The 288,358-nt window shown below is 37.8% G+C and overlaps 11 protein-coding genes and 1 long non-coding RNA gene across 21 annotated transcripts in view; 7 read left to right on the forward strand and 5 right to left on the reverse strand.

Annotated features, from left to right (window-relative positions):
- The first annotated feature begins 522 nt into the window (after positions 1-522).
- LOC128199526 (heat shock 70 kDa protein cognate 5-like) lies at positions 523-29,763 on the forward strand. Of its 2 annotated transcripts, XM_052889505.1 has the most exons (14): positions 523-719; positions 916-971; positions 4,142-4,229; positions 5,749-5,986; positions 7,805-7,966; positions 9,460-9,550; positions 12,533-12,695; positions 14,295-14,450; positions 15,891-16,037; positions 18,085-18,325; positions 19,610-19,819; positions 20,968-21,155; positions 23,803-23,943; positions 25,560-29,763. In XM_052889505.1, the coding sequence occupies exons 1-14, from the start codon at positions 618-620 to the stop codon at positions 25,647-25,649; spliced, it is 2,073 nt and encodes a 690-aa protein (XP_052745465.1). In that variant the 5' UTR covers positions 523-617; the 3' UTR covers positions 25,650-29,763. The 2 variants fall into 2 exon arrangements, with proteins under 2 accessions (XP_052745465.1, XP_052745466.1); XM_052889506.1 differs by lacking the exons at positions 523-719; positions 916-971; positions 4,142-4,229; positions 5,749-5,986 and adding an exon at positions 6,197-6,209.
- Positions 29,764-37,296: 7,533 nt separating this feature from the next.
- Positions 37,297-80,648, forward strand: LOC112053453 (exportin-7-A). Its single transcript, XM_024092861.2, has 24 exons — positions 37,297-37,360; positions 39,927-40,022; positions 40,739-40,842; positions 41,491-41,590; positions 48,478-48,585; positions 49,696-49,823; positions 51,533-51,728; positions 52,730-52,945; positions 54,218-54,364; positions 55,511-55,683; positions 57,994-58,172; positions 59,954-60,102; positions 62,804-62,970; positions 63,450-63,594; positions 66,159-66,306; positions 67,378-67,543; positions 68,863-69,053; positions 69,628-69,757; positions 70,601-70,682; positions 72,239-72,377; positions 73,625-73,702; positions 75,572-75,678; positions 77,291-77,505; positions 78,848-80,648. The coding sequence occupies exons 1-24, from the start codon at positions 37,331-37,333 to the stop codon at positions 78,945-78,947; spliced, it is 3,294 nt and encodes a 1,097-aa protein (XP_023948629.1). The 5' UTR covers positions 37,297-37,330; the 3' UTR covers positions 78,948-80,648.
- Positions 42,512-47,960, reverse strand: LOC128199646 (uncharacterized). Of its 7 annotated transcripts, none has more exons than XR_008252200.1 (2): positions 47,880-47,960; positions 42,512-42,671 (listed from the first exon to the last, which is right to left on the reverse strand). XR_008252200.1 is itself a non-coding variant. In XM_052890010.1 (2 exons), exon 1 carries the CDS (start codon positions 47,816-47,818, stop codon positions 46,439-46,441), a length of 1,380 nt encoding a protein of 459 aa, XP_052745970.1. In that variant the 5' UTR covers positions 47,819-47,873; the 3' UTR covers positions 42,512-42,671; positions 45,889-46,438. The 7 variants fall into 7 exon arrangements, 1 of the variants encoding a protein (XP_052745970.1); XR_008252203.1 differs by lacking the exon at positions 47,880-47,960 and adding an exon at positions 45,033-45,816; XR_008252204.1 differs by lacking the exon at positions 47,880-47,960 and adding an exon at positions 44,348-44,980.
- Positions 80,649-90,171: 9,523 nt separating the features above from the next.
- On the reverse strand, positions 90,172-103,513 carry LOC112053451 (phenoloxidase-activating factor 2). 2 transcript variants are annotated; one of them, XM_052890015.1, is made up of 9 exons: positions 103,378-103,513; positions 98,642-98,748; positions 97,646-97,763; positions 96,011-96,217; positions 95,036-95,141; positions 94,037-94,142; positions 92,798-92,973; positions 91,284-91,448; positions 90,172-90,403 (listed from the first exon to the last, which is right to left on the reverse strand). In XM_052890015.1, the coding sequence occupies exons 1-9, from the start codon at positions 103,380-103,382 to the stop codon at positions 90,209-90,211; spliced, it is 1,185 nt and encodes a 394-aa protein (XP_052745975.1). In that variant the 5' UTR covers positions 103,383-103,513; the 3' UTR covers positions 90,172-90,208. The 2 variants fall into 2 exon arrangements, with proteins under 2 accessions (XP_052745975.1, XP_023948626.2); XM_024092858.2 differs by having other exon boundaries at positions 98,522-98,748.
- A 6,222-nt stretch (positions 103,514-109,735) lies between these two features.
- On the forward strand, positions 109,736-125,639 carry LOC112053452 (phenoloxidase-activating factor 2). Its single transcript, XM_052890009.1, has 12 exons — positions 109,736-109,834; positions 111,503-111,615; positions 112,404-112,502; positions 113,984-114,058; positions 116,461-116,572; positions 117,419-117,549; positions 118,762-118,909; positions 120,086-120,200; positions 121,241-121,346; positions 122,613-122,788; positions 124,148-124,321; positions 125,450-125,639. Exons 1-12 carry the CDS (start codon positions 109,827-109,829, stop codon positions 125,615-125,617), a joined length of 1,425 nt encoding a protein of 474 aa, XP_052745969.1. The 5' UTR covers positions 109,736-109,826; the 3' UTR covers positions 125,618-125,639.
- A 9,184-nt stretch (positions 125,640-134,823) lies between these two features.
- On the forward strand, positions 134,824-148,033 carry LOC128199648 (phenoloxidase-activating factor 2-like). Its single transcript, XM_052890017.1, has 9 exons — positions 134,824-134,899; positions 136,724-136,848; positions 140,093-140,210; positions 141,046-141,255; positions 143,577-143,682; positions 144,537-144,642; positions 145,103-145,278; positions 146,049-146,213; positions 147,217-148,033. Exons 1-9 carry the CDS (start codon positions 134,895-134,897, stop codon positions 147,361-147,363), a joined length of 1,158 nt encoding a protein of 385 aa, XP_052745977.1. The 5' UTR covers positions 134,824-134,894; the 3' UTR covers positions 147,364-148,033.
- A 14,931-nt stretch (positions 148,034-162,964) lies between these two features.
- On the reverse strand, positions 162,965-194,131 carry LOC112053457 (heat shock 70 kDa protein cognate 5). Its single transcript, XM_052890006.1, has 14 exons — positions 193,933-194,131; positions 193,682-193,737; positions 190,904-190,991; positions 187,448-187,685; positions 183,773-183,934; positions 182,206-182,296; positions 178,498-178,660; positions 176,833-176,988; positions 175,687-175,833; positions 174,637-174,877; positions 173,139-173,348; positions 171,800-171,987; positions 168,703-168,843; positions 162,965-166,841 (listed from the first exon to the last, which is right to left on the reverse strand). Exons 1-14 carry the CDS (start codon positions 194,032-194,034, stop codon positions 166,749-166,751), a joined length of 2,076 nt encoding a protein of 691 aa, XP_052745966.1. The 5' UTR covers positions 194,035-194,131; the 3' UTR covers positions 162,965-166,748.
- Positions 194,132-198,550: 4,419 nt separating this feature from the next.
- Positions 198,551-210,366, reverse strand: LOC128199632 (transcription factor ces-2-like). The gene is made up of 4 exons (XM_052889872.1): positions 210,246-210,366; positions 201,984-202,070; positions 200,172-200,341; positions 198,551-198,746 (listed from the first exon to the last, which is right to left on the reverse strand). The coding sequence occupies exons 1-4, from the start codon at positions 210,364-210,366 to the stop codon at positions 198,579-198,581; spliced, it is 546 nt and encodes a 181-aa protein (XP_052745832.1). The 3' UTR covers positions 198,551-198,578.
- A 14,203-nt stretch (positions 210,367-224,569) lies between these two features.
- On the forward strand, positions 224,570-233,541 carry LOC112054579 (phenoloxidase-activating factor 2). Its single transcript, XM_052890018.1, has 7 exons — positions 224,570-224,751; positions 225,433-225,552; positions 226,761-226,843; positions 230,038-230,258; positions 231,247-231,413; positions 232,256-232,420; positions 233,354-233,541. The coding sequence occupies exons 2-7, from the start codon at positions 225,433-225,435 to the stop codon at positions 233,513-233,515; spliced, it is 918 nt and encodes a 305-aa protein (XP_052745978.1). The 5' UTR covers positions 224,570-224,751; the 3' UTR covers positions 233,516-233,541.
- LOC128199650 (uncharacterized) lies at positions 226,850-228,026 on the forward strand. Its single transcript, XR_008252207.1, has 2 exons — positions 226,850-227,724; positions 227,880-228,026. It is a non-coding gene; the product is annotated as an uncharacterized LOC128199650 (long non-coding RNA).
- LOC112054574 (zinc finger protein 37 homolog) lies at positions 233,530-247,573 on the reverse strand. 2 transcript variants are annotated; one of them, XM_052890012.1, is made up of 6 exons: positions 247,245-247,572; positions 245,555-246,225; positions 244,479-244,659; positions 241,486-241,627; positions 237,940-240,247; positions 233,530-236,651 (listed from the first exon to the last, which is right to left on the reverse strand). In XM_052890012.1, exons 1-5 carry the CDS (start codon positions 247,392-247,394, stop codon positions 240,060-240,062), a joined length of 1,332 nt encoding a protein of 443 aa, XP_052745972.1. In that variant the 5' UTR covers positions 247,395-247,572; the 3' UTR covers positions 233,530-236,651; positions 237,940-240,059. The 2 variants fall into 2 exon arrangements, with proteins under 2 accessions (XP_052745972.1, XP_052745973.1); XM_052890013.1 differs by lacking the exon at positions 237,940-240,247 and having other exon boundaries at positions 247,245-247,573.
- Positions 247,574-262,223: 14,650 nt separating this feature from the next.
- The window catches only part of LOC112054577 (ATP-citrate synthase), a 77,797-nt gene continuing 51,662 nt past the window's right edge, over positions 262,224-288,358 (forward strand). Inside the window, exon 1 of the mRNA XM_052890026.1 lies at positions 262,224-262,382. The gene's annotated coding sequence lies outside the window, so the exon portion shown is untranslated. The remainder of the gene's footprint in view (positions 262,383-288,358) is intronic.

Below are 288,358 nucleotides of genomic sequence, written 5' to 3' on the forward strand. Positions count from 1 at the left end.
AATTGTTTAAATAGTGGGTACTGGGTACTAAAAATAACAAATTTATTTGCGAAAGATTGTGTAATTTACATTCTGAGATATTTTATTAAACTTATTTGTTCAACACTAGATGTCGTTATCTCAGTTGTACCACAGAAAACATATTAAGATTGTACTTAAAGAAGTCGTGCTGTAAACTGATTTTATACTAATTTTACACTACGTAATTATTAATCATATATATTTCTTTTCCTTTTTCTTTCATTAAAAAGATTACATTATTAATCGTATATGATTTATTACAATTTTAAACTTTTAAACATCCATTCAGTTTATAAACAGACTAACTATAAGCGATTGGCTAAATGTTTAGCAAAATGATAGCAATAACCAATCACATAACAGTTATTAATATTTGTGGCATAAGCATCCAATAAAAACAAAGTGTCACATGTTCGAACGCAGAACATTCGCGTACATTCTTATATTTTTTTCATATGGCAACCATTTCAAAATGATATGTTTCAAAAAAAAAAAGAGAAATTGTTCTTTCAAGCAGTTGCGTCATCCACATGGTTTTGTCTCAAGTGAAATAAATCGGAATTATTTTATAAGTTGGTGAAATTAACAATCTAATTATGCTTACGGCTACGCGGGTGATAAGCCGAAAGGCTTTGGAGTGCTCCGGCTTCACGTCCGAAATATACACACACAGGAATTTCTCTACAGTTCTCAAAAATGTAAGTTAACATTTTCATTTCGAAAAAAAGAGAATCGTTGTGTCAAAAAGGCTGTAATTGTCAATAAAATTCATAAAAAACTCCGTTTTGATACATTTGTATTGATATATGAATATATAAATTGGTTTTCCGGCACCCGGGCTCCACATGCGTATTTAGGACATTTTGATGATAAAACTTTCCTGTAATATTTCAGAGCGCGGCACCAACAGTTCCTATCTACCAAAGGCATGGCGTGCAATACAGAAATAAGTAAGTTATAGTATTATTTCTTATTTCACATCTATTTCATAATATAACCTAACTTCCAATCGACCTTTGGTTTGTAATACATTGAAGCTACATACTCCGTTATCTCAGAGAGTATATACTTAACATGAGTTTGACTTATCTTAGAATGCTATTTTAGGTCAGTAATGTTCAAATTTGACTTGAATTCTTCTTAAACCACAATATGAATACACTAAGGTTATGTTCATGTAACAAAATTTTCAATACCCTATAGTATACAGCAGATGATACATTTGACTTGATTTTAGAGGTTTAGAGCGGGAGAATTGTAGGAATCGCATGCAGCTCTCTATTTATTTTAATTGATTTTAGAGTTTTATTGCTTTAAGTGGAAAGCATTTTATTCAATACTAGCGGACCTGGTCAAGCTAGGCTTTGACTTACTTGCACTTCTTCCCTATCCCTACTCTACCCCTACCCTACCCCTACCATACCCCTACCATACCCCTACCCCTTTACTCTTTAATGTTAAATGGGAAATAGAAAAGGGTTGTTTTTATAGTTTTCCCAGCAATTATTCTAGTTTTTCTCACTTTTTAAACCTTCCCTATACCTCCACGAACATTTCAAGACCAAGGTAAGATAAATCTGTTCAGCTGTTCTCGAGTTTTAGTGAGACTAACCAACAGCAATTTATTTTTATATGTATAGATAGTTCTGTATAGGTGCACAATTGTAGTGGATTTTGAGCAAGTGTGTTTTAGGTAATCAATTTGATTGTCTTTGTAGACTATCAAAAGTTTTGCCAAGGTTGCCTTCGCCTTACTAATGCAAGACATGACTTGACTAGGACCAACAGACAGTATCAACTTAGGATTTTAATTATGATGAGAATACTCTAAAAACATGGCTGTATGGTGTAATACCTTTGCCTTTTCTATAAATAAATAAATATGTTATGAAATAAAAAATGATTAGGTTTGTATCGAATTTTTATCTAACCAGATATGTCAAATTCCCATATCCAATGAATAACGCCCTGCTGTAGCCCCATGGAGACAAAGCAAGCAATAATATGTAACAAAAACACTTACAGACTGAGTCTGCTGTAATTACATATCATAAAATATGATGTAATGGTTCAATTCATAAAATACTTTTCATAAAAAAAAAAACAATTTCACTGTGGTTAAAATCATATTAGACAATACAAAATTGTGAATACCTATTTATTTAAAAAAATATTTAAATTTTGGACGAAAAGATGACGCAAAGTTTACCGAATGCAGCCCAGCAAACTCTGCTGGGCTGCACACATTAGAGTTTGTCTAATGGAAGTAGAGACTAAAATTGCCCAACAAATTTAAAGAAAATTATAGTGCAAATATTGAAATAATGAGTTTAATACTTATTTTTAAGTAGTAATAACAAAAAATTATTTAAATTTGATTAAATGATTTTTTAAATTTGTCAAATTTTAGTCTCTAGTTTCATTAGCCAGACTCTAGTATTTTATTTTTACAACACTAAAGCAAAGAAGATGGAAGTCTAAATAAATAAATAAAAATAAAAATGCCTTTACTCTCTGACTGCTGAATACATAAAAATAAAAAATAAATAAATAAAATAAAAATAGCCTTTATTCTCTGATTGCTGAATACATACAATATACTTAATACTATTACTTAATTTATATACTAGAGCAATCAGGTTGTCCTTCGACATAGGCCTCCTCCAGACTTTTCCACTCTACTCGATCTCTGGCCTTTCCTCGCCATCCTTTCGGCAGGTCATCCTTCCATCTCTTATGTGGTCGCCCTTGCCTCCTTTTCCCATCTCTGGGGTACCACTGCATGACCTCTTTGGACCATTTTTCTTTCGAAATGCTGAATACATATGATACACCTAATACTATTACTTGATTTACACAAAGCAATCAGGTTGTCCTTCGACATAGGCCTCCTTTGATTAGGATGGCGAGGTAAGGCTAGAGATCGAGTAGAGTGAAAAGTCTGGAGGAGGCCTATGTCGAAGATGCAAGTCTAGTATATATAAAAATTGCATCGCCGATCCGAGCTCTCACTCGTGTGCGTGCTTGTTTGCAGCGGTGCGAGAGGGACGCACGGCACCAGCTAGTCACGGACACTTTGCCGTTGACTTTCCTAGAAACCGTGCTACATTATAATACTTAGAATTAAATCTTGACATTTATGTTACCAAGAACAAAATGTCATTTGGTTATTGTCTGTAATAAGAATTGGGTGCATAGATTATCCTTGCCTACAGTTTGTTTCACTCTTGAAAGTTTGTTGTGATTCACTATTTTTTTTTTTTTTATTCTTTATAAGTTAGCCCTTGTCTACAATCTCACCTGATGGTAAGTGATGATGCAGTCTAAGATGGAAGCGGGCTAACTTGTTAGGAGGAGGATGAAAATCCACACCCCTTTCGGTTTCTACACGGCATCGTACCGGAACGCTAAATCGCTTGGCGGTAAGTCTTTGCCGGTAGGGTGGTAACTAGCCACGGCCGAAGCCTCCCACCAGCCAGACCTGGACAAATTAAGAAAATCTCAATCTGCCCAACCGGGGATCGAACCCAGGACCTCCGTCTTGTATATCCACCGCGCATACCATTGCGCTACGGAGGCCGTCAAAATAATATGCCCTCAGGCATAGGCCTCTTCCAGTCACTTCTATAGTACTCTGTCTCTTGCTTTCCTTCTCCATGTGTCTGCTGTCTGTCTGAGGCCATCCTCCCATTTTTGGCAGGGGCGGACTCTTTTTCTTTTTCCTGTCCTATGATATCACTGTCACTAATCTTCTATTGTTATTATTATCAATTCATATTCGGCTCACTGCTGAGCTCGAGTGTCCTCTCAGAATGAGGGGGGTTAGGCCAATAGTCCACTTCACTGGCACTATGCGGATTGGCAGACTTCACACACTCAGAATTAAGAAAATTCTCTGGTGTGCAGGTTCACAATGTTTTCCTTCACGTGATAATTTAGTTTCACACACAACTGAAAAGTTGGAGGTGCATGCCCCGGACTGGATTTGAACCTACCCTTATACCCTTCAAAATCAGAGGTAGAGCTCATATCTACTGCGCTATCACAGATCTTCAATAGTTGTTATAAATAACTGATAAGAAAGAAGGAGAAGATCACACGTAATCTTTGCACTCTTCAGGTCAGAGGGAGTGCGCGGCGCAGTCATTGGTATTGACTTGGGGACAACCAATTCCTGTGTTGCGGTTATGGAAGGAAAATCTCCCAAGGTAATCTCCTAATTTTTTTTTTTTTTCATGCTATTACTAAACTGCTTAATTAGAATGAAAAGCTTGCAATAAGCTACTTGTCTCTTTTGTAAACAGTGTTAAATTGAATTATGAAAGTATTATAAGCTATATTTTATTTTGTCCCGTCAATAATGACCAGTAAAAAATTTAATATAAATGGAATAATATCTACGTAAAATTTTTGCCGCCGAAACACAACACATTAGCAAGTGACGTCATTCATAGAGATAACAGCGTGATTGGCGTTTGCAGTGATGTGATATAAGCGCCAATCACAAACCGATGTCTTGTATCGAATGACGTCACAGTTTATGATTGGCGTTTGCGGTAAAAATACAATTTTGTTTTATAAAAATATTACAATTACGCGATTATTTTCACAAATAAAATAGTGATTAGAATTTCTAGGCATCTAAACTGCCTATATGCAAAAAAAATCTTAGTTTTGTACAGCTTATTATTAAATCCGCATCGCCGATCCGAGCTCTCACTCGTGTGCGTGCTTGTTTGCAGCGGTGCGAGAGAGACGCACGGTACCAGCTAGTCGCGGATGCCTTGCCGTTGACTTTCCTAGAAACCGTGCTACATTTATGCTTATAATTACCATTTAGGTGTATTTACTTGGAGTCCGACCGAAACTGGTTTTCTGGCCGAAATATACGGCCGTGGCTTTAGTAATAGTCAAGTATCAAATTCTTTAAAATACTGTATTTTACCCATTATTTTGCATTAATTAGGACATTAAATATTTAGCATAATATGAAAAAATTTTAAAAATATTTTCATAATTTGTTTTAAATGAAGTTCTGATAGCAAAATGTTTATCAGATATCAATAATCAAATCACCAATTGTTACCGTTTCATTAAATACTAAGTATTGGTATTTTGAAATCTTATTAATTATTACTTTGTTTTGTATTTAAACTTAGAAGAATAAAATAAAATCAGTTCCATCAAACCATAACCTCTAAACAATGTTTGCGTCGGCCGATAACGATCTAACTTTTGTTGCTACATACAGAGCTATCCGAATGGCACACGACATTTCCCGAACAGGCCTATTTTGGACCCCCAGGGGTCCGCGGATCACAGGTTGGGAAATGATCTCAGACCAATTATAAAAGGACCTGTATCGCACTCATAGTCACGAACAAAATTGTCTGTCATTTTCTGAGGAAAACGAGCTTAGATTTGGTATATATCTTATACTAAACTAGAAGTTTTTGCCCGTTTTTACACAACTCAATTACACAAAAAGGTATTTTTACGGAGCTCTTTAATCAACGAACACGATTACAACTATTTAACATTCGCATTAGATCGTTGATCATATACTTTGATAGAAAAGTAACGTCTAGCGAGGCAGGTCCTATACAATAATTGGTCTGAGGAAATGATGAACTAGCCTCTTGTAGTAAGAGTTGACACCACATGGCTACAAGCCCAGGTTTTCCTTGTGTTTATTTCCTATCTCATCAAACATCACAACCTTTTCAGGTGGTGGAGAACAGCGAAGGCTCCCGCACCACCCCCTCCCACGTGGCGTTCACCAAGGAGGGGGAGCGACTGGTGGGCATGCCAGCCAAGAGGCAGGCGGTCACCAACAGTGGTAACACCTTCTACGCGACCAAGCGGCTCATAGGGCGCCGCTTTGATGACCCCGAAGTGCAGAAGGATATGAAGAATCTGTCATACAAGGTTGTGAGAGCGTCGAACGGTGACGCTTGGGTACAAGGTAAATGACGTCATGTGTGTAGAAGTAGTATAAAAATAATAATAATCAGTGGGACTAAATGTCTCTTTGATGCTTTGATAATCTGTCCTACAAGGTTGTCAGGGAGTAGAATAGAGATGCCGGGGTGCAAGGTGAGAAGTTTGTGATAGTGACAACATATATGAAATCATTAGCATTTTTGATACTACTGTATGTCAGATGTATGGAGACGCTTGGGTGCAAGGTGAGACTTTCATGTAAATGATGTCATATGTTTCATCATCATCATGATGATGAAACATATGACATCATATCAGCCGATGCACGTCCACTGCAGGACATAGGCCTTTTGTAGGGACTTCCTAACATCACAATACTGAGCCACCTGCATCCAGTGAATACCTGCGACTCTCTTGATGTCTTCAGTCCACCTGGTGGGGGGTTGTCAATCCCAACGTCCGTCGGCTCTTCGAACTATGTGCCCCGCCCATTGCCACTTCAGCTTCGCGACTCATTGAGCTATATCGGTGACTTAGGTTCTTCTGCGGATCTCCTCATTTCTGATTCAATCACGCAGAGATACTTCCAACATAGCATGTTCCATCGCCTGCTGTGTGACTGAGTTTTCTTGTGAGGCCCATAGTTAACGACCAAGTCTCAAAACCATAGGTCATCATCACTGGCAACACGCACTGTTCGAAGACTTTATTGTCTCCAGGAACTGAGGAATTTCTCAAGAGGAGGAGCAAATGAGGTTTTAAAACATCATTAGTCGAAAAATATTCCATGGGAACGAACAAACACTCCATAGGCAATCAAATGGAGACACTTGGTTGCACTGTCATATGTCTCAGTGAAAATTATAATATTTATTATTTACCGCATCGCCGATCCGAGCTCTCACTCGTGTGCGTGCTTGTTTGCAGCGGTGCGAGAGAGACGCACGGTACCAGCTAGTCGCGGATGCCTTGCCGTTGACTTTCCTAGAAACCGTGCTACATTTATATAAATCATACCACTATTATCATTACATGACAGTTGCATAAATAACTAAATTAACGAATATTATAAAATCATATAAAAAACATTACAAAATCCCAGTAGATGTCGCTATTTTGAGATCTAGACCAGACATTTTCCTTTTGTCTAAACAAACTAAGCAAATAGTACTTGTATTGTAGAGCTTATTGTGTTGTGGGAGACTTTTGGCTGGTGGGAGGCTTCGGCCGTGGCTAGTTACCACCCTAGCGGCAAAGAGGCCGTGTAGAAACCGAAAGGGGTGTGGATTTTCATCCTCCTCTTAACAAGTTAGCTCGCTTCCATCTTAGACTGCATCATCACATACCATCAGATGAGATTGTAGTCAAGGGCTAACTTGTAAAGAATAAATAAAAATAAAAAAAAGACTAACATTCCGAAGGTCTCCACAATATAAAAGTGAATAAATATTATGACATAATGAATGAACCAACTAAAAATGTGGTTAGTCTGTACGCCATAAAAGTAGTTGCAAGAGGATTACCAGCAAAACCTCTCAATAACTTGCTTAAAGACCTTGGCCTCTCTAGAAGTGCAGCTAGTTCTATATTAGAACGAGTATCCAAAGCTGCTCTAATAGGATCTTACCAAATTTGTCGGCAGGGAGAACAACGAGCAGAGAACGGAGAGTGTTGGTCGATCGTCAAGGAATTCCTTAACCCTACATCCTGTAGTCACAAGTTCAGGACTCTGCTCGGAGTTTCTCTACACCACGCGATGGACCTGGCAACCGCAATCCATGGATTGCTAAATCTGTAATATTATGGTTAATGAACTAAACTAAATATATATTCCAAACAGGTTCGGACGGCAAAGTGTACTCGCCCAGCCAAATCGGTGCCTTCGTGCTGATGAAGATGAGGGAGACTGCTGAGGCGTACCTCAACACCAGCGTCAAGAACGCCGTGGTGACCGTGCCCGCGTACTTCAACGACTCGCAACGACAGGCCACCAAGGATGCTGGTAAGCGACTTGTCTCTTCACTGCCGTGCGCTTCTCAGACTAATTACGTGAAGACCTGTCTCGCTAGATGTTACCTTTCTGTCAAAGTATGTGATCAACGATCTAATGCGATTATATAAACAGTCTCAATAGTATCGATGTTTCATAGTTGTAATCGTGTTAAGAGCTTAGTAAAAATAACTTTTTGTGTAGTTGAATGGTGTAAAAAGCAGTCAACAACTACTAATTTAGTATAAGATATGAACCTAAACCAGCGGACGCCCGCCACATCGTTCGCGTGAAATTCAGTTTTTCATAAATCCCTCAGGAACCATGACTTTTTCCGGCATAAAAAGTAGCCTATGTGTTAATCCAGAGTAAAATCTATTTCTATTCCAAATTTCAGCTAAATCGGTTCAGTAATTGCGCCGTTAAAGAGTAAGAAACATCCAAACATCCAACTAACATCCATACAAACTTTCGAAATTTAAAATCCATACAAAAACTTACAGAAAATTTTGTTTGTGAATTTGAGTGCGATACTGGTCCTTATTTAATAATTTAATATGGTCTGAGTAAAACCTATATATTATAGCGCATCGCCGATCCGAGCTCTCACTCGTGTGCGTGCTTGTTTGCAGCGGTGCGAGAGAGACGCACGGTACCAGCTAGTCGCGGACGCCTTGCCGTTGACTTTCCTAGAAACCGTGCTACATTTAATTGATCGCTCATTTATTTATTTGTTCTTTTTTTTTTTAATTTTTAACAATGTTACAAATATAAAATATAATACAAAACACTATTAAACATTTATAAAAAAAATTCAACCCTCCCACTGCGGGACATTTGAGTGCCCAAGCAACCGGTGGTCAGGGCTCTAGAGTGAGGAACCTCCTCACAATATGCGCCGTCTCAAGAATCACTGCCTTCTGTATCCGACTCTTGATCCAACAGTTAAGCTTCATAAGGTGTTGGTTGTATCACTATTAGACCGTTGACTGAAACTACATTTATACTAAAAAAACGTAAATGCTGATTTATATACAATATTTTTTTAAAGAATGTTTGCTATATGTTTTATACATGACCCCTCCAACTATACTAAAGCCATTCTTGAGGAGTACTGTTTACTAACAAACAAATTAAAAATGAGGGTAGAAAACGCAAGTCATTTCATAACTATTTTATTTTAAATTATGTATTGTTGTTATATAAAATATAATTCAAAATATATTAACTATATTTAATTGTTTTAGGCTTATTAATCAAATTTATTTTCATTAATTTAAGACCAAGTTAAAAATAATCATTATTAGGTGTGAAATGACTAGTGATTTATACCCTCATTTTTAATTTTAGTATAGTCGGGACAATCTTTCCCGATTAGTCGGAGGGGGTATTTGGAGTACGACAATAGGCCAACGGAGTGGGGCTCGAAACCCCTTGGTGATGAGTCCAACCGTTATAACTGTTGATCTATTGAGGCTCTAAGGCTGTGTTTGTTTGTGTGTCAGGTCAAATCGCCGGGCTCAACGTGCTGCGAGTGATCAACGAGCCGACGGCGGCGGCGCTCGCCTACGGCATGGACAAGACCGACGACAAGATGTAAAGTGTTTGAATGTTTTAACACTCTACCATACGGAGAAAACATTTATTAATTACTAGCTGCCGCCGCGCGATTTCACCCGCGTGGTTCTCGTTGCCGTAGGAATATGGGGATAATGTATATATAGCCTATAGCCTTCCTCGATAAATGGGCTATCTAACACTGAAAGAATTTTTCAAATCGGACCAGTAGTTCCTGAGATTAGCGTGTTCAATCTAACAAACAACCTATTGCCAACTTATAACTTATATAGCCTTGCCAAACTATTAACATAATATTTTAAACGCGAAAGTTTGTATGAATGTTTGTTTGTCACTCTAACGCGACAACCACTGAACCGATTTGGCTGAAATTTGTTATAGAAATAGATTATACTCTGGATTAACACATAGACTACTTTTCATTCCGGAAAAATCTATGGATCCCGTATGGTTTGTGAAAAATTGCGTGTGTGAAGTCTGCCAATCCGTATTGGACTAGCGTGGTGGACTGTTGGCCTAACCCCTCTAATTCTAAGAAGAGACTCGAGCTCAGCAGTGAGCCGAATATGGGTTGATAATGATGACCAGGAGTTTTTTAGGCAACCTACTCGCAACATATTTTTTAACATACTTAATTTGATATAAAACACTTCATCAATTAAACAGATGGGTGAAGGTGGTTTTTAATTTGAATCGTCCATTATTATGGGGATATGCTCATGATTGGTGTACGCGCAGTGTGTTGTGAAATATCGGACGCCCGTGACTTTGTCCGCTTGGAATTAAGTTTTTCACAAATCCCGCGGGAACCATGAATTATTCCGGGATGAAAAGTAGCCTATGTGGTAATCCGGAATAAAATTCATTTCCATTTAAAGAGTGACAAACATCCATACAAATTTTCGCGTTTATTATATTAGTAGGATTTACTTTTTAACTTCTATCTATTTCTTTTATTACTTAAAATCCAGCTGAATGTCTCAACAGATTGCAGATGAGTGACTAAAAAAAAAAATCAACAGTCTCTAAAGCTGCCATTTTTTTATTCAATGACAAATAAATCTGACTGGGATCTCGCCTGATGTTAGGTGACGATGCAGTCTAAAGCTATACTGGAACGCTAAAACGCATACAACTGAGCTTACACGTTTTCAGTCTAATCTATAATATAAAAATGAATCGCAAAATGCGTTGGTAAGCGCATAACTCATAAACGCCTTGACCAATTTGGTAAATTTTTTTTTTAATTGTTCGTTGAAGTTCTAGGATGGTTTTTACAGTGAGAAAAATTCGAATAATTGCCGGAAAAACCATAAAAATAGCCCTTTTCTTTTTCCCATACAAATGTTTTTTAACTAAAACGTAGTCAATTTGAGCTTTATTGTTATTGTATAAAGTTCATATTTATAATAATTAGAAAACGGGGTAGGGATAGGGTAGTGGTAGGGTAGAGTAGGGGTAGGGATAGGGTAGGGGTGGGGTAGAGTAGGGGTAGGGTAGGGATAGGGTAGCGGTAGTTGAAAGTTTACATCGAGTTTCACGCGGACGAAGTCGCGGGCATCCGCTAGTACATGATAAGATTAACTGGTCCCCCTGTAGCTCGACACTATGTAAACGAAAGGACTAAAATAAATGATACGGACAGTATTAGGTTTGCATTTGATGTCTTGATGATAGACCGTGGAAGATGGAGCTTTAGAAGTAAATTTACAGATTAATAATTCTACTTGATACTTGCGTATTGCTACGAAGTATCAATATTCAAAAATACCTAGTCTAAACGACTGAACCGATTTACTGAACTGACAGAAATCTAACGTATTGTACTTTTCTATACAAACAATCGTTGGCGCGACGTAATAACGAAAAGCGCCATCTATCGACACAATTTTGAATGAGCTTTTTTCCTATAAAGGTTTTTAAAAAATCCGCTAGGTGCAGCACAGGGGGCGATTCGTATGTCGATTTGTAAAGGTCCGTTATCTACAGTCATTTAGCGTGCCAGACAAAATAATATAGTGTCTTATTAACATACTAGTGGACGCCTGCGACTTCGTCCGCGTAAAAATCGATGTACATTTTCTAACCCTTCTATTTCGACGGCCTCCGTGGCACAGTGGGCAATTTTAAATTGTCATTCACATACCACTTGTAAATTCATGGTATATGAATTTACAAGACGGAGGCCCTGGGTTCGATCCCCGGCTGGGCCAATTAAGATTTTCTTAATTAGTCCAGGTCTGGCTGGTGGGAGGCTTTGGCCGTGGCTAGTTACCACCCTACCGTCAAAGACGTACCGCCAAGCGATTTAGTATTTCAAAAATATGACTTAAAAATGTTTTAATTTCACAAAAAATCTAACCCCGTTCAACCCTTTAGGGGTTGAATATTTTATCCCTAATAGATTTTACATTCTGTCGATAGTCAATGTAATCTATTACCGTGAACAAAATTTGATTAAAAACGGACTTTCATAAAAAAAAAAGATTACCAAAATTTCACCCCATAGGGGTGAAATTATCGAAGTTCTTTTTTCATGTTAAACCTACCGTTTGTAGACCATAAATATTTTCCACAAATATGACTTGAAAATGTTTTAATTTCACAAAAAATCTAACCCTGTTCAACCCTTTAGGGGTTGAATTTTTTATCCCTATTAGATTTCACATTCTATCGATAGGCAATGTAATCTATTACTGTGAACAAAATTTGTGAAAAAACAGACTTTCATAAAAAAATGTTCAACCCTTTATTTTATTTTATTTATTTATTTGTAATGCCAACATTATATTATAAATCAGTTACAAAATTCTTGGACTACTGCTGCCATCTCTTACAGACATTCACAGCACTGAAACTTAACATTTATTTAACCCTTAAAACTTATTTAACCCTATAGGTGTGAAATTTTTGAAGTTAGTGCTCAACAGTAGAAGACTAGTGCTCAACAGTGAGGCCAATACGAGTTAAGATGGTGATAACATAAAAATGTGTTTTCAGTATTGCTGTGTACGATCTGGGCGGCGGCACCTTCGACATATCCGTGCTGGAGATACAGAAGGGCGTGTTCGAGGTGAAGTCCACCAACGGAGACACGCTGCTGGGAGGGGAGGACTTCGACAACGTCATCGTCAACTTCCTGGTGGACGAGTTCAAGAGAGACGTGAGGCCATTTTGTTACTTATAGTAAAGGAGCCGGGGATGCGAAATTTGCAGTTACAGAAGCGTCATTGGAATCGATTACATTTGATAGATTAGATCAGAGTATCTGAGTATATAAACCCCCCCCCCCCTCAAAGAAAAAAAAGATTCTTATTTGAATAAAAGGTAACACATAAAGTATTAAAAGAAATGTCTTTATAATATTAATGTGATGGGTGTGCTTGTTTCCTGTCACAAATGGATTCAATGTTGGGAGTAATTTTGGACAATTTTAACCTTATTTTGACTCGGTATCAGTTATCAAGACACCATTACGTAAATCTTGTCGAGAACCCCCTGCCATCGAATGGCGAACCCCTGGGGGTTCTTTGAGAAATTATGGATTATTTTTTCGCTTTCAGCGGTGGAAAAATAAACTACAGAATTTAAAAAGCAATTTTCATTACATTGGCTTACTGAAATTGACAGAAAATTTTAGCGATTCATTAGGAGGTTATTTCCTTCAAAATCAGTAAAAAGTTAATCGCGCTCGTAACTCGAGAACTAAAATATAAGGGTTTTATTTTGTAACTTTGAAACCCTTCCATTATGTTACGCTCAAGTCGTCAGATTTTAGCTATCAACTCACCTACCTTATCTTAATCTGACGTGCTGGTTAAGTTTTTCTGAAGTTAGTTGTTTTTGGTTGCCCTAAACGTATCCACCAATATTAAGGGCTCATAATTGGTGGAGGTACTCAAAAACGTGCAAGGTATACTCCCTTATGTTCATCTGCCGCGCTCGAGTAACTGCAAAAATTCACTCTTCGGCTCCCCTACTATTAAACTATAATATTATAGAAAAATGCTACTAAAGAATCTCAAGAGCAATCGATATTGATTATACCGCATCGCCGATCCGAGCTCTCACTCGTGTGCGTGCTTGTTTGCAGCGGTGCGAGAGAGACGCACGGTACCAGCTAGTCGCGGACGAGTTGCCGATGACTTTCCTAGAAACCGTGCTACATTTGTATCTTTGTTACCAAACCTTCCAAAAATATATAATCGGAATGATGACAGTTTTTAAATTGTATATAAATTAAGAGTATACTAATAGTAAAGCAATTTTGTAAAAGTAACAGGATATCTGCGATCATTACTTTCGGAGCTACAGGGATTTAAAGGGTCAGATTTGCGGCGCTGCCGCGGATCCCTGAAAAACGCTCCATACAAAATGGTGCGAATTAATGACGTCGTAGGTAATGTAATGATCGTTAGATTTGTATGTGCGTTTAAACAAAATTACTAATATCTTTGTTATTTGTGCGTTTATGTTTATAGTTCATGTATTAAAAAATGTCACATTTAATGTAAGGAAGCTAAAACTGTATGAATTTTCAACTAATAACGATAAAAGACTTTTAATAGATTTTGAAATTTTATTATGTATAAATTAGTTAACATTGACCTTATTTACCCGAATGTATCATAAAAATCAATATATTGAAACCTAGTCATCATCCCCATTTGAAACCCTCGGTAAGTTTAATTTTAAGTTTTCGACCAAATATTATCACCATTACCTAAAATTATTGACGTTTCCTTATGTATTTGTTCCACAGCAAGGTCTGGACATCCGCAAGGACGCGATGGCGATGCAGCGGCTGAAGGAGGCGGCGGAGAAGGCCAAGATCGAGCTGTCGGGCTCGCTGCAGACGGACATCAACCTGCCCTACCTCACCATGGACGCTTCGGGGCCCAAGCACATGAACTTGAAGGTCACCTATGGACTTTTGTTTATAAAACTTATTTTTTGGAGTTTACTTCATTGACCTCTTATGATAAAAAGATGCACGAACCATCATGTAGAAAATTTCACTTATACATCCACGCTATAATATATCTCAATACCAAATTTCAACTAATTCGGTTCAGTAGTCGAGGCGTGAAAGAGTAACAAACATTCATATCATCAGTTTTCGCAAATCTCAGGAAGCCATGTGTAGATGTATCGCCATCGAGGTTTGATGTTAGTATATAGATATGAAGACGACGATTTTATAGATATGTATACCTATTTATTCTTTCACTGAACTGATTATAATAATTGTATATGGATATAAAATAAAAGGTCTATCAAATATATGATGCGATGTGGGATGGAGGACTGGTAAAGATGTAATGAATGGGCGAAACAATATATCCACGCATGCGCGGTCGAGGGAATTCTAAATATGAAATGAATCTGGAATGTGAATGTAGATGGCCTAACCTAAACTGGGCGAACGAAAGAGTTCGTTCGCCACAGATGTGATTTAATGGATTGCATTAATTCGAGAAGGTAACTAAGCGTGCCATGGTTTTTTACGGGATAAAAAGTCCTATATTTTAATCCAGAGTTAAATCTATTTCCATTCCAAATTTTAGCCAAATCGCTTCAGTAGTAGCGGCTTTAAAGAGTAACAAACATCCATACAAAGCTTCGCGTTTATAATATTAGTAGGATATTCAATAAAATCCCAAATTCATAGTAAATTCAATCCAATGCCTGCTTAATGCAATGCCTACAATCTCACCTGATGGTAAGTGATATCTAAGATGGAAGCAATCTAACTTGTTACGAGTAGGATGAAAATCCACACCCTTTATGGTTTCTACATGACACCGGGCTGTCTACTACAGTTTGTTTCATGTAATATGGTGCGGGTGACAGTTACTTTCACTATTGAAAGTTTGCCGCCATTCACGATAATAGTACGTATTATGAACGGCCTCCGTGGCGCAGTGGTATGCGCGGTGGATTTACAAAACGGAGGTCCTGGTTTCGATCTCCAGCTGAGCAGATAGAGATTTTCTTAATTGGTCTAGGTCTGGCTGGCGGGAGGCTTCGGCCGTGGTTAGTTACCACCCTACCGCAAAGACGTACCGCCAAGCGATTTAGCGTTCCGGTACGATGCCGTGTAGAATCTGAAAGGGGTGTGGATTTTCATCCTCCTCCTAACAAGTTATCCCGCTTCTATCTTCGACTACATCATCACTTACCATCAGGTGAGATTGTAGTCAAGGGCTAACTTGTAAAGAAAAAAAGAATAAACGTCATACAGGCAGCTGTCACCGTACCCATGCTATTTGAAGAACACTTTAATGACGTTTCAAAAGTGCTTGTAAACTAAGCCTAATTCATAAATGACTTTTGACTTTGAGTTTTGACTTTGCAGATGACTCGTTCGAAGCTGGAGTCGCTGGTGGGAGACCTGATCAAGCGCACGGTGGGCCCGTGCCAGCGCGCGCTGCAGGACGCCGAGGTGTCGCGCACCGACATCGGCGAGGTGCTGCTGGTCGGCGGCATGACCAGGATGCCCAAGGTATGACAACCCATCTATAGATAGGACATAGGACTTCGTCCGCGAGGAATATAGTTTTTCACAAATCCCTCTGGAACCATGGATTTCTCCGGGATAAAAAGTAGCCTATGTGTTAATCCATGCTATAATATATCTCAATGCCAAATTTCAGCTAATTCGGTTCAGTAGTTGAGGCGTGAAAGAGTAACAAACATTCATATCATCAAAATCATCAGTTTTCGCAAATCTCGGGAAACCATGGATCTTTTCGGTATAAAAAGTAGCCTATGTGTTAATCCAGAGTAAAATCCATTTCCATTCGAAATTTCATCCAAATCGCTTCAGTAGTAGCGGCGTTAAAGAGTAACAAACATCCAAACATCCATACAAACTTTCGCGTTAATAATATTAGTAGGAAGTAGGATTGCACTGTAAGCACAAGCCGATACCAGTCTACAGTTGGGCTGGTTAGGTGTCATATTGACCGGTGCTAGAGCAATTCAGGGTATATTCCCCGGGTGCTTGTGTGTCAGCTGCCGGGTTATGATCTCTCGTACATTGCTATTTCTATAGCATTCCAGTGGCCCTGCCATCCGGCCTATGACATATTCACTAGCCCTAACTGACCTAATAGACTAAGAGCCAGTGAACCCCAGACCTGTGTCATTTTATAAAAGCGGTAAGATTGACAGCTCATGCTCCTACCATAAGTAAGTATGGTAGCCAATTATGGAGTACTAGAAAGTCATTTGATCGTATTATGGTCCAGAGACTGATCTCCGATAGACCAAGAAACAAGAGAAAAAAAAAAAAATTATGGAGTTTGGAACGTGGAGGCTTTGGGAGGTAGCAGGTTATACCAGACCCTCAACTGTCTAAGTATAAAGTGTAATTTTTTCATATTAATTCATTATGATTATGAACTAAAACTCACATGATATAAGGTCGGAGTATGCCCGACTTCGAACCCATACGGGGCCCTTAGTCACGAGCTCGTTCTTGCAACGCGGCACGATCCTAACTACGAAGCGGCGGCGAGGCGCGCAGCTGCTCGCATCGCGCGCTAAGAGAGGGGGAGTGGTGTGGAGTGAAGGTTTCGTTACACTCTTCAACGGTTCATTAATGTCAACTTCTTTAGATTCATCTTCTTGTAAGCAAACCGAACTAACGCTATCTTGGGTTTTAGCCGTGTTTCATAATCAATTAATATGAATATCACTTACGATAGCTTACTTTCTAAAAAAGTAATTTTCTCATGTTTTTCTCTGAATTATGAGAAATTATTTTCCCAGTGGCCAGTCTCTTAGCTTTGCGGCGACCCTTCGAAAAACACTATTTAATTTGAAACTTCGAGTGTTTTTAGTGAAGAGTTGCCACGAAGCCAAGTGTAATGTGGCGAATGGGGTCATATTAAGCTGATTAAAATATAAAAAAAAACATACTTACTTAGGCGGTTGAGGTTGTGGATCCTTGAAACCTGTTATCTCCCAAAGCCACTATGGCTGAACTCCATAATTGGTTACGGTACTCATCTATACGGTAGGAGCATGAGCTGACAAACTTTTAGCTTTTATAAAATGACAAAGATCTGGCTGTCACTGGCTCTGTCTATAACCAACTTGTAACAAAAAAGTCCTAATAATTCTACTTAATCCTTCTATCGAACTATCTTCTATTAAAATATCTATTAATCCTTATCTCTGAATTATGTCTAGGGCAATTTGACATAATTTGCTTTCAAAGAACATCTTAAAAGACATAAATGGTTTTAAAATAACTCCAGAACAAATTGACGATCAAATAGGAACCATATTTTATGACAGGAGTGTGTTGGCTCTAAATGCGAGTAAATAAATAAATATAACAAAACATGTGTCTCGGGAAGCTCAACGAGAAATGATAACGTAAACTCGTTAGGAAGCCGTAACGCGTTACGTTACGAAGCGATTTACCCTTCCACAAGAAGTTATCACTTCAATATGAAGGGAAACGAAAGCCGTAACGCGTTACGTTACGATGCGGTTTACCCTCCCATAAAAGAAGTTATCACGTCAATATGACATTCCAGGTCCAGCAAACGGTGCAAGAGATATTCGGTCGTGCGCCCTCGCGCGCAGTCAACCCTGACGAGGCGGTGGCGGTGGGCGCGGCCGTGCAGGGCGGCGTGTTAGCTGGCGACGTGACAGACATCCTGCTGCTGGACGTGACGCCGCTGTCGCTGGGCATCGAGACCCTGGGCGGCGTGTTCACCAAGCTCATCACGAGGAACACCACCATACCCACGAAGAAGAGCCAGGTGTTCTCCACCGGTGAGTCCCTTAGGGTGTATGGACCCTGCTCCATCGACTCTGATTAGATAACAATTCGGATTCTGATTATAATACTATAAAGAAGTAAAGGGTAATCTCTGGATCAAGTAACCGATTTTACCAATAAACTCACGCTATTTCATCACCGTATTCTTACGAGATCTGTAATTAAGCGGGTGAAAACGTGAAGCGTTCTTTATTGTAAAGATAATAAAAAAATACAACAGACTTCAAAATTATAAAAATGTTTTTACTAAACTAAAAAGCGAAAAATAACATCATATACACCTTCTCAGTTTCTCAGTGCGATCAGTTTGAAGGCGGTACCAAAGTAGTGATGTGCTAATTCAAGCTGTTTAAATCATGAAGATGTAGGATGAGGTTGAAAATGTCTGAAAAGTTATAATTTTCATTATCTTTACAGTAAAGAACTAGCCGACGATCCACGTTTTCTCCCCCATAGTTACAGTACCTTGATACAATCAACCAAACCAATTTTAAAAATAAACCTTTAAGGAGCTCCTTTAGTTATCCTTTGTCTCCATCACCAGATCCCTAATGACAGTCACAGCACATCTAGATGTAAAGTTCTCGTCAATACAAATTCACCAAACCCAAACACAAGGTAGGTACTGTAAATCGTTGAGGATATCCCTTAACTGTCCCTCGTCTCCATCACCAGACCGCTAATAACAGTCACAACACATCTAGATGTAAAGTTCTCACCAATACAAATTTATCAAGCCCAAACACAAGGTAGCTACTGTAAACCGTTGAGGAGTTCCCTTAACTGTCCCTCGTCTCCATCACCAGACCCCTAATGACAGTCATAACCCATCTATTCGTAAAATGCTCATCGATACAAATTAATTAAGTCCAAACACAAGGTAACTGCTGTAAATTGATGAGGAGTTCCCTCGTCTGTGCGTCGGCGTCATCATCAGATTAACACCAGACCTTCATTAAATTGTAGTGCTTTAAAATATTTAATGAAAACATTAAAAAACGCACTAGCTGTCCCTATAATATTCGAAAGCTCCCCTCGATTTCTCCAGTTCAGATCCTGACATGATTACTATGGGACCAACTGCATACCCTCTGAAATGAAAAAAAAATTATTAAAATCGGTTCAGGCGTCTTCGAGTAATCGGTGAACATACATAAAAAAAAAGATTCTGGCGAATTCCTTCCTTTCCCTTCCTTCTTCTTCTTCTTTTCCTTTACCTTCGCCTTTTTTTGAAGTCGGTTAAAAAATGTTTTGTTAACGTTTTGTTTCCTTCACAGCGGCGGACGGTCAAACCCAAGTCGAGATCAAAGTCCACCAGGGCGAGCGCGAGATGGCGACGGACAACAAACTGCTCGGCCAGTTCTCTCTCATCGGCATACCGCCCGCGCCGCGCGGCGTGCCGCAGATCGAGGTCACCTTCGACATCGACGCCAACGGCATCGTACACGTGTCTGCCAGGGACAAGGGCACTGGCAAGGAGCAACAGAGTGAGTGTCTATACTATAGCCGAATCCAGCGATCCAGCGTTGCTTAGCAACCAATGACAGGCAGGTGTTGACTACCTATTGGTCTCTGTTAAAATATTATTAACATTATGTACCTACTGGAAATTACTTAAATATACTTGAAATTAATAAATGTGAGGGTTTTCAATTATATATCTGTATATGTCTATACTAATATTATAAAGAGAAAAGATTTGATTGTTTGTATGTAATGCATAGGCTGCGGAAGCGATTTGAAAAATTCGTTCACTGTTAGTAAGATACATATAGGGTAGGTGTAGGAGTAGACAAGACAAGGATTAGTTCAAAAGTCGGCCATTGATTACATAGCTTGGTACGTTTCGTTCTACGACACCAGCATTGAATGAAACTTTTTAATTTAGTAAGGTTACACTACCAATATAATACGGCTAAATACAAAAAGCAGCAATGTCAAGTCAAGGGTGTCGTATAGTTATAACATATCTTCTTCAATTGGTCGATTGATTAAAAATAATCCAAATGTTTAGAACCTGTGATTTGAATTAACTTATAGGGCTGTCAGATATTTAATATTAATAAAAAGGATTATAACTTTTGTTTTAAGCATAATTTGCTATGTTTTACATCATTGACGGTTAAGTTATATTATAGACTATAGAGTTGGTGTAAAACTTTATTGTTTAAATGTGAAATGGTGATAAAAACACGACATTTTTATAATTGAATATGTGTCAACCCTATTCATCATGATTTATGGTTTGTTTACATCGGGTACTCATTGGTTTCGGCTACAGTCTCAGACCAATTATAGAAGGACCTGTATCGCACTCATAGTCACGAACAAAATTGTCTGTCATTTTCGGAGGAAAACAAGCTTAGATTTGGTATATATCTTGTACTAAACTAGAAGTTTTTGTCCAATTTCTATTACACAAAAAGGTATTTTACGGAGCTCTTTAACGGATGAATACGATTACAACTATTTAACACCGATTATATAGAGACAGTTATTATAATCGCATTAGATCGTTGATCATATACTTTGACGGAAAAGTAACATCTAGCGAGGCAGGTCCTATACAATAATTGGTCTGAGGCTACAGTATACATATGTCAGGGTCCGGAGGGTCATGTGTGTGTGTCCGCAGTCGTGATCCAGTCGTCGGGCGGGCTGTCCAAGGACGAGATCGAGAACATGGTGAAGGCGGCCGAGCAGTTCGCGGCGGCGGACAAGGGGCGGCGCGAGCGGGTGGAGGCGGCCAACCAGGCGGAGGGCGTGCTGCACGACACCGAGACCAAGATGGACGAGTACAAGGCGCAGCTGCCGCAGGACGAGGTGAGTCACAGTCACAGTGGCGTAGCGTGGCCAGGGGGGGGGGAGGAGTACGGGGTCACAGCCAGTGGCGTAGCATGGCCAGGGTTTGGGGGGGGAAGTACATGGCCGGTTACATGCGGCACAGCGGGGTTACAGCCAGTGGCGTAGTGTGGCCAGGGCGAGGGGGGGAGGAGTACGGGGTCACAGCCAGTGGCGTAGCATGGCCAGGGTTTGGGGGGGGAAGTACATGGCCGGTTACATGCGGCACAGCGGGGTTACAGCCAGTGGCGTAGTGTGGCCAGGGCGAGGGGGGTAGGGAGATACAGGGCCGCCTGAGTCACATGTGGCACAGAAGGTCAAAATTAGCAGGCGGTGAGGCAAATGAAGGACGAGGTGTGATACAGGGCCTCCTTAGTCACATGTGGGACTACATCAGGGTCACAGTGGCGTAGCGTGCCTTGGAGGGGCCTTGTATCAAAATTTGGTGGGGGGGGGGGGGGGCGATATAAAGATTTCTCTATAGACGTTTTTTTTTTATATAGTTTTTTTTGTGAAGCACCACATTAATTGAGATTGTGGATTAAATTTTACTCATTTTTGCTTTCCTATGTATCGTTGATACGGTGTAGTTACGAGTACGCCCCTGGTCACCTGGTCACAGCTCATTAGAGCCACTCAAAAATAGCACCATCATACATCAGACATTATCTCGCGACCAGCGGAGGTTGACTAAGCCTACGACCTCAGACTAATTAGATAAGGACCTGCCTCGCTAGACATTACTTTTCTGACAAAAGTATATGATCGATGATCTAATGCGATTATAAAAGCTGTCTCTATAGTGTCGATGCTTTATAGTTGTAATCGTGTTCGTCGGCTAAAGAGCTCCGTAAAAATACCTTTTTGTGTAGTTCAATGGTGTATAAAACATCAACAATTTCTATAGTCTGACAAGTTCGTTGATAACACTCCCATGATATGCGGGCGACGAGGGGAAACACTGCGCTGGTGTGAAATCGTGCGTGCGGGGAAGTGAGGTGCATCAGTCGTCGGTTTTTCATTCATCGATACACGCCTTACGCGGCCCATCGGGGCGCCAAGCTATATAGTTTACTCGTTTTTCTCACAAAATGACAGACAATTTGTTTAGTGAATTTGGGTGCGATACTAATCCTTATGCAATTAGTCTGAGGCCGGTGGGCAGTCACCTTTATTTTATAAAGCATCATATTTAAACTCGTCGACTGTAACGTACGTCGGCCGGTAAAGAGTGATGCGAGAGAAAATGGCGTCGAGTTATCACCTCGCGCGTCACTTGCGCGCGAGACGATTTGCGATCGCCTACAACATAAGACGTTCGTTGTCATCTCGTATTCGGCTCACTGCTGAGCTCGAGTCTCCTCTCAGAGGAGTTAGGCCAATATGCAGAGAATTAAGAAAATCTCTGGCATGCAGGTTTCCTCACGATGTTACTTTGACGGCCGCGTGGCGCAGTGGGTAGTGACCCTGGTTTCTGCATCCACGGCCGTGGGTTCGATTCCCACAACTGGAAAATATTCGTGTGATGAACATGGGTTTTTTCCAGTGTCTGTGTGTATTTATACATTATATAAGTATTTATAAGTAGTATATAATTGTATATTAATATTATAATATCAACTATCTTAGCACCCATAACACAAGCTACTCTGTATGCTTACTTTGGGGCTAGATAGGGATGTGTATTGTTTAAGTATATTTATTTATTTATTTATTTATACTTTGATTTGTCCTATTTTTATTATGCCTGCTGTAAAATTTTTCTAACTCTTATGATGAATTTATTCTGATTGACAATTTAACGATTTCACTTCCGATAGATTATAATATACCGAAAAATAACACGTTAAATTGTAATTAGTATTTTCAGTTCACAATATGACGGCAGATTATAATATCACGAGTGAGATTATAAACTGACGTATTTTACAATTTAACGGTGACATATACATCATATTATCCATTTCCATTTACTCCTATATGGAAATGGAAATTTTATATTTTTTTTATTTATACCTGGGTTCCTTGGGCCGACGGGCCTACTTGCCTCTTTATAAACAGTGTTTAAACTTAATTATGGAAGTATTATAATAAGCTATATTTTATGAATATTATTTAAACGGGTACATACCACGATAAAAGACAAGATTTTTAATGTCGATATATGTAAAAATTGTCAAAAATCGTATCTTTTATCGTGGTATGTACCCGTTAAAATAATATTCATAATGAACCACCACGAAATAAGTTTATTTTGTCCCGTCAATAATAACCAGTAAAAAATTTAATATAAATGAAAAAATATCTACGTAAAATTTTTGCCGCCGAAACACAACACATTAGCAAGTGACGTCATTCATAGAGATAACAGCGTGATTGGCGCTCGCCAATCACAAAGCCGATGCCTTGTAGCGAATGACGTCACAGTTTATGATTGGCGTTTGCGGTGACGTGATAAGAATACAATTTTGTTTTATAAAAATATTACAATTACGAGATTATTTTCACAAATAAAAATGTGATTAGAGTTTCTAGGCATCTAAACTGGCTTTATGCCAAAAATCTTCTTAGTTTAGTACAGCAGGCGAGTAGCCTATTTTAAAAAACGTCATCATCTCAATTTCTACAGTGTGACAAGCTGCGCGTGGAGATGGGCAAGCTGCGCGAGCTGCTGGCGCAGAAGGACAGCGCCGAGCCGGAGGCGATCCGCAGCGCCACCGGCCAGCTGCAGCAGGCCAGCCTCAAGCTGTTCGAGCAGGCCTACAAGAAGGTGCGTGTTCGCAACTGAACGCAAAATGCACTGGTGGGGCATCACCAGCTGTGTGCATAAGGCTTTTAAGTAGGGTATGCACCAGTGGCGAAAGATGGGATATTTTCGAAGGTAACCCAAAGAAAAGGAAATTCAGACCGCGTGACATGATTTCTCATATTTAATAAATCCATCCATACTAATATTATAAATGTGAAAGTGTGTGTCTGTTTGTTTGTCCGACATTCAAGGCAAAACGGGGCGACGAATTGACGTGATTTTTTAAGTAGACAGTTGAAAGAATAGAGAGTGACATAGGCTACTTTGTCTCTTTCTAACTCCCTAAAATGGGGGGTGGAAGCGTGTATGGAGTATTCCACAATTTTCAAGGTAGAAAGCTAAAAATTGGTATGCAGATTAATTGTGACTAAAAAAAAATCGTGTATAATTTTTTTTTAAAACTACCCCTAACTCCTAAAAGAGGGGGGAAATTTTATATGGGACTTATCGCAGTTTTCAAGGTAGGAAGCTAAAAATCGGTACACAGGCTCTTTGTTACCCCGAATTTAGCGCGGGCGAAGTCGTGGTCAAAAGCTAGTACTATATAGTCATTACAATAATGAAGTATGTATGAATTTTTAAACGGCAACCCGATGGGAAATGGCTTGTATGGACTCTTCGCCGCTGATATGCACTAAAGGTACAAATTGCAAGAACATAATGAATCCTCAGGGTATGCATTGCGTTTATGCTTCTATGTGCACGCCACTAGGTAAGCGAAGCTATGGGTAAGGTAAGTATCGCTCTAAGTGGTTGCACATTTAAATATTGGATAGAAGCAGGCGTTACTTTGCGGAAGTTCATCATGATTATATAATGATTTATTTATTTTGCTATCATCCGCGAAAAGACTTTGCAATTGCACGTTGTAGAGTCAACATCTCCTGAGGATGCTCCGGTTTCGGGGTGAAACGTACGTAGAGAGTATTTTGTCGGACCTGGGTGACGTTGTCGCATGGGTTCGTCGAATTTTCGCGGATGATAGCAAAATAAATAAATCATTATATAATGGTTGCACATTTTTGAGCCGTCGCAAACACTGTTGTTGTAACGGTCAAGCAAATGTGCTATATCATTGTGGAATGGGTTAATTTATTGTTTACTTTTTTTATAATAAACAATGGAATCCTGTTTCTACACTTTTAAACTGATTAAAAAAAAATCAATTTTTCCGAATTTCAAAACCTTCAGGATATAAAGCTAAAGAAGCTAATTATTACTATAAGGAGACTTTATGACGGCCTCCGTGGCGCAGTGATATGCGCGGACGGTGGTCCTGGGTTCGATCCCCGGCTGAATTGAGAAAATCTGAATTGGTCCAGGTCTGGCTGGTGGGAGGCTTTGGCCGTGGCTAGTTACCACCCTACCGGCAAAGACGAACCGCCAAGCGATTTAGCGTTATGTCATGTAGAAACCTAAAAGTGGTGTGGATTTTAATTCTCCTCACAAGTTAGCCCGCTTCCATCTTGGACCGCATCATCACTTATCATCACGTGTAATTGTAGTCAAGGGCTAACTTAAAAAAAAAGAGGTAATTTTTATGAATGGATATTAATATCCATATAATTTGTCCGCAGATGGCAGCAGAACGCGAGGGACAGTCTCAATCTCAATCCCAGACGCAAGGAGAGCAGCAAGAGGAGAAGAAAGAAGAGAAGAAGAACTAAATCCCCCCACAAACTTCTAACCCCCCTTAAAATAGGGGGCCAACTGTACATATTAAACTAGACCAAATAACAAAATGATATAAACAAAGGATTTTTGTTTGAACCTCTGTAATAATTTTCTTTTAGTAAGTTTTTTATTTAAGTTTACCAAAAGATTCTGGTTTTTTTTGACCTGATTGGAAAAATTGTATTTTCTACACTAGGTCGGGTTTGGTTACTATATGAAATGTGGGTGGGAAAAGTATTGTAGTACGATTTAATGAAATGCCGAATATAATTATTAAACGTATATACGAAGAGAAATGTAGCCGACACCGGTAAACGGGCAACATTTTTGGCAATTTCAGATGCAATTGTCTAGATGCCATATTTCAGTTAATCAACTTAGCGTACATACAAACATTGCTGCAATAACCGCTGTGACGTTTTTGGCAATTTCTAGATGAAATTGTCTAGGTGCCATATTTCAGTCAACCAACTTAGCGTACATACAGACATTGCTGCAATAGTCGCTGTGACATTTTTGGCAATTTCTAGATGCAATTGTCAAGAAGTCATATTTCATCCAACCAACTTAGCGTACATACAAACATTGCTGCAATAGTCGCTGTGACATTTTTGGCAATTTCTAGATGCAATTGTCTAGAAGACATATTTCATCCAACCAACTTAGCGTACATGCAAACATTGCTGCAATAGTCGCTGTGACATTTTTGGCAATTTCTAGATGCAATTGTCTAGATGCCATATATCAGTCAACCAACTTAGCGTAGATACAAACATTGCTGCAATAGTCGCTGGGACATATTTGGCAATTTCTAGATGCAATTGTCTAGAAGTCATATTTCATCCAACCAACTTAGCGTACATGCAAACATTGCTGCAATAGTCGCTGTGACATTTTTGGCAATTTCTAGATGCAATTGTCTAGATGCCATATTTCAGTCAACCAACTTAGCGTAGATACAAACATTGCTGCAATAGTCGCTGGGACATATTTGGCAATTTCTAGATGACATTGTCTAGATGCCATATTTTAGTCAACCAACTTAGCGTAGATACAAACATTGCTGCAATAGTCGCTGGGACATATTTGGCAATTTCTAGATGCAATTGTCTATAAGTCATATTTCATCCAACCAACTTAGCGTACATACAAACATTGCTGCAATAGTCGCTGTGACATTTGTGGCAATTTCTAGATGACATTGTCTAGATGCCATATTTTAGTCAACCAACTTAGCGTACATACAAACATTGCTGCAATTGTCACTGTGAAATTTCCATAACGTATATATATTTCATGGTAAGTTTGGGACACTTATGGCAATTATTATTATTGTTTGAAGAGTTGTCCATATTGTTTTATCTACAATTTTTGTAGTTTTTTAATAAACACTTGCGGCTATGGTTGTAATGGTGTATTAAAATATTATGAAGTTTTCATAAACGCGCATCTTTGTCAATTACTTAAAAAAAATACATTTTGTTCGATTTCGACATGTAAAAAAGGGTTGTTATTTGTAAAACAGTCCTAAAAATACTGTATCAGTTATAGTAAGCAATTGTTATTGCAACAATAATTGTATATAGATTGGCAACTTCGTTCGTAACACTCCTGATGGTCCGCGCGGGCCGGGGGGCGTGTAGCGATGAATGCTGATGCACGCACGCACGATTTTAGTCTTTCTCCCCGTCGCCCGCATATCATGGGGGTGTCATTAACGAACTTGCCAGAGTTTTTGGGCGTATTGCTGTGGTATACATTACGGCAATATATCCAGCAATTTTATAGCCCGTTTGCGGCCGGTCGGACTTATTTTCGAAAACATTTTAGGTTGCATAGATAAAATGTAGTGATATCATTTCATAGCTTTAGTAAACTGCGTACATTGTAGATTATAGTTAGGTAAGTGATAGGTGAAATTCATTGTAGTTGTTTTTTTTTTTTTTAAATTGAAAAATGTACAGGACTCATTATTTGTACGAATTAAAAATTAATATTTGCTTTGCTTTGATATATTTGATGTTTTTAGAGTACCATAGTAAATATAAATACACCGTGAAGTTTCCTTCGTCTTGAACTGAAATCCTATTTAATGTATCCAAAATGTATCATCATCCATTAGTGTCATTATAAAAAAAAACAAAGTACAATTCAAGGAGATACGATTGTAACTAACTTTCAAAAATCAATTATATTGAAACATCCTGTATTTACAAACACCTACCTATTTGCTGCGATGCCGCTATACGGCTCATCGGTCCCTTTGAGGTCATTAACTTTAGCCTTAAGAGCGCGCAGCGCGTCGGTACGATATGGATAAAATTCGAAGCGCAAGCGAGACGCCGAATTATGACTTTCACGTGAGTGAAAAGCACGGAGCGATTGATGTGCGACGCAAATTTTATGACGTGAGCGCCAAAACCATTTTTACCTAATTGCAAGTAAATTAAACAACATAACGAAAAACAAAATGGCCATGTTCAAGATATATACCTAATTTTCTATACAAAAGGAAAATTTAGGAAAATAAGTTGGCTTTTCCTGAGATTGAAAGCAAAATGTGAGCAAAACATGTATTTTAAAAAAAAATAAACTATCGAGAAAAGTTTTACAAATTGTGTATTTTGAATAGTCATAACGAAGCTAACACTTTGAAATATCATTTACCCAAATATCAGGCTCCTACTACTATTCCAGAATCTGAGATCCAGAACCATTTGTAACCATCAAATTACATATTGCACACTCTTAACTAGATTGAAAGTTCAATGACTAAATACTTACGAAACATAATTAAAGAGGATGTTTTTTCGCTAGTGTGTGAGGTCATTTTTAATATTGTTAAGGAGATTCTTGTATTGGACTAATAACTGGGCGGCTTACAAACGGTGTATTTTGTAAGACATACTGTGCAGTTATAAAACACATGCAGTTGATGTGATGTGTGTGCAGTCTTAATAACTTTATAATTGGACTATTAGCATACCCACTGCTAGCAGTTTTAACGAACTATATGAGTTGAACTATTGGTCATTATTGGTCATATATATGAAACATTTATATTACAAATATTCTTTTAAACAAATACATAATAGACCTGTACATTTTTGCATTACAACAAAACTGTTATATATAATTGTTGTTAGTGTTACAGGACTGGTATTCCTTAAGTTTGAAAAATTACAATTTCGTGTAATATATTGTAATAGTTATTAATGATTATTATATTTTTAATTGAAAATGTGTGTGTGTATGTGCGTTGGATTTTGTGGAGGTATTTTTGGGGTGGAATGGAGAAGCTTTATTTGTGCATTTAAGTAGATTTTGTTTGGACTGTAGACGTAATGCTATTTCAAATTAACTTAAAATTGTATTTTAAGGCATTTTCGACTGTTTCTTTATGTAAATGCTGATATACCTTGATAACCAGAATTTTAAAATAACCTCTTGACTCCTAAATGGACGACCGGTCGCCCATCGTATCCGTTACGTGACATGTAAAAAAATATAAAGTAAACTAAGGGCAATATGCGAGCACAGTATCATGCTCCGCGCGATAAAGGAATATAAAGATTTTTTTAAATGGCTCACAACGGTAGATAAAAACCGCATTTCGTGACTGTCTGCTTCTTCAACGCAGACGGGCTTTTCGATAGAATACTCGCGGGCAGCGAATGGTTAAGATTGAGTTTACAACGATTCAGTTTACGATTACAATTACGATTCAGTTTACAATAGTTGCGTTTTAATTTACTATTGCGATTCAGTTTACAATTACAATCCAAGTTACAGTTACGATTCAATTTAAAACTACTTATAGTTTAAATTATGAACCTGTTTATAGTTGTTGCGTTTCAATTTACAGTTGCAATTCAATTTACAATTACTATTCAGTTTAAAACTACTTTTAGTTTACAATTATGAATTTGTTTACAATTGTTGCGTTTTAATTATTGGGATTTAGCAATTACATTTCAATTTACATTACGTCTATAGTCCAGTGGATATTTTCATGAATACATCTACAAAATCCTACCAATATTTGACCGTGGCTTGTTATTTTTTTTTGTTTTTGAATATGTTGTTTTATAATGCATACGTTTTGATTCAAAACGCATGCATTATAAATTGTATTGCGAAGAAATTGTATGTGTAATTAGCATAGTTGAATATATTATTTAGAAAATTCAATTGTGGTTTTTTTTTATTCTTTACAAGTTACAATCTCACCTGATGGTAAGTGATGATGCAATCTAAGATGGAAGCGGGCTAACTTGTTAGGACGCGATATGGTAGCGGAACGCAAAATCGCTAGGCGGTACGCCTTTGCCGGTAGGGTGGTAACTAGCCACGGCCGAAGCCTCCCACCATTCAGACGTGGACTAATTAAGGTAATCTGCCCAGCCGGGGTTCGAACCCAGGATCTCAGCTTATCCACTGCGCCACGGAGGCCGGCAGATATTGACCGTAACTGGTGACTTACTTCAGAATAATATCTATCCTTTTATGGACGAAGTTAATCTACTAGGCTTAATATTTTAAAGAGGTAATGTCCCCTACATTGTACATGTGGTAACCTCATCGATTGAACCGATTTTGAAAATTCTTTTACCACTAGAAAGCCACGTTATTTGCGAGTATCAGGCTATATTTTATCCAGGTTTTCTTACGAGAACGAAATAGACGCGGGTGAAATCGCGGGGCAAACGTCTAGTATAAAAGGAAAGTATTATCAACAGCCTTCGTTATGGGTTATCAGCCGAGTTATATGATACATTTATAATTTTATACTAATACGTATAAATGAAATCGACGCGTCTGTCTGTGATTTTGAAAATCTTATCATGTGCTTTTAGAAACTCAAATGAACTTTGAAAATTTTCTCTGGGATAATGTGGATTGGCAGACTTCACACACGCAGAGAATTAAGAATATTCTCAGGTATGCAGGTTTCCTCACGATGTTTTGCCTTTGATGCCTTCATCGTATGAGACACGTGATATGTAATTTCTTAAAATGTACATACATAGCTGAAAAATTGAAGGAATGAACCAGATTTGAACCTGTGCCTTCCAGAATTGAAGGCTGAAGTCATATTTTTTGGGCTATCACGGCTACAGAATACACATACAGAACTGGAAAATACCCATGCCCATCTCACAATATTTTTGTTTTTTTTTTATTTTTGTTTTTTTTTTAGTTTTGTTTTTTTTTATTTTTGTCTTTCGCAGTTTTGAGAATCAAACCCACGGCCGTAGATGTAGCAGGATGACCCACTACCCACGCAATCGTCAAGAAAGGTATAGCTCGTGCGCATTAACTTGACACCTGCTAGGCTATTCTGTAACGATTTTTTTATAACTCGCAAGTGCGAGTTTCGAATTCTCTATCTCTCTGTTTAACACGATACTATAAAATGAGTTTTTTTTTTATTCTTTACATGTTAGCCCTTGATTGCAATCACACCTGATGGTAAGTGATGATGCAGTCTAAGATGGAAGCGGGCTAACTTGTTAGGAAGAGGATGAAAATCCACGCCCCTTTTGGTTTCTACACGGCATCGTACCAGAACGCTAAGTCGCTTGGCGGTACCGCTTTGCCGGTAGGGTGGTAACTAGCCACGGCCGAAGCCTCCCACCAGTCAGACCTGGACCAATTAAGAAAATCTCAATCTGCCCAGCCGGGGATCGAACCCAGGACCTCCGTTTTATAAATCCACCGCGCATACCACTGCGCCACGGAGGCCGTCAAAACTTTTTGACACCTGGGCTCGAATGACGTTAGCCGAGTGCAAAAAAGTTTGGATTTATTAGCAATATGTTCCTTGTTTATTAGTGTCCAACCGAACTACCTATCAGTACCAACATTTAGTTTCTTCCGTACAAAGAAATTACCACAAGCTATTGTGGAAGTTTCGGTTTCGGCCTAAACTGAGACTGAAGCCGAAACTCAGTTTTGGTTGCCTGAAGTTTCTGGATAGGTACATAAAACTTGTGCTAATTAACTTGACACCTGGCTCGAAACTCGACCCTTCTCCCGTTTTGGGCGCCAGGTAGCGTTAGTATCACAGTTATAATAAACCAGAAATTAAACAAGTAAAACAGTTAAGTAGTACGTTTTATTATGATATTTAATAATTGGAACGCTGTGTGTACCTACACATCTAGGACCGAAAGAGATTTATTATAATTAAATCTATAAAAGTATTATATTATATAAAAAAAAGTATTATATTCCATCAAATACCACAGAATTGACAATAGTTTTGCTCGGTGATATTTTCTTTGGCATATCTAAACATGGTTTATCTGTATTAGATTTTATAGGATGTACAGGTTGCTTACATCCTTCTTTAGGGCATATCACACTTTTCTTCTTTTCTACCTCCACAGTAGGCCAAGACGGTATAGGTACCCAAGGATCAAAATTTCTTGAACACACTATATTATCAGTTTTCTCTGCATTTTGATAGAAAAACCCCAAAATTTGATTGAACTGCATCAGTTTTTTAAACGTCAACTCTTTAGCTAAGGATATATACATATACATCCGTTCGTAAATTGATTTATCTGAGATTGCTAAGTCTGTTTTCGATCCAAGGAATACATTTAGGAAGAATGGTGCACATTTTGCACATGGGTCCTTCTTTTGGGGTGGTTTGCAAGGTGCTGGCTTATCACAGGGTTGCTCTTTAGGTTTGGGTTGACACGGTGGTGGTTGCAAGGTAGTCTTTGGTTTGCTTCTGTCTAAAGGTGGGTTGCAAGGCTTGCTCGCTGTTTCGATCTCAGCTTGCATGGACTTGATTATTTCAAGGCGATTGCGTTCTCTAACTCGCCTCAATAGTAAAGACAGAGGTATTTTATCTACTAAGCTCGTATCGTCTTCAATGACAGCTTGCTTTTGATTTAACAGTTGTGTTTTGGGGAACTTTTCAATTGGTTTTAGTTTTTTTTGGTCTATTTCTTCCAAAATGCTTTCGTTCTCTTCTGGTTTTATACCGATACTGTCATATGATAAGTATTTTTTAGTTTTTCTGGCAGTAGCACATTCTTCGAATTCCGAGAGATGGGGGAACGTTGAATAATAAGAGATACTCTGTGACAAAAGATTATCAGTAGCAGAGTCGTGAGCGTTTTCATAATAATCCATTTTAGCATCAAAAACTCCAGTATAAGTGACGCAATCATCAATGACTACGTATTCAACTCGTTGGATAGAGGTGTCATTAAAATGAGATAAATGATCCGTTGGGAAATATTCATCGGGTTTCTGATGTGCAGATATTGCAGTATCTCTCTGTATTTCAGTATTTGGTCTATCTTGATCGGTTTGGTATGTTGGAGAACTTGGTTGGCTTTGAAAAGGATTTCCAAAAATATCGCTTGGCGTATTGGTAGTGTGAACAATGTGACTCGTATTTTCAAGTGGATTTTCTGTTACGTATGGTTGTGTTGCTGATTGCGTATTTGTTTGACCTGCAGCGTAGCCACTTGGTACAATATGAGGACTCATGCGTCCAGTGTTTCTCCTGTCATATTTCGGAAAATAATCACTTTCTGCCTGCCGGTTAGTTTGTGTTGTGCCAGTTTTATAGTCTGGATTATATGAGTCATCAGATTCTTTTATCTCGATGTTAGATTGTTGAAGATTCGGCTCCTGATTTTCGGCTTCTTCGTTCAACGCAGCATTAGTTTCAGTTTCAGTAATTGGCTCTATCTGTTGCTTTTGTATAGGGGTATCATCTATTTGAAGTTCTTGAAGTAAAATATTCTCTTTAGTTACGTATTGATAAAAGGGAATAGCTTGCATATCATAGGGGTCTAAAACAGCAGGGATATTGAGCAAAAGATTGTTAAAACTATCTGGTGTATAAGATCTTTTTTCTTCTTTGTAATCCCTCGTATCAGTACTGACTATAGGTACTGTATCCAAACGAAAAGGATCAAATTTATCGAATTTCATTTCCGTTGTATCTTTTAATTCTTTGCGTAGAAATTGTTCAAGTTGCGCGCTCGAAATATCAAATACAATATTGTTGTTGTCTTTTGTTTTGTTTTCAAATATTTGACTAAAATATTTTTGGGACGATTCATCCTTCGGAAAATTGAATTTTGTTGCGTTTGCACGAGAAATATTTTTCAACTCCCTTAGCACAATTTGATCAATATCACCATCTGGTTTACCAAGACACTTTTTTGCTAACTCGTCTAAATTAACTTGCTCTGGTTGATCAGATGAGGTTGCTGCAATGGGTTCGCTTGTTGATAAGTCGGGGCTGATATCATGCCCTAAAATTCTTGGAGAAGTATTAAATCCTTCAACTTTACCTACTCCTGCCTCAACGTGTGGCATTTCATCAATATCATCTATTCTTTGAGTTAGTTTTTCTTCGTCTATTGTTGCTGTAGTAGCTTGAGTAGTAGATTCTTTTATTGTTCCTTTAGCCACATCTAAACCAGTAAGTGGAGTTTTATCGTCTTGAACTATATGCGGTAAAAGCTTTCCATCTTCAACTACACTAGTTTCAAAGTGTGTCATATTATTACTAATGTGTTCAACTACACTTTCTTTTTCTACTTCTTCTGTAGTAGCTTTTGAAATAACTTCTTGTTTGGCTTCTGTTACTTTTGAAATATTACTGAAAGCTTCGTCTTTATATGTATTGATGTTGACGTACGGAGTCTTGTCAATATGAACGATATGCTGAGCTAACTTTTCTTTTTCTGGTTTACCTCCAACGGTTAGAACGTCAGGAGTGTCTAGTGTCTCTGTTGTTTTTGCTATATTAACATGAGGAGTTTTGTCAATATGAACGAAAGCCTGAACCAATTTTTCATTTTCTCTATTTTCCTTAAAGTCTTTGTTTTCTTCTGGTGTTTCACCTGTGCCAATGTTATGACCTAATTTTTTACCATGTCCCTCGTCACCTGTGGTAATTTGAATGTTAATATTATGCAGCAACACCGAAACTTTTGGAGCACCGCGGCTTTCTACATTAACTTCTTCAAACTCTACTTGTAGTGTCTTGTCAATTTGGACAATATTTTCTTCCAACTTTTTGAAATTTCCTTTATTTTCTATAACATCTTCATAGTTAACATTTAGTATTTTAGGCATTTCATTACTTCCATTATCATGAGCTAGCTTGATTTCTTTCACTTTCGCCGCAACATCTTGTATTGGGTTAGATTTTGCTCCATGATAATTCTTTATGTCTTCACCAGTTTGATTTTGTAATATATGCGACATGAAACATTTGGTATTATTTACAGTCACATCCTCAAATATATTGATTTTTTCCGTCTCTATTGGATCAGATTTTTTACTGTTTACTCCAAACTCTAATTTCTCTTTACTGATTTTGTACTCTTTACTCTTAGATAAAATTTCTAGCACTGGAGTCTCTGTTGGAAAGCACCTGTCGATTATACGTTTTCGTCTCTCGCTGCTGTCATCTTGGGTCGTGTTGGTACTTTTCGTCGCCTTGTTCAAATTTTCGTACAAATCTAAAGCACACAGACAATAGATAACGTGTTAATTTAATGAGAGCTATTTTGAGACATTATCATCAACATCACCATCATCATCATCATCATCATCATCATCATCATCATTGGCCTGTTTCATAAAAGATGAAATATTGTGGAACGTAGGCTCACCATGCTGCTCCAATACAGGATAGGCTTAGGGAGATATTGTTAATTCATTAACGAGCACTTAGATTTTAATGACAGTGACCAGCTCTCTATTCTCTCTCTATTCTCTAACTTAGATCACTTGTATGACTTTGGCCCTCTTGCAAAAGCCGTTCTTAGCGGATCGTCTAGTACAGTTCGTGCGCTGTAGCATGGTGCAGGTGACAGTTCATTTCACTCTTGAATGTTTGCCGCGATTCACATATCACATCACTTATTAGTACGTATTACGAGCGTCATAAGGCAACTGTCACCTGCACCATGCTACAGTGCACATAGTATAACTTTCTACTAACTATGAACTAGGTGCAGCTCGTGCGCTCGTGTGTTTGGTAGCCAGGTGGCAAGTTAATGCGCACGAGTTATAGTTATAGGTACTCCTTGCTAAATTTCTTCTTTGTAAGTCAAGTGGTTTTCGATGTTTTGCGATGAGTGACCTTTTATATAATAAGATTAAGATTACTTACACCTGTCTTTCTTAATTTTAAATGGTTTAGTTCCTTTTAAAATCGTCGGAATTAGGACGGTCGTGGCGCAAACTTCCCGTAACTTTGCTAATTTTACTCGTAGCATATTTACAAAATTAAATATTTCTAAAAAGCAAATAACATGTTACTCTATGTGATGCGATGTATATGCATAGGTGTGAAATTTTACATTATTTTGTATTGAACACTTAAAATTTGTCAATTTTTTTTGGATTTATACCTTTTTTATTCTTCTTTCTATGAGAATGACAACTGTTTTATTTTTATTTAAAAAGATTTTTAAAATTCCGTGTGGCCAGTGTCATACATTTTTATCCGACGAGGACAGAAGAAATGTTAAGTTTACGAATGTATGTTTGTCTTAGACCATTTAAACTGTAACAGTTCAAATTCTGTAGGTAGATTGAAAATATTTTGAAATGAAACTTGGTACGATTTGAGACCATAATACGGAGAAGCATGAAGAAGGTAAGATACTTCTTCTCGATAAATAAACTAACTAAGAACATGTCGTGCTCTTACTCTGTGTATGCCTTTCCATAGGAGTAAATTTTATAAGTGTTCATTTGTTGTTCGTGCTATTAAGCTATGGAATGCACTCCCAGTGGACATTCGGAAATCCAAATCCCTTGATATGTTTAAAAAATCCGTTAAGACATATTATCTTAGTCACTAGTTACATATTTTATTTTATTAGAATATTTATCATACGACATAATGATATATTTAATTAGTTTATTTTATGATATTTATAATTATTATATAATTTGTGTATTATGGTTTATGTATTAGTGTGTAGTTATTTGTATGTATGTATATGTACAATATTATTACGTACACACCACCTACAGTTGTCCTAATAAGTTCCTAAGCCTAAGGTTGCCTGGAAGAGATCGCTACTAAGCGATAAGGCCGCCTTTTGTATTCTACTTTTTCGTGTTTCTGTTTTCCTTGTTTTCTTTTATTTTTGTGGTGTACAAATAAAGTGTATTAAAAAAAAAAAAAAAAAAAAAAAAATGGGGTTAAAAGTTTGTATGGAAAGTCCTTCATTTTCCAAGCTATATTTGCAAAAATGGTATGGAGTTGAAGTTTTTTTATGTACTTAAGTAAGTCGGTCATGTTTTCGAGTTACATTTTTGTAAAATTATTATGTAGTGGATTATTTGTTTTATATCCGAAAATATAAAAAGAAGTGAATGAAATAGGAGTTGAAAGTTTACATCGATTTCCTGACGTCCGCTTTTTACATAATTTAATTTGTAAAACATTTTGACAAATTATTTTTGTTGAAGCTCGGTTATAATAAATTTTTGGTTTGTATTCAATTAGTAAAGTCGTATTCAGAATTATGTATTTTTTATTTATTTTAATAAAAAAAATACCTAATAAATAAAAAAAAAAATTCCGAAGTTGATAGTGTATCTGTGACTGTGAGCTACCCAAAAAATTGTCTGCGCTGTAGCCTGTGAAGAGAAACGTCATTTCAAATGCATGAAAATAACAAAGATGGCCGAAGAACAGGTGAGAATCAAAATATTACAATATTTTACTGATTTTAACATAATTGTAGCCTCAAAATTGGCACTGAACATTTTTGCATGACTAAAAATTAATGCGTGATAAGAAAATCCAGAGAAACTGTTTATAAAATGTGTTTTGCTATCATTTGTTTTTGTCGACTTCCGATGGCGTATTACAAAGATTTTCGGTGGACTTTTCTTTTAAATAACAATTACTCGCATTGTTCTACGTTTTTGTACGTATTTTTGATTGTCTTTAATTATTATTGTCGTGTAAAATTACCGGCACATTGGTTAGACGTGTTGACAATAATGTACCCTTGAAACTGGATTGTTTCGGAGGTTTGTAAACACGGTCCAATTTTACGCTTTCCATTGCGTCTAACTTCCTAAAAGTGTGACAAAAAATCGTGTATTATAAGAGAAATCGCTTTTGTTACATGTTACAAAAAGTTACCTATTATAAAACACTTTCTACATCATCAAAAAATGTTGCAATAGTGATATTTTGCTCCATGCTGAATACTTTCATTATAAATTATTAAATGAGAGATTGTCTAAAAGCCGAAAATGTTAATTTATTTAAATGCTGATAATCCTTCTTTGAAATTAATTATAGTTATTGTGCAATACATAACAAAGAACCTCTCATTTATTGTGATCTGGGATACTATAAACATCATCATTAACGACCCATACTTATTTGGCTCACTGTTGAGCACAAGTCTCCTCTTAGAATGAGAGGGGTTAGGCTATTCCACCACGCTAGTCCACTGTAGATTGGCAGACTTCTCACACATAGAGGTCAGGCTCCGATAGTGTCATGGAGTGACACTGAGGAACCAATGTTGGTTGCTTGTTGTTCGGTTATGCAGCTGCATCTGAGCATAACATGTAGCATATGTTATCCTCCCTGCAGGATCTGTCAGTCGCACCTAGAATTGAGAGATATTTGTTTAGCGGGCAGCATTGGCATATATAGCAGGTGGGCGGGGTGGGCCGGACCCACCTTAGAATAGTCTAGTGCCCACCCTAGGATACTGGGCTACCGATTTAAAATTCTACGATGAACGCCCAAAGACTAATAATTTTACAGAAAATATCATTTAAAATGTCAAATAATCACAATTACAACTGTACAAAGAAAAACCTGTAAGTAATAAATATTTTGAAAAATTTATTAAGACCTTTTCTGATACCTACCATAGAATCAGATACAAAGAAAAAATATTTAATAAGTCGAGCCGTTTCAGAGGTCTACGTCTACAAATATTGCTAACGTAATTTTTATATTGAGTGTCGATTCTGTTCAGTGATATGTAGACCATCCCCAGGAAAGGATCCTAAATACGCCAATGGCGGGCAGTGACCTGTTATTAGGCCTACTTGTTCTCAACTTATTGCATGTGAGGCACGTCAGTTTCTTTGTTATCCTTTGGTCGAGGCTCGGTAGTGCCTCTCTTGTATGCTTGTGTGTAGTTGTGGCGGCCTATAGTTCGGCATGGGTGTTAATGCTCTGCCTATTTAGGCATATTTAATGTAGTTTGTTAAATGTTCACTCGTTCAATATTAATGAGTACTTGTACATTGTCATATAAATATTTTCATTCTGATAACATATGATATACATGGTTTCCATACTATCATCATCATACCAGCAGTAGGACATCCACTGCCATCCTGAACTGCCAGCATCCAGCGAATCCATGCAACTCGCTTGATGTCGTCAGTCTATCTGATGGGGGTTACATACAATAGAGAAAACTATTCAACATTTATCCAAAAGTCTCTTGTATATTCAATATTCATAATTATCTCACACCAGGGTTGTGCATCGTTTTTTTTAGTAGAATTTGGAGCTTAGATCCACCATGTTACTCTGATGTGGGTTTGTGGCCTAAGTCTAGGTTTACTTGACCAAATTGTAGGGAATATATCTTCAGATCAGTTTCTGCTGTATGGTGAATGAATTGTTATTGTTTGTTTGTTTGTTTGATTGAACGCGCTAATCTCAGGAACTACTGGTCCGATTTGAAAAATTCTTTCAGTGTTAAATAGCCCAATTATCGCTTAGAGCTATAGGCTATATATTATCCCCGTATTCCTACGGGAACGGGAACCACGCGACTGAAACCGCGCGGCGTCAGCTAGTTAATAATAATAATAGCCTTTATTAAACAATCACAAATATCTTAAAATATTTACAAATTTATTTGATTTATTTTATTTGATTGACATGTTGAGATTGTCGTGCTTTACAGCTTAGGCCTCCAATAGAGCCCGCCACACTGAACAGTTATTTGCCTGTCTGTTCCAAGTGACCCATGCTATTTACTGACATTGTCCTCACATCTACGATGCTGTCTTCCTTTGTTTCTTTTCTGGTGCCTTGGGCACCAAGCTGTTATGTCTCTTGACCATTTATCCTTCTTACTTCGAATCATATGTCCTGCCCACTTCTATTTCAGCGTTTTAATGCAGTATGTGACATCAGTTATTTTAGTTTTGTTTTTTATAGTAAAGGGGTTGTCACTAGTTAGCTATAAAATGTATTAATGTGTTTCCAGGAGGTGATTCAGATAGAGCTTCTGTGTAAGCAGCTGTATGAGTCCCAGGATCCGTCCATACGGGACCAGGCTGAGGTGGCTGTGGTCAGGTTCCAGGTGAGAATACTCGTTTTGCAGTCTTCACTCTTAGGCTGCCTGCCCACCAGAGTGGAGCGGAGAAACAAACTAATGCGGAGCGGGGTTGCATACTGTGTCTGTCCACTGGAAAGCGGAGCGAAGCTGCGGAGCTAAGTGACTTCCCTGCTCCACTTACTGGTTTTACATGAATTTTTAAACTAGCTCGCAAGTCCCTGTCCACTTAAGAGGAGCGGAGATTTTATGCAATCCTATTGGTTTGGTTAATTTATTTCTCTGTTTCTTGGCTCCGCTGCCTTGCACCGCTTCGGTGGACTGGCAGCCTTACAATACAGCTGAGCTGGTTGTTCTACAGATACCATCACGGAACATGAACGCTAGCTATAGAAGGACCAGGGGGGCATAGCCTGCATATCCTCATATCTGAAGATGTATGCTTATGTTTGTATTGTAAGAAAATGGACTTCAATAATGATTACATAGCGTTGCACTAAACAAGTTAAGTACTAACTAAAGTTTTGTCTATATATGATTTTGTAAAAAAAACAAAATGACAAATCCAATATGGCGGACTGGCTGTTTAAAATCTACCCCCATGATATGGATATCAAATAAAAGGGTTTGTTGTCAGGAATACAAAAACTGTAGTCATGTGACTTAAATCCAAGATGGCGGAAGAGCTGTTTTTTAATGTTTTAAACTATTATTGTTATAAATAGATGACGTTTAACTTGCAGGAGTCCCCGGACACTCTGAGCAAGTGCCAGGTGCTGCTGGAGCGGTCCAACTCCAGCTACTCGCAGCTGCTGGCCGCCACCACACTCGCCAAGCTCATCAGCAGGTAACCATCATAATAATCATTCTACGAGATGCTGTCTCTCACCTGATGGTAAGTGATGGTGCAATCTAAGATGGAAGCAGGCTAACTTGTTAGGAGTAGGATGACAAACCACACACCTTTCGGTTTCTACACGACATCATACCGGAACGCTAAATTATTTAGCGGTACGTCTTTGCCGGTAGTGTTACAAGTTTCTCAATTACAGGTGGTATTAACGTTCATTATTTATGTTATCGTAGAGGAGAGGAGATTTGATGACTTTAGCTCAGTTGTTTGTAAGGCAGCGTAGACACCGTCACGCTGCCAGTCGCGTTACTGAATTTGTGCAATAATGTTTTGTGTTGTAACTATTGTTTATCATAAATTGTTTAATGAATAACATAGGCATGGAGAACATGTCGGGCAGGGAAAGTGAGTGTTTATGCATTCTGAAAGGATTCTTTAAACCTCCTCCCAAGATCACAAGTCCTGGGACCTGCTCGATGTGTTTCCTCTACCGCAATAATCACTGTTGCTGCTACCCGTCCCGTCACACAAGCGCGAGCGATTGTTTGCAAGCGTGTTTGAATTTTTTTTATATTGCTATGTAATGTAAAAAAAAACTCACTATCCCTATTGTTGTTATAATAAAAACCACATGTGTTACAGATCAACCAACAGCTTCACAGTACAGCAGCGACTGGACATACGGAACTATGTGCTCAACTACCTCGCCACCCGGCCCAAGCTCGCCAACTTTGTTGTTCAGGTAAGAGAGAGACGAATATCTTATGATATTATATATAAATGATAATTATTTCACATGAATATGATAGTAGATAGATAGTAATAAAGACTTGTTTGTGTTTCTATAAATAAAGAAACTACCGGAAACACATTATGAAAGATGGCACTCTAGACATCTGCCGAGCGTGTCATCGTCCTGGGGAGTCCCTCAGGCATATTGTGTCCGGGTGTTCTCACCTTGCTAACGGCGAATACTTGCACAGACATAATCAAGTAGCCAAGATAATCCACCAACAGCTTGCTCTTCAATATGACCTTATCGATTTTGAGATGCCTTACTATAGGTACGACCCAGCGTCAGTTCTTGAAAATAGCAGTGCATTGCTCTACTGGGACCGAACGATTATCACTGACAGGTATATTGTAGCCAATAGACCTGATATAGTGCTAGTCGATCGGTCAGTGCGTCGTGCAATAATTGTTGATATTACTGTTCCACATGACGATAATCTGGTTAAAGCCGAAAAGGAAAAAGTATCAAAATACTTGGGCCTTGCTCACGAGATTACCGCCATATGGAATGTTGAGTCAACTATTATTGTTCCGATAGTTGTTTCAGTCAATGGTCTTATAGCGAAAAGCTTCGACCAACACCTTAAGAAGCTTTCGCTTAACTGTTGGATCAAGAGTCGGATACAAAAGGCAGTGATTCTTGAGACGGCGCGTATTGTGAGGAGGTTCCTCACTCTGGAGCCCTGACCACCGGTTGCTTGGGCACTCAAATGTCCCGCAGCGGGAGGGTGAATTTTTTTTATAAATTTTTAATAATGTTTCTAATTTCTCTATGTTATGACTAGACTCAACAGAAGACATGGCTGTACGGTGTAATACCTTTGCCATTTCCCTACAGAAAAGAAAAAAAATACTTTTTCTCAAATGTCAATATTTCTTCTTCTTTCTTGTCTATGGCACTTTGTACTGCGATTGTTTCGCAATAATTCCGCCAATGTCAACGTAGTGGAAAAGACATCATGTTGTTTGTTCCGTTGCGCTTTCTTTTCAGTTCTTGTAGAGACCGCTCTTATATATACCGCTTGTTAGACCTAAACACCAAGACAACACAACATATAATAGGTATTAATTAGTAAAATAGGGAATGGTTACAGATTATAGGGTTAACATAAAATATGTATCTCGAACATCATATAGAACCATGTTAGTGTATATTCATATTTTAATATCATATAGATTTATATATTTACATAAACATTTCAGTACTGTAGGATTTGGGAAACTGAGTAGAGAAGGGAAGTGTATTGGGCGAGGAGTACTGGGGGGTATTAAGTCATATAATGATATCGGGTGTTTGATGCAATTGAAAAAAATATGTTCAACAGAGCCTTCGTCAATACCACATTCACAAAGCGAGTTATCTCTCACCCTGATTTTATTCAGGAATACGGGCGTACATACATGTCCTAATCTCAATCTACATAAAACGGATGTTGTTCTTTTATTTGAAATATGTTTAAATTTAAAAAACCAGGGTTTGCAGGGTATATCAGGTTGAATGTTTCTATAGTGTTTGCCTTTGGTTAGCTCATTCCATCTACGACTCCACATTCTGAACAAATAGGTTTTAGCCAAGGGGAGAATATCACTACAATATATGGAACTATAGGTTGGAAGTCCAGATTGAACTGCTTCCTTAGCCCATAAGTCTGCTTGCTCATTACCAGATATCCCACTATGTCCAGGAATCCATGCTAAAGCTATTTCAAAATTATTAACACAACAATAATGTAGTGCTTCTTTGGTGTTAATAATTATCTGGGAGCTATTACTGCTGCTTTTAAAGATGTTGCCTGATATAGCCTGCAAACAACTTTTTGAATCGGAAAGTATCAATATTTTAGTTAGGCTATGGGATTTGGCATATTGTACCGCCTCATGAATGGCAATAGCTTCACCGGTGAATACCGATGTCTGACAAGGATTTTTAAATAAGAGCACTACATTGTACTTCGGTATCCACACGGCTGAGCCTACATTTCCGTTGGTAGTTAATCTGGAGGCATCAGTAAATATTAAGGTCCATCCCATCCATTTTTCTCCTAAGACTTGATATAGTTTTCTATTAGCTTCTCTGTCATTTTTGGATAACCAAGATCTAACAAGACATTAGGCTTGAAGATAAGGGCATCAAAACTACAATTAAAAATGGGAGGCGCTGGTGATTGAGATATTGGTTGGGGTAATGCTTTGCATCGCCTATAACTCCTGACAAGTCTAGGGGGATCCTTATTTACCCAATAGTTGTCAATATTAACCTTATGTGAAAGAGAGTCTAAATAAGGTAATAGGGGGTGTGAACTTACTTGAATCAATTTAGAAACATACCGATCTGATAAGTATTGTCTCCGCAGATCTAAGGGGGGATCAACACACTCTACCATCAAAGCTGCATTGGGGGAGGATTTCATGGCTCCTACAATTATGCGAAGACACTTTGTTTGCACCAAGTTAAGCTTTTCCAGCCCTTCTTTATTACATGGTTCAAATATAAAGGAACCATAATCAAAATAGCTTCTGATAAGTGCATTATATAAAAGCTTCTGGCAGTATGGGTGAGAACCCCACCATACACCAGACAGAGCTCTTATTATGTTAACTCCTTTTTCACTCTTTTCAGCAATATAACTGAAGTGTTAACTTTGAATCAAATATAACGCCCAAAAACTTAGCTGAGGAGTCCATCTGAATGATCTGGTCTTCGTACCTTATTTCTAGGTCTGGAATTGTTCTTTTTCTAGTGAAAATTACTGCTTTACTTTTAGACGCAGAGAGAGTTAATCCGTGTTCTGATAGCCAAATACTCAGGTAATGCATGGCAGAGTTTAGCTGTATGGATATTTCACTAATTGAATTGCTTGAGGAGTATAGAGCCAGGTCATCTGCATATTGTAGTGTGTTACAAAAACTGTCAACTGCTAATTCTAGATCACTAGTGTAAATATTGTATAGCAATGGGCTAAGGACAGATCCCTGAGGAAGGCCTTTCCACACAGTTCTGGGGGGCCTAAGTTCTTCATTAACACGAATTTTGATAGACCTATCCATGAATAAATTCATGACAAAGTGTACAATCCTCGCAGGAATACTCAGATTAAGCATTTTACGCCTGAGTATAGGAAGATCAACACTATCATATGCAGAGCTTATGTCCAGAAAGATACCTACCAGGTATTCCCCTCTTGAGAAGGCAAGATGTATATTGGTAGCGAGCATACTTAGACTGTCAGCTGTGCTTCTACTCTTACGAAAGCCAAACTGGGTCTTTCCCAACATGTCTCGGCTTTCTACGAGCCATTCTAGTCTATTCTTAATCATGTGTTCTAGTACCTTACAGAGAGTGGATGATAAAGCAATTGGGCGATAGGAGTTATGCTCAGCAGGGTCCTTACCTGGCTTCAGAATGGGAATGATAATTTGGGTTTTCCAGGATTGTGGAATATTTCCCGTTATAAATATATTGTTTAGTAAGTCAAGTAAATGTTGTTTGCCATTGACAGTTAAATTTTTTAGAAACGAGTATGGGATTCCATCTTCTCCAGGAGAGGAATCTTGAACAGCTCCTAATACTATCTGGAGTTCTTCAAATGAAAATTCTTTGTCAAGTCTGTCTGAATTCCTAAAATTGTTAGAGGTTGGGAAATATGCCAGGTCTGGGACAAATGGCGGGGCTAATTGTGATTCAAATTTGTGTATCCACATTGCTGGATCGTTAGTTATGGGGGAATCCATCTTTTTAGAACCTCTATATCTTTTAATGCTTTTCCAGACTAGACCTGAAGGGGATCTAGGAGACAAACTCTCACAAAAGCCTTTCCAACCATTTTTTTTCTTTTTAGAAAGGGTTCTTCTAGATTTGGCAGAGTTTTTTTGAAAAGCAATGAAATTTTCTGGAGTCATACTATTGTTATATGTAGTCTCTGACTCATCTCTTGTTTGTATTACTGTTGTGCACTCTGAATCCCACCAGGGCGGAGACAGAAACTTTTGGCAGTTTTGTTTTAGGGGGAAATGAGTTTCAGCAGCACTTAATATAGCTTGCTGAAACAGATCATACCTTTGCAAGGTTCCAGAGGTTTTGGGTTCAAGTCTTGACAAAAAGGTTTCCACAGAATTTCCATACAGTTTCCAATCTACTTTATTGAGTCTATACTTTAAGAGGGGATTAGGGGGTAAGACAGGTGTTACATATTGATCTAATGATATTACAATTGGGAAATGGTCACTTCCATGTGTGTGTGGTAATACCTTCCAAGATGTTGATATGGCAATATCTGGTGGGCAAGCTGACAAGTCTACAGCTGATCTAGGATCTTGACCAGGGTAAACCCTGCGAGTTGGGGATCCATCGTTCAGTATACACACATTAATTCTATCAAATATATCAATAAGTACATTAGAAAAAGAGTCACTGTAATAGCAGCCCCAAGAGATGTGATGGCAGTTAAAATCTCCCAATAAGATTAGAGGTGTAGGGAGTTGAAGGAGCAGAGATACTAATTCATCTTTGATATTATTATTAGGATAAGGTATATAGATAGAAACAAATGTTTTATTTAAAATTCGAGCTGCAACTATGTTAATATTTTGTGAATTTATAGACAGGGGAATTTGAGAATATACTAGGGATTTTTTAATGAGTAGTGCACAACCACCATGTCCATCATGTCTGTCATCCCGAAGACAGGCGAAGCCCGGAATTCTGAAAGAAGACTCAGGCCTCAGCCATGTCTCAGAGAGGGCAACTATGACGGGATGGTGGTGTTTTATGAGTGAGGTTATTTCAACTTTTTTATTTTTAACACTCCTGCTGTTCCATTGGACTATCTGAGCCATTATGAACATTAAAGTGGGAAGTAAATTTTTCTATTTTTTGAGCAACGTTGTTCGGTATGTTTGTGTGAGGTTTCAGCACACAGTTATTAATTAAGGTTGTTACTATTTCTATGAGGTCCTCTGTGGAGAACTTAATTTGATTATGCAGCGCACTTCCATTGGGTGAGGAAAATGAGGGGGGATTAACAATAGCGCTATGAGCTTGTTTGTTGAAGCCTTTGGAGGGAGGCGGTCTGGGGCGTGGTGAAGAGAAAGTAGTTTTCCTATAGGATTTGCTGGGGTTCAGTACAGGAGGTCTATTTAATGGAATCTCCTGCACTGGGGCGAACATTGTGGCCGAGATGTCAGCATAGGAGTAAGCTTTGCGCACTGGGGGAACTATATTTGCGGCCTCAATATATGATATATTATTTTCTGACATCATTATTTTAATGTTGCGTTGGCGTTGGTGTTCTGGGCAGTCTTTATATGTAGCCTGATGTTTGCCTGTGCACAGGACACAGGACAAAGCGTTTTCTGTTAACTGACAGCTTTCTCCAAAATGTTCCTGACCACATTTGAAACATCTGGGTTTACTTCTGCATTGTAATTTAACATGGCCAAATCTACAGCAGCTGTGACACTGTATTGTGGGTAAGAGATATTTTTCAACAACCATTAATGTATAGTATGCATATATATGTTTTGGCAAAACTTGACCACTAAATGTGAGGACAACAGATTGAGTAGGTACCCAAGATGGAGTACCTTCATTAATTATTTTGCGGTTAAGTCTCCTCGCTTTGAGGACTTTACCACAGTTCTCGGGTAATTCCAGAGATTCTACGAGTTCCACCATGGACCACTCCTTAGGAACGCCTCTGACGAGACCCATTCTTGTAACGTTGAAAGCGGGGATACTAGCTTTAAGCTTACAACCATTTAGGCATTTATGCTGTAGAAATGTGTTAGCATCCTCACCTCGTTTAAATTCGATTGAAACTCTATTTCTACCTACTGACTTAACACCATCACGAACAATGTTCTCAATGTTGTTCTTAGTGAGAAGAAGTCCAATTTTGATAGGTCTTAGAGATAATCCGGCTGCCGGATCAGGTTCGATTCGTGTGATGTGGACAATGAACGGACCCAAGTCGTTGGGACCATACGTTCTGTCTAGAATAGTGAGGGAAGGGTGAGTGTACACGTTCTCAGTCGATGCAGTTTCATTATCTGAGCTAGTGATAACTCGCTTTGTGGTTGTATTTTGATTTATCGGTTCAGCATTTCTTTTCCTACTTCTCTCTTGGGTCACTGACGTATCCATTGCATCCGGGGTGTCCCCCGGCGATTCCGCCTCCATCCCAAAATCGGTCACCCCAAAATCTGTACGAGTGTTAATACAATACACACAAACAACTCACCAATACCTCCACCAGGTCTCAACTACAAGCAAACAACAACAAAAACACGTGTGTTCGCCAACTAGTCAACGAGCGGAATCCCCTTTTTTCATTTCAATTTCAATTCAATTCAATTCAATTTTTGATTTTATGGCTTGCTGCTGTACCAACTGGGTACAATTTACTTCGCCAATGTCGCGTGGGTAAGGAAGACACACTTTTAGAGGTTGATCGGTGTAAGACCGCACGTGGGTCAACCTTGGCCGACGCTAGCTAGCTCATGTCAATATTTAATATTCTTCAATCTGTGGTGTCATTGTTTTGATTCCAAATTCCAATTTCTTCAAAGCTTTTATTTATTTATTTTCAGATTTTCTTACACTAAAATGTATTTTATACTTATATTGTTAAAAATTTAAAAAAAAAGAAGTAATAAATAAATGAGAGAATTAACCAGTGCACAGTGAAACCAACTGCATGATTGTGATTTGTGTTTCACTATGATTAGCTATATATACCTACCAACAATTACATTTATACCTACATAAATAAAGATACATACAAATAACAATTTAATACCCTTTACAAAAAGTGTCAACTAGCCTATCATCGGTTGCAGGCGCTGGTGTCCCTGTTCGCCCGCATCACCAAGCTGGGCTGGTTCGACACGGTGAAGGAGGAGTATGTGTTCCACAACGTCATGGGGGACGTGTCGAAATTCATGCAGGTGAGTGAGATTTTACAATAAAGTATTAGTTGATTTTGCAAAAATAAATTAATTTTCTTTTAGTAATAGTAGTTTTGTAAAATTCTTTCACTGTTAGATAGCCCATTTATCGAGGAAGGCTATAGGGTTTTGGATTGAAAATATTTATTATTTCACTAAGAATTAACTCGTTCACTTATGTGAAACTTACATTTCAGTTTGAGCGTACAAGAATAGTAAAAAGTAGTAATAATAGTAGTGCTAACAAATAAACTATAATCAATAATATAATAACAAATGTACAATAAGAATTACAACATGATAAACAAAAATACATAATAATTTAATTTTTAATGACTATTTGTAGGTAGCTCAGACTAATTAGATAACCTGCCTCGCAAGACATTATTTTTCTGTCAAAGTATATGATCAACGATCTTATGCGATTATAAACACTGTCTCTATAGAATCGATGTTTCATAGTTTACAATCGTGTCCGTCAGTTAAAAACCTTCGTAAAAATACCTTCTTGTGTAGTTAAATGGTGTAAAAAACGAACCAAAACTGCTAGTTTAGTATAAGATATGTATGAAATCTAAGCTCGTTTTCCTTAGAAAATGGCAGAAAATTTTGTTTGTGAATTTGGGTGCGATACTAGTCCTTATGTATTTAGTCTGAGGTAGGTAGTCATTGAAAAAGAAATATCAACAGCGGCCGGTCGTCATTACCAGAGAGTAATGTGCGACTAGATGCGGCACTGTGATATAGTTTTTTATTTAATTTATAATAATTAGTTTAAGTGGGCTTGAGCACATTCATAAGTAACATTTCGTTTACCATAATTTGTTCTTGGTGAGCGTAAGATTATGTTGTTGGGGCTTCTTAAATTTCGCAGTTGCGGATTTTTTTTTTTTTTTTTTTTATTTTTTTTTTTTATTATTGTAAAGGTGATGTTTGAATGTATTTCTTTCGTTAACAATTTGCGTATTAAGATGCAAGAATAATATTTATAGGTATTTGTTATGTTCATTATAGGCTTATATTATCCCCGTACTCCTACGGGAACGGGAACCACGCGGGTGAAACCGCGCGGCGTTAGCTAGTTCTTAAATAATTTGTGTGACTGTCCAGGGTCCGGCAGAGTTGGGAACAATAGGCGTGCAGTTGCTCTCGCAGCTGATCATGGAGATGAACCAGATCTCGGATGCTGACGCCGGCCGCTCCATCACCAAGCACAGGAAGATTGCCTCCTCGTTCAGGTAACACTCATATATTTATTTATTTATTCGGAAGCCAACGTTGTGTACAAAAAACTTATGACTATAAACATAACATGCATTAAAATGTAATATGCTACATTGTACACCCCACTTACAGGCTAATATGCGTTTATTTTAATACAATTCTTAATTTACCATTAAAAAAAAAACTAAATCTACCTACCAACCTAAAAGAACTAAAAGAATTCAAAAAAAAAAAAACAAGAAATTGTACCATCATTCATCACTTGTTCCGTTGTACCACCGTCATCATCATCATCATTATCAACCCATATTCGGCTCACTGCTGAGCTCGAGTCTCTCAGAATGAGAGGGGCTAGGCCAATAGTCCACCACGCTGGTCCAATGCGGATTGGCAGACTTCACACACGCAGAGAATTGAGAAAATTCTCTGGTATGCAGGTTTTCTCGCGATGTCTTTTTTTTCACCGTGTGAGACACGTGATATTTAATTTCTTAAAATGCACACAACTGAAAAGTTGGAGGTGCATGCCCCGGACCGGATTCGAACCCACATCCTCCGGAATCGGAGGCAGAGATCAAATTTACTAGGCTATCACGCAGTGACGTGCTCTTCATTGATTCATAAACGCCATGCATACTCTGAGGATTCATTACGAACCTATATTGGAGGAGGAATTTTTCATTTTATACAATTGGACGGCCTCCGTGGCGCAGTGGTATGCGCGTTAGATTTACAAGACGGAGGTCCTGGGTTCGATCCCCGGCTGGGCAGATTGAGATTTTCTTAATTTGTCCAGGTCTGGCTGGTGGGAGGCTTTGGCCGTGGCTAGTTACCACCCTACCGGCAAAGACGTACCGCCAAGCGATTTAGCGTTCCGGTACGATGCCGTGTAGAAACCGAAAGGGGTGTGGATTTTCATCCTCCTCCTAACAAGTTAGCCCGTTTCCATCTTAGACTGCATCATCACTTACCATCAGGTGAGATTGTAGTCAAGGGCTAACTTGTAAAGAATAAAAAAAAAAAATTCGTAACTATGGTGCAAAGTGCTGGAATGGTGACCCCCCACCAGGTGGACTGACGACATCAAGCGAGTCGCAGGAATTCGCTGGATGCAGGCGGCTCAGTATCGTGATGTTTGGAAGTCCCTACAAAAGGCCTATGTCCTGCAGTGGACGTCCATCGGCTGATATGATGATGATGATTAACACGTTCGCTGCGGTACGTGGTCAATTGACCTCGTAAGTCTAGCATCTTCAAGAGTTACGAGGTCGTCGGACCTCGTACCACACCAGTCACCACATAAAGTTTTAGTATGAGGTCAAAAAACTTCGTATAACGCACCAGAGTAAAGTAGTAAAAATCAGTACCGCAGCCTCAGACCAATTTTTGTATAGGACCTGCCTCACTAGACGTTACTTTTCTGTCAAAGTATATGATCAACGATCTAATGCGATTATAAAAACTGTCTCTATAGCATCGATGTTAAATAGTTGTAATCGTGTTCGTCGGTTAAAGAGCTCCGTAAAAATACTTTTCTGTATAATTGAATGGTGTAAAAAAACGGGCAAAAACTTCTAGCTTAGTATTAGATATACACCAAATCTAAGCTCGTTTTCCTCAGAAAATGACAGACCATTTTGTTCGTGACTATGAGTGCGATACAGGTCCTTCTATAATTGGTCTGAGACCGCAACGAACGTGTTAAGATTGATGGTTTGTTCAGAGACACGCAGCTGTTCGAGATGTTCCGGCTGGCGTGCTCGCTGCTGGGCACGGCGCGGAGCGAGGGGCTGAGCGAGGCGCGCGGCGAGTCGCACGCGCTGCTGGCGGCGCTGCTGCGGCTGGCGCACAACTGTCTCACCTTCGACTTCATCGGCACCACCAGCGACGAGTCCTCGGACGACCTCTGCACTGTACAGGTACAACGTTGTAAACGAGAGTTTGTAATATAAAGTTCAGAGGGCTTTTGAAATAATATTCATGTTGATCTTCAATACTATGTATTATTCACCAATAAGACACATATATATATATTACATTTCACTGCTATCACTTGGCACCTGTTGCCTCTTCGATAGCAAATGAACGAATGCCCCGCAAATAAGGAACCGATAGCTTTTATACCTTGTATCATGACAATATCTCAATTTATTATTTACAAATGTCAAGGTGTATTTCCTGTCATGATACGTCAATGTACCGGCGTATCATGACGTATCATGACTTAGTAGGACCAATATTTAAAATTGCTAACAGTATGGATGTTTTTTAGAATTAAATATATCGTGAGTATTATTCATATTAATTGATTACGAAACACGGCTAAAACTCACGTAATATTAGGTCAGAGTATGCCCGACTAGTATCGAACCCATACAGGGCCGTTACACATGGGCTGGTTCTTGCATCGCGGCACGATACAAACTGCGGAGAGGCTGCGCGATGCGCTGCTGCTCGCATCGCGCGCTATAATTTGTATGAATGTTTGGATGTTTGTTACTCTTTAACGCCGCTACTGCTGCTGCGGGAGGGGGGGGGGGGGGGGGGTGTTTAAGCTATGACAGCAAAAAGTTGACCGCAACTCGTAACAAATAAGTCTTTTTCCTTTTCACAATCGATTTTTTATTAAATATTCAATTTAATAAAAAATCGGTTATAATAATATTGATGTAAAATGAGTTATCTGGTTGCCTTGACAACCAATAATAAACCGTCGTCGGACTCATTTTCGAATCTGTGTATCGTGTGCGTTTTGTTCTAACGTGACTGCCCACGACTGATGCACCTCACTTCCAGCCTCTGCCCCGCGCGCACGACTTCACACCCACGCAGTCCTTCGTCTCCCGTCGCCCGCATACCATGGAAGAGTCATCAACAAACTTGCCAAGCTATTGCTTATCATACAACTATTCCATTCCAGATCCCAACGTCCTGGCGACCGACGTTCCTGGAGGCCGGCACGCTGGAGCTGTTCTTCGAGCTGTACCACAGCGTGCAGGGCACCAGCGGCAGCCTGGCGCTGGCGTGCCTGGTGCAGGTGGCGTCCGTGCGCCGCTCGCTGTTCAGCAACACGGAGCGCTCCAAATTCCTCTCGCGCCTCTGCGCCGGCATCATGAGGATACTGGAGGACACGCAGGTGAGCTCACCGGCTCCACCGGTTCCTGGTCACGACATATGTTACCTTACATAAACAACGTATAAACAATTCATTCGTGATTGAAGCAAGTGATTCATAAATAAAAATGAGACAGTTAGCTAAGGATTCAACGCCGCGCCGGTATCATGAGGATACTGGAGGACACGCAGGTGAGCTCACCACCCATCGTCTCCAGGTCACGACATATGTTACCTTACATAAACAACGTATAAACAATTCATTCGTGATTGAAGCAAGTGATTCATAAATAAAAATGAAACAGCTAAGGATTCAACGCCGCGCCGGTATCATGAGGATACTGGAGGACACGCAGGTGAGCTTACCGGCTCCACCGGCTCCAGGTCACGTATCTTACCTTACATAAACAACGTATAAACAATTCATTCGTGATTGAAGCAAGTGATTCATAAATAAAAATGAAACAGCTAAGGATTCAACGCCGCGCCGGTATCATGAGGATACTAGAGGACACGCAGGTGAGCTTACCGGCTCCACCGGCTCCAGGTCACGTATCTTACCTTACATAAACAACGTATAAACAATTCATTCGTGATTGAAGCAAGTGATTCATAAATAAAAATGAGACAGTTATTCAACGCCGCGCCGGCATCATGCGGATACTGGAGGACACACAGGTGAGCACCGGCTCCAGAGACACTCAGAGATCCTCAGATAATCTCCAGTAGTCATCCTACAATGCGTGCCACGGCGTATCGTGAGAGAAATAGCAGAAGTCGATCAATAGCGGCTTAACCGGAAATGTCACTCTTTTGTTACGATGGAACGAAGTAAAGGATTCATAATCGCTTACATGCATGATTGTAGCCAAGCGCTCGTCTATATTATGTAAAAAAAGGATATTAGTTTTGGTATAATGTATGTAGAAGATAACCAAAATAATGTAAAAAAAATCAACCACGATTGCAGCAAATGATTCATAAATTAAAGTGAGACAGTTAGCTAAGGATTCAACGTGCATCTCTTATTATTTCTGCACCAGATGCAAATAATAATAGATGCACCAGATGCAAATAATAATAAAAATAAAATTTGTTTCTTAACATTGAACCACGAGTTAGCAAATGATTCATAAATAGATTCCTCAAAGTACCTAGGGATTCAACAGCTTCAGGTGGAAATAATAATCGAAATGTACCACGATTCAAGCAATAGATTCTTGAAGTAGCTTGGGGCTCTAAACAATCAACAACACATATTTCACTGTCTACAATGAATTTTTTCCAATTCCAGGGTCTTTCTGATCCCACAAACTACCACGAGTTCTGTCGTCTGATGGCGCGCCTTAAGTCTAACTACCAGCTCGGGGAGTTAGTGATGGTGGAGGGATATCCTCGGCTCATCGAGCTGATTGCCAAGTTCACTGTGCAGAGTTTACAGGTACTGCCAATGATATTTTATATAAACTTGAGATAGTACTAGCGCATCAAAACTGAGGCGGACAAAAATGTGTATAATTGTCTTAATTTTATTTAGTCGCTTATTAAACAACGAACGTTATTTAAACAAATACAGTGTTACCAACTCTCCAAAATATCCCTATCCTAATCCCTAAGTTTGTGTCAAAAACCCCTAAAATCGCCTTAATTATTGAATTGTCCCCTTAAAAAATATAAATTCATAACAATTTAGAAATAATATGCTGTAATATGTTTCAAAAGTATATTTAATATATTATATATATATTTAATATAGACAAAATATTATGTCTTTATCTGAAGATTCAGATTTTTGGAAATCATACATTTTGACAATGAATAAATTTAACCTTTTTTTTTATTCGATGAAAATTGCCGCCAGTTGCCTCAGAGTGGTTGTAGAATAACGTATTATATCGTTATAAGTCGTTAGGTCAAGAAAGAAATATTAAAATTATTATTATTTTAAAAATATTAAAGAGTTAAAAAATCCCTGAAAATACCCCTAAAATTTTCAGACCCCTAAAAAATCCCATTTCATTTATTTGCCCCCTAAATCTGGGGGGAAAACCCCTAAGTTGGGAACCCTGAATAAATAATACCTAAATATAGTCTACAATGTCGAGTTGTGTGCTCAGGAAGCGTCGGGTAAAGTATCTGTATATGTGTATAAAAGGAATTGCATAAATGCAGTACAGTAATAAATGACCTATTTTGCTTCTGCAATTGTCGACAATTAAAAGTTTGTTCTGACTTCCGGCACCACTATTTTAGTACGGCACTAGGATTTTCGACATTTATTTTGAATAATCTTTAACACTATAACAAAACCGTACAATTATAATTAGTCGTAATTCATTATTTGTGCCTGAGAAATTCCATTCACTCGCGTACTCACCTGTACCGCTCAGAAATGACGGCATAGTGTTCAGAGTTATTTTTTGATACAGTAACAGCCTTCTATGCGTTATTCACGTTGGTTCATTTCACAGGTAATTTTTGTTCAAGGCCTTGTAGTCGTCTGAAAATTAAAAATTTTAAAAATTTTCGAAATTGTTCATATTAAATTTGATATGAGTCAACTACCCTATTATGTTTTATTTTTCAGATGTGGCAATTCGCACCGAACTCCGTACACTACCTGCTGTCGCTATGGCAACGCATGGTCGCGTCCGTGCCGTACGTGAAGGCGTCCGAGCCGCACTTGCTGGACGTGTACGCGCCGGGCGTGACCGCCGCCTACGTCACCTCCAGGCTGGACTCCATCGCTGTGATCGTGAGGTACATTTGCAGATGTGGCAACTCGCACCGAACTCCGTACACTACCTGCTGTCGCTATGGCAACGCATGGTCGCGTCCGTGCCGTACGTGAAGGCGTCCGAGCCGCACTTGCTGGACGTGTACGCGCCGGGCGTGACCGCCGCCTACGTCACCTCCAGGCTGGACTCCATCGCTGTGATCGTGAGGTACATTTGCAGATGTGGCAACTCGCACCGAACTCCGTACACTACCTGCTGTCGCTATGGCAACGCATGGTCGCGTCCGTGCCGTACGTGAAGGCGTCCGAGCCGCACTTGCTGGACGTGTACGCGCCGGGCGTGACCGCCGCCTACGTCACCTCCAGGCTGGACTCCATCGCTGTGATCGTGAGGTACATTTGCAGATGTGGCAATTCGAGACAGTTATCTAATTATTATAAAAATAGAATTTGTTTCTTAACATTGAACCATGAATTACCATGTGATTCATAAATGGATTCCTCAAAGTGGCTAGGGATTCAACAGCTTCAGGTGCTAATAATAAAAGAATTGAACTATGAGTCAACCAAGTGGTTCATAGATATACGCCTAAAAGTAGCTAAGGATTCAAAAGCACCACGTGGAAATAGAATTTAACTAACGGTCAAGCGAGTGCGTCATAGATACATTCCTACAAGTAGCCTAAGGATTCAAAAGCACTATGTGGAAATAATAAAAGAATTTAACTACTATTCAAGCGTATGTTTATGTATATACAAAATCAAACTGATTCTTACGATTGTACCAAAAAAGCGAGTGATTTATAAATATAATTCTAAAAGTAGCTATATTATATTAAGAATTTGCCAGATTTAAATAATAACAGATCCTGGTACTTTTTCACCACGATAAAAGATAATGATTCATGTTTAGAATCCTAATATATGAGTAGCTATGTATTCAATAGTGCCATATAAAAACAGATATTTTTTCGATTGAATCATAAGAGAAGCAAGTGATACATAAATTCTCTGGAAATACCTAAGGATTCAACATGATGAAAAAATAACCGTAACATATTTCAAATCAAAAATCAAATCAAAAATCATTTATTTCAAGTAGGCTCAGTTTACAAGCACTTTTGACACGTCAGTTGACTATTTGTAAAGATTCTACCACCGGTTCGGAAGGCAGGTTCTGCTGAGAAGATACCGGCAAGAAACTCAACAGTTGCTCTTTTGAAAAAGTCATACAGTATTATAATTTACAATTAATAACAATTACTGTTTACATTTTTTATAGTTTTACTTCCTGTGTGAAGGTGGAAGCTGATCCAACGACCTCCAAGCATCTTTATCATTAAGGAACTCATCAATGTTGTAGTACCCTCGACTAAGTAAATGTTTTTTAACACATTGCTGAAAGCTATGCATTGGCAGGTCCATCACAGTCTTGGGGATTTTATTATAGAAGAGTACACCCAAACCTACAAAAGATTTTTTTACTCTTTGGAGACGATATGCAGAAATAACTAACTTATGCCCGTGTCTAGTAAGACGTGGGTTTAAATCTCCTTTTCGTTTGTACAAATTAATATTTTGTCTTACATATACTATACTGTTATATATATATTGACAGGCTACTGTTAGTATACCTATTTCTTTAAACTTTTGACGAAGGGACTCGCGTGATTTTAATTGATATATTGCTCGAATTGCTCTTTTTTGAAGTACAAATATAGATTGTATATCGGCAGCCTTGCCCCACAATAAAATACCGTAAGACATTACGCTGTGAAAGTACGATATTGTTTTACGACTCGAACTATGAAAGTAGCTACGGATTCAAAATTTGTTCCACTGCTTTATTTATAATGTCACTGCAATGGGGATGATGACTAGGTTTGAATATATTGATTTCTATGATACATTCGGGTAAATAAGGTCAATGTTAGCTAATTAATACATAAAAAGTAAAGATTGTCGGGATATTTGCAAAATAAATAAGATTATAAAATTTCAAAATCTATTAAATTTTTTTTTATCGTAATTAGATGAAAATTTATACATTTTTAGCTTCCTTACATTAAACGTGACATTTTTCAATAAATGAACTGTAAACATAAACGCACAAATAACAAAGATATTAGTAATTTTTAAGTAAGTAAACGATCATTCCCGTACCTATGACGTCATTAGTTCGTTCAATTTTGTATGGGGCATTTTTCAGGGATCCGCGGCAGCGCCGCAAATCTGACCTTTTAAATCCCCAAAATTGCTTTACTATTAGCATACAATTATATACAATTTAAAAAACTGTTATCATCCCTATTATCATGTACTTACTATTTCAGGGAAGGGCTGGAAGACCCGTTGGAGGAGGTGGGCACGCTGCAGCAGCAGCTGGAGCAGGTGTCGGTGATCGGGCGCTGCGAGTACGGCAAGACCTGCCAGCTGCTGGTGGCGCACTTCGACCGCGCCGCCGCCAGCTACAGCGTCGAGACCAACCCGCAGCAGTTGCTGCAGCTGCAAGGTGAGCACGCTGCAGCAGCAGCTGGAGCAGGTTGCTGCAGCTGCAGCAGCAGCTGGAGCAGGTGTTGAGTTTTGAAGTCAAACTTCTTTACGCACGCTTGACTTACGGACCAGCAATGCGTGCTGCCATTTACAGGCACAGTGAAACAGTCGTCGTCATCAACCCATATTCGGCTCACTGCTGAGCTCGAGTCTCCTCTCAGAATGAGAGGGGTTAGGCCAATAGTCCACCACGCTGGCCCAATGCGGATTGGCAGACTTCACACACGCAGAGAATTAAGAAAATTCTCTGGTATGCAGGTTTCCTCACGATGATTACCTTCACCGATTGAGACACATGATATTTAATTTCTTAAAATGCACACAACTGAAAAGTTGGAGGTGCATGCCCCGGACCGGATTCGAGCCCACACCCTCCGGAATCGGAGGCAGAGGTCATATCCACTGGTCTATAACGGCTCTTCATATCCACTGGGCTATCACGGGTGAAACAGTGTTTATATAATAATTTATTTATTTTGCTATTATCCGCGAAAAGCCGACATGCGACAACGTGTAATTGCACGTTGTAGAGTCAACATCTCCTGAGGATGCTCCGGTTTCGGGGTGAAACGTACGTAGAGATTATTTTGTCGGACCTGGGTGACGTTGTCGCATGGGTTCGTCGACTTTTCGAGGATAATAGCAAAATAAATAAATTATTATATATTAATGATGAATTTCCGCAAAGTAACGCCTGCTTCTATCCAATATCGAACAGTGTTAGTTATTTTAAACTACCAGTAGATGGCGTTGTTAGAGAACTTTGAAACAAACCCATTCTGTACACTTCAAGAACTTGTTGCGATTTATGCCTGAGGATCATAGATGGCGCTTTGTTATATATTTCCAAAAATAGTTTTACTTTAGTCGTATGGTCTATATACATAGAGGAATTAGAAAATGGAGATGCATCGCACTCAAATTCACGAACAAAATTGTCTGTCGTTCTTTGAGGGGGACGAGGTAAACTCACACATCGGAAATATTTAATACAATTAAAAATATTCTATGTCCATACACTACACACAACTATATTTGTTAGTCCACAGACTAACAAACACATTGCTTAGACTATCCATAGTTTAAATACATAGAATATTCGATTACTGATCGATATTTGGCTGTTTCGTCAAAAGAATCGATTCTTTATTATAAATTGTTTTTTCACTAAAATAAAATTAAAAAGCGAGAAATTAAAAATCAACTGGCGTGATACATTTAATTTTCAATTAAAATAAATCATTGAATATTGAACTAAACTATTTTATTTTCTCGCAATCGTAGTGAAAAGCAGAGTGTAACACGTGGGGCTAAATCCATTATAAACTCGGTTTCTATTTAGGCGGCCCTCGTCTTACGTCTCGGGCCCTAAAAATACCTCGTATATAATGGGTCTTTTTAGCCCCTTGTATAACAATCTACTATTAATACAAATTTGATTAAATTAAGGTTTAAATACTTTCAAATGAAACGTTACTCCATCTTTTACTAAAGTACACAAACCGGCATTTTACACTTTAGGGCATTAGGGAGCTCTTTACACGACGAAAACGATTACAACAATGAAACATCGATGCTATAGCAACAGTTTTTATATCATAGATTTTTGATATTTGCCAGAGGGGTAACGGTTAGCGAGGCAGGTCCTGTTATTTAAATGGTCTAAGTCTACAGAAGACTTGATTTATTTGAGTGCCTTAGATCTTCTCTTGGTGAATGTGCCTGTACTGATATCCCCAGGCCAACTGACGTGGTTGGTGTACATAATCGGCGCGGCGATACTGGGCCGCGCGTCCTACAACACGAGCGAGGAGAACGACGCCATGGACGGCGAGCTGGTCTGCAGGGTGCTGCAGCTGATGGACCTCACCGACTCCAGGCTGGCCACCGTGAGTTACTAATGGGTCTTAGCTTGAAATCATCTATCCTGTAAGGAGTGGTCAGAGTTGAAGACTCAAGAAATGGAGATAACTCCAAGGCACGGAGGCGTGGCACCATCAAATTTTCAGAAAAGGAGATGGTCCATTTTAGGTCCACACTTGTACCCCGTATCATTAAAATTTTAAAAATACAAGGATCTTATTAAAATTTAATAAAATGAATAAATGTAACTAAATAAAAAGAAATGAATAAAATTAAAACCTAACTTTTTGAGTTATATCAAGATGGCGCCCATAAAGCAACTATGACATGACAATTGACAGCAAACGTCAAATCGGTTTCTGCATTGAAAACGTCATCAATCCGCCATTATTACCCTTAATAGTGTTGCATTTCTTGGGAGATAATGAATATTATTTCGAAAGAATTAAAGTAAATTCGTAGATTTGTATCATCAAAAATGGTAAAAAAAATATATTTTCTTTTATTTCCGCTAGGGTGCAATGACTGGAACGAGGCTACATACAATTTTGGACCATCTCCTTTCTTAGAAATAAGAAATATGCAATGCTTCACCCGATCCAGCATGGCTATACTGTAATAACAATCTTTTGTATAACTTTGCAAGTGCGAATTTCGGATTCACCTCTATCTTTCTCATTCTATGGTATAGTGTTAGTCAGAAAGAGATAGAAGTGAAATCGAAACTCGCACTAGCGAGTTATAGAAACTTCATTACAGAATAGAGCTATACAAGGCGCGTCCGGTCGTCGTGATCAGGATCTCGAGAGTCACGTAGGTCACTTAAACCCATGAGCAGTGGGCCCCCCTTGGCAGTGGGCTAAAGGACTAAAAAAAAACTAAAAAAATATGAGTATTTGTCACATTTTAGACGACACGACTAACGACGAAAAAATAATACATGAAAGAGAAACTTAAAAATTGTTAAGCGGTTAGTAGCGCCATCTCTCGTGTCAGACTTGTAGTTCGCAATTATGACGTTTAAGGACTAAACGAATCTGGCGCTGGGCTTACTTGTGTTGTGTGTAGTTTAGCAGTGTAACAAGAGATGGCGCTTTTGAAACTTAACGGTTCGATTACAATTTTCGTAACGCATTCACACCAGTTTATTCCCCAAGTGAAGAGTGCGTAAACAACATTTAATTCAAAAATTTTGAATTAAATTGTTACCTTAAGAAGAAAAATATTTTTATTCTGTCAGTGAAACTTAAATATAAAGTAAGCTAAGTTAAAAAAAAACAAATTACAGACATTAAAATGACAGTTAAACAACAATTAACAAACAAAAAATTATTTAATAAACAATGCCTAAGAAAAATTAAATCAAACAAACCTTAGAAAAACAAAATCATGAACAACTGAAAAACATAACTACCTAATTCTATTAAATGTTGAAACGATAACATCAAGTTTGTTTCTGCTGAGTTATTAAATATTCAATTTAAGCTTAAAATCTAATATATAAAATTCTCGTGTCGCGGTGTTCAAACTTGAACTCCTCCGAAACGGCTCGACCGATTTTGATGAAATTTTTTGTGCATATTCAGTAGGTCTGAGAATCGGCCAACATCTATTTTTCAAACCCCTAAATCCTAGGATAGGGTAGTGGTAGGGTAGGGGTATGGTATAGGGATAGGGTAGGGTTAGGGTAGCGGTAGGGTAGGGGTAGGGTAGGGGTAGGGTAGTGGTAGGGTAGGTTTATGGTATAGGGATAGGGTAGGGGTAGGGTAGTGGTAGGGTAGTTGTAGGGTAGGGTAGGGTAGGGGTAGAGTAGAGGTAGGGTAGGGGTAGGGGTAGGAGTATGGTAGTGTAAGGTAAGGATAGGGAAGAAGTGCAAATAAATAAATTTATAAGTCAAAGCGAAGCTTGAGCGAGTCCGCTAGTTTAATAATATAAACATAAAATTAAAATTCAATGCATAAACATTGAATGGGACCAATCTAAAGGAAACTCTTTCAAACAAAAAAAGAATTTTTAAAATTGGTTAAGAAATGACGAAATTATAAGGTAAACAATCATAAAATAAAAAACATATGTCTCGAATTGAGAACTTCCTTTTTGCTTTTGAGGTCGGTTAAAAATAAATTGTTCTTTAAAATAATTAAAGTATAATTTATTTAAATTTACAGAATGGGGATGATGACTAGGTTTGAATATATTGATTTTTATGATACATTCGGGTAAATAAGGTCAATGTTAACTAATTTATACATAAAAAGCAAAGATTGTCTGGATATTTGTAACATAAATGAGATTATAAAATTTCAAAATCTATTATCGTAATAAAATTATAAATTATTATCGTAAGCTAAAACTGTATGAATTTTCATCTAATTAGATGAAAACAGTTTTAGCTTCCTTACATTAAATGTGACATTTTTTAATAAATGAACTATAAACATAAACGCACATATAACAAAGATATTAGTAATTTTGTTTAAACGCACATACAAATGTAACGATCATTACATTACCTAAGACGTCATTAGTTCGTACAATTTTGTATGGAGCGTTTTTCAGGGATCCGCGGCAGCGGGGCAAATCTGACCCTTTAAATCCCTGTAGCTCTGAAAGTAATTTTACAAAATTGCTTTACTATTAGCATACTCTTCATTTATATACAATTTAAAAAACTGTCATCATCCCCATTGTAGACACTTGTTGAAGTTTCTGGACGTCTCGTTCCAGGGTGGTTGCGAGAAGCTGGAGCTGGCCATGATGTCGTTCTTCGAGGCGTTCCGCAAGATCTACGTGGGCGAGCAGGTGCTGAAGAACAGCAAGGTGTACCGCCGCCTCAGCGAGGTGTTCGGCTTCAACGACGAGAGCCAGCTGCTCAGCGTCATCATGAGGAAGATGTGAGCTTATATTCATTATCAACCCACATTCGGCTCGCTGAGCTCGAGTCTCCTCTCGGAATACGTCATCAACCCATATTCGGCTCACTGCTGAGCTTGATTCTCCTCTCAGAATGAGTAACGTTAGGCCAATAGTCCACCACGCACGAGAAAATCTCTGGTATGCAGGTTTCCTCACGATGTTTTTCCTTCACCGTTTGAGACACGTGATATTTAATTTCTTAAAATGCATGCAAGGCCTATGTCCATCAGTGGACGTCTATCAGCTAATAAGGTAAGGTAAGGGTTTTCCTTAGTAAGTTTTGTGACATGTGATGTTTAATTTCTTAAAATGCACATAACTGAACAGTTGGAGGTGCATGCTCCGGACCGGATTCGAACCCACATCCTCCAGAATTAAAATCCTCATCCACTGGACTAGCACGGCCCTTCTGTATACAAATATTCATAATAATGACTCATTATGATCATGTCCACAGTATAACAAACCTGAAGTACTGGGGCGGGTCGGAGGCCATCATATCGAAGACCCTGGGCCTGCTGAGCGAGCTGAGCGGCGGCTACTCCTGCGTCAGGAAGCTGGTCAAGCTGGAGGAGGTGCACATCATGTTGACACACCACACGGTGAGTGACATATGTATTAAATTTTTTTAAGTAAAACTTTATTACGCACGCTTGACTTGAAGAGTAAGTTGGTGAATGCGTTACGAAAAAAAATGGGACCACCCTGGAAGTAAACCCTTCAAAACAAAAAAAGAATTTTCAAAATCGGTCCATAATTGACGGAATTATCGCTGGACATACATAAAAAAAAAAAAAAAAAAAAAAAAAAAAAAAAAAAAAAAAAAAAAAAAAAAAAAACATACATACAGCCGAACGTAGAACCTCCTCCTTTTTGGAAGTCGGTTAAAAATAGGCTACTCGCCTGCCTGTACAAATCGAAGAAGATTTTTTTGCATAGACGCAGCTTAGATGCCTAGAATCTCTAATCACTATGTTATTTGTGAAAATAATCTCGTAATTGTAATATTTTAATAAAACAAAATTGTATTTTATCACGTCACCGCTCAGACCAATTATTGTATAGGACCTGCCTCGCTAGACGTTACTTTTCTGTCAAAGCATATGATCAACGATCTAATGCGATTATAAAAACTGTCTCTGTAGTATCGATGTTAAATAGTTGTGATCGTGTTCGTCGGTTACAGAGCTCCGTAAAAATACCTTTATGTGTAATTTAATTGTGTAAAAACGGGCAAAAACTTCTAGTTTAGTTTGAGATATACACACAATCTAAGCTCGTTTTCCTCAGAAAATGACAGACAATTTTGTTCGTGACTATGAGTGCGATGCAGGTCCTTCTATAATTGGTCTGAGCGTCACCGCAAACGCCAATCATAAACTGTAACGTCATTCGCTTCAAGGCATCGGTTTGTGATTGGCGCTTGCGGTGACGTGATATAATCACATCACTGCAAACGCCAATCACGCTGTTATCTCTATGAATGACGTCACTTGCTAATGTGTTGTGTTTCGGCGGCAAAAATTTTAAGTAGATATTTTTTCATTTATACTAAATTTTTTACTGGTTATTATTAACGGGATAAAATAAAATATAGCTTACTAGCGGACGCCCGCGACTTCGTCCGCGTAAAACTCGATGTATACTTTCCTCTACCTCTACCCTACCCCTACCCTAACCCTACTCTACCCCTACCCTACCCCTACCCTACGTTGAATTTTTTTCCTGATTTTTTTTATATAAACCTCACGGAGCCCGAGACCTTTCCAACGAATGCAAAACCGTGGAAATCAGTTCGTGCGTTCTGGAGTTATAGCGTCAGGACGGAAAACCCGACTTATTTTTATATAGTAGATAATACTTCCATAATTCAGTACAAACACTGTTTTCAAAACAGGTAAGTAGCCTATTGTAATCTGGCGACGCGTGCTGCCATCTACAGGCGTAGTGAGACAGTGTTTGTTGTTGTAAACTACCAGTAGATGGCGTTATTAGAGAACTTTGAAACAATCCCTTTTCGTACACTTCAAGAACCTGTTGCGATGTAGTTACGCCTGAGTCTCATAGATGGCGCTTTGTATGTTATTTTTGAGAGAAGTTTTACATCATGCGTGTGGTTTAAAGACACCCGGTTATTTTTTTAATTTAATAAAGTAATCTATGTTTGTCTGCATGTACTTTCAATTTTGTACTGTGTGTTGTTTAATCCAAAATCTCCTGTGTATCTGAAGGAGACTTTTATAAACATTCTTTCGTTGTGCAAGCCGTTAAGTTATGGAATGCTCTCCCTTTAAACATACGGCAATCAAAGACACTGGACATTTTTAAAAATGCCGTAAAGACTCATTATCTGATGCAGTAAAGACGATCTGTATATATTATTTCTCTTCAATATAATGTATTTATTAGTATATTTTGATATGTATTTTATTCATTATTGTAGGTATTTGTGTAATATTGTTTATGTATTAGGATGTAAATTATTTGTATGTATGTGTATTACTAATACTATGGTTATTTTTGTTTTACGCCACCTGCTGATGTCCTTAAGTTTTCCTAAACCGAAGGTTGCCTGGAAGAAATCGCTACTTAGTGATAAGGCCGCCTTTTGTATGCTGATCTTTTCCTAATTTGTTTTTTATTTCACTTGTTTTTGTCTTTGTGGTGTGCAAATAAAGTATATTTATCTTTATCTTTATGTTTCCAGTTACCCGGTATATATGAAGGTGCTGCTGCGCGGCATAGAGCATATATATATTTTTAACATTGTTTAAAATTTGACATTTTGACATTTTGACGGACTCCGTGGCGCAGTGGTATGCGCGGTGGATTTACAAGCCGGAGGTCCTGGGTTCGATCCCCGGCTGGGCAGATTGAGATTTTCTTAATTTGTCCAGGTATGGCTGGTGGGAGGCTTCGGCCGTGGCTAGTTACCACCCTACCGGCAAAGACGTACCGCCAAGCGATTTAGCGTTCCGGTAGGATACCGTGTAGAAACCGAATGGGGTGTGGATTTTCATCCTCCTCCTAACAAGTTAGCTCGCTTCCATCTTAGATTGCATCATCACTTACTATATCAGGTGAGATTGTAGTCAAGGGCTAACTTGTAAAGAATAAAAAAAAAACGGTAAGAGCGAAAAAAAAAAATTGGTGATGACGGTTGCAGGCTGAACACTTCCCGTTCCTCGGCATGAGCGCCAACACGGTGGAGATGCGCTGCCGCAGCATGCTGTACACGGCGCTCGGCCGGCTGCTGATGGTGGAGCTGGGCGAGGACGAGGAGCGGTTCCACGCCTTCATGATGCCGCTCACAGGTCAGCACGAGGAAACGGCCCTGACACTGGTCACTCCTCGGCACTCCTCAAAAACTTGGGCAATTCTGATGAAAATTCACTAGAATGAGGATGATGGATGGGCGTTTTTCAGGGATCCGCGGCAGCGCCACAAAATCTGACCCTTTAAATCCCTGTAGCTCCGAAAGTAATGATCGCAGATACCCTGTTACTTTTACAAAATTGCTTTACTATTAACATATTCTACAATTTAAAAAACTGTCATCATCCCTATTATAGAAACTATCCAATTCTGCAGCAAGGATTGTCTCCTTAATAGGGTACTTTTCAAAACTTCGTAAGTTTTTTTAATTCTGATAAAAATGTACCTCAAAAAGCCACTCCAGAATTTTACAAGTTTGGCGATTCCGATGAATTCTTGAAGTGCACTGTTCAAATACTGCAAGTTTGTTAAATTCTAAAAAAATACACTAGAATTATTAGAAACCGCGTATTTATGAAACTATTTCTGGCTAACGGCTACTAACCTGGACATAAAGCGCTCCAAGGTCACTTGTCTTTTTGACGCATACACTTTTGAGAATTCTCTAAAATAATACAAATAAACTGATGTTATATGTATAATATATTGATTTTTATAATAAATTCATGTAAATAAGGTCAATGTTAACTAATTTATACGTAAAAAGCAAAGATTGTCTGGATATTTGCAAAATAAATGAGATTATAAAATTTCAAAATCTATTAAAAATCTTTTGTCGTGATTGGATGAAAATTCATACAGTTTTAGCTTCCTTACATTAAATGTGAGATTTTTTAATATATGGACTATAAACATAAACGCACAAATAAATAAATCCCTTTAAATCCCTGTAGCTCCGAAAGTAATGATCGCAGATACCCTGTTACTTTTACACAATTGCTTTACTATTAGCATACTCTTAATTTATATACAATTTAAAAAACTATCATCATCCCTATTCTACTCGGTCGAGTAGTAAATTCAAAATGAGCCTTTTATGTGTATTCGTTCACTATTGTAATTTTTTCAATACCGTAATATTTAAAAGATCGTTTGTAATGTGTCCACAGCCGCCTTCGAAAGTCTAATCAGCTCGGGAATACTGAACAATGCGGAAAGTCCCATGTTCGCTTCCGAGGAGGCGAAGAAGACGCTCATAGGGCTCGCGCGGGACCTGCGCGGCCTCGCGTTCGCGTTCAACACAAAGACAACGTATATGATGCTATTTGATTGGATGTAAGTACGAGTAATACATTACTTTTTAGAAGGCTAACATTTATGTTGTCAGCAATTTATTCGTTTCGCATTTCTTTAGTAAAATGTTTACTCAAAGTAGTTGATTAGTCACCAAAATGTCGCCGAACAGTAAGGAGTCAATTTCTCAATAAATTAACAGAGCCAAATTTATAGAAAACGTCGAAAAACTTGCTCCTTCGACCCTTCATTCACCTTATAAGCGTTCGTTTCGCTACAGAGGTCGCCGGTTCGCTTCGTTCGCTCCAAAGATTGCGAACAAAATATTATACCAATTGCGAGGATTTTCTCAAATGAAAAATGAGCTAACTTAAAAGCTCATTTGAAGTAAAACTTTTTTTTACGCACGTTTACCTTGTGTAGTAAGATTATGAGTGACTAGGTGACATCGCGCGGTTTCACCTGCGTGGTTCCCGTTCCCATAGGAATACGGAGATAATATATAGCCTATAGCCTTTCTCGATAAATGGGCTATCTAATACTTAAAGAATTTTCCAAGTCTGACCAGTAGTTCCTGAGATTATCGCGGTCAATCAAACAAACAAACAAAGTCTTCAGCTTTATAATATTAGTATAGAAGTATAGATTTACAAAAAAAATTGTAATGCGTGCTGCCATCTACAAGCACAGGGAAACAGTGTTTGTTATTCCAAACTTCCAGTAGATGGCGTTCTTAGATAACTTTGAAACAAACCCTTTTTCTACACTTCAATAACCTGTTGCGATGTAGTTACGCCTGAAGCATATAGATGGCTATTTATATTTTATTTTTGAGAGAAGTTTTACAGTGTTTTTTTTTTATTCTTTACAAGTTAGCCCTTGACTACAATCACACCTGATGGTAAGTGATGATGATCTAAGATGGAAGCGGGCTAACTTGTTATGAGGAGGATGAAAATCCATACCCCTTTCGGTTTCTACACGACATCGTATCGTATAGTGTGGTCTATAGAGATCTATATTAAATTTTTTACTGGTTATTATTGACGGGACAAAATAAAATATAACTTATGATACTTCCATAATTCAGTATAAACACTGTTTACAAAACAGGTAAGTAGCCTATTGTAATCCGGCGATGCGTGCTGCCATCTACAGGCGTAGTGAGGTTGTGGTTGTTATTGTAAACTACCAGTAGATGGCGTTCTTATAGAACATTGAAACAAACCCTTTTTGTACACATCAATAACCTGTTGCGATGTAGTTACGCCTGAAGCACATAGATGGCGCTTTGCATTTTATTTTCGAGAGAAGTTTTACAGTGTGGTCTATAGACTCGGTTTTTTTTTCTACGTCTCCAGTTACCCGGTGTACATGAAGGTGTTGCTGCGCGGCCTCGAGCTGTGGTACTCGGAGCCGGCGGTGAGCACGCCGGTGCTGAAGCTGACGGCCGAGCTGGCGCAGAACCGCAACCAGCGGCTGCAGTTCGACGTCAGCTCGCCCAACGGCATCCTGCTGTTCAGGGAGCTGTCCAACACCATCTGCGCTTACGGTGCGTGACGTCACGGGTGTAGCTTGCCAACTTCGTGACACTCCCGATGGTCCGCGCTGGCCCCGCGCGTCTCTCTTCCCCGCATGCACGATTTCACACCCGCGCAGTTTTTCCCCCCGTCTCCCGCATATCATAGGAGTGTCCATCAACGAACTTGCCAGACTTTAGCAGCGACAGTGAGTGTGTTCATTGTTGGACATCGGCAATCGGGCTCTGCTTGCTTTCAAAGTTTCAGAGAGGCTTATGAGCCCATATTTTCATCTCATGAATTTTCATCTAATTACGATAAAAGATTTTTAATAGATTTTGACATTCTATAATCTTATTTATTTTGCAAATATCCAGTCAATCTTTGCTTTTTATGTATAAATTAGTTTTTGACCTTATTTATCTGAATGTATCATAAAAAGCAATATATTCAAACCTAGTCATCATCATTCCCATTGTCCTAATTTATGGCCAATTTTCAGCTCTGTATTGTTTGTTACATTTGGGCCCGAGTATGAAAACTGGGTTTCTTCTTTACATTTAATTAAAAAAAGACATATAAATGAAAATGGTCAAATTGTTGCAGGCAGCAGAAACCTGACCATAGACGTGAACAAGAAGCAAATGTACACGATGAAGTTGAAGGGCATATCGCTCTGCTTCTCCATACTGAAGGCCGCGCTCTGCGGGAACTACGCCAACTTCGGGGTCTTCAGGTAACGTTTCCACTGTGGGGACTCCAAGGGGTCAATGTTGACCCGTAGGCCTAAGAATTACTAATAGATAGTTTTCAAGTTATCCAAGTAAATAGACCATCCCCCCCCTCCCCCTTTTCTCCGAAACTACAAAACCTAAAAGTTTTATACTTGAAGATTTCTGGAAAATTTTTGAATACGAAGATCACTTCTGGGGGGCAAGATGAAAATTAAAAAAAAAAAACTTGTTTTAAACTGCATCGTGTGATACATCAAACAATTGGCAAGAGGATCGTAAATATATATTTTTTACAATTTTGAAATAAATAGTTTTCAAGTCATCCAAGAAAATATACCATTCATGGATGAGTAGGGACTCCCTAACTTACTTCTACCCTTCCCCACCAAACCCCTACCCTACCCTACCCCTAACCTACTCCTACCCTACCCCCACCAAACCCCTACCCTAACCTACTCCTACCCTATCCCCACCAAACCCCTACCCTCACTAAACCCCTACCCCTAACCTACTCCTACCCTACCCCTACCCTACCCATACTATAACAATTACCATAATTTGATTGATTACGCAAATATAGATTTCATTGAAAATTGACTTCACGAGTGCTCCTTAATTTTCCTGATTTATGGCCAATTTTCAATTCTATTTCATTCATATAATATGGGGCCCAAGTTTGTATGGACTAGGAACAATAATGGTTGTCTAAAAGGATGGCATACTTGCAGGTATGCGCGCTACCACCATAGACTGCATCACTTACCATCAGGTGAGATAGCAGTCCAGCGCTTTTTTGTCTTTGGTAGACTTTTAATTGGTCGTTCTACTATGTCCGCCTGTTTCAGATTGTATGGAGACGAGACTTTGGACAACGCTCTCAACATGTTCGTCAAATTGCTGCTCAGTATACCTCAAGGAGACTTGTTGGTAAGCGATAATAATAATAAAAATGGTATATTAAAAAAATATTAAAAAAAAATTAAAAAAAAAATAATACATGAAAGAGAAACTTAAAAATTAGTAGCGGTTAGCAGCGCCATCTCTCGTGTCGGATTTGCTTTACTTAGAGATGATGACAGTTTTTTAAATTGTGTATTAATTAGGAGTATGCTAATAGTAAAGCAATTTTGTATATTAAAAAAATATTAAAAAAAAATATAATACATGAAAGAGAAACTTAAAAATTAGTAGCGATTAGCAGCGCCATCTCTCGTGTCGGATTTGCTTTACTTACATTTTGGATTTGATGACAGTTTTTTAAATTGTATCTTCTAATATATAAAATTCTCGTGTCGCGGTGTTCAAACTTGAATTCCTCCGAAACGGCTCGACCGATTTTGATGAAATTTTTTGTGCATATTCAGTAGGTCTGAGAATCGGCCAACATCTATTTTTCAAACCCCTAAATCCTAGGATAGGGTAGTGGTAGGGTAGGGGTATGGTATAGGGATAGGGTAGGGGTAGGGTAGCGGTAGGGTGGGGGTAGGGTAGGGGTAGGGTAGGGTAGTGGTAGGGTAGGTTTATGGTATAGGGATAGGGTAGGGGTAGGGTAGTTGTAGGGTAGGGTAGGGTAGGGTAGGGGTAGAGTAGAGGTAGGGTAGGGGTAGGGTAGGGGTAGGGGTAGGAGTATGGTAGTGTAAGGTAGGGATAGGGAAGAAGTGCAAATAAATAAATTAATAAGTCAAAGCGAAGCTTGAGCGAGTCCGCTAGTATATATATATATATATATATATTTTTATTCTTTACAAGTTAGCCCTTGACTACAATCTCACCTGATGGTAAGTGATGATGCAGTCTAAGATGGAAGCGGGCTAACTTGTTTGGAGGAGGATGAAAATACCACACTACTTTCGGTTTCTACACGACATCGTAACGGAACGCTGAATCGCTTGGCGGCACGTCTTTGTCGGTAGGTTGGTAACTAGCCACGGCCGAACTCTCCCACTAGCCAAAAATGTAGGAGTATGCTAATAGTAAAGCAATTTCGTAAAAGTAACAGGGTATCTGCAATCATTACTTTCGGAGCTACAGGGAGTTAAAGGGTCAGATTTGCGGCGCTGCCGCGGATCCCTGAAAAACGACCCATACAAAATGGTATGATTTAATGACGTCGTAGGTCTTAATGATCGTTAGATTTGTATCGGCGGTCAAACAAAATTACTAATATCTTTGTTATTTGTGCGTTTATTTTTATAATTCAATAATTAATAATAATAATAAAAAATGTCACATTTCATGTAAGGAAGCTAAAACTATATGAATTTTCATCTAATTACGATAAAAAAATTTTAATAGATTTTGAAATTTTATAATCTTATTTATTTTGCAATTAGATTCGCGACTCGATGACCTATGACTTTACTTCTTTTTCGATGACTTTGGTTGTTCTGCGGATCTCCGCTTTTGAATGCCTAATCTGTAAAACTAATTGTTTATTTATTTAGTTTAATTTGACTGTAACTTTGACTTGGTAACTTTTCCAGGATTATCCGAAACTATCACAAAACTACTACGTACTGCTGGAGAGGCTCGCACAAGACCACATGCCGTACGTTGCGTCCCTGCAAGCCGACGCCACACTCTACATACTGTCTTCGATATCCGAGGGGCTGACTGCTTTGGGTGAGTATTTTGTTACTAGTTCCTATATTATGGTGGTGGTATGTGGTAATAACATCAATTATTTATGTTATTGTAGAGAGGTATCAGTTTTAGTATAAATAAGAAGGTATTTGATGACTTGTGCTCAGTTGTTTGTTAGGCAGCGTAGACACCGTAACGCTGCCAGTCGCGTTAGTGATTTTGCCTCTATTATGGTGGTGTAACATCAATTATTTATGTTAATGTAGAGGGGAGTTATCAGTTTTAGTATAAATAAGAAGGTATTTGATGACTTGAGCTCAGCTGTTTGTTAGGCAGCGTAGACACCGTAACGCTGCCAGTCGCGTTAGTGATTTTGCCTCTGTTATGGTGGTGTAACATCAATTATTTATGTTAATCTAGAGGGGAGATATCTGTTTTAGTATAAATAAGAAGGTATTTGATAACTTGAGCTCAGTTGTTTGTTAGGCAGCGTAGACACCGTAACGCTGCCAGTCGCGTTAGTGATTTTGTGCAATAATGTTTTGTGTTGTAGTTACTTTTTATTATAAATTGTTTAGTGTGGGCATGGAGAACATGTCGGGCTGGGAAGGTTAGTGTCGATGGATTCTAAAGGGATCCCTTAAACCTACACTCAAGGTCACAAGTCCTGGGACCTGCTCGAGGTGTTTCCTCTACCACAAATGGTAAAACCACTGTCGCTGCTACACGTCACGTTACAATTAGTGAAAAACTTAAAGTAAAAGTTACGACAGCTCCAAATGTAAATAATAATATGTAATCTTTAGATCAGACTAAAATAGAATAGAATAAAATATCTTTATTTGTCCACTCACAAGTAATAAAATAAAAATAAACAAACAGAACATACAATACATACATCTGGTCGTGGACAAAAAAGGTATCCACCTCAGCTCGACGCCACAGCGAGCTGTGTGAAAATCAGATCTCTCTGTGGGCATTAGTTTTTCTTTGTACAATTTTTATTAAAATTATATGGTTTTAAGTTAAATAATGCGTGCGTGCGTACGTTAGTGCGTGCGTGTGTGCGTGCGGTAGTGCTTGCGTGAGTGCGTTCGTGCGTTAGTGCGTGCTTGCGTGCGTGTGTGCGTGCGTGCATGCGTTCGTGCTTGCGTGCGTGTGTGCGTGCGGTAGTGCTTGCGTGAGTGCGTTCGTGCGTTAGTGCGTGCTTGCGTGTGTGCGTGCGTGACGTCATAACCTTGTTGCGTATGCAAACGACCATAAGTTGATAATTGTGTTTGTTTCAGACACGAGCGTATGTACGGGATGCTGCGCCACGTTGGATCACATAGTCACGTTCCTATTCAAGCAGCTTGTACAAAAATGTAAGTTACTGTTTTTTTTTTAAATATTGAGTTATTAAAGATAAGCTTAAGCTAGCTATTTTCGTGTGTACACTTTGGTTACATTAAATATTAAGCTGTTGATGGTTTTCTATGCTGCTCCAATGTTTCTTTTTGAAGGGAAACTTCTTGGATGCTTCTAAGGATGCTTGACTACTTGAGGAGTAATCATGCCTGATGGAACGCAATAATGAGGTCTTATGTGGAGCACGCTTGCCTAGATGTGTATAGATATATAGATGTCTATTCACTCTTGCCTCGAAAGTGCACAAATTGTACATGTCAAGAACCTGTTGCGATGCAGTTATGCCTAATAACTAAACGCCATCTATGAGGATGGCGTTTAAGATAAGATAAAAGATAAATATACTTTATTTGCACACCACAAAGACAAAAACAAGTGAAATAAAAAACAAATTAGGAAGAGATCAGCATACAAAAGGCGGCCTTATCGCTAAGTAGCGATTTCTTCCAGGCAACCTTCGGTTTAGGAAAACTTAAGGACATCAGCAGGTGGCGTAAAACAAAAATAACCATAGTATTAGTAATACACATACATACAAATAATTTACATCCTAATACATAAACAATATTACACAAATACCTACAATAATGAATAAAATACATATCAAAATATACTAATAAATACATTATATTGAAGAGAAATAATATATACAGATCGTCTTTACTGCATCAGATAATGAGTCTTTACGGCATTTTTAAAAATGTCCAGTGTCTTTGATTGCCGTATGTTCAAAGGGAGAGCATTCCATAACTTAACGTTAGGCGTTTATTTATTTTTTAAAGAAGTTTTACTTCAGTTGTGTGATATACATCTATTTAAACCATACGTTTATTATAGTCGTTTATATACATTTCACATTAATATTATAAAGGCGAAAGTTTGTGTGTAAGTATGTTTGTTCCCTTTTTTACGCTGCGGCTACTGAAGCGATTTGGCTGAAATTTGGAATGGAAATAGATTTTATTGTGGAATAACACATAGACAACGTTTCATACCGCAAAAATAGTTGTTCCCGAGGGATTTGTGAAAAACTGAATTCCATGGATGAAGTCGCAGGCGCCCGCTAGTTTTATATATATATATAAAAAAACTAGAAGAACATTAGAAGGCTCAAAATGGAGCGATCTATGCTTGGAGTTTCTCTGCGTGATCGAAAATGAGGAGATCCGCAGACGAACCAAAGTCACCGACATAGCTCAGCGAGTCGCGAAGCTGAAGTGGCAATGGGCAGGCCACATAATTCGAAGAGCCGATGGACGTTGGGGTCCCAAGGTGTTGGAATGGTGACCCCGCACCGGAAAACGCAGTGTTGGTCGACCCCCCACTACGTGGACAGAGGGCATCAAGCGGATTGCAGGAAACCGCTGGACGCTGGGGCTCGAGATCGTTATGCTTGGAGGTCCATGCAAGAGGCCTATGTCCAGCAGTGGACGTCCATCGGCTGAAATGATGATATATATATATATATATATGTAAAAAAAAACCTCTTTAATATGATTTCTTTTTGGTAATTTACTTTTTTTTTTCATGACATTGTCACATTTTAAATATTCGATATATATTATTGACTTAACAGCAAAACATTAAAATTTTTATTAAAATATAAAGTAAATGTAAATAATGGCTTTGAATGTTGTTTTTATATTTTATTTATATGTAAGATTTAGTTTAGTATTTAATTTAATTATTGAATGTAAAACTTAATATTGTAAATAACAATTATATTTTATTTATAGAAACACAAACAAGCTTTTATTACTATCAATCTACTATCACATTCATATGAAATAATTATCATTATATATATTTTTTTTTTTAAATTCCAGCAAGTAATAAGGTGCCGAACCCACGCCAGCCGATACCAGAGACCAGCAACATGTTCGTCGAGGTACTGCAGAGGCGGCCGGAGATCATGCAGCAGCTGCTGGCCACGGTCAGTGGTAGAGCGTTTGTGACGTAGTTCGCAGGGGGAAGTACTACCACCATCATTTCTGCCGCCATTTTTTTTTTATTTGGGTTAATAAACAGTAAATGATAAGATTAAAATTAAAAAAAAATTACTGTCATTAAAAGTAAATGGTTAACCTACACCGTTAACCACTGATTAATTGATATACAAGAAAAGTGAAATATTGAAAGTGAAGTGACATTGAAAGATTAAGCTATGTTTACATTAGATTCTTAAATTTTTTGTGACAATAGGGATGATGACAGTTTTTTAAATTGTATATAAATTAAGAGTACGCTAATAGTAAAGCAATTTTGTAAAAGTAACAGGGTATCTGCGATCATTACTTTCGGAGCTACAGGGATTTAAAGGGTCAGATTTGCGGCGCTGCCGCGGATCCCTGAAAATACGCCCCATACAAAATGGTACGAACTAATGACGTCGTAGGCAATGTAACGATCGTTAGATTTGTATGCGCGTTCAAACAAAATTACTAATATCTTTGTTATTTGTGCGTTTATGTTTACAGTTCATATATTAAAAAATGTCACATTTAATGTAAGGAAGCTAAAACTGTATGAATTTTCATCTAATTACGATAAAATATTTTTAGTAGATTTTGAAATTTTATAATCTTATTTATTTTGCAAATATCCGGTCAATCATTGCTTTTTATGTATAAATTAGTTAACATTGACCTTATTTACCCGAATGTATCATAAAAATCAATATATTCAAACCTAGTCATCATCCCCATTGTTTTTTGAATTTACTTGGACGAAATATAGAATTAGTCCAGTATCCGGGGAGCGTTTTTACAATTGATTACTATTTTTACAATTTTGGCTTTGGCTGCGGCTAGTTACCACCCTACCGGCACAGACGTACCACCAAGTGATTTTGCGTTCCGGTACGATGTCGTGTAGGAAACGACAGGGGTGTGGATTTTATCCCCCTCCTAATAAGTTAGCCCGCTTCTTAGATTGCATCATCACTTACCAAGAGCTAACTCGTAAGGAATAATAAAAAAAAAAATTCCGCCATATAGAATTAGCCCAGGATCCATGGGGCGTTTTTACAATTGATTACTATCAAGTTAATTTGATGAGACAACTTTTGTATTTACGAGAATTTTTATGCTGATGCTGGTAGCTAACTGGGTTACTAGTGTGACGTGATGGGAAGCAGCGACAGTGATTGTACCATTACTTTGTAGTAGAGGAAACAGATGGAGCAGTTACGAGTACTTGTGTAATCACTAACGCGATTAGCAGCGTGACGGTGTTCACGCTGCCTTACAAACAACTGAGCTCAATTCATCAAATACCCTCTTATTTATACCATCACAATAATATGATTAACTAATGTTACCATCCGTAATGGAGGAACTCGCGTGGTTCCCGTTCCCGTAGGAATACGGGGTTAATATATAGCCTATAGCCTTCCTCGATAAATGGGCTATCTAACACTGAAAGAATTTTTTAAATCGGACCAGTAGTTCCTGAGATTAGCGTGTTCAATTAAACAAACTAACAAACTCTTCAGTTTTATAATATTAGTATAGATAGGTCCGCAAGTGAAAATGTCGTGTTTCCAGGTGCTGAACCTGATAATGTTCGAGGAGTGCTGCAACCAGTGGTCCATGTCGCGGCCGCTGCTGGGGCTGGTGCTGCTCAACGAGGAGCACTTCGCCCGCCTGCGCGCCGACATGATCGCGCAGCAGCCGCGCGACAAGCAGCCGCAGCTGGCGCAGTGGTTCACCGGCCTCATGGCGGGCATCGAGCGGAACCTGCTCACCAAGAACAGGGACAGGTGAGCGAGCGCCTCCCGCGGTCACCGGACCCTGACACCGGCACCCGCCGACAAGCAGCCGCAGCTGGCGCAGTGGTTCACCGGCCTCATGGCGGGCATCGAGCGGAACCTGCTCACCAAGAACAGGGACAGGTGAGCGAGCGCCTCCCGCGGTCACCGGACCCTGACACCGGCACCCGCCGACAAGCAGCCGCAGCTGGCGCAGTGGTTCACCGGCCTCATGGCGGGCATCGAGCGGAACCTGCTCACCAAGAACAGGGACAGGTGAGCGAGCGCCTCCCGCGGTCACCGGACCCTGACACCGGCACCCGCCGACAAGCAGCCGCAGCTGGCGCAGTGGTTCACCGGCCTCATGGCGGGCATCGAGCGGAACCTGCTCACCAAGAACAGGGACAGGTGAGCGAGCGCCTCCCGCGGTCACCGGACCCTGACACCGGCACCCGCCGACAAGCAGCCGCAGCTGGCGCAGTGGTTCACCGGCCTCATGGCGGGCATCGAGCGGAACCTGCTCACCAAGAACAGGGACAGGTGAGGGATACGCTAATAGTAAAGCAATTTTGTAAAAGTAACAGGGTATCTGCGATCATTACTTTCGGAGCTACAGGGATTTATAGGGTCAGATTTGCGGCGCTGCCGCGGATCCCTGAAAAACGCCCCATACACAATGGCACGATTTAATGACGTCGTAGGTAATGTAATGATCGTTAGATTTGTATGTGCGTTCAAACAAAATTACTAATGTCTTTGTTATTTTTGCGTTTATGTGTATAGTTAATGTAATAAAAAATGTCACATTTAATGTAAGGAAGCTAAAACTGTATGAATTTTCATCTAATTACGATAAAAGATTTTTAATAGATTTTGAAATTTTATAATCTTATTTATTTCGCAAATATCCAGACAATCTTTCCTTTTTATGTATAAATTAGTTAACATTGACCTTATTTACCCGAATGTATCATAAAAATCAATATATTCAAACCTAGTCATCATCCCCATTACTTCGCCCCGGATTATGTTATATATTTAATATATATAAAGTTGCTTAGGATAAGTTGCTTGGAGGCCGTTGGATCAGCTTCCACCTTCACACAGGAAGTAAAACTATATTAAATTGTAATGTTGTCATAAATTGTAATTATAATATGATTGTATGATTTTTTTTTAAAAAAAAGAGCAACTGTTGAGTTTCTTGCCGGTATCTTCTCAGCAGAACCTGCCTTCCGAACCGGTGGTAGAATCTTTACAAATAGTCAACTGACGTGTCAAAAGTGCTTGTATACTGAGCCTACTTGAAATAAATGATTTTTTGATTTTTTTTTGATATTGTTCTCTATTGCAGGTTCACACAAAACCTGTCCATGTTCCGACGGGACATCAACGACCTGCTCAAGGGCAGCCCGGGCTACTCCAGCAACGTCAACGACATGATGACGTCATAACCGACACAGCCGCGCTGAGTCACTCACACACACACACACACACACACACACTATGTCTGTGACGTAAGATATTATGTTCCCGTTAGTTTTAATATGTGGCTGTATGATTTGAGCAATTTAAGACGTAGCTCTTGCGTATAAACACCCCCCGAGTCAGATGAAATCGGTCGCAATCTCAGACCAACTATAGAAGGACCTGTATCGCACTCACAGTCACGAACAAAACTGTCTGTCATTTTCTGAAGAAAACGAGCTTAGATTTGTGTTTTATACTAAAGTACGTTTTTTGCCCGTTTTTTACACAACTCGATTGCACAAAAAGGTATTTTTACGGAGCTCTTTAACCGACGAACACGATTACAACTATTAAAGATCGATTCTATAGGGACAGTTTTTGTAATCACATTAGATCGTTGATCATATACTTTGACAGAAAAGTAATGTCTAGCGAGGCAGGTCCTATATAATTGGTCTGAGGTTGCAATATTTATGCAATGCAAGATTTTAGGTATCACCGGTTACGTAGGAGCGCGGCGGTGGTGCATCACCCCGCATTTAGCGTACGTTATGTAGAGACTCCTACAAGGAGAGATTAGGCGTAAAACCAAAATGGAAACATACTCCGTCGACTCTGGGCTGCTCTAAAAATCTATCTATTTACGCGTCTATTTACAAAAATGTAATTTTTTTGGCCAAGAAAATTTTTGCCCTGCTCATGATTTTGATCAATTTTCAGGGTCCTCGACCAATGCTACGGAACCAACAAATTTAAAATTCACAGTCTCTGTCACATGATGTGTTTTATTTTCGCTGATGTGTCTATCTTGGTATGAGACTGCATTATTCTCGGGTTTGTTATACATTGGGTTTGGAATATAGTCTCGCTTTTGTAAGTCTCGCAGTCTCGGGATTGTAATATAGTCTCGGGTTTGGTGTACATTCTCTGGTTTGTGATATAGTGTGGGTTTTGTAATACAGTCTCGGAGTTGTAATACATTCTTAGTTTGGGAATATAGTCCCTGTTGTGTAATACAATCTCAGGCTTGTTAAATTATTCTCGGGTTTGTGATACAGTCTCGAGATTATAATATAGTCTCGGTTTTGTGATACAGACTCGGGTTAGTAAAAAGTCTCGGGTTTGTAATATAGACTCAGATTTGTAATACATTCTTGGACTTGTAAAACAGTCTCGGGTTTGTAATATAGTCTGGATTGTAATATAGTCTGGATTGTAATATCGTCTGTATTGTAATATAGTCTGTATTGTAATATAGTCTGGATTGCAATATAGTCTGGATTGCAATATAGTCTGGATTGTAATATAGTCTGTATTGTAATATAGTCTGGATTATAATATAGTCTGGATTGTAGTATAGTCTGTATTGTAATATAGTCTGGATTTTAAGTAGTCTCGGGGGTTGAAAACGAGAATTTAAACTCATCATGCGTACGTAGCTTTTCAGAATGCATGTAAAGAAATCTTTATATTGATGAAATTCCAATATTATAGACTAAAGTTACACAAAATGTCTGTTTGTTTATTATAAATATTATGTCGACTCTAGGATTAAGTATGTTTATTTTGAATTCCTATTACAAGGTAATGACTGTTATTTTTTTTAATTGTAAGAAATTTTTTTAGAAACTAAATTGTGAATTACGCTATTAGAAATCGTTAATAAAAAGTCATAAGCAAGCATTTTTTTCTGTTTTTTTTTAAGGCATTAGAGCCTTTTCTGGACAAAATATTATAATTTTGCACTATTTATAATTAATATTAAAATTAAATTAATTATTGTTAAAATTAAATGAAAAAATTAAAAAATAATAGTGTTTTAAAGTTCTGTGTACACAAAGTAAAGTTTAAAAAAATATATTATATAATGATTTTGTTTCTCTTTATAGATGATACAAATAATGTTTATTATTTTCTTATGGTGGCATTATATATATAAGTATTTAGTATGTAATATGTAAGTGACAATTAGTTTTGATGTTATTTGCTTGTACGTTGGGGCCATGGGATTTTACAAACTTTTTCTTCCGGTTGGAGGCTTCGGCCGTGGCTAGTTACCACCCTCCCGATAAAAACGTACCGCCAAGCGATTTAGCGTCCCTGTACAATGTCGTGTAGAAACCGAAATGGGTGTGGATTTTCATCCTCTTAACAAGTTAGCCCGATTTCATCTTAGATTGCATCATCACTTTCCATCAGGTGAGATTGTAGACAAGGGCTAACTTGTAAAGAATAAAGTTATCTTTTTCAATATCTATCATATTTAGCTGTGGAACATATAAGAAAACTGGAGGGTAATAAAAAAATAAATACACACAGATTAACAAATTAACTTGAAATTTGTTTAAAAAACTAAAAAAAACGGTCTTCTAGCACGCACAAAAAATTACAATTGGATTTAGGTCACGTGATAATTTGTTTCATATTCCTGACAGCAAATCATAATATGGGTATTCATTTAATACCCATATTATGGGGGTGCATTTCAAATAGCCAATCCGCTGTCTTGGATGTCCGCCATGTTGGACTTAAGTCACGTGACGTTTTTTTTCGTATTAGCAAACCCTTTCATTTGATACCCATATCATGGGGGTGCATTTCAAATAGCCAATCCGCTGTCTTGGATGTCCGCCATGTTGGATTTAAGTCACGTGACGTATTTTTTTCGTATTCCTGTCAGCAAATCCTTTCATTTGATACCCATATCATGGGGGTGGATTTCTATTACTCCACCATCTTGGGGAGGCCGCCATATTGTATTTGTAATGACGTTTCTTACTAAAGTAATTTACTTTTTAAGTAAAAAAGATGTCCGAAATTGAGCCTACTTTTTAGAACGATACAGAAATGAAAAATGTACTTTTTTCAAAGAAGGAAAGAGAATGTTTTCCGAGCAAGTTAAAATTAAAGTTTTATATTATTTAACATTTAACACTAGGCTGAGAGCCGTGATAGCATAGTGGACAGGACCTCTGCCTCCGATTCTGGAGGGTGTGGGTTCGAAACCGGCCCGGGTCATGCACTTTCAACTTTTCAGTTGTGTGCATTTAAAAAAAATAAATATCACATGTCTCAAACGATGAAGGAAAACATCGTGAGGAAACCTGCATACCTGAGAATTTTTATAATTCTCTGCGTGTGTAAAGTCTGCCAATCCGCATTGGGCCAGCGTGGTGGACTATTGGCCTAACCCCTCTCATTCTGAGAAGAGATTCGAGCTCAGCAGTGAGCCGAATATGGGTTGATAACGTAACACTAGGCTGTCTCTACTCTTTTCTTTTTTGACGGCCTCCGTGGCGCATTGGACTTACAAGACGGAAGTCCTGGGTTCGATCCCTGGCTGAATTGAGGTCTGGCTGGTGGGAGGCTTTGGCCGTGGCTAGTTACCACCCTACCGACAAAGACGTACCGCCACTTCAAGCATTGCTTCGGGCGAGCAATCTCGAGTATGGCCCCTCGACAAGAGACAGCTATTTATTTCTAGTTAAAGAAGTCCACACTACTTCTAATAGTAGGGGAGCCCGGGATGCTAAATTTGCAGTTACTCGAGCGTCATTGAGACCGATTACATTTGGTAGATTAAAATATAGGAAGAATAAATGGTTATTTACTTTTTCCGCTTTTAGCGGTGGAAAAAAAAACTACAGACTTTAAAAACAATTTTTATTACTTTGGCTTACTGAAATTGTAAGAAAATTTTAGCGATTAATTAGGAGATTATTTCCTTAAAAATAAGTAAAAAATTAATCGCACTCATACCTCGAGCACTAAAATACAAGGGTTTAATTTTGTAACTTTGAAACCCTCCCATTCCATTACGTTACGCTCAAATCGTCAGATTTTCGAAATGTGCAGTTTTTAGCTATCAACTCACCTACCTTATCTTAATCTGACGTGCTGGTTGAGTATTTATGAAGTTAGTTTTTTTTTGGTTGCCCTAAACGTACCCACCAATATTAAGGGCTCATACTCGGTGGAGGTACTCGACAAAGTGTAAGGTATAGTCCCTTATGTTTATCTGCCGCACTCGAGTAACTGCAAAAATCCCCTCTTCGGCTCCTCTACTATAATATAGACTCCGTGCCACGAATGAAGTCCCGTGGCCAAAACCTGAACTAAAATTGACAGCGCCTTACACAAATGACATTAGCGCCACGTCTAAGGGACTTGTTTCGTGGCGCTGAGTTTAGCGGTATATTAGGACGGTCACTTGATATTAGGGTCTGTTATATTACTATAAGCACCCTAATGCTGGCTTTACACGGTCCATCAAATAGGGTAGTTGACTATGGATGATGGAGGATGGATCCTTAAAGCAACTATGACATGACAATTGACAGCAAACATCAAAACGACTACTGCGTTGAAAAAGTCATAAATCCGCCATAAAACGTCATATTGTGTATTACGATTCAAATTAGTTGTGTGTGTGTTGTAAGGATACAAAATATTTTCGATGTGTGAGTTTATCTCGCCCTTATAAAAAAGTGACAGACAATTTTGTTAGTGAATTTGGTGGCGATGTAACTCCATAGTTAACCTTTTGACTCCTAAATGGACGACCGGTCGCCCATCGTATCCGTTACGTGACATGTAAAAAAATATAAAGTAAACTAATTGCAATAGGCGAGCACAGTATCATGCTCCGCGCGATAGAGGAATATAAAAATTTTTTAAATGGCTCACAACGGTAGATTAAAACCGCATTCCCTGTCTGTCGGCTTCTTCAACGCAGACGGGCTTTTCGATAAAATACTCACGGGCAGCGAATGGTTTAATTCTATTCTATGATTATAATGGACCTCAGACCAATTATAGAAGGACCTGTATCGCACTCATAGTCACGAACAAAATTGTCTGTCATTTTCTGAGGAAAACGAGCTTAGATTTTGTATATATCTTATACTAAACTAGAAGTTTTTGCCCGTTTTTTACACAATTCAATTACACAGAAAGGTATTTTTACGGAGCTCTTTAACCGACGAACACGATTACAACTATTTAACATCGATGCTATAGAGACAGTTTTTATAATCGCATTAGATCGTTGATCATATACTTTGACAGAAAAGTAACGTCTAGCGAGGCAGGTCCTATACAATAATTGGTCTGAGTAATGGACTCATCGTGTAGAGCCAGCATAAAATCTGCACAACACAGCATTACATAGTAGATACATGTGAAGTATTCGGTTTCAATGTTTAATTGTTATTTTTTGTAATTAGCATGTCATTGGTGTATGTATTTGATCTGTGCAAATCACAGATTAAATAGAGCAAATGAACTTTGAAGAGCATTAGTCGTGTTAGGAAAATGGTGACTCATATTTTTGTCAGCGATGTCGGATATCTTGTCAAATTTGAATTGTGGCTGTTAGTCTCTTTGTCAGACTTAAAAGCAGTCTATCAGTTCATATGTCAGATTTAAATGTACGCTGTCAGATATAAATGTATGCTGTCAGTTCGTATGTCAGATTTAAATGTAGACTGTCAGTTCACAATGCAGATTTAAATGTAGACTGTCAGTTCATGTCATATTTAAATGTAGACTGTCAGTTAATATGTCAGATTTAAATGTATGCTGTCAGTTCGTATGTCAGATTTAAATGTAGACTGTCAGTTCATAATGCAGATTTAAATGTATGTTGTCAGTTCGTATGTCAGATTTAAATGTAGACTGTCAGTTCATAATGCATATTTAAATGTATGCTGTCAGTTTTTATGAAATATTTAAATGTATGCTGTCAGTTCACATGTCAGATTTATATGTAGACGTCAGTTCGTATGTCAGAATAAAATGTATGTTGTCAGTTCGTATGTCAGATTTAAAAGTAGTCTGTCAGTTCATAATTCAGATTTAAATGTATGTTGTCAGTTTATATGTAATATTTAAATGTATGCTGTCAGTTCACATGTCAGATTTTTTTGTAGACGTCTGTTCGTATGTCAGATTTAAAAGTACACTGTCAGTTCGTATGTCACATTTAAATATAGACTAATCAGTTCATATGTCAGATTTAAATGTAGGCTGTCAGTTCATATGTCAGATTTAAATGTATGCTGTCAGTTCGTATGTCAGATTTAAATGTAGACTGTCATCTCATATATCAGACTTAAATGTATGCTGTCAGTTCGTATTTCAAATTTAAATGTAGACTGTCAGTTCAAATGTCAGATTTAAATGTATGCTGTCAGTTCATATGTCAGATTTAAATGTTGACTGTTAGTATCTTTGTCAGACTTAAAAGCAGTCTATCAGTTCATTTATTACATTTAAATGTACACTATCAGTTCATATGTCATATTTAAATGTATGCTGTCAGTTCACATGTCAGATCATATCATATGTCACATTTATACTGTCAGTTCATATGTCAGATTTTAATGTATGCTGTCAGTTCATATGTCAGATGTATGTAAAATGTAGAGGTAAAAGGAAGTTAGCCAGTAATGCATTTTTTTAGATTTAAAAGTAAATTGTCATTTCACTTTTCAGATTTAAAAGTAGACTGTCAGTTGAGTGTTATAGATTTGTGCGTAACATAAGGGTAGTATTAATTAGAATTATTTCTATAGAAACTATTAAATGTCAAAATATTCTTATGTTAGATTCTGAATTCTGACATTGACTGTCCTACGAGAATGACACAAACATTTATGAGTCACTTTATATGAATGTAAGGTCTGTGTTTAGTATAATCAACTATTGAGTATATTATATTTTATGTTTTTATTTTAGAGGAATTATATCAATTGATTCTAGTGAATTATTATTTGTTTAGAGGTAAACAGAAGCTTGTCATGTTACATGTGTATGTGTGCAAAACTGATAGGAGACTAGGATGCTAAATTTGGAGTTACTAAAGCTTCATGACGACCGATTAAAGGAGATGGTCCAAAATTGTCTGGAGCCCAGGATCAGTCATTGTACCCTAGCGGAAATAAAAGAAGATATTTTTTTTAAATTATTTTTGATTATACAAATCTACGAATTTACTTTAATTATTTCGAAATAATATTCATTAATTCCCAAGAAATGCAACATTAATGAGGGTAATAATGGCGGATAGATGACCTTTTTTTTAATGCAGTAATCGATTTGACGTTTGCTGTCAATTGTCATGTCATAGTTGCTCTATGGGCGCCATCTTGATATAACTCAAAAACTTGGGGTTTTATTTTATTTATTTCTTTTTATTCAATTAGATTTGTTCACTTCAATAAAATTTAATAAAATCATTGTATTTTTTAAATTTTAATGATACGGGATACAAGAGTGGAATGGACCATCTCCTTTGGAAGATTTTTTTGTCGACTTGATGACTTGAAATTGTCCTGCAATCCTACATACAATGAAGACGTCTCTTCTTACCTCTACCCATAACTATTTTTTTTACTTAGTTAGTTCAGCAAACGATATAAAAGAGGCCGACCATTCCGGAACCCACATGATGAAATTATATATTGTGAATTCTAATCTATATATATAAAAGAAAGTCGTGTTAGTTACTCCACTTATAACTCAAGAACGGCTGAACCGATTTAGCTGAAAATTGGCAGGGAGGTAGTTTAGAGTCAGGAGAAGGACATAGGATACTTTTTTTTTGTAGGGGTAGGGTAGAGGTAGGTGAAAGTTTACATCGAGTTTCACGCGGACGAAGTCGCGGGCGTCCGCTAGTTATTGATATATTATTCAAAAAAATAAAGGATTTTTGCATTTTTTTTCTCTAACGTGCGGCTCAAAATGGTCGGATTTTTTACATTTATTTCAATATCTATGCGATATGACATGTCTTTATAAGTAAGACCTTAATGTTGTGTTTGTGAAGTGAGTTTGCTTGGTTTCCTATAATTTTTTTTTAATATTATATAGATGTTCACTAGGTTTGTACATGTATGTGCGACGGCGAAGTGTATGTTGTATATAGTTAAATAAATAAATAAATTGTGATTTGTACAAAGCATATTGGTTGTTTGTTTTTTTTAATTATTAATTATAGTCCAGTCAATATTTTGGAATTTTAAATACTGATACGCGAATAAGAATACGTGTGGTAGCTCATTTGACTCGTCATGACGTCTAGAAAAATATGCAAATATATTATGGGTTGGGTTATCAACCCATCGGCTCACTGCTGTTTTCGAGTCTCCTCTCAGAATGACGGGTTAGGCCAATAGTCACGATGTTTTCCTTCACCGTTTGAGACACGTGATATTTAATTTCTTAAAATGCACACAACTTCATATTAAAAATTTCATATTTCTGAGGTTGTCCAGAAATCTTCAAGTAGAAAGTTAAATTATGTATTTTTTTTCAAAATTGTAGTTTCGGAGAAAAGGGGGAGAATAGTCTATTTTCTTGAATTACTTGGAAACTATTTATTTTAAAATTACAATAAAAATATTTTTAAAATCCTCTCATCAAGGCCTTTCATATGATGTATCACACAATGCAGGTTTTTTTAAATTTTCCATCTTGCTCCCCCAGAAGTGAATTTCATATTCAAAAATTTCATATTTCTAAGGTTATCCGGAAATCTTTAAGCTAACTTCTGTATTTTATTCAATAAAGGAGGCGGGGAGGGGATGAATGGTCTATTTTCTTGAATAACTTGGAAACTATTTATTTTAAAATTACAATAAAAATATTTTAAAAATCCTCTTATCAAGACCTTTCATTTGATGTATCACAGTTTGTGTTTAAAAGTTTTTTTTTTCAACTTTCCATTTTACCCCCTATAAAAACCCCCCTATTCAAATGTAACCTATGTACAATACATCCCTGTATTTGGGTCACAATTTATATGTGTACCAAATTTCAACTGGATTGGTCCAGTACATTCGGAGAAAACAGACAGACATTAAAATGTGCGCGATGCGGATTCTAAGGGTTCCGTTTTTGTACTACGCACGTTCGGAACCCTAAAAAGAACTGCATTGCCTTAATTTAGAGTTGAAAGTTGTTTAATCTTTAAAACTACCTTTATTAACACAGATATTAAGATTTCTGTCCAAAAGTTCCACTTGTCACTGGTGTTCTTTAGTTATTTCGAAAAAACTGAATTTATATTAAAAGAAAATAGACTATATCAAAGATTATATAGAGTAAACTTTAGTAACTTTAACTTGATTATTGCAAGGAAACAATGCTATATTACCTACTAACTAAAGATTATGTAACCGCTGGATGCAGGTGGCTCAGTATCGTGATGTTTGGAAGTCCCTACAAGAGGCCTATGCTGCAGTGGACGTCCATCGGCTGATATGATGATGATGATGAATTGTTATTAAACTCTATTTTCTTTTATTACAATCACATAAATATAACGATCACATAATACCTACCTTGGTCCTTCTATTGCTATTGCTATAGCGTTCAATATTCTGTTTCTTTCTATATTGTTTAGATTTACAAGACGGAGGTCCTTCGATCCCCGGCTCGGCCGATTGAGGTTTTCTTAATTGGTCCAGGTCTGGCTGGTGGGAGGCTTGGGCCGTGGCTAGTTACCACCCTACCGACAAAGACGTACCGCCAAGCGATTTAGCGTTAGACGTACCGCCAAGCGATTTAGCGTTCCGGTACGATGTCGTGTAGAAACCGAAAGGGGTGTGGATATTCATCCTCCTAACATGTTAGCCCGCTTCCATCTTAGACTCCATCATCACTTACCATCAGGTGTGACAAGGGCTAACTTGTAAAGAATAATAATAATAATAAATAATAGTTCAAAATTCGTAGTCAATATAAATAGGCTTGGATTGTCACTTTAGAAAAGTCAAGTTTGACTATTTGTAGATTCTACCAACGAATTAAGGAAGGCGGGTTCCTCTGTACTGAGCAATAAACTCAAAAAATGTCAATTATCATTGCATAAGATTGTAATCTAAAATTATAGGATTAAATAAAAAAAAATGTAGGCAATAAAAATCATTTAATCATCAATATACAGGAAGAAAATTTTTTTAGTGCGGATATTTTTATATTTTGTACATAAACAAAATTTAATGATCACGTATTTTTTCTTTTTTTTTTTTAACTCAAAAATAACAAAATTATCGTTAGCTAAAGTTATTTACTTTTGAACAGAATTTTAGGGTCACCCTATTGTGCGTTTATTTTATTTTCGTTTGATACCTAAAGGACGTCACCAGATCACTTTTAAGCTGAATATATCTTGTTTAGTAATAATATGTAAATTATTTTGTTATTTTAGAGACATAAATTTAAAAAAAAATTACATTAAATGTATCGAACTGTTTGGAGATTTATATTCTATTAATGATACAGAACCACGAAAAAAAATATCCGCACTAAAGACCGAATCACACTGTATACAAATAAAATCTAGGTTCTTTTAATTTTTGTCATTTTTAAATATTACCAATTATTCCTGACCCTAACAGTTCCGACTATGGGAGGGGCCCAACTAGTCGGAACTGTTAGGAGCATTATGGATCGGCATCGAACTATGACTTCTCAATGAAGAGTCCGGTCTCCACGGTTGAGCTACTGAGGCTTTCTATAGTTAACTAGACATCAGATTATATGCATTTGCATGTTTGCATATTCAAATGCATATGCAAACATGCAAATTGCATATTTACGTACTTTCTTTATTGATGTGCTTAAACGATATTTTGCATTATAGATATGTTTCGTCCCTACAAAATCACCGCAAAAAGTGATACGAATTTAGTTACTCCACTAAGCGCACACATGCACAGTTTTGTGGTTACTTACATTGTATATTTAAGTAGGTAAGTATGTATAGTTTTTACACTTCCTGTTCACATAATTCGACATTGTAGACAATGTTTAGATACTATTTGTTTATATGTATAACTTTCGTTATTTAATAAGCGACTAAATGAAATTAAGACAATTATGCACATTTATCCGCCTCACTTTTGATGATTTAGTGCCCTATTTCTAATATCGTTAAATATCGTTGTTTAGTGGTGTCAAATATTTCCGATGTGTGAGTTTACCTCGATCCCCTCAAAAAATGACAAATAATTTTGTTGGTGAATTTGAGTACGAAATAATTCGAACGGTAATTGGTCTGAGTTACTGTGCGGTGAGGCTAAACGAGCGTGATTTTCACGCTCGTTTAGCCACTCACTTTTTGCGGTGATTTTGTAAGAACGTAACCGATCAATGGTATAAAATTATCATTGCATCACCCTAAATGAAATGAAACCAATTGGGTCTATCTCAGCCTCAGTTTAATTATATATATCATCGTCTAGTCCCGTAGCTTGAACTGCGTGCTGGCGTCCACCTCGTAGGCCGTGCGGTTGAAGCCCTGGCGCGTCAGCTGCTCGCCCACCCAGTCGAACAGCTCGGGCACGCTGGCGTACACACCGGGGATGTTGGCGGCGCCACACTCCAGCCCGTACGCCACCATGCCCACCACGGAGTAGCGCAGGTCGGCGATGTTCTGTGGGACAATTCATCATCATCGTCATATCAGCCGATGGACGTCCACTGCAGGACATAGGCCGTTTGTAAGGACTTCCAAACATCACGATACTGAGCCGCCTGCATCCAGAGAATGTCTGCGACTCGCTTGATGTCGTCAGTCCACCTGGTGGGGGGTCGGCCAACAAGTGAGTAATCTAGCACTGCGCTGACCAACCAGCGGTGGTCAGTATCGGGCAAAACTTTATATGTGGGACAATTATATTGTAAGAAAAGGGTAGTCCGAGAGGAATGCGATGACGCTCGATTATTGTCGGAATCATTTGGTTAGCTCGTGTTGGTTCATGCTGACGATAGGTGGCGCGAATTCTTCCGTGAATAGTGGGGTTTAGAGAGTGGTGACGTCTTTGCGGGAGCGACTGGTGATATAAGGCCCTCGCCGTGCGGTCGGCTTCAGTGTTCTCGTAGCGTTATTGTTGTGTAATCCTTTATGGATTACTTTGGGCTAAGCGGGGAGAATAACCTTGAGCAGTGAAGATGAATGTCTGATATGCATCATCAGGGGATCCCCTAAACCTGCACCCAGAGTCACAAGCCTTTGGGACTGCTCAAGGTTATTCCCTAACATTCTGTAACCAATACCCGGTTACATTTTGATTTCTTAGTTGAGCGGTGCAGTTCGAGATCGAGTTGCGACAGCATCTGACTGTCACTCACTAGGACAGACTGAGACTCACCCCTACTGGACACACGAGCGACGAGCCGCCGTCCCCGAGAAACGTGTCGACCATGGCCTCGTCGCCTGCACACGTGAGCGAGCGGTGCAGCGAGTAGCACGAGCCGAGCTTCGAGTTGCGACAGCATCTGACTGTCACTCACTAGGACAGACTGAGACTCACCCCTACTGGACACACAAGCGACGAGCCGCCGTCCCCGAGACACGTGTCGACCATGGCCTCGCCGCCTGCACACGTGAGCGAGCGGTGCAGCGAGTAGCGCGAGCCGAGCTTCGAGTTGCGGTAGCGGGTCTGGCAGTCGTCATGACCCACGAGAGGCAATGTGATCTGTAAAAAGGCATTATAAAAGATTAGAATAGTCCGAAACGTGTACCTACTGCAGTTTTATCATCTTACGAATCATTAATATCTGATAGTGATAATTATAAAGCAAACATTTATAAGTAAGCATGCCAACACGCATTAGAGGTTTCAATCCTACTTCATGTTCCAATATGGAGTAGGGTGGCGAGTTTGAGCATCAAATCTTCTCCTATAAATGACTGACACAAACAAAAAAAAGATCTTAACGATCGTCTTCATGGAAACTAGCTAGTCTTCATAGATAAGTAGAGTTAAGATTTTTTATTGTATTCTTTATAATTAACAAAAAGCAGAAGAAAAAGCTGAAACCGGTAAGTGGCTCAAGTATGCCTCTCTGACAGAGAGTTACATATTTGTACCTTTTGCCGTGGAGACCCTTCGGCCATGGAGTCGCAGTGGCAAAAAAATTTTCCGTACTATTTCACCGCGGCTTGTTGCCTCGACTGGTGACAGAAGGGCTGGCTCATTTTTTGCGCAAAGGATCAGCCTGGCTGTCCAGCGCGGAAATGCAGCCAGTATTCTTGCCACCATTCCACGTGGGCATGATTTGTATAGTTATTAGGATAAGTTAGCTTAAGTTCCTTATTGTATTCATTAACAAAAAATAATCATGAATTTTGATGAAATATCGAAGAAAATAAGTCGCATGGCTAATCGCCATAAAAGTAATTCCTATCCGAAATCAATAAAGAGGAACTTGGCAATTCGACGCATATTTTTTTTGTTATGTTTGTTACCTCATAACGTACTTAAAAAATGTTTTTTTGGATGAAAGAGATTGACCCCATTAAATTTTTACGAAAATCGATTCTGTAATATTTATTACTATTTTCTATTATTGTATTAGGTAGATTCTGTATTATAAAGCTAAAGAGTTTGTTTGTTTGTTTGATTAAACGCGCTAATCTCAGGAACTACTGGTCCGATTTGAAAAATTCTTTCAGTGTTAGATAGCCCATTTATCGAGGAAGGCTATAGGCTATATATTATCCCCGTATTCTTACGGGAACGGAAACCACGCGGGTGAAACCGCGCGGCGTCAGCTAGTTGTATTATAATCAAACTAACTGTAATATGTGAACCAAAATGCATTAACTGTGACGTTTACGGCCACTATGCTTAGACTACCACAAACAGAAAAATTTCAACAAAAAAAATTTAACCAACTTCAAAGTTGCATTACTCTTTTTGCATTAAAAACGAAATATGACCTTTCTATTAATAGGTTAATGCAGTGCCAAAAAACTAAACAAACTTTAAGAGTTTTGTTCATTGTTTTTTCATTGCCGATGTCACCACCGCACGTCTCTTACCTTCTTGAGCAAGTTGGCGTACTTCTTGCCGCGGGTGAAGTCCTCCCCCCAGCCCATGCTGTAGCAGACGGTCCCGGGGGGCGGCAGCGCCATGCTGAGGCAGGCCACGTTGACGTGCGGCTCCTTTATGAACGGCTCCTTGAGGATCAGCAGCGCTATGTTGTTGTGGACGTGGACTGGACATGAAACACATAATTTATTTAGAACGTCCGGACTCTTTGACCTCCTTAATCCGGCCCTGTCGCAAAGTCCGTTCTTAGCGGACGTCTAAAACTACGTCCCTGCCAAACTTTGTACGTCGAGTGGTTTTCGATATCGTGATGAACTCAGACCAATTAATTACCTTAGGACCTGCCTCGCTAAACGTTACCACTCTGTCAATAGTATATGATCACGATCAAACGTATTTAAACAATCTGCTTTCATATATTTCATGTTTCATTGTGATAAAATTTTACCTCGTCCCGCTCAATAAACAACAGACAATTTGTTGGTGAATTTGAGTGCGATACAAGTCCAAAGGTAATTGGTCCGAGGTGCTAAGTGACCTTTCGCCTTTAGGATATACTAGCGGCGGTCCACGACTCCGGCCGCGTGAAAATCGATGTGAACTTTCAACCCCTATTTCACCTACTATTATTTATACGTACATGTATAAAATAATATTATAAAATAAATAGTCTGTAATCATTTTACAAAAAAAAATAACTCAAAACACAACGAATTGTATTAAAAAAATAAAATTAAAAAACATGAAAAATTAAGTTTTATTTACAAATATTTAATTCCTATTTTCCACCATCTGATTTAATTTTCGCAATAAAAAGTATCCTATAACCCCCTTCATAATAAAATGAAATGAAAATACCATTTTGAGTACACCGAAAAATTATAAAAATTAAGAATACAAAAGCAATAAATTAAGTAAGTAATTACTAAAGGCGACCTTATCGCTAAGAAGCGATCTCCCGCAAGTCCCACAGGTAATTTAATAAATATTCATATTTAGGGAAGGGTGTACACACGAAAAGGGAAAAAGGAATATAAAATACACAAAAAACAATTAAAACAACCTAAATAAATATACCAAACTTATATACACCCTCTTCAAATTATGATTTCCGACAGACAAAAAAATATATATTTTGGTTTCAAAATTTCAAAATATCTTCAATGTACAAAATTGGACCCGCTACAGTTTTATTATAAGTAGATTATATATTATGAGGTGGATGGTACCTCTAAAGAAGTCTTCGTGGATGATGATCTTACTGACTGCTCTCTCCTGGTGCATGTATATCTCGTTCTCGGTCTGCGTGTCCCACTCGCCGGCGCGGCACTTCAACTGGAATGGGGATGATGACTAGGTTATAGTGGACTGAAGGTTTATTTTTATAATAAACTAGCTGCCGCCGCGCGGTTTCACCCGCGTGGTTCCTGTTCCCGTAGGAATACGGGGATAATTTATAGCCTATAGCCTTCCTCGATAAATGGGCTATCTAACACTGAACGAATTTTTCAAATCGGACCAGTAGTTCCTGAGATTATCGCGTTCAATCAAACAAACAAACAAACTCTTCAGCTTTATAATATTAATATACATTCGGGTAAATAAGGTGATTGTTAACTAATTTATACATAAAAAGCAAAGATTGTCTGGATATTTGCAAAATAAATAAGATTATAAAATTTTAAAATCTATTAAAAATATTTTATCGTAATTAGATGACAATTCATACAGTTTTAGATTCCTTACATTAAATGTGTCATTTTTTAAAAAATAACTATAAACATAAACGCAGAAATAACAAAGATATTAGTAATTTTGTTTAAACGCCCATACAAATCTATCAATCATCAAGTTCGACGTCATTAATTCGTACAATTTTGTATGGGGCGTTTTTCAGGGATCCGCGGCAGCGTAGCAAATCTAACCCTTTAAATCCCTGTAGCTCCGAAAGTAATGATCGCAGATACCCTGTTACTTTTACAAAATTGCTTTACTATTAGCATACTCTTAATTTATATACAATTTAAAAAACTGTCATCATCCCTATTGATATTTTTGCATCATCAGCATCATCATCGTCATGTGAGGTCTTCATCACCATAATTTTTACAGGAAGATTTATCTTTTTTACTTATCGTATCTAAGCATACTTCAAATAAATACATTTTGACTTTATAAAGCACTGTTTAGCGTAAAAGGAAAAACTCTAGGAAAAGCAAAAAGCTCACCTCACTGGGATCCAAGTTATCCACTTTGTGTGCGACAGTCATCACCACGGACGGATGGATGATCGTTCCTCCACCCAGATAGTTCTCATCCAACCAGCCAGACGGTCTGAACCATACACAAATACGAATTCATTAACAGTGGAATTTATAGAATTTGTAGGGGCACCCCCAGGGGATCATAAAGCCGCCGCCGCCGCTTTTACCTCTATTTGTTTGAGAATTTAACTCTCCCCTGGGGGTGCCTCTACAACGTCTATTAATTTCACTGTAAGTTTCGTTGCAAACTGCCACGCCAAAGCCACAAGTGGTTGAAAGAAATACAAAACATTTATTTAAAAAAATGTACCACACACTACAATAAATAAGCACTCAGACGAATTATGTAGGGACCTGTACCCCTCTGTCAAAGTAAAAGATCAACGATCGAGGCGTTTACAAATACTGCGTCTTTAAAATTGATTGTCGTTGTAATCGCTTTCGTCTTTTATAAAGATATATATATCTTCTTAAAAATGCCCAGTGGATCAACGACTGGCTATTGATCCAGTGGATCAACGACTGTAAAGACACAATCGATTGTAAAGACACAATCGACTGGCCATTGCTTCAGTGGATTAACGACTGGCTGTTGATCCAGTGGATCAACGACTGGCTATTGATCCAGTGGATCAACGACTGGCTATTGATCCAGTGGATTAACGACTAGCTATTGATCCAGTGGATCAACTACTGGATATTTTATTGATCCAATGCATATACGATTGGTTATTCATTGATCCAATAGATCAACGACTGGCCATTGATTAAGTGGATCAACGACTGGCTGTTGATCCAGTGGATCAACGAATGGCTATTGATCCAGTGGATCGACGAGGCAGTTGTCAAGGTATAGGTAGTTCTTCTATTCCCAAAACTCATGTATGTGTCTTTATAAAACCTTATAAAAGAACTTCCCAAAAGCTAGCTGGTACTCACCCACTCTTCAGCAAAGCCACCATCCAGGGGAACTCGCCATAGTCGGCATAACCACTCTTGGAGCTGCCGGTCTTCTCGCGGAAGACGCTGGCGCCAGGGTTGCTGAAGCCGCAGCCCACCTCCTGCGTCGGCTCGGGCTTCTTGGGCTTAGACCGCGTGCGGTTGGGCGGGCAGCAGACTTCGAGGTAGTGGCATGGGTTACCTTCCCTGGAAATATGTATTATATCACTTAAGGTGGAAGAGCGAGGACCCTGACATACAGGTTTTTAAAAGGAGATGGTCCAAAATTGTATGGCGCCTAGGTCCAGTCATTGTACTCTAGCGGAAATAAAAGAAAATATTTATTTTAACTGTTTTTGATTATACAAATCTACGAATTTACTTTAATTCTTTCGAAATATTCATTATCTCCCAAGAAATGCCACACTAATACGGGTAATAATGACGGATTGATGACGTTTTCAATGCAGTAATCGATTTGACGTTTGCTGTCAATTGTCATGTCATAGTTGCTGTAAGGCCGCCATTTTGATATAACTCAAAAACTTGGGTTTTAATTTTATTTATTTCTTTTTATTTAGTTACATTTATTCATTTTAATCAATTTTAATAAGATTCTTGTATTTTTTATTATAATGATACGGGGTACAAGAGTGAAATGAAAATGGACCATCTCCTTTACTTCAGGGTCTCATATACAATTCAGGGACTCAAAAAGATGGCTACAATCTCACCTGATTTTAAGTGACTACAATCTCACCTGATTTTAAGTGACTACAATCTCACCTGATTTTGAGTGATGATGCAATTAATGATGGAAGCGGGCTAACTTGTCAGGATGAGAATGAAAATCCACACCCCTTTCGGTTTCTACACGACCGGAAAGCTAAATCGCATGGCGGTACGTCTATGCTGGTAGGGTAATAAGCCACGGCCGAAGCCTCCCAGCCAGACCTGGACCAATTAAGAAAACTTCAATCGTCTCAACCAGGGATCGCACCCAGGACCTCCGTTTTGTAAATCTACTCATTCCACTGCGCCACGAAAGCCGTCATTCAAGGAAGAAGAGCGAGATCCTGACATAGAGGGTTTCGCTGGCAGGTGGCTCAGTATCGTGATGTTTGGAAGTTCCTACAAAAGGCCTATGTCCTGCAGTGGACGTCCATCGGCTGATGTGATGATGATGATGACTATAATAGGATATTACGAGTATAATGAAATATATCTAAGACCATATTTCAGTCATCAGTTTTTTTTTTTTTTTGTTTAATTAATTTGTTTAATTTTATAATTTATTTGTATATTTTTTATTTTTATTATTATTATTTTCATTGTAATTATTTAACAATTTAATCAATGGGACACTTGATGTAAATGTAATTTGTCGTTTTAAGTGTAGGTAGTTTAATTTTTAAGTTTAACCGGACAACAAACAACAATGCTGTATATACCTTTAAAAGATGGCTTCGTTTAGCACTACAACTTTTTAAGTTTACCTATGTCTAGATTTTATTATTAATGTTTCTTGTTGTCATTGTTGGTATATCAATTAAATAAATAAATAAATAAAAATATTTATGTCCCTGCCTGTTTCGAAGGGTTTCGAAGATAAGTGATCGAATTGTTCGTCCGTACCTCAATATGAAGTTGGTACTCGTGTCCAATTTCTCCGGCTCTTTATTACAGTTGGAGGCTTTCGTACAAAAGCCATTTTCTTGAGTGTCTTCCGTCACACAGGCCCTTTGATTTTTGTCTGCGAAACAAGAAAAACTGCATTTAATTACGTCACTTTACGGATAGGGGAATTTTGCGGGATTTTTTTGGAGTGGGTACGCCATCGATAGTCGATCGTTAGATGGGCCCTGAAGCGTCGCGGATTTGTCATTGGTTTCGCAAATACTTAGGTACGAATGAAAAGTAACAACTTTCTCATTATATTCGTTTTGTGGCTTGTGTTTTTATACTTCTAAAATGATCACGAACACATAATTAAGGAATTAAACAGGAAAAAAGCAGTAAAATATTTTTTAAGTCACAGTATGCGCTTGTTGCATACTAAGTTAAGATGTGCGTGCACGTCTTTGAGTAATGACATAAAATTGTGCGTTTTTTAATATGGAGGGGCCCATCTAACGATTTATATCGATGGGTACGACAATAGTCATTGCAGAGTCCTGTATCGCGGAATGAAACGAAATGGAACGAAACGAAATAAAACGAAACGAATGAAATTAATGAAATGAAATGAATAAAACGGATGAAATTAAAATACTCTCTATTATACACCTAAAATTATAAAACAAAGAATACAAAATTAAGTAGCTACAATAGGCGACCTTATCGCTAAAAAGCAATCTCTCCCAGGCAATCTAATAGAGGAAATAATAAACAATCATAATATTTACAGAAGGGTGTATAAACGAAAATAGAAAAATTAAACTATGGTATCATTTCATCCATGTCTACATTACTAAGCTACCCCGCTCATCTATTCGTTAGTAACAAACTTACTATTAGTTTTAGCAGGTGATAAATTGAGACCGCCCCCGCTACCGCTTCCGCTACCGCTACCGCTCCCGCCACCGCTACCGCCACCGCTGCCAAAACGGCTATCGGGTGATTGTGAGATGCCTGCATCTTTCTTGTACAGCTCTGTGAGCCATGCTATCGCCTTGTCCTCGTCCGCCTTCTGAGCGCAGACCGTACTGCAGAACAGCACCACGACGGGGAGACACCACCTGGTAATATTTAATATTTTGATATCACAGAACCACAGAGTAACCAAAGTGAGTTTACAAACAGTGGGTGAACCCGGTGAGAACCCCAAAAAAAAATGACAACGACTTTGAGTGGTAAAATAATTTTAATGTGAATATTCATAATTTGAACCGGTGTGTATGCCTATCTCTCTCACTCTCTCTCTTTCGCTCTGTCTCTCTCGCTCTTAGGCGGGCTAACTGTGCTCGAGTGGAAGGGACGCGTGCCTTTCACTTTTTATGTCTGTCTCTCTCGCTCTTAGGCGGGCTAACCATGCCCGAGTGGAAGGGACGCGTGCCTCTCACTCGCTCTCATTGTGAGCGCATAAAGTGAGCGGAGCGTAACGCAGTTTCTTGAAGTGTCACCCGGCAAACCAATTTATAAGACGTTGTCACGTCAAAACAAACGACACGCGCGTGTTAGAATAATCATGGTTTAACTGTTCGATGATTATTCTTAATTATTTTCATAATATTTCTACTGTCTAATTTTAAATATGAATAATGTAAGTCATTATTCATGGTTTCCTTACAAGTATCACGATTCACGACGTTACATGATGGATATTGTAGATTAAATTAATGGTATTCTTCTAGAATATATTGGTACTACAATTCCCTAAATATTGTTTAAGGAATATTAATAATTTAGATTAGATAGAATGTTAAGTTACTAGCTATTGTAATGAAACCTATTTGCAAAGTAGTATCATGACAAGTCTAATGACATTATCTATTTGATAATTATTAGAGATTATTGTACTACGTTAATTAATTTTGCATTTTATAAGCAGTGTTTAGTTATATAGACTTAGCATATAGTTCGGATTTAAATTATGCTATGATCGTAAAATAAATAAAGTGTGGGTTTGACTTAAGCTGCTTAAATCTAACACGCGCGACTCCTTGACATCCACATAATGTTGCTATCTGCAAACTTTTTTTCAATATTTACCCTAAAAATTTGTAAGGAATATTTACTTATAAAATAATTATTTTTTTCGAATGTTTAAATATTATCATGTGTGTACTTTAAGAATTATCAGTCAAATAAAAATCAGTCATTATTCAAAACTCAAATATCAAACCCAATAGTGTAAAAAACATTTGATGTACATTTATTGCCTAATTTTTAAGAAAAAAAAGAAAAAAAAGAAAAAAAGAAGAAAAATGGTTTCAACGGCCTCACCGCGCGGTTTGTTAGGACTCTTTCTGTATCATTCTCTATTCTGTGTCACATACAGACACTAATTTATTTATCTACTAGCAGACGCCGCACGGTTTCTGTTCCCGTAGGAATATATAGGGTATATTTTATTCCTGTATTATCCCTGGATATTGTAGCTTTCGAAGAGTGAATTATTCAAATCGGTTCAATAGTTTTAGAGCCTATACAATACATGCAAACAAACAAATATTTCCTCTTTATAAAATTAGTATAGACTAGCGGATGCCCGCGACTTCGTCCGCGTGTTAATCGATGTTAACTTTTAACCCCTATTTCAACCCCCTAAATTTATATATTCCAATGTTCCCACATTGGAAAAAACAATGAAATGTCACAGATTAATCAATAATATCCCGTCACGGATACGAAAAACGAATACGTTCTCTTGTCAGTACGATACGAACCGTCGAATCGGTTATTTTTAATAATAATCAAGATGGCGTCTTATGTTTTTAAATATTTTAAAAACTTTTAACAAAAACTATAGACATAAGATGGATTATTTTATTATTGGTTTATTATTGGTTATTGATTATTATATTAATTTATGTAATTGTTGTTTGTGTTAAATTTTGAAATACAAATTATGAAAAAAAAATGATGCCAAGGAGACGCGTGACTTTTGTTTTTTTTTATGGTTTGCACCGGCTTCAGCGCGCAGTTTTTATAGTCTCTGGTTACTCTGTGTGAAATGTAAATGCTTTTTAACAGACTCCAAAAAAAAAAGGAGGCTCAATTCGACGCGTATGTTTTTTTTTTTAATATTTGTTACCTCAGAACTTCGTCATTTCGTAACCAATTTACCGCACACTATTTTTCGCTTTTATTTTTGTGATTTTGAAGTCGGTTCAATTTTTTTGTTTAATTCTCATTCAAGTGAAATTCTTCAGAGTTTTTGATGTTTTTTTTTCGGAAACACCAGATAAAGTGAGATTGTGGATTACATTTTATTAATTTTAGCTTATTATTATTTACACACGTAAGGGGCCCTTGTAGATAAGGACCCCTTATCATTGATATGGTAGTAGCTACGTCCTTACTTAGAACACAAACTTTCAATTTTTATTTATTTATTTTATTTTAATACTCTTTATACACCACAATGATTAAAAAAACAAGCAAAACAGAAACATAAGAAGAAGTAGACTACAAAAGGCGACCTTATCGCTTAATAGCGATCTCTTCCAGGCAACCTTAGGCTTAAATGACTTCTTTAATGTTCCTACCGGGCAACACTAATTTAAAAAAAAACAAGCAAAACAGAAACATAAGAAGAAGTAGAATGCAAAAGGCGGCCTTATCGCTTAGTAGCGATCTCTACCAGGCAACCTTAGGCTTATATGACATCTTTAATATTCCTACCGGGCAACAATAATTAAAAAAAACAAGCAAAACAAAACCATAAGAAGAAAACAAAAGGCGGCCTTATCGCTTAGTAGCGATCTCTTCCAGACAACCTTAGGCTTATTTGACATCTTTAATGTTCCTACCGGGCAACAATAATTTAAAAAAAACAAGCAAAACAAAAACATAAGAAGAAGTAGAATACAAAAGGCTGCCTTATCGCTTAGTAGTGGTCTTTTCCAGGCAACCTTAGGCTTAAATGACTTCTTTAATGTTCCTACCGAGCAAAACAGAAACATAAGAAGAAGTAGAATACAAAGGCGGCCTTATCTCTTAGTAGCGATCTCTTCCAGGCAACCTTAGGCTTATAAGACATTTTTAATGTTCCTACCGGCCAACAATAATTTAAAAAAAAACAAGCAAAACAGAAACATGACAAAAATTAGAATACAAAAGGCGGCCTTATCGCTTAATAGCGATCTCTTCCAGGCAACCTTAGGTTTATTTGACATCTTTAATGTTCCTACCGAGCAAAACAGAAACATAAGAAGAAGTAGAATACAAAGGCGGCCTTATCTCTTAGTAGCGATCTCTTCCAGGCAACCTTAGGCTTATAAGACATCTTTAATGTTCCTACCGGCCAACAATAATTAAAAAATAAAAACAAGCAAAACAGAAACATGACAAAAATTAGAATACAAAAGGCGGCCTTATCGCTTAGTAGCGATCTCTTCCAGGCAACTTTAGGCTGAAAATCTTTAATGTTCCTACCGAGCAACAATAATTAAAAAAAAACAAGCAAAACAAAAACATAAGAAGAAGTAGACTACAAAAGGCGGCTTTATCGCTTAGTAGCGATCTCTTCCAGGCAACCTTAGGCTTATTTGACATCTTTAATGTTCCTACCGGGCAACAATAATTTAAAAAAAAACTAGCAAAACAGAAACATAAGAAGAAGTAGACTACAAAAGGCGGCCTTATCGCTTAGTAGCGATCTCTTCCAGGCAACCTTAGGTTTATTTGACATCTTTAATGTCCCTACCGGACAACAATAATTAAAAAAAACAAGCAAAACAAAAACATAAGAAGAAGTAGACTACAAAAGGCGGCTTTATCGCTTAGTAGCGATCTCTTCCAGGCAACCTTAGGTTTATTTGACATCTTTAATGTCCCTACCGGACAACAATAATTAAAAAAAACAAGCAAAACAGAAACATAAGAAGAAGTAGACTACAAAAGGCGACCTTATCGCTTAATAGCGATCTCTTCCAGGCAACCTTAGGTTTATTTGACATCTTTAACGTTCCTACCGAGCAAAACAGAAACATAAGAAGAAGTAGAATACAAAGGCGGCCTTATCTCTTAGTAGCGATCTCTTCCAGGCAACCTTAGGCTTATAAGACATTTTTAATGTTCCTACCGGCCAACAATAATTTAAAAAAAAACAAGCAAAACAGAAACATGACAAAAATTAGAATACAAAAGGCGGCCTTATCGCTTAGTAGTGGTCTCTTTCAGGCAACCTTAAGCTTATATGACATCTTTAATGTTCCTACCGGTCAACCACGAATCATTCGGCTAACACTTTTGTTTCGCAGACAACCGTTATTTCGGTTCTACTTATTTGATGAGATCTATATAATAATAATAATATTTAAGACTATAATAAAAAGGAAAGATTTGATCGTTTGTTTGTATGTTTTGAATAGGCTCCGAAACTACTGAGCAGATTTAAAAATTTCTTTCACAGTTGGGAAGCTACACTATCCCCGAGTGCTATAGGCTATATTTTACCAGTTTACGGGAACGGGAACCACACGGGTGAAACCGGCGTGCGTGTTCTAGTTATCAAATAATAAGCTTATATTACGCTGTTAATTATTCGCTACTATCTAAAGAATAATATTTTCTTCACAAGTTGAAGGACTTAGCAAATCTCGATCATATTAATAATAATCAAAAACGCATAATTAACAATTTGTAGCTAATTAATAAGTAAATTACTAATAGAAAAATACCAAATTAAAGACAATACTCACCTCATTTTAACGATTAAACTAAGATTGGTTCAAACAAACAAACTAAAATAAACTAAAATGAAGGAAACCCGCGAGTTTAAACAAGCCACTGGTCCGATGGTCTCGTGGAACCGGACTGTTCTGTTGGTCAGTCAGATTCACATACAAGGAAAATGAAAAAAAAAACGAACTGTACACATTAGTGATGTGCTTGTACAGATTTTTTGATATTTATTATATCGATGTTATACGGCGCAAATAATGAAATGAAATTACTCTTTATTGTGCACCGAAAATTATAAAATAAATAAATTAAGTAGGTACAGGCGACCTTATCGCTAAAAAGCGATCTCTCCCAGCCAACCTATAAATAGCGGAAATATTAAATAATCATATATACTTCCCTATATGCACGGTGTACACACGAAAAGAGAAAAAGGAATATTAAAAAAAACACAAACTTAATTAAAATAAATATACCAAAATTAATTACACCTACGTATAAATATACATATAAGCAATCTCGTCGGAGATTACGTCATCATCATCATCATTATCAACCCATATTCGGCTCACTGCTGAGCTCGAGTCTCCTCTTAGAATGAGAGGGGTTAGGCCAATAGTCCACCACGCTGGCCCAATTGGCAGACTTCACACACGCAGAGAATTAAGAAACTCTCTGGCGTGCAGTTTTCCTCACGATGTTATCCTTCACCGTTTGAGACAAGCGATATTTAATTTCTTATAATGCACACAACTGAAAAGTTGTAGGTGCATGCTCCGGACCGGATTCGAACCCACACCCTTCAGAATTGGCGGCAGAGGTCATATCCACTGGGCTATCACATCTCTCATTATAATATTTAAAATATTATTTGGATATTATTACCAGACGTTTCGAAAGTGCTTGTAAAGTAAGCCTTATTGAAATAAATAGACTTTGACTATGGCTTTGACATTCAAAGCATAACACGCGAGCATTGAGGTCACTGTGGTTGTTGTTGTATGTTCAAGGTAACGACTAGATTATATCTTTCGAATCGAATACAGCTACTCGTAATTAATTTTATAACTCATTTGCTCGTAAACTATCGCTTATTTCACCAATTTCAATATCGTAATGTATCATTACGCACATGTGCCGTAATATAAAGAAAAGTGCAGATGTGCCGTAATGTAATATAAAACGTATCTATCATCCGTATAATAAAGAACGGTACTTTTTTAAATCTTGGCAAAGAGTTTTTATGTCAGAAAAGTGCTCAACATTTTACAAGTAAAATTAAGTTTGTGAGATAAAATATAATAAAAGAACATTTAGTTCTTTTATTATATTTTATCATTATCAAAAACACAAAAACATTAATTTACTTTATTAGTATTAGTATTACTGGCTGTTTTTGGTGCATTTGTCAAAAAAAACAAACGCTGGTGTTCGCGCTTCATTATCTGTGTAAAAATGACAAAGGGTATCAAAATGTCATCATAAGCAAAACTGGCAAGGATGTAAATTCATTTTCAAAGTGTATTTCCGCGCAAATGTAATAAAAAACGTCGTATGACATACATGCGCTTAGATAATTACAGCCTCTGCTTTCGTAGAGCTCTCGCCAAGGCTCAAGCTGCAATATCGCCTCGGCTGTAATTTTCAACTTACCGCACTAATATCATAATGTACGATATCGATAAGTTTTAATGATAGGCAGGTACATCACTAGTTATAAATAATAACAATTACGCGAACAACGAAGATATGGGAGGTCAAGTGTTAAATGGAAATATTATAAACATGTGTCATATACTCAAAATAAAATAAATCATTATTATCAACCCATTCTCGGCTCCCTGTCGAACACGAGTCTTCTCTTAGAATGAGAGGGGTTAGACCAATTGTCCACCAAAATCGCCCAATGCGGATTGACAGACTTCACATACGAAAAGAATTGAGAAAATCCTCATGTATGAAGATTTCCTCTCGATGTTTTTCTTACATCGTTACAGACACGTGATATTTAATTTCTTAAAATGCACATAACTGGAAAGTTGGACGTGCATGCCCCGCACTGGATTTGAATCTTCGTCCTCCGAATCGAAGGCAGAGGTCATATCCACTGAGCTATCACGGCTCTCTTAATAAAATAAATAAAAAATCATATATTCCAGAATCCCGTTAAATAGCCACTTGTGAGAGCGAGGAACTTTATGCCAATAAAAGCTTTAGGCATGTGTTTACATATTTTTGTATTTAACAGCCTGTGATGGCCTCATCTTGCTCATTTTACAAAAGATTGACAATCTGTGCTCCTACCATGCGAACCTACGTACGATAAGCCACTGGTAAGTTTGGTCCGTCGTGACTTTGAGAGCTAGTAAGTTTCAACCGATGAGAATCAAGTTATACTCAAAATAATCGGTTTATTTTGATTTAACCGACTTCCAATAAAAGAAAGTTTAATAATTAGTTATATTTTATTCAGTTAGCATATTCAACCCATGCATCTGACGCGCAAGATATGCTAATAAAATATTGTATTCCATCATAATCATAAATCATAAATCAGAACAACTTAATTAACAAATCAAACTGTAACCAGAATAAGACCCTAGAATGACCTTGAGTGAAGTCACGTACTTGTAAACGATGTGTGTAGGGTTAAAGGATCCTTTGATTGATAGTCGACTAACACTCCCCTTTTCCGCTCTTGTCACTCTCCCCGCCTATCCCAAGTAACCCATAAAGAATTACACAACAAGAGATGTGAACGGCTCGAACGCCACAAGCACACTGAAGCCAACAAGAGATCGAGCGACGTCATATCCGTCACAGACTACTATTTCCTACACTATTTATTAAAAACATGTAAATTTAAAAGCGGCCATTTTAATGTTCATACACAATCTGCCTCATAGGCGTGCAAGAGTACATTATAATATTTTTTATTTGGTAATATTAAAATTGTCAATTATTGTCATCGTACACTTTTATCGACATATTTACGATATTCATGCAAGCACATCACTAGTTCGGATGAATGTCAAGATACAGCTGTGGGGTCAAATGAAGATTGTAAATATGTAAATACACCTATACATAAACATATAACAATTCTGTTAGTTGTTGGTAAGCTAAATCTTAGTCCTTATTTGGACAATGCCCCTGATTCGTCAAAGCGTTTTAGTTGTTGTTCTATGAACTGATATCATTTTCTTGACATTTTTGACAACTAAGTTTATTCCATAGATAATTTGCTATAGTCAGCACTTCAGGGAATAGGGTAATTAAAGGTAGGGTAGGGTAGGACTCATATCAGATTTAATATAAACAATATTAATTTCGTACATGGTTTATATGTGATACGTGATGAGAGACGTGATAGCTCAGTGAATATGACCTCTGGCTCCAATTCTGGAGGGTGTGGGTTCGAATTCGGTCCGGGGCATGCACCTCCAACTTTACACTTGTGTGCATTTTAAGAAATTAAATATCACGTGTCTCAAACGGTGAAGGAAAACATCGTGAGGAAACCTACACGCCAGAGAATTTCTTAATTCTCTGCATGTGTGAAGTCTGCCAATCCGCATTGGGCCAGCGTGGTGGACTATTGGCCTAACCCCTCTCATTCTGAGAGGAGACACGAGCTCAGCAGTGAGCCGTATATGGGTTGATAACAACATGGTATATCAAATCAGAAATGAGGAGATCCGCAGAAGAGCCAAAGTCACCGACATAGCTCAGCGAGTTGCGAAGCTAAAGTGGCAATGGGCGGGGCACATAGTTCGAAGAGCCGATGGACGTTGGGGTTCCAAAGTGCTGGAATGGCGACCCCGCACCGTGATTGATTGATTGATTAATTGATTGCATGATTTGTTTAGTACAATAAGTTATCTCAAGTTTGCTAGTGTATTCTTTCTCATTTATATGAATTGAATAACAAGTTTATTAGCCCGTTTTCCTTTACAATGGGTATTTCTACTTTACGTGTCTGGTTTTTACCGCTAAACTGGATGATATTACAGAATACTTGTACAAGTAGATACACAGCGGTTTGTTAGGTAAATACCTAACATATCTAACATAACGCTGCGTATATCTAGATTATTAGAAGATTATTAGAAGGCTCAAAGTCAATCAGCGGGCGATGGAGCGAGCTATGCTTGGAGTTTCTCTGCGTGATCGAATCAGGAATGAGGAGATCCGCAGACGAACTAAAGTCACTGACATAGCTCAGCGAGTCGCGAAGCTGAAGTGGCAATGGGCGGGCCACATAGTTCGGAGAGCCGATGGACGTTGGGGTCCCAAGGTGCTGGAATGGCGACCCCGCACCGGAAAGCGCAGTGTTGGGCGACCCACTAGGTGGACTGAGGATATCAAGCGGGTTGCAGGGAGCCGCTGGATGCTGGCGGCTCGAGATCGTTGTGCTTGGAGGTCCATGCAAGAGGCCTATGTCCAGCAGTGGACGTCTATCGGCTGATAAGGTAAGGTAGGTAGGTATATCTATACTTATAAAAACTGTAACAGGTCAAATTCTGTACATTGAAGTTATTTTGAATTTTTTTTTTTTTTAAGAATATTTGCCATATTTTTTATAGTATGACCAATATTCCCTTTTGAAAATTTTGGTTGGATTCGATACTAAAACATAAGCCAAAATTTTTTTTTTTAGTCTGTCCGTATTTCTGTTGACAGCACATCACGCTGAAACTACTAGGTGAAGGTGGTGAAACCCATAAACAATCGTCTCCTTGACATTCGCATATACAAACGGCCGCGTGGCGCAGTGGGTAGTGACCCTGCCTTCTGCATCCACGGCCGTGGGTTCGATTCCCACAACTGGAAAATATTTGTGTGATGAACATGGGTGTTTTCCAGTGTGTGTGTATTTATACATTATATAAGTATTTATATGTAGTATATAAATGTATATTAATATATGAATCCTGGACCTCTCCGTTGAGAAGCACATCACTAACTGCGCCAGAGAGGTTGTCACAGCTCGCATAAAAAACATCGATAAAATTTGTCTAAAAATCTATTGTAACAGCCCTAGTAGTTGCACAAGTTGAAGTAAAGTTGTATTAGGGTTCCTTAAAACAAAAGAGAAAAACGAAACGCTTATAAAAAAAACCGTTTATTTCAATTAGCCTTAGTTTACAAGCACTTTTGAAATGTCAGGATTATGTCATAATTTAATTTAATCTAATGGTGGTAATACTAGTCGAAAACTTAAAATTAAAGTTACGAGGGTTCCAAACGGTCCTTGTTCCGAGAAGAGCCCATAACAAACTCAGCCAAGGTTATAGGATTAAAGGTCGTAGCTTATTAGACTCACCCGGGACCCATCCGGGACTCGAAGTGGTCAACGATTTTCCGAAAGTCCACAGATAGACCACGGGTGGACGCCACGTGGACACCTCGCGTTCGAGGCGATCCGGTGATGGTCCGGAGTTGTTGTAGTGAGCGCTGGCCCATAGAAATCCATACGAAGAATACTAAGCACTCGAGGCGAGGCGGTGCGGGTCGGGTCCCGGGTGTAGTACGAACTTTATTGTTGTATCGGTCCACCCGTCCGTCCGTCCATCAGACGTACAAATTATAAAGGGAATTAAATAGGGGTTGAAAGATTACATCCATTTCCACGCAGATACACTAGACATAAAATAAAAATACGGACGTCTATGCATCTAATATATATTTATCTACTAAATAAAAAAAACAAAATGAATGAATGAATGACAGAATGGGTGACTGACTGGATGAATGAATGAATAAATTAATGAATGACTGACTGACTTAATGAATGAATTAATGCATGAATAAATAAACAACGTATTTAGACACTCAAACGTATATTAGTTTATAGATTTTCCTTAGTAGATTTAATTTGGCTGGCCAAGCGATTTAGCGTTCCAGTACGATGTCGCGTAGAAACCGAAAGGTGTGTGGATTTTCATGCTCCTCCTAACAAGCTAGCCGGCATCCATCTTAGGAGTAAATTATATCATCGCATTTTTTATTAACTTAGGCAATTATAATTTTTCATTCATTTTATTAAAGCAGTATTTTTTTTCTTTAGAAAATAAAAAGTAAATTAAACATGTCTTTACGTTGAGCTGAAATCGAATTCTGGTTTAATAATATAAATTTTTTTTTTTTTTTTTTCAGGAGGAAAAAAATCCTCATGGACATCCTGAACCGGATAGTGCCGGACTCCTACCGGCTAAAAAAACCCGCGGTAAGAGCTATGCAATAAAAGATAGAATATATTATTTATTTAGCAAAATATATGTACCTACATTGTACGGAATCCTCGGCGGCGAATCCGTCTCAAACTTGTGCGGTTTTTTTTTTAATTTTCCTCATACAAGTACCTCAATCCTCAGTGCCATAGCCGCGATCGACTCGCGCACATCTATACGCTTTGAATAAACTATATTTATTATATTTTATACATGTAATTTGTTTTTCCAACATGTACAGGTAAGTTTATTTATTAATTCAATCACTAAATAATGCAATAGAGTGTTTAAATTTACATTTAATTGTGTATTAAAGTTAGTTATTCCGTTTTAAGATTTGTCTTCTCGGGGTTTTTCTTATAACGAAAAAAAATATAAGGAAGTATGTTTATTTTATTTATGTCATTGCTTGCCGCGTTGGTTCAGTGATTAGTTTATGTGACTTTGGTCTTTGGTTCGATAGGTTCGAATTTCGAATCAAATCTTTCTTCTTTATAGAATTAACTAGCGGACGCCCGCGACTTCGTCCGCGTGGTGTTTAGTTTTTCACAAATCTCTCGGGAACCATGGATTTTTCCGGGATAAAAAGTAGCCTATGTGTAAATCCATGCTATAATATATCTCAATACCAAATTTCAGCTAATTCGGTTCAGTTGAGGCGTGAAAGAGTAACAAACATTCATATCATCACAGTCAGCAGTTTTCGCAAATCTCGGGAAACCATGGATTTTTTCGGGATAAAAAGTACCTAGACTATGTGTTAATACAGAGTAAAATCTATTTGCATTCCAAATTTCAGTCAAATCGGTTCAGTAGTTGCGGCGTTAAAGAGTAACAAACATCCAAACATCAATACAAAATTTGCGTTTATAATGGGGATGATGACTAGGTTTGACTATATTGATTTTTATGATACATTCGGGTAAATAAGGTCAATGTTAACTAATTAATATATGAAGAGCAAAGTTTGTTTGGATATTTGCAAAATGAATAAAATTTCAAAATCTATTAAAAATCTTTTATCGTAATTAGATGAAAATTCATACAGTTTTAGCTTCCTTACATTAAATGTGACATTTTTTAATATATGAACTATAAACATAAACTCACAAATAACAAAGATATTAGTAATTTTCTTTAAACACACATACAAATCTAACGATCATGACATTACCTACGACGTCATTAGTTCGTACCATTTTGTATGGGGCGTTTTTCAGATATCCGCGGCAGCGCCGCAAATCTGACCCTTTAAATCCCTGTAGCTCCGAAAGTAATAATCACAGATACCCTGTTACTTTTACAAAATTGCTTTACTATTAGCATACTCTTAATTTATATACAATTTAAAAAACTGTCATCATCCCTATATTAGTAGAATATAGAAAAACTCATGGTTCCCGCGTTAATTATGAAAAACAACTTCACTAGTGTCAACGATATAATTTATCCTAATTATTTAAATTGACTTGTTAGAGACTTGGTCGCTAACTATGGGCCTCATAAGAAGGCTCAGAGTCACACAGCGGGCGATGGAACGAGCTATGTTAGGAGTATCTCTGCGTGATCGAATCAGAAATGAGGAGATCCGCAGAAGAACCAAAGTCACCGACATAGCTCAGCGAGTTGCGAAGCTGAAGTGGCAATGGGCGGGGCACATAGTGCGCAGAGCCGATGAACGTTGGGGTCCCAAAGTGCTGGAATGGCGACCCCGCACTAGTAAGCGCAGTGTTGGTCGACCCCCCACCAGGTGGACTGACGACATCAAGCGAGTCGCAGGGATTCGCTGGATGCAGGTGGCTCAGTATCGTGATGTTTGGAAGTCCCTACAAAAGGCCTATGTCCTGCAGTGGACGTCCATCGGCTGATATGATGATGATGATGATGATTTAAATTGCTTTTTTTACAGATTGACAATTTTAACAGTTTTGCTGGTCATTTGTTATGTGTCTGGCCAAAATTTCATACAGAGGACTAAGCGACAGAGCGGTACTGGTGGACTGAAGTCAGGCTACCAGCCAGGTATAGTCATTTTACACAGTTAAAAACCCAACCCATATTCAACTCACTGCTGAGCACGAGTCTCCTCTCAGAATGAGAGGGGTTAGGCCAATAGTCCACCACGCTGGCCCAATGCGGATTGGCAGACTTCACACACGCAGAAAATTAAAATTCTCTGGTATGCAGGTTTCCTCACGATGTTTTCCTTCACCGTTTGAGACACGTGATATTTAATTTCTGAAAAGTTGGAGGTGCATGCCCCGGACCGGATTCGAACCTACGCCCTCCGGAATTTGAGGCAGAGGTCATATCTACTGGACTATCACGGCTTTACATAGAATTATTACTTATTAAAACTAGTAGTTTAGTTAACTTTTGACGACCTGTGGCGCAGTGGTATGCGCGGTGGATTTACAAAACGGAGGTCCTGGGTTCGATCCCCGGCTGGGCAGTTTGAGGTTTTCTTAATTTGTCCAGGTCTGGCTGGTGGGAGGCTTCGGCCGTTGCTAGTTACCACCCTACCGGCAAAGACGTACCGCCAAGCGATTTAGCGTTCCGGTACGATGGAAAATAAAAAAAAAAGTTTTTGACAAACATTTTTTTCATTTTACATCATTGAATATTGAATATTAATTATTGTACTATAAATCTACAACATTTATCCAAAGCCGAACCTACTACCTTGTTAAAAATTTAAAAAAAAAAAGTAATAAATAAATGAGAGAAATAAAAATAATAATAATAATAATAATTTATTTATTCATGAGAAAGTACAGAAGGATTAAAATGTACCTAAATTATATTTTCAGAAAGGGTCGACGATGCAGTTAACTGGGTCAACCAATTTTTAAATACTACACAAAGCAATAAGCCCAGCGGTGGTTTTAACTTAGATCCGTCCAACGTTGGTGAGTATTGCGTCACACACACACACACACACACACACACACACACACACACACACACACACACACACACACACACAATAGGGATGATGACAGTTTTTTAAATTGTATATAAATTAAGAGTATGCTAATAGTAAAGCAATTTTGTAAAAGGAACAGGATTTAAAGAGTCAGATTTCCGGCGCTGCCGCGGATCCCTGAATAACGCTCCATACAAAATGGCACGATTTAGTGACGTCGTTGGCTCGCTGATCGTTAGGTTTGTATGGGCGTTCAAACAAAATTACTAATATCTTTGTTATTTGTGCGTTTATGTTTATAGTTCATTTATTGAAAAATGTCACATTTAATGTAAGGAAGCTAAAACTGTATGAATTTTCATATAATTTTGATAAAATATTTTTAGTAGATTTTGAAATTTTATAATCTTATTTATTTTGCAAATATCCAGTCAATCTTTGCTTTCTATGTATAAATTAGTTAACATTGACCTTATTTACCCGAATGTATCATAAAAATCAATATATTTAAACCTAGTCATCATCCCCATAAGTAATTAAGTAATTCATATTATATTGTTTTACATAATTGTTTTTAGTGTTAAATTTTGAAACGCAAATTATGATTAAAGTTTGTATATGCGGATGTCAAGAAGATGCGTGATGTTTTTTTTATGGTTTTCACCGGCTTCAGCACGCTGCTTGTAAAGACTCATTCTGTATCATTCTTTATTCTGTGTCTAATAAATACGAGTCGCGATAGCCCAGTGGGTATTACCTCTGCCTCCGTGTGGCATGCACCTCCAACTTTTCAGTTGTGTGCATTTTAAGAAATTAAATATCACGTGTCTCAAACGGTGAAGGAAAACATCGTGAGGAAACCTGCATACCAGAGAATTTCTTAATTCTATGCGTGTGTGAAGTCTGCCAATCCGCATTGGGCCAGCGTGGTGGACTATTAGCCTAACCACTCTCATTCTGAGAGGAGACTTGAGCTCAAAAGTGAGCCGAATTATGGTTGATGACGACAAAACACCATGGTATTGCTGCCTACATCCAGCGACTGCATTTACTAGCGTGAGTGAGGAAACCTGCATACCAGAGATTTTCCTAATTCTCTGCGTGTGTGAAGTCTGCCAATCCGCATTGGGCCAGCGTGGTGGACTATTACCCTTACCCCTCTCATTCTGAGAGGAGACTCGAGCTCAGCAGTGAGCCGGATATTGGTTGATGACGACGAAACACCATGGTATTCACAACATCCAGCGACTGCATTTACTAGCGTGAGTGAGGAAACCTGCATACCAGAGAATTTCTTAATTCTCTGCGTGTGTGAAGTCTGCCAATCCGCATTGGGCCAGCGTGTTGGTTGGCCTGATCCCTCTCATTCTGAGATTAGACTGAGCTCAGTAGCGAGCCGTATATGGGTTGATAACGATGTGTGTAACTATGCTATAGGTATGTTTTTCTGTTTGTTTGTGCCAGTTATACGGAATTCGTCACTGACAAGGCCGGTTACGCCTAACAAGTTTGACGACGAAATCAATTCTACTTTTGTGGGTAAGTATTTAATTTAATATGTCTCTTGGTGATGGAGCAAGCCTAAGGGTGCCTTAGCGTGTGATTTGAAGGTTTTGTAAAAGGAAAATACTTGTTTGAACTTTGGAATTACACATAGACAACAGCCGGTTGAGAGACGAACAGGGCGATGCAAAAAAGTCGCTGCACGGCGCTGGCGTCGTCTTAAAATGTGTTCCGTTTATTGCATACAAAACATATACAAACGAGTACAACAGGTTATGCATAGTGGTAAATACGCTTCGCTTTGACTTATGTGCACTTCTTCCCTATTCTAACCCTACCCTACCCCTCCCTACCCCTACTTCTTCTGCTTGACTCTTAAACATTTGTATGAGAAATAGAAAACGGTTGTTTTTATGGTTTTCCCGGCAATTATTCTAGTTTTTCTCACCTTTTAGACCTTCTCTATACCTCCACGAACATTTCAAGACCAAGATGAGATAAATCCGCTCAGCCGTTCTCGAGTTTTAGCGAGACTAACGAACAGCAATTCATTTTTATATATATATATAGATAATTTTATTATGGAACTTAAGCTAACTTATCCTAATAACTATACAAATCATGCCCACGTGGAATGGTGGCAAGAATACTGGCTGCATTTCCGCGCTGGAGCCAGGTTGATCCTTTGCGTAAAATGAGCCAGCCCTTCTGTCACCAGTCGAGGCAACTAGCCGCGGTGAAATTATTCGGTAAATTTTGGCACTGCGACTCCATGGCCCAAGGGTCTCCACGGCAAAAGGTACAAATATGTAACTCTCTGTCAGAGAGGCATACTTGAGCCACTTACCGGTTTCAGCTTTTTCTGCTGCGGCTCCCGGTCTTGATTCTGTCTCCCTGATATGACACGGTGCTAATGTGTCGACAAGTAAAGCAAGTATTTAATTTAATGTGTCTTTATTTGAATAAACTTTTCTTTCTTTTTAAGGTTCCGTAGTCCACAAGGAACCCTTATAGTTTCGCCATGCCCGTCTGTCTTTCCGTCTGTCCGTGGTTTCTTGATGAATACTGTTTACCAACAAATATAATTTTTTTTTTTGAGCCGTGAGAGCCCAGTGGATATGACCTCTGCCTCCGATTCCGGAGGGTGTGGGTTCAAATCCGGTCCGGGGCATGCACTTCCAACTTTTCAGTTGTGTGCATTTTAAGAAATTAAATATCACGTGTCTCAATCGGTGAAGGAAAACATCGTGAGGAAACCTGCATACCAGAGAATTATCTTAATTCTCTGCGTGTGTGAAGTCTGCCAATCCGCTTTGGGCCAGCGTGGTGGACTATTGGCCCTATCCCTCTCATTCTGAGAGGAGACTCGAGCTCAGCAGTGAGCCGAATATGGGTTGAGGACGACGATATTTTTTTTTTATTCTTTACAAGTTAGCCCTTGACTACAATCTCACTTGATGGTAAGTGATGATGCAGTCTAAGATAGAAGCGGGCTAACTTGTTAGGAGGAGGATGAAAATCCACACCCCTTTTCGGTTTCTACACGACATCGTACCGGAACGCTAAATCGCTTGGCGGTAAGTCTTTGTCGGTAGGGTGGAAACTAGCCACGGCCGAAGCCTCCCACCAGCCAGACCTGGAACAATTAAGAAAATCTCAATCTGCCCAGCCGGGGATCGAATAGACCTCCGTTTTGTAAATCCACCACGCATACCACTGCGCCACGGAGGCCGTCAAATTCTCAATTTTGTACAATTTATAGTGCACACTCTAGTTAAAAATCTTGCACGCCCCTAAGCACTGGTGCACTCTCACTTCCCTCATAAAAGTTCTAAGTTTTATAATCCGGTCAATTTAAACATTCGAAGTTACCTAAATTCCCACCAAGCTGAATATCGGTAAGATTGTTTAAAATATCATTAAAAATAAAATTTCAAAGTTCCCCATCTTTCCCCTGTAAGGAAAAAAAAATATTCAAGGTCAAAGGTCAAAAAAATTAGCTTTTCGCGATTTTCAGCAAAACGGTAAGTTTTATCATAAAATTATCTGAGACAAAATTGAAGATCATAAAATTATCTATAAAAATTTATTAATTCTTTTTTTCTACGAGCCACCGTTTTTGAGATATAACGATTCAAAAAGTTGTAAAAGTTGTAATCTTCATAATATGCACACGTTTCCACGCCACCTTAAATAAAACTTTTTCCTTACAGGGGAAAGATGGGGAACTTTCAAATTTTGTTTTTAATGATATTTTAGACAATCTTACCGATTTTCAGCTTGGTGGGAATTTAGGTAAATAGTCCGGTCAAATTAAACCAAAAAATAAGAGTAAAGCTCTTATTTTTTGGTTTAATTTGACCGGACTATTAACTGCTAACGGCAGTCTCTAAAAACTATTTTTTTTAAATAATTAGTTGATTTTTCGTATTTTTCAGAAAAGCCGTGTGTAACAGAAGGGGGTGAGTCCGGCGTTTGCGTGGTCTACTACCAGTGCGACCCTCAGACACGCAAGGTCATCGGAGACGGCACATCCCTAATAGATATACGGTAAGTATATCACAAGAAGCAGCTTCTTTCCACGCGATTTATACACACACTCCCTATTTAATTATACATAATTATTGATTTATATATATCGGGGCATCGACTATATTCCACTTCTGATATCGGCGGAGCTCTAGTCCAAGAGCAGGTTCTAAGCTTTATGTGTCAAGGATGGCAGATACACAAAGTAACACTATCAATCATCACCGAATCGATCATTTAACTTACAATTACAGATCTACCCTCTAATTACACTTGATCAAGTATAGCGCTGATATTATCAGATATAAACCAGGATTAAACTAGCGTACGGCAGTAAGGCAGCCAAGAGTGAAATCGAGGGCTGGTAACCGCGGGCTTTAACCCTACACACAACGTTCACAAGTGCGTGACTTCACTCAAGGTCATTCTCTGACATTCTAGTTTGATTTAATTGACAGTTTGTTAATCAAGTTAAGTAAGACCTTGAGTGGAGTCACGCACTTGTGAACGTTGTGTGTAGGGTTAAAAGATCCTTCGACAGTAAACTAACACTCCCCCTTTCCATTCAAGTCACTCTTCCCGCCAATCCAAAGTAACCCATAAAGAATTACACATCAAGAAATGTGGACGGTTCGAACACCACAAGCATACTGAAGCCGACCATAAGACGGGCCTTATATAGCAAGTCGTTCCCGCCAACCGATCGCTACCCCTCTCTAACTCCCTACTCTTTACGGAAACGTCGGCACGAGCCAACACGAGATCGAGCGACGTCTTGTCCGTCTCTGACTACTATTTCCTACAATTGTTTATATTAAATTTGATATGAGACAACTACCCTATTGATTAGTATAACTCTGTCATCAGGTCTGGTAACGTAGAATGCGTCTCGTACCTGGACATCTGCTGCAAGCTCAATGATCGCCTACCAGTGGAACCCCAGAAAACTGAGAAACAAGAGAAAGATGCAGAACAACCGCAACAGGCTCAAAATGAAGGTATAAATATTCTTTACATAGTATAAGCCCTCAGTCGCACGAGAGTTTTTTTAAATTGAAAATGTAACACACCTCGAAAAACAGCGTTGTGTTTTATAAACGCTGTCGTGGAAACATACCTATACTATGATCTAAGCCAGGGTTTCTCAAAGTGGGGTACGCGAACCCCCAGGGGTTCGCCATTTGACGGCAAGGGATTCGCCACAAGTTTTACGTAATGGTAATGGCTTGATAACTGATACCGAGCCAAGAAGAGAGAATTAAGGTTGAAATTGTCCAAAATTACTCCTAATATTGGATCCATTTCAACAACACACCCATCACATTAATGTTACATACAAACATACAACGGACATTTCTTTTGGTACTTTATATGTTACCTTTTATTCATATAAAAACCTTATGTTCTTCATTCATTCATTCATTCATTTATTTTGCTGAGAACACATACATTCTAATGTATTCAGCCATTTCTGGCATACAACAGTCAAATTTATTTATTTCTTGGGGGGGGGGGGGGGGGTTCCATTACTTATTAAGTGGTTATAGAGAACCACTTACTAAGTAATTGGAAATTATAACAAGGATTCGTGAAACGGAGGCCGAAAATTTGAGAAACCTGATCTAAACGACTTGATTCTAAATTAATCAATGGATGTTAATACGATTTTCAGCAACCTATCGCTGAAAATTTAATTGGCACGACCTATAAAGGAGCTCAGCAGTGACCCGAATGTGGCTGGTAATGATGATGATATTTCAAAAAAATATTTTTAGGAAAACTCAGAAATGGATTGAAAAAGATAAGAAAAACGAATGTTAGAACAAAGGGTCACATTCACAATACGTGTCAGGACAATTTAACTAACAAGTCAAACTGTAACCAAAATACAACACAACAATGGAGTTCACAGATCAAGGCAGAGAGAGATTCTCCCTGTCTAGCACAGAGTAATCCTAGAAGGATTCACTAGAGGTGTTAATGGATCGATCGCCAACGGAACACTGCAATAGACCGCACGGCGAGCGCCTTATATCACGAGCCACTCCCGCTAGTTCGCCCCCTCTTGTCACGGAAACAACTAGCGCCATCTAGCGTCAGCACAAGCCGACCGAATGATTCCGACTGTAGTCGAGAGACATTGTATCGTTCTCAGACTACTCTTTCCTAACTATATAAAAAGTGTCAATTATATTGCTTTCATTTTTCAGCCAAGCCTTCCAAAAACCCAAGTGTCAGCAAGGAGTGCGGTTGGAACGACCCGAGTCTGTTCGTGTTCCAGCCGCCCAACCAAGACGTGTCCGACCGGGGGGTGTATGCCAACTACGGGGAGTTCCCCTGGATGGTGGCGCTACTGAGGTGAGTACTTCGAAATACTGAAAACTCTACTAAAACAATCGGCCCATTTGCACCCACTAAACAGCCAATCACCATGTAGGAGAGGGGAAAATCGAGATAATGGCAAGGGACCTGATGGATGAATGCTGGTTACCTGGGATACTGGCACGCACTAATGTGGGACGCTACTTGCGTTGTTTTAGGAGATGGGGAAGTCAGGAATAACTTGAGATGATTTTGATGATTGAACCTGATTGAATGGACGCCAGTTTCCTGATAATGGGGCAGGCACTAAATGTGGTTAGCTTCTTGCGTTGTTTTAGGAGATGGGGCAGCCAGGAATAATATGAGATGATTGCAAGATGATGATCGATGGATAGATGCTAGTTTCCTGAGGAATGAGAGGCCTTAATGTGGGACTACTTGCGTTGCTACGAGTAAGTTGGCTCCGTGTATAAAGGAATAAAACGAAGTAAAATTGTACTGAAAGTCGAGGCAAGAAAAGCTGAAACTAGTAAGTGGCATAAGTATGCCTCTCTGGTATAGAGTTACATGTTTGTTCCTTTTTCTGTGGAGAGTGGAGACCTTTGGGCCATGGAGTCGCAGTGCCAAAAATTTTCTCTGAATTATTTCACTGCTGGTTCATTTTGCGCAAACGCAGCCTGTATTCTTGCCACCATTCCACGTGAGCATGATTTGTTAAGTTTCCGATTGCTCATTGCAATTTGCATGTTTTCCGGAAAAAATATAAAATAGACAAATACCCTTTAATGAAAATTTGCAACTGATGATGACATAGCTATTAATTCACACGAAATAATACATTGCACAACTTTTTCGTGTAAAATCTTTTATTATGAAGAATTTTAGTGATCTTGGCTGTGGTGAAAATCATTATCTATACTAATATTATAAAACTGAAGAGTTTGTTTGTTTGTTTGTTTGATTGCACGCGCTAATCTCAGGAACTACTGGTTCGATTTGAAAATTTCTTTTAGTGTATGATAGCCCATTTATCAAGGAAGGCTATAGGCTATATATATTATCCCCGTATTCCTACGGGAACGGGAACCACGCGGGTGAAACAGCGTGAGCTAGTAGTCCGATACAATTTTATCGAAACTACTACTAGCGCCATCTAGTATGCGACTCGGCAACTATATTTATAATGACGCACCACTTATCTCATGTTTCCAGGAAGTCTGGCACAAAAGTGTGGGTGCAGAACGACTACATCGGCGGAGGCGCCATCATCCACCCTTCCGTGGTGGTCACTGCTTTCCACAAGCTGCTGCAAGTTACGCCCAATGAGGTAAACTCGTATTGGAAATAGTAGTCCGGGACGAATATGACGTCGCTCGATCTCATGTTGGCTTGTGCCGACGCTAGGTGGCGCGACTTGTTTCGTAAAGAGTAGGGATTTAGAGAGGGGTAGCGGTCAGTTGGCGGGAACGACTTTCAATATAAGGCGCTCGTCGCCGGTCGGCTTCAGTGTGCTGGTGGCGTTAGGGCCGTCCATTCTTTATGGGTTCCTTGGGATTATGGGTTACTTGGGATAGGCGGGGAGAGTGACTTGAGTGGAAAAGGGGAGTGTTGGTTAACTATCAAAGACGTCTTTAACCCTACACACAGTGCGTGACTTCACTCAAGGTCATCTGCCATTCTAGGATCTTATTTTGTTTACAGTTTGATTTATTTATTAAGTTGTCCTGACGAATGTTATGAATCATAACTTTTGTTCGACATTAGTTTTCTAATTGTTTGTAAACCACTTCTGAGTCTGCTAAAACTAGCTTATTTGCGTTAGTAGGTGAAGGCGCTATCAACATGTCTCTGAATGAGACGGACTTATTGTCGACTAAAAGCGACAATTGAAAAATGTCGCCTTTTCTTTCTTTCCGATGTGACCAAAGAGAGAGAAATATTTTTGATGCTTTTAGTCGATAATAATGTCTTTTTAACCGACTTTAAGATAGGAGGAGGTTCTCAATTTGAGTCTATGTTTTATCTCTTCCGGAATTTGAAAATCATCATCATCATTAACATCTGCTGAGCGCGAGTATCCTCTCAGAATAAGAGGGCTTAGTCCACCACGCTGGCCCAATGCGGATTGGCAGACTTCACACACGCAGGGAATTAAAAAAATTCTCTGGTATGCAGGTTTCCTCACGATGTTGTGATATTAATTTCTTAAAATGCACACAACTGAAAAGTTGGAGGTACATGCCTCGGAACAGATTTTTACCTACGCCCTCTGAATCAAAGGCAGAGGTCTGGGCTGGGCTATCAAGTCACAGTAAAGTAAATCTATAGGACTAGATAAAGCAAGTTTACATTGTCTGACATTTCAAGTTGAAGTGCCGTGCCGGCGAGTGGGATACACAGACTGACAAGGAGCAGTACGGGATACAGGAGAGAGATGCTGATCGCTTCGTTTCTCATGAGGAGTACTTCAGGGGTAAGTTTGCATTGTCATTCATCATCAGTAACCACTAGAGGACGGTCCGCGTGGAATTTAGTTTTTCACAAATCCTTCGGGAACCATGGATTTTAAAGAAAAGTAGCCTATGTGTTAATCCAGAGTAAAATCTATTTCCATTCCAAATTTCGGCCAAGTCGGTTCAGTAGTTTCGGCGTTAAAGAGTACGTAACAAATTTTCGCGTTTATAATATTAGTATCAATATTATCAGCCGATGGACGTCCACTGCTGGACATAGGCCTCTTGCATGGACTTTCCAACACAACGGTCTCGAACCGCCAGCATCCAGCGGCTCCCTGCAACCCGCTTGATATCCTCGATCCACCTGGTGGGTGGGTGATCTACACTTTTCCATTCCAGCACCTTGGGGCCCCAAAGTCCATCGGCTCTTCCTACTATGTACATTGCCACTTCAGCTTCGTGACTTGCTGAGTCAGCATCCAGCGGCTCTCTGCAATGCGTTTGGTTTGATGTCCTCAATCAAACTGATTATTAACCAACTCTGCACATTCCGGTGTATTATTGCCATTCCAGCACCTTGGGACCCCAACGTCCATCGGCTCTTCGAACTATATGGCCTGTCCATTGCCACTTCAGCTTCTCGACTCGCTGAGCTATGTCAGTCATTTTGGTCCTTCTCCGGTTAACCTCAATTCTAATTCGATAATGCAGACAAACTCCAAGTATAATTTTATCAGCCGCTGAGTGACTTTAAACCCTTCTAATAAGGCCCATCGTTAGCGACCATATTCATCGTCATCATAACTATCAGCCGATCGACGTCCACTGCTGGACAAAAGCCTCTTGCTCTCATCTCCAAACACAAAGGTCTCGAGCCCAGGCATCCAGTGGCTCCCTGCAACCCGCTTGATATCCTCGGTCCACCTAGTGGGGGTCGACCAACACTACGCTTTCCGGCGCGGGATCGCTATTCCAGCACCTTGGGAGCCCAACATCCATCGGCTGTTCGTACTATGTGGCCTGCTCATTGCCACTTCAGCTTCGCGACTCGTTGAGTTGGCATCCAGTGGCTCCCTGGACTTTGATGTCCTCAGTCCAAATAATTATTAACCAACTCTGCGCTTTCCGGCGCGGGATCGCCATTCCAGCACCTTGGGACGCCAACATCCATCGGCTCTTCGTACTATGTGGCCCACCCATTGCCACTTCAGCTTCGCAAGTTTTTACACACACACACACATGATTTAAAATGTATATAATTAACAATACTGATGATACTCCAGCGTCTGTGTACAACGACATCGCGCTGATCTTCCTCAAGGCGCCGTTCGAGCTGACGTCTGCGCCGCACATCGGGCCGGCGTGCCTGGCGCGGGTGATGCCTGACGCCGCCACGTGCTTCAGCATGGGCTGGGGCAAGGACGTGCTCACCGACGAGTACGTCAACATACTGAAGAAGGTACATTTGCTTGTGTTCATATTGTAGATGTCGGGAAAGAGTCGCAAGAATTGAAAAATGCACGCTGTTCCGCCTTCCTTCCTCCCAAAGCTGGTAGGGATGATGACAGTTTTTTAAATTGTATATAAATTAAGAGTATACTAATAGCAAAGCAATTTTGTAAAAGTAACAGGGTATCTGCGATCATTACTTTCGGAGCTACAGGGATTAAAACAGTCAGATTTGCGGCGCTGCCGCGGATTCCTGAAAAACGCCCCATACAAAATGGCTCGAAATAATGACGTCATAGGCAATGTAATGATCGTTAGATTTGTATGCGCGTTCAAACAAAGTTACTAATATCTTTGTTATTTGTGCGTTTATGCTCATAGTTCATATATTAAAAAATGACACATTTAATGTAAGGAAGCTAAAACTGTATGAATTTTTATCTAATTACGATAAAATATTTTTAATAGTTTTTGAAATTTTATAATCTCATTTATTTTGCAAATATCCAGTCAATCTTTGCTTTTTATGTATAAATTAGTTAACATTGACCTTATTTATCCGAATGTATCATAAAAATCAATATATACAAACCAAGTCATCATCCCCATTATCAAGAATTACGTGTTTTATACGTGTACTTCATAAATCCTCTACAGTTCTGAACCAAGTTATCTAAGTTTCATGATTCGTTACTTTCATACATTGAGCTCCGAATGAGTTGGAAGACAATAATCTTCTAATATATAAAATTCTCGTCTCACAGTTTTCGTTGCCATACTCCTCCAAAACGGCTTGACCGATTTTGATGAATTTTTTTGTGCTTATCCGGTACCTATGAGAATAGGCCAACATCTATTTTTTATACCCCTAAGGGTAGGGTAGGGGTAGGGTAGGTGTAGGGGTAGGGTAGGGGTAAGGTAGGGGTAGGGTAGGGGTAGGGTAAAGTAGGGGTAGAGTAGGGGTAGGGTAGGGGTAGAGTAGGGGTAGAGTAGGGGTAGGGTAGAAGTAGAGTAGGGGTAGGGTAGGGGTAGGGTTGGGGTAGGGTAGGGGCAGGGTGGGGGTAGAGGTAGAGTAGGGGTAATTTGGGGCAAGGTGGGGGTAGGGGTAGAGTACGGGTAGGGTAGGGGTAGGGTAGGGGTAGGGTAGTTGAAAGTTTACATTGAGTTTCACGCGGACGAAGTCGCGGGCGTCCGCTAGTACAATATAGAAATAACGATTCTAAACATTTCTGTTATGTGCAAATTCAACATTATTGTGCAAATGCAATTAAAAATTGTGTTATTGTGCATTGGTTAGAGTGAAATAAAAACATTTTATTTGGTTAATAATGGTGAAATGCATGTATTGTCATCGATCCGATCATTCTAGGTGAAGCTGCCGCTGGTGGAACACGATAGGTGTCGCGAGCTGCTGCACACCAACACGCGCTTCCGTCACATCCCCAACTTCGTGCTGCACGAGTCGCTCACCTGCGCCGGGGGCGAGGAGCTAGTCGACACGTGTCGCGGCGACGGCGGCTCGGCCCTGGTGTGCCCTATAGGGGTAAATACTCCTCATATTTTTTTAACCGACTTCAAAAAAGGACATTATAAATTTAATGCGTGCTTTTTTTTATTTTTGTATTTGTAAGGACCCTCGTCCTTACTATATAAGAAGTTAAACACTGGCTCATCTCTACACTGGTAAGCTAAACACTGGCTCATCTCTACACTGGTAAGCTAATCACTGGCTCATCTCTACACTGGTAAGCTAATCACTGGCTCATCTCTACACTGGTAAGCTAATCACTGGCTCATCTCTACACTGGTAAGCTAATCACTGGCTCATCTCTACACTGGTAAGCTAATCACTGGCTCATCTCTACACTGGTAAGCTAATCACTGGCTCATCTCTACACTGGTAAGCTAATCACTGGCTCATCTCTACACTGGTAAGCTAATCACTGGCTCATCTCTACACTGGTAAGCTAATCACTGGCTCATCTCTACACTGGTAAGCTAATCACTGGCTCATCTCTACACTGGTAAGCTAATCACTGGCTCATCTCTACACTGGTAAGCTAATCACTGGCTCATCTCTACACTGTAAGTCAAGCAGACCACGCACGACCACTCAGGTCGAACGCCGGTGACAGACTGTTCCATGCCCCCACTACCAATGTACATAAGATAGTGTATGTAGTATTGTAGGTATCTATTTAGTATACACAAACACTACAGTATTTTTTATATATATTTTGTTTGTCACCTCATAACTTTTAAACAATTTCTCTCATTTATTAAACAATTTTCAAAATTCTTTTTTTATTTGAAAGAGTAGGTATACTTTCAGATTGGTCCCATTTATCATGAAAATCAATTCAGTATCTTTAAATACCTGTTAGAAATACGTGTTAGAAGTTAGTTCCATTTTTATGTTAAAAAAAAAATCTTTCCAAACGGAGCGCTTGACAAAAATATTAGACAACACAAGATTAGTTTGACGTTTAGTACATCAAGTAACATTGTGACGTCACAAAATGGACGACAGCGTTTTTAACGTTTAGAAAATTTTAATCCATTGGGCCAGCGTATACTATCGGCCTAGTCCCTCTGATTCTGAGAGGAGACTCGGGTTCAGCAGTGAGCTCAATATCGATCGATATTGAGATGATGTTATTTATATTTCCAGCACCGAGACGGCAAGACTCGGTACGCAGTGGTGGGTCTGGTGGCGTACGGTCTGGAGTGCGGCAAGCGCGACGTGCCGGGCGTGTATGTGAACGTGCCACATCTCGCCGACTGGGTGGACCGGCAGATGCGTGCCGAGGGACTCGGCACAGACTCCTACTCCTTCTGAATACACGCCTTACCATAGACAATTCTTTTATTACACACTAACCGTCGATATAAATCGTTAGATGAACCACTCTATACTAAAGAACGCACAATAGGGATGATGACAGTTTTTTTAAATTGTATATAAATTAAGAGTACGCTAGTAGTAAAGCAATGAAGGATTGCTAATAGAGCAGAGACACGTTTATAAATTATCATGTATGTGAGTTTTTGCTAAGTGTGTTGGTAAATTGAATATCTATGCCACCTATATCCATGTGGTATCTCTCTAAATAATTTAATAACACGTTTCTGCTGTTCTTTAATATCTGCTTATGAACAAATTGACTGACATTTAGCATTCTATATTTTCACTTTTATTGTAATTATTAATGGACATTTAATCTGTGTAGGATAACATAATTATGGGCATGCGTAAAACGTATACTAGTATTTTTTTTGTAGAAAATTTCAGAACTTTACATGGCTTTGTGAATTAAATTTTCGAGTAGGCCAGAGTGCTAATAGAGCAGAATCATGTCCTTTTAAATGAATGTTCTTAAAAATTATTATATCTATTTGTAATAAAATATATTTAATAATTAAATAAGAAATAAATATATTTAAAAATGAATTCAACTTTAATAATTGTAAAAGTAACAGGGTATCTGCGATCATTACTTTCGGAGCTACAGGGATTTAAAGGATCAGATTTGCGGCGCTGCCGCGGATCCCTGAGAAACGCTCCATACAAAATGGCACGAATAAGTGACGTCGTTGGTTCGCTGATCGTTAGATTTGTATGGGGGTTCAAACAAAATCGCTAATATCTTTGTTATTTGTGCGTTTATGTTTATAGTTTATTTATTGAAAAATGTCATATTTAATGTAAGGAAGCTAAAACAGTATGAATTATTATCTAATTACGTAATATATAATTAGCTTTAAAATTAAAAAAAAAGCCTTTTATTTCTTTTTAATAACATTGTTTTCCTTTTATTTAAAAGAAGAACCCTTTAGGGTGAAGGCCTCCTCCAGGTGCCTCCTGCCATTTTGATCGGTCTTTTGCCTTCAGTAGCCAGTTTTTGCCGGTGAAATTCATTATGTCGTCGACCCACCGACAGCGTGGTCTGCCTCTGCTACGTGAACCTTAAGGTCCCGGCCATTTCGTTATTCTGACAGACCAGCGGTCATCTGTGAGTCGGGCGACATGTCCAGCCCATGTTTTTTTATTTTCAAACTAGCGGACGCCCGCGACTTCGTCCGCGTGAAACTCAATGTAAACTTTCAACTACCTCTACCCTACCCCTAGCCTACGTTGAAATTTTTCCTGAATTTTCTTTGCTATAAACCTCACGGAGCCCGAGACCTTTCCAACGAATGCAAAACCGTGGAAATCGGGTCGTGCGTTCTGGAGTTATAGCGTCAGGAAGGAAAACCCGATTTATTTTTATATTTTCAACAAATTACTCCAAGGTGTCTATTTCATATTTTGATAGTTTGACATTGTTATGAAAGTAAATTTTTGCATTTGGATCAGACTTCGCAGCTCTGGGCTCTAGCCAGTTTGAACCTACAATTGACTTGATTACAATTGAATAAAAACGCTTTAAAGGGCTCGAACCCTATAGTCCACAACTTTAGGCTTTTTACACAACAATATCACTGCTCAAAAAGGTTCTTTTAGGCGACACTTTTCGTTTCAATTCACATACATTTTATTTTTAATAATAAGCTTTACGGCTCTGGGTTCCCTTTTGAGCCCGGATTCACATACAATTAATTAATTATCTTGGACTAATTATAGAAGGACCTGCCTCGCAAGACGTTACCTCTCTGTCAATCAATCAACGATCTAACGCGTGTATACTTATATCGTATCGATGTTTCATTGTTGTAATCGTTTTCGTCGACTGAAAAAACTCCCTAATCATTCCGGTTTGTGTAGTAAGTAGTTCAATGGCATGAAAAATGGTCAACAACTTCTAATTCTCTAAAAGATGACGTGACGTTCGATTTCAGTTTCACCTGATGGTAAGCGATGATGCAATCTAAGATTTTTTTTTATTGTTTACAAGTTAGCCCTTGACTACAATCTCACCTGATGGTAAGTGATGATGTAGTCTTAGATGGAAGCGGGCTAACTTGTAAGGAGGAGGATGAAAATCCACACCCCTTTCGGTTACGGCATCGTACCGGCACGCTAAATCGATCGGCGGTACGTCTTTGCCGGTAGGGTGGTAACTAGCCACGGCCGTAGCCTTCCACCAGCCAGACCTGGTCCAATTAAGAAAACCTCAATCAGCCCAGTCAGGAATCCAACCCAGGACCTCCTTCTTGTAAATCCACCGCGCATACCACTGCGCCACGGAGGTCATCAAAAACATAATTATAATAAATAATAAATTTGTAATAAAAACAAGCATATCTAAAAGAAAAATAGATACTATTCTTCTAACGAACGAACAAAAACATCGATCCATTAATTTAATATTCTGTGTACAGATTATATTATTCTTGTTAAATATTTTATTATTTATTTTTGTTAAATATTATCGATGACTGAGTTTACCTCGTACCCTTCAAAAAACGACAGACAATTTTGTTGCTGCATTTGGGTGCGATCCATTTCCATTTCTAATTCCTCTATGTTAAATATATAGAGTTTGTACAAAAACAATACAAACGACATAAAAAGAACCCAAGCAGACATGAGTCACAAACCATTATGAAAAATAAAGATATTGAGTTTTATGGGTATTAAATGTGCATTTATAAAATTAAATTATAACTTTAATTATTTTATAAATGTCGTATTTTCATATCAAAAGAAGAAAGAAGTTGTAATTATATTATTCTTGTTAAATATTTTATTATTTATTTTTGTTAAATATTATCGATGACTGAGTTTACCTCGTACCCTTCAAAAAACGACAGACAATTTTGTTGCTGCATTTGGGTGCGATCCATTTCCATTTCTAATTCCTCTATGTTAAATATATAGAGTTTGCACAAAAGCAATACAAACGACATAAAAAGAACCCAAGCAGACATGAGTCACAAACCATTATGAAAAATAAAGATATTGAGTTTTATGGGTATTAAATGTGCATTTATAAAATTAAATTATAACTTTAATTATTTTATAAATGTCGTATTTTCATATCAAAAGAAGAAAGAAGTTGTAATTAAAACGATGATTTCTTTTATTTTAATGTGAATTTAACCTTTCATTTATTGCAGAATTACCATATACTATGATAATTTTTTTTGATTTTGTATTAATAAGTGAAAGAAGATTTGACATTTGACAGTTCACATTTCACAGCACAGAACACTACTTTATTTGCTGTCTATGACTAATACTCCTACTTATATATCAGTATTCGTTTATGATTCGTTAACTAAATCCAGTCTGTCGTGCGTATTTTCTTCCCTTGTAATTGTTGTTATTTCGTTTTGTTCTCGTTTCGTTGTTATTGTTAATTATAGTTTATTTGTTGTTTGTTTACTGTTTTTACCCGACTGCAAGAAGGGTTATGTTTTTCGCGCGTATCTTGTATGTATGTATGTAATATTCTTTATTACCTCATATCTTCCAAACCGTTGAACGGATTTACGTAATTCAGATAACGTTAGATTTGTTTTAATAACCCAAGTGTTCTTAGATAGGTGAAATTAGAAAAAAAAACCAACAAGACGACTGTGAGACGCTATAGAATCGGGGTGAAGTTTTTTTTGTGAATATTGCAACATGCGAATCAAATTCAAGGGATTTTTGTGAGAATTTCAAAATAGTATATCATGGCCATGTTAAAAAAACTACAATTAGGAAAACGTTATTTATTAATTCTAATATTAATTAAGTCTATACATAATACGCGAGGCGGACGACTATAAGGTGCGAGGTTTATGAAGTGTAGTTATAAAACACCTAAAATAGACTAAAAGAAATATATTGATTATAAAAATCGGACAAGTGCGAGTCGGATTCGGCCACCGAGGGTTGCGTAGATTTTTTGAATATTTACTTAATTTCGGTTGGACTTAGGTATACATTATCGTACTTTGTAACAAACGTAACCAATAAATCCGAAATTCACCATCTATCGTAACTAAAAAGTGTGAAATAAATAAATTAATTAAACAAATATAAAAACCCGGCATAAATGATATAAAAATTGATCAAACTAAAGTCGGGACCTAATAAAAAATGTAGACGAAATTCTATTCAGTATAATAGGTCCCGACTGTTTTCTAATTGTTTTCTACACTTCTGGACTGAGCTTTTTTTTTCTTTTCAGTTTTTTTATCATTTATGCAGTCGGGTTTTTTATCAGTTTAATTAATTTTATTTAGTTTAGTACGAAAATTAGTGAACCGGAGCCTGGTACTAGCCGGAGCAGTTATTCCGCGTTGCTATTGTTTCCGTCACCAAAAAAGAAACGTACGAATCAATCACCCTTATCGTCCTCCGAGAAAACCGTTTTGATTAATGTGTTTAAATATGTCGAGGAAACCTTATGCTTGCTTCTACATAATAAAGAAACAAAACTATAAGAGTTCTTTATTGCCTACGGAACCCTTAATATAAGTGAAGCATTATCTGTTTGATAAATAACAGGATATATTATATAGGAATATAGAATTAAAAAAATATTTGTTTACCACAGGAAGTTTTATTTCATGATAATATTCGTAAATAATGATAAAATGTTGAGCACCCCTGAGTCAGCTGTTTTTGTTTATTTACATAGTTTAAAATACCTACTCAATCTGACTATAGATCGATCGTTTTTAAAAAACACAATGTAGTAAACAATGTCTGCTACAAGGAAATAACGTAATGGATTTAATTACTTTTTTTGGCAGATTTTTATTCCGGAGTTTAACAGTAAAAATGGTTTATTAAAAAACAATTGGATATTTTTACTACATTTAGATTTTCCGCAAATTTTTGAGTTTGGACTGGGTCAGGATTCAGTATTCTCCTCTCCGGTGATACATGTCGGCATGTTATGTAGTTCTGACACTCTGTTACAATTATTTAAGAAGTGATTTGCGTTCTTATCTTCGTGAACCTTTAGGTCCCGGCCATTTCGATATTCTGACAGACCAGCGGTCATCTGTGAGTCGAGCGACATGACCGGCCCATTTCCATTTGGCTTTAAGTGCGAAGGTTAGGGCGTCTATTATTTTTGTTTTCTGTCTGATGATGGAGTGACGGATTTTGTGATTTTTTTTTTATATTAGTTATGCTTCGTTCCATAGCTCTTTGGCAAGTTTTAATCATTGTTTTTTCCTTTTAGAATTCAGAAAAATTAGAATAATCAGCTTTATAAAAGTTAAAATTCTGTTTGAACTTATTGTCAGCTAGTCTGCCCGGTATTATATTAGGTATATTTATATCAAGCGGTGAGAGGGTCAATGTTACAAATGAGACTATATGAGTAACTGACTGAGCATACAGGACGATTAACGAGGACAAGATCAAGTATTTTTTCCTTATTGTTTAATATTGAGTTACTTTGACGCAGATTTCAGATACAAAATCAAGTAGCTTTTCCACCACGGGTGTAAGTTATCAGTTGAGTTTGTATGCGTATTCCAGTTAATACAACTTAAAGGACATGTCCCAATTTTGTATGGAGACTGGGCCTTTATTCCGAGTGTTAACTAAACAGAACAAATTATTTTTACCTTAGAAGAACATAAAATATAGGACTTAAACCCCAAAATAAAAAATAATTTGGAACCCGCATTTTTTTTAAATTAATTAAATAAAATGTATTTTTTTCATTAACTGACAACATTATCTAAGAATTTTTCATGCTTGTAACTCACACCCTGACAGATTGTCAGTGACCTTCGCGTAGTAGCGTCTTTTATGGCGTTTTTAAAGCAATTTAAGGATTCGATCCCCGCCCCGTTGGTCTACTGTCGTCATCATCATCATCATATCACGATGCATGCGCGTCCACTGCAGGACATAGGCCTTTTATAGGACTTCCAAACATCACGATACTGAGCCGCTACTGTCGAAACCACTGCTAATACATTCTTTCCCGACTAGTTGGAGTGGAATGGCAACAATATTAAAAAAATGGAAAATATTCCTTTTTTTTTTTAAAAGAAATATATAACTCATGACACTCACAAACGTGTCTTTCTAGTGGTAAAAGAATTTTCAAAATCGGTTCAGTACATTCAGAGATTACCCCTACAATATCACTAAGTTCGTGGTATAGTAGGGGTAATCTACCTCTTTATAATATTAGTCTTGTAGATTAAAGTGATCAGTGTAAAGAGATATATTATAGTGACGAGAATACAGAGATGAGTATACAGAGATAGATTATAGAGATGAGTATACACTACTAGATACGAGAGCCGTGATAGCCCAGTGGATATGACCTCTGCCTCCGATTCCGCAGAGTGTGGGTTCGAAACCGGTTCAGAGCATGCACCTCCAACTTTTGAGTTAAGTGCATTTTAAGAAATTAATTATCACGTGTCTCAAACGGTGAAGGAAAAACATCGTGAGGAAACCTGCATACCAGAGAATTTTCTCAATTCTCTGTGTGTGTGAAGGCTGCCAATCCGCATTGGGCCAGCGTGGTGGACTATTGGCCTAACCCCTCTCATTCTGAGAGGAGACTTGAGCTCAGCAGTGAGTCGAATATGGGTTAATAACGACGACCTAATTGTTTTAAGCTTATTAATAAAACTTATTTTCATTAATTTAAACCGATGCCTTGTAGCGAATGACGTCACAGTTTATGATTGGCGTTTGCGGTGGCGTGATAAAAATACAATTTTGTTTTATAAAAATATTTTTGTTTTATAAAAATATTTCAATTACGAGATTATTTTCACAAATAAAAATTTGATTAGAGTTTTTAGGCATCTAAACTGCCTATATGCAAAAAATCTTCTTAGTTTTAAACAGCAGGCGAGTAGCCTATTCAGCTATCAATTCACCTACCATAACTTAATCTGACGTGCTGGTTGAGTATTTCTGAAGTTGGTTTTTTTTTTGGTTGCCCTAAACGTACCCAATATTAAGGGCTTACACTTGGTGGAGGTACTCAACAACGTGCAAGGTATAGTTCCATATCTTCATCTGCCGCGCTCGAATAACTGCAAAAACCCCCTCTTCGTCTCCCCTACTATAAAGTTTTCGTCCATTGGTGATCGATACAAACCACTAGGTATTAGGTATTTTCTAATATATGATACATAGGATTTTACCATTTGGTTAATTTTTATTATTGGGATAAATAAATGAGGAAAATTTTTATTTTGATAAAAAATAGTTATCATACTCTGTATTGCTGTTTTTATTTGACATTTGACCCTACTATCACACTAGTGATGCGCGAGTATTTCACGGTGTATTCAAAAGATCGATTTATCGATAAATTAGAATTTACTCATCAGATTTGATTTTTTTTTTTTTTATTCTTTACAAGTTAGTTGAAGTCAAGGACTTCAATCTCACCTGATGGTAAGTGATGATGCAGTCTAAGATGGAAGCGGGCTAACTTGTTAGGAGGAGGATGAAAATCCACACCCCTTTCGGTTTCTACACGGCATCGTACCGGAACGCTAAATCGCTTGGCGGTACGTCTTAGCCGGTAGGGTGGTAACTAGCCACGGCCGAAGCCTCCCACCAGCCAATTTTATATATTTTTTTATATATTGATATATTTTTTATATATTCATATTTTTATCATCATCATCATCATCATCATCATCATCATCATCATCATCATCATCATATCAGCCGATGGACGTCCACTGCAGGACATAGGCCTTTTGTAAGGACTTTCAAACATCACGATACTGAGCCACCTGCATCCAGCGAATCCCTGCGACTCGCTTGATGTCGTCGGTCTACCTGGTGGGGGGTCGGCCAACACTGCGCTTACTAGTGCGGGGTTGTCATTCCAGCACTTTGGGACCCCAACGTCCATCGGCTCTTCGAACTATGTGCCCCGCCCATTGCCACTTCAGCTTCGCAACTCGTTGAGATATGTCGGTGACTTTGGTGCTTCTGCGGATCTCCTCATTTCTGATTCGATCACGCAGAGATACTCCTAACAAAGCTCGTTCCATCGCCCGCTGTGTGACTCTGAGCTTTTATGAGGACCATAGTTAGCAACCAAGTCTCGGAATCGCCGGACGTACCGCCAAGCGATTTAGCGTTCCGGTACGACGTCGTGTAGAGAAACCGAAAGTTAGCCCATCTTAGATTGCATCATCACTTACCATCAGGTGAGATTGTAGTCAAGGGCTAACTTGTAAAGAATAAAAAAAAATATTATCTATTGCCACGTAAACGTAATTTGAACTCAAATAAAAAGATAAATACTCAAAAACTTCTTTGATTACATACGACTTTTTACGATGTCCCGAAAAGCTTGATGCTTTCGGCGAAATAATACCGCGTTTTAACTCAAAAAGTTGATTTTTCACGATGGCCCGCTTTCGTCGAAAGAATACCGCGTTTTAACTCAAAAAATTCCTAAAGTCCGACAGAAGAAAAATGTGGCAACGCTGAGATAGATATAGTTTGCAAAGATATTAAGGGACTTTCTAGTCGAAAAGTGCTATTACACGGTAAACGACTACTTGAATGATAAATAAAAACAAAAAATAAAATCAGTCTCCCTATCACTCAATCGACAAAAGGCTACGCCCAAACTGGGTATCCATAACTTGTATTATGTAATAAAATGTAACTTGTAATTATTATTATTATATTGTATAATGTAATGTATGGTTCGTTAACAACCCATATTCGGCTCACTGCTGAGCTCGAGTCTCCTCTCAGAGTGAGAGGGGTTAGGCCAATAGTCCACCACGCTGGCCCAATGCGGATTGGCAGACTTCACACACGCAGAGAATTAAGAAAATTCTCTGGTATGCAGGTTTCCTCACGATGTTTTACTTCACCGTTTGAGACACGTGATATTTAATTTCTTAAAATGCACACAACTGAAAAGTTGGAGGTGCATGCCCCGGACCGGATTCGAACCCACACCCTCCGGGATCGGAGGCAGAGGTCATATCCACGGGGCTATCACGGCTCTTAATAATGTATGGTATTGCTTGATATTAAATAAAAAATAAATAAATAAATAAGATTTATCGATATGTGAATAAAGATACATCTCTAATACCATATTATTATATAAAGAGTCGAAAGCTATACCTGTCAAACAGTAGTGATTGTACTTGAAAAGACATAAGACAGTTTAAGTTAATTTTAATTAAGTTAGAACAATTTTTGCAGAATGAGGTAAGTCTTTAAAATTTATTTAATACAAATTTTTATTAAATACAATTTCAATAAAACTATTCAACGGACTTTGAAGATGTATCATACCAAAAACACCTTCAAACCGATAATTTTGATGGACCAATCTGAAAGAGTACGAAGTTTTAATGAAAAAAAATTACAAAATTGGTAAAAAAAAAAATTCATCATCATCTCGACCGACATCCATTGCTGGACATAGACCTTTTGTCTTTAGGCACTTCCAAACACCATGGTGCTGCCTACATCCAGCGACTTCATTTAATAATTATTATTAATTAGTACGAACAAATCCATTTACACTAATTAAGTAGGTACATGAAAAAGAAAAGGAAACAAAACACCACAGTAAAAATAAACAAAAATAAGAAAAATTAAATGAAGAAAAACGAATCCATGCGACATGTCTTCTAGTCAGAGTGCCTAGTGACGCCTCTGGTTAAAGCCATTCTTGTAAGAGATAGGAAGTTATCCACTATAACCCGGGAATGGGTCACTTAGGATCATTGATCGGGTGAGAGTGGATCGATTGGGGTAGACTGGATCTAATACAAGTAATGCATTGAAGTATTACTCATATATCTACTTATTTTATTATAAAATACAAAAAACAATAATAGGCTACTTGCCTTTTTTGTAAACAGCGTTTAAACTGAATTATGGAAGCTATATTTTATTTTGTCCCGTCAATAATAACCAGTAAAAAATTTAATATAAATGAAAAAATATCTACGTAAAATTTTTGCCACCGAAACACAACACATTAGCAAGTGACGTCATTCATACGAGTTTTGTTTTACAAAAATATTATAATTACGAGATTATTTTCACAAATAAAAATGTGATTAGAGTTTCTAGGCCTATGCCAATATGCAAAGAATCTTCTTGGTTTTGTACAGCAGGCGAGTAGCCTATTATTTACGAACTAAACCTAGGCTTGCCAGGTGTCCGGCTTTAGCCGGACATGTTTGGCTTTTTGCGGTCGCGTCCGGCCAAATATGTACGTGTTCGGCCTGTCCGGCATTTGTCAGGCTTTTTGTCAGAGTGGCGATTCTCAGTAACTTAATAACATTTCAAATTCGTAAAAGAGTTTTTTTTATTATAAATATGATGTCCATCTTTTAATAAATATCGAATATGCATATATCTGGCACACTCCATCTTCGATCTCATCCTCACTTTACATCACGTATAAATACTTTTTTCAACAGCCCAGCTGTAAAACAATAAGTTTGGCAATAAAAAAAACATGTCCGGCTTTCAGGGCAAAATGTCCGGCCTTATATAGTGCGAAGTCCGGCCTTTGCATTTTATGGCCTGGCAACCCTAACGAAACCAAACAGTCTTCAAAAAATTTAACAATTACCACATTGTTATGAATTTTCAAGTTAATAGTTCGAAGAGCCGATGGCCGTTGGGGTCCCAAGGTGCTGGAATGGCGACCCCGCACTAGAAAGCGCAGTGTTGGTCGACCCCCCACCAGGTGGACTGACGACATCAAGCGAGTCGCAGACATTCGCTGGATGCAGGCGGCTCAGTATCGTGATGTTTGGAAGTCCCTACAAAAGGCCTATGTCCTGCAGTGGACGTGCATCGGCTGATATGATGATGATGATGATGATGATGATGATGATGATATGAATTTTTATTTCATAACAATGTGGTAATTGTCATGAAATAAAAATTACCACATAGTTATGAAATTATATATTATTTTTCAGTCTAGTAGAACGATAAAGAACAATTTACGACCATTTAAAAAACGTGTCAAAAAGCCTATTAAAAACATGTTTTTTCCAATTCCAGGTTACACGTATTACCGATTTTGATGGCGTTGCTGGTGTCCTGTTCTGCTCAAAGAAGATTTACTGTAAACCCCCAGACCAATACTATCCCATGGAGGCAACAACCAATGCCACAACAAAAAACAGGTCAGAGATTAATAGAGCAAAGAACCAGCGTTGCCAGACGTGCCGATTTTAGCGGGTCGTCTCGCATTTTAAATCAATCAATCAATATTAATTTATTTCGTTAGGCTTATAGTCGAATAATGAGTTCTGCGATCTCTTTTGATGTTTCCTGTGATACCATTTTTATTGAATCAAAAATAGTGATGTGACAAAGTGAACGAACATGATTCACTCAATATGTTCTGAATCAAATTAGTAAATAATTTTAATAAATAGCAGTTACATCTGTTATTTATTAAGATATTTCTCAGTCTATGGCTTAATAATAACATAAAACCTATTTTGAGTCACATGATGAAAATAAAATTATTCTAAGACCTTATTTAATTTGACTAATAACTGAGACAAATAAAATTAAATGAATGCTTTTAATTAATAGATCACATTTTTCATGCTATGTTATTAATGACTAGCAACGCCTGTGACTTCGTCCGCGTAAGTAAGTTATTTACTTCAGTATTATTGTATTTCGGAATTATTAAAGAACAAATGAAAAAAAAAATACACAATAGCAAAGATTTTTTACTATCTCTAAAAAATTTACTTTTTATCTACTATCTCTATTTCTGTTCAAAATTCCTCTTTAAGAGTGATGATCTGAGGCACTATTTTTTACCTATACAGAACAGGACATCACTATGACAATAAATATGGTATCATTATTTTAAAAAGTGACATTAGCATCTGTCAAGTACAAGCACTTTTGAAACGTCAGGTATTAATATTAAAAGACAATGGTGACAATAATTAGTCGAAAACTGAAAATTTAAGGACATTTTATATGGAGTATAAGTCCCAATTTTATATGGAGGTTGGGCCTTTATTCCGAGTGTCAGCTAAGCAGAACAAATTATGTTTATCTTAAAAGAACATAAAATATAGGGCTTAAATCCCAAAATATCTTTTTTGGAACACGCATTTTTTTAAATTAATTAAATAGAATGTATTTTTTTCATTAGCTGACAACATTTTTTTTTGTGTACTGCTTCTATGTTTACGATTTAATGTTTCTTTTTTTTTATTCTTTACACGTTAGCCCTTGACTACAATCTCACCTGATGGTAAGTGATGATGCAGTCTAAGATGGATGGCTAACTTGTTAAGAGGAGGATGAAAATCCACAACCCTTTCGGTTTCTACACGGCATCGTACCGGAACGCTAAATCGCTTGGCGGTACGTCTTTGCCGGTAGGGTAGTAACTAGCCACGGCCGAAGCCTCCCACCAGCCAGACCTGGACAAATTAAGAAAATCTCAATCTGCCCAGCCGGGGATCGAACCCAGGATCTCCGTCTTGTAAATCCACCGCGGATACCACTGCGCCACGGAGGCCGTCAAAACTTGTGTCATATTGACATTTGACAATATTACATGACATTGACAGCTTACACCGGATATGAATTCAATTCCAGGTGTTTTTATTGGCTGTTTTGTACACTTACTGTATTATATGTTTAATTTGTAGACAACAAAAAATATTATCTAATTAATGCGGTTTCCAAAAAATCTGAAAATTATTTTCTCAACAGCAATTTGTATCTTCTATCCGTAAAATACTATCGACCTGCTTATAAATTATAAATAATAAAGGCCCATTTTGGGACATGTTCTTTACGAGGGTTCCAAACGCGCCTCGAACCGAGAAAGAGCTTATCGGCCCCGTGGCGCAGTGGGTAGTGACCCTGCTTTCTGCATCCACGGCCGTGGGTTCGATTCCCACAACTGGAAAATATTTGTGTGATGAGCATGGGTTTTTTCCAGTGTCTGTGTGTATTTATACATTATATAAGTATTTATATGTAGTATATAAATATAAATGTATATGAATATTATAATATCAACTATCTTAGTACCCATAACACAAGCTACTCTGTATGCTTACTTTGGGGCTAGATAGTGATGTGTATTGTTTAAGTATATTTATTTATAAAAAAAAAAATAGTACGACTTTTCTGTAAGCTTGTGTTTAATAAAAAATTTCACAAAAAATACAACTGACTTCAAAATCACAAAAATGTTTTTACTAAACTATAAAGTGAAAAATCATATGAGCTACCTTCTGATCAGTATGAAGGCGGTACCAAGTTAGTGCTGCGTTGATCAAAGCTGTTCCTGAAAATCCTAAATCTTTATGGTATATAAACTGCTTGATACATCACAAAATTGGTACCGCCTTCATACTGATCAGAAGGTACACATACACATAAAGGTAGCACATAAAGGTATACACATAAAGGTAAGGAAGGTACACATGATCAGAAGGTAGCACATACGATGTTATTTATCACTTTTTAGTTTACTTGAGTTGAGTTCATAAAATTTCACTCCCTCTTTATCCAGACGTACGATGAATGTCCAAAAAAAATGTAGAAGGTATGAAATTATGAGAACCAATGGGAAGTTTTCTAACTGTCCTCCGTTTTCATCACCAAACCCTTAATTCAGTCACAAACCATATGGGTGGAAAGTTCTCATCAATATAATTTATCAAGTCCATATTGTGAACCGTCGAGGAGTTCCCTGTCCATCGTCTTTATCAGCAGATTCCTAATACAGTCACAATCCATCTAAGTGGAATGTTCTTATCAATACAAATTAATCAAGCCCAAACAAAATGTAACTGCTGTTGATCGTTGACGAGTTCCACCGTCTATGTTTTGGCTCCATCATCAGACCAACCTTCATAAAATTCTAGTGGTTTAAAATACCTAATGAAAAAACTAACAAACGTACTAGCCGTCTATACGATTTTCGAAAGTTCCCCTCGATTTCTCAAAGATGCCATCATTGGATACCAACATGATAAAAATGGGACCACCCTGGAAGACAAACAAAAAAAAAGAATTTTCAAAATCGGTCCACAAATGACTGAAATATCGCTGGACATACATAAAAAAAAACATACATACAGCCGATCTTAGAACCTCCTCCTTTTTGGAAGTTGGTTAAAAATTATTCCCCTCTGTGTTCTCATTACCGTCGATTTCTGAATTCCTATAGAATACTAATTTCATTGTAATTTCTTTGTAATCCATAGGAATTAGGTAGAATCCATATTAGGTTAAAGGATTAGCTGTATATTAAATACATTAGAAAAAAAAAACAAAGTAAATCGACAATAATTTGAAATTTAAAATTTTCATGTTTTTTGCACGAAAATTGCGAATCAGCCTTAAAAAACTGTCATCATCCCTACCTCTGTGCAGGTACGTCAAATGGCGAGAGCTGCTTCACCACAGATCAGCAAGAAGGCGTATGTGTCAAATATACCATGTGTATGGACGAACCGCCAAAAATCGACGCCACCCGCGCCTTCGTATACAGGTAATAATCTATTATGTAAAAGTAGGTAAAAATTTATTAATTCCTAGCAGACGACCAAAACTTCGTCCGCCCTTCATTATAATTCAGCTCACTGCTAAGCTCGAGTCTCTTCTCAGAATGAGAGGGGTTAGGTTAGGTTTGGACTAACCCAGAGCGTGGTTAAAAAAAAGAATTTCATATCCAAAGACGTGTTTTGTAGAAGTAGTGAGGGACCTATTGCCATCCTTGTTCTTTTTACTATGTGTAATATAAGTAAGAGTGTGACACAAAAGGGGATAAATAACCAAAAGAAGGTGAAAAATAAAACACTACGCAATCGACCATATTTTGGTCGATACACATTGGGGTGAAACGCAAAGACCTTATACTTATAATTAATTAATCCAAGTGTAAGTAAGCAGATTCTAAAATAATATATTTTTACTCACAATAAATTAGGTAGATGTAAGTAGCATAGTTATGTAGCATCAATATTTATTAGTATACTTACACAATCGTTTTTCAAACAATTAGTACTATGTCCTGTTTTGTCATGGTCACCTAATTAGAAAAGGACACACAACCACGGAGAGCCCTCTCGCTCGGACCGTTTTCTTCGCCATGGTGCACAGTCTAGTTAGTAAGTATAAGGTCTTTGGTGAAACGTCATTGACCAAATTTTGGTCGGTTACACATTAGAGTGGAGTGGAGTCAATGTAAATAATTCATAACTATAACATTTTAATATAATTTATTAAACGGAACCCTACAACGCGCGTGGTGCGCGCACTGGACCGGTTTTTAGGGTTCCCTGAATGGGCTTTGCTATTTAAAACATTATTTTTTCTACGTTCAGGAGCCAAGACACAAGCCAATGCCCGTTCCTCCAGATCTGTTGTCCCCGTAACAGAATACGTACGACCCCAGTTGTGCCCCCCATCAACCCCACTACAGGCTGCGGGTACAGCAACATAGGCGCTGGAGTTTTCAGACAGACTGGCACCACCGCCAGTGGACGAGCTGACTTCGCAGAGTTCCCCTGGATGGTCGCTTTGTTGAAGAAAACGTAAGTCACTTGAAAGCTCAGACCAATTATTGTATAGGACCTGCCTCGCTAGACGTAACTTTTCTGTCAAAGTATATGATCAACGATCTAATGCGATTTAAAAAACTGTGTCTATAGAATTGATGTTTTATAGTTGTAATCGCGTTCGTCGGTTAAAGAGCTCCGTAAAAATACCTTTTTGTGTAATTGAATGGTGTAAAAAACGGGCAAAAACTTCTAGTTTAGTATAAGAAATGTATCAAATCTAAGCTAGTTTTCTTCAGAAAATGACAGACAATTTTGTTCGTGACTATGAGTGCGATACAGGTCCTTCTATAATTGGTCTGAGTTTAAAGGACATGCCCCAATTTTGTATGGAGCCTGGGCCTTTATTCCGAGTGTCAACTAAGCAGAACAAATTATTTTTATCTTAAAAGAACATAAAATAAAGGGCTTATAATTCAAAATAAAAAAAGTTTTGGATCCCGCATGCGGGTTCCAAAAATAATTATGAAAATTATTCTCTCGACAGCAATTTGTATCTTCTATCGTCATCAACCCATATTCGGCTCACTGCTGAGCTCGAGTCTCCTCTCAGAATGAGAGGGGTTAGGCCAATAGTCCACCACGCTGGCCCAATGCGGATTGGCAGACTTCACACACGCAGAGAATTAATATAATTCTCTGGTATGCCGGTTTCCTCACGATGTTTTCCTTCACCGATTGAGACACGTGATATTTAATTTCTTAAATGCACACAACTGAAAAGTTGGAGGTGCATGCCCCGGACCGGATCCGAACCCACACCCTCCGGAATCGGAGGCAGAGGTCATATCCACTGGGCTATCACGGCTCTTGTATCTTCTATGCGATCTAATTAATACGGGTTCCGAAAATTATGAAAATTATTCCCTCAACAGCAATTTGTATCTTCTATCCGTAAAAAATACTATCGACCTGCTTATAAATTATAAATAATAAAGGCCCATTTTGGGACATGTCCTTTAAATTTAATTAAATTGGTACTTAATTTCAAATACATTTTACATTCATTTTAAATTATATACATTTATTGGATATTTATTGACATTTAAATTTATTAGTTGCTTATGACTTATTTCTGTTATAATTTAATTTTTTTCTTTTTATTGTATGACTAGCGGACGCCCGCGATTTCGTCCGCGTGAAACTCGATGTAAACTACCCCTACCTACCCCTACCCCTACCCTACCCTACCCTACCCTACCCCTACCCCTACCCCTACCCTACCCGTACCCCTACCCTACCCTACCCCTACCCCTGCCCTACCCTACCCTACCATACCATACCCCTACAATATTTGTTTGTAGTATATGCTATGTATCAGAGATGGCGCTGTATGTGAAAAAAGATTTTCCCGCTTTTCTGTTGTTTTTTTTTCCTGAATTTTCTTTGCTATAAACCTCACGGAGCCCGAGACCTTTCCAACGAATGCAAAACCTTAGAAATCGGTTCGTGCGTTCTGGAGTTATAGCATCAGGAAGGAAAACCTGACTTATTTTTATATAGTAAAGAAGATTAATTTGTTTAATTTTATAATTTATTAGTATTCATTGTAATTATTTAACAATTCAATCAATAGGACACTTGACGTAAATGTAATTTGTAGTTTTAAGTGTAGGTAGTTTAATTTTTAAGTTTAACTGGACAACAAATAACAATGCTGTATATCATCATTATGAACCTATATTCGGCTCACTGCTGAGCTCGAGTCTCCTCTTAGAATGAGAGGGGTTAGGCCAATAGTTCACCACGCTGGCCCAATGCGGATTGGCAGACTTCACACACGCAGAGAATTAAGAAAATTCTCTGGTATGCAGGTTTTTTCACGATGTTTTCCTTCACCGTATGAGACACGTGATATTTAATTTCTTAAAATGCACACAACTGAAAAGTTGGAGGTGCAAGCCCCGGACCGGATGCGAACCCACACCCTCCAAAATCTGAGGCAGAGGTCATATCCACTGGGCTATCACGGCCTACATGCTGTATATACTTTTAAAAGATGGCTTCGTTTAGCACTAGAACTTTTTAAGTTTACCTATGTGAAGATTATTTAATTTAATTTACAGTAATGGTGGTAATTATAGTCGAAAACAAAAAAACAAAGTTATCAATTTAAGTAATTGTAAAATTATGAAAAAAGTTTGTATATGTGGATGTCAAGGAGGTTTTTTTTTTAATTTTTTTTTATGAGTTTCACCGGCTTCACCGCTGCTTGTAAAGACTCATTCTGGATCATCTTTATTCTGTGGCTGATACAATGATAATGATGGCGTATAACTTGGTATTGTGGTTCACAGCGATGGTGTCTGGAACGACAAGGACTACATAGGAGGAGGGACCCTCATAAGCCCGTCTGTCGTCCTAACCGCCGCACACAAGGTTGACTCGTTAAGGCCAAATCAGGTATGTTTGTCATTCCAATGTTGGTTTTGTTTCTTTATTTGGGACTAGCGGACGCCCTTCGTCTGCGAGGAGTTTAGTTTTTCACAAATCCCTCGGGAACCATGAATTTCTCCGGGACAAAAAGTAGCCTATGTGTTAATCCAGGCAGCTAGTTTATTATATATATATATATATATACCAAATTTCAGGTAATTGGTTCAGTAGTCGAGGCGTAAAAGACTAAAATACCATACACAGTAGGATCAGTAGGACTAGCAGATTCTGCATGGTTTTACCCGCGTGGTCCCCGTTCCAGTAGGAAAACGGGGATATAATATCATCGGGGATATAATCTGTAGAGATGTATTGATTGAAGTTAATTTGTTAGTAAAATTAGGCAAACTTATGCGTGTCAAGGAATTTAATGAAACGAAATCGAGGAACTTAAAGCACTGTTTATTTGATATTAGTTTATTTTATAATTTCCAACAATTCGACGCATGTTTTTTTTATTTAGTTTTTTTTTTGGTTTTGTCATTACTTAAGAGAAATATTTTTAACAAAAATGTTTAACCGACTTCCAAATCGCAAAAATAAACTAAACAGCGAAAAATAACATCGTATGTACCTTCTGATCACTTTGAAGGCGGTGCCAACACAGTGATGCATTAACTCAAACCGTTAAAATCGTAAAATTTTAGGATTTTCAGACGATTTTTTTCCCGTAGTTCTTTCAGAAAGAAATACACCGCTGGTTTGGCACTCTCTTCAAAGTGATTAGCTGTTATTTTTTGCTTTTTATTTTTGTGATTTTGAAGTCCGTTGAACTTTTTTATTGAAAAGATTTTTTGATTTATTGAAGACGCTGTCCACAGCTCAAGTGCCGCGCCGGTGAGTGGGAGACGCAGAATGAGAACGAATACCTTCCATACCAGGAACGTGACGTCGACAGAATCAACACACATCTAGAGTTTGCGAGACGTAAGTCATTGCATTTTTGATGATGATGATGATGATGATGATGATGATGATGATGATGATGATGATGATGATGATGATGATGATGATGATGTTGATGACGATGACGATGACGATGACGATGACGATGACGATGACGATGACGATGACGATGACGATGACGATGACGACGACGATGACGACGACGATGACGACGACGACGACGACGACGACGACGACGACGACGACGACGACGACGGTGACGGTGACGGTGACGGTGACGATGACGGTGACGGTGACGATGACGGTGACGGTGACGGTGACGGTGACGGTGACGGTGACGGTGACGATGACGGTGACGATCACGATCACGATCACGATCACGATGATGATGACGATGATGACGATGATGATGATGATGATGATGATGATGATGATGATGATGATGATGATGATGATGATGTAAATGATGTTAATGTTTTAGTGGACGCCCACTACGATGCCGCGCTGCTGTTCCTGGTGACGCCGTTCACAATCCAGGGGCACATCAATTTGGCGTGTCTCGCGCCCACTCTCCCTCCCCCCGGGACTGTTTGCTACGGCATGGGGTGGGGCAAGGACTTCACCAACTCCCAATACAACGCCCATGTGCTGAAGAAGGTAGTTGAACAAAACTAACCCTCACATTTCTATCATAAAAACTCTTTGCTAAGATTTTAAATAGTACCGTTCGTTTTTAGACGGATGATAAAAGTTTAATATTATATTACGGCACATGTGCGTAATGAGATACATTACGATATTGAAATTGGTGAAATAAGCGATACTTTACTAGCAAATGTGTTATTTAAACTAATAATAAAGAATATTACTTACATACATACATACAAGAAATACACGCTAAAAACATAACATAACATACACTCGGGTAAAAACTACAAAAAAAAAAACAAAAATGTAACATGTTTTTATTATTGTAACAAAAATGTATTATGCTTTTATTATTGTAACAAAAATATAAAATGTTTTTATTATTGTAACACAAATGTATTATGCTTTTGTTATTGTAACTAAAATGTAAAATGTTTTTATTATTGTAACAAAAATGTAAAATGTTTTTATTATCGTAACAAAAATGTAAAATGTTTTTATTATTGTAACAAAAATGTAAAATGTTTTTGTTATTGTAACAAAAATTATTATGCTTTTATTATTGTAACTAAAATGTAAAATGTTTTTATTATTGTAACAAAAATGTAAAATGTTTATGTTATTGTACCAAAAATGTAAAATGTTTTTATTATTGTAACAAAAATGTAAAATGTTTTTATTATTGTAACAAAAATATAAAATGTTTTTATTATTGTAACAAAAATGTATGTATGCTTTTATTATTGTAACAAAAATGTAAAATGTTTTTATTATTCCAGATACCCTTACCCCTAGTCGACAAAGCGGATTGTGAAAGGATGCTGCGCAAAACGATTCTGGGACCACAATATACCGTGCACAGGACCCTGACCTGCGCAGGAGGATATGCCGACGTAGACACTTGCATGGGTGACGGTGGGGCGCCTCTTGTCTGTCCTATCGGGGTAAGTTCCACCTCTAACTCATCTATACAGTGGTGTGCCTTAGAGTACCACGGCCCAGATATGACCTCTGCCTCCGATTCCTTTTTTTTTTTTTATTCTTTACAAGTTCCGGAAGGGGTAGGTCCAGGGCATGCATCTTTTTTTTTATTCTTTACAAGTTAGCCCTTGACTACAATCTCACCTGATGGTAAGCGATAATGTAGTCTAAGATGGAAGCGGGCTAACTTGTTAGGAGGAGGATGAAAATCCACACAACTTTTCGATTTCTACACGACATCCGGAACGCTAAATCGCTTGGCGGTACGTCTTTGTCGGTAGGGTGGTAAAACACGGCCGAAGCCTCCCACCAGCCAGACCTGGACCAATTAAGAAAATCTCGATCGGCCCTTCCGGGGATCGAACTCAGGACCTCCGTTTTGTAAATCCACCGCACATACCACTGCGCTACGGAGGCCGTCAAGGCAGATAGAGCGTAACATGAAATACTTATACCACCACAAATCCTACTTCCTACTAATATTATAAACGCGAATGTTTGAAAGGATGTACGTTTGGATGTTTGTTACTCTTTAACGCCGTAATTACTGAACCGATTTGGCTGACATATAAAACGAAGATCGATAATACCGTGCATAAACACATGGGTTTTTTTTCAACCCGGAAAAATCAACGGGTTTCGCGAGATTTGTGAAAAACTAAATTTCATGCGGACGAAGTTGGGGTTGTCCGCTAGTTAAAGAATAAAAGACAGATAGAGCGTGCGGTACACGGCAAAATACAGCCATTCAAAATACAAATACAAAAATTAAATTATAAATAAATTATTAATTCAAATACATTCTCGAGTCAGTACGACACGAAGCGTCGCATCAGTAATTTTCAATATTATTCAAGAATAATGGCGTCTTATGTTTTTAAATGTATTAAAAACTGTTCACAAAAACTAAAAAAAAAGTGCATCTTTAATCTGTGATGGCATACATAAGTATATCGTTGTCCTCAGGACCCAAGTGAGACGCGCTACATGGTGGTGGGTATGACGGCATACGGGCTCGACAGGTGTGGTATAGACGGCGTGCCCGGCGTCTACGTCAACGTGCCAAAACTGTACCGCTGGATCACGTCGCAGGTGGACGTCGCGCAAATCTAGACCCACGAACAACATCATGACATGAAGCGTTGGACGTCTTCGCCGCAACAGCCTTTGGAATAATTTCCGATACTTTATTGTTTGTCCTATAAATTTTATACAAATAAATATGTCGCTAACGCATTGAAACTGAGGCGAACAAAATTTATTTATTTATTTCATATTTTATACCCAATTGTTCAACGGCCTTCGGCGGGGATTTGTGATAGGGTCTCCGAGGGTTCCCAACTTAGGGGATTTCCCCCCAGATTTAGGGGGCAAATGAGTGAAATGGGATTTTTTTAGGCGTCTGAAATTTTCAGGGATTTTTTGACTCTTTAATATTTTTAAATTGATGACAAATTTATTATTTTCTTGACCTAGCGACTTATAACGACATATAATACGTTATTCTACAACCACTCTGAGGCAACTGGCGGTAATTTTCATCGAATAAAAAAAATTGTTAAATTTATTCATTGTCACATGTATGATTTCAAAAAATCTGAATCTTCAGATAAAGACGTAGTATTTTGTTTGTATTAAATATAGACTTTTGAAATATATTACAGCATATTATTTCTAAATTATTATGAATTTATATTTTTTAGGGGGTCAACTCAATAATTAAGGCGATTTTAGGGGTTTTTGACACAAACTTTAGGGATAAATATTTTGAAGAGTTGGTAACACTGGTCTCCGACCATGGCTTCAGCTGAGCATTATGGCCGCGCATTCAGTTGTACACCGGCCTTCGGCCAGGGGTTTGTAGGTAGGTAGGGCCTATGACCATGGCTTCGGCTAGGCACTTTACCCAAGCAAATAAAACGTTCAGTTGCAAACTGGCCTGGCATAAAACATGCGAAAATATAAATAGACGCAGCGAAGGAGTTGAAATTGTACATCGATTTTTACGCGGATGAAGTCATCTGCTAAGGATCAAGGATAGATTAATAATTCCGTCTATCCATATAACACATGGATAGTTGGAATTATTTGAATTCATCATCATAATCATATCAGCCGATGGACGTCCACTGCAGGACACAGGCCTTTTGTAGGGACTTCCAAACATCACGATACTGAGCCGCCTACTGTCGTCACTCCACCTGGTGAGGGGTCGACCCTGGGCTTACTAACTTAACATAGCTCGTTCCATTGCCCGCTGTGTGACTGTGTCTTTTTTTTTGTGTTATAAATAAATATACTTAAACAATACACATCCCTATCTAGCCCCAAAGTAAGCATACAGAGTAGCTTGTGTTATGGGTGCTAAGATAGTTGATATTATAATATTGATATACAATTATATACTACATATAAATACTTATATAATGTATAAATACACACAGACACTGGAAAACACCCATGCTCATCACACAAATATTTTCCAGTTGTGGGAATCGAACCCACGGCCGTGGATGCAGAAAGCAGGGTCACTACCCACTGCGCCACGCGGCCGTCTCTTCCTCTGAGTATTTGAATTACTTTGTATGAAAAAATAAAAAAAAATTTTTTTAGTTAAAAAAAATTTAATATGCAGTTCGGCTCCTACAAGTAGACTTGTGACCTTGTAAATAAATAAACTTATTTATTTATTTATTTACATGAAATATGCCCAGAGAATTACAGTTTCCCAATTCGCTTCCCGAGCATAAATAGTATCTAACTTCAACAATCAACAGTGTTTGAGTGAACTCACAAAGGCTGCCCAGTGGGCTATTTGTTATAGTACCTAGGTAAAATAAGTTTTTTTGATTTTTTATTGTTTTAGTGTTGTGTTACTTGTAAATTGTGTATGGCTATACTAGCGAATTGGGGATGACCTGTAATGCTAGTGTAACTTTGTAAATAAATAAATAAAAATCTAATATATAAATTCTCTCACAGTTTTCGTTGCCATACTCCTCCGAAACGGCTTGACCGATTTTGACGAAATTGTTTGTGCTTATCCGGTATCTATGAGAATAGGCCAACATCTATTTTTCAAAACCCTAAATCCTAGGGGTAAAAGTAGGGTATGTTAGAAAATTAAATAAGAAGACATTTGTATTAACGGATATGCTACATTATATGTTACAATCTGGTTATAACTGTAGTGTTGTCAATATACGTAGGTACCATGACGTATAATGACGAGTAATTCTTTGTTCTTAAAATTAAACTAAAATATACGAAACTAAACTAAAATAAATAAATAGATTTAAAAACGTATATTGACATAATTCATAAATGAAGTTATGTCAATATCCGTATAGATAAAAGATTGATGTTTGACTATATTTTGTTCTTGTTGTTTATTCCGTTGGAAAGGTATAAAAACGTGGCTTCATGGATGAGGCGGGCTCAGTTTTTGTGATTATAATCGAAGAGTTGTGTTATTAAAGTGGTGTGTTTGTGAACCTCGAGTTTCTTTTCTCTCCACCCCTAATATCAGAAGTGGGATATGCTGAACGCTGTAAATTGACCGCAGGTGACATCTGGTTTTTATATTTGTATATTTGTGAAATGGCTTTCATTTAATTTTTTTTTTTAAATTCGTGACTTATTTATTATTTACGTTAGAATACAATTTCTGGGAGTGGTTTACCAACAAAAGTGTTGTTAGTTTAACGATTTGGTTTTTATACTTACCCACACCTTTTTATAAATGTGTCTCTTATCTTATTATAAATGTGTACTTAATAATATTGGATTAAATCTGTTACGCTTGATAATTAATTTTTGTAATCGTAATTAATAATCAACAAAACAGTATGATCTGAAATGATTCTTTATTCGATGAATACTTTTTCTGCCCTCCACATTTTCTATTTTTAGCTTTAAAAATTGAGGCACTCGGTAAACCAAACAAAGTTGGACTAACAACTCAACGCGCAAGCGAGGATGTAGCTCCGTCCAGCCGGGCGCTCTGCTGGCGCCGCAGCCGAGAGCTCAACAGGAGCCTAGCCGGCGTCGCAGCCGGCGTCGCAGCCGGCGTCGCAGCCGGCGTCGTAGCCGGGCTTTCAGCCGGCGTCCAGCCGGCGACACAGCCAGGCGTTCGGCCGGCGTCGAAGCCGGGCGTTCGGCCGGCGTCGAAGCCGGGCGTTCGGCCGGCGTCGAAGCCGGGCGTTCGGCCGGCGTCGAAGACGGGCGTTCAGCCGGCGTCGAAGCCGGGCGTTCAGCCGGGCGTTCAGCCGGGCGTTCAGCCGGCGTCCCAGCTGGCATCGCAGCCGGGCGTTCAGCCGTCGTCGAAGCCGGGCGTTCAGCCGGCATCGCAGCCGGGCGTTCAGCCGGCGTCCCAGCCGGCGACACAGTCGGGCGTTCAGCCGGCGTCGCAGCCGGGAGTTCAGCCGGCGTCGCAGCCGGGAGTTCAGCCGGCGTCCCAGCCGGCGTCGCAGCCGGCGACACAGCCGGGCGTTCAGCCGGCGTCCCAGCTGGCATCACAGCCGGGCGGGCAGCCGGCATCAAACAGCATCGCAGCCAGGCGCCCAGCCAAAGTTGCAGCCGGTTAATCAAAAGAAATGCAACTACGAGCCAGACAGCCATAGCGAAGAACGACGCGGCAAGTGTTAATATTTACATTACATTATGACAAAATATTATGATGGAATTTGATCCAACAAATAAGTCGTAAAATCGAAATGCGGATATATATAAAGTAAATGAGTGTGCTAATATACAGGGTCACTGGAAACTTATAGCGACCCCTTTAAGGGACGATAGTAGAAATCATTAGCTATCAAATTGAATTAGATTATATGGAGCTTTTATGGGGTTTTTATTGCATCATTCGGTGCAACATTTCATTCTAATTGAACAAGGCGTATCCACTTTTCTCTTGTAATTATTTAATTTGGCAATCGTAAAATGAGAATATGTTTGTAAAGTATTGAACTGTAAACCATTAATTTAATTACCTGCTTGTATCAAAAAATACCATACGAAATACGCAAAATGTCGTAAATATATCAAAGCAACTGACAGTCGAAGAAATTAAATACTCTAAATATTATTATAATCACTGCTGGATATTTTGACCTTACAAGTTGTAATGCCATATTGTTAATATATATTTTACACATCAAAAACGCATCTAAGTTTATTTCCTTTTCATCGAGGTTTTATATAAATGTTTTTTTATGAAATAAAATACAATGTAAGGAAAACTCAGTATAGAAATATATTCTTAATACGGCCCTGGTTCTTTGAATAAATTGATATTTATAGCGAAATTTTATTTTTTTTGTTGATGTCGTCGTCCTAATCCTAATTTTTATTCAAACGAAAAAAAAAAAGAAAACTTAATAGCTCATACAATTTGTCATTTTATGATTCTATGACCAATACTAATCTAAATTAAAATTACTGTGACTAATAAAATAAAATAATATTAAAGTCAAATTTAGTGCAATGTCAAATATTCATTACCAATAATATGTTAAAATGCGTTCAAATTATGAACATATCAACTGTTAAATATGTAAGAATAATTATCAAAAGTATCCATAAGCATTTTAGAAACCATATTCAAAACTATTCATATTGTCAATCTTATAGATATCTGGTAGTTTGTTATATATTGAAATTGCACTACAATGTACACTCTTAGCGAACATATCGAGCCTTTTTGGTGGCATTATTAGCTTATCTTTTCTTCTGCGCCTGGCATCACTTAACTCATTGTAAGTTTTAAAATATTTAGAACATTTTTTTAACTACTAAATTTAATAAAGGTAGAGGAAGAACTTTGAACCTTTTTAACAAAGGTCTACATGAGTCAGGCGTATGCAAGCCACATAAGGTCCTCAAATAAGCCTGTTGCTTAACGGACATAGTGTTTATAAGTACGAAGTTTCCCCATAGGACGATTCCATACCTTAGTAATGAAGAAACATATCCATTATATGCCAACAATACTGTTTTATAACTGTTGGTTTGATATAATCATCTAAGAACAAATACAAACCTATCCAACTTGGCGCATAATTGTTCTGTGTGGGATTTCCAATTGCAATATTTGTCAGTTATTATCCCTAAGAAAGTTGTAGTTTCTACTTCATTTAAAGAAGACCATTTATAACGAATTTTGAAATTTGAGAATACATGGTTATATGGCATATATTAAATAAATTTCGATTTCTGCTTGATAACTTTAGATAAAGCGTCGTTACATCCATACTCAACAGTTGATCTATCCTTGCCAGTAATGACAATAGTTGTATCATCGGCATACATAATGCATTTGAGCTTGATTCCATTCGGGAGGTCATTTATATACAAAATAAATAATAAAGGACCTAGCTACCTTAAAGGACACCATATGGATTTTGAATTTTAAAATTTGATCGATATGTATTACAACGACAATTACAATTTAAAATTTCAACACATTTCATTCTTATGGCTAACAGGGAGTTTAGTTAACAGAAAATTACCTTTCTAAACTCACTGTAAACATTTTCTTCTAATTCCATACTTTTCAAATTAGAAGCTTTTCAAACTAGAAGTGTTTTATGAGAAACTAGATCAAATGATCTAGTATCAAGAAAGATACATACTACAGACAATTTTGCATTAAGGTTCTCTGTAATAACTTTGTTAAGATTATAGCAGGCTAGTGTAGTACAACAATTCTTCCTAAAGCCAAATTGATCATCTATTAGTATATTTCAGTGTGAAATAAAACTAAATAGTTCATTGTGCAATATTTAAAAAAAAAAAAAAAAACGAGAGAACTGGTATTAGAGTTATAGGACGAATTACGATGGTAGTTTTTATCACTTTTATTGCCTGTTTTGTATACTGGCTTTACAATTGACAACTTATGCTTTTCTGGAAACACACCTTCCAGAAAAGATAAATTTATTATATGCATAAAAGGCGGTGCCAAATAAGCAGCACAGCGCTTGAGAAGTCTTGTAATTTATGGACGGTTGATCAGATAAAACCATGGATATTAGTACACTCATTATCAATGATGGCGATAGTAAAAATAATGAATTAAAAGTAGTAGTATTGTTGTGGATGAATTATTATTAGTATATGGATAATTATCATGTGGATGTGATGGATTATAATTTAAATATTTTGAATTGAATATAACAATTGAGAGATACGAGTGCCTATTGACCGAAGATGTTACCGGGCAGGGTACTAGATAGGTCTGTTCTTTGACTGAAGATGATAAGAGTGCCTATTGACCGAAGATGTTATCGGACAGGGTGCTAAATAGGTCTGTTCTTTGACTGAACATGATAATAGACAAAACTAGAAATAGTTGATTTGTTTGAATAAAGTAGGTACTATTGTTTGGATTGTAATGTAAATTAGTGAAAATAGTGATTAGAAACTAATGGTAGATAAAATTATTGATTATTCGCCATAAATATTCTTGTGAATAATTAATTATATGGATAATTATCATCATATATTATTGAGACTAATATTATTGGATTATTATTTGGATTTTTTTTATTTTTTGTTTATTATTGAATTATAATAATTTCAATATTTTGAATTGAGTAATTGCGAGACGGGTACCTATTGACCGACGATGGTTTCGGGAAGGGTACGGAATACGGGTACCTATTGACCGACGATGGTTTCGGGAAGGGTACGAGATACGGGTACCTATTGACCGACGATGGTCTCGGGAAGGGTACGAGATACGGGTACCTATTGACCAACGATGGTCTCGAGAAGGGTACGGAATACGGGTACCTATTGACCGACGATGGTTTCGGGAAGGGTACGAGATACGGGTACCTATTGACCGACGATGGTTTCGGGAAGGGTACGAGATACGGGTACCTATTGACCGACGATGGTCTCGGGAAGGGTACGAGATACGGGTACCTATTGACCAACGATGGTCTCGGGAAGGGTACGGAATACGGGTACCTATTGACCGACGATGGTTTCGGGAAGGGTACGAGATACGGGTACCTATTGACCGACGATGGTCTCGGGAAGGGTACGAGATACGGGTACCTATTGACCGACGATGGTTTCGGGAAGGGTACGAGATAGGTGTGCCTATTGATCGAATATGTTATCGGGCAGGGTACACGATAGGTGTGGCTATTGTCTAAAGAGGTTCCAGGCAAAACACAAAATGATAGTTTGTTTGTGTAAAGGAGATTGAAACTCTTTCATACAATTTGGGCCACGAATGTAAAAGGATGAAATAAGTGTCAATGAATAGCTTAGATATTATTAAACTTTCACTGAAAATATTATAGAATTTGACAATCTGGAATTAGAGATATACGAGATTTAGTAAAAGTGAGGTTATTTAAGATAACAGCTGATATTACCTACATAATGAATAGCTAAATTTTCAAGTGTTTGATTTTATTATTAAACTTAGACCATTGTTAATTTACTTTTCGAATTGGATGAATGATAAGATAGAATTCAAATGACTGATGAGATCATGGTAAGTAGGGTAAGGTCTTAACGGTGAAAGAAAAACACCATGAGGAAACCTGTATTCCAGAGAGTTTTCTTAATTCTCTGTGTGTGTGAAGTCTGCCAATACGCTTTGGGCCAGCATGGTGGACTATTGGCCTAACCCCTCTCATTCTGAGAGTAGACTCGAGCTCAGCAGTGAGCCGAATAATGAGGGTAAGGTAAGTAAGGATCAAGGGTAAAGAGTGATAAAATAAAACACTTTATTTAGTTGATTTTTATTCATTTTCAATTATAATTAATATATCATCTAAGAATTGTGCAGGGGGTACTATATTTTCTTGGTACCTAGCCCGACTAAGGTACCATATTATTGACATAACATGTGCACAGAAGCTTAAAGCCCTTTTGCCTACAATGCAATTGAAATAATCATTCAATATTGCTTCTCTACCTCTGCAAGAGCTGTCAACAAAAACATAAACAAAATAAGTTTTTCAACTAATATGTCTAGACTGTATGCATCCCCGAAGTAGCCATGAGCTATTTGAAGCCGACAGCTCTCGAAGTAGGCTACTGCTGACCTCCCTGCACACTTCTATTAAATAACCATCGTTACCCCTTACATTCTCTCCATAATATGAACGTGCCTGCTTTTTAACAAAGCAAACAACATTTTTGAAACAATTTGATAAATACCTAATGGTATGAGAATTAGTTCACTGTGGGTTAGCTGGGGAAAAACATTTAAATTATCATTACATCCCAGCCTTCAATAACTAAATGAATATCACATAGACGATTATTCTCAGGAACATAATACTTTAAAAAGAGGAACAGCTCTCATATATCCTGGTAATACAATAGTAGGTTCTGGTTGGTTGTTTCTATCTTCTCCAGGCTGGCTAGCAGGAGGCTCAGTTAGAACTCGGGAAGAAGTTGATGGGCCTGAGACTATATCCATATAGTCTCAGGCCCATCAACTTCTTTCAGCAGCCCTGTCTGCAGCCACCCAACAATTATGGCAGATGTGGCTTCCTTGTTTTATCTACAACAAACATACATCACCTTCATTATAGTATTCATACTACACTCTTCTATATTAATATTATAAAGCTGAAGAGTTTGATTGAACGTGCTAATCTCAGGAACTACTGGTCTGATTTGAAAAATTCTTTCAATGTTAGCCCATTTATCGAGGAAGGCTATAGACTGAAAGAAAAAGTAGAATACAAAAGGCGGCCTTATCGCTTAGTAGCGATCTCTTCCAGGCAACCTTAGGCTTAGGAACTTATTAGGACAACTGTAGGTGGTGTGTACGTAATAATATTGTACATATACATACATACAAATAACTACACACTAATACATAAACCATAATACACAAATTATATAATAATTATAAATATCATAAAATAAACTAATTAAATATATCATTATGTCGTATGATAAATATTCTAATAAAATAAAATATGTAACTAGTGACTAAGATAATATGTCTTAACGGATTTTTTAAACATATCAAGGGATTTGGATTTCCGAATGTCCACTGGGAGTGCATTCCATAGCTTAATAGCACGAACAACAAATGAACACTTATAAAATTTACTCCTATGGAAAGGCATACACAGAGTAAGAGCACGACATGTTCTTAGTTAGTTTATTTATCGAGAAGAAGTATCTTACCTTCTTCATGCTTCTCCGTATTATGGTCTCAAATCGTACCAAGTTTCATTTCAAAATATTTTCAATCTACCTACAGAATTTGAACTGTTACAGTTTAAATGGTCTAAGACAAACATACATTCGTAAACTTAACATTTCTTCTGTCCTCGTCGGATAAAAATGTATGACACTGGCCACACGGAATTTTAAAAATCTTTTTAAATAAAAATAAAACAGTTGTCATTCTCATAGAAAGAAGAATAAAAAAGGTATAAATCCAAAAAAAATTGACAAATTTTAAGTGTTCAATACAAAATAATGTAAAATTTCACACCTATGCATATACATCGCATCACATAGAGTAACATGTTATTTGCTTTTTAGAAATATTTAATTTTGTAAATATGCTACGAGTAAAATTAGCAAAGTTACGGGAAGTTTGCGCCACGACCGTCCTAATTCCGACGATTTTAAAAGGAACTAAACCATTTAAAATTAAGAAAGACAGGTGTAAGTAATCTTAATCTTATTATATAAAAGGTCACTCATCGCAAAACATCGAAAACCACTTGACTTACAAAGAAGAAATTTAGCAAGGAGTACCTATAACTATAACTCGTGCGCATTAACTTGCCACCTGGCTACCAAACACACGAGCGCACGAGCTGCACCTAGTTCATAGTTAGTAGAAAGTTATACTATGTGCACTGTAGCATGGTGCAGGTGACAGTTGCCTTATGACGCTCGTAATACGTACTAATAAGTGATGTGATATGTGAATCGCGGCAAACATTCAAGAGTGAAATGAACTGTCACCTGCACCATGCTACAGCGCACGAACTGTACTAGACGATCCGCTAAGAACGGCTTTTGCAAGAGGGCCAAAGTCATACAAGTGATCTAAGTTAGAGAATAGAGAGAGAATAGAGAGCTGGTCACTGTCATTAAAATCTAAGTGCTCGTTAATGAATTAACAATATCTCCCTAAGCCTATCCTGTATTGGAGCAGCATGGTGAGCCTACGTTCCACAATATTTCATCTTTTATGAAACAGGCCAATGATGATGATGATGATGATGATGATGATGATGATGGTGATGTTGATGATAATGTCTCAAAATAGCTCTCATTAAATTAACACGTTATCTATTGTCTGTGTGCTTTAGATTTGTACGAAAATTTGAACAAGGCGACGAAAAGTACCAACACGACCCAAGATGACAGCAGCGAGAGACGAAAACGTATAATCGACAGGTGCTTTCCAACAGAGACTCCAGTGCTAGAAATTTTATCTAAGAGTAAAGAGTACAAAATCAGTAAAGAGAAATTAGAGTTTGGAGTAAACAGTAAAAAATCTGATCCAATAGAGACGGAAAAAATCAATATATTTGAGGATGTGACTGTAAATAATACCAAATGTTTCATGTCGCATATATTACAAAATCAAACTGGTGAAGACATAAAGAATTATCATGGAGCAAAATCTAACCCAATACAAGATGTTGCGGCGAAAGTGAAAGAAATCAAGCTAGCTCATGATAATGGAAGTAATGAAATGCCTAAAATACTAAATGTTAACTATGAAGATGTTATAGAAAATAAAGGAAATTTCAAAAAGTTGGAAGAAAATATTGTCCAAATTGACAAGACACTACAAGTAGAGTTTGAAGAAGTTAATGTAGAAAGCCGCGGTGCTCCAAAAGTTTCGGTGTTGCTGCATAATATTAACATTCAAATTACCACAGGTGACGAGGGACATGGTAAAAAATTAGGTCATAACATTGGCACAGGTGAAACACCAGAAGAAAACAAAGACTTTAAGGAAAATAGAGAAAATGAAAAATTGGTTCAGGCTTTCGTTCATATTGACAAAACTCCTCATGTTAATATAGCAAAAACAACAGAGACACTAGACACTCCTGACGTTCTAACCGTTGGAGGTAAACCAGAAAAAGAAAAGTTAGCTCAGCATATCGTTCATATTGACAAGACTCCGTACGTCAACATCAATACATATAAAGACGAAGCTTTCAGTAATATTTCAAAAGTAACAGAAGCCAAACAAGAAGTTATTTCAAAAGCTACTACAGAAGAAGTAGAAAAAGAAAGTGTAGTTGAACACATTAGTAATAATATGACACACTTTGAAACTAGTGTAGTTGAAGATGGAAAGCTTTTACCGCATATAGTTCAAGACGATAAAACTCCACTTACTGGTTTAGATGTGGCTAAAGGAACAATAAAAGAATCTACTACTCAAGCTACTACAGCAACAATAGACGAAGAAAAACTAACTCAAAGAATAGATGATATTGATGAAATGCCACACGTTGAGGCAGGAGTAGGTAAAGTTGAAGGATTTAATACTTCTCCAAGAATTTTAGGGCATGATATCAGCCCCGACTTATCAACAAGCGAACCCATTGCAGCAACCTCATCTGATCAACCAGAGCAAGTTAATTTAGACGAGTTAGCAAAAAAGTGTCTTGGTAAACCAGATGGTGATATTGATCAAATTGTGCTAAGGGAGTTGAAAAATATTTCTCGTGCAAACGCAACAAAATTCAATTTTCCGAAGGATGAATCGTCCCAAAAATATTTTAGTCAAATATTTGAAAACAAAACAAAAGACAACAACAATATTGTATTTGATATTTCGAGCGCGCAACTTGAACAATTTCTACGCAAAGAATTAAAAGATACAACGGAAATGAAATTCGATAAATTTGATCCTTTTCGTTTGGATACAGTACCTATAGTCAGTACTGATACGAGGGATTACAAAGAAGAAAAAAGATCTTATACACCAGATAGTTTTAACAATCTTTTGCTCAATATCCCTGCTGTTTTAGACCCCTATGATATGCAAGCTATTCCCTTTTATCAATACGTAACTAAAGAGAATATTTTACTTCAAGAACTTCAAATAGATGATACCCCTATACAAAAGCAACAGATAGAGCCAATTACTGAAACTGAAACTAATGCTGCGTTGAACGAAGAAGCCGAAAATCAGGAGCCGAATCTTCAACAATCTAACATCGAGATAAAAGAATCTGATGACTCATATAATCCAGACTATAAAACTGGCACAACACAAACTAACCGGCAGGCAGAAAGTGATTATTTTCCGAAATATGACAGGAGAAACACTGGACGCATGAGTCCTCATATTGTACCAAGTGGCTACGCTGCAGGTCAAACAAATACGCAATCAGCAACACAACCATACGTAACAGAAAATCCACTTGAAAATACGAGTCACATTGTTCACACTACCAATACGCCAAGCGATATTTTTGGAAATCCTTTTCAAAGCCAACCAAGTTCTCCAACATACCAAACCGATCAAGATAGACCAAATACTGAAATACAGAGAGATACTGCAATATCTGCACATCAGAAACCCGATGAATATTTCCCAACGGATCATTTATCTCATTTTAATGACACCTCTATCCAACGAGTTGAATACGTAGTCATTGATGATTGCGTCACTTATACTGGAGTTTTTGATGCTAAAATGGATTATTATGAAAACGCTCACGACTCTGCTACTGATAATCTTTTGTCACAGAGTATCTCTTATTATTCAACGTTCCCCCATCTCTCGGAATTCGAAGAATGTGCTACTGCCAGAAAAACTAAAAAATACTTATCATATGACAGTATCGGTATAAAACCAGAAGAGAACGAAAGCATTTTGGAAGAAATAGACCAAAAAAAACTAAAACCAATTGAAAAGTTCCCCAAAACACAACTGTTAAATCAAAAGCAAGCTGTCATTGAAGACGATACGAGCTTAGTAGATAAAATACCTCTGTCTTTACTATTGAGGCGAGTTAGAGAACGCAATCGCCTTGAAATAATCAAGTCCATGCAAGCTGAGATCGAAACAGCGAGCAAGCCTTGCAACCCACCTTTAGACAGAAGCAAACCAAAGACTACCTTGCAACCACCACCGTGTCAACCCAAACCTAAAGAGCAACCCTGTGATAAGCCAGCACCTTGCAAACCACCCCAAAAGAAGGACCCATGTGCAAAATGTGCACCATTCTTCCTAAATGTATTCCTTGGATCGAAAACAGACTTAGCAATCTCAGATAAATCAATTTACGAACGGATGTATATGTATATATCCTTAGCTAAAGAGTTGACGTTTAAAAAACTGATGCAGTTCAATCAAATTTTGGGGTTTTTCTATCAAAATGCAGAGAAAACTGATAATATAGTGTGTTCAAGAAATTTTGATCCTTGGGTACCTATACCGTCTTGGCCTACTGTGGAGGTAGAAAAGAAGAAAAGTGTGATATGCCCTAAAGAAGGATGTAAGCAACCTGTACATCCTATAAAATCTAATACAGATAAACCATGTTTAGATATGCCAAAGAAAATATCACCGAGCAAAACTATTGTCAATTCTGTGGTATTTGATGGAATATAATACTTTTTTTTATATAATATAATACTTTTATAGATTTAATTATAATAAATCTCTTTCGGTCCTAGATGTGTAGGTACACACAGCGTTCCAATTATTAAATATCATAATAAAACGTACTACTTAACTGTTTTACTTGTTTAATTTCTGGTTTATTATAACTGTGATACTAACGCTACCTGGCGCCCAAAACGGGAGAAGGGTCGAGTTTCGAGCCAGGTGTCAAGTTAATTAGCACAAGTTTTATGTACCTATCCAGAAACTTCAGGCAACCAAAACTGAGTTTCGGCTTCAGTCTCAGTTTAGGCCGAAACCGAAACTTCCACAATAGCTTGTGGTAATTTCTTTGTACGGAAGAAACTAAATGTTGGTACTGATAGGTAGTTCGGTTGGACACTAATAAACAAGGAACATATTGCTAATAAATCCAAACTTTTTTGCACTCGGCTAACGTCATTCGAGCCCAGGTGTCAAAAAGTTTTGACGGCCTCCGTGGCGCAGTGGTATGCGCGGTGGATTTATAAAACGGAGGTCCTGGGTTCGATCCCCGGCTGGGCAGATTGAGATTTTCTTAATTGGTCCAGGTCTGACTGGTGGGAGGCTTCGGCCGTGGCTAGTTACCACCCTACCGGCAAAGCGGTACCGCCAAGCGACTTAGCGTTCTGGTACGATGCCGTGTAGAAACCAAAAGGGGCGTGGATTTTCATCCTCTTCCTAACAAGTTAGCCCGCTTCCATCTTAGACTGCATCATCACTTACCATCAGGTGTGATTGCAATCAAGGGCTAACATGTAAAGAATAAAAAAAAAACTCATTTTATAGTATCGTGTTAAACAGAGAGATAGAGAATTCGAAACTCGCACTTGCGAGTTATAAAAAAATCGTTACAGAATAGCCTAGCAGGTGTCAAGTTAATGCGCACGAGCTATACCTTTCTTGACGATTGCGTGGGTAGTGGGTCATCCTGCTACATCTACGGCCGTGGGTTTGATTCTCAAAACTGCGAAAGACAAAAATAAAAAAAAACAAAACTAAAAAAAAAACAAAAATAAAAAAAAAACAAAAATATTGTGAGATGGGCATGGGTATTTTCCAGTTCTGTATGTGTATTCTGTAGCCGTGATAGCCCAAAAAATATGACTTCAGCCTTCAATTCTGGAAGGCACAGGTTCAAATCTGGTTCATTCCTTCAATTTTTCAGCTATGTATGTACATTTTAAGAAATTACATATCACGTGTCTCATACGATGAAGGCATCAAAGGCAAAACATCGTGAGGAAACCTGCATACCTGAGAATATTCTTAATTCTCTGCGTGTGTGAAGTCTGCCAATCCACATTATCCCAGAGAAAATTTTCAAAGTTCATTTGAGTTTCTAAAAGCACATGATAAGATTTTCAAAATCACAGACAGACGCGTCGATTTCATTTATACGTATTAGTATAAAATTATAAATGTATCATATAACTCGGCTGATAACCCATAACGAAGGCTGTTGATAATACTTTCCTTTTATACTAGACGTTTGCCCCGCGATTTCACCCGCGTCTATTTCGTTCTCGTAAGAAAACCTGGATAAAATATAGCCTGATACTCGCAAATAACGTGGCTTTCTAGTGGTAAAAGAATTTTCAAAATCGGTTCAATCGATGAGGTTACCACATGTACAATGTAGGGGACATTACCTCTTTAAAATATTAAGCCTAGTAGATTAACTTCGTCCATAAAAGGATAGATATTATTCTGAAGTAAGTCACCAGTTACGGTCAATATCTGCCGGCCTCCGTGGCGCAGTGGATAAGCTGAGATCCTGGGTTCGAACCCCGGCTGGGCAGATTACCTTAATTAGTCCACGTCTGAATGGTGGGAGGCTTCGGCCGTGGCTAGTTACCACCCTACCGGCAAAGGCGTACCGCCTAGCGATTTTGCGTTCCGCTACCATATCGCGTCCTAACAAGTTAGCCCGCTTCCATCTTAGATTGCATCATCACTTACCATCAGGTGAGATTGTAACTTGTAAAGAATAAAAAAAAACCACAATTGAATTTTCTAAATAATATATTCAACTATGCTAATTACACATACAATTTCTTCGCAATACAATTTATAATGCATGCGTTTTGAATCAAAACGTATGCATTATAAAACAACATATTCAAAAACAAAAAAAAATAACAAGCCACGGTCAAATATTGGTAGGATTTTGTAGATGTATTCATGAAAATATCCACTGGACTATAGACGTAATGTAAATTGAAATGTAATTGCTAAATCCCAATAATTAAAACGCAACAATTGTAAACAAATTCATAATTGTAAACTAAAAGTAGTTTTAAACTGAATAGTAATTGTAAATTGAATTGCAACTGTAAATTGAAACGCAACAACTATAAACAGGTTCATAATTTAAACTATAAGTAGTTTTAAATTGAATCGTAACTGTAACTTGGATTGTAATTGTAAACTGAATCGCAATAGTAAATTAAAACGCAACTATTGTAAACTGAATCGTAATTGTAATCGTAAACTGAATCGTTGTAAACTCAATCTTAACCATTCGCTGCCCGCGAGTATTCTATCGAAAAGCCCGTCTGCGTTGAAGAAGCAGACAGTCACGAAATGCGGTTTTTATCTACCGTTGTGAGCCATTTAAAAAAATCTTTATATTCCTTTATCGCGCGGAGCATGATACTGTGCTCGCATATTGCCCTTAGTTTACTTTATATTTTTTTACATGTCACGTAACGGATACGATGGGCGACCGGTCGTCCATTTAGGAGTCAAGAGGTTATTTTAAAATTCTGGTTATCAAGGTATATCAGCATTTACATAAAGAAACAGTCGAAAATGCCTTAAAATACAATTTTAAGTTAATTTGAAATAGCATTACGTCTACAGTCCAAACAAAATCTACTTAAATGCACAAATAAAGCTTCTCCATTCCACCCCAAAAATACCTCCACAAAATCCAACGCACATACACACACACATTTTCAATTAAAAATATAATAATCATTAATAACTATTACAATATATTACACGAAATTGTAATTTTTCAAACTTAAGGAATACCAGTCCTTTAAACACTAATAACAAATATATATAACAGTTTTGTTGTAATGAAAAATGTACAGGTCTATTATTTATTTGTTTAAAAGAATATTTGTCATATAAATGTTTCATATATATGACCAATAATGACCAATAGTCCAACTCAGATTGTTCGTTAAAACTGCTAGCAGTAGGCCAATAGTCCAATTATAAAGTTATTAAGACTGCACACACATCACATCAACTGCATGTGTTTTATAACTGCACAATATGTCTTACAAAATACACCGTCTGCAAGCCGCCCAGTTATTAGTCCAATACAAGAAACTCCTTAACAATATATACTGTCGAATTGAGAAACCTCCTCCTTTTTTTTGAAGTCGGTTAATAATGACCTCACACACTAGCGAAAAAACATCCTCTTTGACTTTCGATCTAGTTTAGGCCAAAGTCAATGACCCCAAAGGGACCGATGAGCCGTATATAAACATCCTGTATTTGTAAATACAGGATGTTTCAATATAATCGATTTTTTAAAGTTAGTTTTTTTTTATAATGACACTAATGGATGATGATACATTGGGTACATTAAATAGGATTTCAGTATAAGACGAAGGAAACTTCACAGTGTATTTATATTTACGACGGTACCCTAAAAACATCAAATATAGCAAAAGTAAACATTAATTTTTAATACGTACAAATATTAAGAGTCCTGTACATTTTTCAATTAAAAAAAAAAACATAACTACAATGAATTTCACCTATCACTTACCTAACTATAATCTACAATGTACGCAGTTTACTAAAGCTATAAAATGATATCACTACATTTTATCTATGCAACCTAAAATGTTTTCGAAAATAAGTCCGACCGGCCGCAAACGGGCTATAAAATTGCTGGATATATTGCCGTAATGTATACCACAGCAATACGCCCAAAAACTCTGGCAAGTTCGTTAATGACACTCCCATGATATGCGGGCGACGGGGGGAAGACTGTAAAATCGTGCGTGCGTGCATCAGCATTTATCGCTACACGCCCCCCGGCCCGCGCAGACCGTCAGGAGTGTTACGAACGAAGTTGCCAAGCTATATACAATTATTGTTGCAATAACAATTGCTTACTATAACTGATACAGTATTTTTAGGACTGTTTTACAAATAACAACCCTTTTTACACATCGAAATCGAACAAAATGTATTTTTTTTTAAAGTAATTGACAAAGATGCGCGTTTATGAAGACTTTGTAATATTTAGATACACCATTACAACCATAGCCGCAAGTGTTCATTGATAAACCCTTTTTACATGTCAAAATCGAAATAAATGTGATTTTTTAAGAAGTAAATAATGAAGAATGGGCGTTTAACAATATTTTATATTTAGATACGCCATAACCGCAAGTATTTATTCAAAAACTACAATATGGACAACTCTTCAAACAATAATAATAATTGCAAAGAGTGTCCCAAAGTTACTACGCAATATTTCATCTTTGACGTTATGGAAATTTCAGTGACAATTGCAGCAATGTTTGTAAGTTAGTTGACTGAAATATGACTTCTTGACAATTGCATCTAGAAATTGCCAAAAATTTCACAGTGACAATTGCAGCAATGTTTGTATGTACGCTAAGTTGGTTGACTGAAATATGGCATCTAGACAATTGCATCTAGAAATTGCCAAAAATGTCACAGCGACTATTGGAGCAACGTTTGTATGTACGCTAAGTTGGTTGACTGAAATATGGCATCTAGACAATTTCATCTATAAATTGCCAAAAATGTCACAGCGACTATTGGAGCAACGTTTGTATGTACGCTAAGTTGGTTGACTGAAATATGGCATCTAGACAATTTCATCTAGAAATTTCCAAAAATGTCACAGCGACTATTGCAGCAATGTTTGTATGTACGCTAAGTTGGTTGACTAAAATATGGCATCTAGACAATTGCATATAGAAATTTCCAAAAATGTCACAGCGACTATTGGAGCAACGTTTGTATGTACGCTAAGTTGGTTGACTGAAATATGGCATCTAGACAATTTCATCTATAAATTGCCAAAAATGTCACAGCGACTATTGGAGCAACGTTTGTATGTACGCTAAGTTGGTTGACTGAAATATGGCATCTAGACAATTTCATCTAGAAATTGCCAAAAATGTCACAGCGACTATTGCAGCAATGTTTGTATGTACCCTAAGTTAGTTTACTAAAATATGGCATCTAGACAATTTCATCTAGAAATTGCCAAAAATGTCACAGCGACAATTGCAGCAATGTTTGTATGTACGCTAAGTTGGTTGGATAAAATATGGCATCTAGACAATTTCATCTAGAAATTGCCAAAAATGTCACAGCGACTATTGCAGCAATGTTTGTATGTACGCTAAGTTGGTTGGATGAAATATGACTTATAGACAATTGCATCTAGAAATTGCCAAAAACGTCACAGCGACTATTGCAGCAATGTTTGTATCCACGCTAAGCTAAGACAATTGCATCTAGAAATTGCTAAAAATGTTGCCCGTTTACCGGTGTCGGCTACATTTCTCTTCGTATATACGTTTAATAATTATATTCGGCATTTCATTAAATCGTTCTACAATACTTTATCCACCCACATTTAATATAGTAACCAAACCCGACCTAGTGTAGAAAATACAATTTTCCCAATCAGGTCATAAAAACCAGAATCTTTTGCTAAACTTAAATAAAAAACTTACTAAAAGAAAATTATTACAGAGGTTCAAACAGAAATCCTTTGTTTATATCATTTTGTTATTTGGTCTAGTTTAATATGTACAGTTGGCCCCCTATTTTAAGGGGGGTTAGAAGTTTTTGGGGGGATTTAGTTCTTCTTCTCTTCTTTCTTCTCCTCTTGTTGTTGTTCTCCTTGCGTCTGGGATTGAGATTGAGACTGTCCCTCGCGTTCTGCTGCCATCTGAATACAAATTATATAGATATTAATAATCTATACTATACTAATATTATAAAGCTGAAGTTTGTTTGTTTGATTGAACGCGCTAATCTCAGGAACTACTGGTCCAATTTGAAAAATTCTTTCAGTGTTAGATAGCCCATTTATCGAGGAAGGCTATAGGCAATATATTATCCCCGTATTCCTACGGGAACGGGAACAACACCGGTGAAACCGCGCAGCGTCAGCTAGTTCATTCATAAAACTACCTCCTTATAGTAGGGGAGCCGATGGTGGGATTCTTGCAGTTACTCGAGCGTTGCAGATGAACATAAGGGACTATACCTTGCACGTTGTTGAGTACCTCCACCAAGTTTTAACCCCTAATATTGGTGGGCATGATTAGGGCAACCAAAAAAAAACCCAATTTCAGAAATATTCAGTTCTCTCGTCAGGGGTTGCCTGGTAGAGATTACTTATAGTAATAAGGCCGCCTTTGCATGCTAAGTTTAATTTATGTTTTCTAATGTTTCAATTTATAATTGTATTTTTGTGTGCAATAAAGTATTTCTTCTTCTTCTTCAAACAGCACGTAAGATTAAGATAAGGTAGGTGATTTGATGGCTAAAGAGTGTGCATCTCGAAAATCTGACGATTTGAGCGTAACGTAATGGAATGGGAGGGTTCCAGAGTTACAAAATAAAACCCTTTTAATTCTGTTATCGAGACACGAGCGCGATATTTTTTTACTAATTTCGAACGAACTAATCTCCTGAATAATCGCTCATGTTTTCTGATGATTTCAGTAAGCTAAAATAATAAAAATTGTCTTTAAATTTTTTCTCCCATTTATTCTTTCTATCTAATCTACCAAATCCAATCGATTCTAATGACGCTTTAGTAAAAGCAAATTTAGCATCCCGGTTTCCCCTACTACACGGTACACGGTAAATGACTACTTGAATGATAAATAAAAACAAAAAATAAAATCGGTCTCCCTATCACTCACTCGACAAAAGGCTACGCCCAAACTGGGTATCCATAACTTGCATTATGTAATAAAATATAACTTGTAATTATTATTATTATATTGTATAATGTAATGTATGGTATTGCTTGATATTAAATAAATAAATTAATAAATACTATTAGTGCAATAGTTACCTTCTGTAGCTTTATATCATGAAGGTTTCGATTCCTAGCCTGGGTTGGGAAATTCGGAGCTTTTTTTTTTAAATCGGTTAGTAAACAGTGTAGAAACAGGATTGTATTGTTTATTATAAAAAAAGTTAACAATAAATTAACCCATTCCACAATGATATAGCACATTTGCTTGACCGTTACAACAACAGTGTTTGCGACGGCTCAAAAATGTGCAACTAATTGGAAATGCCCTATTAGTGCATTTGGTACAATATACGAGAAAGCTGTGTAGAACTTTTCAGTTGTGTGCATTTAAAGAAATTAAATATCACGTGTCTCACACGGTGAAGGAATAATGTCAAAATCAAAATCAAAAAATCATTTATTTCAAGTAGGCTCAGTTTACAAGCACTTTTGACACGTCAGTTGAATGTCGTGAAGAAACCTGAATACCTGTGAATTTTCTTAATTTATTCACACTCCTTTCGGTTTCTACACGACATCGTACGAGAAAATAGCTTGGCGGTACGTTGTTAACTAGCCACAGCCGAAGCCTCCCACCAGCCAAAATTTTCATTTATTTATTATCATCATAATAACTTAAAACTAGCCTTACTAATGATGATGATTGATCAAATCTGGCCCCAGTATTGCAAAAAAAAATGGTCATTCTTCTAGTACAATTTGCAAGTATGATGTCTACTCTAGTTATGGTCGTAGTGCACGCCACAGTCGAGCGTACCTTCTTGTAGGCTTGCTCGAACAGCTTGAGGCTGGCCTGCTGCAGCTGGCCGGTGGCGCTGCGGATCGCCTCCGGCTCGGCGCTGTCCTTCTGCGCCAGCAGCTCGCGCAGCTTGCCCATCTCCACGCGCAGCTTGTCACACTGTAGAAATTGAGATGATGAGGTTTTTTAAAATAGGCTACTCGCCTGCTGTACTAAACCAAGAAGATTTTTGGCATAAAGCCAGTTTAGATGCCTAGAAACTCATTTTTATTTGTGAAAATAATCTCGTAATTGTATATTATAAAACAAAATTGTATCTTTATCTCGTCACCGCAAACGCCAATCATAAACTGTAACGTCATTCGCTACAAGGCGTCGGTTTGTGATTGGCGAGCGCCAATCACGCTGTTATCTCTATGAATGACGTCACTTGCTGTGCACACGAATGTGCTCGGCGTTTCGGCGGCAAAAATTTTACTATTATAGATATTTTTTCATTTATATTAAATTTTTTACTGGTTATTATTGACGGGACAAAATAAACTTATTTCGTGGTGGTTCATTATGAATATTATTTAAACGGGTACATACCCAGATAAAAGATACGATTTTTGACAAGATTTTTACAAATATCGACATTAAAAATTTTGTCTTTTATCGTGGTATGTACCCGTTTAAATAATATTCATAAAATATTGCTTATTATAATACTTCCATAATTAAGTTTAATTTAAACACTGTTTACAAAAGAGATAAGTAGGCCCGTCAGCCCAAGGAACCCAGGTATAAATTGTATAATCGACCATTCGACGCGATGTGCCGATAGATGGCAGTGTATGTGAAGTCCGTAACTTTGTATCGCGATATCGAGTGGTTCGTACAAAAGGTATATATTGTGAAGTTTTTTACAATAAATAAGATTCGCATTGGAGCGGCCGAGTGCCTTGGTTGTTTTATTTCTCTCCGGTGCGGATCCCGAAATTGTTCATAAATAAAAAAAATGTAAAATTTCCATTTCTATATAAGAGTATATGGAAATGGATAATATGATGTATATGTCACCGTTAAAGTTTATAAACTCGATCGTGATATTATAATCTACCGTCATATTGTGAACTGAAAATACTGATTACAATTTAACGTGTTATTTTTCGGTATATTATAATCTATTGGAAGAGAAACCGTTAAATTGTCAATCAGAATAAATTCATCATAAGAGTTAGAAAAATTTTACAGCAGGCATAATAAAAATAGTAAAAAATTACAATGGACAAATCAAAGTATAAATAAATAAATAAATAAATAAATATACTTAAACAATACACATCACTATCTAGCCCCAAAGTAAGCATACAAAGTAGCTTGTGTTATGGGTGCTAAGATAGTTGATATTATAATATCCATATACATTTATATACTACATATAAATACTTATATAATATATAAATACACACAGACACTGGAAAAAACCCATGTTCATCACACGAATATTTTCCAGTTGTGGGAATCGAACCCACGGCCGTGGATGCAGAAACCAGGGTCACTACCCACTGCGCCACGCGGCCGTCAAAGTAACATCGTGAGGAAACCTGCATGCCAGAGATTTTCTTAATTCTCTGCATATTGGCCTAACTCCTCTGAGAGGAGACTCGAGCTCATCAGTGAGCCGAATACGAGTTGACAACGAACGTCTTATGTTGTAGGCGATCGCAAATCGTCTCGCGCGCAAGTGACGCGCGAGGTGATAACTCGACGCCATTTTCTCTCGCATCACTCTTTACCGGCCGACGTACGTTACAGTCGACGAGTTTAAATATGATGCTTTATAAAATAAAGGTGACTGCCCACCGGCCTCAGACTAATTGCATAAGGACTAGTATCGCACCCAAATTCACTAAACAAATTGTCTGTCATTTTGTGTGAAAAACGAGTAAACTATATAGCTTGGCGCCTCGATGGGCCGCGTAAGGCGTGTAGCGACTGATGCACCTCACTTCCCCGCACGCACGATTTCACACCAGCGCAGTGTTTCCCCTCGTCGCCCGCATATCATGGTTGTGTTATCAACGATCTTGCCAGACTATAGAAATTGTTGATGTTTTATACACCATTGAACTACACAAAAAGGTATTTTTACGGAGCTCTTTAGCCGACGAACACGATTACAACTATAAAGCATCGACACTATAGAGACAGTTTTTATAATCGCATTAGATCATCGATCATATACTTTTGTCAAAAAAGTAATGTCTAGCGAGGCAGGTCCTTATCTAATAAGTCTGAGGTCGTAGGCTTAGTCAACCTCCGCTGGTCGCGAGATAATGTCTGATGTCTGATGGTGCTATTTTTGTGTGGCTCTAATGAGCTGTGACAGCAGCAGGTGACCAGGGGCGTACTCGTAACTACACCGTATCAACGATACATAGGAAAGCAAAAATGAGTAAAATTTAATCCACAATCTCAATTAATGTGGTGCTTCACGGAAAAATCTGTATAAAAAAAACGCCTATAGAGAAATCTTTATATTCCCCCCCCCCCTGCCCCTCCAAGGCACGCTACGCCACTGTGACCCTGTTGTAGTCCCACATGTGACTAAGGAGGCCCTGTATCACACCTCGTCCTTCATTTGCCTCACCGCCTGCTAATTTTGACCTTCTGTGCCACATGCGACTCAGGCGGCCCTATATCTCCCTACCCCCCTCGCCCTGGCCACACTACGTCACTGGCTGTAACCCCGCTGTGCCGCATGTAACCGGCCATGTACTTCCCCCCCCATACCCTGGCCATGCTACGCCACTGGCTGTGACCCCGTACTCCTCCCCCCCTCGCCCTGGCCACACTACGCCACTGGCTGTAACCCCGCTGTGCCGCATGTAACCGGCCATGTACTTCCCCCCCCAAACCCTGGCCATGCTACGCCACTGGCTGTGACCCCGTACTCCTCCCCCCCTCGCCCTGGCCACACTACGCCACTGGCTGTAACCCCGCTGTGCCGCATGGAACCGCCCATGTACTTCCCCCCCCAAACCCTGGCCATGCTACGCCACTGGCTGTGACCCCGTACTCCTCCCCCCCCCCCCCCTGGCCACGCTACGCCACTGTGACTGTGACTCACCTCGTCCTGCGGCAGCTGCGCCTTGTACTCGTCCATCTTGGTCTCGGTGTCGTGCAGCACGCCCTCCGCCTGGTTGGCCGCCTCCACCCGCTCGCGCCGCCCCTTGTCCGCCGCCGCGAACTGCTCGGCCGCCTTCACCATGTTCTCGATCTCGTCCTTGGACAGCCCGCCCGACGACTGGATCACGACTGCGGACACACACACGCATGACCCTCCGGACCTTGACATATGTATACTGTATCCTCAGACCAATTATTGTATAGGACCTGCCTCGCTAGATGTTACTTTTCCGTCAAAGTATATGATCAACGATCTAATGCGATTATAATAACTGTCTCTATATAATCGGTGTTAAATAGTTGTAATCGTATTCATCCGTTAAAGAGCTCCGTAAAATACCTTTTTGTGTAATAGAAATTGGACAAAAACTTCTAGTTTAGTACAAGATATATACCAAATCTAAGCTCGTTTTCCTCAGAAAATGACAGACAATTTTGTTCGTGACTATGAGTGCGATACAGGTCCTTCTATAATTGGTCTGAGACTGTAGCCGAAACCAATGAGTACCCGATGTAAACAAACCATAAATCATGATGAATAGGGTTGACACATATTCAATTATAAAAATGTCGTGTTTTTATCACCATTTCACATTTAAACAATAAAGTTTTACACCGACTCTATAGTCTATAATATAACTTAACCGTCAATGATGTAAAACATAGTAAATTATGCTGAAAACAAAAGTTATAATCCTTTTTATTAATATTAAATATTTGACAGCCCTATAAGTTAATTCAAATCACAGGTTCTAAACATTTGGATTATTTTTAATCAATCGACCAATTGAAGAAGATGTGTTATAACGATACGACACCCTTGACTTGACATTGCTGCTTTTTGTATTTAGCCGTATTATATTGGTAGTGTAACCTTACTAAATTAAAAAGTTTTATTCAACGCTGGTGTCGTCGAACGAAACGTACCAAGCTATGTAATCAATGGCCGACTTTTGAACTAATCCCTGTCTTATTCTACTCCTACACCTACCCTATATGTATCTTACTAACAGTGAACGAATTTTTCAAATCGCTTCCGGAGCCTATGCATTACATACAAACAATCAAATCTTTTCTCTTTATAATATTAGTATAGACATATACAAATATATAATTGAAAACCCTCACATTTATTAATTTCAAGTATTTTTAAGTAATTTCCAGTAGGTACATAACGTTAATAATATTTTAACAGAGACCAATAGGTAGTCAACACCTGCCTGTCATTGGTTGCTAAGCAACGCTGGATCGCTGGATTCGGCTATAGTATAGACACTCACTCTGTTGCTCCTTGCCAGTGCCCTTGTCCCTGGCAGACACGTGTACGATGCCGTTGGCGTCGATGTCGAAGGTGACCTCGATCTGCGGCACGCCGCGCGGCGCGGGCGGTATGCCGATGAGAGAGAACTGGCCGAGCAGTTTGTTGTCCGTCGCCATCTCGCGCTCGCCCTGGTGGACTTTGATCTCGACTTGGGTTTGACCGTCCGCCGCTGTGAAGGAAACAAAACGTTAACAAAACATTTTTAACCGACTTCAAAAAAAGGCGAAGGTAAAGGAAAAGAAGAAGAAGGAAGGGAAAGGAAGGAATTCGCCAGAATCTTTTTTTTTCATGTATGTCCACCGATTACTCGAAGATGCCTGAACCGATTTGAGATTCATTTCAGAGGGTATGCTTTCCAGTCCCATAGTAATCATGTCAGGATCTGAACTGGAGAAATCGAGGGGTGCTTTCGAATATTATAGGGACAACTAGTGCGTTTTTTAATGTTTTTATTAATTATTTTAAAGCACAATTCAATGAAGGTCGGTTTCAATCTGATGATGGAGCCGAAGCACAGACAAGGTAACTCCTTATCAATTTACAGCACCTTGTGTTTGGACTTAATTAATTTGTGTCGATTTACAACTAGATGGATTGTGACTGTCATTAGGGGTCTGGTGATGGACACGAGGGACAGTTAAGGGAACTCCTCAACGGTTTACAGTAGCTACCTTGTGTTTGGGCTTGATGAATTTGTATTGATGAAAACTTTACATCTAGATGTGTTGTGACTATCATTAGGGGTCTGGTGATGGATACGAGGGACAGTTAAGGGAACTCCTCAACGGTTTGTAGTAGCTACCTTGTGTTTGGGCTTGGTGCATTTGTATTGATGAGAACTTTCCATCTAGATGTGTTGTGACTGTCATTAGGGATCTGGTGATGGAGACGAAGGATAGCTAAAGGAGCTCCTTAAAGGTTTATTTTTAAAATTGGTTTGGTTGATTGTATCAATGGTACTGTAACTATGCGGGTGAAAACGTGGATCGTCGGCTAGTTTTTTATTGTAAAGATAATAAAAATTATAACTTTTCAGACAGTTTCCTTCAGAAACGGCTTTAAACCGTTTCCGAAATAACTGTCTGAAAATCCTACATTTTCATGATTTAAACAGCTTGAAGCACATCGCCTTCAAACTGATCGCACTGAGAAACTGAGAAGGTGCATACAATGTTATTTTTCGCTTTTTAATTTAGTAAAAACCTTTTTACAATTTTGAAGTCTGTTGTATTTTTTTATTATCTTTACAATAAACAACTCGCCGACGCTTCACGTTTTCACCCGCTTAGTTACAGTTCTCGTGAGAATACGGTGATGAAATAGCGTGAGTTTATCGGTAAAATCGGTTACTTGATCCAGAGATTACCCTTTACTTCTTTATAGTATTATAATCAGAATCCGAATTGTTATCTCTTCGGAGTCAATGGAGCTGGGTCCATGCACCCTGGAGGACTCACCGGTGGAGAACACCTGGCTCTTCTTCGTGGGTATGGTGGTGTTCCTCGTGATGAGCTTGGTGAACACGCCGCCCAGGGTCTCGATGCCCAGCGACAGCGGCGTCACGTCCAGCAGCAGGATGTCGGTCACGTCGCCAGCTAACACGCCGCCCTGCACGGCCGCGCCCACCGCCACCGCCTCGTCAGGGTTGACTGCGCGCGAGGGCGCACGACCGAATATCTCTTGCACTGTTTGCTGGACCTGGAATGTCATATTGAAGTGATGACTTCTTATAGAAGGGTAAATCGCTTCGTAACGTAACGCGTTACGGCTTCCGTTTCTGTCACGCATACGGCAGCAGGTTTAAAGACACAAACGTTTTGTTATATTTATTTATTTACTTGCAGAGCGAGAGCCAACGCACTTCTGTCACCCCTATTTCACCACTTTAAGTGAGTTTTAGTTCATAATCAATTAATATGAAAAAATTACACTTTATACTTAGACAGTTGAGGGTCTGGTATAACCTGCTACCTCCCAAAGCCTCAACGTTCCAAACTCCATAATTGGCTACCATACTTACTTATGGTAGGAGCATGAGCTGACAATCTTACCGCTTTTATAAAATGGCACAGGTCTGGGGTTCATGGCCTCTTAATCTATTAAGTCGGTTAATGTCAGGGCCACTGGAATGCTATAGAAATAACAATGTATGAGAGATTATAACCCGGCAGCTGATACACAAGCACCCGGGGAATATATCCTCAATTACTCTAGCACCGGTCAATATGACACCTAACCAGCCCAACTGTAGACTGGTATCGGCTTGTGCTTACAGTGCTATCTTGTATTATTGTTAACTAGCGACCCGCCCCGGCTTTGCACGGGTGCAATTTTTTTTTTTTTTATTCTTTATTCACTTCCATCTTAGACTGCATCACTACCATCAGGTGAGATTGTCAAGGGCTAACTTGTCCCTACAAAAGGCGTATGTCCTGCAGTGGACGTCCATCGGCTGACATGATGATGATGATGATGATGATGTCCTGTCTATTGATTGGTTGTCATACCTTGGGCATCCTGGTCATGCCGCCGACCAGCAGCACCTCGCCGATGTCGGTGCGCGACACCTCGGCGTCCTGCAGCGCGCGCTGGCACGGGCCCACCGTGCGCTTGATCAGGTCTCCCACCAGCGACTCCAGTTTCGAACGAGTCATCTGCAAAGTCAAAGTCATTTATGAATTAGGCGTAGTTTACAAGAAGTCTCCCACCAGCGACTCCAGCTTCGAACGAGTCATCTGCAAAGTCAAAACTCAAAGTCAAAAGTCATTTATGAATTAGGCTTGCCTAATAATGTTACTAGGTAGGCCAAATCACTTGATTGAGTAAAGCCTGTATGTATGTTGTAGTCAAAAATACCTGATAGTTTTGATTTTATTAGGCATTCAAAGTTTCGAAAAATATCGAATCCCGCTAACAGTCGCGTGACCGTTTGTGACGTCATGTTACAAGGTTCCCAACTTAGGGGTTTTCCCCCTAGATTTAGGGGGTAAATAAGTGCGATGGGATTTTTTTATGGGTCTGAAATTTTTAGGGATTTTTTGACTCTTTAATGTTTTTAAATTGATAAGAATAATATTTATTTCTTGCCCTAGCGACTTTTGTTTTATTTAAAAATACCAAATAGTTATGATTTTACATGCATTCAAAGTTCGCAAAAAATATGGCCAAAACGGGGAAAATAATGTTCGGTCGTCGGCTAGTCGCATATACAAATGCGAAAGGTCTGGAAAAGATGAAATTAGGCAGAAATATTTCATTTTAAGAAAGAAAAAATCCTTTCAAAAAGTGAAGTGAATTTTTTCAATGCACTATGTATGCGATAGAGCCGCGATAGCCCAGTGGATATGACCTCTGCCTCCGATTCCGGAGGGTGTGGGTTCTGGGGCATGCACCTCCAACTTTTCAGTTGTGTGCATTTTAAGAAATTAAATATCACGTGTCTCAAACGGTGAAGGAAAACATCGTGAGGAAACCTGCATACCAGAGAATTATCTTAATTCTCTGCGTGTGTGAAGTCTGCCAATCCGCATTGGGCCAGCGTGGTGGACTATTGGCCTAACCCCTCTCACTCTGAGAGGAGACTCGTGCTCAACAGTGAGCCGGCAAAGACGTGCCGCCATGCGATTTAACGATGTCGTGTCATCATAGCTGACCTTCAAGTTCATGTGCTTGGGCCCCGAGGCGTCCATGGTGAGGTAGGGCAGGTTGATGTCCGTCTGCAGCGAGCCCGACAGCTCGATCTTGGCCTTCTCCGCCGCCTCCTTCAGCCGCTGCATCGCCATCGCGTCCTTGCGGATGTCCAGACCTTGCTGTGGAAATAATACATAACGAAACGTCAATAATTTTAAGTAATGGTGATAATAATTGGTCGAAAACTTAAAATTAAACTTACGAGGGTTTCAAATGACTAGGTTTCAATATATTGATTTTTATGATACATTCGGGTAAATAAGGTCAATGTTAACTAATTTATACATAATAAAATTTCAAAATCTATTAAAAATCTTTTATCGTAATTAGTTGAAAATTCATACAGTTTTAGCTTCCTTACATTAAATGTGACAATTTTTAATACATGAACTATAAACATAAACGCACAAATAACAAAGATATTAGTAATTTTGTTTAAACGCACATACAATTCTAACGATCATTAATTGCCTACGACGTCATAAGTTCGTACCATTTTCTATGGGGCGTTTTTCAGGGATCCGCGGCAGCGCCGGAAATCTGACCCTTTAAATCCCTGTAGCTCCGAAAGTAATGATCGCAGATACCCTGTTACTTTTACAAAATTGCTTTACTATTAGCATACTCTTAATTTATATACAATTTAAAAAACTGTCATCATCCCTATTATATATTTTTGGAAGGTTTGGTAACAAAGATATAAATGTAGCACGGTTTCTATAAAGGAAAGTCAACGGCAAGGCATCCGCGACTAGCTGGTACCGTGCGTCTCTCTCGCACCGCTGCAAACAAGCACGCACACGAGTGAGAGCTCGGATCGGCGATGCGGTATAATCAATATAGATTGCTCTTGAGATTCTTTAGTAGCATTTTTCTATAATATTATAGTTTAATAGTAGGGGAGCCGAAGAGGGAATTTTTGCAGTTACTCGAGCGCGGCAGATGAACATAAGGGAGTATACCTTGCACGTTGTTCAGTACCCCCACCAAGTGTGAGCCCTTTATAATGGGTATGTTTAGGGCAAATAAAAAAAAACTAACTTCGAAACTACTCAACCAGCACGTCAAATTAAGATAAGGTAGGTGAGTTGATAGCTAAAAACTGCACATTTCGAAAATTTGAGCGTAACGTATTGGAATGGGTTTCAAAGTTACAAAATAAAACCCTTATATTTTAGTTCTCGAGTTACGAACGCGATTAACTTTTTACTTATTTTTAATGAAATAATCTCCTGATTAATCACTAAAATTTTCTGTCAATTTCAGCAAGCCAATGTAATGAATATTGCTTTTAAAGTCTGTAGTTTTTTTTTGCCACCGGCTTGATAACTGATACGGAGTCAGAATAAGGTTAAAATTGTCCAAAATTACTCCCAACATTGAATCCATTTGTGACAAGAAACAAGCACACCCATCAAATTAATATTACAAAGACATTTCTTTTAATACTTTATGTGGTACCTTTTATTCAAATAAGAATCTTATTTTCTTCAACAGTCAAATATTTTTGTTTCTTTGAGGGGGGGGGGGGGGTGTCCATTAATCCATCTATCAAATCTAATCGATTCCAATGACGCTTCAGTAACTGCAAATTCCGCATCCCCGGCTCCTTTACTATAAGTACTCACGTCCCTCTTGAACTCGTCCACCAGGAAGTTGACGATGACGTTGTCGAAGTCCTCCCCTCCCAGCAGCGTGTCTCCGTTGGTGGACTTCACCTCGAACACGCCCTTCTGTATCTCCAGCACGGATATGTCGAAGGTGCCGCCGCCCAGATCGTACACAGCAATACTGCAAACATGGTTTTATGTTAAAACTAGCTGACGTTCACCCACGTAGTTCCCGTTCCCGTAGGAATACAGGGATAATATATAGCCTATAGCCTTCCTCGATAAATGGGCTATCTAACACTGAAAGAATTATTCAAATCGGACCAGTAGTTCCAGAGATTAGCGCGTTCAATCAAACAAACAAACTCTTCAGCTTTATAATATTAGTATAGATTGTTATAAATAAGTTCTTAACAGCCTCTGTGACATAATGGTGGATTTACAAGACGGAGGTCCTGGGTTCGATCCCCGGCTGGGCCGATTGAGGTTTTCTTAATTGGTCCAGGTCTGGCTGCAGGTAATATTCGGCCAAGCGATTTAGCGTTCCGGTACGATGTCGTGTAGAAACCGAGAGGGGTGTGGATTTTCATCCTCCCCTTAACAAGATAGTCCTCTTCCATGTTAGTTTGCATCATCACCATCAGGTGAGACTATCTGACTGAGACTATCTTCATAAATAATTAACTAACATAAAAGATGATAAAGAAATGTGCTTGAATTTTCTATAGAAATCTCAATCAATCAATGTTTGTTTTATATTCCCGGAATAAAAATATTATAATTTACGGAAAATTATGTACCCAAGAAATGCATTGCAAACATTTCTTAAATACATCATCTTCCGTAAATTCAACAAATCGTTGTTTTTAATAGAGAATTGCAGTAATGGACTAAAACTAAATTTGACAGGAAATGTTTTTTTGTGCATTGAAACTTAAAAGAATTAGGAATATGGTTATTTTATTATAAAAATTGTGCTGACTTGATTCAAGGGATTTTATTATTTTTGTCGCTGGCGCTACAAAATATCAAATCCTTTTACACTTACGTTAAAGATGTTCGTGATAGCCCAGTGGATATGACCTCTGCCTCTGATTCCGGAGGGTGTGGGTTCAAATCCGGTCCGGGGCATGCACCTCCAACTTTTCAGTTGTGTGCATTTTAAGAAATTAAATATCACGTGTCTCAATCGGTGAAGGAAAACATCGTGAGGAAACCTGCATACCAGAGAATTATCTTAATTCTCTGCGTGTGTGAAGTCTGCCAAACCGCATTGGGCCAGCGTGGTGGACTATTGGCCTAACCCCTCTCATTCTGAGAGGAGACTCGAGCTCAGCAGTGCGCCGAATATGGGTTGATGACGTAAAGATGTTACTGTAGGTTACACTAAAATCTTAAAAATAGTTTTACCAACGATAATCTAATTAGATGGTATCGACCCATTTTACCTTAAAAATCGTTATCTATAGTAAATATAATTTCAAATGTCCTTTGAAAATGCTACTCGTACTTAAAATTGTCCCTTACGACAAAAGTGCCGCTTACTATAATTTGACGGTCCTATACTATAAGTCACAGCTCTGTGATAGCCCAGTGGATATGACCTTTGCCTCCGATTCTGGAGGGTGTGGGTTCTAATCCGGCCCGGGGATGCACCTCCAACTTTTCAGTTGTGTGCATTTTAAGAAATTAAATATCACGTGTCTCAATCGGTGAAGGAAAAACATCGTGAGGAAACCTGCATACCAGAGAATTTTTCAACTGCCAATCCGCATTGGGCCAGCGTGGTGGACTAAGGTTTAACCTCTCTCATTCTGAGAGGAGACTCGAGCTCAGCAGTGAGCCGAATACGGATTGATAATGAATACTATAAGTTGATTTAAGGTCCGTTTATATATACAGACACAGTGCGTCACAGACAAGTAGCGTGGCAGACACTCACAGACACTGTCTATACACACTGTCCTGCGGGTAGCTAGAGACACCTACAGTCCTTATCAGCTAATGTCTTAATGGCGCTAATTGTCATTTGGTAATGGCGGTCTTATTGTCATTTGTGTAAGGTGCTGTCAATTTTACTTTAGGTTCATGAAAAGGACTCACAAAATATTCTTTCCGCGTATACTGGCCGGGCGCGGCCCGTGTCTGTCAACGTCTGCGCGGCCGCGTTACGAAAGATATAAATATGTTATTAAACTCTGTATAAAAGAGTATTATTTTGTCTGCCACGCTAAATGTCTGTAGGTATAAACGGACCTTTACAAATCGACATATGAACCGCCCCCGGTGCTGCCCCTAACGGACTTTTTTTAAAACCTTTAGAGGAAAAAAGCTCCCAATTATGTCGATAGATGGCGCTTTTCATTATTACATCGCGCTAACGATTGTTTGTATAGAAAAGTACAATACGTTAGATTTCTGTCAGTTCAGTAAATCGGTTCAGTCGTTTAGACTAGGTATTTTTGAATATTGATACTTCGTAGCAATACGCAGGTATCAAGTAGAATTAATCATATCATATCTGTGAATTCTGTGACCACAGAACAGACAACGCTAAAAGCTAACGCTTTTAGCAATAGAAGTAGCAAGGGGGCGTGGCCCGCGTACACCCGGGTGTGCGGAACAACGCAAGCGTGTCCGCGCATGTACTAGCAGTCTTTGTTTGTTGTGTGACAAAAGGAATGAATAATATTCAACTTTATAGTAAGGGTGACATATTTCATTTTTCACTAAATATTAAACAGCCATTTAAACCACACCCCTGGGTACGCTGCTTTCAATACAAAGAATTGACACTTTATAAATCCAGTTACCTCTTATATCTGTGTCTGTGACTACATTTCCAAGGTCTATCATCAAATGCAAACCTAATACTGGAGCTGCTAACAATAACTATTTACGGATGATCGAAATTTCTAACACGTCAATGTCATAATCGATATTCGTCACAAACCGAGGATCTATTTTGGGTAACATCGATAATTTTAGGACTGATAATAATTAACACAAATTACAAATAAATTAGTCCGAAATTGATTAAATACAGGTTTATCCTATCCTCCTAATATTTATAAACGAGAAAGTTTGTATGAATGTTTGTTACACTTTAACTACTACTGAAGCGATTTGTCTGAAATTTAAAATGGAAATAGATTTTACTCTGGATTAACACGGGCTCTAGATTAACTTTTCATCCCCGAAAAATCCCGGAAAAATCCATTTAAAATATTCTGTTAGTAGGATGAAATATTATGTTAATAGTTTGGCAAGGCTATATAAGTTATAAGTTGGCAATAGATTAATATAAGTTTCCCCTACGAAAATGTGCTCAACGCGATTAAAGAAGTTTTCAACAAAAAGTATTATAATTATAATCTATACTAATATTATAAAGCTGAAGAGTTTGTTTGTTTGATTGAACGCGCTAATATCAGGAACTACTGGTCCGATTTGAAAAATTCTTGAACCGGTGGTAGAATCTTTACAAATAGTTAACTGACGTATCAAAAGTGCTTGTATACTGAGCCTACTTGAAATAAATGAATTTTTGATTTTTTTCTTCTTTCAGTGTTAGATAGCCCATTTATCGAGGAAGGCTATAGGCTATACATTATCCCCATATTCCTACGGGAACGAGAACCACGCGGGTGTAATCGCGCGGCGGCAGCTAGTAATTAATAAATGTTTTCTCCGTATGGTAGAGTGTTAAAACATTCAAACACTTACATCTTGTCATCGGTCTTGTCCATGCCGTAGGCGAGCGCCGCCGCCGTCGGCTCGTTGATCACTCGCAGCACGTTGAGCCCGGCGATTTGACCTGACACACAAACAAACACAGCCTTAGAGCCTCAATAGATCAACGGTTATAACGGTTGGACTCATCACCGAGGGGTTTCGATCCCCACTCCGTTGGACTATTGTCGTACTCCAAATACCCCCTCCAACTAGTCGGGAAAGATTGTCCCGACTATACTAAAATTAAAAATGAGGGTATAAATCGCTAGTCATTTCACACCTAATAATGATTATTTTTAACTTGGTCTTAAATTAATGAAAATAAATTTGATTAATAAGCCTAAAACAATTAAATATAGTTAATATATTTTGAATTATATTTTATATAACAACAATACATAATTTAAAATAAAATAGTTATGAAATGACTTGCGTTTTCTACCCTCATTTCTAATTTGTTTGTTAGTAAACAGTACTCCTCAAGAATGGCTTTAGTATAGTTGGAGGGGTCATGTATAAAACATATAGCAAACATTCTTTAAAAAATATTGTATATAAATCAGCATTAACGTTTTTTAGTATAAATGTAGTTTCAGTCAACGGTCTTATAGCGAAAAGCTTCGACCAACACCTTATGAAGCTTAACTGTTGGATCAAGAGTCGGATACAAAAGGCAGTGATTCTTGAGACGGCGCGTATTGTGAGGAGGTTCCTCACTCTGGAGCCCTGACCACCGGTTGCTTGGGCACCTAAATGTCCCGCAGGGTTGAATTTTTTTTATAAATGTTTAATAGTTTTGTATTTGTAACATTGTAAAAAACTAAAAAAAAAAAAATTAACAAATAAATGAGCGATCAATTAAATGTAGCACGGTTTCTAGGAAAGTCAACGGCAAGGCATCCGCGACTAGCTGGTACCGTGCGTCTCTCTCGCACCGCTGCAAACAAGCACGCACTTGAGTGAGAGCTCGGATCGGCGATGCGCTATAATATATAGGTTTTACTCAGACCATATTAAATTATTAAATAAGGACCAGTATCGCACTCAAATTCACAAACAAAATTTTCTGTAAGTTTTTGTATGGATTTTGAATTTGGAAAGTATGGATGTTAAGTTTCGATGTTTGGATGTTTCTTACTCTTTAACGGCGCAATTACTGAACCGATTTAGCTGAAATTTGGAATAGAAATGGATTTTACTCTGGATTAACACATAGGCTACTTTTCATGCCGGAAAAATCCATGGTTCCCGAGGGATTTGTGAAAAACTGAATTTCACGCAGACGATGTGGCGAGCGTCCGCTGGTTTAGGTATATATCTTATACTAAATTAGTAGTTGTTGACTGCTTTTTATACCATTCAACTACACAAAAAGTTATTTTTACTAAGCTCTTAACACGATTACAACTATGAAACATCGATACTATAGAGACAGTTTTTATAATCGCATTAGATCGTTGATCATAATAAACTTTGATAGAAAAGTAACATCTAGCGAGACAGGTCTTCACGTAATTAGTCTAAGAAGCGCACGGCAGTGAAGAGACAAGTCGCTTACCAGCATCCTTGGTGGCCTGTCGTTGCGAGTCGTTGAAGTACGCGGGCACGGTCACCACGGCGTTCTTGACGCTGGTGTTGAGGTACGCCTCGGCAGTCTCCCTCATCTTCATCAGCACGAAGGCACCGATCTGGCTGGGCGAGTACACTTTGCCATCCGAACCTGTTTGGAATATTTATTTAGTTTAGTTCATTAACCATAATATTACAAATTTAGCAATCCATGGATTGCGGTTGCCAGGTCCATCACGTGGTAAAGAGATAAACTCCGAGCAGAGTCCTGAACTTGTGACTACAGGATGTAGGGTTAAGGAATTCCTTGACGATCGACCAACACTCTCCGTTCTCTGCTCGTGTTGTTCTCCCTGCCTAGATAAATTTGGTAAGATCCTATTAGAGCAGCTTTGGATACTCGTTCTAATATAGAACTAGCTGCAGTTCTAGAGAGGCCAAGCTCTTTAAGCAAGTTATAGAGATTTTGCTGGTAATCCTCTCGCACCTACTTTTATGGCATACAGACTAACCACATTTTTAGTTAGTTCATTTGTTAGGTCATAATATTTATTCACTTTTATATTGTGGAGACCTTCGGAATGTTAGTCTTTTTTTTTTTTATTTATTCTTTACAAGTAAGCCCTTGACTACAATCTCACCTGATGGTATGTGATGATGCAGTCTAAGATGGAAGCGGACTAACTTGTTAGGAGGAGGATGAAAATCCACACCCCTTTCGGTTTCTACACGGCCTCGTATCGGAACGCTAAATCGCTTGGCGGTACGTCTTTGCCGCCAGGGTGGTAACTAGCCACGGCCGAAGCCTCCCACCAGCCAAAAAGTAGTCTCCCACAACACAATAAGCTCTACAATACAAGTACTATTCGCTTAGTTTGTTTAGACAAAAGGAAAATGTCTGGTCTAGATCTCAAAATAGCGACATCTGCTGGGATTTTGTAATGTTTTTTTATACGATTTTATAATATTCGTTCATATAATTATTTTTGCCACTGTCATAATAATAGTATGATTTATATAAATGTCCTTAGGGCATTAATTGCCCTAAGGACTTGCAACAAATGTTGCAACAATTAGCAGATGAGAGTGCAAATGCAGGACTCTCAATGAATATATCAAAGACTAAAATAATGACTAATTCGACTAATTACAATGATATAACGGTTAACAGACAGATATTGGAATATGTTAATGAATATATTTATTTAGGGCAGTTAGTATCACCAGCAGGATGCATGCAGAAAGAAATTGAAAGGAGAATAGCCAACACTTGGAAGAGATATTGGTCACTAAGTGAAATTATGAAAAATAAAGAGACACCAATGTCGGAGAAACGGAAAGTGTTCAATACATGTATCCTGCCATGTCTAACGTACGCATGCCAAACATGGGCGTTAACTGAACATCAACAAAATAAAATTAATGTATGTCAGAACAGTTTAGAGAGAAGTATATTGTGTGTAAGGCGAAGAGACAGAATCCAGTTAAAAAGAATAAAAGAAAAAACTAAGTTCAAAAATGTTTACAATGTATGTAGAAAATTAAAATGGCAGTGGACGGGACATATGTTGAGAGAAAAGAAAGAGAAATGGACAAAAATAATAACGGAATGGTACCCTAGAGATAGTAAACGAAATAGAGGAAGACAGATGAAGAGATGGGAAGATGATTTTAAGAAAATAGGAGGACCAGAATGGATGCGATTAGCAAAAGACAGAAATACGTGGAAAATATTAGAGGAGGCCTTTGTCTGTACAAGACAAGCTGTTTGAAAGGGAGATCAATCGGATAGAAAATTACTATTTTAGCTAGTTGTTAACCCTACATTTTATTAACTTTGTTAGCAAGTAACTACTTGTATGTAATGATAAAAAACAGCAATGAAGGCTTATTTTATATTATTTTTTTATATAAATGTAGCACGGTTTCTAGGAAAGTCAACGGCAAGGCGTCCGCGACTAGCTGGTACCGTGCGTCTCTCTCGCACCGCTGCAAACAAGCACGCACACGAGTGAGAGCTCGGATCGGCGATGCGGTATATAAAATTTATACCAAACCAAATATATCACCTTGCAAGCACCCTCACAACATTATACACTTCTGGACAAAATATTAGGGTTTGATTGCAATTACTATATTTCCACTGATCAAAATCAAATCAAAATCAAAAATCATTTATTTCAAGTAGGCTCAGTTTACAAGCACTTTTGACACGTCAGTTAACTATTTGTAAAGATTCTACCACCGGTTCGGAAGGCAGGTTCTGCTGAGAAGATACCGGCAAGAAACTCAACAGTTGCTGTTGAAGCTGATCCAACGGCCTCCAAGCATCTTTATCATTAAGGAACTCATCAATGTTGTAGTACCCTCGACTAAGTAAATGTTTTTTAACACATTGCTTAAAGCTATGCATTGGCAGGTCCATCACAGTCTTGGGGATCTTATTATAGAAGAGTACACCCAAACCTGCAAAAGATTTTTTTACTCTTTGGAGACGATATGCAGAAATAACTAACTTATGCCCGTGTCTAGTAAGACGTGGGTTTAAATCTCCTTTTCGTTTGTACAAATTAATATTTTGTCTTACATAGACTATAATAATAATAATAAGCCCTTTATTCTGTGTTAAGAAATTACAATTATATATACAATACATTTTGTTTTCATTTTTATTTTTTTAAAGAATATCTCTTAACATAGTGTGCCTTTCGGCATAGGCCTCCTCCAGCGACTTCCACTGCTCTCTCTCTAATGCGACCCTTCTCCTGTTTGGACCTGCTGTGAGCTTTAAGTCATCCTCCCATCTAATGAACTGTTTGCCCCGATTCCTTCTGCCATCTCTAGGGTACCATTCCGTCACCAGTCTGCTCCACTTCCCCGTAGTGTCCCTTAGCATGTGGCCTGTCCATCGCCACTTTTGCTAGTCGACACGAGTTAAAACATCGGTGACCCCAGTTTTAGTTCGAAGGTCAGTGTTTCTTACCCTATCCTTTACATAGACTATACTGTTATATATATATTGACAGGCTACTGTTAGTATACCTATTTCTTTAAACTTTTGACAAAGGGACTCGCGTGATTTTAATTGATATATTGCTCGAATTGCTCTTTTTTGAAGTAGTGGTAGAACCATATCCGCTGTTACTACATACATCATTTATATGTAAAATCACCTATAAAATCACTGTTCAACACTCTCATAACCTTGTAAGACAGATTCTAAATATCCTACTCCATTTCCACATCATCAAAGCAGCATTCTATGAGGCATTTAGTATCAGATTATTTTTCCACTGATGATGGTAAGCATATTCGCTGATAATAAATAGCAAATAGTGTACATGCCATCATTTATATATAAAAAAATCTCACTTTGTACCCTTGAGGAGAAATTATCACTTTGCTCTGTCATACATCAGTATAAAAAGAAACACCAATGACTTCATATACATTGTCACTATCGCAAACTTCTCACTTGCACCCAAGCATCTCTATTCAACTTTTTGACAACCACCGCCATCTAAGACCAGGCTGAGGCCTGACACATGAGAATTTGAGGCCCTTTTTGGAAAGTCATCATCATTATCAACCCATATTGGGCTCACAACTGAGCTCGAGTCTTCACATTCAACACAAATGACGTCATTAACATGAAAAGTCTCACCTTGCACCCAAGCATCACCGTTCGACGCTCTCACAACCTTGTATGACAGATTCTTCATATCCTTCTGAACTTCGGGGTCGTCAAAGCGGCGCCCTATGAGGCGTTTCGTCGCGTAGAAGGTGTTGCCACTGTTGGTGACTGCCTGCCTCTTGGCCGGCATGCCCACCAGACGCTCCCCCTCCTTGGTGAACGCCACGTGGGAGGGGGTGGTGCGGGAGCCTTCACTGTTCTCCACCACCTGGAAAGGTTGTGATGTTTGATGAGATAGGAAATAAACACAAGGAAAACCTGGGCTTGTAGCCATGTGGTGTCGACTCTTACTACAAGAGGCTAGTTCATCATTTCGGATTCGGATTTCGTTGAGTAAACTGCTAGCAGGTTACATGGACCAGGGTAAGAAATGTGTAGGTGTATTTCTGGATCTTAAAAAGGCATTTGATACCATTTCAATTCCTCTATTACTAGAAAAGTTAGAAGATCTAGGAATACGTGGAACACAATTAGCATGGTTTAAAGACTATCTAAGTAACCGTAGTCAAATAGTGAAGGTTACCGGTGTTTGTAGCCAGAGTAGCAACATCACACATGGAATACCGCAAGGTAGCACACTAGGCCCGACACTATTCTTAGCTTACATGAACAACTTATGCAGACTTGAAATAAAAAATAGTCACATATTTGCCTTTGCTGATGACACCGCCGTCATATTTCATGGATCTACCTGGGAAGAGGCTCAAAATCATGCTGAGCAAGGACTTCGTATAATAACTAGAAGTTTAGAAGCTAACCTGCTAACTGTAAATGCATCAAAAACAAAGTTCATGTGCTTTAGTATCACAAAAGCATCACAGCCCGTGCAAAGCATTAGCCTGAAACTTCACACGTATCCTTGTAACTCTCTGGAAGCAACTAATATCCCTGCCATGTGCACATGTGATACCCTAGAAGAAACTGCACAAATAAAATATTTAGGGGTCATTATCGATCAACACCTTAACTGGCACCAACATATTACAACACTAGCAAAGAGAGTACGACGGTTAATACCCATTTTCAAAAATCTACGAGACATATTAGACCAAAAAAGCCTTCTCAATATTTACACTGCACTCTGTCAATCACTGCTTATCTATTGTATACCTGCATGGGGTGGAGCTGCTGCTACCCACATGATAGAAGTAGAAAGAGCGCAGAGAGCACTCATTAAAGTAATGCTGAAAAAGTGGCGTAGATACCCAACAGAAGAATTGTACAAAGATTCTGAATTGCTCTCTGTACGTCAGCTATATATAATGTTTACTGTACTACGCCATCACAAGAGCAAGTCCCAACCCATCATACAGCATAGAAAGTTAAGGCGCAGAACGTATTTTCCTTTACCCTTAACAAAAACCACTTTTGCCAGACGTCAGTACAATTACTTAGCTCCATACCTGTATAGGTACATGAACAGAAAGGAAAATATCTCGGAAATTTCTAGACACTCATTAAAAAAGTGGTTAAAATCCACATTATCTACAGTTAATTATGATAATACGGAAAACATAATGGATCCATATTTAGTCCACAAATAAAATAAAATTAAGATTGTATTTTGAAACTAGTACCTAATCTAGTAGTTAAATATTAATAGTAAAGGTAAATATAATATCAATAGTAAAGAAGTCTAGTTATAACTCACACTCATACGCACACACACAGACATAGCCGCATACAGACACACACACGCACACACACAGACATACCCGCACTTACACGCATGCATGTATTTACACACACACACACACACACACACACACTAACATGCACACAACATTAAAAATTATAAACTCTTTTTTTTTTAGTAATGTATTTTTAAGATCTTTGTAAAAATTCTTTTGGATATTGTATGGATATTGTATGTAGCAAATGTACCCAGGGAAGTCACTGGCCCTTAAGACACGGGCTTACCTAGTTTAAGGGCCAGGACGTCATTGCTATTTATATGTACCGAGTTTATTCAAATAAAACAATTCTTATTCTTATTCTTATTCTTATTTCCTCAGACCAATTATTGTATAGGACCTGCCTCGCTAGACGTTACTTTTCTATCAAAGTATATGATCAACGATCTAATGCGAATGTTAAATAGTTGTAATTGTGTTCGTTGGTTAAAGAGCTCCGTAAAAATACCTTTTTGTGTAATTGAGTTGTGTAAAAAACGGGCAAAAACTTCTAGTTTAGTATAAGATATATACAAAATCTAAGCTCGTTTTCCTCAGAAAATGACAGACAATTTTGTTCGCGACTATGAGTGCGATACAGGTCCTTCTATAATTGGTCTGAGATCATTTCCCAATCTGTGATCCGCAGACCCCTGGGGGTCCAAAATAGGCCTGTTCGGGAAATGTCGTGTGCCATTCGGATAGCTCTGTATGTAGCAACAAAAGTTAGATCGCTATCGGCCAACGCAAACATTGTTTAGAGGTTATGGTTTGATAGAACTGATTTTATTTTATTCTTCTAAGTTTAAATACAAAACAAAGTAATAATTAATAAGATTTCAAAATACCAATACTTAGTATTTAATGAAACGGTAACAATTGGTGATTTGAATATTGATATCTGATAAACATTTTGGTATCAGAACTTCATTTAAAAAAAATTATGAAAATATCATTAATATTTTTTCATATTATGTTAAATATTTAATGTCCTAAATAATGCATAATAATGGGTAAAATACGGTATTTTAAAGAATTTTATACTTCACCACGTGAGTTTCGGTTTTGGTCGAAACTAAAGCCACGGCCGAATATCTCGGCCAGAAAACCAGTTTCGGTCGGACTCCAAGTAAATACACATAAATGGTAATTATAAGCATAAATGTAGCACGGTTTCTAGGAAAGTCAACGGCAAGGCATCCGCGACTAGCTGGTACCGTGCGTCTCTCTCGCACCGCTGCAAACAAGCACGCACACGAGTGAGAGCTCGGATCGGCGATGCGGATTTAATAATAAGCTACTTGCCTGCTGTGCAAAACTAGGAATATTTTTTGTATACAGGCAGTTTAGATGCCTAAAAACTCTAACATTTTTATTTGTGAAAATAAACTGTGAAAATAAACGCCAATCATAAACTGTGACGTCATTCGATACAAGACATCGGTTTGTGATTGGCGCTTATATCACATCACTGCAAACGTCAATCACGCTGTTATCTCTATGAATGACGTCACTTGCTAATGTGTTGTGTTTCGGCGGCAAAAATTTTACGTAGATATTTTTTCATTTGTATTAAATTTTTTACTGATCATTATTGACGGGACAAAATAAAATATAGCTTATAATACTTTCATAATTCAATTTAACACTGTTTACAAAAGAGGCAAGTAGTTTATTGCAAGCTTTTCATTCAAATTAAGCAGTTTAGTAATAGCATGAAAAAAAAAAAAAATTAAAAAACACTATTGTGTACCTTGGGAGATTTTCCTTCCATAACCGCAACACAGGAATTGGTTGTCCCCAAGTCAATACCAATGACTGCGCCGCGCACTCCCTCTGACCTGAAGAGTGCAAAGATGATGTGTGATCTTCTCTTTCTTTCTTATCGGTTATTTTATAACTATTGAAGATCTGTGATAGCCCAGTAGATATGAGCTCTACCTCTGATTCTGAAGGGTATAAGGGTTGGTTCGAATCCAGTCCGGGGCATGCACCTCCAACTTTTCAGTTGTGTGCATTTTAAGAAACTAAATATCACATGAAGGAAAACATTGTGAACCATCACACCAGAGAATTTTCTTAATTCTCTGCTTGTGTGAAGTCTGCCAATCTGCATTGAGCCTGTGTGGTGGACTATTGGCCTAACCCCCTTCATTCTGAAAGGACACTCGAGCTCAGCAGTGAGCCGAATATGGATTGATAATGATAACAATAGAAGATTAGTGACAGTGATATCATAGGACAGGAAAAAGAAAAAGAGTCCGCCCCTGCCAAAGATGGGAGGATGGTCTCAGACAGACAGCAGACACATGGAGAAGGAAAGCAAGAGACAGAGTACTATAGAAGTGACTGGAAGAGTCCTATGCCTGAGGGCATATTATTTTGACGGCCTCCGTAGCGCAATGGTATGCGCGGTGGATAGACAAGACGGAGGTCCTGGGTTCGATCCCCGGTTGGGCAGATTGAGATTTTCTTAATTTGTCCAGGTCTGGCTGGTGGGAGGCTTCGGCCGTGGCTAGTTACCACCCTACCGGCAAAGACGTACCGCCAAGCGATTTAGCGTTCCGGTACGATGCCGTGTAGAAACCGAAAGGGGTGTGATTTTCATCCTCCTCCTAACAAGTTAGCCCGCTTCCATCTTAGACTGCATCATCACTTACTATCAGGTGAGATTGTAGTCAAGGGCTAACTTGTAAAGAATAAAAAAAAAAAAAAATAGTGAATCACAGCAAACTTTCAAGAGTGAAACAAACTGTAGGCAAGGATAACCTATGCACCCAATTCTTATTACAGACAATAACCAAATGGCATTTTGTTCTTGGTAACATAAATGTCAAGATTTAATTCTAAGTATTATAATGTAGCACGGTTTCTAGGAAAGTCAACGGCAAAGTGTCCGCGACTAGCTGGTACCGTGCGTCTCTCTCGCACCGCTGCAAACAAGCACGCACACGAGTGAGAGCTCGGATCGGCGATGCAAATTTTATAAGACTAGACTTACATCTTCATGCTTTAGTGTTGTAAAAATTAAATACTAGGGTCTGGCTAATGAAACTAGAGACTAAAATGGCTCGCCAAATTTAAAAAATCTTTAAACAAATTTAAAAACATGCGTTAATTTGTTTAAATAATTTTTTGTTTGTTACTACCTATAAATAAGTATTAAACTTGTTATTCCAATATTTGCACTATAATTTTCTTTAAATTTGTTGGGCAATAGTCTCTACTTTCATTAGACTAATGTTTGTGTGTGTGCAGCCCAGCAGAGTTTGCTGGGCTGCATTCGGGAAACTTTGTGACATCTTTTTGTCCGTAATTTAAATAATTTTTTAAATAAATATTTATTTTAACCACAGTGAAATTGTTTTTTTTTTTATGAAAAGGATTTTATGAATTGAACCATTACATCATACCTATTTTATGATATGTAATTACAGCAGACTCAGTCTGTAAGTGTTTTTGTTACATATTATTGCTTGCTTTGTCTCCATGGGTCTACAGCAGGGTGTTATTCATTGGATATGGGAATTTGACATGTTAAAAATTCAGTACAAACCTAATAATTTTTTATTTGATAACATATTTATTTATTTATAAAAAAAGGCAAAGGTATTACACCATACAGCCATGTTTTTAGAGTATTCTCATCATAATTAAAATCCTGAGTTGATACTGTCTGTTGATCCTAGTCAAGTCATGTCTTGCATTAGTAAGGCGAAGGCAACCTTGGCAAAACTTTTGATAGTCTACAGAGACAATCAAGTTGATTACCTAAAACACACTTGCTCAAAATCCACTACAATTGTGCACCTATACAGAACTATCTGCATACATACATATATCTGTATACATACATATAAAAATAAATTGCTGTTGGTTAGTCTCACTAAAACTCTAGAACAGCTGAACAGATTTATCTTACCTTGGTCTTGAAATGTCCGTGGAGGTATAGGGAAGGTTTAAAAAGTGAGAAAAACTAGAATAATTGCTGGGAAAACTATAAAAACAACCGTTTTCTATTTCCCATTTAACATTTAAGAGTAAAGGGGTAGGGTTATGGTAGGGGTATGGTAGGGGTAGGGTAGGGGTAGAGTAGGGATAGGGAAGAAGTGCAAGTAAGTCAAAGCCTAGCTTGACCAGGTCCGCTAGTATTGAATAAAATGCTTTCCACTTAAAGCAATAAAACTCTAAAATCAATGAAAATAAATCAAGCATTCTATAATATCCATTCCTACAATTCCCCCGCCAAACCTCTAAAATCAAGTCTCATCAGCTGTGTACTTTTAAGATATTGAAAATTTTGTTACACGAACATAACCTTAGTGCATAATCATATTGTATGAAGAATTCAAGTCAAATTTGAACATTCCTGACCTAAAATAGCATTCTAAGATAAGTCAAACTCATGTGAAGTATATACTCACTGAGATAACAGGGTATGTAGCCTCAATATATTACAAACCAAAGGTCGATTGGAAGTTAGGTTATATTATGAAATAGATGTGAAATAAGAAATAATACTTTAACTTACTTATTTCTGTATTGCACGCCATGCCTTTGGTAGATAGGAACTGTTGGTGCCGCGCTCTGAAATATTACAGGAAAGTTTTATCATTAAAATGTCCTAAATACGCATGTGGAGCCCGGGCGCCGGAAAACTAATTTCTATATTCATATATCAATAAAAATGTATCAAAACAGATTTTTTTATGAATATTATTGACAATTACAGCGTTTTTGACACACGATTCTCTTTTTTTCTAAATGAAAATGTTAACTTACATTTTTGAGAACTGTAGAGAAATTCCTGTGTGTGTATATTTCGGACGTGAAGCCGGAACACTCCAAAGCCTTTCGGCTTATCACCCGCGTAGCCGTTAGCATAATTAGATTGATATTTTCACCAACTTATAAAATAATTCCGATTTATTTCACTTGAGACAAAACCATGTGGATGACGCAACTGCTTGAAAGAACAATTTTTCTTTTTTTTTTTTTGAAACATATCATTTTGAAATGGTTGCCATATGAAAAAAATATAAGAATGTACGCGAATGTTCTGCGTTCGAACATGTGACACTTTGTTTTTATTGGATGCTTATGCCACAAATATTAATTACGGTTATGTGATTGGTTATTGCGATTATTTTGTTAAACATATAGCCAATCGCTTTTAGTTAGTCTGTTTACAAAATTAATGGATGTTTAAAAGTTTAAAATTGTAATAGATCATCAACGATTAAAAATGTAATCTTTTAAATGAAAGAAATATAAATGATTAATAATTACGCAGTATAAAATTAGTATAAAATCAGTTTACAGCACGATTTCTTTGAGTACAACCTTAACATGTATTCTGTGGTACGACTGAGAGAACGACATCTAGCGTTGAACAAATAAGTTTAGTAAATAACCCTTCTTGCAGTCGGGTAAATATCTCGGAATGTAAAATTTTTACTTCAAAAATATTACAAACATGGTAATTTTAATAGAGGATAACAGATGGCGCTGTATTTTTTACGCATAAAAATCATTTCGATTTAATATAAAGCTGTTTGTGATTTCGATCTTATCTATATATTATATATGTGTTCATGAAATCGACTCCTGGCTCCTGGGTCAGGCTAGGAAATATTCAGCTTTTCTTTCCTTTAGATACTCAACTAGCGGCCCTGAGTTGGTTGTGGTACTTACATCTCGATTTTGGCGGGACGTCCCGATTTTTAAATCAAACTGAAATGGTCCGCGCGGGACAGACTCTGAGAAGTCTCAGAAGATTCCAGTTTTGAAGGCCTGTGGCGACTATGCGCGGTAGATTAACAAAACGGAGGTCCTGAGTTCGAACCCCGGCTGGTCCAATCGCGATTTTCTTAATTGGTCTTTTCTAAATTGGGAGGTTTCGGCCGTAGTTAGTTACCACCCTACCGACAAAGACGTACCGCCAAGCGATTTAGCGTTCCGGTACGATGTCGTGTAGAAGCCGAAAGGGGTGTGGATTTTCATCCTCCTCCTAACAAGTTAGCCCGCTTTCATCTTAGACTGCATCATCACTTACCATCAGGTGAGATTGTATTCAAGGACTAACTTGTAAAGATAAAAAAAAACTTCTGTGAGATAATAGATATAAAATATGTTACTCTTTGATATTGAAGAAAGAGTTTTGCAAATCAGTCCAATAGTTTTTGCGTTTCGTTATACATACAAAAATACAAATCTTTAACTTTGATGTAGATATCATCATTATCAACCCAAATTCGGCTCACTGCTGAGCTCGAGACTCGAGTCTCCTCTCAGAATGAGAGGGGGTAGGCCAATAGTCCACCACTTCACACACGCAGAGTATAAAAAAAATTCTCTGGTATGCCGGGTTCCTCACGATGTTTATCCTTTACCATTTTGAGACACGTGATAATTCATTTCTTAAAATGCACACAACTGAAAAGTTGGAGGTGCATTCCCCGGATCGGATTCGAACCCACACCCACCGGAGTCGGAGGTAGATGTTAAATCCACTGGGCTATCACGGCTCTTTATTTATAGATATACGAGTAGGTATATAGTCTAGGTAGGTAGGTTACGAAAAAAACGGCAAATTCTTCAATGTTTATTAATCACACGTGGACCTACTTAATATCACAATGTTTATTATACAGGGTTACAGGTTATGTCGACCTAGATCCTTTAGGGGTTATAGCTTCCATCATTTCTAACTAATTTTTGTATGAAAGACCCTACCCCAAAGTTAAGAATTTTGAAGTTATGGCACATTTAAGATTTTTAGAAAAAAATCCGACTTTTTGTCCATTATCCATATTTTTCGCGATTTTGTGTCTTTGTTTTATTTTTCTTTGCGATTTTTGAGTTCTAGATGAGTTGTTTCATCATTATAATCACTAAAATAGTAGCTATATGAATCAACTTGGTTGAAGTAGACAATTGAAATTTAAAAAAGGAACAAATTAGTTGAACATATGTTAGATTTTTAATTATTTAAATAATTATAAATACATAAGACAACATATAAAAACTCCTTCTTCCAGATAAATGTTTTAATCTGTACTGTTTATTAATGATTATGGTTTTATTCTGAGGTTGGTTTGGTATTGTGGTATATACTCTATGTAAAAGAGGCGGACATGTGATTAAGTGGCGTGAAGTAAATTTAATTAATGTATTATCCATCTACCAAAGTAACGATTTGTTTAAGAATGAGTAATAAGTTATTTGAAATACAGTTTATACATTCCAGCTTGTGTTATTTTATTCCATTTCTATTACATATTACTTTCTTTTTATAAATATTTAATAAATATTGTATTACAGTTCTGCTGCAGACGTTTTTAATAATATCTACTGTTCCTAAGCTATCTATTAATGGACAAAAAGTCGGATTTTTTTTCTAAAAATCTTAAATGTGCCATAACTTAAAAATTCTCAATTTTGGGGTAGGGTCTTCCATACAAAAATTAGTCAGAAATGATGGAAACTATAGCCCCCTAAAGGATCTAGGTCGACTTAACCTATAACCCTGTATACAGGGTGCTCGAGAGTATTTCCCATAACTTCGAAGTGTTGACGAGTCCACATAAAGGAATCGAACTGCATAACTAATATTTTTTTAATTAAAAAATAAAAACTTTATGTTTTCATACAAAGTAATTCTTAACAATGGGGATGATGACTAGGTTTGAATATATTGATTTTTATGATACATTCGGGTAAATAAGGTCAATGTTAACTAATTTATACATAAAAAGCAAAGATTGACTGGATATTTGCAAAATAAATAAGATTATAAAATTTCAAAATCTATTAATTTTTTTTTATTGTAATTAGATGAAAATTCATACAGTTTTAGCTTCTTTACATTAAATGTGACATTTTTTAATTAATGAACTATAAACATAAACGCACAAATAACAAAGATATTAGTAATTTTGTTTGAACGCCCATACAAACCTAACGATCAGCGAGCCAACGACGTCACTAAATCGTGCCATTTTGTATGGAGCGTTTTTCAGGGATCCGCGGCAGCGCCGCAAATCTGACCCTTTAAATCCCTGTAGCTCCGAAAATAATGATCGCAGATACCCTGTTACTTTTACAAAATTGCTTTACTATAAGCATATTCTTAATTTATATACAATTTAAAAAACTGTCATCATCCCTATTCCGACTATCCATGTAACACACGCCTTTATCTATCCTTGCATTAAAACATATATACGTAAAACTTGGCTACGTCATAATTATAAGGATGCGTCTAAGGGATACATTTTAATTTTAAGATCTATTTACAAAATGTCAATGATTACTTGAGTGAAAAATTAAAATAAATTTAGGACATAGTGACATTTATATTGACATTTATGTTAACATTAATTAATATGTTTTGTTTTGTTTTTACTTTGTTTTATTTTTATTATTTTTAAATTTTTAATTTGTAAGATATGTTAATTTTTGCACGCCAACTATGGCAGGATATGTGTTATATAATATAAAAGACCTATGTAAATATACCACCATAAACCATAATATTCAAATTGTATAACCGTATTCTGGCGAAATAAAAAAATGATTGATTGAAAAACAAAACAAAAGAAATATTTTTTACTCCGAAAATATCACATGTTCCTTAAACATTTTTAATTAATTTTCCTTTTAAAATATAACCCTAGAGTTATGGAAAATACTCCTGAGCACCCTGTATATACCTATAGTTTTAACACTTCCTGAACACACAACTCGACATTTTATAAACAACATTTATGTACTTAGGTATTATTATGTTTAAATAACTTCGTTGTTTACTATGCGGCTAAAGGAAATGAATACAATGGGGATGATGACTAGGTATGAATATATTGATTTTTATGATACATTCGGGTAAATAGGGTCAATGTTAACTAATTTATACATAAAAAGCAAAGATTGTTTGGATATTTGCAAAATAAATGAGATTATAAAATTTCAAAATCTATTAAAAATCTTTTATCGTAATTAGATGAAAATTCATACAGTTTTAGCTTCCTTACATTAAATGTGACATGTTTTAGTATTTGAACTATAAACATAAACGCACAAATAACAAAGATATTAGTAATTTTGTTTGAACGCTAATACTAATCTAACGATCGTGACATTACCTACGACGTCATTAGTTCGTGAAATTTTGTATGGGGCGTTTTTCAGGGATCCGCGGCAGTGCCGCAAATCTGACTTTGTAAATCCCTGTAGCTCCGAAAGTAATGATCGCAGATACCCTGTTACTTTTACGAAATTGCTTGACTATTATCATACTTTTAATTTATATACAATTTAAAAAACTGTCATCATCCCTATTAGTCACTCAATTTCGACGCGTTAGGGACATGTCTGTAGCTAAGTATGAGTAGTTCCGCATATGTCGTTATAACAGATTTTGTATTCTAGTCGACAGTTGTAGAGGTAGGTGCGGGCGCCTCATCCCTCGCGGCCAGTAACGCACGCAACGCAAGAGTCTCTTGACGCAATGCGTTGACGTGCGCACGGAGAGATGCGTTCTCTTGCTCCAGGAGGCAAGCGCGCCATGCTATCTGAAAAGAAAAAATAACCGACTGTTTTCTAATTACTTTCTACACTTCTGGACTAAGCTTGTTTTTTTTCTTTTCAGTTTTTGTATAATTTATGCAGTCGGGTTTTTTTATTTGTTTAATTAATTTATTTATTTCACACCTTTTTAGTTACGATAGATGGTGAATTTTGGATGTATTTGTTACGTTGGTTACATGTTACAAAGTACGATAATGTATACCTACGTCCAACCGAGGTTAAGTAAATATTCAAAAAGATCTACGGAACCCTCGGTGGGTGAATCTGACTCGCACTTGTCGGATTTTCATAATCAATATATTTAGTTTAATATATTTTAGGTGTTTTATAACTTTACTTCATAAACCTCGTCTCGCGTATTTTGTATAGACAATTAATAAATAACGTTTTTCTAATTGTAGTTTTTTTTAACATGGCCATGATATACCATTTTGAATTTCTCACAAAAAGCCCTTGATTTTGATACCCATGTTGCAATAGTAAAAAAAAAAATTTTTTTTTACCTCGAGTCTATAGCGTCTCACAGTCGTCATGTTGGTTTTTTTTTAATTTCACCTATCTAAGAACACTTGGGTTATTAAGACAAATCGAACGATATCTTAATTACCTAAATCCGCCCAGCGGTTTGGAAGATATGAGGTAATAAAGAATATTACATACATACATACATACATACATACATACAAACATACAAACATACATACAAGATACGCGCGAAAAACATAACCCTTCTTGCAGTCGGGTAAAAAAGCAAGTGTTCAAATTACTCAGTAGGTAATCTACAGCAAAGCAGGCGGAACTTATTATGATATTACTAGCGGACTGGAATGAAATGAATGGAGTTTACTCTTTTAGATCGACTGTCTAAATAGTGTATGTTGCCCTGCAGCGTACACTATGTGTTTCTTAATACCTACGCCTGAAAAGTGAAAGGTGCGCAACCGAGGAGCAGCAGGCCGAGGCGAAGGTGCGCATAATAGGATGCGCACAAAAAACGTAACGCTGTCATTTGTTCACCGAATTTTACTGCTCATATATTTTTTCAGCCAGGCTATCACGCCTAGTGGATATGACCTCTGCCTCCGATCCCGGAGGGTGTGGCTTCGAATCCGGTCCGAGGCATGCACCTCCAACTTTTCAGTTGTATGCATTTTAAAAATTTAAATATCACGTGTCTCAAACGGTGAAGGCAAACATCGTGAGGAAACCTGCTTACCAGAGAATTTTCTTAATTGCTGTGTGTGTGAAGTCTGCCAATCCGCATTGGGCCAGCGTGGTGGACTATTGGCTTAACCCCTCTCATTCTGAGAGGAGACTCGAGCTCAGCAGTGAGCCGAATATGGGTTGATAATGATGATGATATTTTTTCATACCGGGGGCTATGAAAAACCGATTCATAAGGAGTAAACTCCAAAAAACCCTGGTCATACCTGGTCTTCTCTCATGCGTCTCGCATCTCTGGACTTCTTGGCAGCCTGGTTGTTCCTCCTCCGCCTCTCGAAGTACTTCTCGTCCTTCATCTCCGAGGGTATGGGCCTCTTCTCTCCTCTCCGGCGCGACTCGTCGCAGGGGGTCAAGCTCGGGATACCATTTGTAGATACTGTGGAATAGCTGTACATGAGCTGTAGGGTTCCGTACGCCCGAAAAGCGGAACCCTTATTATCCGTTTTTCGCGTTTTTACGTCTCTAAATAAGGGATTGTCCAAGTTGTACAAAAGCACTAAAAGGGGGCCTTACTTTTGCCTATTTATGGCAACATAATATGGCAAGCCCCACAGTGTCTAAAACAAAAACAAATGCATGTAACAATGTTTACGTAAGCAATTGGTGGGGGGAGGAGGGGGTGTATAAGCTTTGCTTACATTTGCTGACAAGGGGAGCGTAATTGATTGTAATAAATCTGCTTACGCAATACTTGAACGGTCCCTAACAGTAAAGGAGATGGTCCATTTCAGGTCCAATCTTGTACCCCGTATCAATAAAATTTAAAAAATACAAGGATTTTATTAAAATTTATTAAAGTGAATAAATCTAACTAAATAAAAAGAAATAAATAAAATAAAAACCCAATTTTTTGAGTTATATCAAGATGGCGCCCAACTATGACATGACAATTGAAAGCAAACGTCAAATCGATTAATGCTTTGAAAACGTCATCTATCCGCCATTATTACCCGTAATAATGTTGCATTTCATTGTTGCAAGGAGATAATGAATATTATTTCGAAAGAATTATAGTAAATTCGTAGATTTGTATGATCAAAAACTAGTTTAAAAAAAAATATCTTCTTTTATCCGCTAGGGTACAATGACTGATTTTGGGCTCCATACCATTGGACCATCTCCTTTGTAAGTAAGTGTAAAAAGTTTTTTATACTTACTTACAGCCATGGTCGGCCTACCCAAACAGATCTAATAAGATAGTATTTTTTGTCCCGATTTCTTGAAAGAATGAAAGAAATTAAATTTATTCAAATCTCAAAGTTACAAACAGTCAGTACCCTATCCTTATGACAGCATGTCTGTCTGTAACCCTTAAAAAGAAAGGGTGTACAGCTCAGCCCATGCCGTGGTACATACAAGCATAATGGGGATGATGACTAGATTTGAATATATTGATTTTTATGATACATTCGGGTAAATAAGGTCAATGTTAACTAATTTATACATAAAAAGCAAAGATTGTCTGGATGTTTGCAAAATAAATAAGATTATAAAATTTCAAAATCGTAATTAGTTGAATCGTTTTTTATCGTATTTAGTTGAAAATAACATTCAGACAGTTTTAGCTTCCTTACATTAAATGTGACATTTTTCAATAAATGAACTATAAACATAAACGCACAAATAACAAAGATATTAGTAATTTTGTTTGAACTCCCATACAAACCTAACGATCAGCGAGCCAACGACGTCACTAAATCGTGCCATTTTGTATGGAGCGTTTTTCAGGGATCCGCGGCAGCGCCGCAAATCTGACCCTTTAAATTCCTGTAGCTCCGAAAGTAATGATCGTAGATACCCTGTTACTTTTACAAAATTGCTTTGCTATTAGTATTCTCTTATATACAATATAATATACAATTTAAAAAACTGTCATCATCCCTATACTCGGCGCTGATTTTCTAGTGACAAAGTGTTTTCTAACTGCCTAATTACCCGAATCTAATAAAATACTTACTCAAAAGAAAAGAGAATGAAAAGCAACAGTAGGTAAAGAGTCAGGATAAGTGGATACTTACGCGGTGAGCAAAGTGGTAAGTGCTGGCAGTAGGACGGCAGACATGGCGGCGGTAGAGACGCAAGCAGCGGGACCATACCACGGGCATCTGCATCAAAAAGTTCAATATTAAATTATTTATCCATGACTGATGTATAGAGCCGTGATAGCCCAGTGGATATGACCTCTGCCTCCGATACCGGAGGGTGTGGGTTCGAATCCGGTCCGGGGCATGCAACTCCAACTTTTCAGTTGTGTGCATTTTAAGAAATTAAATATCACGTGTCTCACACGGTGAAGGAAAACATCGTGAGCCAAACCTGCATACACGAGAATTTTCTTAATTCTCTGCGTGTGTGAAGTCTGCCAATCCGCATTGGGCCAGCGTGGTGGACTAACCCCTCTTATTCTGAGAGGAGACTCGAGCTCACCGACGCAAAAGGAGGGATACCGGAGGGTGTGTAACCTCCAACTTTTCAGTTGTGTGCATTTTAAGAAATTAAATATCACGTGTCTCAAACGGTGAAGGAGAAACATCGTGAGAAAACCTGCATACCTGAGAATTTTCTTAATTATCTGCGTGTGTGAAGTCTGCCAATCCGCATTGGGCCAGCGTGGTGGACTAACCCCTCTTATTCTGAGAGGAGACTCGAGCTCACCGACGCAAAAGGAGGGATACCGGAGGGTGTGTGACCACCAACTTTTTAGTTGTGTGCATTGTAAGAATTTTTTTTTTTTTTTTTATTTTGTATAAGCAAGCGCTTAGCTGCAATCACGCCTAATGGTAAGCAGTGATGCAGCCTATGGTGGAATGCGCTTGCCTAGAAGATGCCTATTCACTCTTGACTTGAAGGTACCCATGTTGTAGGAGGTGGGGAAAACGGAAGCTGGAAAGTAAGAAATTAAATATCACGTGTCTCAATCGGTGAAGGAAAACATCGTGAGGAAACCTGCATACCAGAGAATTTTCTTAATTCTCTGCGTGTGTGAAGTCTGCCAATTCGCATTGGGCCAGCGTGGTGGACTATTGGCGTAACCCCTCTCATTCTGAGAAGAGACTCGAGCTCAGCAGTGAGCCGAATATGGGTTGATAATGATGATGATGTGTGATGATGACAGTTTTTTAACTCCCGACAGAAAAAGAGGGGTGTTGTAAGTTTGACGTGTCTATCTGTCTGTGGCGCCATAGCTCCCGAACGGATGAAGCGATTACAATTTAGTTTGTTTTGTATGCAAGGTGACTTATGTGCGAGTGTTCTTGGATATGTTTGATGAAAATCGGTTGAGTCGTTTAAAAGTTGTGGGGGTGAAAGTGGGGAAGAATATCCGAATGTCTGCAAATATACTCGAGTGGGGTCTCAAATGAAAGCGCACTGAAAGTGACTTGATCGAGTGTTAATTGGTTCATTTTCAAATCGGTGGTTGAAAAACTGTCAATAAATGAATTCTTAAAAAATTATATTGTTTGATTTAAGACTAGAGGTAATATCTATTTATCTATATATATAAAAGAAAGTCGTGTTAGTTACTCCACTTATATCTCAAGAGCGGCTGAACCGATTTAGCTGAAAATTGGCAGGGAGGTAGTTTAGAGCCAGGAGAAGGACATAGGATACTTTTTACTTTTTTTTTTTTTATATACTTTCGCGGGCGTCCGCTAGTAATAGATAGCTAGAGGTAATAACATAACATGATTCTATGAATTGAAACTAAAGTGGGGTGAAAACTAAGCAACTATGTTACCACCACGCGTTAGCTTTTAGACATGTCTGTTCTGTGGTTACCATACATTTTTTTCACAGTTCAACAACAAATAATGTTTTTTTTTTAATTTTTCCTTAAAATGTGCATAACTTATACATTTACTCTCATATTTAACACATGCAAATGAAATATGATTTTGTTTATGACCAACTGCGCCAAAGAGGTCGTCAAAAATTAACAATATTAAGCGCGAACAAACAAACTGCAGATTTATTATATTAGTGTATATTCAAGGATGAGTAGAAAACTAAATAATTCCCAAAGCTTTGAGGGTAGTTGTAAAATGGCAGGTAATTATGCGTAACGTCAATATAGGCAGGTGTTTCCGCCCTAGCGACTTGTGTACTCGGGGACGAAAGTGTTAAGTTCATATTTTTTTTAATTCTGCGATATGTATTTTGTAGTTTAGTGTTTGTTTATTTGGATCACCAACAAAATATATGTACTTACACATATCTATATATAGTATAAAAGAAAGTCGTGTTAGTTACTCCGTTTATAACTCAAGAACGGCTGAACCGATTTAGCTGAAAATTGGCATTTTACTTTTTTTTTACGGGTAGGGTAGGGGTACGGTTGGGTAGGGTAGGGGTACGGTTGGGTAGGGTAGGGGTAGGGTAGAGGTAGGGTAAGTAGGGTAGTAGGTAGAAAAACATACAATATTACTTAACGGTACGCAAAAAGAATAGTACGTACTACGTACTAAAATTTAAAATTGAAATAAAAAAAAATACAATGATAAGAAGAGTTTAAAATTAAAAGAAAACTAAATTTAAATAGAAGTAATCAGCTAATTTGTGATAGGTACCTAGTTCTTAATGAACTATCCGTCCATACAGCCGTCGGTTCTGATCCGGATCTATCACCGTCGTGTATATCTGACGTCCCATCCGACTATAAGAGTGAGGGACGAAAAGAGTAGCCCATTTATCGAGGAAGGCTATATATTATCCCTGTATTCCTACGGGAACGGGAAACACGCGGGTAAAACCACGCGGCGTCAGCTAGTTTTGGAAATATATTTCATTTACAGAATTGACCTCTTTACGGATTTATTATAAGTAAAGATTTATTCTAAGCCGTTTAAAAGGAATCACTTTTCCATTCGAGTGTATTGACACATAAATAATGAATGTGCGAGTCGCGGCCGACTGATCGGGGTCGTGTGCGACCCTTACGGGGCACGGAACGGTAAACGGTGGAGAACATCAATACATCAATATTTGACTATTAGCGGGGTCAATATTTGTCCACCATTCAACCGTATTTTATGTTAAGTATGTAAATAAGCTGAAAATCAGTGCTGTATGCTCCAGCATAGCAGCAGAGCAGTGATGACCCAGTGAATATGACCTCTACCTCCGATTCCGGAGTGTGTGGGTTCGAATCCGGTCCATGTACCTCCAGCTGTTCAATTGTGTGCATTTTAAGAAATTAAATATCACTTGTATCAAACGATGAAGGAAAAACATCGTGAGGAAACCTGCATACCAGAGTTTTCTTAATTCTCTGCGTGTGTGAATTCTGCCAATCCGCATTGGGCCAGCGTGGTGGACTGTTGGCCTAACCCCTCTTATTCTGAGAGGAGACTAGCTCAGCAAGGAGCCGAATATGGGTTGAAAATCTGTAAGGTACTGTCAATTTTAGTTAGATTTTAACCATGGGACTTCTTTTGTGGCGAAGAGTCTAACACACGATAGACTACCACAGGACTGCTAGGCATTGCAGAGATCTGCACCGCTACGTCGTCTATATTCCTCGAACGCGTACTAAGCGGTTTAGTTCCTCTTTTCTTATACGCACTGCAAAGATGTGGAAAGCTCTTCAAGCTTCAGTTTTCCCCACCACCTTTTTTTTTTTTTTTTTTATTCTTAACAAGTTAGCCCTTGACTACAATCTCACCTGATGGTAAGAGATGATGCAGTCTAAGATGGAATAACTTGTTCGGAGGAGGATGAAAATCCGCACCCCTTTTCGGTTTCTACACGGCATCGTACCGGAACGCTAAATCGCTTGGCGGTACGTCTTTGCCGGTAGGGTGGTAACTAGCCACGGCCAAAAGCCTCCCACTAGCCAAACAAACCAGCCGGCCAAACCTTCAATATGGGTATCAATCAAAAGAGTGAATAGGCATCTTCAGGCAAGCGCTTGCTTATACAATAAATAAAAAGCGGTTTATAAGAAATATATAAATCAAAACAGTAAATATAAAGTAAAACATCTTCGCAGTTAGTAAAACGCCGGGAACAACACAATTGGGTACAAAGTGGAGGGTTAAAGCATACATTGAACAGTGAACACATTACACCTGCGGCCGTGCGAACCGACCACCTGATCAGGGTTGACTACAAACACCTTACAATAACTTTTCTAAGAAATATACATAACTAGCTAACCCGGCAAACTTCTTGCCGTCTTAGAATTTTTCTAACAGCGTCACTACTGGGTACAAATGTGTTTTCGAACTCTTGTCATCATAATATGGATGAAGACTGTTTTAACCGACTTCCAAAAAGGAGGACGTTCTACGTTTGGCTGTATGTAATTTTTTTTTATGTAGGTCCAGCGATAATTCCGTCATTTATGAGCCGATTTTGAAAATTCTTTTTTTGTTGTATAAGGTTTGATGCCAGGGTGGTCCCATTTTATCATGTCCGGATCTGATGGCATCCTGAAGAAATCGAGGGGAACTTTTGAAAATTGTAGAGTCAGCTAGTGCATTTGTTAGTGTTTCTATAAGGTATTTTAAACCACTATAATTTTATGAAGGCACAGCTTCGCAACTCGTTGAGCTATGTCGGTGACTTTAGTTCTTCTGCGGATCTCCTCATTTCTGATTCGATCACGCAGAGATACTTCTAACATAGCTCGTTCCATCGCCCGCTGTGTGATTCTGAGCCTTCTTAAGAGGCATAGTTAGCGACCAAGTCTCGAAACCATAGGTCATCACTGGCAACACGCATTATTCGAAGACTTTTGTCTTCAGTCACTGAGGAATTTCGGACGAAATATATAGCGAAGTTTCTCGAATGCTTTTCTATGAGGTCCATAGTTAGCGACTAAGTCCTTAATTAGCGGCAACCAGTATTGGAGGGGAAATCTAGTAAGTGGGGATCACAAGTAAATCGAAAGCAGTCAATGTGATGCAGAGACCTACATGAAGACATGCAGATGCACCAAGTGCATTATCATTAACAACCCTTATTTAGCTCACTGTTAAACACGAGTCTCCTTTCAGAATGAGAGGGGTTAGGCTAATAGTCCACCACGCTGGTCCAATTGGCAGACTTCACACACGCAGAAAATTAAGAAAATTCTCTGGTTTCCTCACGAGTTTTTCCTTCACCGTGTGATACACATGATATTTAATTTCATAAAATTATGAAAACAGTTCAAAATATTTCAAATAATTTAGAACATTAGCAGGGTGTCAGCCCTGTCAGTGAATGGGGTACGTCATTTGACATCACCCCTGCCTCGTATTGACCTATGGCGTATGCTTAATTACCGAGGATTCGATCACTTTACAATCAAAGTATCTTTAATATTGTGTACATTTGACCTTACTCGTATTTAATTATTACACACTAACAATCCATATTCGATTCTTTGAACACGAGGCTCCTCTCAGAATGAGAGGGATTAGGCTAACAGTCCACTAATGCGGATTGGCAGACTTCACACAGTAGAGAATTAAGAAAATTCTCAAATATGCAGGTTTTCTCACGATGTTCACCGTTGAGACACGGGATATTTAAATACTTAATGCATGTAACAAATTCATATTTAATTTTCCTTTACATCGTATATTTCCATAGTATTAATAAATGAAAATTGGGATATTTTATTTTATTAGTCGGTATGTCTGTATACGACGACATGGGACTGTTACAGTACTTCCTGAGATTAGCGCGTTCAATCAACCTAACAAACTCTTCAGCTTTATAATATTAGTATAGACTAGCGGGCGCCCGCGACTTCGTTTGCGTGAAACCCTACTACTACGCCTACCCCTACCCTACCCTACCCCTACCTTACCCCTATCCTACCCCTATCCTACTACCCCTATGGTAGGGACCATGCGACATTAAAAAATGGAGTAACTTCTCCCGTTTTCTCAACATATCCCTTCACTGCTCTGCTCCTATTAACGGTAGCGTTATGAAAAATATACTGTAACCTACCCAGGAGTATGAAGAATATTTGTACCAAGTTTCGTTAAAATCCGTCCAGTAGTTTTTGTTTCTATAACGAACATAACACGCGACGGAAGCTTAAAAAATTGAGTAACTTCTCCCGTTTTCCCAACATTTCCCTTCACTGCTCTGCTCCTAGTGATTGAAGCGTGATCAAAAGTATACTATAACCTGCCCAGGAGTATGAAGAATATTTGTACCAAGTTTCGTTAAAATCCGTCCAGTAGTTTTTGTTTCTATAACGAACATAACACGCGACGGAAGCTTAAAAAATTGAGTAACTTCTCCCGTTTTCCCAACATTTCCCTTCACTGCTCTGCTCCTAGTGATTGAAGCGTGATCAAAAGTATACTATAACCTGCCCAGGAGTATGAAGAATATTTGTACCAAGTTTCGTTAAAATCCGTCCAGTAGTTTTTGTTTCTATAACGAACATAACACGCGACGGAAGCTTAAAAAATTGAGTAACTTCTCCCGTTTTCCCAACATTTCCCTTCACTGCTCTGCTCCTAGTGATTGAAGCGTGATCAAAAGTATACTATAACCTGCCCAGGAGTATGAAGAATATTTGTACCAAGTTTCGTTAAAATCCGTCCAGTAGTTTTTGTTTCTATAACGAACATAACACGCGACGGAAGCTTAAAAAATTGAGTAACTTCTCCCGTTTTCCCAATATTTCCCTTCACTGCTCTGCTCCTATTGATCGTAGCGTGATGAAAAGTATACTATAACCTGCCCAGGAGTATGAAGAATATTTGTACCAAGTTTCGTTAAAATCCGTCCAGTAGTTTTTGTTTCTATAAAGAACATACAGACAGACAGACAGACAAAAATTTTACTGATTGCATTTTTGGCATCAGTATCGATCACTAATCACCCCCTGATAGTTATTTTGGAAATATATTTCATGTACAGAATTGACCTCTCTACAGATTTATTATAAGTATAGAATACTAGCGGACCCCCGCGACTTCGTCCGCGTAAATTTCGATGTCAACTTTACTACTACCCCTACCCTACCCTACCCTACCCCTACCCCTACCCTACCACTAACCCAACCCTACCCTACCCTACCCCTACATCTACCCTACCCCTACCCTACCCTACCCTACCCCTACCCTACCCCAAACCTACCTCTACCTTACCAACACCCTACCCCCATCCTACCTCTACCCTCCCCGTACCCTATCCCTTTCCTACCCCTATCCCACCCGTACCCCTATCTCACGCCTATCCTACCCCTACCCTACCATTTCCCTATCCTACCCGTACCTCTACTCTACCACTACCCTACCTCTACCCCTACCCTACCACTACCCTAAACCCGGCCCTAAACCTACCCTACCCCTACACTACCCCTACGCTTCCCTACCCGTACCCTACCCTACCCTGTAATGTCTCTGTCTTACTCCTACCCTTAGCAAAATCGGTCCAGTCCTTCGAGAGTGGTGGTATGACCCAGAAAGAGAAATAGAGACTTCTATGCTAATAATATAAAGAGGTAAAGTTCGTGTGGTTGTAGGAGGTAATCTCTGGATCTACTGGACCGATTTGGAAAATTGTTTTACCAATAGAAAGCTACGTTATTTGCGAGTGTCATAGGCTATGTTTGATCCGTATATTCACACGGGAACGGGAACTACATAAATGAAAGCGCCGGGCGTCATATAGCGGAATTTCTGCGTCTTTTAGAAATTTTGTATTATCTCCGAAACTATTTAAGTAATTAACATACTGTAAAGGGCAAATCTTATCTCCATAATATCCTTGTGATTATTAAATAATTTATTTTAATAAGGATTAAAGTTTAGGTGTATAAATAATGACGTAAACCTAAGTATATAAAATTAATAATTTTTAAAACACAAAAGGTACTATATCTGCTAATATATAGAAGATAGATATATGGTGTCGCGGACTTTTTTGTAGAACTTTTAAAGATACATAAAGTCTCCATACATTAATTTCAATTTTACACAATAGTTAAGGCAGCGCATGCGAATAAGTCTGTTTAAGAGGATTTTCAGTCCGACCTGTATGACAAAAACTGTGATAACTCGGCTAATATATATGATACCAATATAAAATATAGCCTATAGCACTCCCCGATAATGTAGCATTCTACTGATGAAAGAATTTTTAAAATCGGACCAGTAGTTCCGAAGATTACCCCATTTGAAAAATGTGACAAACTTACAAACTTACAAACTTTACCTCTTTATAATATTAGTAATATTAGTATATTAGTATTATAGATTAGTATAGATATAGATTTATGTATTTTCTCTAAAATTAAGGAGTTCTCTTTGAAGTCTAATACTCACCAGGTGGTACCACAAAATGGTTATAGCTTCGCAACAGTCGAAGCGCAGTGACAGCGCTGTTGTGAGTGCTGGCTGTTGATCCACACACTGGGTCCAGTTCGTACAGCATGCTGTGATCCATCGTCACTGGCAGTGGATCAGTTGCTGTTGATCCAACCCGTTTACGGCGCTAACCAAACGAATTCAAGTTCGAATACTCACTGGTTCACAATTTTTTTGTTCTCTTATTATTTTGTAATGTTTATTTGTTTAACACTGTTTTGTTTAGCGTAATATTTGTTTCTTAATCTAGTTTAAAATTATAGGTATGCATTAGTTTTATATCTGCAGCAAAAGCTTCCGTAATTTCAAACCAATTGCTGTACCAAAATTCATTGGAATTTACGTAATTTATAAAATCTGTAACACACCTACTTGTTCCTATCATAAAATCAAATCTAAGCAATTCATCATAATCAACCCATGTGTGGCTCACTGCTGAGCTCGAGTCTCCTGGCCCTGACGCTGGCCCAATGCGGATTGGCAGATTTCACACACGCAGAGAATTAAGAAAATTCTCAACTGGTTTCCTGACGATGTTTTTCTTTTCGCGTTTTAGATACGTGACATTTAATTTCTTAATAATTTTAAATGCACTGATCTGAAAAGTTGGTGGTGCATGCCCCGGACTCAAGACTAAATACATAAGGACTAGTATCGCACCCAAATTCACGAACAAAATTTTCTGCCATTTTCTAAGGAAAACGAGCTTAGATTTCATACATATCTTATACTAAACTAGCAGTTTTTGTTCGTTTTTTACACCATTTAACTACACAAGAAGGTATTTTTACGGAGGTTTTTAACCGACGGACACGATTGTAAACTATGAAACATCGATTATATAAAGACAGTGTTTATAATCGCATAAGATCGTTGATCATATACTTTGACAGAAAAATAATGTCTTGCGAGGCAGGTCTTTATCTAATTAGTCTGAGGCCCCGGATTGGATTCGAACCTACACCCTTCGGAATCGGAGACAGAGGTGAGAGGTCATAACCATTCATTAGCTTCTTAAAATATACAGTCAATGGGGCAATGGAATAAGCCATGCTAGATGCTCTGAGTATCTCTGTGTGATAGAATTGGGGAGATCCGCTGAAGTGAATTTGAAACGAAACTAAAATAGCAATGAGGGAGAATAGTTAAAAAAAAATAGCCAGACATTAAAATGTGCGCGAGTGATATTAAAAGGGTTCCATTTTTGTACTACGTATGTTCGGAACCCTAAACCCTGCAGGGTATATCAAATTTATTTTTCCGGTGATCTCTTGTAAAATGACGCATCGATTTCGTGTCAGAATTTATGCTAATCGTACGGAATCCACAGATTAATCAATAATATACAGATGGAGCGTACGGAACACGACGGTGTCGTACCCGTCACGGATATGAAATTCAAAAACTAATACGTTCTCTTGTCAGTACGATACGAACCGTCGCATCAGTAATTTTCAATTTTATTCAAGAAAAATGGCGTCTTATGTTTTAATATATTTTAACTGATCTCAAAAACTAAAGAAATAAGTTGGTTTATATTTTATTATTTATTATTATATTAATTTACGTAATTGTTGTTAGTGTTAAATTTTGAACGATACACGCAGTTTTTAAAGACTCTCTCTGGTTATTTTGTGACGGAATCATGTAAATATAGTGATAACCCAGTGGATATGACCTCTGCCTCCGTCTTGACTAGCGCCAGCGTGGACTATTGGCCTAACCCCCTTATTTTGAGAGGAGAGTCGTGCTCAGCAGTGAGGCGAAGGTTGACAATGATGAAGGAATTAAATTTCAACTAATGGGCAAAGAATAAGCTCGCTCAACTGATGGTAAGTGTGAATGTGGGCTAAAGAGGAACGCGTTTGCCTAGAAGATACCTATTCACTCTCATCTTGGACGACCAGGACATGTGCAGAAGTAGGAGTAGAAGTAGTAGTTGTAGAGAGGACGACTAGTCCTGCTCCTTTAGCCAAGTGGCACGTCGATTCTCTTTCTACGATCGCAAACGCTTCGAAGACTAGAGAAATGTATGGGAATGACATTTGCTAACGACAGGTCACGTGATCAAGATATATATAACAGAAGCCTTTCATTATATATATAACAGTATAGTCTATGTAAGACAAAATATTAATTTGTACAAACGAAAAGGAGATTTAAACCCACGTCTTACTAGACACGGGCATAAGTTAGATATTTCTGCATATCGTCTCCAAAGAGTAAAAAAATCTTTTGTAGGTTTAGGTGTACTCCTTCTATAACAAGATCCCCAAGACTGTGATGGACCTGCCAATGCATAGCTTTAAGCAATGTGTCAAAAAACATTTACTTAGTTCAGGTTACTACACCATCGATGAGTTCTCAATGTTAAAGATGCTTGGAGGCCATTGGATCAGCTTCCACCTTCACACAGGAAGTAAAACTATAAGAAATTGTAATGTTGTCATCAATTCTAATTATAATACTGTATGATTTTTTTTAAAGAGCAACTGTTGAGTTGCCGGTATCTTCTCAGCAGAACCTGCCTTCCGAACCGGTGGTAAAATCTTTACAAATAGTCAACTGACGTATCAAAGGTGCTTGTAAACTGAGCCTACTTTAAATAAATGAATTTTAAATTTTTTGAATTTTGAATTTTGAAGATCTGTCGTTCCCATACATTTTTCTAGTTTTCGAAGCGTTTGCGATTGTAGAAAGAGAATCGACGTGTCACTTGGCTAGGGGGGCTGGGAGCTGTTAGAGTCAGACCTCAACTTACAGGGAACTGCTATTCCCGGTCTCGGCAATGCTTTCACTATCTTAGCAATATTAAGTTATAGATTTCATGTAAAAGTGATTATCAACCCACATTCGGCTCACTGCTGAGCGCAAGTCTCCTCTTAGAATGAGAGGGGTTAGGCCAATAGTCCACCACGCTGGCCCAATGCGGATTGGCAGACTTCACACACGCAGAGAATTAAAAATTTTCTCAGGTATGCAGGTTTCCTCACGATGTTCCTTCACCGTTTGAGACACGTGATATTTAATTTCGATGATGATGATATTGATACTGTATTTTTATATTTAGTTTATAATTTTTTGTTACAGTTTTCATGATATTATGTAGTTTTTATTCAGTACATACTGAATAAAAACTACTACTTTAAGAAAGCAGGTACCTATAATTATTTGCTCAACCAAAATTCAATTATTTTTCATTAACTAGTTTATGCCAAAATTAAATTAAATTGTACATTGAGTAGTAAGTTTTGTTTGTTTTTTTACCGGAAATATTAATTTAAATGCACCGTTAACGCGACTAAAGCACTTCCGTCACTAAACCTCTTACGATAGCGCGGAAAGCTTATGTAAGTTTTCCAACTTTCCGATTGGCGCGTTCGGTAACGGTTAGATAATTTCCCGGGCCGTGATTGGTCGGTTTTGTAATTGTTAGGTAATTTTCACGGCCCCTATTGGCCGGGGCCACGCCCTCGCTTTCCAGTTAGCTGTCATTATGACATGCTGTAATGGGTGATGTATAGTTAATGAAGAGTCATTTGTGACGCCTGGAGCATGTTGGGCTCTTTACACTTTGCTATTTTTTTTTTTAATTTCTCTAATTTTTTTTTTAATTTTTATACAGCCAAGTATTCTTGCCACCATTCCACGTGAGCATGATTTGTATAGTTATTAGGATAAGTTAGCTTAAGTTTCTTATTGTATTGTTTCTCAATAAAAAAAAACCCTCAGAAAAAAATATTAAACTAGAAAATACTTTATTAAGCGTTACGACCTTCGTAGCGCAGTGGTATGCGTTGTGGATTTACAAGACAGAGTTCCTGGTTTCGATCCCCGGCCAGACCGATTGATGTTATTATAATTGGTCCAGGTCTGGCTGGTGGGAGGCTTCGGCTGTGGCTAGTTAATACCCTACCGACAACGACGTAGTGCCAAGGGATTCAGTGTTCCGGTACGATGTCGTGTAGAAACCGAAAGGGGTGTGGATTTTCATCCTCCTCGTAACAAGTTAGCCCGCTACCATCTTAGATTGCATAATCATTTACCATCAGGTGAGAATGTAGTCAAGGACTAACTTGTAAAGAATATTAAAAAAAAAACTTTCTCTAGACTAAAGTAAACTCTAGAAAGTTTAAGAAACTGGTGGTCAGGGCTCCAGAGCGAGGAACCTCCTCACAATACGCGCCGTCTCAAGGATCACTGCCTTCTGTATCCGACTCTTAGATCCAAAAGTCAAGCGAAAGCTTCTTAAGGTATTTGTCGAAGCTTTTCTCTATAAGACCATTGACTGAAACAACTATCGGAACAATAATAGTTGACTCAACATTCCACATGGCGGTAATCTCGTGAGCAAGGTCCAAGTATTTTGATGATCATGTCTTTTCAGATATCAGATGAGAAAGAATACAATTAGGAACTTATGCTAACTTATACAAATCATGCCCACGTGGAATGGTGGCAAGAATACTGGCTGCATTTCCGCGCTGGACAGCCAGGCTGATCCTTTGCACAAAATGAGCCAGCCCTTCTGTCACCAGTCGAGGCAACTATAGCCTGTAACGAGGCAATATTTTTTGCACCACGTCTCCATAACAAAAGGAACAAATATGTAACTCTCTGTCAGAGAGGCATGAGCCACTTACCGGTTTCAGCTTTTTCTACTGCGGCTCCCGGTCTTGATTCTGTCTCCTATATGACACTGTGCTAATGTGTCAACGAATTTAGCGTCCCACAATAGGGCCTGCACCATTTCCCAGGGAGATATCTATTACACCAGATTAAAAAAAAATTCATTTTATGCCTGGACAAATGGGCTAGATGACACTTTTTTTAATAAAGTCACAGAAAACTTATAACATATTAATAAATAAATTAATTAAACAAATAAAAAAACCCGACTGGATTAAGTATAAAAAAACTGAAAAGAAAAAAAACAAGCTCAGTCCAGAAGTGTAGAAAGCAATTGGAAAACAACGAGCAATATTAGGAAAAAGAATAATTTTTTCACCTCGAGTCTATAGCGTCTCACAGTCGTCTTGTTATTTTTTTTAGTTTCACCTATCTAAGAACACTTGGGTTATTGAGACAAATTTAACGATATCCTAATTACGTAAATCCGTTCAGTGGTTTGGAAGATATGAGGAAATAAAGAATATTACATACATGCATACATACATACAAGATACGCGCGAAAAACAACCCTTCTTGCAGTCGGGTAAAAACTAGTAGTATGTACTAATAAACTAGTAGTTTAGTACACTATTTGCATTTTTAAAAGTTGGTTTTGAGCAAAAAGAAAATTGTAAATCGTATCCGTAAAGTGTAAAGAAGTTAGCAGAACAAACATGGCGTCGTGGTGTTATAATTGTCGCTCACAAGTGACTTGCGATGGCCGGGGGGCAATCAATAGCTTATTCATGTTTTATGTGCGATCAAGTGGCACGCATAGGTATTCCAAAAGCCTTGATAGTTCTGTGGTGAAGGACATGTAGCCCCGTGGATATGACTTTTACCTTCGATTCGGAGGGCGTAGGTTCAAATCCGGTCTGAGGCATGCACCTTAAATTCTTAGAAATATCACGATCTCTCAATGAAATCGAGAAATGTCTCAATCGGTGAAGGAAAAACATCGTGAGGAAACCTGCATACCAGAGAATTTTCTTAATTCTCTGCGTGTGTGAAGTCTGCCAATCCGCATTGGGCCAGCGTGGTGGACTATTGGTCTAATCTCTAGATTACAGAACCGATTTTGAAAATTCTTTCACCACTAGGAAGTCACGTTGTTTGTGAGTGTCGTAGACTATATTTTATCCCCGTATTCTCACGGGAAACTTCATCAGGAACTCAATATATTTTTTTATTTTTACAAGTTAGCCCTTGACTACAATCTCACCCTATGGTAAGTGATGATGCAGTCTAAGATGGAAGCGGGCTCACTTGTTAGGAGGAGGATGAAAATCCACACCCCATTCGGTTTATACACGTCATCGTACCGGAACGCTAAATCGCTTGGCGGTACGTCTTTATCGGTAGGGTGGTAACTAGCCACGGCCAAAGCCTCCCAGCAGCCAGACCTGCACCAATTAAGAAAATCTCAATCGTCCCAGCCGGGGATCAAACCCAGGACCTCCGTCTTGTAAAGTTATGATTTACAAGTCATCATATTTGTGGCAGATCATCATCATCATTATTAACCTATATTCGGCTCACTGCTAAGCTCGAGTCTCCTCTTAGAATGGTAGGGGCTAGGCTATTATAATATAATCCAACACGCTGGCCCATGACGGTCTCCGTGGCGCAGTGGTATGCGCGGTGTATTTACAAGACGGAGGTCCTGGGTTCGATTCCCAGCTGGGCCGATTGAGATTTTCTTAATTGATCCAGGTCTGGCTGCTGGGAGACTTTGGCCGTGGCTAGTTACCACCCTACCGATAAAGACGTACCGCCAAGCGATTTAGCGCTCCGGTACGATGTCGTGTAGAAACCGAAAGGAGTGTGGATTTTCATCCTCCTCCTAACAAGTTAGCCCGCTTCCATCTTAGATTGCTTCATCACTTACCATCAAGTGAGATTGTAGTCAAGGGCTAACTTGTAAAGAATAAAAAAAAATGATTGGCAGACTTCACACACGCAGAGAATTGAGAAAATTCTCTGATATGCAGGTTTCCTCACGATGTTTTTCCTTCACCGTGAGGCAGATGATGACAGTAAAATCAATTCAATGAGTAATACAATAATTGCAATGATCATTTTCACCGCTCGCTGGCTGCCAGTCAAAGGGTTATATGAACGAGTACAGAGGGCGACACTAGTTTTGTGAAGGTTTTATTGTTCCTTTTTTAACCGAATTAAAAAAAATATATGACTAAATTGACAATACATAAAATTAGATTTTATATTGACAAAAAAAAATTTGGGGATGATGACTAGGTTTGAATATATTGATTTTTATGATACATTCGGGTAAATAAGGTTAAGTTTAACTAATTTATACAAAAAAAGCAAAGATTGTCTGGATATTTACAAAATAAATGAAATTATAAAATTTCAAAATGTATTAAAAATATTTTATCGTAATTAGATGAAAATTCCTACAGTTTTAGCTTCACATACATACATTAAATTACATTAAATTAAATGTGACATTTTTTAATATATGAACTATAAACATAAACGCAGAAATAACAAAGATATTAGTAATTTTGTTTGTACGCACAAACAAATCTAACGATCATTACATTGCCTACGACGTCATTAGTTCGTGCCATTTTGTATGGGGCGTTATACCCTACCCCTACCCTACCCCTACCCTACCCCTACCCTACCCCTACCCTACCCCTACCCTACCCTACCCCTACCCTACCCCTACCCTACCCCTACCCTACCCCTACCCTACCCCTACCCTACCCCTACCCTACCCCTACCCTACCCCTACCCTACCCCTACCCTACCCCTACCCTACCCCTACCCTACCCCTACCCTACCCCTACCCTACCCCTACCCTACCCCTACCCTACCCCTACCCTACCCCTACCCTACCCCTACCCTACCCCTACCCTACCCCTACCCTACCCCTACCCTACCCCTACCCTACCCCTACCCTACCCCTACCCTACCCCTACCCTACCCCTACCCTACCCCTACCCTACCCCTACCCTACCCCTACCCTACCCCTACCCTACCCCTACCCTACCCCTACCCTACCCCTACCCTACCCCTACCCTACCCCTACCCTACCCCTACCCTACCCCTACCCTACCCCTACCCTACCCCTACCCTACCCCTACCCTACCCCTACCCTACCCCTACCCTACCCCTACCCTACCCCTACCCTACCCCTACCCTACCCCTACCCTACCCCTACCCTACCCCTACCCTACCCCTACCCTACCCCTACCCTACCCCTACCCTACCCCTACCCTACCCCTACCCTACCCCTACCCTACCCCTACCCTACCCCTACCCTACCCCTACCCTACCCCTACCCTACCCCTACCCTACCCCTACCCTACCCCTACCCTACCCCTACCCTACCCCTACCCTACCCCTACCCTACCCCTACCCTACCCCTACCCTACCCCTACCCTACCCCTACCCTACCCCTACCCTACCCCTACCCTACCCCTACCCTACCCCTACCCTACCCCTACCCTACCCCTACCCTACCCCTACCCTACCCCTACCCTACCCCTACCCTACCCCTACCCTTGAGGTTTATTGTATCTGCTATTAAAATAAAGGCTATTATTATTATTATTATTTTTAACCGATTTAAAAAAAAGAAGGAGGCTTTCAATACGTTGGAATATATTTTTTTTATTCAATGATAATAAGCCTTGCCATCTGGATTACGTCACAAGTTTATATTTTGTGTTTGCCATATTCGGCTCACTGCTGAGCTCGAGTCTCCTCTCAGAATGAGAAGGGTTAGGCCAATAGTCCACCACGCTGGCCCAATGCGGATTGGTAGAATCACACACGCAAAGAATTAATCTATACTTATAATAAATCTGTAGAGAGGTCAATTCTGTACATGAAATATATTTCCAAAATAACTATCAGGGGGTGATTAGTGATCGATACTGATGCCAAAAATGCAATCAGTAAAATTTTTGTCTGTCTGTCTGTCTGTCTGTCTGTCTGTCTGTCTGTCTGTCTGTCTGTCTGTCTGTATGTTCTTTATAGAAACAAAAACTACTGGACGGATTTTAACGAAACTTGGTACAATTATTTAACATACTCCTGGGCAGGTTATAGTATACTTTTCATTACGCTACGATCAATAGGAGCAGAGCAGTGAAGAGAAATGTTGAGAAAACGGGAGAAGTTACTCAATTTTTTAAGCTTCCGTCGCGTGTACACCCTTAATGGTTAAAGCTACATAGAAATCATGTATGACGGAAATGTTCTTCTTAAAATTATCTATAAAAACACAACAGCATATATATGTCTATCTTTTATGGTTGACTTACAATAACACGTGTAACTCCCGATAGCTTAGCAGTTCGGAGCTTTCTAATTATATTTGTCTACTCTTATGTTTATAACACTCATTACTCATCCCTAATAAGAAAGTTAACATTATTACCTATTCGATAAAAAAGAATCATAAAAATCGGTAAAGAAACACCAAAGTTATACATGAAATACGCTAAGCCATCGCGCGTGAATACTAATTCATGCTTAATGGATTATTTTTGTGTGACGGTTGCCGCGCTCCACGCGACTCGCGGTGGGAGGAATAAATAAAGAAGTGCAGCCTTAATGAGTAGGGTAGGGGTAGGGTAGGGTAGGGTAGGATAGGGGTAGTTGAAAGTTTACAACGACTTTCACGCGGACGAAGTCGCGGGCGTCCGCTAGTATTAATTAAATTCTTAGATATGCAAGTTTCATCACGATGTTTTTCCTTCACCGTTTGAGACACGTGATAGGTATTTTATTTATTTAAATGCACATAACTGAAAAGTTGGAGGTGCATGCCCCGGACCGAATTCAAAAAATTTTAAGTGAAAAAAAGTGTCATTTAATCTACAGAATCCTACACTGCGAATGGCCCGACACGCATTTGGTCGGTTTTTAATAGTTATCCCATGCTATTTTCCAATGGTACATTTACTTCTGTACCAAAACTCATCAAAATCGGTTCAGTAGTTAATCCGTAAATTTTAATTTTGTAAATAACACAACATAAACTTGTGAGGTAGTCTGTACACATCTGTATGTTCTCACGGCACCCGGTAACCTTAACACGGTAATTATTACCGGGGTTCGATTACCGGTTGAGCATCTTCTTGCATCGGTAAATTGTTTTTAGTAAAGTTAGCTCTTGACAATCTCACCTGATGGTAAGTGATGATGCAATCTAAGATGGAAGCGGGCTAATTTGTTAGGAGGAGGATGAAAATGTACACCCCTTTCGGTTTCTACACGACATCGTACCGGAACGATAAATCGCTTGGCGGTACGTCTTTGTCGGTAGGGTGGTAACTAGCCATTGCCGAAGCCTTTCACCAGCCAGACCTGGGGTGTGGATTCACCCTCCTCCTAACAAGTCTGCCCGCTTCCGTCTTAGATTACATCATCACTTACCATGAGGTGAGATTGTAGTCAAGGGATATCTTGTAAAATAATAAAAAAAAAATGTAGATTATATAGTAGATTATGTAGATATATGATAAAGACCTTCATAATTTTCGATTATAAGTTATTGTTCCTATGTTTTTCTCGATTTCTATCTGAAATATTTTCTTGTTTCTTGTTTTAGACCACTTTTTTGCATAATTGGGTTATAGTTTATTAATGTATTTTTTGCTCCTATGGGTTTTTTAGATGAACTGAATATTTTTTTGTATATTTTATCCTCAACAAACAAATAAATCAAGAAACTTCATTTCATTACGCAGAGGTTTTTCCGTGGGTTTCTATCGGGTTGCCAGTAACGGTGTATTCGTCTAGGAGAATATTTAATTTCTTCGTATATTTTTTGTTACTAGCAACCCGCCCCGGCTTTGCACGAGTGCTGATACTAAAGAGCTATTTATCGGCCGGTCGGTACCTCTGCAAACTCTACGTGCCACAATATTTAAATCTGTAATATCTTCGAAAATATTCATTTAAATCATATGCTGTAAAGTACCATAATGGGGATGATGACTAGGTTTGAATATATTGATTTTTATGATACATTCGGGTAAATAAGGTCAATGTTAACTAATTTATACATAAAAAGCAAAGATTGTCTGGATATTTGCAAAATAAATAAGATTATAAAATTTCATAATCTATTAATTTTTTTTATCGTAATTAGATGAAAATTCATACAGTTTTAGCTTCCTTACATTAAATGTGACATTTTTCAATAAATGAACTATAAACATAAACGCACAAATAACAAAGATATTAGTAATTTTGTTTGAACGCACATACAAACCTAACGATCAGCGAGCCAACGATGTCACTAAATCGTGCCATTTTGTATGGGGCGTTTTTCACGGATCCTCGGCAGCGCCGCAAATCTGACCCTTTAAATCCCTGTAGCTCCGAAAGTAATGATCGCAGATACCCTGTTACTTTTACGAAATTGCTTTACTATTAGTATACTCTTAATTTATATACAATTTAAAAAACTGTCATCATCCCTATTATTAATTCAATTCAACAATGTATTTAAGGTATTATTGGAACAGGATTAGTGCTGTATTGGTTAAAATGGCTTCGAAAATTAGCGATTACTTGTCGTAAAAAGTAAATGACAAAGAAATTTATTGTGGGATATATCCATATGAGATAGATATATACCATCGCGGAGTTTTCTGTAGACCTCGATAAATCTCGTAGGGTTCAACCTGCGTTTACAATGTAATTATTTACGACAACACATTAGGTAGAAATTCAAAATAATACTATTATATTAACTAACTAGCGGACGCCCGCGACTTCGTCCGCGTGAAAGTCGTTGTAAACTTTCAACTACCCCTATCCTACCCTACCCTACCTCTACCCTACCCTACCCCTACCCTACCCTACCCTACCCCTACCCTACCCTACACTACCCCTACCCTACCCCTACCCTACCCTACCCTACCCTACCCTACCCCTACCCTACTCATTAAGGCTACACTTCTTTATTTAATTCCCCCCCCCGCGAGTCGCATCGAGCGCGGCAACCGTTACACAAAAATAATCCATATAGCATGAATTATTATTCACGCGCGATGGCTTAGCGTATTTCTTGTATAACTTTGGTGTTTCTTTACCGATTTTTATGATTCTTTTTTTTTTGAATAGGTAATAATGTGAACTTTTTTAGTTAGGGATGAGTGGTAAGTGTTATAAACATAAGAGTAGACAAATATAATTAGAAAGCTCCGAACTGCTAAGCTATCGGGAGTTACACGTGTTATTGTGAGTCAACCATAAAAGATAGACATATATATGCTGTTGCGTTTTTATAGATAATTTTAAGGAGAACATTTCCGTCATTCATGATTTCCATGTAGCTTTAACCATTAAGGCTGTACACGCGACGAAAGCTTAAAAAATTGAGTAACTTCTTCCGTTTTCTCAACATTTCTCTTCACTGCTCTGCTCCTATTGATCGTAGCGTAATGAAAAGTATACTACAACCTGCCCAGGAGTATGTAGAATAATTGTACCAAGTTTCGTTAAAATCCGTCCAGTAGTTTTTGTTTCTATAAAGAACATACAGACAGACAGACAGACAGACAGACAAAAATTTTACTGATTGCATTTTTGGCATCAGTATCGATCACTAATCACCCCCTAATAGTTATTTTGGAAATATATTTCATGTACAGAATTGACCTCTCTACAGATTTATTATAAGTATAGATAACTCAAATATAAGAGTATTATATTAAAATACGTAATCGTAGTGGTAAGACTGTCGATATCGACGAGATATTGCAACTGGCACTTCGCACTTCACTAGTAAGCTACTTCATGATATTTATCAATGAATAAGTTTGGCTAGGTCATATTTTATGGATGCAATACAAGGGACACAATTTAAGATCTATTTACAAAGAAATATTATTTACTACGAAAATTTAGAACATGTCATGTTTCTTAGACAGTTTTAATTAATTATTTAATAAAGAATATAACCCTAGAGTTATGGGAAACTAGCGGACGCCTGCGACTTCTTCCGCGTGGAAATCAGTTTTTCACAAATCCCGCGGGAACCATGGATTTTTCCGGGTTGAAAAGTAGCCTATGTGTTAATCCAGTGTAAAATCTATTTCCATTCCAAATTTCAGCCAAATCGCTTCAGTAGCCGCATCGTAAAAGAGGAACAAACATACTTACACACTTACACACAAACTTTCGCCTTTATAATATTAGTGTGATGTGATGTGATACTCCCGAGCACCCTGTACAGGGAGGGGAAGGGGGGTAGTCATCATCATCATCATTATCAACCCATATTCGGCTCACTGCTGAGCTCGAGTCTCCTCTCAGAATGAGAGGGGTTAGGCCAATAGTCCACCACGCTGGCCCAATGCGGATTGGCAGACTTCACACACGCAGAGAATTAAGAAAATTCTCTGGTATGCAGGTTTCCTCACGATGTTTTCCTTCACCGTCTGAGACACGTGATATTTAATTTCTTATAAAATGCACACGACTGTAATTTTGGAGGTGCATGCCCCGGAACGGATTCGAACCCACACTCTCCGGAATTGGAGGCAGAGGTCATATCCACTGGGCTATCACGGCTGTCAATATAGTCAAATCCCATGCCACTTTATCTTTGCGGCTCGTGGAGCTAATATGTCAGTGACTTTGGTTCTGATGATGACCTAATAAGTAGCTAGGTATCTAATAATAACTAATTATTATACGTATATGGATTTCCCATAAGCTATATGTCAATTGCTATATTATTATAGGTACGTATAAACTAGGGATGTCTTATATTCACAAAACTTCGACTACGTATACTTCGAGTACGTGAAGTCGAAACTTTTGGTCTATTATTATCTGACTTCGATTTATTTTTTTAGCTAACAATCACAAATTCAAAAAGGAATACATTCTCAGTCAGTACGACACATAAAAAATGGCGTATAATGGTTTTAAGTATTTTAAAAACTGTTTACAAAAACTAAAAAAAAAATTATTTTTATAGGCATTTTATAGGTTAATTAGTCTATTATGATATCAATTTACGTAAAATGTTGTTAGTGTTAAATCTTGAAAAACATATTATGAAAAAAGTTTTTTCCACCACGCATACTACAGCGCCATCAATTAAAGGCATAAATTAATAAATGAGACAGATTTTAGAAAACTCTATGTATGGATATATAATAAAACTGTAACGGTTCAATGTTTGACGATTTTTAATAGTTAACTTTATACCGTATATAACACAAGATGTAGGTTCGAGGCATGCCTCTCCAACTTTACAGTTGTGTGCATTTTAAGGAATTAAATATCACGTGTCTCAAACGGTGAAGGAAAAACATCGTGAGGAAACCTGCATATACCAGAGAATTTTCTCAATTCTCTGCGTGTGTGAAGTCTGCCAATCCGCATTGGACCAGCGTGATGGACTATTGGCCTAAACCCTCTCATTCTGAGAGGAGACTCGATCTCAGCAGTGAGCCGAATATGGGTTGATAACGAACGAATGATGATGAAGAATACCGCATAAAACGACCAAGAAACCTTTCGATTCGACTACGGATCTTGTAAAACCACTTCGGGCACATCCCTAAACTATAAATAACTAAGTTATACTTAAAGTATTGCGAGCTTATAACCAGTATGAGGAAAATGTCTGACTCGTGCTGACTTTATGTGACTCTAGAGATAATATTATTATAATTAATAATTATCACATGCAATTGATTAGTTCAGTAATTAGTGGTTTAGATTGAAAAACATAAACAAATGTTTAAGAATTATACATAACAGTGAAAATATTTATGTTAAAAAAGTGAGTATACAGAGTATAGACAACAATGTTTTTATATTCTTAACCAGTAGTAGTAAAATTTACTAAGCTGTGTAATTCTTTGTTTTAATTTATATATTTTACTAGCTGACCGCGCGGTTTCACCCGCGTGGTTCCCGTTCCCGTAGGAATATGGGGATAATAAATAGCCTATAGCTTTCCTCGATAAATGGGCTATCTAACACTAAAAGATTTTTCAAATCGGACAAGTAGTTCCTGAGATTAACGCGTTCAATCAAACAAACAAACAAACACAAACAAGCTTTATAATATTAGTATAGATTCGTCATTCTATTGTATTGAGTGTTAATGTATATAAATAAATTTTGAGACCAGTAGACAAAGATGTTGTTATAGATTAGCGGACACACGCGACTTCGTCCGCGTGGAAATCAATGTCAACTTGCAAGTTTTTTTTATATTCTTTACATGTTAGCCCTAGATTTCAATCTCACCCTCTGTAAGTGATGTATTTTGTGAGGAGGAGGACGAAACCATTTCGGTTTCTACACAACGGTAACTAGCCACGGCCGAAGTCCACCAACCAGATCGGTCAAGCCGGGGGTCGAACCCAGGACCTTTGTCTTGTAATTCACACACACCACTGCGCCACGGAGGTCGTAGTTAGTTGACTGCGAACTCACTTGTTAAGTGTTTTTTCAGATGGTCGTGTATATCATTCTGCTCACGTTGGTGACCACTCACCACTGTGTGGCTGCCACCGATAAACTCAACCCTCCGTCACCAGATAAAGCTACAACTCTGACATACCCTCACATGCAGGTACCTAAAATCTCTTTTTTGTTGACGGGGAGGAAAGCTGTAGTAATATCTAACCGTCGATGGAGAGGTAGCAAAAGATGAATACAGATACTATACTAGCGGAAATAAATGTAAACTTTCAACCCCTATTTCCACTACTTTAGGGGTTGAATTTTAAAAATTCTTGAATCACATTATATTTCGTAATTTTTTCATGATTTATGAACCAATTTTTAAAACTGTAACTGTAAAAATGAAGGACTTTCCATACAAACTTTCAAACCCTATTTTACCACCTTCTATATTTATTTTAGGGTCAAAATATGGCCTATGTTCTACTCCAAAGGTCCTGTTTAGCTGTGAAAAGATAACAGACAGACAGACTTATTTTCGCATTTATATTACTAGCGGACGCCCGCGAATTCGTCCGCGTAGAATTTAGTTTTTCACAAATCTCTCAGGAACCATGGATTTTTCCTGGATAAAAAATAGCCTATGTGTTAATCCAGGCTATAATATATCTTAATACCAAATTTCAGCTAAATCGGTTCAGTAGTCGAAGCGTGAAAGAGTAACAAACATTCATATCATCAAAATCATCAGTTTTCGCAAATCTCGGGAAACCATGGATTTTTCCGGGATAAAAAGTAGCCTATGTGTCAATCCAGAGTAAAATCTATTTCCATTCCAAATTTCAGCTAAATCGCTTCAGTAGTAGCGGCGTTATAGAGTAACAAACATCCAAACATACAAACATCCATATTAACTTTCGCGTTTATAATATTAGTAGGATTAGTATAAATAGTTCGCTAATCGATAATAACTCGAAACATGAACGATTTACATCAAAAAAAAACTTCAACCCCTTTTTAACCATAATTTAGGGGTAGAATTTTGAAGAAGGCTCAGTATTCCAGGACCTTGTTATCTAAAACCGCATAGATTAATCATCATAATACATCGAGGCAGCTAATAAGTCTGTATAGCTTGACAAGTTGACACTCCCATGACATACGGGCGACGGGGGGAAAGACTGCGATATGAAATCGTGCACGGGGAAGTGAAGTGCAAGTGGATTTTTCATTCATCGCTACACGCCCCCCGGCCCGCGCGCACCATCTGGAGTGTTACGAACGAACTTGCCAAATTATAATAAAATAACACAACTTTGTTTAGGTATTACCAAATCCCAACCGTCTCTATAAAAAAGTTCTCACTTATTTTTTCAGAAGAAGAATGATTTTGCCAGAGTTAAGCCCACGGCCACATGTGGGATGCGTGAGGATGGGAAAACACCCTGGCTGGTCATCATGTAAGCTTATAATCATATCAAAAAATTCATTTATTTCAAAATAGCGGACTCCCGCGACTCCGCGTGGAATTCAGTTTTTCACAAATCCCGCGGGAACTATGGTTTTTTTCGGTATAAAAAGTAGTCTATGTGTTAATCCAGGCTATAATCTATATATATTTATTTATAACGCGTGAAAGAGTAACAAACATTCATATCATCAAAATCATCAGATTTTTGCAAATTTCGGGAAACCATGGATTATTGTGTTAATCCAGAGTAAAATCTATTATCTATTTCCATTCCAAACTGGCAGATCACTGGCTGAGATCTCTTTTAAAATTCATTTATTATATTCTTAGGGGTAGAGATCGAGTTGGATCAAAGCGAAGCTTGACCGGGTCCACTAATTAATAATTATTAGATAATGGTGATAATAATTAGTCGAAAACTTAAAATTAAAAATTTACATCATCATCATCATAATGAGCACTTCTAATCAATAAAGAGAAATATGATATGCTTTAACACGTTGACGGACAGTACTGCCTGTAGGCGTCAAGCCAGTCAGAAGTAATACGACAGTACGCCCTTCGACGTCGATCTTTTGACTAGTTTAAACACAGTACGCCATACGACGTAAAATTTTACCGGCAATCATAAGGAAGGGCATGTTGTACTGTCACCGAAGATATATTTTAGACTTTGTACTGTCACCACACAATGTTAAAAAATCTGTTCAAAGAAAGTACCTGCACTCACACATCCAAATTTTATTGGCACCACCCTTACACACACTACGCCCATAGCCGTCGTGTTTTCATACATTTTGTTTAGTACTGCGCCACGGCGGTGCGCCGACAGGTCGTTACGTGATTTCGCGCGCAATTATTTTTTCGAACGTAAGTATTGTTTGTTTTCAACGTAATTTTATTGTTTTATGAATACAAAATACTAAAACTAGTATATTTGTTTATGCAAATAACTGATTTATGTTGCTAATGTATGTTTTCAATACCATTTAGTTGTAACACATTGTAAACTAATATTTTTGCAGATGGCATTTTCTCGCAATTCATATGAAAAAGAACAAAAGCGGATTCAGGACCTATTTGACGCTGTTTTGACTTCTGAATCGAGTCATGACCCCTTCGAAGATGATGGAGAATTCGGATCCGATGCCGATTTTCAACCATCTGGTGAAGTATCTTCGAGTTCCGAGGATGAAGCTCAGGCATCACAAATCCGTTCTGTCATATCATGTGTTATTATAATAGTTGCGCTGTGACGCTACGCCTATGGGCAATGTATGAAAAATAGTACTGTCTCAGCAACCATAACATGTGAGAGAGTACTGTCCGTCAACGTGTTAAACCACACGATTGAAGTAAAAGTTCTTTCAAAAGTAAAATAATCTTATATAAATCTTATAATAAAATAAATAAAAAAAAAAGAAAGAAACTTGAAAAATAGTTGAGCGGTTAGTAGCGCCATCTCTCGTATCAGACATACTTTACTTCACAAACTCTTACTAGTTAGTTCACAATTATGACTTTAAAAACCTTCGGCGCTGACTTGTGTTGTGTCGTAGTTTAGCAGTCTTACTACAGATGGCGCTTTGTATGTCATTTCGATTAAATACATAACACAATCACCAGCAGAGTGTACATTATACAGAGAGCTTAATAATTTGTTGCTCTTTGTATCTCTTAAATTTTTACCTATTCATCATAGTTATTGAGTTAAGATTTGGTGACAATAACGACAACTTTGACAACTCAATAGTAAATAGTAGTACAATTTAATGTCGTTGAGTAAATATGAAATTGTTTGCCGCAATTTAACTATGCAACATAAGACGTGCAATAAGCAACGTGAATATTATCTGTCATTTATTTCTAATCAAAATTAAATAACAGATGAGAGTAAATAATTATTATTAATTAGATTAGAAAAAATAAATTAGAAAAATAGTTAACCGGTTAATCGCGCCATCTCTCGTATCGGACTTACTTTACTTCACAAACTCCTACTAGTTAGTTCACATTTATGACGTAAAAAAACTAAAGCGATTCGGCGCTAGCTTATGTTGTGTCGTAGTTTAGTAGTGTTACTACAGATGGCGCTTTTTGATCACATTTTTAATACACTTACCAGCTTACTCATATATCATAGGTACATTGAAGCTCACTCCAAAGATTACAGTGTATTTAATAATCTGTGCTCTTCAAGTCCAGCATGCGTAAAGATTAAAGAAGTTTTACATAAATAAATAAAAATATCATCATCTTCCACTGGACTGAGGACATCAAGCTTTGCAAGAAGCCGTTGGACATTCGCGGTTCGAGACCGTTTTGTTCGCGAAAACCATGCAAGAGTATGCATGGACTGATAATGATGATGTTGCATGAAATTAACCAACTTAATCGTATTATCATATACATTGCCATAACGCCCTAGATATTTTATACATCGTGTTCTGAAAATCACCATCCATCTCAGAAATACGATCTACTACAAGCATCGATATAAATCGTTAGATGGGCCCCTCCATATTAAAGAATGCACAATGTTATGTCATTACTCAAAGACCTGCACGCACATCTTAACTCAGTATGTAACAAGCGCATACTGTGTCTTCAAAATATATTTTACTGTTTTTTTCTTGTTTAATCCCTTAATTATGCCTTCGTGATCATTTTGGAAGTGTAAAAACACAAGCCGAATAATGAGAAAGTTATTACTTTTCATTCGTAAGTATTTGCGAAACCAATGACAATGAATAATGTTAACTATTTTTAAATGTTAGCTTTCTGTATTCTTCGTTGAAAATAAAAATAATTATTTCGATACGTTAATTAATTTCCGAGATATACAGAATATAGAATATATATATAGAGATATAAGAGATATGTAGAATTTTAAAGTGAGCGCGCGGTGATCAGCTCGCGTTTAACGCAGTGACGTCATCATACGACACTTGCTCGCCCGTTATAGGCAATTTCGTACTTCTGCCTTACCTACTGCCTAATATAAAAGCTCTAATGTAACAAAGTTTCAAATAATTTTGCGTACATTATTCATTCCGCGACGCTATCCCATCTAACGATCTACGATCGATGACTACAAGTACAACCACAAAATTATTCAAAACTAACTTGATGCCGCTTAATTCAGTTATTCAGGATCAACAATCGATCTTCTTCCTATTTCAGAAAAGACTTATCGAAGTCTCAAAATACTAGCACCGCCATCCTCCAAGGCAGTATAGGTGGAGGCACTCTCATCCACCCCAGCGTGGTGCTCTGCGCAGCACACTCCGCCCAGAGCCCCGCCCCGCAGCTGCAAGTGCTGACCGGCCTCGCTGGAGGAGCCGGAGACAATGTGCAGATGTGGAGTGTCATTGAAACTGTGTTACATGAAAACTTTAATCCAAGTGAGTTGAAGCATTTTGTGGGCTTATTGCAGTGTTGCCAGATAAAGAGATATAAAAGAAAAAAAAATAGATAAAAACAAATATATAAAAAACAGTAATCAAAAGCAATATGGCATTTCAAACATTGACGGCCTCCGTGGCGCAGTGGTTTGCGCGATGGATTTACATGACGGAGGTCCTGGGTTCGAGCCCCGGCTTGGCAGATTGAGATTTTCTTAATTTGTCCAGGCCAGGCTGGTGGGAGGCTTCGGCCGTGGCTAGTTACCACCCTACCGAGAAAGACGTACCGCCAAGCGATTTAGCGTTCCGGTACGATGCCGTGTAGAAACCGAAAGGCGCGTGGATTTTCATCCTCCTCCTAACAAGTTAGCCCGCTTCCATCTTAGATTGCATCATCACTTTCTATCATGAGATTGTAGTCAAGGGCTAACTTGTAAAGAATATAAAAAAACAAAATTTTAATAAAAAAAATTCAACCGACTTCCAACTCAAAAATTAACCTAAACTAAAAAGCAAAAAATAACATCTTACCTATGTGCTACCTTCTGATCAGTTTGAAGGCGGTGCCAAGCCAGTGATGTTTTAATTTAAGCCGTTTAAATTACAAAATTTCTGTGGTTCTTTCAGAAACGGCTTTAATTAAATCATGACACTGGATTGGCACCGCCTTCGAACTGATCAGAAGGTATTTATTTAAAAATAATATTACATAAATACATACATACAAGATAAGTGTATTATGGCAAATAAAGTTCAATTCATTTCATTTCACGCGCGAAAAACATAACCCTTCTTGCAGTCGGGTAAAAAGAAAAAAAAAAAACATTGAAGCTGTATTATTATTTTCTTTATTATTTATTGTCTGTAACCAACAAGCTAACAAGAAATTTGAAAACAAGAAAAAAAATTAATAATTTTTTTTCAATCTTTACTAGATAGAAAAAAAATATTAAATTTTAGAACGTTAATCAATTCAACACAATTTCAGTGAACGCACACAACGATATCGCGCTGCTGTTCTTGTCGGAGCCGATGAAGCTTTCGCGTAGCTTGGGAGTCGCTTGCCTGCCGCCTGCCGACGCGGCGCCGCGCGCGCGCTGCGAGGCTTACGAATGGTCGCAGACTGGTACCGACGGGCACAGGGGCGTCAAAACGGTAAGATAATAAAAGAAAGAATACACAATCTTAATATCTTTAAATTATTAGTTTACTATATTTTTAAAATTTCTTTCTTTTGTTTTAGATATTTGTTGTCTTTTGTGCATTATGTGTGTGTGTCCGTCCAAATAAAATAATTTTCTTTCTTCTTTCTTTCAAAAAACTAATAAAACAATTCAAAGAAAAGAAACATTGACATAAAAGTGAAAAATTTGAAAAACCCCCGAATGTTATGGGTCATCAGTATTCTCTTTCAGTGCGTTTTTATTTGAGACCCCACTCGAGTATGTTTGCAGACATTTGGTAACTCTTTCCCACTTTCAACCCTTACAACTTTTAAACGGCTCAACCGATTTTTTTTTTATCTATGGTATCTATGGATTTTATATTGGATAATGTTACTAGGTACGCAAAATCATTTGAAACTTCGTTACATTAGAGCTTTTATATATACAGATACACTAGTTTTTGTTTATTATATCTATTAAATTTAATATGTTTTATTTAAAAATACCAAATAGTTATGATTTTACATGCATTCAAAGTTCGCATAAATATCGACTCCCGCCAACGGTCGCGATATTGTAAGTGACGTCATCACACAACATTTGCTCACCTGTTATAGATTTCGTACTTTTGACTTACCTACTGACGAACTAATGATAATAATGATAAATATGATTTTTTTTTTTTGGTTTGAAAAGCCATTTTTAAATAAACAAATTGTAGCCTGTTTTTTTTTCAAACCGGACAGGCAAAGGTCTGTGACCATACAGCCTATTCAGAGTAAGTTTCTCGTTAACTATGATAGGCGCTAAATCTCCAACTCTTCATCACAGGTGGATGTACCGGTGCTGAATCACCAGGAGTGCCAGGAGAAGTACCGGAACACTCGCCTGGGTCGCTACTTCATCCTCGACCAGTCCTTCATGTGTGCAGGCGGCGAGCGAGGCAGGGACGTCTGCGCGGGCGACGGGGGCTTCCCCCTTGTGTGTCCAGCTGAGGTTAGTGGTGTGCACAAGGTTTATAACTAGGGTAGGCAGTAGGCACTGTACCAGTAGTACAAACACATATTCATTTGGTCTTTATTGACAACCTGTTAACATCAAATCAACTGAGACGTGTCATCTATAATATACAGGGTGTCCTGATTAATGGATAAAACGCAAATGGTAGATACACCAAGAGTAATTGTTATTTCGTTTTTTTTTTTAATAACAATTCAATACAAATGGCTCTATTACTAAATTCATGCAATTAGGCAGTTAGTGGACTAAATTTTGAAAGAAAATGTTGGAAACTTCACACTTTTTCTTGTATTGAAAATTCAGCACCTCCTATACATTTTTACCGGCTTTGTATTTAAGTTTTTAAATATAAAGAGTAAATACAAGTTTTACACCAATTTACAAATCTCGATAAGTGTATAAGTTTTCAAAATAACAGTACACTTCAGCTTCACACATTTTTTACAGGATTTTTTTTTTCAATTGGGTCATCTTAATGAAATAAAAATCATTATTGCATTCAAAGCTTTTTGTACAAAACAAATAAAACATTATTTACAAAATAGTTTTATAGTAATGTATAAATTAATCAGATCTTAAAAATCTTAATTACAGCATTGAAAAAACTGATTCAAGATAAAAAATATTTGTAAAGTCCGAAAAAAATAAATATGACTCGGTCACCTTAGGGATTTTTGAAACACTACAAATTAGTTTTAGATAATTAGGTGGTGTATCTACCATTTGCGTTTTATCCATCAATTACGGAACACCCTGTATATATTTACTAAAACATGATAACCGCGTAGGGTTGTCAGTGGGCATCAGATTACATTTTTTACCCAAAATCTCAATTTTGAGCCGTTTGTATTAAGTATAGTGATCATAACCCAATAACAGATTGATAATAATAATTGTTTTTTTTTTCAGAACGGACGCGTGGCTCAGTTTGGGATAGTAGTGTGGGACATCGAATGCGGTAACCATGGCAACCCGTCCGTATATGTCAACGTGACCAGATTCCGAGGATGGATCGACAGACAGATCGGCTCGAGAGGTCTCGACACTACCATCTATGCGTTAGAACAATGAATAAATACACAATATTTAAAAATAAACATCTTTTATTTTAAAGCCGACATTATACATAGAGATTCAAACATTTGAATCAATAAGATAACATGATTATCAATAAGTTACCTGATCGATGGTTTACTGTTGAATACCATCGAATAAAAAAATAATTCTGCAAATAAATAAATTGATTGATTGATTGATTGATTGATCTCCCATTAAAAAGTGGATGCACAATCAGCAAACAAAAACCGTCCCCACTCAATGAGTGCTAAACACAACCTCTTGGCGCTCAATTCAAGTAGTCGCATTTGCAAATTCAACCTTAAACTCATTCGTTAAGGTTGATTTTGCTATGAATTTAGGATTTTATTGAATACTAGCTGACGCCGCGCGGTTTCACCCGCATGGTTCCCGTTTCCGTAGGTATACGGGGATAATATAAGGCCTATGGTCTTCCTCGATAAATGGGCTATCTAACACTGAAAGAATTTTTCAAATCGAACCAATAGTTCCTGAGATAAGCGCGTTCAATCAAACAACTCTTCAGCTTTATAATATTAGTAATAGATTGGACTATATTTAAAAGCCTTTAGGTATAATTTTCTTTACCAATAATTCTAAAACTGTCAAAGCAAAATTGGCCAGTTATTAAGTAAAATTTTCTACGTGGTTGTGCGTCCTTTTATTATAAGAGGTCAATGGTTCCGGTTGAAGAATCAATTATATTTTTACATACTATTTACAGTACAAATTTGATTTAATTAAAATAGAAATATTTATCTTTTAATAAACTAGAAGTTATATACCATTTTTTAACCGACTTCAAAAAGGAGGAGGTTCTCAATTCGGTCGGTATTTTTTTTTTTTTTTATGTCACTTAACTACACAAACCGGCAATTATAAGGAGCTCTTTACACGACGGAAACGATTACAACAATGAAACATCGATTCTATAGCAACAGTTTATATAAACGCGTTAGATCGTTGATCTTATACTCTGACAGAGGGGTAACGTCTAACGAGTACTATACAGGGTGCTCGGGAGTGTTTCCCATAACTTGAAGGTGTTGACGAGTCGAGAATTAATTTAACTAAAAAAAATATTATTTTTATATTTTGATACAAAGTATTTCAAATAATTCCGACTATCCATGTAACACACGCCTTTATCTATCCTTGCATTCTAAAATACGTAAAACTTGGTTACGTCATAATTATATGGATGCGTCTATGGGACACATTTTAAGATCTATTTACAAAAGAAATATTATTGTCTACATAGTTGTTTTAATTAGTTCTTAATAATTGTATTTAATAGTTTACGTTAAGTGTTGAACTGAAAGAGCCGTGATAGCCCAGTGGATATGACCTCTGCCTCCGATTCCGGAGGGTGTGGGTTCGAATCCGGTCCGGGGCATGCACCTCCAACTTTTCAGTTGTGTGCATTTTTAAAAAATTAAATATCACGTGTCTCAATCGGTGAAGGAAACCTGCATACCAGAGAATTATTTTAATTCTCTGCGTGTGTGAAGTCTGCCAATCCGCATTGGGCTTGCGTGGTGGACTATTGGCCTAACCCCTCTCATTCTGAGAGGAGACTCGAGCTCAGCAGTGAGCCGAATATGGGTTGATGACGACGAAGTGTTGAACTGTGTGCGTGGCGGCACCTGAACTGGGTCCTAACTGAAAATTAGTGCTGCATACTTTTTTTATTGAAAGTATGCGGCATAATGCTGAGTTGGGGGCCTTTTTCTAGGTTGTGCCACATATTACAGGGCATTCTTTAGTGCTCCACGGTTTGAGTGGACAGTTAAGCCATAATATGTTATAATTTAGATTTTATGTGATATGTGGCATTACTTAAAAATAAAGATCTTTTTTTTTCTTTTTCTTTCTTTATTTACCCTGACAATATTAATTTTAGAACACATGTTCCTTGAACATTTTTAATTGATTTTCGGTAAAGAATCCCAGAATGAATCAATAACGTCTAACGAGTCAGGTCCCTATATAGGGTGCTAGGGAGTATATCCCATAACTCTGCGATTATATTTTATACCGAAAATTAATTAAAAATGTTCTAACATTTATATTTTCGGGGTTAATAATATTTCTTTTGTAAATAGATCTTGTAATGTGTCCCTTATAATTACGATGTACCTAGTAAGTTTCACGTCTTTTAAAATGCAGAGACAATATAAAGGCGTGTGTTACATGGACAGTCAGAATTATTTGAATGACTTTGTATGAAAACATTAAAAGTTTTTATTTTTTAGTTGAAAAAATATTATTTTATTTTTATTATTATTAAAGTTATGCAGTTCGGCTCCTATAATAGTAGGGGAGCCCGGGATGCTAAATTTGCAGTTACTCAAGCGTCATTGAGACCGATTACATTTGGTAGATTAAATTATAGGAAGAATAAATGGTTATTTACTTTTTCCGCTTTTAGCGGTGGAAAAAAAACTACAGACTTTAAAAACAATTTTTATTACTTTGGCTTACTGAAATTGTAAGAAAATTTTAGCGATTAATCAGGAGATTATTTCCTTAAAAATAAGTAAAAAATTAATCGCACTCGTACCTCGAGCACTAAAATATAAGGGTTTAATTTTGTAACTTTGAAACCCTCCCATTCCATTACGTTACGCTCAAATCGTCAGATTTTCGAAATGTGCAGTTTTTAGCTATCAACTCACCTACCTTATCTTATTCTGACGTGCTGGTTGAGTATTTATGAAGTTAGTTTTTTTTGGTTGCCCTAAACGTACCCACCAATATTAAGGGCTCATACTCGGTGGAGGTACTCGACAAAGTGTAAGGTATAGTCCCTTATGTTTATCTGCCGCGCTCGAGTAACTGCAAAAATCCCCTCTTCGGCTCCTCTACTATAAGTGGACTCGTCAACACCTTGAAGTTATGAGAAGAAACTCCCGAGCACCCTGTATAATTCGTCTGACGATACAGTTCTTCAAGGAAGTGTTATTCTGTGTGGTCAGGGTCATGGTCAGACGCATTTGTGCCCACGACCACGTTGATCTTCTGCGCTCCGCGCTTGAGTGGTGGTATCACTATCCCGTGCTGCTTCAGGAGATGGTTTTTCCACCCCCATCGCACGGCGAACTGCGTGTCGCATATGTCGCATTTAAAACTAGGGAGAAAAATAAAATTTGTCACTGTCATATATGGCTTGGCAAAAAGTGTAGAAACGGAACTAACTTTTTTTCACTTGTTAGTGACAGAACCAAAAAATGTCCCCTCACTGTCACTCAATGAGTGCCAAACACAACTTCATGGCACTCAATTCAAAAAGTCGCATTTGCAAATTCAACCTTAAACTCAATACTTAAGGTTGAATTTGCTCTGCATTTGGGATTTTATTGAACATTGGACTATATTTAAAGGCTTTAGGTATAATTTTCTTTACCAATAATTCTAAAACTGTCAAAACAAAATTGGCCAGTTTTTAAGTGAAATTTTCTATTAGATTATGCGTCCTTTTATTATAAGAGGTTAAAAGTCTCGGGACTATTTACGAAATTAATAGATTGTGGGAAAATATATATATAATAAATATATATATATAATAAAAAACAAGTTTATGTCTAACAGAATAGTCTACTCGCCTGCTGTACAAAACCAAGAAGATTTTTTGCATATAGGCATAGGCCTAGAAACTCTAATCACATTTTTATTTGTGAAAATAATCTCGTAATTTTAATATTTTTATAAAACAAAATTGTATTTTTATCTCGTCACCGCAAACGCCAATCATAAACTGCAACGTCATTCGCTACAAGGCATCGGTTTGTGATTGGCGAGCGCCAATCACGCTGTTATCTCTGTGAATGACGTCACTTGCTAATGTGTTGTGTTTCGGCGGTAAAAATTTTACGTAGATATTTTTTCATTTATATTAAATTTTTTATTGGTTTAATGACTGGACAAAATAAAATATAGCTTGTAACACTTTCATAATTCAGTTTAAACAGTATTTACAAAAGAGGCAAGTAGCCTATTCGAAACCAAAACTTTGTTATCGGATCTGGACAATTTATACCGAAGAACGGCTGACATGACATGTTTTGTATTTATTATAAACTAGCGGACGCCCGCGACTTCGTCCGCGTGAAACTCAATGTAAACTTTCAACGACCTCTACCCTGTAGTACCCTGAATTTGCCCTGAATTTTCTTTGCTATAAACCTCACGGAACCCGAGACCTTTCCAACGAATACAAAACTGTGGAAATCGGTTCGTGCGTTCTGGAGTTATAGCGTCAGGAAGGAAAACCCGACTTATTTTTATATATTCTCTCGGCTTTATCGACGTTTATCGTATTCGTGTTGCTATATTGGCCATAGTGGCGCCCCTGTTGATTTTTACTCTTTTTTGGCAAGCTATACGCGGTCATCTGACCACGTACGCACAGTTCTCACCGTTTGATCTTGTTGTGCGTGTCGAGGTGGTCGTTGAGGTCGGTGCTGGTGAAGAACGTCTTCCCGCAGACGTGGCACGCGTACCGCTTGAGCCGCTCGTGCACCTTGCGCCGGTGGTTCAGCAGGTTGGACGGCGTGTGGTACGCGGTCATCTGACCATGTACGCACAGTTCTCACCGTTTGATCTTGTTGTGCGTGTCAAGGTGGTCGTTGAGGTCGGTGCTGGTGAAGAACGTCTTCCCGCAGACGTGGCACGCGTACCGCTTGAGCCGCTCGTGCACCTTGCGCCGGTGGTTCAGCAGGTTGGACGGCGTGTGGTACGCGGTCATCTGACCATGTACGCACAGTTCTCACCGTTTGATCTTGTTGTGCGTGTCGAGGTGGTCGTTGAGGTCGGTGCTGGTGAAGAACGTCTTCCCGCAGACGTGGCACGCGTACCGCTTGAGCCGCTCGTGCACCTTGCGCCGGTGGTTCAGCAGGTTGGACGGCGTGTGGTACGCGGTCATCTGACCATGTACGCACAGTTCTCACCGTTTGATCTTGTTGTGCGTGTCGAGGTGGTCGTTGAGGTCGGTGCTGGTGAAGAACGTCTTCCCGCAGACGTGGCACGCGTACCGCTTGAGCCGCTCGTGCACCTTGCGCCGGTGGTTCAGCAGGTTGGACGGCGTGTGGTACGCGGTCATCTGACCATGTACGCACAGTTCTCACCGTTTGATCTTGTTGTGCGTGTCGAGGTGGTCGTTGAGGTCGGTGCTGGTGAAGAACGTCTTCCCGCAGACGTGGCACGCGTACCGCTTGAGCCGCTCGTGCACCTTGCGCCGGTGGTTCAGCAGGTTGGACGGCGTGTGGTACGCGGTCATCTGACCATGTACGCACAGTTCTCACCGTTTGATCTTGTTGTGCGTGTCGAGGTGGTCGTTGAGGTCGGTGCTGGTGAAGAACGTCTTCCCGCAGACGTGGCACGCGTACCGCTTGAGCCGCTCGTGCACCTTGCGCCGGTGGTTCAGCAGGTTGGACGGCGTGTGGTACGCGGTCATCTGACCATGTACGCACAGTTCTCACCGTTTGATCTTGTTGTGCGTGTCAAGGTGGTCGTTGAGGTCGGTGCTGGTGAAGAACGTCTTCCCGCAGACGTGGCACGCGTACCGCTTGAGCCGCTCGTGCACCTTGCGCCGGTGGTTCAGCAGGTTGGACGGCGTGTGGTACGCGGTCATCTGACCATGTACGCACAGTTCTCACCGTTTGATCTTGTTGTGCGTGTCGAGGTGGTCGTTGAGGTCGGTGCTGGTGAAGAACGTCTTCCCGCAGACGTGGCACGCGTACCGCTTGAGCCGCTCGTGCACCTTGCGCCGGTGGTTCAGCAGGTTGGACGGCGTGTGGTACGCGGTCATCTGACCATGTACGCACAGTTCTCACCGTTTGATCTTGTTGTGCGTGTCGAGGTGGTCGTTGAGGTCGGTGCTGGTGAAGAACGTCTTCCCGCAGACGTGGCACGCGTACCGCTTGAGCCGCTCGTGCACCTTGCGCCGGTGGTTCAGCAGGTTGGACGGCGTGTGGTACGCGGTCATCTGACCATGTACGCACAGTTCTCACCGTTTGATCTTGTTGTGCGTGTCGAGGTGGTCGTTGAGGTCGGTGCTGGTGAAGAACGTCTTCCCGCAGACGTGGCACGCGTACCGCTTGAGCCGCTCGTGCACCTTGCGCCGGTGGTTCAGCAGGTTGGACGGCGTGTGGTACGCGGTCATCTGACCATGTACGCACAGTTCTCACCGTTTGATCTTGTTGTGCGTGTCGAGGTGGTCGTTGAGGTCGGTGCTGGTGAAGAACGTCTTCCCGCAGACGTGGCACGCGTACCGCTTGAGCCGCTCGTGCACCTTGCGCCGGTGGTTCAGCAGGTTGGACGGCGTGTGGTACGCGGTCATCTGACCATGTACGCACAGTTCTTACCGTTTGATCTTGTTGTGCGTGTCGAGGTGGTCGTTGAGGTCGGTGCTGGTGAAGAACGTCTTCCCGCAGACGTGGCACGCGTACCGCTTGAGCCGCTCGTGCACCTTGCGCCGGTGGTTCAGCAGGTTGGACGGCGTGTGGTACGCGGTCATCTGACCATGTACGCACAGTTCTCACCGTTTGATCTTGTTGTGCGTGTCGAGGTGGTCGTTGAGGTCGGTGCTGGTGAAGAACGTCTTCCCGCAGACGTGGCACGCGTACCGCTTGAGCCGCTCGTGCACCTTGCGCCGGTGGTTCAGCAGGTTGGACGGCGTGTGGTACGCGGACGGGCACTGCTCGCACTGGTACCTTCGGGGACCGGCTGTAGAACAGAACAAGTGTGCTGTAGGACCTCAGACCAATTACCATTGGACTTGTACCACACTCAAATTCACCAACTAAATTGTTGTTTGTTTGTCGCTTGTCGTCAAAACTGTCGTTTTTTGAGAAGAACGATGTAAACTCGCACATCGAAAATATTTAACACCAATTAATATATTCTGTATCACACTACACACTCTGACATGACATGACTGACGTGAGTGACATAACTGACATGACATGACATGACTGACGTGAGTGGCATGACTGACTGATATGACTTAACATGATTGACATGACATGACTGACATGACATGACTGACAGGACATGACTGACATGACATGACTGACATAACATCACTAACATGACATGACTGACATGACATGACTGACATGACATGACTGACATGACATGACTGACATGACATAACTGACATGACATGACTGACATGACATGACTGACATGACATGACTGACATGACATGACTGACATAACATGACTGACATGACATGATTGACATGACATGACATGAGTGACGTGAGTGACATGACATGACATGATTGAGGTGACATGACGGACATGATTCTTCTTTCCTGGACCTTTTCCGCACTTGGCTACCAGGGGCTGGCCGTTATACGTAGATTCATTTGGTGCTGGTCCCCGCTGGAGTCACTCCAATCGGGCTCGCTCCGGAAGCTTAGCAGGCCGGCGAACGCCTCATGGAGTGTTGCTGGGGATCCAATGTATTAATGACGGACAAGACATGACGTGAGCGAGTGACATGACATGACGTGAGCGAGTGACATGACATGACGTGAGCGAGTGACATGACATGACGTGAGCGAGTGACATGACATGAGCGAGGGACATGACATGACGTGAGCGAGTGACATGACATGACGTGAGCGAGTGACATGACAAGACTTGAGCGAGTGAAACGACATGACGTGAGCGAGTGACATGACAAGACTTGAGCGAGTGAAACGACATGACGTGAGCGAGTGACATGACATGAGCGAGGGACATGACATGACGTGAGCGAGTGACATGACATACGTGAGCGAGTGACATGACAAGACTTGAGCGAGTGAAACGACATGACGTGAGCGAGTGACATGACAAGACTTGAGCGAGTGAAACGACATGACGTGAGCGAGTGACATGACATGCCGTGAGCGAGTGACATGACATGACGTGAGCGAGTGACACGACATGACGTGAGCGAGTGACATGCTCACCGGCGTGTATGCGCAGGTGGACGGCCAGCTGGTTCTTGACGGCGGTGCGGTAGTCGCAGTGGTCGCAGGCGAACGTGGGCGGCAGGTGCGAGCGCGCGTGCACGTAGTGGGCGGCGCGCCTCGCGAACGTCTTACCGCATACCTGGTCACAATACATTATATAATCTTTTTAACATAAAATTGCAACCGAAACAAAAGTATATAATGATTTATTTATTTTGCTATCATCCGCGAAAATTCGGCGAACCCATGCGACAACGTCACCCAGGTCCGACAAAATACTCTCTACATACGTTTCACCCCGAAACCGGAGCATCCTCAGGAGATGTTGACTCTACAACGTGCAATTGCAAAGTGTCTGCAAAAATGCGAGATAAATCGCTTATATTATGAGTATCTTGGCAACGCCCACCTCTTGCCCCACCTACTTTTTGGTCTATAAAAGACGAAGCAAAGGTCGAAAACGACACTTTGCAATTGCACGTTGTAGAGTCAACATCTCCTGAGGATGCTCCGGTTTCGGGGTGAAACGTACGTAGAGAGTATTTTGTCGGACCTGGGTGACGTTGTCGCATGGGTTCGCCGAATTTTCGCGGATGATAGCAAAATAAATAAATCATTATATAATCATGATGAACTTCCGCAAACTAACGCCTGCTTCTATCCAATATTGAAACAAAAGTACTTAACCGATTTTCATGAAAATGTAATGAGACCAATCTGGAAGTATGCTCTTTCGAACGAAAAAATAATTTCTAAAATTGGTTAATAAATGACAAAGTTGTGAGGTAACAAACAATAAATTGAGTACCACCTCTTTTTTCGGTTAATTAATAAAAATAGTCTTTTTTTTTTTTCTCCTTTCTCTTATACTGTTACTCGGCAATCTGTCATTCGACATTGAGCCGTTCGTCTGTTGGTTAGAGGTTATGGGTCATCCGAAGGAGTAAGTCCATTAACAAATCTCCTATTATGCTGTATTCTGGCTATTTTTCTTGGCTAGATTTTGAACACTGTTGCGTTTCAGTCTGCAAAAAAGCAGGCTGCCGTCTCCTTCTAGATTGTTTGCCAAGTCATTGACATGCATTGCTAGTCGCTCCTGATATAAAAAAAATAGTCTTTAACAACCTTTTTATTGGTCCATTACACGGCCAGTAAGTTATCCTAGAGAGCCAAATCCTAGAGAGCGCCTAAATAATAATAATAATAATAATAATAATAAAATGTGTTATTTAGCTGATTACAACACAAACATACAATATGAAATAAATAAAAAAAAAACAATGAAAAAAATTAACACATGATTAAAGTAAGACAAAAGTTTACAAAACAGTGACTGCACACCTTGGGTAGTGGCTCTGCAGAGCTTTGCTCCCTGGCGTGCGGTCTCTTCTTATATCTAGACTAGCGGATGCCCGCGACTTCGTCCGCGTAAATTTCGATGTCAACTTTTCTACTACCCCTACCCTACCCTACCCCTACCCTACCACTACCCCAACTCTACCCTACCCAACCCCTATATCTACCCTACCCCTACCCTACCCTACCCTACCCCTACCCTACCCTACCCTACCCCTATAGAAAGCTACATTATTTGTGAGTGTCATAGGCTATGTTTGATCCCCATATTCACACGGGAACGGGAACTACGTAAATGAAAGCGCCGGGCGTCATATAGCGGAATTTCTGCGTCTTTTAGAAATTTTGTATTATCTCCGAAACTATTTAAGTAATTAACATACTGTAAAGGGCAAATCTTATCTCCATAATATCCTTGTGATTATTAAATAATTTATTTTAATAAGGATTAAAGTTTAGTTGTATAAATAATGACGTAAACCTAAGTATATAAAATTAATAATTTTTAAAACACAAAAGGTACTATATCTGCTAATATATAGAGGATAGATATATAGTGTCGCGGACTTTTTTGTAGAACTTTTAAAGATACATACATTAATTTCAATTTTACACAATAGTTAAGGCAGCGCATGCGAATAAGTCTGTTTAAGAGGATTTTCAGTCCGACCTGTATGACAAAAACTGTGATAACTCGGCTAATATATATGATACCAATATAAAATATAGCCTATAGCACTCCCCGATAATGTAGCATTCTACTGGTGAAAGAATTTTTAAAATCGAACCAGTAGTTCCGAAGATTACTCCATTTAAAAAATGTGACAAACTTACAAACTTTACCTCTTTATAATATTAGTATAGATATAGAAGTATAGATTACACTTATGTTACAATTATTAAATCTACATTACTTACATTCATGTTAATCTATACTGATAATCATTAAGTTTCATCAGCTAAAAAGGTTACTGCCTCAGCATAATGCTGCAGTGTTTGCAACTGCAGCGCTGATTTTCAGGCGCAACCTTTGGTGGCGTCACGACACGATAGGATAACGGTTGGATACCAATTTGACTAAATTAAATAATATAATACAGTAACTTAAAATATATAACTGGATAGGAAATATAACAAAAATAAATGAAAAGAAAGAAAATCAAAAGGAATAAATTGTAAACAACCAAATCCTAATTTCCATAAAAAACATATACCTACTCTTTAACTTGCAGTAAATGAATTTTTTTAGGTACATTTCATTAAAATTTGAAAGCTAAGCATAGCAGTAAGGATAACGAAACAGTCTCATTATTATGACATACATCCCCATTTTTTATTGTAGTCACCGGTTTTTTTTTTTTTTTTTGTTCCGGCCTTTATTGATAATCCTAGTCAACCGTAAACGGTACTACACCTGATTTTCAATTGGTCATCCCAGAGTATGATCAAGATCTTCGCGTTCCATTCTTACTTTACATTGGTATAGGTATCTGCATATTATTATGAGCAAACGGGACAGGCGCCATAATTGTATCTCGCTCCATTTTAAAATTTACTTCGGGCCGGCGCTGGGTGTTTCAAACGCTGTTAAGTCTTACAACACAGTTGGATTTCCTCTTTCATAATAGTTGTACCTGACATGTGAAAGACGTTCTACGTTTATGCACCAACTCCCTGTGCACACTGGCCTCTTGCTTGGTGGCAAACTTCATGTCGCACCACTTGCAGTATAATTTAACACGCTTCAGTTTGCTGTTACTGTATGGACCGAACACAAATCTTTGTGTTACTTTGGCGTTACTTTCATCTGATTCCCTGAAATATGAATAAATAGATATTATTGCCTTGTACTTTTTTTCTTTTCTGGGTTTATCTGCAACCAATAAAAGAATTATTTAAGCATTTGCATTATACGATAAGTTCGCATTTTGAGTGTATTTTTCAGTAAGATGATTCCTTATGTTTGACATAATGTTTATTTAGTCCGAAAAATTATGTTTGATTGGAATTAAATAAAAGGAAAATTTACAAGGTAGCAAAATGAAAATTAAAAAAAAAGAAATACAAAACAACTTAGGATGAGATGAATATCTTAGCATTCCATGGATTCGCTGAGCAGGTGCCGGGTCCATCGCATGTTAGAAAGAAAAACGCCGAGCAAAGTCTAGGACGTGTTGTTCTCCCTGCATAGACAAACCTAGTAAGATCCTATAAGAGCAGCTTTGGATACTCATTCCAAAGGCCAAGGCCAAGGTCTTTAAGCAAGTTATAGAAAGATTTTGCTGGTAATCCTCTTACACCTACTTCTACAGCGTACAGACTAACTACATAGCCATTTTTAGTTAGACAAAACTACTAGCTGTATTACTAAAAGGGGAGGGGAATATGAGGGTAAACTTTTTCATGCAGATGAGTTGCATGTCACCTCTGTCCCCATTTTACCACAGAACAGCGAGATGCTGTGAAAAATGGCATCCTTTTATTGTCAACGTCCAATCAAACCGCACAAAACGTTTTGCATCAATGTTCCTAATAAGAACTGCTAAAATATAGAATGCCCTTCCGGCTTCTGCGATTTCTGATACATATAATTTGTGCACCTTCAAGGCAAGAGTGAATAGGCATCTTCTAGGCAAGCGCTTCATCTTAGACCTCATCATTGCTTCAGGCTTGATGGTGGTTAAGCGTATGCCAAAAAAACAAAACATACCTTTGAGCACTACTGCTTTCTGACATGTCTATTTGTGAATTATCTTCATCTATATGACTGACCGGTTCATCCAGTAAATTATCTTGTTCACCAGGATCATATATAAAGTATGTCACATCTTCATTTTCATTTACATTAAAATTATTATCCATTACAATTTTCTCTATTTCCAATTCATTTGTATGGTCTATGTTAACAAAATTTTCTTTTATACAATCACCATCAACTAGGATTTGGTTGTCACCAACTTGAACTTTTTTAATTTCAGGCATCTCAACTTTTATTCCATTCTGCAGTGGTTTCATACAATCTCCGTCAACTAGCAATATATTTAGGCTTTCACTGTCATCAACCTCAATTTTGTTAATTTCAGGCATATCCACTTCTATTTCATTTTGCAGTAGCTTCATACAATCTCCGTCAACTACAATTTCGTTTAAGTTTTCATTATCATCAACCTCAGCTTTGTTAATTTCAGGCACATCAACTTCTATTCCATTTTCCAGAGGACTTGTACATTTTTCAGGCCTGCCAATCTTTGTTCTGTTCTGAAGTAGATTACCGCATATTTTTTCAGCGATCATGCATAGATTTTTGAACTTATATGCTACAGCGATGCTACTGAGACAGTCTTTGCATATTTGTGTTGGAAGTTTGCTGTCTTGATTTATCTGAACATAAAATATAATAAATTGTCGTCGTTATCAACCCATATACGGCTCGCTGCTGAGCTCCAGTCTCCTCTCAGAATGAGAGGGGTCAGGCCAATAGTCCACCACGCTGGCCCAATGCGGATTGGCAGACTTCACACACGCAGAAAATTAAGAAATTCTCTGGTGTGCAGGTTTCCTCACGATGTTTTTCCTTCACCGTTTAAGACATGTGATATTTAATTTCTTAAAATGCACACAACTGAAAAGTTGGAGGTGCATGCCCCGGACCGGATTCAAACCCATACCCTCCAGAATCGGAGGCAGAGGTCATATCCACTGGGCTATCAGGCTCTTCATATATATAATAAATACAATTATTTAAAAATGATTTGATAACCCAGTGGGTATAACCACAGCCTTTGATTCGAAGGGTATAGGTTCGAATTAGGTCTAGAAAATCCATCTTAAAATGCACATCCAACTTTTCAGTTATGTGCATTTCAAGATATGCTGATTTTATGCATTTTATGAAACCTGCATATCTGAGTTTCTTAATTCTCTATGTGTGTGAAGTCAGCAAATTCATATTGGGCTAGTGTGGTGGACTTACTCTTACCCCTCTCCTCCTGAGAGGAAATTTGTGGTCAACAGTGCTGTTAATGAATGAATATATTTAGACAATACACCCACGACAACGACGATAACCTCAGACCCCTGGCTGTATTTAGCATTCCGGTATGATATCGTGTAGAAATCGAAAGGGGTGTAGATTTTCATCCTCCTACTACCAAGTTAGACCGCTTCCATCTCAGATTGCATCATCACTTACCAACAGGTGAGATTGAAGTCAAAGTTATAAAAATAAAATAAAAAAAAATGAAAAGTAAGCTTAATATATCCTGACCCAGGAATCGAACCCAGGAATTCGTGAACCACATAGGTTAACCACTGGATCAACGGCAGATAGCAAATACCATAAAATATAACACCAAAGAAAAACATAACCCTTTTTAAAGCAAATGGCAATGGCAACTTACCCTAATTCCAGTACAAAACTTAATACACTTTATTAAATTTTCGTTAATTAAATTACAACTGTTATGGATATCTGGAGTCAAGCAAATTCTGCAGGAATTCGATCTAAACTGTTCTTCTAACTCCAAAATGTCTTTTTGTAGCTTATTCATTTCGACTTACAATACTATTAAAATAAAGAACACTCTCGGGCTTATGTTTTAGAAATAAATATCTCTCTACTCATTATTATGTACAATAAATTAAGAAAATTTAATTTATTTTCAAATTAAAAATATTTTTGATTTTTCCAATCCAAAGAATGTCATGTTCACAGATTATGAATATTGAACGTCAAAGTCAAATGAAGGTATACCATTTATTATAACGTCACTTTGACAGTTGTCAACCCCATAGCTTATAGTCTATGATTCAATGTCAATGTAGTATCTATTAATCTGTGGTCAATAGACTATGCTGCTGACTCGTACTCGTAAGTCGTAGGGAATAGGGATGCCGGATGCCTGATTTGAATCGATCTTCAAAGTTCCAATTCTACTTCCGATCCGACAGTTAAACCGATTTTGATTCTAAAAATCGTTCAACAAGGGTTGGATTTGCACTATCTAAACTTATAATAAAACTGGTCGAATTCTATACATTTATTCGCAATTTGAGATTTTACTAATAGCATTTGTAACACCAAACGTTACCGTGGACCATAGCGGACGCCAGCGCCATGTAGAATCTATATTAATAATACGAATTCTGTACATTTTATACATTCTGTACATTGAAGACATTTTGAATTTTTTTGTTGGGGGGCATTATATAATCGATATTGAAGCTTAAAATATTTATTTCGATTTTTTGTCTGTCTGCCTGTCTGTCTGTCCGTGTTTTTTTGTTATTCGGGCATCACGCTGAAACTACTTATTAAATTCAAATGAAACTTAGCACGTTTTAAGCACCATAATACGGAAAAGGTTATAGGATACTTTTTATTGCGAAAATAAAATAAGAATGGGGTGAGATAGGGGTTGAAAGTTTGTATGGTAAGTCCTTCATTTTTAGAGTTACAGTTTTAAATTTTTTTTCATAAATCATAAAAAACATACAAAATATAATGGGATTCAAAAAATTTTAAAATTCAAATTCTAAAGTGGTGAAACAGGGCTTGAAAGTTTACATTGATTTCCACGCGGACGAAGTCGCGGGTGTCCGCTAGTTCGTAATAAGAATTGTGATTGTATGAGTAACTCGTAAAGTTAATACGATTTATTCACTTTCTAAACGTCAAACAAAACTTACCAAACCACAACAATGTATGTAATATGTATAATTATGTAGGTATAATTTGAATTGGTTTCGAGTAACATTAATCATAAAGTTATGTATGAAATATGAAAGTCGATACCGTGAAAATATATTGTTTATTACAAAGTAGAAATGTAACATCGAGAAACTTTAGATACCTACATCGAATAAGTGAATGTATTCAATTCAATTTTTGATTTTATGGCTTGCTGCTGTACCAACTGGGTAAAAGTGAATGTATGTTTAACATCCCTAGACTACTCTAGATGTAACCTAATGTCAAAAATCAAAATGTCAATGTCAAATTAAATGGTCGAGCGTCGAATCGAATCGCTATTCGCTAGCAGGGCTAACATAATCATTTAATAGTTCAGTGTACGTTTGCATTAATTTATACGTTTTATTAACCATTCGAAGTTACGTTACGTATTCCTCCACGTCCAGCTGGGATATCGGTAAGTTTTTCCACTTTATTATACATAATTATAGGTTAACTACAGATAAGTTTTACAACTTAACTCTAATCTCCTATTATATCAATACAATAAGCCGGTAATACCACATACGATTGGGAGGAATTGATTTAGCATCGGTAAATAATGTTAAGTCATCGTTTGCGGGTTTGGTTGGAGATTTTTAGATTCTGTTAGTTGGAACTAGGAATATTTTTTTTAAAAATGTCGCTCTTTGGTTGTGGTTTCTGACTTTTCTAAGTAATAAAAATGAAAAAATATTGCATATATTTTGCTATATAATATTAAAGTTTGGTTATATGCCTTGATAAAGGTCTATAAACTTGTACACAGTTTTATTATGTAAGTATAATTTACCTATATAATTATTTTAACCTAGTGGCATAGGCTACTTTATGTCTCTTTCTAAACCCCTCCCTCCCATTCCCTAAAATGGGGGATGGAATTTTGTATTTGTATGGTAGGGGTGGGGTAGGTAGGGATGAAGCACACGTAAGTCACGTAGGTAGGGATGAAGCGAAGCATGACAGGGTCCGCTAGTTACTAAATAAAAATATTAGCTTACTGACTTTCAGTCTGAGTTATGTGTTAATATATTCCCAGACACATTGTCTCCATTGTTTTACAGTATATACAGATTGATAAAAAAGATTGTGTTCATAAAAAATTGGTTATCTTAGTAAATACCTACATAGGTGATGGTTAGTGTGCACAGACTAATCACTATTACCTGCTTCGTTAGTCCTTACACGTCTTTCAAAGTATAAGATCAACGATCTATTGCTTTTATAAAAACTGTCTCTGAAGAATGGATGTTTCGAACCCAGGACCTCTGCTGAGAACACAGCACTACCAAAGGTGCCTCAGACGACCAATATCCCCATTCCCCTCCAACTATACTATAACCTTTCTTGATGAGTACTGTTTACCAACAAACAAATTTAAAATGAGGGTACATATCACTAGTCATTTCACACCTAATATTAATTATAATTAATTTGTTCTTAAATTAATGTAAATAAATTTAATTAATCAGCTTAGTACAATTAGATATGGTTAGTATATTTTATATAACATTTTATACCTTATATAATGTAAAATAAATAAGTTACGATATGTGTTTTCTACCTTCATTTCTAATTTCTTTGTTGGTAAACAGTATTCATCAACAGGCTGTGGTATAGTAAGGTAAGACTGTATTAGGAGTGGGTACGACAATTCATATACAGCCTTTCGTGACTATTGAGTCCAATGGGGCTGGATTTAACTACCCCTTGATGATGAGTCCGACCATTTTACTGTTGAGACTCATTAGCTCTAAAATTAAGGCTCATAGTTGGAAGTAGTTTTAAAACTTTGCACCTAGTTTGCCTTAAGGATAATCCACCACTGTATGAAACAAATATCTTGACATAACAGTTATATAAAATCCATGTACGTTGTACACTGTTAAAGAAAATAATTTTCCTTGTTATGTAGGTGCGTCCCACCGCAGAATACCCAGCTTTGTTTTGATTTCCTTTTTGTAATCATATTTTAGTGAAGTTTCCTCTTAAGTCGTAACCTTTAAACATGTTTTACCTACTATATTATGAACTAGATGACGCCCGCGACTTTGTGCGCCTTTTAATCTGAGCCTCTTGCAAAGTCCATTCTTAGCAGCAATAGGGATGATGACAGTTTTTTGAATTGTTTATAAATTAAGAGTATACTAATAGCAAGGCTTTTTTGTAAAAGTAACAGGGTATCTGCGATCATTACTTTCGGAGCTACAGGGATTGAAAGGGTCAGATTTGCGGCGCTGCCGCGGATCCCTGAAAAACGCTCCATGCAAAATGGCACGATTTAGTGACGTCGTAGGCTCGCTGATCGTTAGGTTTGTATGGGCGTTCAAACAAAATTACTAATATTATGTTTAATAATAAGTTTATGTTTATAGTTCAAATATTAAAAAATGTCACATTTAATGTAAGGAAGCTAAAACTGTATGAATTTTCATCTAATTACTAATAATAACTTTAATTAACAACCGCATTAAGTAGTAAGCAATTGTTTTCAATTACATTTTTTAAGTTGGTCTACTATTAATTTTAAATAGCGTTGACTACTTAGCTTTTATAGTTTTCCTTGTAATTTCATTATAATGGGGATGATGACTAGGTTTGAATATATTGATTTTTATGATACATATGGGTAAATAAGGTTAATGTTAACTAATTTATACATAAAAAGCAAAGATTGTCTGGATATTTGCAAAATAAATAAGATTATAAAATTTCAAAATCTATAAAAATCTTTTATTGTAATTAGACGAAACTTCATACAGTTTTAGCTTCCTTACATTAAATGTGACAATTTTTAATACATGAACTATAAACATAAACGCACAAATAACAAAGATAATAGTAATTTTGTTTGAACGCTCATACTAATCTAATGATCGTGACATTACCTACGACGTCATTAGTTCGTGCCATTTTCTATGGGGCGTTTTTCAGGGATCCGTGGCAGTGCCCCCAATGATTAAGATGCTCTTTAAATCCCTGTAGCTCCGAAAGTAATGATCGCAGATACCCTGTTCCTTCTACAAAATTGCTTTACTATTAGCATACTCTTAATTTATATACAATTTAAAAAACTGTCATCATCCCTATGGGGTATCGCAGTATTTTTGTGCATTCAGTACAATCTACGGAACCCGTAGCCAGACACGCATTTGGCCGGTTTTTACCTTTTAAGCTATGGTACCCTAAAAATAGCATACCTTTTTCGTAAACATTCCTACATCTAGAGTCAGATAAGTCTCGTCTCGCGTGTTGAATGTATGCTCGCTTATGCAACCCCTCTTTGACCGCTGACCTCTGGACTGATAGCTGCGACCTTGCCAATGTCGCAGCAAAGTCGCGCCGTCCTCTGTACAGGGTGTCGCGGAGGCTTCTGACCTCCGTGACCTCTTGTCTGCGGTGTTGTCACTTCATACCAGTGGCGTAGCGTGTCTTGGAAGAGCCCAGTATCAAAATTAGTTGGGGGGGGGGGGGCAATAATTTTATACTATAGATCGGTTACGTCCCTACAAAATCACCGCAAAAAATGATCCGAATTTGGCTATGAGCTGAGCGCACACATGCATATTTTTGTTTTTAATTCTGTTATATATTTATGTATATATATACATATATAGTTTTTACACTTCCTGAGCTTACAACTGGTTATTGTAGACTATATTTTGTTTAATATAATATGGCATTATTTTGGCATTATTTGTTAAATATAGGGGGGGGGGGGGGCAAATAAAGGTCAGAAAAGGAACAATAAAGGTTGCTTAAAAAATACATTACATAACCTATAATAGGATATTTTCAACTTTCTGACAACATGGAAAAATAGATTTTTATACTTTTGTTATTTCTGAAATGTAAACTCTTATAGGCAGTTTTTTGTTATATTTTTTTTTCGGAATGCACCAGAATAAGTAAGATTGTAGATTACCTATCAAGGTTTCTCAAAGTGGGGTAGCATTCGACGGTAGCGGGTTCGCGACAAGATTTACGTAATGGTGGCTTGATAACCAACTGAGAATTAAGGTTAAACATGTCCAAAATTACTCCTAGCATTGAATCCATTTGCGACAAGAAAAAGCACACCCATAACATTAATATTACAAAGACATTTCTTTTGGTACTTTATGTGCTACTAGCTGACGCCGCGCGGTTTCACCCGCGTGGTTCCCGTTCCCGTAGGAATTCAGGGACAATATAGCCTATAGCCTTCCTCGATAAATAGGCTATCTAACACTGAAATAATTTTTCAAATCGGACCAGTAGTTCCAGAGATTAGCGCGTTCAATCAAACAAACAAACTCTTCAGCTTTATTATATTAGTATAGATTTTTTATTCAAATAAAAACCTTATTTTCTTCAACAGTCAAATTTATTTTTTCTTAAGGGTTCATCAGTTAGTAAGGGGTTCGCTGTCACGTGGAAATTTTAACAGGGGTTAAGGAGTCGGTAGTTTGAGAAATCCTAACCTATTGTGTCTCTAGCTACCTGCTGGATAGTGTGAATAAACGGTGTCTGTGGGTGTCTGCCACGCTACATGTCTGTGACGCACTGTGTCTGTAGATTTTTTTTTTATTCTTGACAAGTTAGCCCTTGACTACAATCTCACCGGTAAGTGATGTTGCAGTCTAAGATGGAAGCGGGCTAACTTGTTAGGAGGAGGATGAAAATCCACACTCCTTTCGGTTTCTACACGACATCGTAACGGAACGCTAAATCGCTTGGCGGTACGTCTTTGCCGGTAGGGTGGTACTAGCCACGGCCGAAGCTTCCCTCCATCCAAAAAAAACGTTAGCTTCAGCGTTCTATGTTCTGTGGTTACGCTACTGAGTGTCGTATACGTGAACTGAGAGTGATTTTTTTTATCTGTTACCCGGCAGACGTGGTGAATGTTGACATATGAACTTGTTTTTATTGACGGCCGCGTGCTGTGTGGGTGACCCTGATTATTGCATGGTCGTGGGTTCAATTCCCGCTACTGGAAAATATTTGTTTGATGTGCATGGGTGTTTTTTTTAGTGTATGGGTCTGTTTTTACATTATAATACCATCAACCCGTATTCGGCTCACTGCTGAGCTCAAGTCTCCTCGCAGAATGAGAGGGGTTAGGGCAATAGTCCACCACGCTGGCCCAATGTGGATTGGCACGCTTCACACACGTAGAGAATTAAGAAAATTCTCTGGAGGAAAAGTTGTAAACCAGTTTTTACACCATAACACAAATCGGCATTTTTAGGGAGCTCTTTACACGACGAAAACGGTTACAACAATGAAACATCGATTCTATAGACAGTTTATATAAACGCGCTAGATCATTGATCTTATACTCTGACAGAGGGGTAACGTCTAGCGAGTCAGGTCTTTGCATAATTGTCTGAGGTATGCCTAGCTGGAACTAAAGATCGTTGATCATATACTTTAACAGAGGGGTACCGTCTAGCGAGTCAGGTCTTTGCATAATTGTCTGAGGTATGCCTAGCTGGAACTAAAGATCGTTGATCATATACTTTATCAGAGGGGTAACGAGTCAGGTCTTTGTATAATTCGTCTAAGGTATGCCTAGCTGGAACTAAAGATCCTTGATCATATACTTTGACAGAGGCGTAACGTCTAGCGAGTCAGGTCTTTTGTATAATTCGTCTGAGGTATGCCTAGCTGGAACTAAAGATCGTTGATCATATACTTTGACAGAGGGGTAACGTCTAGCGAGTCAGGTCTATGTATAATTCGTCTGAGGTATGCCTAGCTGGAACTAAAGATCGTTGATCTTATACTTTAACAGAGGCGTAACGTCTAGCGAGTCAGGTCTTTGTATAATTCGTCTGAGGTATGCCTAGCTGGAACTAAAGATCGTTGATCTTATTAACAGAGGCGTAACGTCTAGCGAGTCAGGTCTTTGTATAATTCGTCTGAGGTATGCCTAGCTGGAACTAAAGATCGTTGATCTTATATTTTAACAGAGGCGTAACGTTTAGCGAGAGGAAAAGTTGTAAACCAGTTTTTACACCATAACACAAATCGGCATTTTTAGGGAGCTCTTTACACGACGAAAACGGTTACAACAATGAAACATCGATTCTATAGACAGTTTATATAAACGCGCTAGATCATTGATCTTATACTCTGACAGAGGGGTAACGTCTAGCGAGTCAGGTCTTTGCATAATTGTCTGAGGTATGCCTAGCTGGAACTAAAGATCGTTGATCATATACTTTAACAGAGGGGTACCGTCTAGCGAGTCAGGTCTTTGCATAATTGTCTGAGGTATGCCTAGCTGGAACTAAAGATCGTTGATCATATACTTTATCAGAGGGGTAACGAGTCAGGTCTTTGTATAATTCGTCTAAGGTATGCCTAGCTGGAACTAAAGATCCTTGATCATATACTTTGACAGAGGCGTAACGTCTAGCGAGTCAGGTCTTTTGTATAATTCGTCTGAGGTATGCCTAGCTGGAACTAAAGATCGTTGATCATATACTTTGACAGAGGGGTAACGTCTAGCGAGTCAGGTCTATGTATAATTCGTCTGAGGTATGCCTAGCTGGAACTAAAGATCGTTGATCATATACTTTGACAGAGGGGTAACGTCTAGCGAGTCAGGTCTTTGCATAATTCGTCTGAGGTATGCCTAGCTGGAACTAATTTCTAGATATCCCGTACCAATGGACGGTATTGTACGTTCGTTTAGCCACTTTATATTTGCAATGTCAAAGGCCAAAAGAGATTGACCTAGCTACAGCACTTTGTAGGACGTGTCCCTTGTAGCGTTGTCAGGCGTCCGGATAACGCCGGACATAGGTAGGCTTTTTGTTTGCGTGTCCGGACATAACAAACGGTGTCCGGCTTGTCCGGTTTTTGTTTTTTTACATTTCGTATTAGGCCGACCTGAGGGTTATTATGTAACTCGGTGTATCATTCAATTAATCAGTCACTACGTCGTTTTTCATCGTATTTTCGTTTTTGCAATCATCTAACATTGTTTTTTCAACGAAATGACACAATGGGGATGATGACTAGGTTTGAATATATTGATTTTTATGATACATTCGGGTAAATAGGGTCAATGTTAACTAATTTATACATAAAAAGCAAAGATTGTCTGGATATTTGCAAAATAAATGAGATTATAAAATTTCAAAATCTATTAAAAATATTTTATCGTAATTAGATGAAAATTCATACAGTTTTAGCTTCCTTACATTAAATGTAACATTTTTTAATATATGAACTATAAACATAAACGCACAAATAACAAAGATATTGGTAATTTTGTTTGAACGCGCATACAAATCTAACGATCATTACATTGCCTATGACGTCATTATTTCGAGCCATTTTGTATGGGGCGTTTTTCAGGGATCCGCGGCAGCGCCGCAAATCTGACTCTTTAAATCCCTGTAGCTCCGAAAGTAATGATCGCAGATACCCTGTTACTTTTACAAAATTACTTTACTATTAGTATACTCTTAAATTAAATACAATTTAAAAAACTGTCATCATCCCTATTAAGATTAAAATTGTCTAAAATTACTCCTAACATTGAATCCATTTACGACAACAAAGAAGCACACCCATCACATTAATATTACAAGGACATTTTTATAATCAGTCACTACGTCGTTTTTCATCGTATTTTTCGTTTTTGCAATCATCTAACATTGTTTTTTCAACGAAATGACACAATTATCGTCATTTTACATAAAATAACATTAGTTTATTAGTGACAGTAACAGATAGTACCGATATTTTCTGCATATCGTCTCCAAAGAGTAAAAAAATCTTTTGTAGGTTTGGGTGTACTCTTCTATAACAAGATCCACAAAACTGTGATGGACCTGCCAATGCATAGCTTTAAGCAATGTGTTAAAAAACATTTACTTAGTCGAGGGTACTACAACATTGATGAGTTCCTTAATGATAAAGATGCTTGGAGGCCGTTGGATCAGCTTCCACCTTCACACAGGAAGTAAAACTATAAGAAATGTAAACAGTAATTGTTATCAATTGTAAATTATAATACTGTATGACTTTTTCAAAAGAGCAACTGTTGAGTTTCTTGCCGGTATCTTCTCAGCAGGACCTGCCTTCCGAACCGGTGGTAGAATCTTTACAAATAGTCAACTGACGTGTCAAAAGTGCTTGTAAACTGAGCCTACTTGAAATAAATAATTTTTTGATTTTGATTTTTGATTTAGACCCCAACGTCCATCGGCTCTTCGAACTATGTCGCCTGCTCATTGCCACTTCAGTTTCGCGACTCGCTGAGCTGTGTCAGTGACTTTGATTCGTCTGCGGATCTCTTCAATGCTGATTCGATCACGCAGAGATACTACGAGCATAGCTTTGAACCTTCTAATAAGGCCCATAGTTAGCGATCAAGTCTCGGATCCTTAGGTCACTGGCAACACGCACTGTTCCAAGACTTTCGTCTTCAGGCACTGTGGAGTTTTTTACGTAAAGATGTCGCGGAATTTCCAAAAAAAAAAAATACATTTTTGTAGTACTTACTATTTTTTTTTCATTAAATTAAAATGATTTAACAATTAATATCTTATGCTATTTTCTCGCCAAACTGTAGAAGCAGTTTGTTGGCGAAATTACGCTCATTATCCTAATTATATCTTAAGCTAATTGCTAAATCTAATTATATAATAAGATATTTAACACTAAGATAACAAAGTGAATTAAAACTTTACAATTTGCAATTTATAAAGACAACAAACGGAGGCTCGCGACTTCGTCCGCGAGAAATTCAGTTTTTCACAAATTCTGCGGGATCCATGGATTTTTCCGGGATGAAAAGTAGAAAGTGTGTTAATTCAGAGTAAAATCTACTTCTATTCCAAATTTCAGCAAAATCGCTTCAGTAGCCGCAGCACAAAAGATATCCCTTATTTTATCCCCATGGGGATTGAATTTATTAAAATCCTATTTAAGCGAACGTCTTCATCATAGTAGCTGCAATCTTTAATTTCAGTTCAATCAATATCATCCCCTATTTTATCTCTTTAGGGGTGGAATTTATCAAAATCCTTTCTTAGGGGATGCCTACGTCATAGTAGCATTATGCATGCAAAGTTTCAGCCCGATCGGTTTAAAATTGACACAGTTTCATACAAACTTTCATCCCCTATTTTATCCCCTTGGGGGTAGAATTGATCAAAATCCTTTCTTAGCGGATGTCTACGTCATAATATCTACCTGTATGCCAAATTTCATCCCGATCCGTCCAGTGGTTTGGGCTGTGCGTTGATAGATCACTATTGAACCTTTTTTATATTATTGAACCACTTGAACCTTTGAGTTATATATATTTAGATAGACAATTCTATGTAAGTTATCTATACTAATATTATAAAGAGGAAAACTTTGTTTGTATGTTTGTTTGTTTGTAAAATTTTAGGCTCAAAAGCTACAGGACCGGTTTTAAAAATTCTTTCACCATTCGAAAGCTACATTATCCACAAGTAACATAGGCTATATTTTACTTTGGAAAAAAAGGGTTCCATAAGATATTTGGGTTTTTCGGACACAAGGTGTAAAAAATCAACCAGAAAAGTAGGGTAGGGGTAGGTAGGAGTAGGGTAGGGGTAGTTGAAAGATTACATCGAGTTTCACGCGGACGAAGTCGCGGGCGTCGGCTAGTATCATATAAGAGCATGTGCATTAAGGTGGGTCATAAAACCTTTTTGACGTGACAACGTCTTATGATTCGATGGAGCTGCAAACTCGAAAAAAGATGACGTCATGCGTCGTTCCCTCGCTCTAGGGTTGCCAACTTTGTTTACAAGAAATAAAGTATATTCTGGTGTAGGAAGATTATTAAACGGTATTTTAGAAAAACGAACATTTTCTTTTGAAAAATGCAACCACTCCATCAGTATTTTCTTATGACGTTGTCACGTTCAACTATCGTCAGTAAACCGACTTTACAGACAACCGTTTTTTTCTTAATTTTGGATTCTAATAGCAAAAATATGGTGCTAGTTAGTGCTGATATGCTGTGTGTAGAATATTATGTCAATCGAATTAGTGTAACTGTCTCCAGATTCAGTTTGAAAATTGCCCAAGGTTAACTATGTTTAATTTCCTCTTGAGGACTTCACTGATCTCCCTTTCTTTTTTAAGCCATTCAAGACACCAAGACAAAGATTTTTACCCGTCCAATTTAAATGAGCAGACATTCATACAGAGTTTCACCCCGACCCTTTATATCAGGGTTTCTCAAACTCCACGAACCCCTGTTAAAATTTCCAAGTGACAGCGAATCCCTTACTAACTAATAAAAACAGCTTACTTTAAACCCCCCCTCCCCCCAAATTAATTTGCCTGTTGAAGAAAATAAGCTTTTTATTTGAATAAAAGGTAACACATAAAGTACCAAAAGAAATGTCTTTGTAATATTAATGTGATGGGTGTGTTTGTTTCTTGTAGCAAATGGATTCTATGTTTGGAGTAATTTTGGACACTTTTAACCTTAATTTATTCTGACTCGGTACCAATTATCAAGCCGCCATTACGTAAATCTTTTCGTGAACCCCTGCCGTCGAAAGGCGAACCCCTAGGCGTACCTCACTTTGAGAAACCCTGCTTTATATGAAGCATAGAAATAAAGAAAATATCTTAGAAGAAATCATCTATGCAATGATATTAAGTACATGCCTCCACGGTTTTCTCTTTAAGTATATAATTATATAATCCCTAATTTGCTTTGTTCGTTACTGACAATGATGCAATCATAAACGTATATATTACGAAACATCATACATAACTACGAATTAGCTGATTATATTTAGGCAGGTTTATTTGCAAATGTTTTTAGGGTTCCGAACGTGCGTACAAAAACGGTACCCTTATAGTCAGAATGTCTGTCTGTCACAGTCAATTTTTTCCGAATCTACTGTACCATTTTGGTACACATATCAATTCCTGTGATTAAACGCAGAGACCGTGAATAGATGAAATCTGAATATGGGGCAAACTTATGGAATGTTAAAAAAAACTTTTGCTAACTGCATCGTGTTATACTCTAAATGTAAGAATGTTATAAGAGCATATTAAATGTATTTTTTGTAATGTTAAAATAAAAAGTTTTCAAGTTATTTACAAAAATGGACGAAAATTGGCCATACGCCTTATCTCAAAAACTATCAAATCAAAGATTTCATTTTGATTAAATTTAGTTAAAAAAAACTTTTGCTAATTGAATCATGTGATGCAATTTGCAAATGTATTTTTCTTATTTATTTATTGATACTTCAATATATATTTTTATTTATTTATTGACACTTAATTGTATAAAAAGAATAATTATAAAGTAAATAATAATACACATACATATTAAACATGCATGTTGCCATAACATTCAAAGGCGGTGTTATTGCTGGTTTTTATAATTTTGTTTATATCCCTGTTTCAAGTTATTTTTAAGTCATTCTCATTTCTGTTTTTTTTTTTGTATTTTTTTTAATGTATTTTTTTTGTAATTTTGAAAAATAGCTTTCAAGTTATTTTTAAGTCTTTCTCAGTGCTGTTTTCTTTTTTTGTAGTATATATTTTTTTGTAATTTTGAAATAAATACTTATAAATAACTTGTGAAAGTACAAGTTATTTTTAAGTCTTTCTCATTTCTGTTTTTATTTTTTGGTAATTTTTTAATACATTTTTTTATTGTAATATTGAAATAAATAGCTTTCAAGTTATTTTAAGTCTTTCTCGTTTCTGTTCTTTTTTGTAATTTTTTGTATATATATTTTTTGTAATTTTGAAATAAATAGTTCAAAATTACTTTTAAGTCTTTCTCATTTCAGTTTTCTTTTTTTGTAATTTTGTTAATTTATTTTTTTTGTAATTTTAAAATAAATAGCTTTCAAGTTATTTTTTAAGTCTTTCTCATTTCTGTTCTTTTTTGTAATTTTTTTTATATATATTTTTGTAATTTTAAAATAAATAGATTTCAAGTTATTTTTAAGTCTTTCTCGTTTTTGTGCTTTTTTGTATATATTTTTTTGTAATTTTGAAATAAATAGTTCAAAATTACTTTTAAGTCTTTCTCATTTCTGTTTTCTTTTTTTGTAATTTCTTTAATATATATATTTTTTTGTAATTTTGAAATAAATAGCTTTCCAAGTTATTTTGAAGTCTTTCGCATTTCGGAAGACTGTTTGGCTTTGATGTAGTAGTAAGGTAATGGCTTGTTGGTGTGTAAAACTAAATAAGTATCACTAATTAGCAATTTGCACGGTACAGTAGCGCATTCGTTTGTCTTTCTGATTATAAAAGTGATAATAAATACCAAAAAAATAATAATAAAATGTTGTGTTCACTTATCAGCTAGTGAGTCATATCAGAATTGCGGATCAAAAAATCAATGTTTGAATTTTACGATCTGACAACCCTTCACTTACTTATAACACTTCAATTCTATACAAGATAAGCTTCAGTTATTTCGACCTTGTACCTTGTTTGACGGCCTCCGTGACGCAGTGGTGTGCACGGTTGATTAACAAGACGGAGGTCCTGGGTTCGATCCCCGGCTGGGCTGATTGAGGTTTTCTTAATGTATAATGTATGTATGTACTGTTCTAACACAAATTATCAAAAAGCATACCAATTGGAGCCATCGAAGTATAATCGAAAAAAAAAATTCAAATCAGGAACTGTACTTAGTTACTTATATTTAAAATTAAAGGTCTGTCTTAAAGTAACTAAAAAGTTTGAAAGAAAATTATTATAAAACCCGACTGCTTTAGTTAAAGTAATGAACTGAAATAAAAATTTTAATAAAAAAAATTCAACCGACTTCCAACTCAAAAAATAACTTTAACTAAAAAGCAAAAAATAACATCCTACCTATGTGCTACCTTCTGATCAGTTTGAAGGCGGTGCCAAGCCAGTGATTTAATTAAATACGTTTAAACTACAAAATTTCTGGGGTTATTCCAGAAACAGTTTTAATTAAAACACGACACTGGCTTGGCACCGCCTTCAAACTAATCAGAAGGTAGCACATAGGTAGGATGTTATTTTTTGCTTTTTAGTTAAAGTTATTTTTTGAGTTGGAAGTCGGTTGAATTTTTTTTATTAAAATTTTTATTTCAGTTCATAAAAAAAAAAAAAAACATACATACAGCCGAACGTAGAACCTCCTCCTTTTTGGAAGTCGGTTAATGAAAAGAGAAAAACAAGTATCTGCATATTTATATAGAGATCCGACTAAATTCTTCATGGTGCTGCAGGCGGGGAAAAAATAATAGTTTCATACGAGCAAATTATGAAATACCAATGTTTGTCACCCCATGCCATAGTCGGGTTTTTTGTATATTTATAATGATATTTTTTTTCAAACTTTTTAGTTACTAAAGTAACTAAAAAGTCAGACCTTTTATTTTATTTTTGCAACTTTCCATCTTGTCCACATTCTGATTTCATCTATTCACGGCAAACCAATGCGTTTGGGATATGTGTATTAAATTTCAACTTAATTGGTTCCGTAGATTCGGAGAAAACAGACGGACATTCGAATGTTTGCAAGTGATCATATAAGGGTTCCGTTTTTGTACATTACGTTCGGAACTCTAAAAACAAGGCACGTAACTCCAAAGATACGTCACTATTAACAACGTATGACGTATGCATTGACTTGCTATCAGTTCCATTCTCCAGCATATTACAGCTAATGGCTTTACATTCAGTTGGCCTTTGGATTCCGCGCGCGTCGGACGTTCGCGCGGCATTGAAAATATATCGCATGTGATAAAATCGTGATAAAATTCCTACTGGATTTCGCATTCGGCCGAAGACGTCTTTAAATGTATGTCGTACAGTTTTTATTACATTTTAAGTTAACTAAGTATCAAGTTTACCGAGTTTTAAGTATATTACGTCAAGGGAAAGTTAATACAGTCTCAACAAGTGTTAGTTTTACTTTTAAATAAACCGTATGACGCTACGTATGTTCATTATATATGGTAATAGTGTGAGGAAACGCACGGAATTCATAATGTTTGAATGAATTTTCGCGTTCCCGTCATTTGACGGTGCAACTTTTCGTATTTGAATTAAGTAAGGTTTTTAATTTGTGAAATTTTAAATTTAATTTATTGTTATAGATAAATAAAGCTAAAAAAACATTATATAAGCACTTAATAAAAGATTGCGTTATGCTGATTCACAAGTGCTTTTTTCACATTTTATCTATCTATACTTCTATACTAATATTATAAAGAGGTAAAGTTTGTAAGTTTGTAAGTTTGTCACATTTTTTAAATGGGGTAATCTTCGGAACTACTGGTCCGATTTTAAAAATTTTTTCACCAGTAGAATGCTACATTATCGGGGAGTGCTATAGGCTATATGTTATATTGGTATCATATATATTAGCCGAGTTATCACAGTTTTAGTCATACAGGTCGGACTGAAAATCCTCTTAAACAGACTTATTCGCATGCGCTGGCTTAATTATTGTGTAAAATTTAAATTAATGTATGGAGGCTTTATGTATCTTTAAAAGTTCTACAAAAAAGTCCGCGACACCATATATCTATCTTCTATATATTAGCAGATATAGTACCTTTTGTGTTTTAAAAAATATTAATTTTATATACTTAGGTTTACGTCATTATTTATACAACTAAACTTTAATCCTTATTAAAATAAATTATTTAATAATTACAAGGATATTATGGAGATAAGATTTGCCCTGTACAGTATGTTAATTACTTAAATAGTTTCGGAGATAATACAAAATTTCTAAAAGACGCAGAAATTCCGCTATATGACGCCCGGCGCTTACATTTACGTAGTTCCCGTTCCCGTGTGAATATGGGGATCAAACATAGCCTATGACACTCGCAAATAACGTAGCTTTCTATTGGTAAAACAATCTTCCAAATCGGTCCAGTAGATCCAGAGATTACCTCCTACAACCACACGAGCTTTACCTCTTTATATTATTAGCATAGAAGTCTCTATTTCTCTTGGTCATACCACCACTTTCGAAGGACTGGACCGATTTTGCTAAGGGTAGGAGTAAGATAGAGAAGTTACAGGGTAGGGTAGGGTACGGGTAGGGAAGCGTAGGGGGCCGGGTTTAGGGTAGTGGTAGGGTAGGGGTAGAGGTAGGGTAGGGGTAGAGGTAGGGTAGTGGTAGGGTAGAGGTACGGGTAGGAAAGGGATAGGGTACGGGGAGGGTAGGGGTAGGATGTGGGGAGGGTAGGGGTAGGATGTAGGGTGTAGGTAAGGTAGGGGTAGGGTAGGGGTAGGGTGGGGGTAGGGGTAGGGTAGGGTAGGGTAGGGGTAGGGTAGACGTAGGGGTTAGGTAGGGTAGGGTTGGGGTAGAGGTAGGGTAGTGGTAGGTAGAGGTACGGGTAGGATAGGGAAGTGGTAGGGTAGGGGTAGGATAGGCGTGAGATAGGGGTACGGGTGGGATAGGGGTAGGAAAGGGATAGGGTACGGGGAGGGTAGGGGTAGGATGGGGGTAGGGTGTAGGTAAGGTAGGGGTAGGGTAGGGGTAGGGTAGATGTAGGGGTTAGGTAGGGTAGGGTTGGGGTAGTGGTAGGGTAGGGTAGGGGTAGGATAGAGTAGGGGTAGTAGTAAAGTTGACATCGAAATTTACGCGGACGAAGTCGCGGGCGTCCGCTAGTACTTATAATAAATCTGTAGAGAGGTCAATTCTGTACATGAAATATATTTCCAAAATAACTATCAGGGGGTGATTAGTGGTCGATACTGATGCCAAAAATGCAATAAGTAAAATTTTTGTCTGTCTGTCTGTCTGTCTGTCTGTCTGTCTGTCTGTCTGTCTGTCTGTCTGTCTGTCTGTCTGTCTGTATGTTCTTTATAGAAACAAAAACTACTCGACGGATTTTAACGAAACTTGGTACAATTATTCTTCATACTCCTGGGCAGGTTATAGTATACTATTCATCACGCTACAATCAATAGGAGCAGAGCAGTGAAGGGAAATGTTAAGAAAACGAGAGATGTTACTCCATTTTTTAAGCTTCCGTCGCCGTCGCATGGTCTCTACCATAAGGATAGTAGGATAGGGGTAGGATAGGGGTAGGGTAGGAGTAAGGTAGGGGTAGGGTAGAGTAGGGATAGGCGTAGTAGTAGGGTTTCACGCAGACGAAGTCGCAGGCGTCCGCTAGTTATAAAATATATTGATGATAAAAAAGTGAAATATAATTATTTTTTCCATTAAGATCTTTTTGAACACCTTTTTTTGAATTTTTTAATAATAATTCCGAAAAAGGAAATAAATTATCAGATTTATTGTTTGTCATAGGTAACTATTTTCTTTCAGGCCCGGGTACAAAATATAGAACTATAAAAACAAATTAAAATTAATATATAAGTACCTAACCGTTTTCTTTCGGTAGAAAATATAGAAACAAAAAAAAAAACAAATCAATTAAAATTAAAAAGGAACCTAAAACCAGCATAAACTATAAAGAAAGCCTAATCCTAGGTATTTTACGTTAAGAATTGTAATTAAAAAATAATAGGTGATTACTTAATTAATTAACTAATTGGAATTGTGATAAGCAATATATTTCTTGCTGGCGGATTAATTAAACTTTATTAATTTACTTTTATCTTTATCAATTACACTTTTATAGTTAATACCTACTTATTCAGTAAGTGCCTATTTTTTTTATTTTTTTTTTTATTTTTATCTTTTTTTGTGATTCTGGGGGCTTTTATATTTTATATTAGTTTTAAGTTTAATTTGATAAAAAATCAGAAGTGGGATGTCGCGACAGATGGAAAGATGAACAGACAGATAGAAAGGCAATAAAGTGGTCCTAAAAGGTTTCCGCATTTTTCTTTTTAAGGTACGGACCCCTAAAAAATTAAAATATTGTATTATATTGTATTATATAAATATTGTATTATATATGACGTAATGTTTGTTATTTCGTAAATAATAAAAATCCAATATCTTTCAAACTATATTATACTTTAAGTCTCACAAAAATATGTACATTTCTAACACTGGAAACTAAAATTTTTTGAGAAAAATAACAAATATATAAAGAAAAAACAATCATTTGAAGTTATTGATTAACTATTCTTCTATCTTCTACTATCTTCAGTCTTAGACAATGGTTTGAAGAATTTTGAATTTTTTTCTTGCTCGACATTTTTTTTTTATTCAGTGTGATTTTAAGCAGTGGCATTCTTAAACCAATTTCGCAATTTCGGCAATAGGTATTTGCAAGTTAAAGTTTAAATTTGCACATTTTACGTCAGTTTCGTCAGTGAGATCCGCGAATAACGAAATATTTAGCCTCGAATATGGGAATTGGGACGCAACTTTTTTATCCGCGAATAGTGAAAACGTGAATAAAGGAAGCGTGAATAAAGAGCTTTTACTGTACTAAATTAAACTACATATACAATTACATATCTAATAGTAATAATCGTTGACCTCCACACAAAAATCGACACGAAATTACATCTATACTAATATTATAGAGGAAAACTTTGTTTGTATGTTTGTTTGTTTGTTTGTTTGTTTGTTTGTAATGAATAGGCTCAAAAACTACTGGACCGATTTTAAAAATTCTTTCACCATACGAAAGCTATTCACAAGTAACATAGGCTAAATTTTATTTTTGAAAAAATAGGGTTCCGTAGGATATTTGGGTTTTTCGGACACAAGGTGTAAAAATCAACCAGAAAAGTTACTTATTTTGCGTACGCTGCAAGGTAAGGTAGGGATATGGGTAGGGTAGGGGTGGGGTAAGGGTTAGGGTGGGGGTAGGATAGGGGTAGTTGAAAGTTTACATCGAGTTTCACGCGGACGAAGTCGCAAGCGTCCGCTAGTCTTTTATAAAGTTGGTTAAAAAACAAAATACGTTGTAGTTTGTGGCGTATACGGAAATATTTTGCTAATAACTTAACCGGTCCCTCAGTAGACCTTTATGACTACGTCGCAAGGTTTTGGTGAAAGTTTGTATGTTTGTTTCTCAATAACTCAAAAACTTTGAAGCTGAACGTATTTGGATAGGAATTCGCACACAGGCAGCTTAATTAAGGTTTGGCTGGTGGGAGGCTTCGGCCGTGGCTAGTGACCACCCTACCGGCAAAGACCCTGCCGGTATGGTGACTAGCCACGGCCCGATGATGTCGTGTAGAAAGCGAAAGGGGTGTATATTTTCATCCTCCTCCTAACAAGTTAGCCCGCTTCCATCTTAGATTGCATCATCACTTACCATCAGGTGAGATTGTAGTCAAGGGCTAACTTGTAAAGAAAAAAACCAAAAAAAATCTTCATGATTGGTTGTGGTATTTACCTATAGTAAAAGCATTTTTTTTAATATTCTTTACAAGTCAGTCCTAGACCACAATCTCACCTGATGGTAAGTGGCAATCAAATACGGGCTAACTTGTTAGGAGGGGGATGAAAATCCACACCCCTTTCTTCTACGCGACTTAGTACCGGAACCCTAAATCGCTTGGCGGTTTGCCGGTAGGGTGGTTAGTAGCCACGGCCGAAGCCCAGCCAGACCTGGAGCAAACCTCGATTGACCCAGCTGGGGATCGAACCCAGGACCCCCGTCTTGAACACTGGAAACTAATTTTTTTTGGAAAAAAATAACAAATATATAAAGAAAAGTCATTGATTAACTATTCTTCTATCTTCTACTATCTTCAGTCTTAGACAATGGTTTGAAGAATTTTGAAAATTTTTCTTGCTCGACATTTTTTAAAAGCTTAAAAATTCTTAAACCATCCATTCGCAATTTCGGCAATAGATATTTGCAATAGTAGGGGAGCCCTGGATGCTAAATTTGCAGTTACTACAGCGTCATTGGAATCGATTAGATCTGGTAGATTAGATGATAGAAATAATAATTGGTTATATAATTTTTTCCCTTTCAGTGGTGGGGAGAAAAACTACAGTCTTTAAAGAGAATTTTTATTACTTTGACTTACTGAAATCATCAGAAAACATGAGCGATTATTCAGGAGATTATTTCATTCAAAATAAGTAAAAAATTAACCGCAATCGTGGCTCGATAAAAAAAATATAAGGGTTTTTTTTATTGTAACTTTGAAACCCTCCTATTCCATTACGTTACGCTCAAACTGTCAGATTTTCGAAATGGTCATCTTTGTCTTGTTTCTTACTTTTTACATCTAAATTATTTAAATACAATTTTCGTATGTATGCTTATGTTATATATATATATTTATTTGTATGTATCGTTATTTGTGTAGGAATAAATGTAATTGTTGGTAGGTATGTATGTATATTCGTATGTGTTCATATATATATATATATATTGATTTTGATTTAATATATTATTATCTAAGTGTAATGTATCTTCTACTTTTCTTTTTATGGGTACACCCGTCATTATGCATTATTCCTTGTATTTATTTTCTCTTTTTCGATTGGTTGTCTGGAAGAGATCGCTCATTAGCGATAAGACCGCCAATTGTACATTAGTTTTTAAGTTAATTTCTTGCCTGTTATTATTATTTTTGGTGTACAATAAAGTATATTTCATTCATTCATTCATTCATCTTTTAGCTATCAACTCAACTAACTTATCTCAATCTGACGTGCTGGTTGAGTATTTGTGAAGTTAGTTTTTTTTTTGTTTGCCCTAATCGCACCCACCAATATTATGAGCTCATACTTGGTGGAGGTACTGAACAACGTGCAAGGTATACTCCCTTATGTTCATCTGCCGCGCTCGAGTAACTGCAAAAATCCCCTCTTCGGCTCCCCTACTACAAGTTAAAGTTTAAATTCTATTTCTTTCTATTTATTCTTTTTCTTTTTTATTTATTATGTAGTTATAGTAAGTAAATATAATAATAATAGTATAGTAGGTGAATTTAAACTTGGGAATAAATTTGATTGTTGGTTTTAATATTGTAGGTACTTTAATGTTATATAATTTTTCTTTTTTGTTCTTTTTTATATTTTGTAAACTAGTTATAAGTTTTAATTTGGTTTTGCTTTAAATATAGGTTTATGTTGCCTGTTTTTGTGGTGGCACTGAGAACTGGGTCCTAGCTGAAAATCAATGCTGTATGTTCTTTGTTTATGGGGAGCATACAGCAATATGCTGAGCTAGGACCTTTTTCTAGGTTATGCCACATATCGCAGGGTATTATTCTTAAGTAATTGTGATGTGTGGCATAATGTAGTAATAAATATATTTTCTTTCTTTCTTCTATTTTTTCTAAATATGTGAGCAAACCTCGATTGACCCAGCTGGGGATCGAACCCAGGACCTCCGTCTTAACCTACTGCGCCACAGAGGCCCTTCGGTCCATTACTGAAGGTGCGATGTTAGGTGCGAATATAAATTAACCACAAACAACTTTTAAACCGGTCTGTGTATACATACCTTTGTTTGACTTGACATGTAAGTATCATGATTATCTATTTGATTAGCCCAATATGGCCCAGGCCTTCATTATAGGCCTCCTATAAGGCCTGGCCCTGGATATGGTTTTTAGGTCCACCACACTACTCCAATGCGAATTGGATTCACTATAAAATTATTAACTAGTTTACACCGAGCAGTTATAACCGCGTGGTTCCCGTTCCCGTAGGAATATGGGGATAATTATAGCCTATAGCCTTCCTCGATGAATGAACTATCTAACACTGAAAGAATTTTTCAAATTTGTCCAGTAGTTCCTGAGATTAGCGCGTTCAACCAAACAAACTCTTCAGCTTTATAATATTAGTATAGGCTAGCTGACGCCGCGCGGTTTTACCCGCGTGGTTCCCGTTCCCGTAGGAATATGGAGATAATATATAGCCTATAACCTTCCTCGATGAATGGGCTATCTAACACTGAAATTTTTTTTAAATCGGACCAGTAGTTCCTGAGATTAGCGCGTTCAATCAAACAAACAAACTCTTCAGCTTTATAACATTAGTATAGATTATTGTCAGGTATACGTGATGAAGTCAATATTGACTCTTTACTCGACACTAGGATGTCAAAGTACACTGTGAAATACTGGAAGGAAAATTGAATCAATATACGAGTAGGTACATTGGATCGATAAATGTATTTTTAACCGACTTCAAAAAGGAGGAGGTTCTTTTTTTTTTTTTTTTTTTTTTTTTTTTTTTTTTTTTTTTTTTTTTTTTTTATGTATGTACACCGATTACTCAAAGACGCCTGGACCGATTTCAAAAATTCTTTTTTTGTTTGAAACGGTATAGTCCCCATTTGGTCCCATTGCCATCATGACAAGATCTGATGATGGAATCCTGGAGAAATTGAGGGGAACTTTCAAAAATTATATGGGTGTCTAGTGTGTTCGTAAACTTTTCCATCTAGTACTTTTAAGAAATACAATATTATGACGGTTTAAAATCGATCTGATGATGGAGTCATAAAACAGACGAGGGAACTCCTTGGCGATTTACAGCAGTTACCTTGTGTTTGGGCTTGATTAATTTGTATTAATGAGAACATTCCACATAGATAAGTTGTGACTGTCATTTAGGGGTTCTGTGATGAAGACCAAGGACAATTAAGGGAACTCCTTAACAGTTTACAGTAACTACCTTGTGTTTGGCCTTGATTAATTCGTATTGCTGAGAACTTTCTACCTAGATGAGTTGTGTTTGTTATTAGGGGTCTGATGATGAAGACCAAGGTCAATGAAGGGAACCCCTTGACGGTTTACGGTAGCTACCTTGTGCTTGGGCTTGATTAATTTGTATTGCTGAGAATTTTGTACCAAGATGGGTTGTGACTGTCATTAGGGGTCTGATGTATTCGTTTGAGATGAAATTTTACACTAAAAATTGAAAAATAATAAAAATTTTAATAAAAAAAATACAACCGACTTCAAAACCTAAAAACGTACCCACTAAACTAAAAAGCGAAAAATAACATCATAATATGTTCTACCTGCTGATCAGTATGAAGTCGGTGCTTAGCCGGTGTTGTCTTAATTTAAGCCATTTCTGACAGGACCACATGAAACAACACTGTCTGCAAAATCTAAATCTATAAGATATGCTCACATGGCTTGAATTAATACATCACCGGCTTAGCACCGACTTCATACTGATCAGCAGGTAGAACATATTATGATGTTATTTTTCGCTTTTTAGTTTAGTGGGTACGTTTTTAGGTTTTGAAGTCGGTTGTATTTTTTTTATTAAAATTTTTATTAGATTCACTATAATTATTATTAATCACGCGGTTGGCAACTAGGAGCCTCCTATGAAGATTCAGAGACACACAGCGGGCTACGATATTTAATATAAGAGATATGACAATAGGGCGTAAAAACTGAGGCGGACAAATGTGCATAATTGTCTTCATTTGATTTTGTCGCTTGTTATAACGAAAGTTATTTAAACACATAATACGTATACTAGCTGAGTTACTGAGTTACCTGGCTGAGTTTGTTGTGGGCTCTTTTTGGACCAAGGCGCGTTTGGAACCCTCGTAACTTTAATTTTCAGTTTCGAATAATTATTATCACCATTATAATAATAATAATAATAATAAAGCCTTTTATTTCCACATCAATTTACATTTCAAACGTTTGTTAGGTGTGTTAGTTTAAATTATAATTATATCTATATATTAATTCTAATGTTAGTATGGTTAGTTATCTTCTTGTGATGTGGATCCCGTTTGGGTGAAGGCCTCCTCTTTCTTCTTCCAGTAATCTCTATCTTTTGCGAGAGACATCCATTCTCGCCCTGTTTTGATAATGATGTCATCAGCCCACCTTTTAGTTGGTCTGCCGACGCTTCTCTTTCCAGGTGGACCTTTCCAGTTTGTGACTTTTATGGTCCATCTACTGTCTTTAATTCTTGATATATGCCCAGCCCATTGCCATTTCAATTTTAGAGCCTGTGTCACAGCGTCAGTGATTTTTGTTTTTTGTCGGATAATTTCTGCCCTTATTTTTTGAATTTTCCTTAGTTTTAGTATACTTCTTTCAATCGACCTTTGTGTTGTTCTTAGCTTAGTTTTCACTGTATGCGTGAAAGCCCATGTCTGACATCCATACAATAAGCTGGGCAAAAGACAAGTGTCAATTACATTTTTTTTCATATCTGTAGTATAATTACCTTTTAAAATTTCCTTCAAGGACCAGAATTTGTTCCAGGTTATTTTACACCTTCTTTCCACTTCTTCTTCGTTATTTGTTGTGCTGAAAGATACTTGTTTACCCAGGTATATATATTTATCCACATATTCTATGTAGTTGCCATATATGTTTATAGGAATTTTTTGGCTATTTGTCATTATTTTTGTTTTGGAAGCATTCATCTCAAGTCCAACTCTAGCACTTTCTTTAACCAGTGACTGTATCATAGTTCCTAATTCTCTCGATGTTTCGGAGAGTATAACAATGTCGTCCGCGAATCTCAAGTGGCTCAGATAGGCACCGCCCACATATAATCCCTTCATTTTCCAGTCTAGTTGTTTGAAGATATTCTCCAGGACAGCGATAAAGAGTTTTGGTGACAGAGGATCACCTTGCCTTACTCCCCTTTCTATTCTTATTTCTTCTCCTCTGGTTTCGAGTTTAACTCTGCTTGTGGCGTTGTTATATATATACTTCAGGATATTTATATACTTTCTGTTAATGTCCAGTGATGATAATGTGTCCCAAATAGAATTATGGCTTATACTATCGAATGCCTTACTATAGTCTATAAAGGCTATGTAAAGTGGCCACCTAAACTCTTTGTACTTCTCTATCACTTGTCCTAGGGAATGTAGATGGTCAGTCGTACTATAACCTGATCGAAATCCTGCCTGTTCTATTGGTTGTGTTTCGTCAATCTGTACTGATATTCTTTTTAGGATTATCGATGCAAAAAGCTTATATAAACATGCCAATAGACTTATGGGTCTGTAGTTGCCGACATCATGCGGATTGCCTTTTTTATATAACAGAATTATATCAGATGTGCACCACTGTTTTGGAACAGATTCCGTTTCTAATATAAGGTTAAATAGTCGTGTGAAGTGATTTATCAGAATAGGTGCAGCATGTTTCAGCATTTCATTATTGATTCTATCAGGACCTGAGCTTTTTGCACTTTTTAGTAGTTTAATGTGTTCATATACTTCGTTTGCCTCTATTGTGGAAATACTATCTGTGTTAGGAATACAATTTGACAACTCTTGAACGTTGTCCTCTAGGTCCCTTTTCTCATACAGTTCTCTAAAGAAATTAGTTGCCTGATCTATTATGTCTTTTCTACATTTTGTTTCTTCCGAATTTGTTTCTAATTTTTGAATCCATTGTTTATGTAAGCTCAGCTCCTTGAATGCTCTCTTTGTGCTCCTGAACTTAGTTATGTTTTGTGTAATGATGTTCTGTCTATGAATTTTGTAGTCTTTTTTTATTTCTTTGTTTGTTTGCTTAAATAGTCGTGCAAGTTCCATTTTTGTCTCTTTAGTTTTATTTTTTGTCCATATAAGTTCAGTGCGTCTTTTTATTAATGATACAGTGCTGTCACTAAATATTTTATATTTCTTCTTTCTCTTTTCGGTCATTTTTAAAGTTGCACATGATGTTAGTGCTTTTTCTAGAGAGTCATAGTAGTCTTGTACATTCAGAGTTTTTTCTAGTTTTTCTTCAAATTTGTAAGTTTCAAGTTTATTTATGTATGCATTAATATCAAATTGTGTAAGTAAGGCATTTGGAGTTGATTTGAAATCCCTTCTGCTTATTTTCGGAAAACGTAGGCTTACTGTAGCTCTTAAGAGTCTATGATCAGAAGAATAGTTCATTTTATTCAGTATCTCGAAGTTCGTTATTAATTTTGAATTGTTAGTCATAATGAAGTCAATTTCGTTCCTGTATTTGTGATCTGGGGATTCCCAAGTCCATTTTTTGCTTGTTTTCTTTTTAAAATATGTGTTCATTATCGCCAATCTGTATTCAAAGGCATATTCTAGTAATCTCGTGCCTCTTTCGTTTCTTTCTCCGTAACCGTATTTCCCCATAATAGGGTACTCCTCAGTTTTAGGCTGCCCTATTTTGGCATTAAAGTCGCCAATTACTAGAACTTTTTCATCAGCTAGTTCGTGTGCTTTTCTAAGATCATTGTACAGTTTTTGAATTTCTTCTTCATTTGAGTTTTCTGTAGGTGCATAAACTTGGATAACCGATAAGTTAAGGTCTTCAAACTTCAGTTGCAATAATGCTACTCTTTCTGAGATGCCAATGAAGTTGGTTATGTGGTCTTTCAGAGATTTTTTTATCATGAACCCCACCCCATATAATCCTTTAGTTTGTCCAATATAGCATAAAATACAATCATCGTACTCTTCGATATTACAACCCATTCTTCTTACTTCCGAGAGTCCTATTATATCGTAATTTACTTTTTCCAATGCATATGTTAATTCCAGGTATTTTTCGGTTGATGACAGAGATCTTATATTGTATGTACAAATTTTTAAACTATTCTCTTTTAGCTTCTTAGTTTTATTTTTGGAAAGAGGGTAATGGTCTACTTTCCCACGAGGACCAGTCGGCTTGGGAAATGGTTTAATTTTGTTAGTGGATTGCTGTTTATTTATATTATTTGTTTTGTTCCGGTGGCTGATGACATTATCCTATGAGCTGCGTTCGGATGTTAGTGTAGATGATGTCAGGGAGTTACTTCTACCTCTCATTATGTCGAACGCATTCACTCTGTTTGTTTTTGAGGTTATATGTTGTTTTCTTGGCAGTTGTAAGTTGTTGTTTGGTGAGTTAGATTCCTGTCTTTTACGTTTTTCTACATTTGATGTTCCTTCACCTTCCTTGATAATAAGCTTATCATACTTTATGATCGCCCAATTGCCTTTATTTCTTTCTTCTATTAATTCTGTTTGCAGTTCTCTTCTTTTTAACAGAACTTCCTTGGGGAAGTCCTCTGAAATATATCCATCTTTAAGTTTCTTTCTGTTTAATATTATTTCATTTTTCTTCCAACCATTTACAAATGATATGATAATTGGTTTTACTCTTGTATCTTTGATGTCTTTTTTCCCTATTCGGTGTATGTTGTCGATATCTCTATTTTCCAGTGAAATGTTGAGATCATTTTTTATTTTTTCTACTGTTACAGTCATGAGTTCTCTAGACGTTTTCTCATTTTCCTGAAGACCGTGAATGATGATATTATTTTTCCTCTTAAATTTTTCAAAGTTTGCGATTTTTTCCTTCAAATTACTGTTTTCTGCTTTGAGTTCTTTTATGTCAGTTAACAACGGAAATATCTTCTCATCCATCTTTGATATAATTTCTTTTGTTTGGTTGGCCATTTCTATTTTCATTTTTTCAAAAAGATCTTGAATTAGATTTGCATTTTCCATGATAAAATTACTACGTGGAACGGAACGTAAGAATCTCTCGCCGATAGCTTTAAATATCTTTTATAGTAGATAAATAAATAAATAAATAATTCCACTTTCTCTTTTGTTGTTTTCGTATTTGACGAAATGACGAATGTTAACTGTACGTCTATTATTTTCTTTGTCTACGAATCACCGTGGAGCACTTACTATTATTATCTGTCCAATATGTTGAATGTGGTAATGTTGGCCACAAAAGGGCTAGAACTCAGAGCCGGAAACTTGGTAAATGGTTATGTTGGTCATACGTTTCTGTCAGACAACTTCAATTGTTTATGGTTTATTATGACAGTTTAATAATGGCCGATAACCTCCAATTGTATAATTTGTTGTAATTCAAACTTCGTTTCTGTACTTTTAGCACTAATTTCACTCAGATTTCACTTCGTATGAGTACTTCGTTACTTTATTCTCAAGTTGCGAGTGTTATTGTGGAAATTTCGTAAGTATTTACACTGATGTTAAATTAAAAACTGAGAGAAAAAATAGCAAAGTGTCACTTGTTTGCACTGCCGACCGGAAGTCATTATTATATTATCACCATTATCTTAAGTTTATTATTACCTGACGTTTCAAAAGAGCTAGTAAACTAAGCCTATTTGAAATAAATGAATTTTGACTTTGACAATGACTTTGACTACAGCCTTTCTTGATAAGTACTGTTTACCAACAAATAAATTAGAAATGAAGGTTGAAAACGCATGTCATTTCATAACTTATTTGTTTTAAATTATGTGGTTTGTATAAAAAATGTTATATAAAATATATTAAACATATCTAATTGTTCTAAGCTTATTAATCATTTTTTTTTATTAATTTAAGAACATGTTAATTATAATTATTATTATTTGTGAAATGACTAGTGATTTATACCTCATTTTTAATTTGTTTGTTGGTAAACAGTTATCATCTCCTTACCCCTATCCTTAACCACTTAAGTGGGGTCGGAAAAATATGTCAATCTTTTCCATTCGTCTCTATTACTCGTCAACTCATCATCCACTCCTTTTACACACATGTCCTCTTTCACACAATCCAACCATCTCTTCTTTGGCCTTCCTCTCCTCTTATGACCTTCCACTTGCACATTCAACATTTTCCTAGTAATATGACTTTCCTCTCTACGCATTACATGTCCATTCCAAGTTAACCTTCTACTCCTCAATTTTTCTGTCACTGGCGCCACCTTCAGACTTCCTCTTATATCGTTATCAACCCATATTCGGCTCACTGCTGAGCTCGAGTCTCCTCTCAGAATGAGAGGGGTTAGGCCAATAGCCCACCACGCTGGCCCAATGCGGATTGGCAGACTTCACACACGCAGAGAATTAAGAAAATTCTCTGGTGTGCAGGTTTCCTCACGATGTTTTCCTTCACCGTTTGAGACACGTGATATATAATTTCTTAAAATGCATACAACTGAAAAGTTGGAGGTGCATGCCCCGGACCGAATTCGAACCCACACCCTCCGGAATCGGAGGCAGAGATCATATCCACTAGGCTATCACGGTCTTATATACTCATTCCTTATTTATTTATTTATAAACAGTATGTATTTATAAATAGTACTCATCAAAAAAGGCTCTAGTATAAATATTGTCTACAATATCTAGTTTTGTGTTTAAGATGGGTAAAAATGTAAGTAAACACAAAATTTTGCATGTGTGTGTAGTGCAGTCGCTAAATGCGATTAATTTTTTTCGGTGATTTTGTAGGCACGTAACATGTCTAATAGTAAAAAAATCGTTGACAGAGGTCGAACCCACGACCTTTATATTAAGCTAGGCATTACGTATACAATACACACAAAGAAGCAAGGAAGATTCCCTACTCTTGATAAAAAAAATGTTTTTATAGCCAAGGCTGTACCGAGAGGCAGTAAAAAAATACAATAATTTTAACTTATTTTTATTTAGCAAGGTCGTATAAAATGTGATTTTTATCTCAAACATTTAAAAAATAAAAATCCCTTTTCCGTCCAAACGTGAAACAAAAAAAAATGAGAACAAAAAATATACATATTTACAAATTGTCAGTTCCCTCTTTTTTATTCTTGACAAGTTAGCCCTTCACTACAATCTCATCTGATAGTAAGTAATGATGCAGTTTAAGATGGAAGCGGGCTAACTTGTTAGGAGGATGAAAATCCACACTCCTTGCGGTTTCTACACAACATCGTACCGGAACGCTAAATCGCTTGGCGGTACGTCTTTGCCGGTAGGGTGGTAACTGGCCACGGCCAAAGCCTCCCACCAGCCAGACCTGGACCAATTAAGAAAATCTCAATATGCCCAGCTGGAGATCGAACCCAGGACCTCCGTTTTGTAATTCCAGCGCGCATACCACTGCGCCACGGAGGCCGTCCCTCTCCAGTATCGAAGTGCTTTTTTACCCGCAGTTATCAAATAATAATAAATTGTAAATTATATACTTAGAAGGCCTCCCTTCTCCCTCTTGGATAAACCATGAAAAAAAACCAAAATATGACATATATGACAAGGCCACAGTTCTCTTCTCCAGTATTGTGGATATTTTTTTAAACGCAATTTTAACTCGTTTTTAATGACAATTAATTAACAAATAATAATAATAATTCATCATACATTGGACATTTTAACCCTTCTCTTGGATAAACCAGAAAAAAAAAACAAAAGACTTAAGTACAAAAATACAAGGCCAGTGTGCAGTATCAAAGTTCTTTTTTTTTAAATTGCAATAAATATAATTCTTAACGTCAAAAGCAACTAACATTTAAGATTAATAACAATCCAATAATTTACATTTTTATACAAATATATTTTACATTTTTCTTATAAGGTTTATCAAGGCCAACAAATAATTAAAATTATACTTATATTTACGTAAAATGCATGATTTTTTCCCTTCTCTCAGTTGGACTAAAAAAACCGGAAAAGTATGAGCCCTACTCACTCACCGAGGTATCCGTACAAATCATTCCTCGCCATAAATCGAAAACATCATAAAAATCTATATTTTTATAATTCGAATTCTATACATTTATTAGCTATTTGAGATTTTACTTATACCATTTGTAACAACAAACGTTACCGTGGCATAGAGTACTACTAGCGCCATCTAGAATTTATACTTATAATACGAATTCTATACATTTTGTACATTGAAGATATTTTGAAAATTTTTGTTGGGGGGCATTATACATATAATCGATACTGAAGCTAAATTTTTTTTTTTGATTTTTTGTCTGTTTTGTGTTTTGAGGCATCACGCTGAAAATACTTAATGAATTCAAATGAATCTTGGCACGGTTTAAGACCATTTTATGACACAGCATACAAAAATACATACAACCCTAAATTTTCACCCCTCTACGATCAACCCTTATATTTTATTTGTTAATTAAAAACTATACATACAAATGATTTGTAACTAAAACGTAGTCAATTTGAGCTTTATTGTTATTGTATAAAGTTCATATTAATAATAATTAGAAAACGGGGTAGGGGTAGGGTAGGGGTAGGGTAGGGTAGGGGTAGGGTAAGGGTAGGGGTAGGGTAGGGGTAGGGTAGGGGTAGGGTAGGGGTAGGGTAGGGGTAGGGTAGCGGTAGTTGAAAGTTTACATCGAGTTTCACGCGGACGAAGTCGCGGGCATCCGCTAGTATGTTGATAAATGTTTCAAGTATCTAGAATTTAATTTTTTCTGATGACTAGACTGATTTGGTATTCGATTTCATTATTTCACTAGAGTATAACAAGATTTATGATAATAATAAAAAAAGCTTGATTTTACATGCAATTTTTTTTGTCGTACCTATTATTAAGAGCGCGCAGCGCGTCGGTACGATATGGATAAAATTCGAAGCGCAAACGAAACGCCGAATTATAACTTTCACGTGAGTGAAAAAAGCACGGAGCGATTGACGCGCGACGCAAATTTTATGACGTGAGCGCCAAAACCATTTTTACCTAATTGCAAGTAAATTAAACATCATAACGAAAAGCCATGTTCAAGATATATACCTAATTTTCTATACAAAACAAATATTTAAGAAAATAAGTTTGCTTTTCCTGAGATTGAAAGCAAAATGTGAGCGAAACATGTATTTTTCAAAAAAATAAACTATCGAGAAAAGTTTTACATACTGTGTATTTTGTATTATCATAACGAAGCTAACACTTTGAAATATCATTTACCCAAATATCAGGCTCCTAACTTTTCCAGAATATGAGAGTCAGAACCATTTGTAACCACCAAATTACATATTGCACACTCTTAAGTACTGAGGCAAAACCTTCAATAATGTAGGGTGTCCGTCCTTTCTACCCAGATGTCCGGCCAAACTGGCCAGTCTGTCCGGCTATTAGGTTTGGCGACCTGGCAACCCTAACTGGGATTGCTAGTGATTTTTAAGAGAGTAGGATTTGGGATCGCGTGTTAGATATCCATTACTAATTGCATAATTAACTTGTAAATCGAGTAACGAGTAATTAACTCTAACTTACCTAATTAAGTATGTATTGTCATGTCGATTGACTCCCCCGTTGGTCTATTGGTTAACCCATCGTTTCCCAAAGTGGTCCAGGTAGACCCTACGTTGACGTGACAAAAAAATAGGGGTTCACGATTCGTAAACGGGGGTCCACGAAAATGTATCTGGTTTAATACCGAATGGGGAGTTTTCTAAATATAATAATAGTGAATTGATTGTTTCCTTGTGCTGTGACTAGATATCAAAAAATAAAGTTGGCTGAAATAACTTTTTGCTTGGACAATTTTAATGACTTTTTGGTATCCAATCAATCAATTAATTAATTAATTTAGTAATCAATTCTTACTATATATTTTTTAACTGTATTTCGTGGTGGCTGTTGATCCAGCTGCAACTTAACATATGTGAATCTATCTATAAAATCACAGTTTTGTCAAATTTTGAATAGAAATTTAGCAGGGGGTCCACCGTAACTAGTCAAATTAGGAAGTGGTCTATGAGAAAAAATACTTTGGGAACCTCTGGTTAACCTATATGGCTTTGTACCATAGAGGAATTAAATATGGAGATGTATCGCACTTTAATTCTGCAACAGAATTAACATTACTAAATATATTGTGTCTTTACACTACACACAACTATATAGGGTATGTAGGAGAAACCAGGAAAAATGTTCGACGTACCTTGTATTGCTGGCGCTGTCGTCTTTCCGGGGTACCCCTCTGTTAGTAGATAGCTGCAGGCTTGGCAATTTCAAATAATGGCTGGCACGATACGATTGATGAATAGGATATCATCAATATTTGAATCACTTGTCTTATTTAGAATGTAATGATACTATGAAGAACGCCGACTTGCCGCGTTGAGCGTTTGAAGAAGAAGAAGGCTCTTGTCTGACAAGCGACAGCTGACAGCGTGTGAGGAGACGTCGGAACAAATTTCCTGATTTGTGTCATATAAGATTCTATACATTGTCTATACTTGTGATGACACTATGAAATAGGAAAGTCTACGGAACAGGGTACTTGAAAAAATAAATAGTTACCTATGCAGTATCAAAGTAATTAAAATAATTCCGACTATCCATGTAACACACGCCTTTAACTAACCTTGCATTTTAAAATATGTAATCGTAGTGGTTAGACTGTCGATATCGACGAGATGTTGCAACTGGCACTCCGCACATCACTAGTAAGCTGCTTCATGATATTTGTCAGTTATAAGTTTGGCTAGGTCATAATAAAAGAATGCGATTTATGGGACACAATTTAAGATCTATTTACCTAATAAATATTTTTTACTCCGAAAATATTCGTTTTAGAACACATGCTTAGACATTTTTATTTTAATTAATTTTCCTATAAAGAATATAACCCTAGAGTTACGGAAAATACTCCCGAGCACCCTGTATATTTGTTTCGCAATACACACACGTGTAATTTTTACACAGACCAACAATCACATCGTTACACAGAATATTCGATTACTTAATCGAAATTTTGGCGAGGCAACCTATGCGTTTTCAGTTCTGTTTGGTATATTCTTTTACCTAGTAAACGTTTTTTTTTTTTTTTAATAACAGACGAGGGAAGTTGACTAAAAATTTTCAGTTGAAATTTAATATGTTTTTTATTGTTTGATCACAATTTTCAATATTTTTTTCTAATCACAAATAAATAACAGGGTGTTCGGGAGTATTTCCCATAACTCTGGGGTTATATTCTTTACCGAAAATTAATTAAAAATGTTCAAGGAACATGTGTTCTAAAATTAATATTTTAGGGGTAAATAATATTTCTTTCGTAAATAGACCTTAAAATGTGTTCCTTATACGCATCCTTTTATTGATGACGTAGCCAAATTTTAAAATGCAAGAATAGATAAAGGCGTGTGTTACATGGATAGTCGGAATTATTTGAATTACTCTGTATGAGAACATGAAAAGTTTTTTTTTTAGTTGAAAAAATATTATTTAAGCAGTTCGGCTCCTATAAGTGGACTCGTCAACACCTTGAAGTTATGGGAAAATAGTGGACCTCCGCGACTTCGTCCGCGTGGAATTCAGTTTTTCACAAATCCCGCGGGAACCATGGATTTCCCGGGATGAAAAGTAGCCTATGTGTTAATCCAGAGTAAAATCCATTTCCATTCCAAATTTCAGCCAAATCACTTCGGTAGCCGCAGCGTAAAAGTGAAACAAACATACTTACACACACACAAACTTTCGCCTTTATAATATGTTATCGCCGTTTAGTGTTGGAAATAGTAGTCTGTGACGGATGTGACGTCGCTCGATCTCGTGTTGGCTTCAGTGTGCTCGTGGCGTTCGAGCCGTCCACATCTCTTGTTGTGTAATTCTTTATGGGTTACTTGGGATAGTCGGGGAGAGTGACTTGAGTGGAAAAGGGGAGTGTTTGATATCAGTCAAAGGATCCTATAACCCTACATACATCGTTCACAAGTGCGTGACTCGACTCAAGGTCATTCTCTGCCATTCTAGGGTCTTATTTTGGTTACAGTTTGATTTGTTAATTAAATTGTCCTGACAAGTGTTGTGAATCATAACCTTTGCTCGACATTAGTTTTCTTATATTTGTAATCACTTTTGAGTCCTATAATAAATATTAGTGTGAAACTCCCGAGCACCCTGTATATTTATAATAACGGATCTCGTGCCATATTCGTGACGCGTGAAGGTATCAGCATTATTCCATTAAGATAAACGTAGTAAAACAGTTTCACTAATTGCATAAATTGCGTGCAAATCTAATTAACATTTAAATTAACTATTACCTAATGAATTACCTATTGTATTTTATTCTTCATGTTGCTAAATCGCGTGGGGGTATTTTAAGAATGTTTTTTTTTTTATTCTTTACAAGTTAGCCCTTGACTGCAATCTCACCTGTTGGTAAGTGCCGATGCAATCTAAGTTGGAAGCGGACTAACTTGTTAAGAGGAGGATGAAAATCCACATCCCTTTCGATTTCTTCACGACATCGTACCGGAACGTAAATCGCTTGGCGGTACGTCTTTGTCGATAGACAAAGGGTAGTGTCGTAGGGTGGTAACTAGCCACGGCCGAAGCCTCCCACCAGCCAGACCTGGACCAATTAAGAAAACCTCAATCGGCCCAGCCGGGGATGAACACAGGACCTCCGTCTTGTAAATCCACCGCGCTTACCACTGCGCCACGAAGGCCGTCAAAATGATTAGGTAAAGTAAGAATGTTTGCCATATCTTTTTATACCTCCTAAATCCAGCCCTTTCGCAAAACCCGTTCTTAGCGGAGCTCTACTATCTATAAACTACCTCCCTGCCAAATTTCATCTTTGTACGTCAAACAGTTTTTGAGATTTCGTGACTTTTCGCATTTATAATAATATTATAAGGCGGAAAGATTTGATTCTTTGAAACTACTGGATCGATTTTGAAAATTCTTTCACTGTTGTGAAACTACACTGTCCCTGAGTGCTATAGGCTATATTATATTCCTACGGGAACGGGAACCACGCGGGTGAAACCGAGCGGCGTCTTTGTAATCAATATCGACCCATATTTGGCTAGCTGCTGAGCTCTAGTCTGCTCTCAGAATGAGAGGGGTTAGGCCAATAGTCCACCACGCTGGCCCAATGCGGATTGGCAGACTTCACACACGCAGAGAATTAGGAAAATTCTCTGGTATGCAGGTTTCCTCACGATGTTTTTCCTTCACCGTTTGAGACACGTGATATTTAGGTAATTTCTTAATATTCACATATCTGTGTTGGATGTCCATGCCCCGGACCGGATTCGAACCCAAACCCACTGGGCTATCACGGCTTTTTATCCACTATATTTTTTTGGATTATGAAATATTATGCAACATCATCATCATCATATTAGCCGATTGACGTCCACTGCAGGACATTGGCCAGGCTTATTTTCTTTACCGCCAACCCACAATGAAGCAGCGTGGTGGGTCTAAATCTCCAAACCACCTCTCCTATAAAAGGAGGTAAGGCCCTATAATGGATCGTTATATTTTTTTTTAAAGACAACAGACTTCAGAACATTTACGTACCGACGAAACTAAAAAGGGAAAAATAACATTATAAAATTTATATGGGACCTAATTCGAATTATATTTCTTCCCTTTCTAAATAAAAAAAAATATTAAAATCTATTCAGTAAAAATATTAACTATTCAGTAAAAAGTTCATACATAAAAAAATATATATACATGTCGAATTGTTAAAACTTCTCTCTGTTTTCGTTGGTTGAAATTGATCAAAGATCGTAAATTCTAGGTCGAAAACTATCTAACTCGAACTTCGTCTATACTTAGATTAAAGGCTATATTCATCTATATATAGATTATCGGCTAAGGCTCATTTTCGGCCTTACATATTAAGTGGGTCAAAATTGGTTCCGGTGAAAGGGTCCACTGTTACCCGAGCAGTTTGACAACGCGCAAGGTTACCTCCTTTTACACGCACCGTGAAACTTTTAAGGTCCGTTTATATGTACAGACATTTAGCGTGCCAGACACGTGCCGTGGCAGACAAAATAATATTCTTCTATACAGATATTCAAAATAATATTCCTCACGATGTTTTCCTTCACCGTGTGAGACACGTGATATTTAATTTCTTAAAATGCACACAACTGAAAAGTTGGATTGGTTGCATGCCTCGGATCGGAATCGAACCCACACCCTCCATCACCCACTGGGCTATAGGTAATGTCACGGAACATTAAATACATATTTTCTGTCAGTAATGTTAGGTACAGTGGGCAATCAAATAAGCATCAAGATCACGGTCACGCATTCACCTTCGCGGTTATCGCTGGAGGTCGATGACCTACATTGGTGGTTGGTACACTCGAGCGCAAATTAGTACATCGCTACCATAGATAAAGTAATAGAAATGGCGTGTTTGCTTTACTATAGACACAGATAACATAATATGTAAGTATAGATATGTTACGTGTGTACAAAATCACCGTAAAAAGTGATCCGAATTTATTTAGCTATCCCACTGAGCACACACATGCACAATTTTGTTTTTACTTACATTATATATTTATGTATAAATATATAGTTTTTACACTTCCTGAACACACAACTCGACATTGTAGACAATATTTAGGTATTATTTGTTTAAATAACTTAATATCACCGTTGATTTAAATAAGACATAGTATTTGATGACTTCAGCTCAGTTGTTTGTTAGGCAGCGTGGACACCGTCACACTGCCAGTGGAGGTAGTTATTTTGTACAATATTTTTTTGTGTTGTCATTATTGTTTATCATAAATTGTTTAGTAGAGAATATGTCGGGCAGGGAAGGTGAGTATTTATGCATTATGAAACGATCCTTTAAACCTACTCAGTTGTTTGTTAGGCAGCGTAGACAGCGTTAACGCTGCCAGTCACGTTAGTGATTTTCTGCAATAATTTTTTGTGTTGTTTTTATTGATCATAAACTGTTTAGTGGAGAACATATCAGCTAGGGAAGGTGAGTATTTATACATTTTGAAACGATCCTTTAAACCTACTCAGTTGTTTGTTATGCAGCGTAGACAGCATTAACGCTGCCAGTCACGTCAGTGATTTTAGGGCATAGAGAACATGTCGGGCAGGGAAGGTGAGTGTCGATGCATCCTAATGGGATCCCTTAAACCTACTCCTAAGGTCACAAGTCCTGGGACCTGCTCGAGATGTTTCCTCTAAGAACATGTCGGGCAGGGAAGGTAAGTGTTGATGCAGTCTAAGGGGATCCCTTAAACCTACTCCTAAGGTCACAAGTCCTGGGACCTGCTCGAGATGTTTCCTCTACCACAAAATAATGGTACAATCACTATCGCTGCTACACGTCACATCACAACAGTCGTCGATCGTAGATCGTTAGATGGGCCTCAAAGTGTCGCGGAATTGTCATTGGTTTCGCACATTGAGTACGTCATCACTCGTAACACATTTCTCTTTATTCTGTGGCTTATGTTTTTACATTTCCAAAATGAACTCGAAGGCATAATTAAGGGATTAAAATAAAAAAAAACAGTAAATATTTTTTTCAGTCCACGTCCACTCACAGCATGCGCTTGTTACGGACTATGATGAGATGTGTGTGCACGTCTTTGGGTAATGACATAAAATTGTGCGCTCTTTAGTATGGAGGGGCCCATCTAACGATTTATATCGATGACAACAGTGCGTAATGTTTTCAATCAATTTTAAATCTGTACACGGATGCAATAAAAATGTTCATTAAAATTTATTGTCAATTGTTATCAGTACAATAGGTTATTATTATATCAATATATAGATAACGTTATCTCTAATAGTAATTTAGTAGTTATTATGAAAAAAAAAAACAGACTTTTTTGGCTACTTCAAATCAACCTTGGCCAGTGGCGTGCACTTCATAGATGCATAAACGCAATGCATGCCCTGAGGAATCATTACGTACCTGATATGGAGGTGAAATTTTCTATTTTGTACAATTATAGTGCATACCCTAGTTAAAAACCTTATGCACGCCACTGCTGTAGGGTCATGTCTCTCTCCTTATTAAGTCCCATTTACCCTTCTGAACGTAGTGGCGTTCATAGAGCTCTTGACTAGAATAGGCATCATACAAATTGCACAATACAGAAAATTCCTTCGCCAATACAGGTTTGCAATGACTCATCAGGGTATACATTTTTCAATCTATGAAGCGAACGCCACTGTTATGAAGATACCGTTGTTTGAAGTCTTAGATGAATTAGATAGGGACTTGACTCAATGGCGTTGTCACTCTGTCTGATCAACGATCTAACGCGTTAAAATTATTTGTTTAAATAACGATCTTTGTTGACCACTAGTAACATTGAGATGCGGAAATTTCCTCTTTTGAGCGCCTGATTTTTCATGACCTGGTAACACATCTACAGTATCGTTTGTCAACTACCCTATTTATTGATCCGTGGATGTTACGTTATATTTCGTCGTTATCAACCCATATTCGGCTCACTGCTGAGCTCGAGTCTCCTCTCAGAATGAGAGGGGTTAGGCCAATAGTCCACCACGCTGGCCCAATGCGGATTGGCAGACTGTACACACGCAGAGAATTAAGAAAATTCTCTGGTATGCAGGTTTCCTCACGATGTTTTCCTTCACCGTTAGACACGTGATATTTAATTTCTTAAAATGCACACAACTGAAAAGTTGGAGGTGCACGCCCCTGACCGGATTCGAACCCACACTTTCCGGAATCGAAGGCAGAGGTCATATCCACTGGGCTATCACGGCTACGTTATATTTAACGGACTTGTATTGACTTTAGTAGCTTTATAAGCCTACTGTAGGCCTCTTTTTATAAGAGAATATTTTTAATGAAGACTTTTAGCTTAGTTTATTTTGGACAGTCGCTTAAAATAGTCTGAAGAGATGCCCCAGTTGCGATCAAGAGTTTTGACCCTCTTAGTAGTGCTCGTGACTGAAATAACTTGATAAAAGACAACCCCTCGATCTAACCCAACCCCTTCGGAATCAGTGGTGTGCATAAGGCTTTAAACTAGGTTCTATACGTACAGATTGTACAAAAAGAAAAAATCCTCTTCCAATCTTCATCATCAATCATCATCATCATCATCATCATCATCATCATCATCACTATTGACGGCCTCCGTGGCGCAGTATGTGCGGTGGATTTACAAGACGGAGGTCCTGGGTTCGATCCCTGGCTGGGCAGATTGAGGTTTTATTAATTGGTCCAGGTCTGGCTGGTGGGAGGCTTCAACCGTGGCAAGTTACCACCCTACCGACAAAGACGTACCGCAAAGCGATTTGGCGTTCCGGTACGATGTCGTGTAGAAACCGAAAGGAGTGTGGATTTCATCCTACTCTTAACAAGTTAGCCCGCTTCCATCTTAGATTACATCATCACTTACCATCAGGTGGGATTGTAGTAAGGGCTAACTTGTAGAGAATAAAAAAAAATCATCATCATCAGCCGATAGACGTCCACTGCTGGACATGCCTCTTGCATGGACCTCCAACGGTCGGTTTTTATTTGCATAGTGCAAACACCTGTGATCTTAGGTCAACGTCACACTTTACTTACGAGTATATTATAGACTAAGAGCCAGTGAACTCCAGACCTTCGTCATTTCATAAAAGCTGAAAGTTTGTCAACTCATGCTCTTACCATAAGTAAGTGCGGTAGCCAATTATGGAGCTTTTTTTTATATTTTTTACAAGTTAGCCCTTGACTACAATCTCACTGGTAAGTGATGATGCAATCTAAGATGGAAGCGGACTAACTTGTTAGGAGGAAAATGAAATCCACACCCCTTTCGGTTTCTACACGACGTCGTACTGGAACGCTAAATCGCTTTGCGGTACGTCTTTGTCGGTAGGGTGGTAACTAGCCACGGCCAAAGCCTCCCACCAGCCAGACCTGGACTAATTAAGAAAATCTCAATCGGTCTACTACTACACGAAATTAATATTATTTATATTAAATTTGATATGAGCCAACTATCCTATTGGCTATTGTATTTACTTACTAGCGGACGCCCGCGACTTCGTCCGCGTGAATCTCGATGTAAACTTTCAACTATCTACCCTAACCCACCCTACCATACCCTACCTCACAATAAAGCTCAAATTGACTACGTTTTAGTTAGAAAACAATGGTATGGGAAAAAGAAAAGGGCTTATTTTTATGGTTTTTCCAGCAATTATTCGAATTTTTCTCGCCGTAAAAACCATCCTAGAACTTTAACAAACATTTTAAACAAAAAGAATTGACCAAATTGGTCCAGGCGTTGTTGAGTTATGCGCTTACCAACGCATTTTGCGATTCATTTTTATATTATAGAAGATGGTAGTAGCATGAGCTGACAAACTTTTACACGAAATTAATATTATTTATATTAAATTTGATATGAGCCAAATATCCTATTGGCTA

This window comes from Bicyclus anynana, chromosome 26, assembly GCF_947172395.1.
Source record: "Bicyclus anynana chromosome 26, ilBicAnyn1.1, whole genome shotgun sequence".
NCBI lineage: Eukaryota > Metazoa > Arthropoda > Insecta > Lepidoptera > Nymphalidae > Bicyclus > Bicyclus anynana.

Excerpts from the sequence above, each read along its gene's own strand:
- LOC128199526 (XM_052889505.1), top strand. The coding sequence starts at position 618 with ATGCTTACGGCTACGCGGGTGATAAGCCGAAAGGCTTTGGAGTGCTCC. Across the intron at positions 14,451-15,890 it reads CCAAGCACATGAACTTGAAG|ATGACTCGTTCGAAGCTGGA; the intron begins GTCACCTATGGA and ends TTGACTTTGCAG. Across the intron at positions 16,038-18,084 it reads GCATGACCAGGATGCCCAAG|GTCCAGCAAACGGTGCAAGA; the intron begins GTATGACAACCC and ends ATGACATTCCAG.
- LOC112053453 (XM_024092861.2), top strand. The coding sequence starts at position 37,331 with ATGAAAATAACAAAGATGGCCGAAGAACAG. Across the intron at positions 37,361-39,926 it reads CAAAGATGGCCGAAGAACAG|GAGGTGATTCAGATAGAGCT; the intron begins GTGAGAATCAAA and ends ATGTGTTTCCAG. Across the intron at positions 75,679-77,290 it reads TGCAGCAGCTGCTGGCCACG|GTGCTGAACCTGATAATGTT; the intron begins GTCAGTGGTAGA and ends TCGTGTTTCCAG.
- LOC128199646 (XM_052890010.1), bottom strand. The coding sequence starts at position 47,818 with ATGGAGGCGGAATCGCCGGGGGACACCCCGGATGCAATGGATACGTCA.
- LOC112053451 (XM_024092858.2), bottom strand. Across the intron at positions 95,142-96,010 it reads GTGGCTTTGCTGAAGAGTGG|ACCGTCTGGCTGGTTGGATG; the intron begins GTGAGTACCAGC and ends TGTATGGTTCAG. Across the intron at positions 94,143-95,035 it reads ATAACTTGGATCCCAGTGAG|TTGAAGTGCCGCGCCGGCGA; the intron begins GTGAGCTTTTTG and ends TCCCCATTCCAG.
- LOC112053452 (XM_052890009.1), top strand. Across the intron at positions 116,573-117,418 it reads ACATCCCTAATAGATATACG|GTCTGGTAACGTAGAATGCG; the intron begins GTAAGTATATCA and ends CTCTGTCATCAG. Across the intron at positions 124,322-125,449 it reads CCCTGGTGTGCCCTATAGGG|CACCGAGACGGCAAGACTCG; the intron begins GTAAATACTCCT and ends TTATATTTCCAG.
- LOC128199648 (XM_052890017.1), top strand. Across the intron at positions 140,211-141,045 it reads ACCCGCGCCTTCGTATACAG|GAGCCAAGACACAAGCCAAT; the intron begins GTAATAATCTAT and ends TTCTACGTTCAG. Across the intron at positions 146,214-147,216 it reads CTCTTGTCTGTCCTATCGGG|GACCCAAGTGAGACGCGCTA; the intron begins GTAAGTTCCACC and ends CGTTGTCCTCAG.
- LOC112053457 (XM_052890006.1), bottom strand. The coding sequence starts at position 194,034 with ATGCTAACGGCTACGCGGGTGATAAGCCGAAAGGCTTTGGAGTGTTCC. Across the intron at positions 171,988-173,138 it reads CACTGGCAAGGAGCAACAGA|TCGTGATCCAGTCGTCGGGC; the intron begins GTGAGTGTCTAT and ends GTGTGTCCGCAG. Across the intron at positions 166,842-168,702 it reads TCGAGCAAGCCTACAAGAAG|ATGGCAGCAGAACGCGAGGG; the intron begins GTACGCTCGACT and ends ATTTGTATTCAG.
- LOC128199632 (XM_052889872.1), bottom strand. The coding sequence starts at position 210,366 with ATGGATCACAGCATGCTGTACGAACTGGACCCAGTGTGTGGATCAACA. Across the intron at positions 202,071-210,245 it reads CCATTTTGTGGTACCACCTG|ATGCCCGTGGTATGGTCCCG; the intron begins GTGAGTATTAGA and ends TTTTTGATGCAG. Across the intron at positions 200,342-201,983 it reads CTTACCACTTTGCTCACCGC|TATCTACAAATGGTATCCCG; the intron begins GTAAGTATCCAC and ends GCTATTCCACAG.
- LOC112054579 (XM_052890018.1), top strand. The coding sequence starts at position 225,433 with ATGGTCGTGTATATCATTCTGCTCACGTTGGTGACCACTCACCACTGT. Across the intron at positions 230,259-231,246 it reads ACATGAAAACTTTAATCCAA|TGAACGCACACAACGATATC; the intron begins GTGAGTTGAAGC and ends ACACAATTTCAG. Across the intron at positions 232,421-233,353 it reads CCCTTGTGTGTCCAGCTGAG|AACGGACGCGTGGCTCAGTT; the intron begins GTTAGTGGTGTG and ends TTTTTTTTTCAG.
- LOC112054574 (XM_052890012.1), bottom strand. The coding sequence starts at position 247,394 with ATGAATAAGCTACAAAAAGACATTTTGGAGTTAGAAGAACAGTTTAGA. Across the intron at positions 246,226-247,244 it reads AGTTTTGTACTGGAATTAGG|ATAAATCAAGACAGCAAACT; the intron begins GTAAGTTGCCAT and ends TTTTATGTTCAG. Across the intron at positions 244,660-245,554 it reads GAAAGCAGTAGTGCTCAAAG|GGAATCAGATGAAAGTAACG; the intron begins GTATGTTTTGTT and ends TTCATATTTCAG.